Consider the following 288,358-nt stretch of genomic DNA (forward strand, 5'->3'; position numbering starts at 1 on the left):
TTGCTCTTAGTTTGGCTTCTTCCGATTAATATCACTTGAAAAAATATCTCTGCAGTGGATATGATTGGATCATTTGGTCATTCATAAAGTGCTGTTGATTTTAAGTTCTGCACAATTTTAAGATTCTTCATAGGACTTTCTGCAGGAATCAGAGAATGTTCTCTTTCTTTTCTAAGATGAATGCTGTAACACAATGAGCTTATCCAAGTGTACCTTTGATTTGAAAAAGATGGAAACTTGCTGCCTTCCAGTTGAAATGTAGCTTTCATAATTCCCATTTATAACTTGTGTTCCTGGAGAAAGTTACTCTTAACATCCTTAATAAAATGGAAAGCCATTTGGAGTGTAGAAAGGCAAAGATGCCATTCCAAGATTCTTTGGAGCTGTTGAAGTAGAATTCAATTGCAGCCCTCCCAAAGATCACATCAGCTGATCTGAATTCAGCATATCTGATGGCTATTGGATTGGGGAAGCAGTCTGTAAAGTAGCCAGTTCCAAGATAAATGAAAACAATGAGTCCATGTAAAGCTTAATGAAATGTTATATTAGTTACAAACATCTCCATATTCACTTTCAATCAAGCTGGTGTAATTTTTTTTGACTTGGGGTTCTCATAATTGACCCATTTAAATCAATAAAAGCTTCTTATTTGCCACAATCTTTTTAATTAGACAATCTAGTCATTAGATAATCTAGTCCCGCCTAGTCCCAGCATGAAAACCAGCTGGGTGACTTTGGGCCAGTCACTTGCTCTCTCTTAGCCCAACTCACTTCATAGGGTTATTGTTGTGGGGAAAATAGGAGAGTATTATGTATGTTTGCCGCTTTTAGTTACTTATAAAAATAATAAAGGAAGGATTTTAAAAATGTAAAAACAAGCCTACAGGGCATAATGGACACCAACTGGTAGTTTGCTGAGCCACAGTCAAGATGCTGGAGTTGCAGAACCTTGGAGAGCTCCAAACAGGCCATTTTCTCCAATGAAGTTTGGCTTCAACCTGGATCATTCCTTTGGGATTAGCCTATTCTCTTCCTGAAAAAAAAGTTTTTGGGATGGTCCTTTGGTCCAGAGTCTGGCATTGAATCACTTCCTAGGCACTTCCTAACTTGTGCATTGCCGCCACTGAAGAATAGGCAGAAGATAAAGTGAAAACCCAGGGGTAAATTACAATTTATCTGGGACAGTCCAAATTATCTTGACTCAAGAGTCTGAATTCCAGCTCAATGTTGGAGCCCAGATTTATCATCCCTGCAAACAATCAGAAATCAGGTGCCCTGCAGGACAGGAGCCCAGTCAATCCTTGCTCAATTTCCTGAATTGCACAGAAGGCCACTGTGCTTCTGAAGATGCCAGCCAGAGTTGCTGGTGAAACATTAGGAAATCCGTTGTTTAAACCATGGTCATTAAACCCTGAAACTCAACACTGCCATTCAGACATCAGCTGTCAAAGCCTATACAATTAGGGTTGCTTTAAGTTGTCTAAAGCATGGGTGTTCCACATCTTTTGGTTGGTGTGTTACAGAAGAGATTCAGAATTTAAATTTATCTGTGTATTCTAGATTGGGGAAGATTATGATAGAGGATGTATAGAATCAAGTATTTAATTAATAGTAGAAGCATTCAGTCCTACATATATCAACCCTGAACTACCTCCCACTGAACTTGGGGACATGAGTTTTAGATAAAAGCTTACAAAATACATGTAAATGTAATATTTTCTATTATAGTGTATTGTATACTATATTATTCTATTATAGGTATAGGGATGGTATCTACTATTAGTTTGTCCTTGAACAATTCTATTTTAAATATATTTTAATGAAGAACATTGTAATTTTAATACCATGTACACTTCATTATAATTATATATTTCCTTAAAATGTACCTACAAAATTATTGCTATTTTTTTTTTTTTTAATTTTGATTTATATGCCGCCCTTCTCCGGAGACTCAGGGCGGCTTACAATGCATTAAGCAATATTTCACAGTACATAAAACATTCCGTACTGGTTCCTTATAATAAATAATGTTAATTCACTTGTATTTGCTATTTGTTAACAGAGTTGGCTATACAGAAAAACTGCCAATTACAAACCTTTTACCAAGAGGGGGAAATCTTGATCAATATTTCTAAATATGTACTTTGCACTCTTTTAATCATTGGAGAGGATGTACAACTGAAGTTTATACTAAGATTGAGAAGGCTTTGGAATTCATGCTGTGGCATATTAGGGCACCATCTTGCCATTTGATCTCCTCTTCGGGCGAATCAAGATGCTCCTTGGGAAATAAACAGTTCTACAGATTCAGTTGGTCCATTGATGAAACTTAGGCTAGATCCTCTAAGGTCTAGGCTAAGATATCTATCAAGAACAGATGTAGGAATAAAGAGTGATTGAACAAGACTGAAATAAAACATGGCTGTGTAAGAGGTAGTTTCAGTATAACAGAGTTGGAAGGGATCATGGAGGTCTTCTAGTCCAACCCCCTGCTCAGGCAGGAAACCCTATACCATTTCAGACAAATGGTAGTCCAATCTCTTCTTAAAAATTTCCAGTGTTGGAGCATTCACAACTTCAGGAGGCAAGTTGTTCCACTGATTAATTGTTCTAACTGTTCTAACTAGTCAAAACTCACAGCCACTTCTTCCAATAATATTTCAGTAATCTGATTCAATGACAAAGAAATGTACATTATTGTGGTGTTACAAATGTTTTGAGAAGAGGAGAGCATGTGTACACTGTACAGACAATATATTGAACTGAGGCTTCTTTGCTGCAATGCTCTCCCAGAATACAAAGCGGCCCACAATTAAGATAACTTTTTATAACATACCTTTAATGTGATACCAGAACTGAACAGAATTCAGATCTCTTGACTTCAAATTATAGATCTTAACCAAAACTTAAAAAGAAAAGTTTATTGGAAAAGTAAAAGCATACAAAAAAACAAAAGATAGTTCTATCCGATCTACAATAGCTGATCTATAACATTTTATTCACTTCTTAATTGAAGTCACTAATTAATAAAATCTGAACCTGGTAGCATTCTGTTTGGTATCTTGCTTCAGATTGATAAGGAACCGTTGATGAGTATCCTGAAGATGCTTTTTCAAAAGGCAACTGGACTTTCTATGTTTTTCTCTTGAAGATGTTTCGCCATGACAACCATGACCCCGGATGACTGAGAATTCCATAGACATTTAACCATTGATGAACAGTCTGAATACAATGTTTCAGCTCCTTTGATATCCATTTAATTGTCATACCATTCAACCCCTACTCAACTATAATGCTAAATTGAATGCCGTGGGTTTGCTGGAATCAAGATATATTACATGTACAGCATTCCCACAAGAAGCAGGAAATGGCAAACCACTTCTGAATCCTTTCCAAGAAAACTGCAGGGATTTGGCCAGACAGTCACCAGGAGTTAATACTGACTCAAAGGTATCAAAAGCAAAAAAAATACTACATCCTAAAACAAATTATTCTGACATATGGCAGAAAATCCCATAAGCACCTCTTCCCAACCTTGGCAGTAAAGACACAATAAACAACAAATTAAATAGCACCTTGCTGCCTTTTCATAACCGCCAGAATCAGCTGCTGAGATGGTTGCCCTTCTCTGCCTAACAGGAAAGCTGGTCCAGCCTGGTGGGATGAAGTTTATGCAAATTCTGACAGGCTTAAGCTAGGTCAGCTCTATCAAGAACTTAGAGGTCTCAGACACAGACGTCATTGGCCAGCCCATTCATATTCCAGGAATTCAGGAATAAATGCCTAGATTTCTGCAATTCTTGAAAAAAAAATGAGACAGCATTTAAGACTTCACAGGAGAAATATCATCAATAATAGCAAAAGGAAGGAAGGAAGGAAGGAAGGAAGGAAGGAAGGAAGGAAGGAAGGAAGGAAAAGAAAGAGAGAGAGAGAGAAAGAAAGAAAGAAAAAGAAAGGAAGGAAGGAAGGAAGGAAGGAAGGAAGGAAGGAAAAGAAAGAGAGAGAGAGAGAAAGAAAGAAAGAAAAAGAAAGAAAGGAAGGAAGGAAGGAAGGAAGGAAGGAAGGAAGAAAGGAAGAAAGGAAGGAAGGAAGGAAGGAAGGAAGGAAGGAAGGAAGGAAGACAAGGCCTAGTACTGAACAACTAGGAAAAGCAAATGTCATCTGAGCAGGGATGTCCCAGAGGTTCCTAAACCCAGGCAACCTCTGGGCGAACCCAGGGAAGGAGGCCCATCTCTGGAGACATCCTAGTCTAGAGAGCTCAGCATCAAAAAGGGAAGCAGATACGTCTGGACTAAAGAAAATAAAGAAGACAGATCTCCCCGTTTCAAGGAAAGCCCAGATCCTCGATTGGCCTCTCTCCCCCGACCGATCCGGGGTGAGTGCGGCAGTCCACGCAGTGCGGCGACCCTTTGGAGAAAAGCCCCTCCCACGGGCTGCCCCGGACCGCCTATTCTTCACCCCCCACCCCCCACCCCCACCCCCCGGATAAATGCCTCCCGGGCGCTCCGCATCAACTTGCGCTTCTCCTTCCCTCTCGCCAAGTCAGGCGAAGAAGGCTGAGCGGGGGTCCCCAGGCGGCGGGCTCCCTTTCCCTGCCCCCTGGCCCGAGGCCATGTCCACGGGCTCGCTGAGCGATGCCGAAGACCTTCCCGAGGCGGAGATCCTGGGCTGCTCCGGCAGCCTGAAAATGGACCGCTGCCGCTCGCCGTCCGCTCCACGCCAGAGCCCCGCCGAAGGCTCTGCTGGCGAACGGGGCTCCCCAGGCAAAGGCCGGGGCGCGGCGGCGGGCAAGGCGCGGAAGAAAACGCCGGGCAAGAAGAGCCCTCCGGGAACGGCGGGCCAGGAGGGCAAACAGGTCCAGCGGAACGCGGCCAACGCCCGCGAGCGGGCTCGCATGCGGGTGCTGAGCAAAGCCTTCTCCCGCCTCAAGACCACCCTGCCCTGGGTGCCGCCGGACACCAAGCTCTCCAAGCTCGACACGCTCCGCCTGGCCTCCAGCTACATCGCCCACCTGAGGCAGATCCTGGCCAGCGACAAGTACGAGAACGGCTACCTTCACCCCGTCAATTTGGTGAGTGGGGCGCTCGGGAGGCGGGAAACACGCCGTGCATGGGGGGGGGGGGGCGGCTGAAAGGACACGCGCGCCGCGACGCTCGCACCTGGCTCCACGCTTTCCCGGCGCCCTCAGCTCCCCTTCGCTTCCCTTGCTTTTCCCCCCCCCCCTCCCCCAACCATCCTCAGGCCAGCAAAGTCGTCGTCCTTAGCCCGGCGGCTGGCGAGGAAGTCGGTCTCCGAAGTCGTCCGAGGGAACTGTGTGAGCTGTGGACGCCGGGGGTAGAAAAGTCCTCGGCCGCTTGGCGCGCTCGGCACTTCCCCGCGCGCTCCGACGACTCGGCGCTCGGTTTGTCCCGAGCGGTGACGAAAAGGCGCAGGGAGCGACGGGCAGAATAATAATAAAAATAATTTTAAAAATTGCCAAAACGATAACCACTCTTTAAAAGAAGCCCCCCCCTCTTTTTCTTTTTCTTTTTTTTCTTTTAACCGTCTTCTTAATCGGATTGCGCCACACAACTTTTTTTTTTTTAGCCGTCCAGGCCGCTTAGTAATAACTGAGGGGAGCCGTCACGTCCTTCGCTCACCAAGTCTTACTAATTGATCAGAATAAGGGGGAGGGGGAAAAAATAGCCCGATTTATTGACTTAACGGCGTCAGTCGGCGGGAATCTGATTTCGGCGTGTTTTATCTGCCGAGGGTTGGAGATTACTACGAGTAGTACTATCGCAGCCACTAACGACCGCGACTGTTAACGCTATTTAAATAACGCTATTTAAATCACCATCGAAACCGCTTTTTCGAAAACACCGAATAACAACAATGGGTTTTAAACGAAAAGAGGTGCCTCTTTTTTTCTCTCTCTCTCCCCCCTGTCTCTTTTCACCCGCCCCGTCGTCAGGATCCTGCCCCCCCACCCCCGTAAATTATGGACTTTTCGGGAGTGGAAGGGGTGTGTGTTTGTGTGTGTGTGTGTACCGCACACCTTCAGATTTACAACCACCTTCTCGACTTCTCGTCACGAAAAGGGCCACAAATCCGTTTGTAGGTCACGAAGGAGGAAGAAAGAAGACGGACGGGGCTGTTAGGAAGTGGCTTGGAATATTTTATAAGCTTCTCCGGCCTTTTTAGTAGATGCGAGTTGGGATAAGAGAAAAATATAGATATCGATTCGGATATTTGGAGGCCCCGTTATTTCTAGCAACGGAGTTAATCATAAAGAGGAAAACGCTTAGCCTCAGTTTATGGCTGAAACGAACGCAAACGTTTCTAGAGAGAGGGAACGGTTAAAAAAAAACAACTTCCATTCAGGATTTTATCGGTTGAACCCTCTCTATTGGAAAGAAATCTGGCAGGGGGGCATTATATTCCTTCACTGTGTTTTTTAATTTATCTGATAGATGGTTTACTTTTATTGTGGTCCTATATGTAAAACAATTGTTTTCTTACTCGTATTAACGGTTAATTAGTTAGCAATAAAGGACTGAGGTTTTATTTATTTTATTTCTCTATGGTTAGCAACAGTAAACATATTGAAAAAGTTACTGAAAGCAAAACAAACTCAGAACCCCAAACTGTTTTGACTGATGGATTTGGGAGAAGGGGTGAGATATGGTTGACCTTGTTGTTGGTTTTGCTATGATATCATTATTGCATGTATATGCTTCATTTTAAAAAGACATTGAGATTAGTTAGTACAATAGCACGACAATGATGAATAATTCCCACCACCACAGTACAGATAATCTACACAGATTTTATTTTGCTAGCAAATTTGCATTCATGACATTTTTTTTTTAAAAAAAGAAGGTGATTTGTGCCTATTGTCTCTAATGCCCATAAGAAATGGATAGAACTGTAATTTTACTGTTCTAGAATTATACTTTCCTTATGAGGCTTCTGACCTCAGCAGAACTTTGGCAGTTGCAAACCAAAGCATACAGTCAAGAAGAAACCCCCATCTCCAACTCTAAAATGCTTTTAGAGGAGATAGTACTCGTTATCTTTTTCAAAACAAAGCAAAAGTGAAGGGGGAGCCGTGCTTTGACATTACCCAGTCAAGAATAGACAGGGGCTTAAAAAAAAAAAAGATGTCTGCCCCAATATGCCTTTTTATGTTGCGTTCATTGTATATCTATTTGAGGGAGAGATTATTTCTATCAAATGTAACCAATACTGGTATCTAGTTCAATAAAGCATGACCTTTCACCCCCAAAGGTTTTAGAGAATTATGAGGAACATAAAGAGTAAAAAAACATATTTATGGTGTAAAACATATGACTCTGCAGCTGCATGGGACAATACGGTGGAGCCATCTTAAGAACCTAGTTACGCTCACTGGCTGAGACTTGTCTAATCTAACCACTACTTCCTATTGTTTGGAAAGAACACCTGGGTTATCTATGTCTTTATTACAGTTCAAGAACTGTGTCATTTGAAATACACTGATCTCTCTCTCTCTTCTTTTCCTCATCCTTTCTTTTTCTTCCTCTCCTTTGCCCCCATCCCCACACCTTTTTGCTCCTTGGCTACAGACATGGCCTTTTATGATTGCTGGCAAACCAGAGAATGAGCTGAAAGAAGCAGTGAACACAACTCGGTTGTGTGGCCCTACTGCCTCCTGACCCAGGATTTTCAAGCATGAGAAAAGCACCCTTCTCTGTGGATGAATGCATTTGTGCATTGTGTATACGAAACGGGTGGGGGAAGCATTTCAAGGAGGCAACAAACTGTTTTCTCATGGAACAAACAAATCCTAAAACTGAAAAGAAGACCAAATGTACTATGCCAAAGGAAAGTGAAACAATCACAAAGAACATATATTTAACTTTATTAACTTGTATATATATATATATATAAATATACACATATATATATATTGAATATCCTGCAGCAACGCCTTGCTGGTCCAAGTGCTGTTCTCTGGATCCAACCAAATTTTGCAACTTTCTATCTTTGTGTACTCCACTTTGTGAAAGACGGCGATTCCTAGAATCAATTATTCTGAAATCACATCTCTCTAAAAAGAATACACATTAAAGATATTCTATGAATATATTTTCTTCAAACAAATTTTGCTATAATTTGTATAATTTTTTTTAAAAAAATTCTCAACAGGAAAATGAAAATAGCGCACTGTGCTGTGTGGTTTTTTTTATTATTATTTGTTTAGAAAGAAAAGAAAGAAGATTACTATTTATTTTATTTTGGGTAAGCAGATTTTACAAATCTTAAAGTGACACAATGCAAAAACCATTTGACCTCAGATTATGAAATGTTTATTTTCCTAATTAAGAAGAGGTAGACCGTATCCTTTGGGGGGAGGTTTAGATGACTAGAAAAACAGCATGCAATGGCTGTCTCACTCAAGAAGGAAGGAAGGAACCTGTTTGTCACATTTCCAATAATTTAACTAAGAATTAGGGAGATTGTGAAATTAGCAACGAAGTTTAGCAAAATTTGTAGCTCAATCCATACATTTGCATTGTCATTACTATTCATGTCTTAATTTAGAATGGGGTTGTTTGCAAAGATGATAGAGATGGAAAGCAGACAGTTTTATATTGTCTTTGCACACTAAACAATCTAAGTTTTATAGAATTTTTTACAAGTCATACAATCTAAGTGTTAGCATGGAATGTGTCTTTTCTAAACATTGCCAATGTAAGGCTGAAAACAGAAAAATGCTGAATGAAGGTAGGTACAATTTCTTTCACTAGAATAAATCTGAAGCAGAAGGATTCACTAGAATAAATCTGTTTGAAGGATTAAAGTGATTTGATTTATACTTGGAAATAAATCCCAGGTAAGTTCAGAGGGTTTTCCTGTTAACTTCATTTTTTCCAAGGGATTTATATGATGTTCCTAAATAACTTTTTGGAAATTATCAGCTCTAAAATTATACATTCCTAAATAACAGACGCAACATGAGAAAAAAATACTTCCAGATTACATCCCAGCATACATTTTTTTAGCTAAGCGGCTTGAAGATCTGTATATAGTTCGGGTTTTTAGTTAAAAATGGTGTAGAAAGGAATTATTTGAAAAGTATCAAGCAGGTCAAAACAATTTTATTCTGGATCTCACAAGGATGTAGTTAATAATTTAAATTAGAGATGAATTAGAGATGAGAGCAAAAATGTAAATAACATTTTTATAGTAAAATATTTGAACTTTTGCTTTGTTCTGCCATTCAGACAGTGCGTCATCCATAACCTTTCAAATAAGCCAAACAAAGCAAAAATTGAAATATTTTGCTTTAAGGTTTTTTCATTTTTTTTTGTCAATCATCCTTAATATAGTAATATAATGTTAGAGAGCTAGGCAGTCCCAAGCTACCAACAGCAATGTTGGGGCCAATTACTTGGTTGAGTCGGGCAGCTATAGAAATTGAATAAATATATAAAGTTAATTAATGCTTTGATAAAGATAGGTAACACATTATCTTCAATATCCTATGCTTATTAAGAAACCCAGAAATAATTTTTTGGTAACTCAGAATACTCTTTAAATGATATCACCTTATCTTCAATATCAATTAAACCTTTATATATCCAGAAATGAATCAGAATCAGAATAGAGCTGGAAGGGATCTTGGAGGTCTTCTAGTGCAGCCCCCGCTCAAGCAGGAGATCCTATACTATTTCAGACAAGTGATTGTCCAGTCTGTTCTTAAAAACCTTGTGATAAAGAAGCACCCACAACGTCTGAGGGCAAACTGTTCCACTGGTTAATTGTCCTCACTGTTAGGAAGTTTCTCCTTAATTCCAGGTTGTTTCTTTTCTTGATTAATTTCCATCCCTTCTTTTTTGTCCTGCCTTCTGGTGCTTTTGGAAAATAAATTGATCCCCTCCTCTTTGTGGCAGTCTCTCAAATACTGGAATACTGCTCATGTCCCCCCTAGTCTTCTTTTCTCTAGACTAGCCAAACCCCAATCCTGCAACCATTCTTCATGTTTTAGTCCCAGGTTTTTTATCATCTTAGTTGCTCTTTTTCCAAAGTCTCAACATCTTCTTTTGTAATGTGACCAAAACTGGATGCAGTATTCCAGGTGTGGTCTTACTAAAGCTTTATAAAGCAGTACTAAGGATTGTATTAGCTATTTGGGTTCCGGCCACATGTTTAAGGGATCATTCACTAGGACTCCAATGTCGCTCTCACAGTTACTGTTTTTGAGCCAGGTTTCACCTAATCTACTTGTACCTTTGGTTTTTCCTGACAAGTGTAAAACCTTGCTTTTCTCCACGTTAAATTTCATTTTGTTGGATAGGGCCCATTGTTCAAGTCTGTCAAGATCTTTTTGGATTCTGAGCTTGTCTTCTGGGGTGTTGACTATTCTTGCCAGCTTAGTGTCATCTGCAAATTTGATGAGTTCTCCTATTCCCTCATCTAAGTCATTTATGAAGATATGGAAGTGAACTGGGCCTAAGACGGAACCTTGTAGTACCCCACTGCATGTAGATGTTGTACCATTAAGGACTATTTGTTGAGTACAGTTTGTCAGCCAGCTACAAATCCATCTGGTGATGATGCTGTCTATCCCACATTTTTCTAGTTTACCAAGAAGTAGGTTGTAGTCTACTTTGTCAAATGCCTTGCTGAAGTCTAAATATACTATGTCCACAGCATTTTGCTGGTCTACTAATTTAGTCACTTTGTCAAAGAATGAAATTAGATTGGTTTGGCATGATCTGTTTTTAACAAACCGGTGCTGGCTACTAGTTACAATTTTTGTTTCTAGATTATTTTTTTGATTATTTTTGCAGTATCTTTCCAGGTATTGCTGTTAGACTGATTGGTCTAGTTTCCTGGGTCTATTTTTTCCCCTTTTTTGAAGATGGGAACCACATCAACTCTTTTCCAGTCCTCTGGTAGTTCCCTGGTGCTCCAAGATTTTTTAAAGATATGATACAATGGTTCTGAGATAACTCCTGCCAGCTCCTTCAGAACACTGGGATGTAATCCATCATGTCAAGTGATTTATATCCATCAAGGTCAGACAGATGTTGTCTTACCATTTTCTTGCTTATTTTAATTTTTATTTCTAGTCTGTATTTTAAATATGATTTCTTGGTAAATCAGAATACTCTTTAGATGAAACTACCTTTATATTTATCTGGTTTAACCAAGCAGTCAAGGAAAGATGATTTATTTGTAGGGCCACAAGTTCAAGCTTTATCTCTTTACAGGTCTTCATCCTTTAAATGGAAGGGAAGGGAAGTCTAACACTTCTGTTTTACTAAAATGAACATATTGTCTTTGTTAACTATCTGATTTGGGCTGGCTGGGCTATATTGACAATCTCCACATGCACATATGCATGCATCTGTACAAACCATGGAATATTGCAAACCAGGTTCCCACTACAAACCCTTATCTCTCCAATTTGTGGATTGCTGAAGTCTATAAGGAGAACATCTGGTGCCTTTGCATTCAGTCACAGTGGTGTCCCAACTTGTCATCTGCTGGAATGCTGAATAAAATTATAAGGTATGCCATATTTCCAAATGTTTTATCAATCGAATGGTGCAAGGCTACACGTATGCTATTTATTTATTTATTTATTTATTTATTTATATTTGTTTATTTATTTATTTGATTTCTATTGCTGCCTATTCGCACATGGTGACTCAAGGCAGTTTACAATATAAAAACATCATATAAAAAACTATAAAACTAATAAAAGAATCATATATAATAATAAAATAACCCCCCACCCCTCGCAACAACACATCATACGAGCCATTTAATGGGCTCCATCCTGCTCCATGTTCCCCAGGCCTGTGTATACATTTTATATAGTATTATGGAAGTATTATGGAAGCACTTGTTATGCATGTACATTATACTTTTGCAGAGGATAGGATAATCTTTAACTGCTCATCCCTATTTGGATAAAAAATTGCCTGGAATTTGTTATTAATCATCAAACAATAATTTATATTACTGGAAGATAAAATAATATTTTCAAATAAGTTCCTTTCTTTAGTGTAGGGTACCTAACTTTAAAAACAGCCTTGTTGCAAAGATAATTCCCCTTTTCATCAATCCCCCCAGAGCCTCCCAACAGGTAAGATGGTGGACCCAGGAGAGTATCTTAAGCAACATTAAAAAATACTGATGGAATAATTTGGATGGGAAGATACTCTTGCCTTGTACACTCTCATGGTGCCCTGGCTTTAATTTAAACATCATTCTTTCTATTGATCTGATCTGTTACTCTGTGAGAGATTAAGCAAAGAGATAAACAGAAGTGCTGGGCTCTTTCCTCTGAGGCAGCTCAGTCCAGAGGCAGCTGATGCGCCAGATCCCAGAGAACTGTTTAACGTTTCAAGGTTATGACCGCACTGTTTACAAAATGTCTTCAGTTATTTATACTGTTATTCCCAGCAGAGGGGCTTTAAATTTCCACAGTTTCGTTCATACATATATGTGTGTGTGGGGGGGGGGGGTAATATTGTTTAATTTGATACCTGGATTCTTTTTGGGAACAGTAACATTCCCATGGGGGAAAGTTTCACTAAAGTCAAGCCTAACCTTTTGCAAAATTTGCACACACACACACACACACACACACACACACACTAAAAGGTATATAAAAAGTAGAAGGAACATGGCAGTTTGGGAAGATGTAATTAAGATCCTTTATCCAAGATGTAACTGTCTTGCGTAAGCTTAAAAATCATGTTTATTGTAGAAGTTTTAATGGACCATCTTATCACATGCATGAAATAGTTTTCTTAATGGCATGATACAAAGATAACTTAAGACAGGCGGAAGTTGACAAATTTTCCAGATTTTTCTTTACAAAACTCCAGGCAACACACAATACATCTATTGGGATATTGTGCAAATTATACAAACCTCACATATATATCACACAAGAAAATAAATATTTTTCCTATTAGCATGGGTGTGTGACCCACAAGAGTACTAACTTCTGAGTAGCAGGCTTAGTAAAAAAAATACACATCTAAAGACAGCTAATGCTCTTTTGCAATAAGTTAGAAATCCCCAGGATTTTTCTGCAACCAAATTTCACAGAGACAGATTTGATTATTAATTTCTCTGTGATGTCATCCCATCAGAATAAATTAGGTTCATACTTCATAATTATAAGGGGTATTGTGGCTGGGTATATTAAGATAATTATCTAAGTTATTCTCGCATAGATTAGGACTAAAATGTGATGTAAGAAACATATGTCTAAAACAACATTAACATATACTTGGTTTTAATTAACCGGAAATAACTACAGTATCCTTTTTTAATATTAAAATAATTAAGCATACTTACTTCACCTCAATGAGTAAATAGTCTTTTCAGGAGAGAGCTGCCATTAGTTTTTTATGGCAAATGGCTAGCACCAGACTCCAAAATATGGATAGAATAAGGTCACAAATGTGGGCAGATCCAAGATAATCGAACTGAAATGTGCACCAAATAATTAAATGCAGTATCAATAACTCTCCGTATATTTTGTATTTTTTTTGTCTATCAGGTTACCAATATTCAGCAACATTTTAACTGAATTTAACTAGATTATATTAACTAGAATATATCTCCCTCTTTATGTATTTAATGATTCTCCTTCCAGCTTGTTAAAAATAATTCAGCAGCATCCCAGTTAAACTGAATTTAAACCAAAATAATTAAATGAGGTATATATAAAACTCTTTTTGTATTTACTATGTTTCTCCTCCAATTTTGTTAAAACTACAGCTCAGCAGCTGCTTTTGGAGAATCCCTGAGGCCCCTTGTACAGGGCTCTGGGTGAGCCATATGGGCCCTAACCTAAGGCCTCAGTCATCCCCCCTATATTTTATAAGTATAAAGAGAGAGAATAAGGCAGCATTAAAGAGTGCCAAGAGGTAATTAGCTTATCTGAAGTATGTGCAAGATGTATGCTAAAGACGCAGTGTCATTCTTTCCCCATCTTCCATGAAATTTAAAGAATTGCATAGGCCCCACATTCATTTATATAAGGTACGTGACATTTCAGCTGTATAAAATCTACAACATGAAGATATTTAGTCTTAAATTTAAAAAAAAAAATTGTACCGAGGGGTCTCTGCAGTCTTAGGGCCTAATTACTCGGTTAATGCCATTTTTAATCTATCATGTTGTAAATAATAGTAACCCTGGACCTTACTAGAATTGGGACCAAGGCATATGGAAGAGGATTAACCCAAAGTAACTTTTCTATTACCCAAACTTTTTTGTCAGGAAGGAGGCTCTTGTTAACATCGACCATGGTATCATGCTGCACCGGCTGGAAGAGTTGGGGGTGGGAGGCACCGTGTTGCGGTGGTTCTCCTCCTTTCTCTCCGACCGGTCGCAGTTTGTGTTGGCAGGGGGGCAGAGGTCGACCTCGAGGCCTCTCATTTGTGGAGTGCCGCAGGGATCGGTCCTCTCGCCCCTTCTGTTCAACATTTATGTGAAGCCGCTGGGTGAGATCATCCGTGGCTTTGGGGTGAGATACCACCAGTACGCTGATGACACCCAGCTGTACATCTCCACCCCAGGCCACCCCAACGATGCCCTTGAAGTGATGTCCCAGTGCCTGGAGGCTGTACGGGTCTGGATGGGGAGGAACAGGCTCAAGCTCAACCCTTCCAAGACTGAGTGGCTGTGGCTCCCGGCATCCCGATATAGTCAGTTGACTCCATCACTGACTATTGGGGGCGAGTCATTGGCCCCCACAGAGAGGGCTCGCAATCTGGGAGTCCTCCTGGATATGCAGCTGTCCTTGGAGGAACATCTGACGGCTGTAACCAGGGGGACCTTTTGTCAGGTTCGCCTGATTCGCCAGTTGCGGCCCTTTCTTGATCGGGATTCCCTGTGCACAGTCACTCATGCCCTCGTCACCTCTCGCCTTGACTACTGCAACGCTCTCTACATGGGGCTCCCCTTGAGGAGCACCCGGAGGCTCCAGCTGGTCCAGAACGCAGCAGCGCGGGTAGTGACGGGAGCAGCATGGCGCTCCCATGTAACACCGCTCCTGCGCGAGCTGCACTGGCTCCCAGTTGTCTTCCGGGTGCGCTTCAAGGTGTTGGTTATCACCTTTAAAGCGCTCCATGGCATAGGGCCTAGCTATCTGCGAGACCGCCTGCTGCTACCGACGACCTCCCAGCGACCCGTGCGCTCCCACAGAGAGGGCCTCCTCGGGGTGCCATCAGCCAAACAATGCAGGCTGGTGACCCCCAGGGGGAGGGCCTTCTCTGTGGGGGCACCTACCCTCTGGAATCAGCTCCCCCCAGAGATAAGGAGAATCCAAGACCTCAGTGCCTTCCGTCGCGCCCTTAAAACCCATTTATTTAAACAAGCCGGGCTGGCTTAAGATGAAATTTTTAACTGTTTTTAAATGTTTTAAACGTTTTTAATTGGTAAATGAGTTTTAATTGGGCCAAATTTATATATCTTTTAATTGTTTTTAATATTTGTTCTGCATGTTTTTTTAATCTGGCTGTACACCGCCCTGAGTCCTTAGGGAGAAGGGCGGTATAGAAATCCAATATAAAATAAATAAATAAATAAATAAAACAGCATGTGTAATTTGGTTCTTAGAATTCTGGCCTGAGAAATATTTGTATCTCGCTTATGTTTATATGATGTTCTCTAAATATGCTGAAGGCAAGACAAGAGATAACAAATTTATAGCAAATTTGTTTGCTATATTTCTGATTTTTTTTCTTTAATACTAATTGGCTGCTGCCTGCAATATAATATAATGCAATATAATAAATTTAGCCCTCTCTAGTTTTGTCACTATAAAAAAAAAGTATGTTTTTTTTAATCAGGCAATGAATTAAGAAATCTATATTGAATAAACAAACATGTGCAGAGAGCCTTTTCAAAGTTTGGGGAAGACAAGAACTATGATTGAATTAATTACTAAAATGGACTATCTTTTTTATATCAAACAAAGCAAAAGGCTGATCTTCTTATTGATTAGGTTTGAACCCATCTAACATTGTGCTCAGAGTTGCTCTAAAGCAGTGTTTTTCAAATGTGGCAACTCTAAGATATGTGGAAATCAACTTTAAGAATTCCCCCAAACAGTTGGGGAATTCCTGTAGTAGAAATCCACAAATCTTAAAGTTGCCAAGTTTGAAAAAACCCTGACCTAAAATGAAATAATATTCAGAGCTTTATTGTTGAGTGAGCTAGGAATACTTCTTCAACAAAGTTGATCCCCAGTTCAGATGTGTGTGGGGTATGTATGATTTATTGACCTAAAAGACATCCACGGGGTTGGTTCAAGGCATTTCATTCCTAAGGCTAAGAAGCAAACAGTACACAGTATTAGAATTTCATATTTTAAGGGCAGAAAAATCACAGATGCCTCTCCTACAGCCTGACAATGCAAGAACATAACAATGAATCAATAATTATTCTTTTGCTGTCTTTTTGTGATGTCCAACCTTCTGTTGCCTGTTATCCTTAAAAATATTTTCTGTTCTATATTCTCTGAGAATAATGGAAATTTATCCATAGCTAGTATTTCACCTAAAGTAAATCAAACAAACCTAAATAAAAAAAGTTCCTTAGTCTACATACTTCTCCATTTTCCATGCCATAGATATGGAATTCTGCTGAAACCAAGAATTTCTTTTAATTTTTTTCCTGTTAGTGTCTCATCTATTCTATTCTCATCTCTTCTGAAAGTATCATGACTCTGACCATGTTTAAAGGACCTGATGCTTAAGGTACCTGAATATATGGCCACTCTTTGTGATACAGTCTCAGGAGAAGCATCCAGCATGTTATCAGCTTGTGGCTCTTATCAACTCCCTGTGGGAGAGCTTTATTAATTGTTACTAAAAGGGATAATACAACATGAGCATAACATAAAGATGTTTCATTGAGTGACTAATGAACTTCCTGGAATTTTCTGTGTAAGTAGAATAGTGTTTTTTAAACTTGGAAATTAGACTTCTGGGAGTTGAAGTCCACACATCTTAAGAGTTGCCAAATTAGAACAACCTGACTTGTCAGGCAGAGTAGGAAAATAGGAGACTGGTTTGAGCTCTAGTGTGTGAATATTTAAGAAGCAGTTCTCATGAATAGGGTCGAATCAGTGGAATAATATCTCTGACTGAATGTCCACCTGGCAGTGGGCCCTCTCCAAGTGTCTTTCGGGAAAGGCCTCCCTAGTAAGGCTTGCTTAGCACCTAGTTTATTATCTTTTTAGTGCCAGTTAGGCAGAGATATTTTTATTCCCTGGAAATCATTACTCTTTATATGGTATATATTTTAAAAGGCTGTATTTTAAGGGATACTGACTCAAAAACTTTAAAAAAAATATAACTTCTGAACCTGATGAAGTGGAATGGTGTGCATCCTATTACCTGAAAATTCATTAACAAAAGACTAATAAGAATGTCACCTTCTGTATTAGTACAACTAAGATGTCCTTATTTTCTTTGTATCCAATAAGCACTGCAACAACTGGCAGAATGGCTCCAACAGCCATGATGAGGAAAATATTGCTTGGATGCTACCAACACCAGAGGCACAGGCCTTCAAATAAAAAACATCAACACATGGCTTGCATTTGCAACCAACTGCCCTCTCTCTTCTTTCATTGCATCTCATTATGATTAAGAGAATTTAAGAGTTCATTTTGTGAACAGAGTATTTGAGATCAATACCTGTGCCCAATACGTCAAAAAGTGCCTCTAGCATTCTATTACTCTTTTATCTGGGCTCGGGCTTTATAATTGATCCCAAAGGAGTCCCAATCTATCTGCACACAAATATACAATCACCCCATTCATGCATGGCACTAAATTATGAGCTTTCCTTGGTTCTAGCTTAACACACTACAGGAACCTAGTCTCTGATATAAGCCACAGTAATAGTTTAGTTTAATACCATAATAGTAGCCAGTGTTGGTTTATAGAAATTTATGTTGGTTAAACAAACTCTGTTTGTCTTGGTATAGCTGTCTTCATAGATGAAAAATCTATAAATATGGCTCTCAAACACATTTTAAACATTAAAAATTGTTGAGAATATTCATAGTTCAGGTTGTAGGTTTTGGTAGGGGTCTATTCCCTGACCTTGCTGTTTAGCTCCCGGACGTTTCATTACCAAACTACGTAACATCTTCAGTGGGGTTTCACCCAAAAATCCCGCTGAAGATGTTACCTAGTTTGGTAATGAAATGTCCGGGAGCTAAACATTAAGGTAAAAGAACTGACCTCTGCCAAAACATTTAAAACTTCCTTTCAACATTATTATCTTGTGGGAGTTACAGTACAAAGCATGCCTTTTCCCTGGCAGCCTCTGCCCCATGGAACAGCCTTCTAAACACCCCCCTAAAGTTCAGCAGGCCTCTACCATCCTCAACTTCCATAAAACACTGACTTTTCTCCCAGGCGCTCTCATGAGGTGATTGCTCAATGGAAGCTTGACTTCCACCAGATTTTTGTTTATATGTACTTGATTTTAAAAGTTTTAATATGGTTTTTGTGTTATTTTAATTTTTAACTGAGAACTGCCCAGAATTTGTTATACGATGAGTGGCTATATAAATGTTTTAAATTAATAAATAAATTTTGAGTATACAGCAAGATCCAGTGATGGGATTCAAGTAATTTAACAACCGGTTCTCTGCCCTAATGATTTCTTCCAACAACCAGTTTGCCAAACTGCTCAGAAAGTTAACAACCGGTTCTCCCGAAGTGGTGCGAACTGGCTGAATCCCATCACTGGCAAGATCCTTATGTTAAGAGTTTCCTTCCAAGCCCCAATCAGTCCTATCTAACAGTTAGTGATGAGGGCTAGCTACTAAGAGTTGCAATCTAATAATACCAGAAGCGTGTACATTGTCTCTCCATGTTCATTGGCTAAGATTTTGATAATCAAAATTCAATAAGCTAGAAGGAGAAGTCACAGTATTACAATCTTTAGCAGCTATAGCTGAAATGGAGTAGGAAACTGACTTTCAATTAACTGGGGGTTGGGCGGAGAGATGGAAGCGGGGGGGGGGACTAAGACAGAATGATGGATGGGATGGGAAAATTGTCTGGTAATTTTTGTTTCAAACTTTTGGCAAGAAGATACTTTCCCCCAAAGTCTGATTGCATAGAGGAAAAAGTAGAAAAACATAAAGAGGGGGAAGGACGCCTTATTTAATTTTGGTACAGGCTTTACCATCCCCTCACAGAGAATACAACTTCAACAGAAAAATAATTTTCCCTCTTTGCATTAGGGTCAGGATACAGTAGGGCACAAGAAAGAAAACATGCAAGTTCTAAAGGATATAGAAGCATTTCGAAATCTCGTGGCTGATCTGCAGAAATCCTTGTAAATTTCACAGCCGAAGCAGGAAGCCAGTCGTCACCCTTTAAAGGCTTGTTTGTCTAACAGTTAGGAATGAAGCAACACGCAAACATTACTACTAATTATACTTTTTCCACATAGACATTTAAGAGACAGTTTTATCTGCAGAAATTCCACTGACAAAACCTTTTTCATATGAATTGAATATAGATTTCTTTTTATACTCACTGCTATAATTGAATATTTACTAAAATGTTTAACAGAATATCTAAAAGCAATTTTCTTTTATGAAAAAGGGCAAAACATAGAGTGATGGTTGTATTGCTAATATCTCTGTCTTAAAAGGAAGCAAGAGGTCACCTTTGTTACATTTGTTTGATGTGTATATTTTATCACTTTTAATATGTTTTGCTATTCCCTTTCCTTTTATGTTAGTATTTCAATATATCAAAACCTAATAGAGGTATTATATAGAAAAACACAGAAAAATATTCTAACTTGCTTGGGAAAAAATTCAAAAGTAAATTGTACCAACTTTAGGATCTATAGCATATGGTGTCTTATATCCAAGAATTTAAAAAGATAAACATTTAAATATTTCCTCAATTTTTTTCTTTTTATATGCCACAGAGTGGCACTCATGCTTGGTATATTTTTCTTTCACATAAACAAACAAACAAACAAACCCATGGAGGGAAATTAAAATTAGTTTTCTCTAACATTGTACAGTATTTTCTAAATTTATATACAAAATGTTTTCAATCAGATCTGCAATCACATTCGGCAGAAAATACTTGCTTTTTAAGAATGAAAAACTAGTCTCCAGATACTGTATTTAGTACAATGCAATCCACAATACACTTTAATAAATGCATTTGTTTTCTGTTCTCATGATAATTAAAATGCATGAGGGACAATTTAGGATTAGGTTCCTGGTTTTGTCTTGGTTTAGCTGGTGCTGTGTTCTGGATCAAAATTATGACCAACTGATGTAAAAAATTCACTTTTTGAAAACTTCCAAGTACCTATATCAATTTCTTAGAAAGTAGTTTCTAGATGAGGCATTTGTTATACAGTTAGTTCTCCGTGCAGAGAACATTTGGAGGAAAGTAAATATTCAAATGATAATATCTGCTGCTTGCAAATCATGTTTAACTCTTAATGATGACGCTGTCCAGTTTCCTTAAGATATTAATATTATAATTATTACTAAAATGGGGCAATGAGGAAGAAAGGAAGAAGAAAAGAGAAATATTGCTCCCTATTTCCAGAAGGGGAGCTATATTAAACACTTGGATAAGCGCTAGGCGGCAGACAACATACCTAAAACTCTTGACTGCTGCTGTCATCTAGCGACAGCCAGTTTTTAAATTACTATTAGCCTTCAGGCTACGTCCGCCTGCTGAAGAAATCAGCCGCGGGAAAGCCCCGAGGGCTGTGGAGGGGGGGGGGGAAGAGAGAGAGAGAGAGAGAGAGAAACGCGATCTCTCTTCCCTGACCACGCCCTCCCGCTTCTCGATTTGCATTGGAAGCTTCGGGACTCTCGAAGAAAGTTTAAGGCAGCCGATCGAAACAAACTAGCGGCGACCTTAAACCGGAAGGACCGTGCACGCGGAGAACATCCGGTTGCCGCTCTAGGCGGCGGAGATGGGGGCGCCGTCTATGGTGTTCGCGCGCTTTGTGATGTTTTATTGTGTCGCGGGGATTCGGCGGCCTGGAAACCCGGAACCGTCAGGAGAAGCGGCGGCGGCGGCGGTTGCCGAACGTCTGTGGGTCGCTTAGCGGCCGGTTCTTCTCGGAAGCCGTTGAGCCCAGAGGAGGAGGCGGAAAGGCCGTCGGGGCTGTACGTCAGTAACGGTCTTCGTGCCGCGAACCGTTGCACGCGAGCCTACGGGGGAAGCGGGGTCAGAAGTGCCGGGGTGGGTTTTTTTTTTTTCCTCCCTTCCTCCCTTTCCGCCTGGCATCTTGAGATGGAGGAAGAGCTGAAGAGGTTTGGAGGGGGGCCGGGGGGGGGCGAAGGAAAGGAAGGCTTCTGCGCCCAGGAAAGGCCGAAGAGTTGCTTTGGGTGCAAAAGCGGAGGCTGCTCCGTTTCTTCTTCTCCCCTCCTCCCTCTCTCCGCATCTGCTCCAGAGCTTTCTCCCATCTTCCTTCCCGTTTCGGCTGCGGGGAAGGGGGAAAATGCAACGCCATAAGCCAGCCTTCCCTCAACGCAGTGTGACCTTTTTTGGGGGGGAGACGGAGGGGGAGGAACAGCCATGCTGGCAAGGGCGATGAGGAGAGAGAGCTCTAAACCCAAGAAATCTGGACGTTTAACGGGCTTGGGAATGGCTGCCTTATTCGTCCTCCCTGGGAAACAGCCAGCAGGAGGAGGAGGAGGAGGAGGAAACAGCGTCCACCGCAGGCACTTCTCTGTTTCCTGGCAACCTCAGTGACTCACGTTCATAAAAAAGTAAATAAGCTGAAGGCCCTCCTTTTCATTCACAAGGTTGCTCTCCTTTCTCGTAATCCAGGGATGCGCTCTGTGACCTCACCTGGAGGCGGAAAATGAAATGGATCTGATCAGAGATCCAGTTGGGTTCTTCATAGGGCTGCCTCTACAGAGGCCCAGATTTTATATCTTGTTATTTGGGAGAGGTGAATGGTTTCATAATGCTATGCATCCTTTTTTCTACCGGAGGGCTTTTCTTTTAAAAAACGCCCTTAAATAGAGCCTGAATATAGCTATCCACGTTGCAGTAACTTCTCTAGACGGCTGTCTATTGTAATGTGACATAGGAAGGACTTCTTCTAAAGAAACTGCAGTTTATAGAAAATACAGCTGTTAGGTAACCTGACTTGATAGAAACAATATCATTTAAGTAGCTACATTTATTCTGTACCAACATAGGTACAGTTCAATAGGTAGTATTTCTTGCATCCCGTAATTTTCATCCATTGTCTTTGAGTCCCATTGCCATTTGAAGTTACATGGATGGTAACCTGAGACAGCCTTTTTGACTGAGAAACCAGATATTTGTTGCATTTTGAATTTTTTTTTATTGTTTGCTGCAGCATTTCAGAAGTCTGAATAGTGAATTTCAATTCCTGTTTTGTACTTTAGCCATGTTTAGTAAGCCACTGCAGCTATCTCTGCCTCCCCGGTTTTATTGTTTACTTAGTTTTAAACTCCTTTGTTTCTGAGAAAGTATATTGAAAAGCAGATTATTAATTGCATTATAAATAATGCTCAAATAATCTTAATCACTCAGAAAAGCATAATTGAAATTAAAGTGCAAAAGAGCATTCTCCCCCCTCCCTCCCCCCTCAGAAAACCCGCCAACAATTGAATCTGGAGTCCATAGAACAGGATGGGAAAAATAGAATGAATTAAAATGAGTTTCAGGTTGAGAAATGTTGTCATATTCTAGAAGACACATGGGTATACTGTAGTAGAATTGCTCTGGAAAGACCTATTTACTCCCTTTCACAAATCTAGATTTCCCATTTTTAGGAGCTCTATATTCTTTATTATAGGGATCTCTCTTAGAATGCAAGAAACTTTTTGTCCAATCAATTTCAGTCACCTTCCCTCATATACTTTCTATTGTAAAAAGGCAAAGCTTGAGATATTCTGGAATTGGGATGTGTACATTCAAGTTTTTATCTTTCATTCAAATAACTGCTCCCTCAAATAACATTGTAAACTTGAAATAAATGCCCCTTATTAGGTGACTGCATTTTGTTCATCTTGTCTTGAACTCTTGTTATCATCTCTGTACAGCAATTAAACTGTGATGCAATATTAAAATTTAGAGCTAGATACAAAACATCTTGCTAGCCTTGAGCTATTGTACTATGTGGAGGGGAGTTTACACAACTGCTTCTGTCCTGTACTCCTTGAGTATTGGTCCTTGCAGCGATGACAATAGGACAAAACAAATGAATTCTATTTTGCCACTATCAACCCATTTTAAACACTCCAATGGAGTGAAACTCATATAATCAGAGTCCGTTCTTAAGCTGAAATGTATACCAATCTTCAAAAGAAGGAATTGGTACCTTTAGTAATACGCAAGCCTTGAAAATTATTAAAGAGTAACTGTGATGAATATTCTTAATTGGAAGATGGGGATAATATTGTAGATAAACTTTCAGTGTATTCCAGAGCATCCAGCCCTTTGAATATTACTGGATTTTATTACATGCTTTTTCCATCTGCAGTTCTGAAAGTTATGATAGCATCCTAGAGAAAAAATGTAGAAGTATTTTTTATGAATCAGTGAGTGTATAATTAAGAAGAAAGTTGTGTATATGTTCACACATCTGAGCTCAGGAATAAATCATTGTATTTGGTGGGAAATGAAATATTTTTAGTGGACAGCTGCTAGCTAACTTGCAGAAAGCACTTTCAGGAAATGGTATCCAGAATTTGTGTAGGTTTCCTGTATTATCCTTTCCTCCAATAAAAGATTTATATTATTCTTTTCCCCTCAGTTCCCCAGCTGCTATCTTGAACTACCAGATGGCCTCTTTCTCAGTTTTGAATTTTGAAATAATTTTTTTGAGCTGAAAGAAAGGTGTGAATAGTGTGAGAACCATCAGTTGTTACCGAATTGCTTGTTCTTAGTATTGGCTAAAGGTGATAGGTATTGGAATTCAAAAATTCATATAATCATTTTTCACTTCATTCTTGTTTGTAATTTAATATCAGCTAGTTAAGGAATAGTTAAAGATTTCCCTAATTCAGATACTTCATTTACTTCAGATACTTCAGACTTCATTTAGACAGATCTTAATGGCTGAAAAATAATTGTTAGAAATTTCAATTGAAGTAGTATAACTTTAAAGAATGCAGATTACAGTGTTAATTTGTATTCATTTTGGAATGCTTTTAGATTTTTCAATGATAATTTAAGATAACTCCTTGAATCTCACCCATTTCTGGAAGAAGATAATGCAATTCCAATTTCCATTCCTTACATCTGTATTTTTGCTATGCTGTAACTTTGGGCATGATGCCGTCCACTATAAACAAGCTCCAATTAAGTCCAAATGTAGTGGTATAATTTATTCTGCATAAAAGAACCAAAATATACATTTTATACGTTGATAGAATATATTTCATAATTTAAAATATCATATTGCATAGAAAAACTGAATTTCACAGTATTTCTCTCTGCCATCATGTTCACTGGAGGCAGAAAAACATGAACAATTCAGTTTCTGTCTCTCAGATTCTAATGACATGGAAAGTATAAATCGACAAATAACAATAAAAAAGCTCTGGAAAATTAAATTATAAATAGATATAAATAAATAAAACAATTCCAGGGCTAACCTTTTTGTTTGAAAGTATTCTATGTACAGTATTTTGCAGATGATGGTATGTTTAACAGTTTTGGTTGGCTAAAAAATCAATCACATTAACTTTAATATCTTTACATTAAATGGGTATCAATGTCCTTAGATCAAACTCTTATAAAAAAAAATTCTAATCAAATCATGTAACTTAAACGTTCACACACACACACATGCATACGCATACACATGCACACACACAACATTTGTCTATTGGGAAGATGCTGTTTTTCAAATTAGGACTTCATTTCGGGAGTTAAAACATACTGTTACACTTTTTGATATCTGTTTAATGTATCTTACCCTCAGGATGTGATCTTTCATGGTATGGTGCTGGGAATCTGTGTTTTAAATCACCCCAATGGATGCAGAGAGTGATGTTGCATTGGATATTTTAATCACAAATGTGGTCTGTGTCTTTCGAACAAGATGTCATTTAAATTTGCGAAAGATTGCTTTGGAGGGAGCAAATGTGATATATAAGCGTGACGTTGGGGTAAGTAACATTTTAATTTTAGAATACTCTCACGAATATTGGAAACTTTAAACAGCTCTATATAACAAAACAGTTTAGATAATTTATTTGGTAATAAGGATTGAATTTTTTTTACAGTGTCAGGCACTCAGGAGAGTGTCTTCAATGTAATTCTCAAATGGAAAATACCCCATTGGGAGTTCCTATGCCTTTTAAAGGAATTGTATTTTTCCTCTACAGCCAGGCCTTTTTAGATTGAATTAGTTTATCGTGATATGAGTTCTCAGATTTTAATTGTTGCATTGCATGCATAACAAGCGTACAAAAATGTTTATGTAATATTTCAAGCTCAAAGGCCAATCTTACCAAAAGTGTTCTAACAGCCATAATCAGAAGAGTATTGGAATACTTTTATAAGATGGGATGGTGGTTTTTAATTCAATCAGCAGTATATCAAACTTGAGCAATCTGTTTCAGATTTGAGATGTTTTGTACACTTCTAGTGTATATAGTAAAAACAAAATCATTGTGCTAGTTCTTACCCTTAAAACCTTCAGTACTTTAACTAAATTGCTTGAAAGACTGTCTTCATTTTATCAACCTGCCTGCCCTTCAGTTGAAGGCTCTCTTGGCCATACTTAAGGGAGATAGTTGTGTGGTTAAAACAAAAGAGAGAGCTTTTTCTATAGTAGTTCCACACATATGGAGTATCTTGCTATCTGGGGTACATCAGCACCATTAGTGCGAGCTTTCTGAAAAGTTAATAAATGCATTTATTTATACCTTGAAATGGTCTTGCTGCTCTTCTAGTTGAAACAGATTTTAGTATTATAAAATGTGTTTTTTAACTTTTTTTATTGTGTTACTGTTTTAAAATGAGCAGCTGAGAAACAAAATGTCAGCATGGGAGAAAGACCTAAAATAGGGATTTTAACCACAATTTGTTTATATTAGCTTCAGAATTGAATTTCTGAAATATAATCATTTCTGCTTTAAAGTTTAAAAAATTCAGGTTGATGAATATTAGACATTTATATAGCTGATACTTTGTTCACATGAATTGCTTATATAATTGGAATTCTGTCCACAAGTAACCCATACTGTGTAACTTGTTTGCAAATAAATATTGTTTTGTTGGTAAAGCATCATGCCTGAAAAACTACAGTAATAAGAATTAATTGCAGGAGATTCAAGAGCTGAAACAATTTTGATTAAAATACTAAGAGAAAGGACCCAGTTATGGGGGCAATAAGCTGACTTTGTATAAATATACAAAAGGATGAAGGCTATTGCTTAGCACACTGTAAGCCGCCCTGAGTCTCCGGAGAAGGGCGGCATATAAATCAAATTAAAAAAAAAAAAAAGGAAGAAAATTTGTTACTATGTTGAGGTTCAGACTTTTCTTGGTTTTTACTGTGGTATAGTTACATACTGTTATCATAGACTTCCTTAGCCTAGTATCCTTTTGATGCATTAGATTTCAGCAGTTATCTCCTTGTCAGCTGTAATGTAAAATTAATGCTTAAAATCTTGCCTTTTTATTGGAGTTGTTTCAAAAACAACAAAACTATGTACTAGTAAGAAACTTTTTAGTTTTTCCCCCAGTGTAGAGTACTTCAGAAGTGAAACTTCATGTTGAATCTTTCTACAGTAAATGATAGCATTTAGATCTCTTTTTAGATTTCTCAACTTATTTTTCCCTGATTGATTTCAGAAAGTATTAATGAAGCTTAGGAAACCCAGGATTACAGCAACAATTTGGTCCTCAGGGAAAGTAATTTGCACAGGAGCTACAAGGTATAATCTATATTTTATTGCTTTTTAATTAAATTGTTTATGTATTAGTAATGCTTAATTGCATAATCCCTTAATTGGTTGTTTGTTTGTTTTGAACTCTAGTGAAGAAGAAGCAAAATTTGGTGCCAGACGACTAGCCCGTAGTCTGCAGAAACTAGGTTTTCAGGTAATTTTTCTAGTGAAATAAATACATTTTGCTTTATTAAGTCAATTGTGACATGACACCTCTCTTCTTGTTTCATTCAGAGATTTTTCTTATTGGCTCGGTTTCTAGAAAGTCAACTGACTATACTCACTACTCACTAGCAATTAAAACCCTTTTCCTCTCTGATGAATCCTGTGCGTTTCAGGCAAAACACCACAAAACAAAATGGGGTCAAAAAACATTTTTTTTTTCTTTTCATCAATTTCTTTGAAAAGGAAAGTTTCTCTCATCAGCTGAGTCATTGCAAAAAATGCCTAGATCCTTTACTATAAAAAGAAACCAGGTTCTTTTGTAAGAATGCAAAAAGAATTGAAGGAACATCACAGCTCTACATGCATTCCCTGCAAAAACTCAATGCTAAGAGCAAGTCTTCTTCCACCTCTATGTTCCCTGTTTGTGTTCATTTTGTCTCTGTTGGTTTGTATGCTATTATTTGGCTAAATGTCAGTAATAAAATGTTTTCTCAGCTACCGATTCTGACTTTACCAATTATAAATCCAAATATAAATAAATAGTTTATTAAAAGAAAAGATGAGTGCATGCTTTATTTGCAATAAAATAACAATGTGTTCAATTTGACATATAATTCAAAGGTGAATTATATTTACTGGCTAGTAAATAGAATTTAATCATAGTATTCAGACATCAGTTGCATTGCATGTGTGGATGCAGGAGTGTGTCCATGTGTATGTATTTTAGGAAGCAAAGTGCATTCTTTCACAGAGTGCAATGGGAGGAGGCGCACTTCTCATGACAAAATAGCTTGTCTTAAAAATAATCTAAATCAGTATTTCTCAATCTCATCAACTTTTAAGATGCGTGGACTTCAATTCTCAGGCTAGCTGAGTTCAGTACTTCCTAATGAAGATTTGTTTGCTGTGAAACAGGAATACGATTAAAAGGACAATTACAGAATATTTCTCAGTTTTTGGGAACATTAGTAAATCTTGATTGCCATTGCAGCAACTTAATTGAATTATACGAAGTTGATTACTGAAATAATTTTCTGTTGACTTAAATATGTTAACTTCTTTTCTCAAAAAGGTCTTATGCTAAAAAGCACATTCTAGCCATAGTTACAGGAAACAACTGGTGGCTTCTTTGAAATGAGACAAAAATGTATATAACCTCTTTATTTAAGTTTTAAAAGTGTTCTAATACAGCTATCTCCACATGTTCTTTCTCCTTCAAAAAGGTGATTTTTACAGATTTTAAAGTTGTCAATGTTTTAGCAGTATGCAACATGCCGTTTGAAGTCAGATTGCCAGAATTTACAAAAAACAACCGACCCCATGCCAGGTATAGTCCAATTTAACAGTATTATTATACGATACAAATTGAAGTTGTTTTAATTTGAATAGAACAAATTAAAATTATTTTATGTTTTTGTATTGGGATTTATTTTTGAAATATGTTTTGTTTATTTATTTCCTAGTTATGAACCAGAGCTTCATCCTGCAGTGTGCTACAGAATAAAAACACTTAGAGCTACTTTACAGATTTTTTCAACAGGAAGTATCACAGTTACAGGTACTCATTCATTTTTGTGAATAAATATCTTCCTTAGCAATGGGACCTCAGGTAATTAAAGATAGCTGTATAACCATGAAAACAATAACAAAAAATTACCTTTATTAAGACAGACAATCTGCTACAAAAGAATTTTTCAAAAATCTGAATTGAATAGAATTCTTTGCTCAGCAAGATGTTAAACATAGCTGGTGTTGGAATGGAGGGGTGGGAATGACAGTTAAAAACAGGTCCAATGTTTTTATGAATGCTAGCTCTAATTCCCAGGCAGCAGTATGTAGATTGGATTAATCCCCAATTACTTCTTTCTTACCTTCTCCGACAATATAGCTAAAATTCAGATCTCTTGCATTGAGTAAAACATAGCTTATGCCCAATGGTGGGTTGCTACCGGTTTGCCCGGGTTCGGCCTAACCAATAGCAGTGGCGGCGGGAGGCTCCGCCAACCCACCCGAACGTCATCAAATACGCTCTGCGCATGCACAGAAGTGGTATGCACACGAGCAAACCAGTAGCAAAGGTAAGTGAAACCCACCACTGCTTATGCCTAGGTAGAAAACAAAGAAGAGAAAGTAAAGAGATTTTACATAAGGAAAACTATAGATTATTTATAGAGTCTGTGGTTGGCAAAACAAAACTAAAGAGTTACACATTCAAGTATTGTGAAACTAAGTTATAAAAATATGGAGTCACTACCGTGTTTCCCTGAAAATAAGACTCTGTCTTATATTTTTTTGAACCCTGAAATAAGCACTTGGCCTTATTGCCATGCGCTCAAAAGCCCGATTGGGTTTATTAGCAGGCAATGTCTTATTTTGGGGAAAACATGGTATTTAATTGGTAGAAAATAACAATGATATGCTAGATTAATAGATGCAGAAATAGCAATTCTAGTCTGCAAGACTATATGAAAATCCTTAGAAGGCAATAGTTCTTTTCGGATTGGCCCCAGTACTAAGTAAGAGTGCCATATTCTTATTTTTAAACAAATTACGTTTAAGTGTAGATCCTGTATGCTCATTTTTGTAGATGACATAACACCTTGTTTTTCCATTAAAATGGTATCATCAATCCTATGTGATAAATGACGTTTGAATGAAAGCAGTCAGATTAAATTTTAGACTGAAAGTCTAATAAAGTGAAATTTGAAAATCTAATAGATAAAAGCAGAAAAATAATTGAGTGAGATCAGTTAATTGTCACAATTAGGTATTAAATTCAGTAGTCCATCCATAAATCAATATAACTGACAAAAGAACTGGTTTCTTATATCATAAGAAGTAGTTTAGTTACACATCCAATTTAATTATGAGCACATGGGGAAATATTGTTTTTTAATCAGGAATGTAGTATACAATGGAAGAAGGCTTACATCTCCCTTTCTGCTTGTGACTTACATACTTTTAAGAATAAATATCCCATTGTACCAATGGGAACATTCTTTTTTTTATACTTTAGCAACTCTGGGGAAGTAACAATTTTGTTCAGTCTTGCTGAGGAGAGAAGAAATAAGACTTTGATTCCTACATGTTGGGATCCCAGTGAAGATTTTCTGGACTTATAATTGAAGAAAAACAAGATAAATAGTTATATTAAGGTCTAATTTGAGTTGGAGTGTTGGGTGGCTGTTGATGATAACAGGTAATTTACAACAGTATAAAGTGCAAGTAGCAAATATGGTGAAATCAGTTGCTGAATTTGCACTTTTTTATGGTACAGCTAGTCTTCAATGTGAGGTGAGCGGAGATCCATCTAGGAGGTTTATGGATGCATGTGATGTATAATTTAATTAATGTTTTCAGGCTAGTTTTATTTTCTGCTTCAGTAGTGTTGGAATTGTTCACTTAATATTGGAGAAAACAGTTGTCGTAAGTATTAAGTTCCACTAATAAAGTTTAGGAGTTTCAAAGATTTGTTTCTGTGTGTCTTCTGATCCTTTTTTCCCCCCTGTTTATTCTTAGGGCCAAATGTAAAAGCTGTTGCCACTGCAGTGGAACAGATCTACCCGTATGTGTTTGAGAGCAGGAAAGAAATTTTATAATTTGCCACTTCACGGTTAGGTGAACTAACCAAGCACCTTTTATAAGACTGCTGCATATTGGACTTAAAGCAAAAAAAGGGTAAAGAAAAAAGGATTAACTGGACCAAGGCAGCTGAGAAGGTACAAACTCTTGGCCACAGTGATAAACTCCAGTCCTTTTTGGATTTTATTTTGAACAGTGCTGTATTGTAAAAACAAAAGTTTACAAAAATATGAAATTGCTGCTTTTTACAAGACATTCTATTTATTTCTGCAGTGATTTCTGTGTTCATAAGCAGAATTGTCATGATATGCACTAACCTTGGAAATACTTCTTTAGGTTGAGCTTGTGTTTTTATTTGTTAATAGTCTTTTACATTTTTGTATGCTGACTGTTGGGCACCAAAGAAGCTGTAGACATTACCTTTTTCACCTGACAAACATGCACAAATAAAAGTCTGCAAAACCTTCCTTCATACCTGTTCTGTTACATTCCTTTTCCCTTTTCAATTAACAATTGTATATTGGCAAAGTAACTAAAGCATTATTAGTGTAATCTTTTGTTCATTTTTTTTCTTCCAGTTTTAGTGTGCGTGTGTAAAGTGGTCAATAGCAGAATAGGTTCAAGTGAATGACAGATACATATGTGTACAAAGGACAGACTCTGTTTTTTCTGCAATGTATTTGTAAGTAAATGCAGAGGTTGGCTGATCTTTTTCTGCTTTGCTCAGTAAGGGCACATTCTGGATCATAACAGATTTTAATGAACATTGTATTCAGTAAAGATAGAAGTACCATGATAGCACTTGATGTTAGTAAAATCAGCTTACTGTGTCCATAATTCAGATACAGTTTTGGTTGGTTTTTTAAAAACTGCTGTGAATTACTTCCATTGACTAGTGTTATTTTTCAGGAAAAAAGTTTAATTGATGTAGACCTTTTAGCTACTTCTAAAAAATTGTCCACACTTGCCAAATACTGCTATAGTACTTCATTTTTGTTTTTTATTCTAACATGTAAGAAAGCTTGGTTTTGACATGTAATCTTGGGACTTCAAAAGCCAATGTTGAATCTCTCAGTACATGTGCATTGGTACAGATGAGTGGTATTTTAATTAAATTTTAATTGGAATGAAGATGCTACTCTCATCATATACAATAAATATGTAAAAATGCAGATGTCTCTTTTTCATATCTAAGCCTCAAAAATGAATAAATGTTGATATGAACATTGCAAATACCATGTATTCAGTTCTCAGCTTCCACTTCAGATGAAATAAATTCAGCAGAGTCCTGCAGATAAAAATCCGATTGGCATATTTTTTTCAAACTATTTTTAAAATACTGTTCAAATGTCATGAGAACTTTGGAGGTCTGCTGGAAAAATGATATATAAATTGTGCTTTGGGAGAGGAGACAAATGGACTGAATATAAATAGACATTGTGTTATTCCAACCAGAAAGTGTGCTAAATATATCTTCCTAAAGCATTTTCATCTAGGAAGCAGGCTCACCTTTTGAGAGGCATCTACTCACATAGATTAAAACATGGAAGCAATGATTATGCATATACCTAATAATAATTACGATGGAACTAGGAGGAGTACCTCCATAACTACAAGCTAATGTTGATTATCATCTTTTGCGTGCGGCATCAAGTCATGTGTGACTCATGGTGATGCCTGGACAAGTTCCCTTGGCAAGATTTTGGAAATGGTTTGCCATTGCCTGCTTCCTAGGGCTGAGAGGGTAGGACTCACTCAAAGTTAGTCAGCTGCTTTTGTGTCTTAAGGCGGAACTAGAAGTCATGGTCTCCTAACTACTACACCAAGCTCTCGCCCCTAATCATCCCTAATCATCTAGTGTTCATTATTTGTTAATTGCTTCTTTGGAAACTTATGTAAGATAAATGCAGTGTGTATGAAAAAGTATGGAGATAAATAAGAATGATAGAATGATTACACCCTCTACATTAACTTTTAATTAGTCATAATTTACATTTCAAAAGTGTATTGCTTATAAAAGTGACACTTCCTAGATTGATGATTTGGAGTGCAATTGTGCCAAATTTCAAATTGATCTGATAGAAGTTGCAATGAGTACAGCAAGTTAAAAAGCAGTAAATATTTACAAATTTATCCTTTGTATTCAGACATACTGTATATTGGGTGTAAACTATTGGTGCACTTTATTAATTAATTCATTTCTATATGGTGCTCAAAATTTTCAGAGGTTTTCTGCCCCATTAAAGAAGAGCAGCAACTGTTAAAATAATTATCTATATATAAAAAAGGATATATGTAGGTATGTATGTAGGTATGTTCAAGCATATCTCTGGAACGCTTCGAGCAATTTCAACCAAACTTGGTGCACAGATGACTTACCCTCTGGAGACAAACACTGTGGGGATAAGACACCACTAACACCTCTCGGTGTCTGTGTGTGTGTGTTCCAGCATAACTCTGGAACACCTTGAGCAATTTCAACCCAACTTGGTACACAGATGACTTATTCTCTGGAAAAAAATACTGCGGGGGTAAGACACCCCTAAGATTCTCAGGTGTTTGTGTGTGTGCCCCTTGGCACGCAGGTGGCACACAGCCCAACTCAGTTCCACTGCGCGCCTCCCACTGGCCAGCTGATATTCGGGTCTCTGCCACGCGTGCACGGTGGGGCGTGCAGGGGAGTGAGGTGCGAGACAGGGAGGTGTACTAGGCCAAAAACAGAGGGCGGGGCGGCCCTCCCGCAGCCCATTTTGGCTCACTGGTGGCCTACTAGACCCAAAACGGGCCCTGGGGGGGGTTGTGCGCACATGCGCAGGAGGCGAGGCGGATTAGGATGAAAAATTCCCGGGCAGCGCCAGGTCATCAGCTAGTATTGTATAAACCAGATACCAACCTAATTTAGGAGGAAAAGATTAGATTGCTTAGAGCACGGGTGTCAAACTCACCACATCACATTGCCGTCACATGATGCATGACACATCCAGCTTGCAGGGACTGCCAGTTTGACACCCCTGGCCTAGAGCTGTGATGTCTTGGCATGCAGCGCCCTTTGTAGGCACGCGAGCCGTCACCCCAGTTCAGCTTTGCTCCCACCGGCCAGTTGGTATTCGGGTCTCTGCCACGCATGCATGGGGGGGATGCAATGCGTGGGGAGCGTATGTGCAGGGGCCACACATGCATTGCATTTTGGGGATTCAGGCACACTTTCGGCACTTGGTCCGGAAAAGGTCACTGGCCTATAGCAACTTTCAGATATGTGAACTTCAACTCCCAGAAGCATGCGGTCTGGGGAATTCTGGAAGTTGAAGTTCACACATCTTAAAGTTGTCAAGATTGAGAACTGTCGCCTAGAGGAAACAGGATTAAAGTACAGGAAAGAGGTGTACCCAATATTTTCATATTAATTTAGCAACAACACTTAATCTGCTATCTCAAAATGTAGCTTTTTAAATTTTTACTCTGCCTTTAAAGTTTTTATTCCAATTAGTAAACTTTGTTTTACATACATGTAGTAAATTGCTTAAAATGACTAGCATTCTGTTTCTCATATGAATTCATTTGCACAAAAGTGACTCATACAGTAGTGAGACTGTATGAGTGTATGAGACTGTATGAGACTGTTCAAAATTGTCAATGATGCATTTTGCTAAACATTTTGTTACATGTGGCCATCATAACTATATGGAAAGAAACTCAGAAAAGCAGAGAAAACATTCTCATACAAATAAAGTCCAGATCAATATAGCTGGTATTTAGCAATCAGGAGTTTGAAGAGAACACTTAAAAGGCTTTTAAAATGAGTTAGGAATTGCTTTTGGCCCACAATTACAGAAGATCAGGAACATTTCTCTGTTGATTGGACCTCCACATTATATTAAGCAATGATTTGTTTTAATCTTATTTTTTTTTTTAAAAAAATCACAGTAGCCTGGTTTACACAACTCTAAGCCATAAACTATGGCTTACAGACCACAGTTGTTCAATTCATGTTATATACCAAGCAAAAATTAAGATAGACTGCATTATAATTTTATAGTAAAATATGCGATTGCAGCCAGTGATTTGAAAAGGCTTATTAGTTTAGTAGGGGACAAAGACGATGAGCAGCAGTAATGGTCTACGAGGTGCTTTAGGTTACAAGTAGCTAATTCATAGTGCCTACATACTAATGTTAAAACATCAGTCTTTTCCCATCCAAAATTAAAAGAAATCAGATGTTTCAAGACTAGTATAGCCATAATTTCATTTCTTAATCTGAAATCTAATAGAAAAAAAAAAGATTCAGTCTTCATGGACTCAACACAAAAGCGGGTAACTCACCAGCCCTGCAGGTACTTTGATGTAGTCTAATGTAAGTCTTGAACCCCCCCCCGCCCCCCGTCCTCCCATCATATTGCCACTTGCCACATCTAGAAATACTTCCAGCCAGAGAATTGCTGGGAAGAAATAAGTAATAGAGGTTTTCAGATTTTCCTCCTTGGTGGTTGTAATGCAACTGGCAAAAACATGCTGTTTCTTTTGCATGTGAGGGTACATATCACTGGATAAAGCCTCCAATTGCCTTATGTCACATCTGGACTTTGAACCTGCTAAGACTAATAATTTTGGTAATTATTTAAGGCTGATGTAACCTCTAGTCTGAACAATCTAAAAGAGAGAAGTTATATTTAATTTATTTATTTATTTATTTTATTAAATTTCTATACCGCCCTTCTCCCGAAGGACTCAGGGCAGTGAACAGCCAAAAGATAAAACACAGAGATACAAAATTTAAAATAGATTAAAACAGATTAAACAATTTGGCTAAATTTTAAAAATATCCCATAATTAAACAAATTAAAATTAGTGTTTAAAATTTAAATTTTAAAATTTTAAAAGGGAGAAGATTTAGGCCAGGCCAGCTTGATGAAATAAAAACGTTTTAAGCGCGCGACGGAAGGTGCGGAGATCCGGGATCCTCCGTATCTCCGGGGGGAGCTCGTTCCAGATCATAGGTGCCCCCACAGAGAAGGCTCTCCCCCTAGGGGCCGCCAGTCGACATTGTTTGGCCGACAGCACCCGGAGGAGCCCCTCTCTATGGGAGCGTACTGGCCGGTGGGAGGCTATTGGTGGTAGCAGGCGGTCCCGTAGATAACCAGGTCCTAAGCCATGGAGCGCTTTAAAGGTGGTAACCAGAACCTTGAAGCGCACTCGGAAGACCACCGGGAGCCAGTGCAGCTCGCGCAGGAGAGGTGTTACATGGGAGCTCCACGTTGCTCCCATAACCACCCGCGCGGCCGCACTCTGCGCCAGTTGGAGCCTCCGAGTGCACCTCAAGGGGAGCCCCATGTAGAGAGCGTTACAATAGTCCAGACGAGAGGTGACGAGGGCATGAGTGACTGTGTGTAGGGAGTCCCGATCTAGAAAGGGACGCAACTGGCGGATCAGGCGAACCTGATGAAAAATCCTCCCGGTCACGGCCGTCAAATGCTCTTCTAGAGACAGCCGTGAATCCAGGAGGACGCCCAAGTTGCGAGCCCTTTCCGTGGGGGCCAATGATTCGCCCCCAATAGTCAGCGATGGCACCAGCTGACTATATCGGGACGTCGGAAACCACAGCCACTCAGTCTTGGATGGGTTGAGCCTGAGCCTGTTCCTCCCCATCCAGATCCGTACGGCCTCCAGGCACCGGGACATCACTTCAAGGGCATCGTTGGGGTGGTCCGGGGTGGAGATGTACAGCTGGGTGTCATCAGCGTACTGATGGTACTTCACCCCGAAACCAAGGATGATCTCGCCCAGCGGCTTTACATAAATGTTGAACAAAAGGGGCGAGAGGACCAATCCCTGCGGCACCCCACATATGAGGGGCCTCGGGGTCGACCTCTGCCCCCCTGTCAACATATATTCAAGCATAACAGCGAACCATAGTTGAACAGTACCAGGATATGTCTTGAAAAGCCTCAAGTTCTTATCCGTTCTACTCATTCCGTAATGTGAACATAAATAGGAAACTGGAAGTCCTTATCTCTTGCCTTAAACTAGCCCAGCATATTGCTAGGTCAGAACACTGAAGAGCTGCGTTGACTCAGATCAATGGCCTTGCAAAGGCCAGTGTTCCTGTACAGTAGCCAACAAATGCCTGTGGAAAGGCCACCCACAGCAGCGAGTGCAAAACTTCCCACCATTCAACTCTATTGAATGGCCTTGATTTCTAATACCACAGTTCAGGCACAGATGTTCTCAATATCCATCATGATTTTTATCCTTACTCGTCTTTATTCTAAGATACAGTATAAAGCTTCCACTTCCTCTCGGGACCCTTTCTCATTTTGCTTGCCCTGTGCTATATATATATATATATATATATATAGTTCTACAACAGACAAATCACAACAAAACATGATTTAAACCATCTGGCTTTGAATACCGGTTTGCTTTAAAAAATATACAACTCTCTGCTTTTTAAAAAAATGCCATAACAAAGGTCAATGCCACTTGAAAAAGAAAGGAAAATGTTTAATTTAAACCGCAAATGAGATTTTTCATCTCCAGGAAGAAAGGGAAGTTTTCAGATAAGCTTGTGCAAGTACTAGAACTCTAAACCACAATTGAATACTATATTCAAATTTAACCACAGCTTCCTATATCCAGATCTTGCCATTTGCCCAGATTTAATGACCTTAGGGTAGATTTTCTTAGGCAGCTGTTATAGATTGCCAAGCAGGTAGTCCTCAGGTTATGATAACTTAATGGGACTGGAATTTCTGTCACTAGTAATGTCAAAGTGTGAAGTTATGTGACTGCATTGCTAAGTAATGGCAATCCCCGCAGTCCCAACTGCTGTCTTAACCCCAGAATGATACAGGTTATTAAACAAGGATCTCACATGATTACAACATGAGAACAGGAAAGGCAAGCAGGCCGGCAGGTGAGAGCTACAGGTGGATAGGTACCATGGGCAGACAGTATTGAGCATTAGCAGGTCGGTGTCCCGGGGAGGCACAGGAGGGTAAGAAGGTGCCACGGGCAGGTGCTACAGAGCATGGCTATGGGAGCAATTTTTGATTTTCCCTGCCAGTTTCCCCATTGACTTTCCTTGTAGGAAGCAGACAGAAAAAGTTACAAATGGAAATCATGTGACTGCAAGATGCTGCAACTGATTTAATTGCAAGCCGGTTGCCAAGGGTCCAAATCACGATCACGTGACCACAAAAATGCTGCAACAGCCACAACTTCAAGGATGAGTCACAAGTTCGGTGCTGTCATAACTTTGAATGGTTGCTGAACAAGTGGACATAACCGGAGTGCTACCTGTGATGCCGTTTGTGTGTTTGTGACTTGGCATGAAGCAATAGGCAGTGTCTTTCCTTTTAAAGAGCTTGGCTAATAGGCCTACAAAGGATGGGTACAGTTGCACAGGTCTGCTGAGCATGACTAAAATATTTTACTCTCTTCTTAAAGAGAAGTTTGCACAAATTTCTCATCTTTATATAATTGGCTGTATTACGTTCATGGTGTTTGTTTTTTTTAATTTATTTCCATAGAAATATCCTTACAGTTTGACAGCTCTGTGTTTAAAATGTGCAAATTCATTATTTCATAACGTTCACTGACCAAAAAGTCCTCTAAAATAAAAAATCAGAGAAAGCTAATTTAGAGTAAGACGCTAAAGCATTCAGATGTAGGGGCAGGATTTCTATGAATTCTACCATCTTGTCCATTACGAAAGCTAACTCTTCTGGTCTTAGTGACTCAAGCATCTGCCTCTGCTTCTGCCTAGAAGAACTGTTCATTGGCGCCTTTATTAGAAAGTTCTATAGCTGAGCCAATCAGTTGGTCTTGCCGCTGGCCCATCCAGCAAAAAGGATTCTTGCCGTGCTTTCTGAAAAAGAGGAAACATTTTCAGCACAATCTTTAACATAAGGTTCAGCATTTACTCCTAAACACACAGTTCCTCAACCCTTGGGGTATTATGACCCTCTAAAATACTTAATGAATTTGTGTGACACTCTTTTACAGTCTTACCTTCCCTCTGTTCCAAAGCAGCTTTTTCCTAGGGGATGTCAAACTGGCTCCCATTGCAAAACTGTTTTCTGCAAGAGGTCCAATGCCCAGGCTGCCTGGAGTGAATGCGCACATTCACTACCAGGATCCAGCATCAAATCCAGGAAAAGTCATCCCTGAAGGGCCTATGACAATTCGCCACAGTCAACTTGCCACAGCAAACTCCCCACAGCTAACATGCCATGGCCTACTTGCCGCGGTCAGCTCACTGCAGGACAACTTGCCATGGCCAACTCGCTGCAGGGCAAGAGTTACACTAATATCAAAGAAATGGTGGAACAGAATTATTAAAGAAGGGATGCAAAAGGAGGGACAGAATGAAATGGGAATGACAAAAATTAAAATTATTTTGTGTTTATTTAAAATAATTAAATAGAATTGTTAAATTGTCCTACAGCAAGTTGTCCCATGGAGAGTTGGCTGTGGCAAGTTAGACATGGCGGGTTGCCCGCAGCAAGCTGACTGTGGTAAGTTGTCCCAATCTGTCCATGGAAGAGGAGAGTGATGAAGACTCTGCCAACTTGCCTTGAGCAGTGGTCAATAGCAGGTTCGGATCTTGCAAGAGCTGCTGGTACGAAGTCAAAGAACGGGAACCCAGCACTGAGATCCCATGCATGGTCTGGTCCAGCCAGAGTGGGAATGTGACACACTCACACAGCCCACTTGCAACCGCTAGTTTGGGAAGCTTTGCCTTGAGACCCTGGGTTCCAACTTGGATGGAAAAATGTACCTTTACATATTATCAAACTCTCTGTCCTATCTGATTTTATTTAAGACTCTTCCATATTAAAAAAAAAAAAAGAAATCAACAGGAACTAGAATGGACCGAAGCATCAGGAATCAATTTCCAGCAATACTTTTATTTTCATTAATGTTTCTGAACTGCACGTATATCTCAGAAGAATTCCTAGAAAATAAAATGATGGGTGGCTACAGTTTTGCTTGCTTTCTGGTATATGGGCCATGGTTGGTGTGACCAACTATTTTGTAGAAGTGCAAATAAGCTTTCAAAATTCCAGAAGTATGCATTGGTCCAAAAATGTTGGGTAGCAGTTGGGATTAGCTTTGCTTTTTGTCCTTTCCCGTGCTATGTCAGCAGCTCAGAAGTTATTAGATGGAATATTTATGTCATGATAAGCATCGCACACAATTCTTTTTCAAAAAAATACTGATATACTGTATACCTAACAGCTTTCCTCAAGCTGGTACACTCTAGATATTGGGTATTTCAATTTCCCAAATATATAGTCAGCACCATCTTTCTACAGAATACTTCATGATACGTTTAAGATTTTAAATAGAAGATCTAAAAATGTCATTTTTATCTATGCAAGTAAATTCTAAAATAGCTACATTTTAGTATACATATTCACATGCTTTGCTTGACTAACATAAAACCGTTTGCTCTCTACTCCTTTTAAACACTTGAAGACTTTGTATTCAAGTTTTTGCAAGGGACACATTGCCATGACACAGCGCACACAGGCTGATGAAGGGCATCAAATTCTTGAAGTTCAGTGCTTACGTTTCTTGCTTAAAGCAGGGCTACTGCAGCTATTATTTCCCTAGCTTCCCAGTTCAAATTAAAGCTATCATATTGTTCTGCGACAGTGTCTTTTCTGACATGTCCAATTGAGGCTTCTGTACACATAATTTTCAAGCAGTGAAGATTATGTCTATAGAAGCTTTCTGAAAGTATTGAAATAGACTTCCCGCAAACAAAAATGACCTATGCTATCTCAGAAGGCCAACTATGCTGCCTCCACAATATAACTTGCCCTATTGAAAGAAATTAAGAGTGTCTTACACAACCCTACTTTCTATAAATGTTAAAACTACAAACCTAAAAACAATCAATCAAAAATAGCAGCAATAATAATAATAATAATAATAATAATAATAATAATAATAATAATAATATCATCATCTTTGCAACAATACTGCTATTAAGACATTTGTCCAGTTTCAAGAGAGGCTTTCAAAGAGGCCTATTTGAATGTCACCTTCTCTCACATTGTTTTAAAAGGCCAAATGTGGACAGAAAAGTTATGGGCACAATGGAGAACTTCCCGGTTTGGAAATCGGGGCAGTGACGGCATGCTTGCATAACTTGTGGGGGTAGCTGGCAATTCTATTCACTCATAGTCTGACATTATTTTCTATTTACTGCAAAATATGTCACCACTTGTCCACTAGACCAGGGATCCCCAACTCCCGGACCGTATATCGGCATCGGGCCACGGCATGCCAGAAACCAGGCTGTGCAAACAAGCGCAACCATATCTGTGGGATGCAGGCAGCACACGAAACCACGCCCCCTCTGGTCTGTGGAAAAACCTCTCTTCACGGAACCGGCCCCTGGTGCCCAAAAGATTGGAGGCTACTGCACTAGACATCAGCTGTTCTCCATTTCAGAGAATCATCAAAGCATAAAACTATGGTGTAGCCATCTTCAAGCCTACAACCATCACCATCTGTAACTTTAAGTGTTATAAATCCAGAGAGATGTGTGGTAACTTTTTCCCCGGAGTCGAATAAATCATTAATTATAGTACAGGTAGCCTTCGGCTTACAAGAGTTTGTTTAGTGACCGTTCAAAGTTATAACAGCACTGAAAAAACTGACTTATGGCCAGTTTTCACAGTTATGACCCTTATAGCATTCCTATGGTCATGTGATCAAAATTCAGATGCTTGGCAATTAGTAACTCCTATTTATGACGGTTGCCTTGTCCTGGGGGGACGGGTCATGTGATCTCCTTTGGCGTCCTTCTGAGAAGCAAAGTCAATGGGGAAGCTAGATTCACTTAGCAATAGTTTGACTAATTTAACAACTACAGTGATTCACTTAACAACTGTGGCAAGAAAGGTCGTAAAATGGGGTAAACTCACTTAACAAATGAAATTTTGGGGTCAGTTGTGATCGTAAGTCGAGGACTACCTGTAATACACTTGTATATAAAGAAATACAATATATGGGCATATTGCTTTGTACTTACTGTTTTGCCAGTTCCATGGATATTTGCTCTAAAGAATATCCTTTTGTCTCTGGTATGCAGATAATGACAAAAGCTAATGATGCTAGGCTCATCAGGGCATAAATGAAACATATCCAGGGTAAGCCAAGTAGGTCTAAAAAGAATAAAAATGGTTTGACTCAGATACTTTAGTATACTTTATATACTTCAGATAATTCATAGATAAACATTTGAGGCTACCCAAGATTTGCTATAACATATAAATCTTAGTACACAGGAAAACAGCAACAACAAAACCAATTCAACATTGAAAAATACTCAACAAACATTCTAGATGTTTTATCTTCAACGTATAGAAATTATTAGCTTACAAAACAAAACCTTATAGCAGATACCAGAAAGGATATTATGAAATATTTAAAAGTACTACTTGATTGTCCATTTCCTTGGACATAATGGGTAATGACTATTTTCTCTCTTTTACTTTACTTTCATTCTAAGAGTGATTTTGTCATATAATACTAAAAATATCCTTCTGTCTACAGAAGTCCTCTAGTCCAACTCTCTGCCTAGAGCAGGAATCCTCATACTATCTCAGACAAATGGTTGTCCACACTTCGTTGAAAACCTCCAGCAATGAAGCATCCACAAATGTTTGGACTTTCCCAGATTCCTGGAATTCTGCTCAAATATGAATCAATTCATCTTATTTTTAAAGGATTACACCAAGAGGAGAGAAAGGCTGATTATGTAATTCCCCAGCCACAGCAGACTTACTTGTTACAGTCAAAAACGTTGATGAGATAAGGAGATTAACCCCCCAGTTGACGCTTGATGTGAAAGCAATTGCTCTTCCTCTGATCCCTCCAGGAAATATTTCACTTAACACCAGCCATGACACTGAAATCAAAAAACAAAATCAGTTTAGCTAGTCAGGTTTCACACTCTTTTACCCTGATCTTATACTTCATAGTTCCATTAAATTCCAGATTCTCAACTATAGCAGAGGTTCTAGAAGCCGCAGAAGGAAGAGACCCACAGATAATAAAATTGGAACGTTTATTTTAAAAGGAGGTACTTTTTAAAAAAATCACATAAATGATCCATAAAAAAAAACAGCATTCCATCCAAGTACGAACTACTTGGATACTGTGATTAAAATATAAAAAATAAAGCAGTTTATAGTGTCCATGTGGTAAACAATGGTTTTTTTGTTCCAGGTCTTAAACAACAACCTGACTTTCTCCTTTATGTGTCTTGAAACTACATTCTAAGGTGACTTATATAAAAGGTGCTACTCAATATCCTTGAAGGACTTCCCAAGTAGGCATGGAGACCAAATGAAAGCCTTCTGATTTATCGTCTCCATTGACTTAACTGAATTAGTTATATTTGCTGATCAGGTACAATGATTCTTTTCTAAACATGTATCTGGGACACCCATTTGATTTGATTTTGGATGTTAAACACTGCCATCATAATGCTTGGTTGCTTAGTTGCAATCTAAATTAATGACTACCCTCCTCCCCATTTCCACTGTTTTTACCTGTTTTGAGTCACCCAGAATCACTCAGATGAAACAGACGTAACAAATTGAATAAATTATGGTTAGTCAGATAGTCAGCGAGGTATTTAGACTAGATTTGGTATTTTCTTCTACCTATCAAGTCCTTCTCAAGGATCAGGATAGGTAGATGTTGCTGTTTATTAATATTAAAATTAGGACATAAGCTGTTCCAAGTAAAGCTGCCTTCTGCAAATGATGCTTATTTTGTCAATGCCAATGGTGTTCAAGTTGTCTTCCAGATGTTGTAGAAATCATTATTATCTAATTTTCCTTAACTGAGGAACAGTAACAGCTCAAAATTAGCTACCTTTAAGTTAAGCTGCTAAATGGCATAGTGTCAACTTCGAGCCAAACCTGGCTGCAGCCATCTTTCTGTTCCTCAGTTGCCACACAGAGGGGGAAGGAGATTGGAAAGCATTACTAGACACAACAAAGAGCTTTCTCGTGAGAACCAAGGTCATCTCTACTGGCAACAGATAAGGTTGGGGAAGGAGTGCCTGAAGAGGCCACCAATTAACTCAATTGGCCAAGGTGACCTGACACCTGGGGATGGGGTTATTTCCTAGTTTAATTATACTGAAGCCACGGGAAAGATTTATAATTGGTTTTCCATTGAAGCTGTGTTGATATGATGTACTCAATAAACAGGATCTTTGAGAAGAAGCCAAGTCTCAGAGTTCTGATTTGCTTGGGTTCATTAGTCGGAGCCTTGACACATAGATAATTTCCAAATAAAGATCTCAATCTTAAGAAGGCAGCAAGATCAGTTCACTTGCTCTTGCTCCCATACTGTTCCATCACTTTTGAGGCTTCTACTCCTTGTTCTGCTCTGGGGAAAAGTTCTTGTGCAGAAAGAGGGGGCATGAGGCCCTATACGGTAGCCTCAAACACAGTCCAGGTCTCTAGAAATTCAAGTACGACTTTAGTTTGGAATGAGGCAATATTAATAAAAAGAAAGCAGAATATAACAATGCCCCACCCTATCTGTGGCTTTGATTCATTGTCACTGAGCATTTGAAGCAAGTACCATATTTTTCAGTGTGTAAGACACACTTCCCCCCCCAAAAAAAGTGGGTGGAAATGTCTGTGCATCTTATACAGTGAATGTTGCTGAAGCCCCGCCCACATGCCGCCCCCTACCCTTTGGTCTCTGCCTCCCAGCAATTTACCTCCTTGCAGCAAATAGCAAACAGCCTGTCAGCTTCAGCACAGCCTGATTTAGCACAAGCAGCTGATTGGCGGCTGGATCGGCCTCCTGGAACATTGCCAATCAGCTGTTCCAGGCTGCAGGGATCGCCACCGCCCATCACTCCTGTCACTGCCCATCACTACTGCCACCTATTGCCACCTCCACTCGTCCTGTTTTCGGCCTCCACACATCCCGTTTTCAGCCTTCATGTGCCCCATTTTTGGCATTTGCGCATCTCATTTTTGGTGTGCAAGGCTGAAAACGGGACGCACAAGGCCGAAAACAGAACAAGCAGAGGCTGAAAATGGGGCATGCAAAGGTGGTGATAGGCAGCAGCAGCAATGGGCTGTGATGGGAGTGATGGGCGGTGGTGATCCCTGCAGCCTGGAACAGGTGATAGGCAGTATTCCAGGAGGCCAATCCAGCAGCCAATCAGCTGCTTGTGCTAAATCAGGTTGTGCTGAAGCTGACCAGGCTGTTTGCTGTTTGCCGCAAGGAGGAAAATTGCTGGGAGGCAGAGGCAGATTTTTCCCCTTTGTTTTCCTCCCCAAAAGCTAGGTGCGTCTTATACTTTGGAGCATCTTATAGTCAGAAAAATACGGTAATCCTACCAACACAACATACTAAAGCAGCAAAGTTTGTTAGTACATTTTTTCACATCTAGTATTCAGAACAGGGCAAGCCTGTTCTTGTTTGGTTTTCAGCAGCCTTCCTTGAAGATGGATCTTTCACATTGATAATAGTAATTCAGGCATTTCTCAAAGTAGAATTTATTTAAAAAGTGAAAGGAAGGGTTTAATCAATGTTGGATATTTAAGCTACCATTCTATTCATTACATCAAATCTACTAAAGGCTCTGAAGAAAGAACAGACAGACATTTTAGGTTTTCATTCCACCTGATGCTCTGAAATTCTACAATGGAATCCAAAGATAATGAAGCAAAAGGTTTCTTAGGATTTTAGGAAATCTGAGTCACAGAGGCCAAAAAATTACTAACAATTACAAACAAAGGGAATTCTTCATTTTTGACAGTATTGATGTATGCATTCGTTAGCTGCTAATAATTTAGAACAACCTAGCCTAAAATAGAAAGCAGAAAGGAGCTGCTGGATTTAATTTAATCGCATTTAAGAATGCAAAACCGATTTTAAAAACCCTCTTATTCCTTTTACTTTCTATGTAACACGAACAAGAACAAAACTGGTCAGCCGCCCATTTGTTTATCATGGTTTTTACAAGGCAAAAAGAGCTTTCTATTACAAACCAATCAATGTCTTTTTAAGAGTCTACTTTGCTTCACACATAACCCTGAATCATAAACCATTAACTACAAACCAAAATATCTTAGTGTCGCATTATTTTCAAGTAGATCACATAATGGCTGACTATGATATGTGCACCAGCCACTGGTACTATTTCACCTTGTGTCCACAGTGATGCAAAGGTAGGAGGTGTAGATTTGATTAGGAGATAGCAACATGCCCTGGAGTATTAATATTCCTGAGGAAATATTCCTTGAAGTCAGCCAAGCTCCCTGCCCTATCTAAATTCTATTTGTTTTGGTTAAGATGTTTTAAATAAAAAATATAATAATGCTATATAAAGTACAGCATTATTTAAGACATTCATTTAATGCCTTTTTTTCAAAATGCCTTTGGCACAACATAGCCCGTCCCTAGGCCAATAAAAGGTAAATGGCTGCAATCCAATCTTTGATTAGAAGCTTATCCCCTTAATCTGGGAAAAAGCAATGGTACACAGAGGTTAAGCACATGTTCCAGGAGCTAGAGGAAATAATGGGATATGATATCACTAGCTTGTTTTCAAATAAATTGATGTTTTGTGACTGGCCATGTTCATAATGGCAACCATTCTTTAAATTAATCTACGGTAACCAGCCAAAACATATTCTTAAACTATAAAATGTATTCTCCAACCTAAATGTATTGTTTACTAATGAAACAGACACTGTAGCAGAAGAAGCTTCTGAGGGCCAAACAAGATGTGATACAGTCAGAAATTACATTTATCTTTCACCTGGGTCAGTGTTTCCCAACCTGACAACTCTAAGAGGTGTGACTTCATCTCCCAGTATTCCTCAGCCAGTAAGGCTGGGAAATATTGATCTGGGGAATCCAACTGCTTGCAAGCAAATCTATTTCCTGCAACAGTGGCTCTCAATCGTTTGTTCACCACAGACCCCCTTTAAATACCTTTTGTGGCCACGAACCACCAAGACTTAACTCAAGACTTAAATCATGAAATTTCTTCAAACCTTCGCATACCCCCTGTGACACTGTGCCCCCCACCCCCGGGAGGGTCTGTGCATCACAGGTTGAGAACCACTGTCCTAGACATATCATAGTGTCTTGGCACATCAGCAAAGCTTTTGCTTTACAATTTTTGTTGTAAAACTTTCCTATTCAGTGACTTCAATCCAAGCATCTTAACACTACACCAAAATAGGAGGGAAAGCAATATATGTAATACTTACTTGGTCCAAGTCCTATGGAGAAAGCTGCAACATAAACCAGCAAGCTAGCCAAAGATAGCCATTTCAGAAAGGGTTGCACCTTGGCTGGTTCAACTGCAACCTGGGATTCTGTTTGCATTCTGACAAACGTTTTGTCTCCCACCAATGTTGTTCCGTTCTGATACTCGGGGCCAGCAATTTCATCCTTCCACCGGGAGGAACTTTTAACAGGTAAAGTCGTGCCAGCAAAACGTTCCTTAAAAGTTTCATTGGTGAAGGTCACTGTTCCTGCTCCCTGAAACAGAATCTCTTCCAAAGACTGATTTTTACAGACAGCAGTGACATTCACATGTATATTTTGCATCACTAATCCTAAAGTGATCAACGACACCGACATGAGGGATGAACCAATACAGAGAAATGTCTTGCTTCCTAAGTGGTCCACAAAAAAAATAGCTGGTATCGTACTGATCACTTTAACCACTCCAACCCCAGTTGAAGCCAAAGTAGCTGCTGCATTGCTCTGAAATCCAACTGATTTCAAAACAGTGGATGTGTAAAACAAGATGTTGGGTTGTCCAGTTACTTGTACAAAAAAAACGAGAGTGATCCCTATCAGCAGCCGTGTTCTCATGTTGTCTTTGGAATGGAACAGATCCAGAAAATGATATTGGTGTTCATCTTTCAAGGAAGATTTGATCATGGTGAGTTCTTCGGTAGTGTCCGAAGTCGCCCTGAGTTTTCCAAGTACTTTACTAGCAGCTTCATCGAAACCTTTCATAACCAGAAAACGAGGACTGGGCAGAAGAAAATATAAAGCAACTATCTGTAAAACCCCCAGTGGAATAACAAGGCCGAACATGTACTTCCAGCCGTGAGAAACATTAGCAAAGGCATAATTTGAAATGTAGGCAAAGAGAATTCCCGTAACAATCATGAGTTCATTTAAAGACACAAGCAAACCTCTTCTGTGCTGCGGGGCAATCTCTGCGATATACACACATGTTGCAGTTGAAGAAAGGGAAACAGAAACCCCTATCACAATCCGCCCTACTATAAGTAGTCCATAGGAGGCAAAAATGATCAGAATCAGACTGCCCACAACAAGTAAAGCAGACGACAACATAATGGTAAATCGCCTCCCATATTTGTCTATCAGGATTCCACCAGTTACTGAAGCTAACAAGGCACCTACAAGAATTGTGCTTACAATTATTTCTTGTTCTCGGCATGAAAGTGTTAGGATGCTAGTTAGCTGAAGAAGAGCTCCAGAGATAACTGCAAGCTCATAACCCATCAAAAATCCACTGATGGCAGCAATGACAGATGACAGGAGAGTAAGCATTCCACAACCTGGAATTAAAGGATATGAGAAAAATGCATTTAGTTTTGTTGCATCAGTAAATGTATCTTAGAAACCATACTTTTCTATGATGCTCCAGCAGTTAAAATGGAGAATTGTATAAAAAGAGTTTTAAATAGATTAACTGTTTTTATTTCAAAAACCAGGATGCTGCTGTATGAGGCCAGAGAATTAAGAATTGGGCTAAGGAAATAGTTAGTCATGGTCAAGCTGTAGCAGAATTTTCTGGATCCCAAATGCAACCAGGGTCTGCTGATGAATGGAGTCCTATCCAGTATTACTGGTCATCAACAAAAATTCCATGACAGAATGTGCTGGTTATGAGTTGAAATGGTGAATCTAGAACAGGGGTGTCAAACTCGCGTCGTCATGGCATTGTCACGTGACGATTGAGACATCCCCTCCCCTCTGCTATACCGGGTGGGGGCGAGGCTAGCACATGACGAATCCGGCCCGCCAGCCATGAGTTTGACACCCCTGATTTAGAGGGAGTATTCACAACAAAACATCTTTGATCTCCATAATCAATTTTGTTTGCCAAAACACGTAGCTATTTGGGATGCCAGAATAATGGACAACTGGAAACCTGAGAAATGGAGCTAATATCAAGGTATCATTTTATTATAAAAGTAATTGTTTTATTTTACGTTTCTTATTTTTAAAAAAATTTCCACAAGCTTTTTTCATCCTTTAGATTTAAGATTTAGGAAAGGACCTAGGTTAACTATACTAGAACGAGTAAAGTGCAACATGAATTCACATGAAGTTCCAATTGAAGTAATTTATGCAATGTCAAACTGTTCAAATAATAACTACCATACTATTTATTTGCATTTGGTTTTGGTTTTTTAACAAGGAAATCATAACACATCCCAGAAAAGTCATCATAGGTGAGACATAGAGACACATTGGTATAAAAACTATCCAAATAAAAGACTGCAAATGATTTTCCGTATTCCATCTCTCTCTCTCTTTCCCTCCTCACTCTCTATATATCTATAGTCTCTCTCTCTCTCTCTCTCTCTCTCTCTCTCTCTCTCTCTCTCTCTCCATCTATCCACACACACACACACATTGTGTATGTGTGTGTAAAGTTTAGCTCAAGCAGACTGTCTTGTAAGTCTTACGAACCTGCTTAACCATATGGCCTGAGGTTTGTACTGTTTATGATTTTAAAATTATTTCCTAAGTTTGCTGATAGTCCACACTACCTTGGATATTAACTGGTAGAAATTACTTTAGTTTCTTATTTTAAAGAAGAAACTCTGAATAAAAAAATTAAAATGCTGTTTAACCATGCTAGTTGGACATAGGTTGAGACCAGGGGTGGGTTCTACTTACCTTTACTACCGGTTCGCAAAGGGAGCGTGTGCGTGTGCTCGCTTCACTCTTGCGCTTCTGCACATGCGCAGATCATCAATTATGATGTCCGGGTGGGTGGGCAGAGCCTCCCGCCGCTTTTACTACCGGTTCTAAAGAACCGGACAGAACCAGGAGCAACCCACCACTGGTTGAGACACATTTTAATATCCACTTTAAGTTGATCTTTCCAAGGACCAGAATGCGTGTTCCATTAATTGCACTGTTGTTAAACAATGGGCCCAGGAACAGTTACACATCACCATGTTCATCATTAAGGAGGAGGGAGAGATTGAGATGCTCATTATTTTTAGAATAATGGCTGAAAACAGGTAACAGAAGAAGTTGATTACTTTCCATGCACCATTGCAATGTATTTTTAAGTAGGTAGTTATTCAAGACAGAGCCTGTACTCTTTGCTAGACTTCTGCCTAAGATGTGTTAAATACACATTGGCTCCAAGTCTATTTTAATGATGAATTCCCTTAGATTTCCTTTCACTTGGTCTTTTTAAAATATCTCTTCCTACATTTCACTTTGTTTACTTTTGTTAGTCATAAGAAACTGTAACAGTCAATACATAAACCTGAACGTATTTTATTGACTTAATATTGCAAACCATTTTTAAGTGTGTATCTATTACACTAAAAGCAAATTACTTTTATATTTCTTATACTACCTGTTATTATCATTGTACATTTTATTAGCTATCAATTGAACTATTCACCATTTGACACAGTTTTGAAATGGCTTATTTATTTATTAAATAAGTGATATGCTGTTCACGTCGCCATAGTGATTCAAAGTGATTAAAAAACAGTTTACAAAAATAACACCCCGATAATATAACACATGCCCAAGATCTAAAAATCATTCCACTTTCCAGTCAAATAAAGACAAGAACTAAGTAGAAGAAAGAAAGATGGAGCCTGATTGTCGTGCAAATAACATGACCTTGGCCCATGATGTAGGGCTATATAAGTGATGATGACATCTTTTAATTGTACTCAGAAACCCGCTGGAAGCCAGCACAGTTCTTGGGGATTTTAATGAGCATATTCGGAAACACTGAAAACTGCCAAATCCCTGCATGAAACCTTTTTTCATAGATGGTCCTTAGTGGAACTGTAACATTAGAAAAATTGCCGGTGTAGCAATGCTCTATGGCAGGGGTCTCCAACCTTGGCAACTTTAAGACTTGTGGACTTCAATTCCCAGAATTCCTCAGCCAGCTTTGCAAAGCTGGCTGAGGAATTCTGGGAGTTGAAGTCCACAAGTCTTAAAGTTGCCAAGGTTGGAAACCCCTGCTCTATGGCATTAGAAATTCTATGAGGAAGAGACCTTTAGTTTGGTGTGGAACTTAAGGCACCAGGCTAGAAACCAAGTCACCGTAAGTTCTAGATCCCTTTTAGGCAGGGTGACTTTGGGCCGATCCCTCTCTCTCAGCCCATGACATCAGGCTCGGGTGACAAGCTGGTTAGTCAAATCTTGTTGTACCCAATGGATCAACACTCCATTGGAAAAAGAAAAAAAACACCCTGCACTTGCTGGAAAATGCCAGGAAGGAGAAAAAAAAATAGAAGTTCTAAAAAGTTCTATGGCATTAGAAAAACTTGCTGGTGTAGCAATGTATTCTCTGGATTCTCTTTCTCACCTCTCTGCTTGCTGCTGCCAACTATTTCATCATAGATGAGAAAGCATATGATTTGGCTAGGTGAATCATGCTCTGGGAGGAGAAAGGCCAGCAATAAAGAAACAGGGTGGAAAATTGTAGTTGCCTACTCTGTCTAATTACACTGTAAATAACTAATGGAGAAAATGGAGATCACCAGAGACTTTGTTTGGGGGTGGCTGGGGGGAAATCAGGTAAATGAAAAATTAACAATGGATAACTGGCACATATTTCAATCAAGGTAATCAAGAACAGAAAATAAAATATATATAAAAAATAATCAATATATAGAATCCAGATTAGGGCATACAGTATACTATTCTGCAAGTGATTCTAACTTTTAGGAGTGGGAATTATAGGCAGATGGCAAACATTTGGAAGAAAGTGAAAGGGATGTTGTCTAAAATGCTACTATGCAAGTAAGAAAAACATAATCTGTTTTTCATACATGTTCCAGTTTCCCATACATGTTACTTCATTAAAATCCACACATTTTGCAATTTATTTCATTAAATGCATTATAGCTGCCAATTCCAGCAGATTACTCATCAATTGGAAAAGATTAATTCTTAAGACAGCAGGTTCTGCAGAATTAAGCACTTAGAAATTAATAAAGTGCAAGGAAAATTGTTTTTCTTTATAATTTAAATTTCTGCCCAAATTCAACAATGACTCTAAGAAGCATACAAATTAACATACCTGAACTTTTTGTCACCCTTTTTTAGGGCAGCTGAATTACAAAGGACCCATGCCGTCCCCTTTCCTTTCCTTTCCAAGCAGATTCTTGATGGAAAACAACATCATCTTTTTACAATTATATGAAGCCTTGTGATTTATGCCTGCTTTTTTTATTTCTATTATTAGAAGTTTACTAACATCTAAGCAATAAATTTAAAATGAAGGCACTTGCATTAGTTCTTGTATAAGCATGTTTAGTTGCGCAGGCTGACTTGGATTTTACATTTAGATTTACATTTGACATTTAGAACTCAGCTTTCCCCAACAAACATATACTTACTGCATAGCTTTCTGAAAATATACACTTTAGAGGCTGAAGTGTGGTTCTCCTGGACATGATCTAAATCTAAATTTCTTAAACGCACAGCAACAGAATTGTCCCAACTGCTGTGATGCTTATACTGTTTATACTATTCCTCCCTTATTTGCTTTCTCCTTCTCCAGAGAGTTTTTGGTTTGAAAGACTAGAACAGTGATAGCTAACCTTTTCTGGACTGAGTGCCCAAAGTACATGCACGAGTGTGTGAATGTGCACGTGCATGTCCGAACCCCCAAAATGCCATGCGTGCACGGCCCCCGTGCATGTGCCCCACCCCATGCATATGCACCCCCGTCGCATGTGCACTGCCCCACGCATGTGTGTGCACTCCCTGCACACACCCCACCCCTGCACATGTGTGCATGCCCCCCCACGCATGTGCAGCAGAGACCCAAAGACCAGCTGGCTGGCAGGAGGCACCCGTGCATATGCGGCAGACCTGAACTGGGGCGACAGCTCATGTGCCCGCAGAGAGGGCGCTGTGTGCCATCTCTGGCACACGTGCCATAGGTTCGCCATCACAGGACTCGAGGGAGAATTTTGGTACTTCCAGCTTCTGTACAAGCCAAAGCTTTTTTTGAATCATTTTCTGTCTACTTTGATTTCTAATCTTTCCTTCAGCTGTTCCTGGGACCCACTCTTTCCTGAACCTCTTTGCAACTTAATTCAGTTGCTGGAGTCCTTAACTCTACCTGAGTTTGAAACATGCTGCGGACATCTGCAGGCATTCCTAAGAGGGGGAATATTACCTGAGCAATCATTTAGTGAGACAATTGTTATAACTATAACAGAAAGGTGGTTTATGTACAGCAAATACAGTATACAAAGAGTCAAAATTTAACACCGAGTGAGATACCAGGAGTCATAAATATGGGCTCTATACATGTGAAGAAAAAGGCCCTTCAGATTAGCTGTCTCTTAGGCAGAATGATGAACAAAAAGAAGACAAACATGTCATCCCACTGTCTTTCTATGTGTTCTTTCCCTCTTTGAGACAATAGGTCATGAGGTGCTGAAGAGTCAACAATCTCTAAGAGTTTGCAAAGATAGGTATGAAGATATACAGGTGAAACTCGAAAAATTAGAATATCGTGCAAAAGGTCATTTATTTCAGTAATGCAACTTAAAAGGTGAAACTAATATATGAGATAGACTCATTACATGCAAAGCGAGATGGTTCAAGCCTTGATTTGTCATAAATTTGATGATTATGGCTTACAGCTCATGAAAACCCCAAATTCACAATTTCAGAAAATTAGAATATTACATGAAATCAATAAAACAAGGATTGTACATAGAACAATATTGGACCTCTAAAAAGTATAAGCATGCATATGTACTCAGTACTTGGTTTGGGCCCCTTTTGCATCAATTACTGCCTCAATGCGGTGTGGCATGGATGCTATCAGCCTGTGGCACTGCTGAGGTGTTATGGAAGACCAGGATGCTTCAATAGTGGCCTTCAGTTCTTCTGCATTGTTCGGTCTCATGTCTCTCATCTTTCTCTTGGCAATGCCCCATAGTTTCTCTATGGGGTTCAGGTCAGGCGAGTTTGCTGGCCAATCAAGCACAATAATCCCATGGTCATTGAACCAGGTTTTAGTACTTTTGGCAGTGTGGGCAGGTGCCAAGTCCTGCTGGAAAATGAAGTCAGCATCCCCATAAAGCTTGTCTGCGGAAGGAAGCATGAAGTGCTCCAAAATCTCCTGGTAGACGGCTGCGTTGACCCTGGACTTAATGAAGCACAGTGGACCAATACCAGCAATACCGGCTCCCCAAATCAACACAGACTGCGGAAACTTCACACTGGACTTCAAGCATCTTGCAGTGTGTGCCTCTCCATTCTTCCTCCAGACTCTGGGTCCTTGGTTTCCAAATGAGACGCAAAAGTTGCTCTCATCAGAAAAGAGGACTTTGGACCACTGAGCAACAGACCAGTTCTTTTTTTCTTTAGCCCAGGTAAGACGCTTCTGACGTTATTTGTTGTTCAGGAGCGGCTTGACAAGAGGAATACGACATTTGAAGCCCATGTCCAGGATCCATCTGTGTGTGGTGGCTCTTGATGCACTGACTCCAGCCTCAGTCCTCTCCTTGTGAAAGTCCCCAACACTTTTGAATTGTCTTTTCCTGACAATCCTCTCCAGGCTGCGGTCATCCCTGCTGCTTGTGCACCTTTTTCTTCCACCTTTTTCCCTTCCAAATAATTTTCTACTAATGTGCTTTGATACAGCACTTTGGGAACATCCAACTTCTTTTGCAATGACCTTTTGAGGCTTTCCCTCCTTATGGAGGGTGTCAATGATGGTTTTCTGCACAACTGTCAGGTCAGCAGTCTTTCCCATGATTGTGATTCCTACTGAACCAGACTGAGAGACCATTTAAAGGTTCAGGAATCCTTTGCAGGTGTTATGGCTTAATTAGCTGATTAGAGTGGGACACTTTGAGCCTAGAATATTGAACCTTTTCACAATATTCCAATTTTCTGAGATTGTGAATTTGGGGTTTTCATGAGCTGTAAGCCATAATCATCAAAAGTATGACAAATCAAGGCTTGAACTATCTCGCTTTGTATGTAATGAGTCTATCTCATATATTAGTTTCACCTTTTAAGTTGCATTACTGAAATAAATGACCTTTTGCTTGATATTCTAATTTTTCGAGTTTCACCTGTATATAGCAAATGGCTACTTTGAATGATAACTTCTTGAGACATCAGACACTAACAGAATTAAGCACTTAGAAATTAATAAAGTACAAAGAAAATTGATTATTTATAATTTAAATTTCTGCCCAATTCAACTATGACTCTAAGCGACATACAAATTAACATTACATGAATTGTTTGTCGTCCTTTTTTAGGACAGCTGAGTTACAAAGGAACTGATCTGTCCCCTTTCCTTTACAAGCAGATTCTTGATGGAAAACAACATCATCTTCTTAGAATTATATAAGCCTTGTGAGTCATCACAAGATTAATGCCCGCTTCTTTTATTAGCATTATTAGCAGTTTACTAACATCTAAGCAATAAATTTAAAACGAAGGCACTTGCATTTGTTCTTGTATAAGCATGTTTAGTTGCCCAGGCTTGGATTTTTCCGTTTAGATTTACATTTGACATTTAGAACTCAGCCTTCCCCAATAAGAGCCTTGGTGGCGCAGCAGACTAAAGCACTGTTAAGTAACACCAGCTGCCTGCAATTACTGCAAGTTCAAATCTCACCAGGCTCAAGGTTGACTCAGCCTTCCATCCTTTTGAGGTAGGTAAAATGAGGACCCGGATTGTGGGGGCAACGGGTGGATAAAAATCAATGATTTTTTAAAAAAAATCAAAAAAATCAGATTTTTTTTATTTAAATCGGATTTTTCTGATTTAAATCGGATTTTTTTGATTTTTATTGAATTTATTATTCAATATTATTTTAATAAAAAACTTTTGGGGTAAACATCTATCGTAAGATAGTTTTCTATTTAAGATACATAAATAATTTAGTTTATTCAGCATGAAATGGAGCTTAGTTATGTAGCATGAGGCTGTATATTCTGCAACACTGGGACTATCGGTGAGTCAACAGTGGGTCAAAGGAGTAGCAGAGATGACAGTTGCTCTTTAAAAATTATGATTTAAATCGAGTTGATTTAAATCAAGCCTTTTTACTAGTGATTTAAATCATGATTTAAATTGTGATTTAAATCAACTCGATTTAAATCAAATCCACCCTGGGAGGCAATAAACTGACTTTGTATAAAAAAGAACACCGCTTTGTGTGGGGGGGATGGGGGGGCGGCAAAGCCCTACTAAGCAGGTATATACAAAAATATGAAGGCTATTGCTTAACGCATTGTAAGCCGCCCTGAAAAGGGCGGCATATCAACTTCTGTACAAGCAGAAGCTTTTCTGAATCCTTTTCTGTCTACTTTGATTTCTAATCTTTCCTTCAGCTGTTCCTGGGCCTCACCTTTTCCTGAACCTCTTTGCACTTAATTCAGTTCCTGGAGTCCTTAACTCTACCTGATTTTGAAATGTGCTGCACACATTTGCAGGCATTCCTAAGAGGGTGAATATTACCTGAGCAATCATTTAGTGAGGCAATAGTTATAACTGTAACAGAAAGGTGGTTTATTTACAGCAAATACAGCATTAAAGCAGGAAAAACCTCCTTGGGTTGTTTGCTATTTCTCCCTTCAGGAAAGAAAAGTAATGGTCACAGAACACTCAATTTCCCCCCACAGCCCTATGAGGTGGGTTGGGCAAAGAAAGACTGACTGGCCGATGTCACTCAATGAGCTTTCATGGCTGACAGAGGACTAGATCTCTTTAGTGCCTGTCCAACATATTCAGGAATGACACTGAGAAGAAGCATTTCTTGTGGCATAAAAGTAGCATAAAAAAGAATGAATATATAGCATCCGGATTAGGGTATACAGTGTACTATTCTGCAAGTGGTTCTAACATTTAGGAGTGGGAATTATAGGCAAATGACAAACCTTTGGAAATTCACGGGAGAAGAAAGTGAAAGGAATGATGTCTAACATTCTACTATGCAAATAAGAAAAACATAATCAGTTTCCCATACATGTTACTTCATTAAAATCAGCACATTACCCAATTTTATTTCTTTTGTTAAATACATTAGAACTGCCAACTCCAGAAGACTTTACTCAGACTTTACTTTACTATTGAGAATGATAACTTCTTGAGACATCAAGTACTACAGATTTAAGCACTTAGAAATTAATAAAGTGCAAAGAAAATGGATTACTTATTTATAATTTAAATGTCTGCCTAATTTAACAATGACTCCAAACGCTGTACAAATTAATATTACATGAAGTGTTTGACACATTTTCTTAGGACAGCTGAATTATAAAGGACCCAAGCCATCCCCTTTCCTTTCCTTTTTCCCCACAAGCCTGTGAGGTTGGTTGGGCTAAGAAAGACGGAGTGGAGTGGAGTGAAATGGAAGAGAATAGAATAGAATTGAATCTAATAACAGAGTTGGAAAGGACCTTGGAAATCTTCTAATCCAACCCCTACTCAGGCAGGAAATCCTTTACCATTTCAGACAAATGGTTGTCCAATCTCTTCTTAAAAGCTTCCAGTGTTGGAGCATTCACAACTTCTGGAGGCATGTTGTTCCACTGATTAATTGTTCTAACTGTCATGAAATTTCTTCTTAGTTCTAGGTTGCTTCTCTCCTTGATTAGTTTCCATCCATTGCTTCTTGTTCTGCCTTCAGGTGCTTTGGAGAACAGCTTTACTCTCTCTTCTTTATGGTAACCCCTGAGATACTGGAATATTGCTATAATGTCACCTCTATTCCTTCTTTTCATTAAACATGGGGCTGCCTTTGGGGTGCACCTGGAGGCTCCAACTGGTCCAGAATGCGGCCACGCAAGTAGTTACGGGTGCGTCCCGCTACTCCCATATAATACTACTATTGCGCGAGCTGCACTGGTTGCCGGTGGTTCTCCGGATCCGCTTCAAGGTGCTGGTACTCACCTATAAAGCCCTTCATGGCATTGGCCCGGGGTATTTGCAGGATCACCTCCTACCGGCTCCCACCGCCCAGTGCGCTCACATAGGGCTGCCCTCCTCCGGGTCCCCTCGGCCAGACAGTGTCGGCTGGCGGTCCCCAGGATAAGAGCGTTCTCTGTGGTCGCACCGACCCTCTGGAATGGGTTGCCCACCGGGCTCCAGACAGCCCCCGACCTCCGCACCTTCCACGCCGACCTAAAGACATGGCTCTTTCAGCAACTTCCCTGATCTGCCGTGGATTTTAACTTGGGGATTTGGGGATTTTAATTGGTTTTTAATATTATTTAATTTTTATCTATTGTCGGCTTGTTTTATTGTTGTGAGCCGCCCCGAGTCCTACGGGAGAAGGGCGGCATATAAATCTGACAAATAAATAAATAAATAAATAAATAAATAAATAAATAAATAAATAAATAAATAAACTAGACATACCCAATTACTGACTGGCCAATGTCACTCAATGAGCTTTCATGGCTGACAGAAGACTGGATCTCTTTAGTGCCTGTCCCACATGTTCACTGCTACAGGAATGACACTGAGAAGAAGCATTTCTTGCATGCTTGAAGAATTGCATATAACATATGAAGAAAGAGGGGGCTATAAAGACGTCAACCTTAAATTACCCAGCTGCATTATTGCCAATGAATTCAGGTTGATGAACAACATGCTCCTAAGATAACATCTTGTTTTGCTTCCCAGTGAAGCTAGAATGCCTCTGCTCCACCTAAACCCCATTACTGTTCCAACATTCCAATGAAGAGGGAGAACTCAATAAACTGTAGCAGCTACTGTTTGTTTTTCTGTCCTACCTACTCCTTTTCAATACAAATGGCTTTCAGAAGAAGAAAAAACTACATGGGGCCACCATGAAAAGAATCCAGAAGCTTCAACTGGTAAAAAATATTGTTGCAGACAATCTTGGGCACCCAAAGAATGGTGTATATACTGTGCTTTTCGGAGTATAAGACGCAATTTTTGCCCCTAAAAGAGGGTGGAAATGTTGGTGTGTCTTATACACTGAATAGAGCCATTTTTGGCCTCTCGAAACCCTGCCCCGTGTGTCCCATTTTCACCAAAAACAGCCCTGTTTTTCACAAAAATAGGGTGCACAGAGGGTTGGGAGGCCTGCAGAGTGCTCCTGGGGGCTGGGGAGGGCAAAAACATGACGCGTGGGGGGTTTGGGAGGCCCAAAACAGGCTCATTTTTCGTGAAAATGGGGGCGTTTTTGCCCTCCCCAGCCTCTAGGAGCACTCTGCAGGCGTCCCAAATCCTCTGCGTGCCCTGTTTTTGTGAAAAACATTTTTCACAAAAATGGGACGTACAGACGGTTTGGGAGGCCTGCAGAGTGCTGGGAGTGTTGGGGGCCGGGGAGGGCAAAACCCTTTTTTTTTTATTGTTTGCCTCTTCGAAATCTTGGTGCCTCTTATACTCCGGTGTGTCTTATAGTCGAAAAATATGGTAACCACTCTGCTACCTGAGATGGACTGGGTGCCAGTCTGCTTCCAGGTCGAATTCAAGGTGTTGGTTACGACCCTTAAAACCTGTATATGGTATGGAATAGGGTTACCTATGGAACCATCCTCATCTCGTTACATCAGTCTATCCCACCCACTCAGGTAGGGAAAGTATTCTGCGGACCTTGTCAATCAAAGAATTCTGATTGGAGTCCAGAAGAGAGCCTTCTCTACTGTGCCCCCACCCTATGGAACACTCTCCCCCCAGAGGTGACACAGGCCCTCACTCTCTTGAACTTCCATAAAGATGTAAAAACATGGCTCTGTGCCTTTGCTTCAGATGTACAGAGGAACCTGCACCCATAGGGCTGTTTAGCTCCCTGAAAGTGCCCCACAACTTTTAACATTCTTTGCCTCTTTTACATTTTATATACCATGTTATGCTTTTAATATTTTACTGTATAGAGTCCCTCTGTGAGAGAGCTGGGTGCTTCTTAATATAATAAATAAATAAAGGAAATGTATAGAACTTTAATGCTGGATTAACTTCTAACTTGCTAACCTGAGTAGCACCCATATATCTACAATATACTGTATACATTACGTCTTCTCATATCTAATATTAGCAGCCTCAGGCAAGCAGTACAGGCAGGTACATTTGGACTCAGAGATTTGAATTAATGGCAAAGTGAACGAGAAGGAAGAAGTAGAAAACAGCACAAAAAGAAATACTACCAGTAGGAAGAAATGGTGTATGTATATAATGCAATCCAATCCAAACTTTCATTTTAAAGATCTACAGATCTTGACATTCTTTTAATCAAAATACAGGGCATTAATGAAAAGTCTAAAAAATGATCTAATTACACTGTAAACCCTTTCTATGCATTCTTTCCTAATATAAATTAGGAATAACATAAATATAAATTATGAACAACATAACAGTGTTTCTTTGTAGTAGATGCAGCAAATTTAAAAGATAAAGGATTTTTACATACTTACATTTGTGTGTGTGTGTGCATATGTGTGTATGTATTATATGTACATGTATGTATCTGTGTATATGTGTGTGTGTATGCAACTATTTGCAAAATCAACATCTACAGTGCTTCTTTCTAAAATATATGGTCACTGGGGACAATGAGCCTTTGAAATAATCCAAAATCTAACCAATTAATTTATGTTGCAGATATATGAAACAAGCCATTATCAGAACATCATTTTATTACATCATCAATGACTTTTTGGAGGGACCTAGTTATTTTACGTATATGGATATAAGGTACTGAATAATCTAAATCTAAGCCACATTTAGACCATTATCAACAAACAGAATTTTGACCTCTACCCAAACCTACCATCTGAGAATGTCATTCTTGGATGAATGCCAAGGCCCTCAAATTCAAAAGGGTCAATATTGCATTGACCGTGTGATGTCTCTTTAAGTGAGAGCAACGGATATCTGCCAGTTGTCTAATACAGTGTTTCTCAACCTTAGCAACAACATGCTGGCTGTGGAATTCTGGGAGTTGAAGTCCACATAGTTTAGGTTCGCCAAGGTTTGCTTTACTTATTTCTCACCTTTACTATTTTTACAAATAACTCAAGGCAGATAACATATCCAATATTCCTTCCTCCACCTATTTTCCCCACAACAACAACCCTGCAATGATGAGCTTGATTGAAAGTATGTGACTGGCCAAAAGACTGTTAATTTATGCCTAAGGCAGGACTAGAACTTACAGTCTCCTTAATCGCTAGACCAAACTGGCTCTCAGGCTGGTTGAGAAACACTGGTCTAATGAAAGAATACCATAAGCCACAACAAACCTGACCCATTCGATATATGGGTCCCATTTCCTCCTGTTACCAGAATGCTGTTATGAAACAAAGCAAAGGACTGATCTGGCCCCCATCAAAAACACTGCTGCTTGTTAGGGAAGGGAGCTTGGCAGCTTCAGGGATTGAGGTGAGATGGGAAGTCAGGAGCTGCAGCACACATTAAGAGATGTTAGGAGATACAGGCAATGAAGACATGAAACCTTTTCAGGTACGGATCCCTGAACTCTGGAGATGGTCACCAACACCAGAGGAGGGTTGTTGTTGTTTTGTTTTTTGGCTAATTACAGTTAGTCCTTGACTTACAACCATTCATTTAGTGACCGTTCAAAGTCACAATGGCATTGAAAAAAGTGACTTATGACCATTTTTCACACTTAACGACTGCTGCATCATCTCCACAGTCACCGTGGTCAAAATTCGAAAAACTTGGCAACTGGCTCATATTTAGGTTCCAAGGTTGTGGGATTATCTTTTGTGACTTTCTGTCAAGCAAAGTCAATGCGGGAACCAGATTCACTTAACAAAGAGTGTTGCTAACTTAACAACTGTAGTGATTTACTTAACAACTGTGTCAAGAAAAGTCATGAAATGGGACAAAACTCACTTAACAACTGTCTTGCTTAACAGTAGAAATGCTGGACTCAATTGTCGTCCTACGTCGAGGACTACTTGTGTACTTGCTGCTTCGGTTAATCTCCTATGCCATTTTCCATGAAATTTAAGCTCTCTGATTACTTAAAGGAGCAAGCTGATCCTGCCCATGTTCTTTATTTAATTAACTAATCCAGCAAGTGTTCAAGATTAATCAATCATACCCATTAGTCCTTATCGTACTAACACAAGTTCTCTTCCAACCTCCCACATTCCTTGCTGCAGGCTTTTAAGAGAGGGCATTTTATGAATTCACTGGCTGGAATAGAAGTGCTTCATAAAAGGATTTGTATATGTATTGAAAACAGTCATCTGCACAAGCCAGTCCAAGTATCTCAGCTGTCATGTGAAAGTTAAATCCTTAGCATCAGCACATTGTGAATCCACCCCATGTAGCTCTTTTGTGTTACTTTTGGAAATCTGCAAAAGACCAAGTAGGCATAAACAAAATGGAACAATAATGACATTGCAATCTTAAGAGTTTTTGAAAACACAGATAATACCAGTCTTGCTGTGTTCTGAAATCAGAGCCAAAATCATCATCAAACATTTGGAAAGACAACCATAGTTAGATGAAGAATTGAAGCTTCAAGAGAGACAGATGTTGTTTTCATGGTGTGCTGCAAAGAGCACAACAGTCATTCCAATCTAGGTGATAATATATCTTGCAATACGTTAGGGTCCAATTAAACCAGGAAATAAAATAAGTGCAAGATAAACAACCTGCACCTCATATGCAAAATGATGCAAAGGCCATTCATTGTTCAAGGATAAGATCAAAGTGCTGTAGCAGATAGAGACTTTACTTGGACCAGGAAAATCTGTTTTAAAGCCTAGTTACTATTGCTTAAATGAGAGCAAGTTGATATAGGTAGCAATTAAGACTTTGGGCTAGAAACTGGGGACTTGAATTCTAGTGCTGCCTCAGGCATAAAGCCAGCTGGTGATCTTCAGCCAGGCATTCTCCTTCAAGAGGACAGTAGGCAGGAGGCAATGGCAAACTATTTCTGAAATCTTGCCAAGAAAACCTCAAGGATTTTCCTGGCAATCATTAGGAATCAAGACTGATTCCCAAGGCACACACTCTGCCTCTCATTGCTTAGCTTTATACACACCGCACAGAAATACTACCAAGCTAAAACAGAACAAGCAGAATTCTTCTCCTTTGCCTCCTCTGGCTTCTCCAAAGGCCAAAAGGAATCTATATGTACATATATACTGATAGTGTTACTTCCAGCACCTCCCTAAAGAAAAACAGGAATGAGAAAGTTGAGTTGACGAAACGGTTGCAAAGTTTCCGGGCTGTTTTGTTTCTTTCTAAGCATTTTGCCCTCTGGTTATTGTTCTGTTTCTTGAAACTGGAAAGTTACCGACGCACGTTATCTGCATCTGTCAAGTCTGCAGGCATGCCCGCAATCGGCTCTTTTACCTGTTTGAGCTGGAGGTTCGTGAAGGCTCCTGCATGCGGTACCCTCTTCTGTCTCGTTCTGGCTTTTCGGACTGAGGTCCTCCTTGTTCTGCCCGAGTAACATGGCTGGAGCTTTAGAAAACCCAGGGCTCCTTCGAGACTCAAACGCCTTTACAGGAAGGCCGCCTTCCCCAGGCGCTCCAGACCGGCGATGAGTCTCGCCGCCCTGTTCATGGCAGCGGGATGAAATCTGAAAGTTTACTAAAGAGATCCGCGGGTAACTTTTCTTTCCGCTACCGCAGGCTTTGCCCTTTTCGGTGACCTGGCCTGTTGCTATTCTGGCGGAGCCTATCAGCGGCGCGAAAGGGAGGGATTTTTTTTTTTTCTTTTCCAGACGTATTGTTTTCGCTTCGAACAAATAGCTGAGAAAACGAAGAGGAGAAACGCGGAGCTCAGCCTGAAGCTCTGGAGCTCCCCGTTCTAACTAATCGAAGCTGTTTCTCCACAATGAGCATTTTACCCCCGCTCCTATTTACTACGCCCGCCCCCATTCCCGTGTGTGCGTGTTTTAAGAGGTGAAGTACTTGCAGGGCCTACACAAACAAGCCAAACGAGCACACAGTATACCGTCCGTGTACAGGACCATCATTTATTTATTTATTTATTTATATATTTATATATGTGTATGTATGTATGTATGTATATATGTATATATATATATATATTTATATATGTGTGTGTATGTATGTATGTATATATATATATATATATATATATATATATATATATATATATACACACACACACACACATTTATATATATATGTGTGTGTGTGTGTGTATAGTTAATATTTCGGGTTTCTTCCCGTGTAATTGTGGATATATCCCTAAAAGGGTAGAAGGGTAGAAGAATCTCATCTGCCATCATCAGGCTTATGTGAGGAGTCTTTTGCAGTACACACACACACACACACACACACAAACACACACACACACACACATTTTACCGTTCTGAGCAATTAAAGAAATGTGAGAAAGAGTCACCTAAGGCAAATCCAATGTTTATTTGTCTGGCTTCTCCCCCCCCCCCACCTTTCCCTCCCTCCCCACCCCCTCAAATTAAAGGATGCTATGCTGGCAAGAAAGAGGAAGCAGAACCCTGGACACGTCTGAGAAGAAAAAGGGGATGTTTATAGCCAGTTCAAAAGTGGATTATTTCCGTAAAAAAATACTTTTGCACAGGGAACAGTAGGATGTGAGTGTGTATAATGATTCTTGATTCAGCTGTCCTGCAGAAATTACATAAGAATGTAGCATTACCTACAATAAATTTAATAAATATATTAATCTCACAATGTTCTATTTAAGTAGCATCCTTTCCTGAACAACCCACAATTGTTTGGGTTCACACATAACCACATAATTATAAACTAATAGGAGGATTACAGGATTACAAACCCCAGGGGTTGATTATGTTGCACAAAGCAAAACCAGACTGCCTCAGTACCATGCGTCATCCCGCCAGTAATATTGAAATACTACATTTCTGGGGAGGTAATGCTGTAAATGTTGACCACGGCGGCGTTACAAAGCATGGCTTTTTAAAACTATTCTAAATTTCAGTACCTGCGCTCTGCTAGCTTTGAATATAGTGGAAATCACAAGGTGGGGTTGTCTGGTGAAAAAAGAAGAGGAAGGCCACGATTGTGTGATTGAAGCTCTTTCACACATCACATGCACAGTGTATATAAAAAGAGGTGGGGATTTGATCACACCACTCCTGTCACTACCTTGACTTTTTGACACAAACGCTCCTCTAGTGCTCCTGTCAAGAATGTATCAGGCTTTGTTTAGTAACTTTAGTTTAACATTTAAGCAGGGGAAATATGATTCCAGATCCATTCAGTGTCATCTGCAGTGGGATTTATAGCAACAATCTTCTGGTGAATGGCAGAAGTACTAAAATCAACACAAGTGAGGAAAACCCAAAACAAATGAGAAGCTTCAAAGATGCTTTTATTTTAAAGGCAACTGGACTTTCTGGTTTCTCTTTAAGACGTTTCACTTCTCATCCAAGAAGCTTCTTCAGTTCTAACTAACTTGTGGGGCATGGAAGGGGTTTATACTCTCTGCAAAAGGCCAGACAACAGTCTTATTGAAACTACCTTGGTGCTAATAATCTGTGTCCTCTTACATAGTAAGAACTGTGGATGAGAAGTGAAAAGTCTTAAAGAAAAAATCAGACATTCCAGGTGCCTTTAAATAAAAATACCTTTGGGACAATCGTGACCTGGATGAATGAGAACCTCTATAGACAAATGAGAAGTTGTTCATCAAGAATAATTTTAATTCTACTTCCGATGTGGTTTCATTATTTTCAAAGAGTAATTCAAAGGGAAAGCTCATCTGTAACGTCTATCCTTGGTAAGCATTTTCCGCAACTCTCCAGATAAAATATTTTTCCCAACACAACAATGGAACCTGTATTTCTTAAAATCAATATTTGTACTCAGATGCAATTTAGTTGTTTTCTTCCCTACTTCCTGTACTGCAGGGTAAAATAGAAAAAAAAAAGTTACTATTGAAGGGCTAATATTGCACTGTATGAAAAAAATGAATCTATCATTACAGATAGTTCTCGATTTATAACTACAATTGGGACCAGAATTTCCATTGCTAATCAAAGCAATTGTTAAGTGAATTGTGCCCAATTTTATGATCTTTCTTAACTCAGTTGTAAGTGAATCACTGCAGTTGTTAAATGAATAGTGCAGTCATTAAGTGAATGACCAACTTTCCCCATTGACTTTGTTTTTCAGAAGTTGGCTGGGAAGTTGCAAATGGTAATTACATAACCCTGAGACACTGCAGTTGTCATAAATACATGGCAGTTGCTAAGACCCGAATTTTGATTACATGACCATGGGGATACTGCAGTAGTCATAGGTGTGTTTTTCATAAGCACCTGGTCATACAGTAAGTCACTTTTTTCAGTGCTGTTGTAACTTTGAACAGTCACTAAACAAATGGATGTAAATCAAGGATTATCTGTATTATTCTTTTGTTATCAAGGCTTTAAAGTATTCAAGGTATTTAAGCTGCAACAAACGAATGGCAATAAAGAAAGGTCACACATGCAACTTTGAATTTTTCAACTGAGAATTTCTTAGAAGATGTCATTAAATCCAAAACATTCACTGAGTACTTACAGTCAACCAAATGGTGGATGATGGAAGATGTAACTACATATTCAGGACAAACAAGCATATAATTCAATGAGCAATATATTTCCAATGAGAAGACAGACTCTTGCTAAACAAACCCTGATATAGCTCATACTGTACTCTCCAAATCAATGTCATATGCCTATTACAGCTGATGGGGTTTTTGTGTGCTTTTGAGTCATTGTTGACTTTTGATGGCTGCCTGGACTAGCCCTGCAATCTTGCCAAGATTTCAGAAACGACTTGCCCTTGTCTTCTTCCTAGCATTGTGAAGGACTGACAGTACAAGTTCACTCAGCTTTCTTTGTACTTAAGGCAGGACTAGAACTTTTGGTCTCCAGGTTTCTAGACTGGGTATATTGATTTTCTCTACAGCAAATATTGACAAAAGTATATTATTTTCAAAATATTCACTGTAATTAGGTGTAGCCCCAAAAGGTGCAAGTATATATGTAGAATTTGTTGGAATGTAATATTGGCGTCTCCAGATAGCTGAACAGTATAGAGCTGTCTTTTGCAAATGCATTCAGCACAATCTATTCAGCAACAAATTACTGTAAGAATAACAAGAACAGTACAGTACAACCAAAACCAGTAAAGACAGTTGTACGTGCACTATATTGCAAGGATCAAAACCAGGTCACAAAGAATATAACTGTGGTTTGTTGCATGGTCAGCCAGATGTTTAGATTGGATTTGGCATTTTTATCCACTTACCAAGTTATTCCCAAGGACCTGGGATAAGCAAGTTATTGTTTGATGGTGTGTTAAAGGTATTATCATAGCATATAAGTAGCTCCAAGTAATTGCTGCTTTTTGCAGTTGAAAGATAATGATTTTTGTCAATGTTGATGGTGTTTAAGTAGTGCTCCAATTTTTGGGATTGCACCAGAACAAATTCTCCCTCTTTTCATGTGTTTCCTTTCACATGGTGTGAGATCTAAGCTTGTTAAAAAATAAAGTTCATCTTAGTTATCACTTGAGATTGATACTCTCTATAATTAGATTCCATATAATGAAGTGTACATTCAAATAGATTTTCATACTCACTTCAGGTAGCATCTTTGCTTTCTTTTGTCATTGTTTTCTACTTCTTTTTTTATTTTATTTTATAATTTTAAAAAGTTTTTAACAATTTTCCTCTTTGCAACATTTCCGCATCGTTATACATCCGCTATATATCCATTTTTTCCCCTTAACAACTATATATCTATACATGTGGTTCCATTATCCTTTATACCAGTGGTGAAATACTACCGGTTCTGTGGATGTGGCTTGGTCAGCTTGGTGTGGTTTGGTGGGCGTGGCTTGGTGGGCATGGCAGGGGAAGGATACTGCAAAATCTCCATTCCCACCCCACCCCTGGGGGAAGAATATTGCAAAATCTCCATTCCCATCCCACTCTGGGGCCAGCCAGAGGTGGCATTTGCTGGTTCTCTGAACTACTCAAAATTTCCACTACCGGTTCTCCAGAACCTGTCAGAACCTGCTGGATTTCACCCCTGCTTTATACATATTAACATATATATTTATACAGATTTATTACTATTTTCTAACTCCTAAGTCTTCTTTCTTTGATATTTTCTTAGCTTTTGCACCTGTCCTCCAGCTATTTATACCATTCATTCCATACCAAATAATAATCTGTTTCTCCTTTATCTTTTATTTCTTTTGTAAGTCTATCCATCTCAGCACACTCTAGCACTTTTCTTATCACACTTTCCTCTGATGGTATAGTGTTATTCTTCCAGTTTTGCGCATACACAATTCTGGCTGCGGTTATAACATGTAATATTAAGTACTGTATTTTTTATCATAATTTTCTGTAAGTATGCCTAATAGGAATAATTCTGGTTTCAATTCTATTTGTTGTTGGGTTATCTCTTCAAGCCACTTTCTACTTCTATTTGCAGGTCTTTTTATTTTGTGATTTCTCTTCAGCTCTTTCTCTTATGTTCTGCTGTGTCTAGGTACTACCACATCCACGCATTTTTGTCTTTCTTATCAACAATTTTTACATCTCTGATTGTTATTATTATTTATTAAATTTATATGCAGCCCATATCACTATCATATTATTTTGGGTAGCTGAATGCCTGCAACATAGTTTATAAATTAAACTGAATTATTTATATGTATTCCAGGATATCAGCTTTTTCCCCTTTTTCTAATTTATTTCACAAACAAGAAAACACAAAATCTAGAAATTTCTTTGTTGATGAAAGACCTATTTGCCAAAGAAAGTCCTTTCATGTAGGTCAGGAGAACATTTTAGTCTTTGAAGTAATGCTGGGTTTTTGTTGTGTACTGCGTGAGTCCTTCATAGCACTTTGTAATGGAAATCACCATTATTGTCTATATTGTGTATACTGTCAGATTGAAAAACAGCTGAAGGCATCACTGAAGGTTTAGTAAATTGCAACCTGGCTTCAATAGATACTTCCAAACAGAAGATAAAGAATAATAGCTAGCTATAACTCAGTATAACTATAATTAACCACCAATGTCCATTAAAACAAATTGTTCCTCTTTTCATGTGTTTCTTTTCATATGGTGTGAGATCTGAGCTTGTTAAAAATAAAGGAAAGATCAACTTAATTGTCACTTGAGATTGATCCTCCTTATAGATAACTGTTCATGTGTGCTGAGCAATTAGATTCCATATAGTGAAGTGTAAATTTGAGTGGATTTTCATACTTGCTTCAGCTGATCTTCTAATTGCATGGCTGAGTGACATAATTTGATGGAGGGTGGATTAATTTGGAAATAAGTAGACCTAGACCTGGCAGGACAAAGTTCCAAATAGCGCAGTCTTGGAACATGCTGGAATTTCTAGCATGTATACACTATTGAAACAGCGACGTCTACGCTGGCTGGGGCATGTCGTGAGAATGGCTGATGGTCAGATTCTGAAAGATCTCCTGTATGGAGAATTAGTGCAGGGAAAACGCCTCAGAGAGAGACCACAGCTGCTATATAAGGATATCTGCAAAAGGGACCTAAAGGCCCTGGGAATGGACATTAACAACTGAGAAAACTTGACCTCTGATCATTCAGCTTGGAGGCTAAAGACGCAGCATGGCCTTCTCCAATTCGAAGAGACACTTGTTCGGCAGGCTGAGGCAAAGAGGCAGTCCTGGAACCAGCAAAATCTGGGGGCTGGGCAGGGGACAGAATGTATCCGCCCTCAGTGTGGAAGGGATTGCCACTCTCGAATTGGCCTTTTTAGTCACATCAAATGCTGTTTCAGGACCTCTTTCCAGAGCATGATACCATAGTCTCTTGAGACTGAAGATGCCAATGAAGTAGACCTGTAGCCTTTATTTTCTGAAGTTATCCCCTCCTTGTATGTATTTCAAGTGAGCATATTTGCTGCACATCCTGTGAGTGATGTTTGTGGTCTGAACACTACCCCTGGTTTATTGTTGGGGTTTTGTTTTATAGAATTGGAACTCATTGTCAGCAAAGTATTGATTTTTCTTCTTGGATTTCTTCAAAGATTTTATTTGGTCCATTTTCACAACAGTGTGTTTATGAATTCTTCAGTACCATCCCCCCCCCCTCTCTCTCTCCTCCCTCCCTCCCTCTCTCTCTCTCTGTGTTTTTCATTAGGGATGAAAAGGAACAATATAAAATATATTCATGTTTCTTCCACTAGAGGTCATCAAAACAATATTTTTGTCTGTTTGCTCTTCTAGTAAGCAATATATTTCAACCAAGTCTCAGGTTAAATCATCTGCTTCAATGTTATCATTTTTAATATTTTAAACATGCAAAGCACATTACAAATTTAATTATATACTATTTATAATATTTCCATGTTGGAAGAAAGAGCTGAGGCTCTATTTGCCCATTGGCAGGTTGGTCACACTTTATAATAAGCCAGAATTTTTATTATGATGTTAAAAAATACCAGTATATTTTGCCAATGTTGGCCCTTTCTGGGGGCATGATTAGGACAGTACATTTGTTAGCTCCATGCATATCTTGCATTATGTCAAAACAAGATCCTTGTTTTGTTGTTCTCTGAACAAGCCTGAATTAGAAACTAGAGATTTATTGTATTCTCAGTTTAAGATTATGTTTTATTAGAAAAGCAGTTATTCCATTTAGCTGTAAGGCTTAAACAAGCCATAGTTAAAAAATTCTTGCTTTGATTAGCTACTCCTAACACCAAGAGACAATCAGACTGTTAGATTTTTATGAACCAGCTTGTTTGCTCAATCCCAACAAGTCTGGACTCATAACTACGAACTCTGATTTCATAACAATACTCTTATTGAATTCAGATCTAAACAAGTTTAATCAAAACAGTCTCAGCCATCTAGATCTAATCAAGTTCCTTTATGTTAATCTGTCATTTCACATCATACTTATAGCTCATCCAACTTTAATGTTGATTCTTCTTCAATGAGAAATCTCTCCTTTATTCAGGCTTTATATTAATGTACGTTGCTGCCATTTTAGAGAGCATAATCATAGTGTCACAGGGTTAGAAGGGACCTTAGAGGTCTTCTAGACCAACCCTCTGCTCAAGGCAGGAATCCTTATACCATCCTAGACAAATGGTTGTCCAATGTTTTCTTGAAAACCTCCAGTTGGAGAACCCACAACTCTAGAAGCCAAGCTGTTCCTTTGATTAATTGTTCTCACTGTCAAAAAAAATTTCCTTCTTAGTTCCAGGTTGAATCTCTTTCCAATGAGCAATGCCCTATTGTTTCTTCTCCTGCCCTCAGGTGCTATGGAGAATAAATCAACTTCATTGTCTCTTGACTAGTCCTTCAAGTATCAGAAGACAGTAATGTCACCCCTATGTCTTCTCTTTGCTAGGCTAAACATACCTGGTTCTCTTAACTGTTCATCATACGATTTAGCCTGCAGACCCCTTATTATCCTTGTTGCTCTTCTCTGCACTCTTTTTAGTACCTCAGCATTTTTATGTATTGGAGTGTCCAGACCAGGTCAAGTAATTGTGATTTCCTTATCTGGAGAACAAAGAAACCTACAATTCAAAAATGGTTGAAGAACAGTTGCTAGACAAATACCCATGAACTGGGTTAGAGCATTTTAATGGGGGCTCTATTATAGGCTAATGTAATCCCACCCGCATTGTTGTGTTACCAAGTAAAAGCTCCCACGAAAAATTGAAATGTTAAAGGAGCCTGGATAGCTCAGCAGACTAATGCATTGTAATTTAACTCCAGTTGTCTGCAATTAGTAAGTTTGAATCTCGCCAGGCTCAAGGTTGACTCAGCCTTCCATCCTTTCTAAGGTAGGTAAATTGAGGACCCAGTTTGTGGGGGCAATAAGCTGACTTTGTAAAAATATACAAAAGTATAAAGGCTATTGCTTAACGCATTGTAAGCCGCCCTGAGTCTCCGGAGAAGGGTGGCATATAAATCAAATTTAAAAAAAAAGAGAGAGAGAGAAGGTTGATATGGAATGAATGCCTATCAGGAGAAATAAAAATAGTGTGTTAGCACTTGATGTGATTGATGTGATTTAGATTGATTAAAAATCATCCTATTTTTGTGATAATATTAGCATTTAGCCATTTGAAATAACTGGCAGACTAAGAGCGTTCCATGAACTGGAATAGGGAATTCTAAGTTTGTTGCATATTCTGGATTGTTTTTATTTTTGTGCAGCATCAAAAAGGAAGAGAATCCATGTAGGGCTGCATGTAATTGGTTCTGGGTTTCCTCAAAGACTTTTTTTACATTGTCAGGACAAATCTATCTAAAAGCTGAACTGCTATCCTGGACATATTAATTCTTGAGACCATATCTGCCAAGACCCTCTGCAATAATTAATTGATTAAAATAAAATGTGTGTTTTTGTGAGTGTGCATGTTTCTATCCCACCTAAACTCAGAAAGGAAAAATAATCATAGTTGTGACATAATATGTACAATTCAGTTTCTTTTAATAAACTGGGTTTTTAAGATCAATCCCATCTGAAATTAGGAAAAAAAAAACTGAATTAGGAATAGGAAATTATTGCGGTCCCCATATGTATTGTGTCTACCAGTAAGTCATGCACTTGGTTCTTATCAGACTCCTCTCTTGTTTGATTTTTAAACAATATGCTTTCATTGGTAACTTCTAATTTTTATGTGGTAACCTTGTATGCTGCAAAATAAAGTATCAGACATTACGCACTTGGTTTTTACAGAATTTCCCCCAGGCCTCCTGTAGCCATCATAGGCATTCTTACAAGATAAAAAATGGATATAGTCTGTATTTGATGTGGGAGCCTATGCATCTTCCCTCCTCCCCCTCAAAAAGAGAGAGAAATCAAGATAAGATGTACTGAGAGAAACCATCATGGATAGAGAAGCTGTAAGCGTTAACAAGCTACAGCCTCATCAATTTGCTTTCATTCCTTCCTTCCTTCTTCCTTCTACCATGGCAGCCATTTTGTATCTAGGTACTACTTTGTTTTTTATTTTTTCCAATTTTCTGAACCAGTATTCTCAAAAGCCTTTAAGATATCCATTTTGATGCTTATCAGTTGTTGCCTAGGAGCAAGTGGACTGAAACTCTTCCCCAAAATTCCATCTCCAACATTTTGTCATCTTTGTACCTTTTTAGGTAAGATGTTTGCAAGCCGCCCAGAGTCATCTCTAGACAAGATGAGTGTCACACAAATTTAATAAATAAATAAAATTATTTCTCATTATTATACTTTTTAAATCTGCACACAATTTACAGTATAGACCTCCAGAGTCCTCTCCTCCTCCCCACCCCCCACCCCCCCAAAAAATCCCATAGGATAATATCAGTACTTTATTTTTCCTGGTGTTGCATTAGCCATTTGAAGCTTAAAGGATTAAAAAGGGATTTGTTCCATTTTGTGGAACACGGATGTGCACATCTTTAGCAAACCACATGGTGTCACTTTTTATCTACAGTTCACTGTGCTGCAAATTACTCCAAGGGAAAATTGCACTGTAAACTTGAAATCTCCTGCTGACTTCATGATTGATTCTAAACAAGGCTTCATTGTGAAATGACCCATTTACAGAGATTTATTGGGGATACAAGTGCAATCACTTTTCATGTTCAACCTTCCAGTGTTTTCGTATTGTTTTTCCCCATTCTTTTCCTATTGAAGAAAAGCCACAGACTGGGAAACAAAATAAGAACCTGCAGTACTCCTAATGTTGCTGAACTATAACATCCAATAGCCCTATTCAGCATAACCAGTGGCATATTTGGGGTTTTAATTCAACATTATCTGGGAAATCACTTCTGGGTCATGTAACAGGCCAAACGAATTTTACCTTTTAAGAACAGTGTGTTTGCTGGTAATGAAAACATACAACATAAGCAACATATATACTTTCTATGTTGCCACATAAACCATTTGTCCAAAACAAGAGTCTCTTTAACTTATAATTATGAAATAAGCTTCAAAAATGAGGAATGATAATCTGAAAGAAATTTTCAGAAGCCATGAGGAAGTATTTGAGTACGATTTGTGTGTATAATGTATTCTTCTGCCCATTCCCCTTTCTTTCTGATTCCTTTGTAAACCATCTAGCTTTTACAGCAAATTACTTCTTGGTATGTGTACATACATGTAAGGGCCTGGCTCATTATTGTGTTTGTGCCTGCACTTTCCCTCAAACCCAGCTGGCTAATGTTTTGAGAGGGAGGATGAAAGTACTTGGGCATACTTTGCCCCCATGGTAGGTGGGATGACTCAGATGCTTGAATCATCAGATGCCATCTGAAAATATCTCTTCTGCTAAGCCTACTAAGCTTAGCTTTGGACATGTTTGGGGCTGCATTAGAAGGGTATGTGGAAAACAAGCAATGTCGGACCAGATGGCCAGTGAGGTACATGATACTGAAAATTCATCCACATTAGGTTTCCATATGTTTGATCTTCTGTTGTAACTCTGACACAGCATAAAACATGTCTAAACTCCTGTTTTGCCTGACTCAGGCACAAGCAGGTGTATACTATTTGCACAACACAATTATTTGAGTCATTGGTGGTGGTATCTCATGGGAATAGAAGGAGCCAATTCTCTCATGCAATTAATTTAGATTTACTCAAAAGACATCTAATTCTTGCACTGTACTTAAAACTACATCACCCAGCTTGTTATGTTGTGGGAAGGGGTGGGGGACCCTAATGAGAAAAAGAGTACATAAAAAAGCAGGTTTACTACTTAAGCATGATAGCATTATAGCCTCTCTAAATCAGTTGATGATATAATAATGTTTGACGGTCCTCTCACAATAAGGACACATTAAAGGATGGCAGGTGACTTCGGGCCATTTATTCTCACTCAGACCAACCCTTTTCACAAGACTATTGTTTGGGGAAAATAGGAGGGAGTATTAGATTTGTTCACTGCCTTGAGTTACATACATGCAGAGATACCAATTGGGTAAAAATTTAGTAATAATGACAATGAAGTGTTCATGAAATACCACCATGCATTTCTTGGAAAAATAAGTGGGGATTCTGTATTCCAAAACTTATGATTTTTTAACCAAATTAGTATGATGCTATGCTCCCAGAGCTATTAGTTAGGTCCCTTGACTGGCTAATGAGTTATGTATCTCAAGAATCCCTTTCCTTTGTAGCATTTTCTTTAACAATAGCAATAGCACTACTGCTTCATAGTGCTTTACAGCCCTTTCTAAGCGGTTTAGTCAGCATATTGCCCCCAACAATCTGGGTTCTCATTTTACTGACCTCAGAAGTATGGAAAGCTGAGTCAACCTTGAGCCTGGTGAGAATCAAACTGCTGGCAGTCAGAATTAGCCAGCAAAACTGCATTTTAACCACCACAGCTTTAGCATCTGGTTAGATCCCTAGTTCTTTCCATGCTCTTCACTTGATCAGGCTGACACTGGGCTATCATGTTGAGTTATGACTAGTTTCTAAAAACACTGACAAATTGTAATACGTATAGGAAAGAAGGGCCAGGGTCATTATAGTTTTGAAAATAAGTTGACCAAGAAATCTTGGTTTACTCAGGCCTGGAGAAAATATGCTAAAGATGATTATGGAGAGGCTAGACTTATTTTGTTGCTCTGCAGACTATAACACCAGGTCCACATTTCAATTAAACATTGAAGAAGTGCCTAACTCTGAGATTTCTTGGTTAAAATGGTAAAAAAGGATATTCTTGCCATTGTTGAAGATATAGTCAGGTATGCCAAAAAATGTTGCTTTATAATATTGCATTTCTTTCATTTAAGAAGCATTCACAACCAGGATACAATTGAGGAGGAAGATTTTATATAATGAAATAAACTTGATGAGAGGAGGTCATTGATCAGGTCAGTCACCTTTCAACTTTTCTATTTTGTATTGCTTTGGGATAGGACATTTGGAGGCTAAACATTATTATGCCTGGCAGGAAGGGAGAAGTAATGGCAGAGATAACTTTCAGTTCTGATTGTTCCATGCCCTATAGGTAGCCACATAATAATACCCCATTACTATAATTTTTCTGATGTTCTAGTGGTAGATCCTGTTAGGCCACTGGAAATTCTAAATCAAAAACATCTTCAGAATGTGCATTTTTTTCCTACCCAAAAATCGGTGTGTATTTTTAGTATTGTTGTTCAATACTGTAAATAATATTATGAATCATTAGTGGGCAGTTTTGACTGTAAAGTGCATTCTGAATAAAGATGGAGAAATAACCTGAATTTATAAAGACACTGAAAACATTAATAGAAATATTGTCCAAGATTTTACTGCAAACCAATGGGTTTGGTCACAAAAATGGTACATATAACCATGTTAAGTACATTACAATGGTGGTATACATTATGAGCCTTTAAAGTTTTTTTTTTTCTTTTAAATATTCATTTAGCATTGCAATCAACTGTACACATCTTTTTACAAATACATACAACAAGGAATGCAAGCAAACAATACCCATAAATAATGCCCAAGTTTACAGATTATGAACAAAAAAAATGAACTAACCCAAAAGATTAGCAGACAACAGCTGGGGCATTTTGGTCCATAGAAACCATTTCTAAAAATAGAAATATTTATATACATATCTTTCTGTATATATATATTTCCATAGCAGCAATGCTTTCTTCAAGCATTTGGGATACAAGTAGTTGAAGCCCATTTGAACTATATATTTTTTACATATTTTTCTTAAAAAAATCACTATCTACATTTATTAATTTATTGTCTTCCAAATATGGAAGGAACGAACAATGCCCCACACTGCCCTCCAAGTGTCACATAGACACCTCTGAGCTAAGTCCATCTGGGGGAATATACAAATCACACTCCTGCCATTTGTCCATGTTACACACTCGCTCACACATGAATCCAAAAGCACTCTTGTGATAAAAACTTCAGAGTTCACAAAGATCTCAACGTCCGGAGGGGGAAAAAAGGCACGTCTTCATAAAGTTCTCTTCACATCCAGAAAGATCTCCAAGTTGGGGGCGCTATGCTCGCCAATCAAGGACACTCAAGGAGTTTTGTTCTGAGGCTTATACTTTAGAGCAATCTATGGCAGCAGCTGCATTTTTTCCCTTCTCCTTTTAGAACTTGCAACCGTGATGTAGCACCACTTGGGTGACTGGGAAGAACCAGTAGTGAAATGTCATGAGTTCACTCAAAAGGAGTTAAATGTGCTCTTCCAGTTGGACAAGAACAACACCCCCCCTTCAAAAAAAAAAAAAAAAGCTTTCAGCAAACGATAAAGAGTTTGAAATTAAGGCTGCAAAGCTGCCACACAGTGGGAAGATGTGCAAAAAATTTCTTATCTTTCAAGATGACCAGGCAACTGGCAGCTCGATCAGAATGCCAAAAGAACGATTATTATTTTTTTTAAAAAAAAGAAAAGAAATCATAAAATTCAAAGGAAAGAATCCATGGGGGGAGCATAGGAAAAGCCCAGAAATGCTTCAGCAGCCTCTTTGACGCTGGCAGTGATGAGGATGCTGTCTGAAGACTGGCCAATGGAGTTTGGGACAGGCTCCTCTGTAAACTCAGGGTCAAAGTGTCGCAGATCATTGGGCCCGCTCTGCAAGAAAATAAGAGGTATTTGGTTGTTAAATGGTAAACTGCAAGGACACTTAATGCTACACTGTCTTCCAATTCAAAAGTGAATACTCAAGGATCTGATGAAGCCACATTTTCCTAAGAGTAAATGGAAACCAATTCTCAGGTTTCTTCTCACTGTTGACCATTCCTGAGGTCATATAAGGTCCAAGCCAACTTTCTGCATTGGGGAGAAGTCAAAGGTGCAGAAATTGCAGCTGCCAGAATTCCCAGCTAATGTAGCCAAATAATTCTGGAAGTTGTAGTTCCAGGTTATCTGAAAGCTGGCTACCAAGGTTTTAAGCATTTTAGGCACTCTGTATAGGGGAGGGGTGTGTGTGTAACATGCCAATATTAATTAGTCCTGGTGGTTCTCAAAACTAACACCCAAAAGGCATGCTCATTCAGTAGCCTATGCAGACAAAAGTCTGGATCCACAAATTCTGCTGTACATACTAGAACAGTTTCCCATTTCTCTGCAGCCTCCTCTACCTCTTGAATAAGTCCAAGAAACACTTAGGGCAAAGGAACTTTTCCTGCAGTTTATCTAGATTCAATCTGCCTATCTTGTCCAGGACAGCCTCAGTATCAAAGAACATTTACTTTTAACAGCAGGGCAAATTCAAAACTAAATTACTATGGAATTTAGGCCCACTGAAGCCAGTGAATTTGCTTTCATGTGTATGATAATGAGACTTATCACCAGTGTCCAGCAGACCTCTGAAAATCATTTGATAACTGAAACGCTTCTTTAAATCCACTACTGTGCTCTCGGGTTTAAAAAGCAAACCTTTTAAATTATTAGTTAACTCAAAGTGGTGGAAAAAATACTCTGATGTATGTTTGTGTGTGTATAAAAAGAATTTTTTTTTGCCTTGCATTGGGCAAATCAATAGATGTATTATAACTGTATTTTGTAGGCTATAAAGCTTCTAATCTAGCAGAGACATGTTTAAGTCTTCTGTTAAGTCAAATGCAGGGTTTTTTTCCCCTCCAGTGATGGGTTATTAAGTGTCTGGAGAACTGAGACCTCCTGTGGAATCCTGGTGTGAACTCTGACACTTGCTCTTGATTTATGGACACATACACTTCTGACATCCCCAATAAAATAAATCTTCCCTGGCAATTATGCAATTAGAGAAGAGCCTGTAGTACAGTGGACTAAAGCACTGTTATTAACATCTGCTGCTTGCAATTACTGCAAGTTCAAATCTCACCAGGCTCAAGGTTGACTCAGCCTTCCCTCCTTTCAAAGGTAGGTGAAATGAGGACCCAGATTGAGGGGGCAATAAGATGACTTTGTATAAATATACAAAAGTATGAAGGCTATTGCTTAACGCACTGTAAGCCGCCCTGAGTCTCTGGAGAAGGGCGGCATATAAATTAAAGCAAAAAAAGAGAGCTCTTACCACATTTGGGTTAAAAGGTGGTGTAATCTTCTTATTTATAAGATCATCCCAGTTAATTGGAGAGAAGAAAATGTGATTTTTAATCTCCATCTGTTGAAATAATGGAAATTACATTAGTTTAAATGCAAAGAACTGAAACCGTCTAGACAAATTCTCAAATGCCTTTCACCTCTTTTCAAAAGTTATACTTACAAAGTCTTCCTTTGCTCCTAGCCTCTTAGTTCTGTCCTTCTGCAAAAGTCCTTCCAAAAGGTGTCTAGCAGAGTTGGTGATATTTGGCTTCAATTGTAGAGGTTTGTTCAAGATGTTGTCATACATTTCTGCTGTGTTTCTGCTGTAGAAAGGGGGCTGCAAGAAGAGTAGGGATAGTTACTATCCATTGTCTAACCTTACTGTTGTTATTTATTGATTTGCAAAATTTTGCATCTTGTCTTTCCTCTGGGAGTTCAAGGTATCATGCATGCCACTCCTTTCTCCAATTTTGTCCACAACCACTTGTGATGTAAACTAGACTGCAATCCTACTGAAATATTTTAACCACCCCATCATACAGTCTCTGAGCTTTGATGCAAGACTTACTTTAATGCAATATCCATTAAATAGTCAGATTGGTCTAATGGTTACTGCACCAGGCTAGAAACCAGGAAAATGAGTTCTAGTCCGATTTTAGGTATGAAAGCTGGCTGGATTATTTTGGGCCAGTCTCTCTCTCAGCCCAATTTATCTTACAAGGTTGTTGTGGGGAAATAAGGGAAGGAAATGTATTAGGTATGTTTGCTACCTCGAGTTATTTATAAAAATAAGGGAAGATTTAAAAGAACATTTTTTTCTTGAATTATCAAACCCATTAGGAGAAGGCTGCTGAAGAACCTCACCAGCAAATATGGGCATCGCTGATATTGCTCCATAAACTCCAACTGACTGTCAGTAGCACCAAAGGTTTTTATTTATTTCCTCTACTATAATTACTGGAGTGGCAAACATTCCCAGCAAGCAGATTAAATATGTCATTTCTATTCTTACTTACCAATCCATAAAGCATCTCGTACAAAACTGCCCCAAGGCACCACCAGTCCACAGTCCGGTCATAAGGTTGCTTGTGAAGGACTTCAGGGGCAAGGTACTATTGGACACAAATGAAAGAATGGGAACATTTGATTAGAAAAAAACCTGAAGGCTAATGGCAAATCTAAGATAAACCTACCCTTCTTTAGGCATTTTGCTCAAGGCAGACATGGGGAACCTGCAACCCTACATTATGACTCCAATTCTCTTGACCACTATCTTGTCAACTAAGATGGATTGGATACAGAGGACCACAGGTTCCTCACTGAAACAGCAAAATGCCTGGGGCTCACATATGTGAACTAGGGGCCAGGTCAATCTGGACAGTCAAACCAGTTTCTGCACCTTGAGCATTCTCTACAGGAACTCCAATAGAATTTTCTCTTTTTTTTAACCCTCTAGTGGCATATCCATCAAACAACACCACCCACTTTCACAAGGCTAGTACATAATGTCCTATAGTCTCATCAGGGAAACTCCTGCCATCGTCATGCAGTTGCACACTTACAACACCATCACGGGAGAAAGCAGAACTCAAGACTTACTTCAGGAGTGCCACAAAATGTGGAAGTTGTGCCGTTGTGTTCAATGTTCTCTTTGCAGAGTCCAAAGTCAGTCAAAACAATGTGGCCCTGAGAATCGAGCAAAATGTTCTCTGGCTTCAAGTCCCTGTGGCAAAGAATATGAAAGACGGGTCAGCTTCAAAATGTTACCTATCTGAAACTCTTGTCATTCGCATTTGTCCAATTTACAAGCTTTTCCCCAAATAAGTCACTGTCACTATAGTTTTCTAGATGTTTTTTTTTACCCACATCCAGTCCATATCCAGAAACAGCAACCCCTAACCCCTAATTATTTAGGAGTATAAAATTACTGATCTGAAAGCCCATAGCTAGCATTTTGGCAAAACAGCTTGTAAATTAGAACTCCGTTCTAATTTAATATGCATACATTAAGTAGGGTGCTTACCGGTATACAATGTTCAAAGAATGCAGGTAACCCAGTGCACTAGCTATTTCAGCAGCATAAAAACGAGCTCTTGGCTCCAGGAAGCAACGTTCCCTCTGGAGATGGTAGAACAACTGCAAGATAAGAAAGGGGGGGGGGAATCTATTAGTGATCCCCAAACCTTTGAACAATAAATTTAATTAAGCACAGACACTAAATTAGAGAGGATAATTGTCGGAAATGGCCTAGTAATCCTCTGGCTATTTCCTGCTATTAGAGGCTGGCAAGCAGGAGACTGAATCTAGCATCTCTACCTTTAGAGTCCCCCCTTTTTTTATAACAAACTAGGGCACTTAAGTGTGTGTTACTCTGGACTGACTTCTACTTTCCAGCAAGAACCTAACTCCATTCAACTACCCTTCCCTTTGGAGGGCCCAGGTGTCCCTTTTTGCTCACCTCTCCACCGTTGATGTAGTCTAGGACAAAATACAATTTGTCAGCTGTCTGGAAGGAAAAGTGAAGTCCCACCAGGAAAGGATGCTTCACATTCTTAAGGAGGACATTGCGTTCAGACATAATATGTTTCTCCTGGAAAATAAGAAGAGGTATGGAATCAATTGTTAGTATTCGCCAGAACAACACAACTGAATTGTTATAAAGCAAACCAAGTGACCGCAAGAAAAATCCTAAATTTATACCAACTCAAGAGGGCATAAAACAGCAACTAAGCACCTTTGGATTGATTTTCCACATTCTGCTTCAAAGTGGTGACTTTAAAAGTGGACATTCTGTAGGCTTTAAGATTTGTCTTTTCTGCTTCCTGTCTACTATTTGTTTACCATTGCGCTTTAGGAGGAGTTCTGGGAAGCTGAAAGCTTACTCATTATATTGTAATTTATGAACTGCCCTAAGGTAGAATTATTTTCTTGCTTGGAATTTATTTGGAACAAGATTAAGTCAATATTTACCTCCTTCTTTTTCAGGATTGCTTTTTTCTGGAGTACTTTTACTGCATAGAATTGTTCTTCTGCCTTGTGCCTTGCAAGGAGAACCTGAAAGAAACCAAAGTTCTTGTAAGTTTAAGGGCAATTCCAAAAAACCAAATTAAAACTACAATTTCCTTTTTGATAGTTGCAAAAATACAGCTCAGTATAATTATAGGCTTAAAGTTTTGTATCTGAAGGGCAATACTTTAAAGACAGAGTTAGGCAATGAAGCCATCAAACCCCTCTTGAAGATAATCCAAATTCTCTCAGTCTTTAAGATAAATTGTTCTTTCTCAAGAATACCAATTTAACTGCACTTATTCAATTTATTTTCTCAACTTCATACTAAGACAAATGTCTTGGATGAGACTGACTCTCCCAAGGCCATGGGGATGCATTTTAAAATCAGTCTTCAGAACAAAGGATCCATCTGGCTATAAAAGCAATGAATGTTTTATCCTTAAAAAGCAATAAACAAAATCAAGACATAGCCTACCTTTCCAAAACTACCTTTCCCAATAACTTTCAGGAAATGGAAATCTGATGGTTTAGCATGAGGGTTAGATGATGGGCCAAGGTTGATTTGCTGAGATGGACTAGGCTGCAATGGAAAAAAAAAATCAAAAGCGTTAGATTTTTGTACTGAAATAGTTGGATACAGACTTAAAAAACAACAAATACAATTGTAAGCTATTTTGTGATGGGGCTTCAGAAAACATGCCCACTTGGGCTTCAGGGAAATAAAATGCTTATTTAAAAATGTTGCCACATTTCCTGCTTTAAATGAGGCAGAGAAATGAGACATGGCTCTTTAAAAAATCTTCTCTTTTAAATTAGCGTGCTGGATCTTTATTTTAAAACATCTCTTTCCAAGTTCAATATACATGGAACTAAGGCCACTTACTGGAGGAGAAGGATTGGCATTCATAAGTTCTGGTTCTTGAGGCTGGGAAATTTTCAGAATTGATTGTACTTCAGGACTGCAAGGATAAGACAGAATGGAATTAGTCCAATTACAACATGCCTGGAATATGGAAATTATCTCACCGCAAGGCGGCAGGCTAACTCTAATTGAGCAAAATTCAGGCTGGCAAGCTTAGAAAAGGCGATTGAAACTGCTTATTAGGTTTCAAAGGTAAGATGGAAAAAGAGACACAACACAAACCTGAGCAAACAGACTCAGGTTTCTTCTGTAATTGTAAGTCAGAGAAAAGGAATGGCAGAGAGATCAAAAAAATTCAAACAAGATGCCATTTCTCTGGATAGTTTTAGTCCCTATTGGGGCAACAGAAACACATACTATTTTCTAAAGCCAGTACACGCCCGGCCCTTCTCAAAAACAACTCCCACTGAGTTCAACGAGATTTGCTTGTAAGTAAGTGGCATAGGATTGCAGTCACTATAACATACTTTTATAGTGAAACTCTTCACAAATTATTAAAGCATCCACACGCACATTCTTAAGTCTACTTCCTAAATATGCTGAACTCAGTGGAACCTGACTCTGTGTAAGTTATCCATAGACTAGAAGTTCAATTTACAAACAGATCGTGTTTCAACTCCTCTCCTCCCTGGGGAAGAAGTTAGGTAACATCGCACAAGGCTATAATTAAATTGTTAACTTCCGTGGTATCTATCATGCAGAAAAGCAAAACATACTTACTGTTTGCATGCATAGGAGTTGGTGGCTATTTTTTGAATGAAGTCGTTCAGCCCCATTCTTCTCTGTTTCATGAAAGCTGCAAATAAGAAAACACAGAAAATGAATCCCCATCAATCGACAACTTCCTTCGTGTTTTTTTAAATTTATTTAGATGCTCTTTAAATGTATTAAAATTGAAAAAAAATTAAAATTAGATGCTCCTTGTAAATGTATTTATTTAGGCGCTCTTTCATCCGGCACTCGGAAAATAATCTCAAAGGAAATCTTTCTGTGTGAGAGGCTGAGGAGGCGACGCGGCTCGGTGACCCTCGCTCGATCCCCCTTACTCACCGATCAAAATCGCCACCATTCCTCTCATCTTTGAATAAGTTAGGGTGGATCCCGAAGCTTCAGTTTTGACCGTCATCGCAGAGCGAGTTAAAAAAAAAAAAGACAGATAGCAATAATCCAAGCCGAAGGGTGGAAAAAACCCAGATCGATCTACGACCGAGTTAAGCGAATGAGCGAGTCAGCAAGCCAAGCCAGCCCGCCAGCCAGCCCAAGGAAAAAGCGCAAAAAGGATGCGTAGCAAGCTCAGCCGTTCTCGGGCTGCAAAGAAAACTCCCGGCTCAGGCGCTCGCCAAAGGCTTTATATAAACGAGGGCCCGGCGCTTAGCAGTGGGAGGAGGAGAGGAAAAAGGGGAGGAGCCCGCAGGGAACAATGAGGAAGAGGCTGAGTCGCCGTTCCGGGCGCCCGGGAGCCGCCAGAAGATACGCAAAGCCTGGCGCCCAGCCGCAGGCAGCGCGCGGACCGCCCTTCCCTTCCTTCCTCCTTTCGCTTTGACGTTTCCAAGAGTCAGGCCAGGCGGGCCTGCGGGAGGGGAGGGGAAGGGAGGGAGGGGCAACTCAGAAGCTTTTTTCAAGAGGTTAGGAAAAAGCAGTGCGACGTTGGGGTCGGAATCTAGGAAGGTTAGAGAGGGTATTTTTTTGTTAGTCCTGGGATCTTTGTGGGGGGAGGGGGGGAAGAGGGAGGGAGAGAGCGGGAAAGCAATAAGGGATTAATTAATTCTCCTTTTTTTCCCCTCCCCCACTCGCCTATTGAGAACTAGGGTGACCTTGGCTGCGTTCGTCGAGGGGAACCCAGCGGGGAAGGGGGCTTGGCGCGGTTTACAATTAGGCAAAATTGGCCACTTAGGACGGATTGCTCCGTTCCAAACGCAGCGCGGTTCTAAGACGGTGCGAGGCTCGGGGTGGGGGGTTCGGGTCCGTCTTTAAGTATTTTGTAGCTTTCCTTTAAGACTTTCACTAGTGGGATAAAGGAATGCCTTTGGCCACACTCTGCCATCTCTGTAGCTACAGTTAGTGTGCCCCCCCACCTCCCATTCCTGAATCGGATGCTTGGCGTCGCTTAAAAACTCTCGAGGAAGGGTTTAGACCAAAGGAGTGTGTCTTTGCGTTTGTGTGTGTTTGTTTGTTTGTTTCTCCCGTGCATCCGTCTCTTCCCCCCCCCCCGCTTCCTTTTGCCACAGCCCCGAGGAAAACCTATCTCTTATCTACTTGCAGCATGGTGGCATTTTTCTTCTGTCAGAAATGCCCCTAGGGGGAGACCTTATTGCAGGATCAGCTTGTACTACAGATAAGAATGGTCCTTGCGACATTCCCCCGAGTACTGTAGTTCGCAACTTTTGCCCCTGAGGAAACTCGCAAACGGAGCGTGACGCTGGCGGCTCGTTTTCGCTTTTCTCTCCCCCACCCCCACCCCCCCCGGGATCTGCACAGCTCGGCCCCCGAACAATATTCTCCGTTACTAGTCATAGGAACAGAGCGTTACGACGCGCGTTTTTGTCTTAGTCAGCCTTCTGCAATCTGGTGCGCGCTCCCCCCCCCCTCAAGTGGTGGGCTTGCAATGTCAGAATTCCCAGCCAGCCATTGCAGGCTGGTTGCCGGAGGGCGCCTGGTTGGGGAACTAGTCTGCCCGTTGCTTAATCCTGTAAACTGTTTAAGTGACAGCTTAGTTATAGAACATAGGAAACATGAAACTTCAAAGTGCCGGTACACTGCATTCAAAGTGTTTTGCGAGTAATTCCTCTCTCCCTATCTGCGCTCGCATATACATTGAACGTTTCCCGTTTCCTTTAACAGTTTGGCTTCCTAATTCAGTTACTCCGTGCAACACACCTATACAGGAATACATCTCATTAAAGTCCGTATGAATTATACAGTAAACACGGTCGGTGTGGACATTTTCGCTTCTATTCCAAAGCATCGGAATCCGCAAAGCATTTTGGCAACCTGTAGTTCCAAACTGTCTTTAGAGTTCCCTCTCTCCAGTAATTGACTGGCATTTAAAACTGGCAGCCTCTTTGCAAACCAGACCAGACTCCCCCTTCCCTTTCTCTTTTAAAAAAAACCACCTCAGAGCAAATTCCGGCAGTGAAACAATAACCGCTGGAGCCTAAGCAAAGCCTGGGCTTATCAGATGGTATTTATTAATGACCCAAAAGCGTACCAAACACAGCAGCAAACAGAGTGGTTGTCCATTGGCTACAATAGTTGGTACCATCTCAACAACCAGCTTTAAAAGGAATCCTTAACCAAAGGAGGCATCCGGGGGCGGGAAGGGGGATTAAGTCTGCTGCCACTCAAACTCATCAAAGTCAGAATCGGTGGGGGTGGGAGGGAGGAAGCTCGTGGTTTTCCAGAAGGCAAGGCAGTCAAGTAGCCCCCAAGAAAGGAGAAAGTGTAACAATCGTCTATCTATCCATTTCTTACCAAAATCCTCACCAGAAATAACTGCACTTTTTTTTCTTCTTCCTTGAGCCTCAATAATCCCTTCTTCCGTATCAGGTCTTTTAATGCCCGTTAAGTCTTTCGCCTCCGTTACGAAGAAAGGGGGAGCGGAGAAGTCCGGCTCGCGCGGCTCAAACTTTGTCCCGCAGCAAAAGCGACCGCAGCAGCGAGAGTCAGAGGTTGGTCAGGAATGGCCTTTTCAGTCAAGGAACCGCAGGGAGGGACTCAGGGAAACTGCGATTTCCTGCCCGGCTTTCTCAATTCAACCAACAAGAGCCCCTTGGAAGCAAGACCTTGGAGTTCACGCGGCTGCCTTGGGCTGTTCCCGAGAACACTTGGGGCCAAAACGTTCCAATACAAGTCGATAGATAAATAAATAAAATAATAAGCGGAGGGGGGAGGAGAAAAAAACCCGCACGATCTTCCCGAGCCGAAGAAAGCAATGGAAATTTCCATACAGTATTTGCAAAAGCCATGGAAGGAAACAGAGAAAAAAAAAAGTTGATTGCTTTACCCTATTATTATCACTGTGATCCCAGAAGAACAATGCGTCCCTCTGAAAGACTATTTATGTATTTATACGGCCGCTGCAATACAGCGGAACCCAAGAGGTTTGTTTATGTATGGATTAGGCCCAGATATCACCGGCCGGTGATCCAAAAACGCAGGTGGCAGGCAAGGCCCAGACTTGCAGAACAGATAATTGGAGAGCGCGAATGCGTGGGGGGGGGGCTGCCACATCTCATCACCCCGAAAATGACGCCAGCGGAATCCCTAGCCTCAAAGACGCTTTTTATCTTCAAGGGAGAACTACAGACCTTTTGACGGAACCGGAAGGGATGCCCCACCTGGTAGAGGCCTTGGTCCCTTATTGATAAGATTGCATTAAATAATATAGAATCGATTACATAACATATGTAAGGGGGGAGGAGATAGCAGCCTTCTCCACAGAATAGATCTTGTTGATTGATCAACTTTATTTTGTTGATTGTAACTCTGCCGTCAGGTACTGCCTCTGTGGTAACCTTCCCCACATATTTTTTGGGGGGTCACTTAATAAGGATGGGTGGGAATATAGGGGAACTTTGGAGGCCACTGATTTGGAGGGTGATGAAGCTTCAAATTTCATCCCTTTGCATCTTTCACCGTTCTTGCAACTTTACGCTTTGGGATCAAGTTATGAGACAGGTTCTCAGAAGGAATGCTACTGAATAACCCGAACGGGTGTTTTTCGCGTGCTTCTTTCTCAGGCTACCCACGACTCCTAGACGAGATTTGGGAGGAATGACTGCTAATTGAATTTATTTCCTTTTTTTTTTTTTAACAAACTCTGCCCCTCCCCTCTTCCAACGTAACATCTGCGTGCGCGCGCGCGCGCGCCCGAAAACATTTTTCGCTGCCGGGAAGCGGAACGGATGCTTTTGAAGTGCAGGTTACGCCGCAGAAGAACAACTCTTCCCTAAAGGGAAGAGCGCGCGACGGAGGCTGAGCTGAACCGTCCTCCTGTCCCACTGCTAATTTCTCTCTGGCTTGGCAAATGCAAGTTTGCAAAACGCAGCAAGGTCTCCGTTTGGTTAATTCGGCATCTAGAAGCCCGTGTAGCCGAATAATGAGAGCAACCGAGGCTTTAAAAGACATCAAGATCAGCTGCATTTCAGCGACAATTGCACAGCAGTCATAGCGCACAAAGCCAGTTCATTGGAAGTTCAGCCCCCCCCCCAGTCAAAAGATTGCCAGATGGCTTCTGTTTTCCAGCAGGGCTTGCTTTAGCGAAGAAAGGCAGAGCGCCCCCTGTAGCCGACTGCGACGTCCCCTTATAAACCATACATTCCATTGCTGACAACGCGCATGCTCCGTCACAGTTTTTCCTTTTCAGCCAACACAAGAAATTTCATCAAGGCACAGAAGCCATGAAAATATACTGCCGGTACTGTATTAGTTCCCAAATCGGAGGCAGGAAACATTAAGCCCTCCAACTAATGCTGAGCTACAACTCCTGGCAGCATCGCCAGCAAAGACCAGAAGTGATGAATTCAGGGATCTGTACTTCTGTAAGGTGCACAACAAGGTCATTTCTAATTTGAGTTCCTTTCTTTCTTGGTCTGTCAGCATTCTTTTTCAAGGTTGTCGAACTATGGAATTAACTAGTCCAAGTCTCAATGATACTCAATGGGTGCCATCTCAAAGCAAATGCTCTTGGAACAATTTAGATGTTCCGGCACCCCTATACTTACAAAAGGAAGAAAAGCCCAGGATCATGTTAATTAGTTCCAATCAACTATCTGTGGTAACATTATGCAAAGGATAATGGAAAGCACCTATAAAACTGAAGGAAGCCAATGCTTACAACATGTGGACACTATGGGGGGGGGGACCTTTAAAAGATGTGCAATTCCACATCTCTATTTGAGGCTTGTCTAAAGCCTGAAGAGCTACTTGCAGCTGTATTCAGAGTGCTAGCCAGGCTGCCTCAATATATGACAGGTTTCACACACATTACAGTCTGAGTGAACAAAGCTAGTTCAAAGATTTTGTCTACTTGCTCAAGCCAAAGAGAGCTCTTTAACTGAACTTACAGACCCATTCATGGTCTCAGTGCTACTTCACCCTTTTCCAGAGTCTTTTCTCTTTAAAAGCCCTGAAAGGAAACTAAAAGTCGGCATAAGAAGCTGAGTTCAAAACAACTATAGCTACTACACCGCCCCCCCCATTCTCTGAAGACATTTAGATCCACTACAACTTCCTCCATCTCATTCCTTCAGTTTGCTTTCAAAGAGGGTTTTTCCATCATTTCCACAGCATCAAAAAAAAAAGAAAAGAAAAGAAAAGAAAAAGAGTCCAATCCTTGTATGGCTTGCTTACTTGATAAAAGTAATTACAATTTGTAAGTATCCCTCCCCTTCCAAAGTTTCAATCACTGTTCCTCCAGATAAATTGTTGAAAAAGTCCCCCCCCCTTAATGAATAATCAAACAAAAGAACTGTTAGAAAAACTAATTAACCAACCTTTTAGTGAAGGCTTTTCTTCTTTCCCTCTCATGGTTCTCTCTTCCTCTCTCTTCTTTTCCTCAAGATCCCACAACAGCAGTGCCGTTCTGTACTTTTAAATCCTTTCGTTTGTTATAATTCCCAACAATACGTCTCCTTTGGACTACTGTCCGGCTCCCAATCAGCTTGACAGGAGGCGGGCGATGAAGGAAAGAAACTAGCTGATCTAGCTGCCCACTTTATGAACCTTGCATTAAAGGTGATTTACACACGGAGAACTAAAGTTCAGCGTTAGCCACGTTGTTGCAACATAACCCTGAAATTTACTGAAATCATCCCTTGCTTATTATGTACACAACATGCCCACACGCACACCCGGTGTGCAACTAGAAATGCAGGTCGCCTGTAATTAATGCATTTGTAACTGCAGCCCAGCAAGACTTGAATCAAAACACAACTAAAGAACAGAAGAGTGTTATCACTCTATATAGAAGAGTGTTTTATATATATAAAAAAAAATTAACCCAAGAGGCATCAGGAGCTGGGGAAGGCGATCCCGATATGCTTTTTGGGTATACCGTTCATGCGACTATTTCAGTGGATGTGATTTGTGGATTGGGATCTCTAGGCTAGAGTTTCGAGGCAAGATTTTATAGCACTGTTTAATCGCACGATTCGCTGCAGCAAACATCCAGCAGCCGATTCCCAAACCGGTTAAGTATTTGCAACTATAGAGAAGACAGACATGACTCCTTAGGGCTCCGGGTTAATGCCTTTGGGGATCGCCGCCAAAAGATAGCGGGGACAGATGTTCCCCTGCTGCTGCTAGCGGGGTGGGGGGGAGGGAGGTATGCTATTTCTGCGTCAAAACTGCGCGAGAGGACGGCTGCCGCCGGTGTCATCCCGTTCCTCCCTCCCCACCCAGCCAGCCACCCACGCCACTTCCCCTTTCTCTTTTTAGCAGCGGAGGGAGACATCTGGGCTCCCGAACATGTGTCGTTTCAAAGGAAAGAGAAGTTGTTGAGACTGGGCTTTCCTGCCGGCCCAGGGGTGGAGGCTGGAGCAGGCGTCCCTCTTCCAGTCCTGGCACCAAGCACTTCCGAACAGGAAAGCGAGAGACACACGGCGAGGGCTTTCCCGCCTCCGGAGCCCGAAACCCAGCCTGCGGCCGCTGAACGCCTCTTGTTTCTCTCGCTCTCCCCGAAGAGGGAAGGAGGACAGACGGCGAAGTCTCGAGTTCTCGCACCAGACTTCGGCTGCAACCTTCAAAGGGGACGCGGGGGGCGCTCGAGTTCACATTCTGAGGTGGGAGGGGGGGAAGGGGATTTCTGCGTGGCTGTCGAGGCCAGCCTTGTGACCTCACGGAGACCCGTTTTTAGGGTCCATGATGACACGTTTTTAGGGTCCATGATGACATTTAGGGTCCCTGTGACAATCGCACCTTTCTCTGAGTAGGAACTAGGGCCAATAGATGAGAGTAGGCCCGCTGAAACTCTGCCATCTGTTCTAGGAAGCGATGGGCACACTAGGCGTTGAAAAAGGAGGCTCAGTTTGGCAGGGTGCTCTGAGGTGGAGGATGAAGTCTGCAACACAACTCGCTAAGCTGAGGCGGGTGACTTCCAGCCGCAAATCCCCACCCTCACCCTACAAGACACGAGGAATTCCCTGTGTGGACTTCAGGCCTTGATGATTAAGTAAAATCTCCTGAACCTGTCACTTCGATTAGTATTGCACTCTCCACTTTAGACAAATCCTCTTCCACACATTGGCTATTTTCTGTTAAAGGCTCTGCAGCACTTTGGACTTGATTTCCAAAAGATACTTTAGAGTGCATAGGGCTATGAATGGCGATTGTATCATTCTGGGAAGAGCTGTGTCTCTGTATAGACCTAGAGACAGGTGCTACGTTTGCACTTCTGTGCATCTAAAGCACTTTTTTGGAATCAAATCTGCTCAACTCTAATTTCTCCTTCCTTCCTTCCTTCCTTCCTTCCTTCCTTCCTTCCTTCCTTCTCTGATACTTTCTAAAGAATACCAAAAAATCCAAACTAGCTGAGTTATTGATAAGAAAAATTCTAAAACCCGGATTGGACAATAGTTACATTAGGCTAAACCAAGATCACCAAACACCTTTCAGATTTTCCAGAATATTAATTAGATAAAATACTGAACAAAGGAAGGAGAGTAAAAGGATAACCGTTTTGGATTATTCAAGCAATGGAGTCTACTTCTTATAGACTTCAGGTGGAAAATGTGAGAAACCATTGCATATATTCAAACTGAAAATAAATTCATTACATCTAAGTAGTAGCCAGCTCTCCCCGTTCCCGTTGCTTTATTAATCATTGTGTATGATGAGAGATTCTAAAGAATCTGAAAGCTTACACACTAATAAGTCTGAACTGTCTAATAATAATATTCTAACATGGATTTTAGTAGGAAAAAAAAGTTAGGTTGAACATATTCGTCTCTATTTTGGAATAAACGTGTATAGGTAGTCCTCAACTTACAACCATTCATTTAGCAACCATTCAAAAATTACAACAACACTGAAAAAAGTTACTTACAACCAGTCCTCATGCTTAAGACCATCACAGCATCCCCATGGTCATGTAATCAAAATCTGGGCACTTGGCAACCAGCATGTATTTAGGACGGTTGCATCCCGGGGTCATATCACCATTCCCACCTGGCTTCTGACAAGCCAAGTTAATGGGAGGGAGCCAGGTTCGCTTAACAATTATATGATTCAATTAACAACTGTAGTAATTCAATTAACAACCATGGCAAAAAAAGATTGTAAAATCTTGTGTGACTCACTAAATAACTGCCTTGCTTTACAATGGAAATTCTGGTTCCAATTATGGTCGTATGTTGAGGACTATCCAGTACATTGGTAACCATCATCATAAGTATACACCAGTGTAGCTTTGCCTTATACCTACTTGCCAACACTGAAATAGAAATGTCCTAACCTCCTCCTCCTCTCCTAAAGTCCTATTTCAAAACTGAGAATTTGTTGATGGTAGACACATGGTGGTGGTGGACACACAGCCTTGAAGGCTGTCCGCTAAAGTGGAACAGTTAAAATGAACCATATTACTGGTATTGGTTTGGGAACGGGTGATGGAGGATTTTTGTGGATATTATTGAGCTGAGTTTGAAGCTGGGCGATTTTTGACTTGCACCTTGCAACAACTTATTTTTATTACTTCCATATTGCTAATATATTGCCTGGCACAAAAGGAAAGCCCAACATACAATCCTTTACTGTTCCTGTATGTAAACTTAGGGAAGTTTCTTACAAATGATTGTGATGGAAGGGTGGGTGGGTGATACTAAGAGACAATAGGTTACAAGAGTCTTAACACAGATTCTATATGGTTCTGAAGCTGGAGTCTTATGTGCAAGGCTACCAGAGCATGATGTATATAGTCTCTAGGCTATGAACCCTCTATGCCAGAAGTGAAGTAGACCTACATTAAAGTGATTTGTAACCATCTCTGAAATAGTTGTATGTTAACATTTTGTTATGTGTTACTCTAATACAGTTCAGTGGAAATTCCAAGTAATATAGGAAATTGTGCTAGTATTTTTCTAACTTTTATCTTATCTGCAAAGTACTCCCTACTTCCCACCCATGCTATATTTGTTAAATTCTGACTTTCTAAATGTTAAGAGTGTACCTTAAGTGTACCTGAGGCCAATTCTCTCCCCCTCCCCCCCCAATTAGGAAATAAATGCTTAGACTGCAGTGTACTGGATGTACTGATTGCTGCATTAATGAGATATCTTTCTTCTTCTTTTTTTTAAGCAAAAGTAGTTGTTACTACTGCAAAGGTATTGCATCAGCATTGCAAGCAAACAAGCTAGTGGAAATAACTGGGAATTACATAAAATTATACCGTCTATCTACAAAAAAAAAATCATAGAGTTGGAAGGGGCCACTTAGGTCCAACCCATTCTTACTGCCATATCCAAATTAAAGCTTATCAAATGACTATCCATATTCTGTTGGAAATAAACACACACAAGATTTTTAAAAAACAACACTTCTGTCTCTCAGATTTGTGAGAGACTGCATTTCTTACTTTGCAGAGACTTTAGTCATTTACTAATCTTATCTAAGAGACATATGTATAGCATCTTTCAACAGACAGATCTACAATTAATGTATCAGGACTTTTGGAAATTTCCATCACCAATAGCCAATGGTTGAGGGTGATGAGAGTTGTAGTCCAATATATCTTGAGAACATTGGATTGGAGATTGCTGTCCATCATATTTTCTAGTTGAAAAGTACCTACTTAGCAGCATTCATACCAACAACAAAAATAAAATAAAATGGTAAAGACAAAAAAATGGGCTTATTAGTTTGCAAACTATAAGAAAGTATTCGTTAAACATTGAATCCACCGTTATATAATAAAGTATTTTAGTCTTATTTAAGACTCTGCTTCTCCCAGATTTGAATAAAAGGAAACAATGCCAATCCAGGGGTTTCCATTTATTAATATCTAAATATTATACAGGTAGTCCTTGACTTACAACTGGTTATTTACTACTATTCAAAGTTACAATGCCTCTCCCAGAGCTATTTATGACCTGTTTTCAAAGTTACAACAGCTGCACACACAACCCAGAGTTACATGATAGGTTTGTGTGTGTTTGGTAACAGGCTCACCTTTATGGCCGCTTGTAGCTTCCCTCAATAATATGATCACAATTTGTGACATTTTTTTTGGTAGTTAGTTTCCAGTATTTACTTCTGATTTCTGGCAAAAAACACCCATCTGGGAAAATGGATTAACAATGACTTTTGTGTTTGCTTAATGATCACTCTGTTAGCTTAATCATTGTCAAAAAAGTTGTAATTTTGAAACCAATTGCGTGATGTCTCAATTTATGTCCAGGCTCAATTAAAGTTGTATGTCGAGGACTATCTGTTCAGTCTGCTCTTAGGAAATTTGCTCAGTGCTAAGCCCCACTGGATTTATAGTTTGTCTGTTTATATATTTATTATATTTTTAGTTATCTCAGTGACCAAAAATCACTGAGTAAAGTATTTAATACTGGGTAGATAATAATTCAAAACAATGTTAGTAAAATTTCTTCATTAATGTACCATCTCCTGCATTTTTGGAACATCTTCTCTTGAAATGTTCAATGACGGGATGATAACTTTGTCCACATAAGGGTTATTGTCATAGGATAGTCATTTAGTTTTTCTGGGGTTATTAATTCCACTTGCTTTGCCAACAGGATTACAAGTCAGCAATAGACCAATGGATAATGAATAAGGAATGTACAGAACGTTTTTACTGCTTTAAGACTTGATCTTGTCAAAAGGTTGCCAGAATCCTCAAACAGAATTGGCTGAAAGAGTTCTGCTAAGCTGGTTTGAGTGCCATCATCCAGATAAACAATACTTCCCAGACAAAAATAAATCCATTGTCTGTTTGATTGTACCCCAGTGCCAATCCTATGGCAGGATCAATGAAAAACTTTAATGTTCTGGGATTATAGAGGCAGGATGAGGAGTGTTCCTGGACAGAATAATTCCCCTATGTGGAAAATCATGGTTTCTCTTCGTTTGTTCTGTGCTTAAAATGTTCTGAAAAACCATGATTTCCTATTTAGATACTTCCACTTTTTGGTTGTTCATTGAAAAAACCCTTGCAGAGTAAATTATCAGAGTCTACTGTATATATGTCACAAATATTTGAGCATGGGATCCATGTAGTATCAATATAGAATTATTTAATTAATTAATTTATATAGCTACTCATCTCCCCCAAAGGAGACTCTGGCCGGTGTATAATAATAAAATTCAGCCCTGAAGCTTATAATTAAATTTAGACCTATATGTATTCCTAATATGGATAGTATATAGATCTCTTTTCTTTCGTTTTTCGTTATTTAGTTTTTCTTACTTTTTATTGTGTTTATTTTAATCAATATGCAGTCTGTAGATTCCTTTTTTTCATTATTTTTTCTGCTTGTGCTGTAGTTAATTTATATTCCACTCTTTAAAATGTTTTGTTTTAACAAAAGGACTTGGGTATAATGCTACTGAGTTCACAAAGATACAAACAATGAGTATAAGATAGCTTCAAATATATACTAAACATTAAGTCGGGCTTCAGGCACGGACACAGCACGGAAACGGCATTGGTCGCCCTGGTGAATGATCTGTGGCGGGCCTGGGACAGGGGTTATTCCTCTGCTCTGGTCCTACTTCACCGCTCAGTGACCATGGTATCTTACTGCGACGACTCGGGGGGGTTGGAGTGGGGGGCACTGTTTTACAGTGGTTCTCCTCCTACCTCTCGGGCCGTACGCAGTTTGTCTGAGCAGGGGGGCAGAGATCCTCCTCAAGGCCCGTTACTTGTGGGGTTCCTCAGGGTTCAGTTCTCTCCCCCTTGCTCTTTAACATCTATATGAAGCCGCTGGGTGAGATAATTTGGAGTTTCGGGGTGAATTACCATCAATATGCTGATGATACTCAGCTTTATATCTCCACCCTGGACCAATCCAGGGATGCCCTTTCCATGATGTCTAAGTGCCTGGAGGTGGTGGGGGTTTGGATGGGCAGGAACAGGCTCAGACTCAACCCCTCCAAGATGGAGTGGCTGTGGATGTCGGCATCCCAGGATCTAGTGGCCCCATCACTTTTGATGGGAGTGGAGTTGTTAACTCCCTCTGATAGGGTTCGCAACCTTGGTGTCGTCCTGGATTCGCGGCTGTCCTTAGTGGATCATCTGACGGCCGTGTCCAGGGGGGCTTTTGCACAGGTTTGCCTGATGCGCCAGTTGCGACCCTTCCTAGATAGGGATGCCCTCCGTACAGTCACTCATGCTCTTGTTATCTCTCGGTTGGACTACTGCAACGCTCTCTACATGGGGCTGCCCTTGGGGTGCACCTGGAAGCTCCAACTGGTCCAGAATGCAGCCGCGCACGTTGTTACGGGAGCTTCCCGTTACTCCCGGATAACATCTCTCCTGCGCGAGCTGCTCTGGTTGCCAGTGGTCCTTCGGGTCCGCTTCAAGGTGCGGGTACTTACCTATAAAGCCCTTCATGGCATGGGCCTGGGATACTTGCAGGAGCACCTCCTACCTGGCCTCCCACCACCCAGTGCACTCACATAGGACTGCCCTCCTCTGGGTGCCGTCTGCCAGACAATGTCGGCTGATGGCACCCAGATGAGGGTGTTCTCTGTGGCCACACCAACCCTCTGGAACGAGTTACCCACTGGGCTCCGGACAGCCCCTGACCTCCGTTCTTTCCGCAAAGACCTGAAGACATGGCTTTTTAAACAAATTGTCTGATCTGTTTGGGAGTTTTTAATTAATTGTGGGATTTTAATTGTATTTTTTAACTTTATTTATTGTTATTGTTATTGTTATTGTTTTTACTTTACTTGATGGTTGTGAGTTGCCCTGAGTCCTCCGGGAGAAGGGTGGCATATAAATTTTAATAATAAACAAACAAACAAACAAACTACTGTTACTTATCCATTTAATACACATAATAAGCAAAATCTTGTTTAGCGTCCACAGATATGCTTGGCAGTAGTGGGTTTCAAATCCCGTCGCTACCAGTTCGCTTCTGGGTGCGTGGGTGCTCGCGATGCTTCTTAATCACATTAAGAAGCGTCCAAGCGGGTGGGCAGAAGCGTCCAGGCAGGTGGGCAGAGCCTCCCGCCTCTGCTGCTACCGGTTTGACTGATGCTTGGAAATCATTTGTAATGTGATTAAGTGCATTCAGCTTGGGGTCAGTTCTTAGCAACCATACAGGTAGATTTTCTCCAGGAAGTTCTATTCACATGTTGGTCCTTTAGGTCTTCCAACAGTGCATCTACTACCACCATTATTGAACCTGTCCAACTTGCTTCAGGTCATTCTCTTTCCTTCCATCTTTCCCAGCACTATTGACTTCCAGAGGACTAGAACTTCACATAATGTGTTTGAAATATGAAATATGATAATTTGAGCCTGATTATCTGTGAGTGAGTGTGCTGTGAGTTGATTTGTTCTAGACTCCATATCCATTTTTCAAGTCTTTCATAGCTACTATACTAAGCCTCTGACTGCTAGTTCCTCTACCTGCTGATAGGTGATCCTAAAAAGTGGAAGTTATCCACAACTTCATTATCTTCTTAGTCCATTCTAAGGCTGGTTGCTGTGGCTATTTTTATTAATTAAATCTTTTTAAATTTAATCTTACTTCCATTTTTAAAAAAGTTATCTCCTTGACCCCCATTACTATAGCTTGCAGAATAATTGCATTTTCAGCAATTAGAATAGCACATGTTACCTGTTGTTTCATTTTGTCATTGTTTTAACACTCTGCTTATAGTCTGTTCTTGAATTCATTACATTTTAAACTGTACTTATTGAGATTTTGGCCAAGTGTTCCTAGGTTTAAAAGGTAAGAAATGTTTTCATAGTCATTCTTAAGTGTCCTAGTTTGAAATCAGATTTGTCTGTCTGATGTAAATAACAAAAGAAATGTTTTCAGCTTTATCTAAAACAAGATTACCTTAAAGTTGTTTTTAAATAACTCAGATCCCCTGTGTTACTCCCCCAGATAAGCATTCACAAAAACCCTTTGTAGCTATTCTGATAATCCTTGTTTTGTTATAAAAGCATAACAAAAGTACATATTAAATTTTTGCTTTTGAGAGATGTACTTAGGCCTCCGGGGCTTTGACCTTTCTGAGGTCACACTGACAGAAGATCTACAGTCACATCATATCAATGAGTGTTGACCCACTTATTTGTGGAATGTTTGCCTATACATGTTGCAATTGACAAGGCAATTCATGGTTCTCTGGGGCAATTGCCTTGAATGCACCAAGAATTGTGCTTTAAAAAACCCCTCATATTCATAACTCGATGTTTATTAAAAAAATATCACATAAGTGGGAATGCATCGGTTAACACTGCTCTATTACTGGCAAGCTGTGTCAAAATGTGATGATGGCAGTACTACAGTCATGTCATAAAAATAGGATTAGGAACAATAGAAACCATCCCTAATGCATTCATAGATCAAATTTCAGCAAAAAAAAAAAGGGAGGTGTGTCTATTCGCTGTGATAACTGGTGGAAGTCACCATACCCAGAAGTAAAGAAAAATAATTTAAGGAGAACCTCAGTTCAGTAGTTCCATTAGTAAACCGACAATTTATCAACACTCTAGGGTAATTTTAACATCTTGCTTCCAAAGATGATTTATCTTGTCTTTCTGAAATTCTTCCTGGATTCTCTACAGATTTAGAAGATGTTTTACTGTCAGGCTTGAGCCAGACAAGAGATCAATACTTTAAATAAGTTTACTTCAAGAGATTGCATTTTAAATATGAGTGTCTTAGAAAAATTGTGTTTGTAGGATCCAATCTGAGTCAATCACTGGGACCAGAGATTTAATCTTCTGAGCTTTCGGATTCTTGCTGGAGTCCGTTCTCAGGGCACTTCTGTCTCACATTCCAATAGAGAGAATTTCCCCGAGGATGGGCTCCAGCATAAGTCCGAAAGCTCAAAAGACTAAACCTCTCTTCCTGGTGACTGACCCAGATTGGATCTTGCAACATGATCGTGGGACACGTATATTTGCCTTCATTCGTAAATGTGTTTCTGTGTGTGGGCCTGTGCAGTAACTACTGTAAAAAATATGGGTCTTATGCTTTAGCAGTCGCTGACGTTCCTGCAATCTTAGCTTCCTTAAGAGGTAAAGCATTTACTTCTTAAGGAAAGAGGTAAATGCTTTTAAACAGGATGATGATGATGACATCCTGCTCCTTCATCCTGTTCTTCACATTTAGCTAGGAAAACATGAGCACCTTAAAATTGAATAGTTCCTTCTTTCTTTGTTAGTAGCTGTCACATTGATTCCTTTCTCTTCTTTTTATTTTGGATATACAAATTACAACCACAATTGAGCCAAAAATTTATGTTGCTGAGTAAGACATTTGTTAAATGAGTTTTGCCCCATTTTACAAGCTTTCTTGCCTCATTTGTTAAGTGAATCCCTGCAGTTGATAAGTTAGTAACATAGTTGTTAAATGAATCTGGCTTCCCCATTGACTTTGCTTGTCAGAAGGTCGCAAAAGGTGATCCCATGAGACCCCGGAACACTGCAACCGTCATTAATATGAGTCAGTTGCTAAGAATCTAAATTTTGATCACATGATCATGGGGAGGCTGCAAAGGTCATAACTATGAAAAACTGTCATAAGTCACCTTCTTTCAGTGCCATTGTAACTTTGAACGGTCACTAAATGAACTGTTGTAAGTTGAGAACTACCTGTACTGGAACCCTTTTTATTATTGTAGGAAGTTAGCACCCACCCCTTTCCTGGAAGAGTGAAATATTTTAGGAAATATGAAAAAGGCAGAATATTATATTTCCCTGGATGAGAAATGGAAAAGCATATTTTGAAGCAGCTCCCATCTTCCTGCCCCACCCTTTGTCAATGGACCATTAAGGCTTGGGCCAGTCTATTCTACATAACAAAGATCTACCTCCTTCAGGCAGAGCCATAGTAGGAATTGCCAAAGATCCAACAAAGATAGGATTAGCTCTCTAATAGCAGCAGAAACTCACCACATGTGACCTGGGAAGCACATGTGACCATCAACCAGCAAGGCTAGCTAAGACCCCCACCCCCTGGGAGTCTGACAACCAATCAGGATACTCTTTCGGGGCCCCAAGAAATGCAAAGCCAGAAAGAGCATAAAAACCCGTGGACTCGCTGTATTCCTCCCCTTTTCTGTTCAGGAACTCAAGCCATGTGATCCTGTCCACCATTAAACCATCTTTCCAAGCAGTCTCCATGTTTCCAGTGTCTTTTTCCCCACTTGGAGCAGAACCTAGAAGGAGATTTCTTCCAATATTATCATTCAGTATTCTCAGTTTTAAGTTTTTACCTAATAATACCTTTCAATTCCAGGCTATCGATATGTACCCTTCCTTGATGAACTATCCCTCTTTAGTTTTTTTAGTCTGCATTGGTCTGCTCAAATCTTCACAAAGTAATATATATATATATACAGAAAGCCTCTATAGCCCCCTCTTTTTTACATAAATCAATTTTTCTATTTCCGATAGAACTATTAGTATTGCTTTTTTAAGGATATTTAACCTTAGCCAGCTTCAGTCTTCTTAAAATCTAGAACTCTAGCATTATAGGGGATGCGGTGGCTCAGTGGCTAAGATCTGAGCTTGTTGATCGAAAGGTCGGCAATTCAGCAGTTCGAATCCCTAGTGCCACGTAACGGGGTGAGCTCCCATTACTTGTCCCAGCTTCTGCCAACCTACCAGTTTGAAAGCATGTAAAAAATGCAAGTAGAAAAATAGGGACCACCTTTGATGGGAAGGTAACAGTGTTCCATGCGCCTTGGTGTTTAGTCATGCCGGCCACATGACCATGGAGATGTCATTGGCCAGCGCTGGCTCTTCGGCTTTGAAATGGAGATGAGCACCGCCCCCTAGAGTTGGGAAGGACTAGCATATATATGCGAGGGGAACTTTTATCTTTACCTTTTATCACCAATGCTTCTGCTACTTCTCCTTTCTCAACTAAATCTTGTCTTTTCAAGGACAATTGATCTTTTGGTTCCTCTTTACTGAAGGAGAAAGTTATCAACAAGACAAATCCAGAATTTTAGGAGAATTGCACTTTGCAGAATTTGTCTTCCAACTAGTATCTGAGTAATTCATGTACCATATGTATCATATTTTAAAATGAATATAAAATGGGAAGTAATGTTGTTCAGTAGAGAAAAAGTTAATCTTTTCTTCCAACCCTAGGGTCCAAAGCTATTGAGGCTTCCTTATATTGTTTACATAGCTAAAGACCATATAGATTACCACCTCAACAAGTTTGGCTCTGAGTCTCTATTAAAAAGAGAGAGAAATACACTGGAATCAAGGCCAGAAAATAATATTTTTCTTCTTTGACTTAGAAACATTATTCTTGAGCCATGTGAGTCTGATAAATTATATTTTAAAAAACGGCTAACCTGGAGTAGAGAATTGCTTGAATATTGGGATAGCCAAAGAAAATATGAAGAGTATTGGATGGCCTCTTGTAATAGTTCAAGTTGGACATGGATTTATTAAAGAGCTGAATGTCCAGAACACACCTAATATGTCTTTTTTTAAAAAATGAAGTCTGTTTTATTAGATCTTTGTCTACTATGGTGAATTCTTTGATGAAGAAAACAAAAATGTAGGGACAAGCACAAGGTAATGACTCTTATTTTATGCAGATAAAAGGACAATAGATTTGTATTTGTTTTTGCTTTCCAGGAGCCCAAAAATATTTGCTGATCATTTCTGTTTAGATGCTAGCTTAAATTATCCTTTCTCCTCTGATCTACCACAGCACAATTAGTACAGTAGTTAGACGTCATTTTCTGACATAGTTATCTTCATATCTTATCTGGTGACGCCATGGATTGATCCTGGAGGAGGATTTTATAACTCAGCTAGTATCCTTCCAAATGTTATGATTTCCCAATTGAAAGATGTGGTTGGTGAAAAGTTAAAACGGCCAATGAGGAAAAACTTTCATTCCTGCCAGACTTCGGTCGGACAGTTGATCAGCAACTGAAACTCAGCCAATTCACATGATAGATGCATATCGAACAAAGCGTATAACTATGAAAAACTATAGATACCAGACAGTGATGGATTTCGACTGGTGTTACCATCTGTTTGCTTTATGCACGTGCATCACACGCGCTTTGTTTGCACGCGCGCCAAACCAATGGTGGGTTCCTCCCGGTTCGGCCCAGTTCGGCCGAGCCGGTAGCGGTGACGATATGACATCACCGATCCAGTTCTCCCCCCCGCCCCCCACCCCCCACATTATTCTTACCTTTTATTTGGTCCCACCCCCAATCTATTGCTGCCTCCTGAGTCCCAGCTGATGACTAGAGGGAAAAAAACTGTTTAAACTCTTGCCGCGGGGCTTCAAAGGGCTGTCCTACAGCTGATCAGTGTTAAAAGCAAACAAATGAGTCGGGTCGTAAGTGCGAGGACTGGTCGTAAGTGCGAGGACCTTCCAGAAATGACTCTGACCAGCTAGCCACGCCCACCTAGTCACATGACCTCCAAGCCACACCCACAAAATAAGCCACGCCCACAGAATCGGTAGTAAAAAAAATTAGAACCCACCCCTGCGCCAAACCTGCGCTCCACACAAGCGCAGTGTATTGAAGAACAGCTGAGACTCGGCAATCCGCCCTGCTGTGCCTTTCAGCTGGGTTAAAAATGACTGAATATAAGGTATGCATAATGCAGGGGCAGGCAGGGGGGCCAAGCTAACTGTCAGAAAGAACCAGTTCGCTCTCACCTCACCATCTCCGCTACCGACTCACCCGAACCAGGGAGAACCGGTAGCAACCCACTGCTGATACCAGAATCTCTTTCCTTGCACCAGTCTCCAATTATTTGCTGTGCTTCAACAAATGTAAACATTCTTAACATAAAAGGAATATTCCAACCATGCTAGTGGCAAAAAAAAATACAATTTGGACAGAGGTGAGTTTCACATATTTTTACGACTGGTTCCCTGCGCACCGAAAATGTGAGTGTGAGTCTTCCGTTCATGTGCCTGGCCTTCTGCGCATGCGCTTTGCTCACGTGCGTGGCTTGCACACATGCACTGCTTGAAAAACGTGGCTAAATAGGATGGCATTGCGCTGGGGTGAGTGGGCGGGACCACCCCACCCACAGGTCACCACTATCGGTTTGCCCGAACCAGTCGAAACCAGATGAATACTATCACTGAATTTGGAGTGAAATTGTTGATCAATAGCTCAAGAACAAGAGGATCAATCCACTGATGGATTCAGGCAGTGTTTATTTTCAATGTTGGGTTGGAAGAATCGTAATCAACATTTTAGCAAGTAGTCTTAAGAAAGCACGTTCTTCTGGAGCCCAGAAAAACAGAAGCTGAATCTGTAATCTGCTGATTTATACAGTCATGGTAGAGTTTCTTTTAAGTTGAGCATAACCCTTGGTGATTACGTGGAAAGGTTTAAGTTGTCTTCTTGTTAACAATATGGAATGTTTTTATGGGATTTTGTTTTTAAATTTTCCAGCTGGCTTGTAACTCCAGGATTTCTTGGTGATATCTCATCAAAGTCCTATTCAGATCTGACTCTGGTTTTTGAGATCAACCAAGGATAGCAAGGCACTGTGTGGATATATCTTACTTCAATTATACATGACATCAAAAGAATTCAGATATGCAATTCAAAGATTTTTTTGCTTGCCTATCTACATATTTTAAATATATAGAGTAAGATGCACAAATATTGCTAAAATATCTGATGGGGTCATTTTCTTAAGATATTAGAATTATATGGATCATGACAATCAATTTCCATATCTATAAAACTGATTGAAAGTTGATTCTGAGCCCTAGACTTTACCCTAAATCCTCATTTTCACCTGGACAGAACTGCTTTCCAAGAACAAAAATGAAATCTAAAACAAATCTAAAACTTTGTTATCAACATTGCATTTGATAAAAAGTAGTACTACAAATTACTGTATCTGTTTTGCGTCCGGCATTTAAGCATTAACATTGCGCCACAAAACTGCTTGTTCTCATAAGACTATAAATTACCCTATGGTAAGGGCGGCCAATAAATTTTATAAGCAACAAACAAACAAATAATGTTTTCATGTATCAGGGGATTAGACAATTGACATCATACTTAGTTTCAATTAATTAATCAATAGTGGAGTTCTTGGTGCTCTGTGAACTTGGTTGTTTGCTTGAAGAAGTTTCATTACCCAACTGAGTAACATCATCTGCAAGCAAACAACCAAGATCAGAGAGCACCAGAAATTGTACAGTTGAACCCTGAACTACATATACATATACATATACATATACATATACATATACATATGCATATGCATATGCATATACATATACATATACATATACATATACATATACATATACATATACATATATAAAAATCTTGCATAAAAATCTTGGTTTACATAGGAAGAACCTGGCTAAAGAGAAATACACATAAAGGCCTACGAAAAAACAAATACTGTACTTTTACAGGGAGGATACATGGGATGAAGGTGTGGCTAACTGATGAGGGCTTATAAATCCGAAATAGATCTATCTTAGTCTCTTTAGTCTCCCAATGGGCAGCAGGGAGCTTGCTGGCTGCTGGAGAAAAAAAGCCTAGAAACTAGTGGATTGGAAGTTCACTGAACTAGGGCTGCATAAAAATCTTGGTTTACGTAGGAAGAACCTGGCTAAAGAGAAATACACACACATATATATATATATATGTATTTCTATATATTAATTCATATATATATGTGTGTGAATTAATTGATTACTATAGTACCCTCCTGTGCAAATTATCAAGCTGCTAAAACTAATAACGTGAAAAATACAGATACCCTTACTTTATTTTAAATAACATGTAGAAATATCAGTCATCATACTAAAAAAAAAAGAAATCCTACTAGCCTAGATCTATGGATCACTTCAAATCCATGTACTGTTCTGCCTGTAATTTAATTCATTTTAAAAGGGAATTATCTGCCCTGTGAAAGACAGTCTCCCTGGGGACAAATAAAAAAAACTCTGCATCAAATACCTAAGGGTTTCTTATGAACAAAGCCTTAAGAATGTAAGGTTAGCTTTTTCATTTAGATACAAATCACAGGAACCCATCCCTTTCAGCTCCTATCATCGAACACTAGAGTCCTTGAGACAATTGCTACACTTTTGAAAGAAAAAAAAGCACACAATGGAATTAGAAGCACCCAATAAACTAAATGGGCAATTGCATAAACCTTTTCTCAGATTGCCTAAATTTATTTTTAGTATTATTGTGTTTTTTTAGCCTAAGAAGATTTCTCTTTAGTTTTCTCCATCTCTTTCCACAGCTGTTTTTGCTTTCAGATCTCCCCAAAACAAACTATTGCAAACATTCCTAAGAACTTGATATTTTTTGCCAATTAGACATATGATTCCCTCTGCCATCAGGTTTGCCAAAATTCTCTGTATCCAAGTTGCATAAGCCAAAGTGTATAATAATTCTTCAAGCTGCATTTTATACAAATACTGTATCATTTTGCTTTTCTGCCCACAAGATACACCAGGTATCTTTATATTTAACAATATAAAATACATAAAATAAAAATCCAGTGGAAAGAAAAGAGACAAGCATTTTAAAGGCAAATCTATTTGCTTTTACATAAACTTCTGAGATCACAATCCAGTATAAACCTTTGAGAGTTTTACTGTTGGAGGAGATGAAGAAAAGGAATAAAAGAATCAGGGAATAAAGACAGAAAAAGTGAGAGACAGAATTGCTTTGAGGAGTGAGCAAACTTTAAGTGGCATTTAAGAATGACATGGATAATCTTGTTTTGAATAGCTGTTAACATATACAGTGTGATGTGGGGGGAGATATCTGTGTTTAATCAATGGTATTAAGCATTCTAAGAAATTCTGAGTCACAATTTCTGTGGAATTTAACTTTTGTCATTCGGATTCTCGAGTATCATCATTTTGAAATTATATGGGCAAAGCAGCCTGAGGAACTGAAAATTCCTCCCACCAGTTGGGCAACCCTTTGAATCTAAATAGTCAGATTTTGCCTATTTATACTTTTGTGTAGATAGGTAACCTGTTTGTCCAGTGTAAAAACGAAATGGGCCATTGTCACCTAATCCTGTTGCAAAAGTTTTAACAGGGCTACATTTGAATGAAAGGTCAGGTTCCCCGTCATGTTAAACTTGAATCATAGACATATTTTGCCCTTCCTTCTTAACAGAGTATTTTTATGACAGACATCTCCGTCTAGCTCATACCGTGGTATTCTTGGGAAATCTCCCTTCTAAGTACAGTAGAACCGCTGGTCACGACCATAATTTATTCCATAACTTTGGTCGCAACCCAATTTGATCAAGACCCAAACCTAATTTTGGAAATTTGGTGCTTACAAAAAAAAAAAAAAAAATGGCCCAGAAGGGGAAATTGGCCATGGGGAAAAAAAAAACAATTTGTGAATTTTTTGGTCAGAGCCCGATTTGGTCGTGGTCAGAAGCGTTCATGACCAGAGGTTCTACTATATGAAGCAGCCCCATCACTTCTTAGGTTCAAAGCCGAAGGCCTGGTCAGCAAGTGAGGCCAACTGTTGAGGATAGGAACTGGAATGAAAGATAATCTCCAAGGGATCTTTACACAAAATTATACAAAGGAAATAAAATATTTAATATTACATATATTAACAACTGCCTGCATAGCTTATGCCCAAAATTGGAAAAAAGAAAATACACCAACAGAGGAGGAGTTGATAAAAAAAAAAATTGGAATGTGCAGAGATGGATAAATTGAAAAAAGAACTCAAAGAAAAAGAGGATACAGAATACTATAAAATTTGGTATAGAAAGTATGAGTGGTTGGAGGAAAGGAAAAATGAAGAAGAAAAATAAGAGGGAGTTAAAGAAATGTCAAAAACAATGGGAAAAATTGGTAAAATACAATTTAGTGATTGAAATGAAAAAGAGAAATACATTGTAAATGAAATGATGGGGACAGATCACGGGTGAAATGTAAAATTTGTTACTACCGGTTCTGTGGGCGTGGCTTGGTGGGGGGGGAGTAATGTGACTGGGTGGGCATGGTCAACTTTTTTAAAAAAAACTTTTCAAAGCATTTTTTCTAATGCTTTGAAAAGCCTCTGCCGATCAGGCAACTCAGCTAGGATCGTCAGAGACTTTTCAAAGCATTTTTTTTACCACCTCTTCGGCCAAAAGGTTGCAGAAAAAAAATGCTTTGAAAAGCCTCTGATGATCCCATCTGAGCCTTGTGATCAGCAGAGGCTTTTTTTTTTTTTACTTTTAAAAACATTTTTTCGTCGGAAGAGGTTATAGAAAAAATGCTTTTAAAAGTAAAAAAAAAAAGCCTCTGATGATCACAAGGCTCAGCTGGGCATGGTAGGGGGGGTGGGGGCGCAGGGATTTTTGCTACCAGTTCTCCGAACCACCCGCCACCATCACTACCGGATTGGGCGATCTGGTCCGAACTGGGAGCATTTCATCCCTGGGACAGATAGTAATATGGAATAAGATGAAGCAAAATTCGTAGAAATAGTAAATAATAAGGAAGGACACTATGAAAAAGCTGTAAAAAGAGTCTTGTATATAAATGTTGTATGTCTTGTATTATATTACTGTGTTATAATAAATAAACTTTAAAAAAAAGAAATTAAAAAAAAAGAAAGATAATCTCTAAAATCAGAATTTATCATGGTTTCTACAGTACAAGCAACATGTGATGAGTTGATCACCAACTCATTGAATATGAAGAGAGGTTAGACAAATAAACTAATACTAGATACTGGTTATACACTGCCACCCATCACTGGGGAAGAAGAAACTTAGGACAGCACGAAGAGTAGACGTCTGATAAGTTAAATCTCTATTCATTCCAATATGACCCTTCTTCTGTTCTTTCTCAGGCAGAGGAACCCTGTCAATCAGTGGTTAAGATGTTAGTATAGAGTTTGAGAACTCCAGACTAAACTCTCTCCTCAGTCATGGCAGTTCTCTGGCTAACTTTGAGTCAGTTACTCTCTCGTAGCATAGTATGACTCACAAAGTTGTGGTTGTGGCAAAGGGGAGGAATCAATCATGTGCTGTGTTTAGATATAAGCCCACAATAAAACCTTAAAACCAAAAATACTAACCATCATTCCTAGGTTTGCCTTTGAACTTTGCTAGGGGTGGGGAATAATAGTCGATACAGCTATACATTTCTGGACTATAGGAAGGAGATAGTGTTCTGAAGCTTATGTTTTTGCTTTCTTATCAAAGGCAAGAACTTTTCTATACTTACCAGAGTCATCACTATTCCAGAAAGTTCTCTGATCAGGTTGAGTCAGCAAATCTTCTTTGCCATAGAGTTCTTTTATCTATAAACCAGAAAGAAGAAAATAGAACTTATTGTAGAGTATTGTGGCCTGAAAACATTAGAAACCCTTTCTATGAAAAACAAGGAAGTCTTTTAAAGAAAAAAAACCATAGGAAGAAATAAGACTTCCATGAAATATAAACCTAATCAACCAGCATGGAAGAATTTCCCCCTACATTTCCTTCTTTGATTGATTTAAAGTTTACAGCATTAGAAAAGAATCTTATTTCAATCTTACCAGTCAAGCTGTTTGCACATGCCTAACTGGTGTCCCTTTGGCAAATTAAAATTCTCTGTATGGATTAAGAGAGAAGTTAGATTATCTCCATCCTCTTTCCTTCCATACAGCGTGGACTGCTGGTTAAAATAAACACTGTAATAAACAGAGATAGTGGAGATCTTTATTCAATTTCTTCTAGGATTCAGCCTAATCACCAGAGTTGGAAGGTTGAATCCTGGTATCCCAAAGGGGAAATCTACGTTATTAACTTATGATCGATGCCTTACATGTAGGAAAATCCAATTATAGATTATGTAGGAATTCCTCTAATACAGCATTTCTCAGCTTTCTAGCTGGAGATGATGCACCACCCAGAGGGCAACAGATTGAAATGGCTATTTTCGTATATATGATGTTTATAAATACTAATGTAAAGTATGCATCCTGAACAAATGTCACATCCTGCTAGTGGATGGTAGTACTAACCACAATCTTATGAGTGAATCCATAATCAAGTTATGCCTCCCAGACACCTTTTGGTTCAAAACATTCTTATGTGATGTTGCAGATAATTGACTAAGCTGAAAGAAGGAGGAAGGCCTTGTTCGTTGCCACAACATACTTCCTGTATATACTGAGAATGGATTTTTGAATCTTGTGTATTTCAGTGAACTATATTGGGCACTCTTGTATGAGTAAGGATAGGATTACCTTATGAATGGTAAGATGTATCCAGCATTTTATTTTGCTTTGATGATAGTGGTATTTTTAGATACAAAGCTTAGTTCCTAGTAATTACTTGATTCATCCCCTCCTCTCCCATCTAATCTCATTTTATCTCACTGCAGTTTAGATGACCACCTATCTTAAACAAATAACTCTTGACAACTAAAAAAAACAATACACATGAGAAACCCTACAGTAAAATGAATATAAAACAAGACCAAACTACTGTAGTTCACTGATAACCAAGGCACAATAACCATGGTGTCTCATGAACTAACTTATACATCAAAACACACATATCAAACTCTGCCAACCTGGCCCTAACACCTGGGGAAAACCAGGTATTCATGGCCTTCCAGAGAGCTAAGAGTGTTTGGGCCATCTGGATCTTAGGAGAAAGTCTGTCTTATAGCTTAGGGCACTACAACAAACAAGGCTCATCTCTTGGGTCCCACCAAATGACATTGTTTTACAGAAGAGACTTGGAGCTCACACACTCAGAAACCACTGAAGACAGATGGTTCCACAAGTACACAATGCAGGGCTCTAAAGATGACAGCCAGTTCCTTGAATTACACCTGGAAATATTGGGAGCCAGTGCAGCTCAGTGCAGGTGTGCCCATATGATGCAGCTCTAGCATCATATGGGCACACCTTGGTGCATCCAAGTTACATGTGCAGCTATAATCTGGACCTGCTAAAGCCCTCCAATGTTTTCCAAGGCTGCATCATGTAGAACCTATTGCAATACAGTAATCCATTCAGGAAGTGACTAATGCATTAGGGACTATAAACAGGGCCTCTCAATCCAGAAACCCGATCCAATCCAGGAGCCCAGATCATATATCAACTGTTTAGTGGAGCAGAAATGTATTTAATGATGAATGGAATATCTTCAATTTCAGGAAGTCCCAAATTCCACAATGATTCAATCTTGCTAGAATTGAGATGTACTTCATTCTTCATTGTCCAGATCTTCACCAGCCCCAGGTACCAGAAAAGAACTTTGATGGCATACATATACAGCCCAGGCCAAAGATGATACCTCATCCTGTGCCAGTTAATGATCTCACCCAACAGCTTCATGTAGATGTTAAGTAGGAGAGAGTTGAACTCTGGGATATTGTACATTTAAGGGCTCTAGGGCTAGACTTCTCTCACTTCCTCTAGGGACCTTTGAAAATGTTAACCTATCATCCTCTGAACAACTTTACCCAAATAAGGAAGGTTTGAATCTCAATAAAAATTATCCAGGATTGTTGGATCCAAAAATGGCTTCTTAAAGAGCAGCTGGACTACCGCCTCCTTCAAAACAGAGGGAATGTATCTTTTCTCTTCAGTTTTGTCATTTAAAACACAGTTCCTCCAGCTAATAGAATTCTTGTATGCTTTCTTGATGCCTCCCAAAGGTATGTTCTAATTTTTTTTAAGTGGACATAAAAAATAAGAGATAGAGATACAATGTTTAGATTAGGTTAAGTTAGTCTGGATAACCAGATGATTGAGGGTTTTCTCCTATGTGATTGTCTGGTACACTTAAGCTCTGGTAGATTATAGCTAAAGCTGGTCAGATACTTTAAAGTGCTAGCAAGACTGGTTGATCAGAATTCCAAAACTCTGTGCAGTCTATTATGTTATGATACATTGCAAACAGAACCTCCAATTTTCTAGGTTCATTCTCCTTTGACCAACAGAAGTACAATAGAAATACAAGCTGGGACATGATCTACCCAAATGATTCTTATTTATGCAGTAAGACTCCAATGATTATTGAGGTAGTGGAATGCATTCCTTAGTGGAAATTTTTTATGAATTCATTACCATAATTGGTACATTATAATACTGTACGAGAAACTACAGAATAGTAGAATTCTTTAATTTACAAGTGGTTTTTGTTTTGGAAATTTCCTTAAAGCAATTTCCAGAAAGATGCCAAGTGTTTTATTTCATAAAACCAGATAACAATAAGTCATAAAAACAGCTAACCACAAACTTCACAATTAAAGACTCCATCAGCAAACCCCATAAAGAATTACTGTACATAGAATCCCCCCTCCTCCCGCTCAAAGAAATACCTATTAAGAAAAGGAGTATCTGTATCTTTTCAATGGAAAGTCAGAATAAAAATGTAATTAAAAAAAAAAAAACAGAGCATCGTGGCACCAGCCCAGTCATGCAAAAGCCAGCTGCTTTGACCAAATGGCTTGTTGGAATAATACGACCATTGTCAGGCAATGAAATGCCACTGGAAGCCTTGGGCCTGGCCCTTAGCTGACTCTTGATTATGATAACCAAGAAAGTTTTCATGCGAGAAAAAGAACAGAAAATGCAATCGCTTCACACTTATTGTTTCTCAGAATTTCTGTTTATGGGCATTCTACATTAGCCAAAAGAATGTGTAAAATCAGGTGTTTTCCATTCTAACTGCATAAGCATCAGTGGTGGGTTGCCCCCGGTTTGGACCGGTTCTATAGAACCGGTAGTAAAACCGGTGGGAGGCTCCACCCATTGACCCCGATGTCATCAGGAAGCTTCTGCGCATGCGCGTGGCCCCGCTGCGAACCGGTAGTAAAGGTATGTAGAACCCACCCCTGATAAACATGATGATCAAAGCAACTTAAAAGGGGAACTGCAAATTATGCCCAAGAACTTTGGACCTCTATGCTTCAGCTTGCATGATTAACATGAGCTAGTATAGTATTGGTTGGGCAATTACAAAGATAGTGGGGAACTCTTCAGAAGTTTCTTAAGATGCCTTAAGCAGATAGCAGAAATATTAATTTGAGATAGAGCAAGTAGGTACTATACTTCTCAGCCCAAATTTGACTAATATTTTTCATTGCATATGTACAAAGATCTATTTCAGCTACACAGGTAATCTGTATGATTGTAATTGTTCTTTTCCAGGTCATGAAGAATAATAACAATTGAAGAATAATAAGACTAATAATATATACCCTGAATGCTGTTCTCATTGGGGGCAAGCAATGTTATATCAAGTGCCGAAAAAGAATAAGGGACAACAGTATCTTTATCTCCTGGGCCTCCATTCAGATGCAATGGACAACATTTTACTTAAGATTTCCCCCCTCCCCCAAACCACAAAATCCATTGTCCAGTCTGGATAATCAATGTAACTGATAGCATTTTAAATTTTCTATTGATTTATGCGTTTATGCATTTATTTATGCATTTACTTATTTAACTTATATTCCACCCATCTCACTATACACAGCTACCCTGGATGACTTTCAACAGCTATTATGTCATTTATGTAATAATGTTAATTATATTTTACATCATTTGCACCAACTTACATAGCTTGCACAAATGACATAAAAATTACATTATTACAGAAACAAAATCAAATGACATAAATTTGTGTATAAGGAAATTTTCATATAATGGACACCCATTCCCAGAAGTAATCTGTTACATTTAAGTTTTACTGTACAGTGAAAAAGAAATGAAGGATATGAAATTAAAAAATGAAATTTCATAAAATGAAATTTGTACTTTAAAGAAATATTAACTAACAAAGAGGTGTCATCATCTCTATATTCAAACTGTTACTGTTTTGATCCAATTTTAATTCCAGCTACCGCCTTTTCCAATACCTTCTTTTACTGTATATATTTTAATCATTTTTACATACAGGGAATCAATATTCATCCATTGTAAACCAATCTTTGTTTTTAATTTAGCAATTTATTTCTTATGTCATATTCCCCTAGATGCTGTTTTTCATCCAGACACAAAGTCTGTTTAACCTCCATAAAGTTACTTAATCACGAGTTGAACTTGCAACAAAAAAGTTTATCATCCTTCTGGCAATTTAAACAATGGACAATGGAGTTTTGGACAATATTCTTTCAACATTTTCAGCAGCTTTCATTCAAAATCAATCACGGCTTGCTTTCTCTTTTCATCTATAGTTATCCTTTCCCTTTTTTAGAGCATTGTTTCTTCTACCACAGGGAAAAAAAACTGACACTAATTTATTTGGTTTTGCTTACAACAGTTGAAATGAAGTACTGGCAATATTTTGAATTCATTTGTTTTCTATAAACGCTGCACACCAGCTCTGGCCAACTCTTGGGTTTAACTGTTTTCCATTTCAATCTTTCTGTAGTCCTGGAATTTGCCTTGATGGTCTTGGGAATCACAAGAGTAGAGCCATGGAAATTTAAGCAAACAGGCCACTCACTGTTTTTTCATGATACTATTCAAAGCATTCATTTGGAAAGTCTGAGTTACAATTTAGGATTTTGCTTGTCCATCTCTGCTTTGTTCTGGATGGCCAATCTTTGAAAATATTGCTTTCATAACTCAGTGGGGCCTAGGACAACTAGCCGTGGCCATCTTGTCACGGCCAACTTGCTGTGGGATAAGTCATCGTGGACAATTCCATGGGGGATAACCACTCAATAAATGTTATCTGCCACCATTTCTTTGACATTATTTTCATTTTTGTCCATTTCTTCAGAATAATTTTAGCTTCTATATCATTGGTCGCGGCGAGTTGTCCTGCAATGAGCTGGCCATAGTGAGTTGTCCTGCGGTGAGTTGTCCATGGTGAGATGCTGGCACCAGTTGGCTGTGGTGAATTGTCCCATTCTGGATCAGTGACAGTTTTGTTACAGAATTCTGCAGAACCTGATCCTTTCTCTGTACTGTATATTTAACATAAAACTGCAAAGAGTAAGAATCTGAACATTTCATTTCAAAATATTAGCAAGTGTGCCCAATTTTTATCTCTTTCTCTTTTATTAAAATCCCAGTGAACAAATGCCTGAAAAAACTAATGGACTAGATGGGGACTTATAAATTGAAGTTCAATCCAAATCAAATGGAAGTAGAGTTAGACATACATTCCATTTGGAAAAGTCTTCTGTAACTGTAATTGGAAATGTGTTTCTTGATGCATCTGAAACAGTAAGTGTGCATTATAGGGTAATTTTGATGTAATAAATTCATTATCAAAAAGGCTGAAAATGTCCTTTCTGTCATACAAATATATAAAGTTATATCTGCAATATTTCTAGACATCTTTTGGGATAGTGGTATGTCTGGTCTGGCTATCTAAAATCAGGCTCATTGCTAGCAATCAATGACCTGTTTTTGCTTACACTTGCTTATCCAGATTAGTGTTCTCTACTTTTCCACTTGGAAAGAAGTAACAATCACATTTATACCAGTAAAATTTGATGCAGGATGTTTCTGTGCAATGTATTCAGTTCAAAACTGGCTTATAAATAGTTGGGCTCAAGTCACTGTATATTTATATAATAAACAACTGACCGACCATATCTCCAGTTTGAGTCATGCAACAGATTTATAACTCCCCTTAGTGTGTCATTTCTTCTGCTATTTACTACTTGCAGAGAAGAGGAGGAGCAGCTGTGTACTGTACAGTTTTATGTTGTTAATCAGACTCACACAATTTTATCTTTCCAGTTGCAGGCTGCCCCCCTTTGCCATTCCCTATGAGATAACTCTTTTGTCCTCTACAGTTCAGACAGATAAATATTATCCTCAATAACGTGTCAGTCCATTATAAAGCCATGAAGGCATATACTTATAATTTAAAATTAAATCTCAGAATGCACACCTTGCTCCCCCAGCTCATTCTTCTGCTGTCAATTGCTCCAACTATGCAAACAAAGAAAATAAAAAGTCATTTCCCCCCCCCCCCCGTTTTTCAATTTGGGACATTTTTCCCCCTTTTCATTTAAATTCAACAGTTATTTAAATGGTGTTACATCCAGGATTGCTTGCTACAATGACTTGTATAGTATAATGATTTGATAATAACCAAAAACTGATGTTGAATCCTGGAGCTACAGCGTCTCACAGCCTGGTATCAAGGACTCCTCCTTATTTGGGTCGAGTATCAAAGTTTTAATTCATACTCTATTGTTTATCATCTAAATTATGAATGGCAAGGAGACCTGCTTTCTCTGTTTTTACAAAATCCCCCCCAAATGATAAGCCCATCTTTATATGCCTCTGTAGAGTCCATTTTTCCTAAGAGGTCTGTAAGGGGCGAGCATAAGTGCACCAGCATGCCTACCGTCCCTGTCCTAATATTCCTTTTTACTTACTCTTTTCATGTATTCAAATTATGTTTATACTTTTACCTGTTATCTTATATATGCTTGACAAATAAACTTATGATTATGATTATGATTATGATTTTCTTCTGGAAGGTCTTTGGTGAGCTTCTAGCAAGCATGGGCTTTAGACTTGAGACAGTTTCAAGTCTGTGGGTTTAATCTGAATATTTTAAGGATTCATTATAAACATATTTTAATTTTATCTGGGCTATTTGAAAAAGAGCAATAGTAATGTTTAAAATAAAGGGGAGAAAACATTTCTTAACTACAGATAGGACTCACATTTAACCATAGTAATTGTGACTGTAATTTCCACTGCTTAGCAATGTGATTGCAAAGTGCAATAACACACTATCACATTGATTAATGACAACAATCCTGGGAGTCCCTGTTGCTGCTGTTAATTGAGGATCATGGGTCATTAAGTGAGGACCTCACAGGGCTGGGGCTTGCAACTTCCTGCCAGCTTCCAACAAGCGAAGTCAATGGGGAAGACGTCAGAAAATTGCAAGCCCCAGTCATGACAAGCCTTTCCTTAGGCAGCTCAGCAGCAAGCTGGTGGGCAGGTGAGTGCTGTTTAGTCTGGATAGAGGGTGGGTGCTATGGATGAATGCAAGCATGAATGCATGCAGTGGGATGGAGGCTGTGGCCCAGTGCAAGTGCAGCTGCAACGGTACTGTGAGATGGCACAAGGATGGGCATGTGTGCATATATGCATTATGGATATGGGCAGACTAGTGTGCACTACTGAGTATGAGATCCTACAGCAGGGTTCCTCAGAAGGATTGACCCGCAACCTTGCCTGTTGGCTTCTTCGTTGACTTTGATTGTGGGAAGCCACCAGGGAAGGTTATGAATGGGGATCACATAACCATGGGGCATTGCGACCATCATTAAGTACTTGAATCAAGATCCCATAACCGCAGGGGTGCTCTGACAGTCACAACTTAATGACTGGTTGTAAATACCACTCATTCAGTGCCATTAGTGAACTTATCTGTGATTAGTGCAGATATGGGATGCAAACACACATGTATGAAGGTTTTTGTAAACAAGTAAGTAAAAAGCTGTTGATCTTTCTAGCAATTATTCTTTCTTTCAGGCTGTTTTCAGCCTATTTTGCAATGTGACTGGATCAGAGACTGAGATGAATGCCAGCTGAGAGGACAGAACAGTGAATTCTGCTCTTAAGACTTACTTGAGGGCAGAAATCATCCACTAGGGAAGGCTGCCGTAGAGGAAGCAATACTAGATTATATTCTATGTCCAAACAAAACACTATATACATATATTTCTCTCCCATTATACCTCCCCAGAGGCAAAGACTTGATCACTCTTGATTCTGCTGAAATCACATTAGCACAATGTTTACATCAACTGTCAGCCTTGTTGTTGAAAAGGGACCATTTAGGAAATAACTTGAAACTCTGACTGCAAAACTGTATTTTCCATTTCAGAGTGTTGGCCTGCCAAGTTAAACGATGACTTAGAGGCTTTTGCCAAGTCAGATAAACATAACACTTTGGACGCCAGCTGCTATTGGACTTAACAGTGAAGAACACTGAAAATGGCAAATTCTAATTGCTTCTCCAATAGCATGTTAACTTTTCAGATGAAATAGCTAAACTCTGCAGCTGAGCAAATGAGCTAAAATGTAACCCATTTTCTAGGGCGGATGGGAAAAGGAAGAAAGAAAATCACGAATTTGTAAACTTAAAAGAGCTGCCAGACTTTTAAGTGCTTGGAGGGTATCTTAAGTCACAAAATCAGTTTCACAAATTTGCCAGGCCTAACCAAAATTATCCTCACGCTTTTCTCAAGAAAAACTCAGGTGTCAAATTTCATTGATTCATTTATTTACTTATTTTTCCCTGTATATCCAGCTACTTTTTTAGGACAAAAAGGAATGATCCAAAGACAACGGAACCTGTGTCAATTTTGAATCCCATTTATTCATCCCCCTGGAGTATCCTCAGATCAGAAACTCCAAAATGTAGAGCATCAAATGGTGATGGCATAATTTGCCATCATGTTTTGGAAGGGAGAGAGTGCGGAAACCTTTGAAATAATAGTTTTAAAACATCCTAACCTAACAACAGCCTACAAAAGCGACTTCTGTCAACTAATATGATGTTATGTCATTTTTTTTAAAAAAACTGCAGCTTTAAAAAAAAAAAGTTTCCTCAACTTTTTCATAGCCCCCAGTATTGAAAACTCAAAGTAGTGCACAGAAGAGTGATGTCTTTATTTTTATTTCTCATAACACCAGTTGGATTAGGTAGATTGGACTGTGAGATAGACCCAGATTAACCATAGTGGGATGGCAAGTGGGAATGAACTTGGGAGACAGGAGGAAGAGCTGCAATCTAGACAATGGTCCAATAAAATTTGAGTCCAAAAGAGCGGGGGTGTGGAAAGAGTCTCAGAAGGAATTAGTTTTCTTAGTTTTCAGTACAGGTAGTCTTCAATTTACAAAGATCTATTTCAGATACACAGGTAATCTGCATGATGGTAATTGTTCTTTTCTAGGTCGTGAAGAATAATAACAAAAGCGACTTAAGACAATGGTGAAATCCAATTTTTTGGTTCTGTGGGCGTGGTGTGGCTTGGTGGGCGTGGCAGAGGAAGGATACTGCAAAATCTCCATTCCCATCCCACTCCAGGGGAAGGATACTGCAAAATCTCCATTCACTCCCCACTCCTGGGGGAAGGATACTGCGAAATCTCCATTCCCACCCCATTCCAGGGGAAGAATACTGCAAAATCCCTATTACCTCCCCATTCCTGGGGGAAGGATATTGCAAAATCTCCATTCCCACCCCATTCCAGGGGAAGAATACTGCAAAATCCCTATTACCTCCCCATTCCTGGGGGAAGGATATTGCAAAATCTCCATTCCCACCCCACTCTGGGGCCAGCCAGAGGTGGTATTTGCTGGTTCTCCAAACTGCTCAAAATTTCCGCTACTGGTTCTCCAGAACCTGTCAGAACCTGCTGGATTTCACCTCTGACTTAAAACCATTTTTTCATACTTATGGCCGTTACAGCATCCCCATGGTCACATGATCAAAATTCAGATGCTTGGCAACTGACATGTATTTATGACGGATGCAGCATGGATTTATTTATTTATTTATTAGTCATTTTTCTATGCCGCCCACTCTCCGAGGACTCTGGGTGGCTTACACCAAAGACAGTATACTAAATAGCATATTGCCCCCTAACAATCTGGGTCCTCATTTTACCCATCTCGGAAAGATGGAAGGCTGAGTCAACCTTGAGCCGATGAGATTTGATCCGCTGATCTGCTGAACTAGCAGTCAGCTGAAGTAGCTGCAATACTGCACTCTAACCACTGCGCCACCTCGGCTCACTAATTTCCCCTTTGCAATCTTCTGTCAAACCAAGTCAATGGGGAAAGCCAGATTCCCTTAACAACCGTGTTCCTAACTTAACAATTGCAGCGATTCACTTCACAACTGTGGCAAGAAAGATCATAAAACAGGACAAATTTCACCTAACAACTGTCACACTTAGCAACAGAAATTTTGGGCTCAACGGTGGCTGTAAATTGAGGACTACCTGGAGTGAAAGTGAGGGGTGAAAGGGGTACCTTCAGACTTTCAAGATTCTGTTAATAAAGGTAGAGTACTGGTGTTCCCCGTTGCCCTTCTTGCCTAGGTGACCTCTCAAGGCTACCATCAGTCCTGCTAGTCTGTGGCTCTTCCTCCTGTCTCCCAAGGCTACTCCCACACATCATTATAGTGTTAGAATGAGATCTTTTGAGGTTTTCCACACATTGACAGCAAGGGGGAAGGGAGACACTGTTTAAAAAAGAAAACCCTATTGCCATCTCAAGTAGTTTCTTTTCTAATGGATTTTTACAATGGAACTACCAAAATACGACTTCAGTAACAGAGTGGTCAATGCCTGGAATGCACTACCTAACTCTGTCGTTTCTTCCCCAAACCCCCAAAACTTTAACCTTAAACTGTCTACTGCTGACCTCACCCTATTCCTAAGGGTCTGTAAGGGGTGTGCTTAAGTGCACCAGCGTGCCTACCGTCCCTGTCCTAATATTCCTTTTTACTCTTACTCTTTTCATGTATTCAAATTATGTTTATACTTTTACCTGTTATCTTATATATGCTTGAAAAATAAGTAAATAAAAATAATAATTTAAAAAAATTGTTGCCACCACCTGAAAAAAGAGTTCTGGCTGTCAGAGGCAACTGTGGGGAAGCAGGGTAAGAAGGACAAGATACTAGGTAGGACAAGGCAACGGGGAAGTCCAAGGCAGTGGTGGGTTGCTCCTGGTTCTGTCCGGTAGTTTAGAACCGGTAAGTAAAAGCGGCCATAGGCCCCACCCTCCCACCCGGATGTCATAATTGATGATCTGTGTGTGCACACACTCCCATTGTGAACCAGTAGTAAAGGTAAGTATAACCGACCTCTGGTCCAAGGCTTCATGCTTACTAAATGTCAACTCTGAAGTAGATCTGGCTGAGGCCATCTTTGAGGGTTGCCATACAACAGGGGGAAGGGCAGGGAGGAGGGAAATAGCTAGATGCGGATTTGTAGCCAAAAAAATAAAAGTTTTTCTGTGGGAACCAAGGACATTCCAACAGGTGGCTGGACAGAGGAGGAGTGAAGTAACCAAGCAACCAGCCAGCACCTCGATTGGACAACGTGACCAGTGACTTGGGAGAAGGGGGAACTTTTACATTTTAATTAGGTAAAAACCAAAGGAACTTTCAGAGTCACTTTTCACCAGTTGTGCCAATATGATGTATCCAATAAATTGTTCTTTGAGGAATATGCTTGCCTCAGAGTTATGTGTTTTCTTGGAGAAGAGAAAACCCAAGCAGTAGAGATTACTGACAGGAACAAAAACCTTGAGCAATGCCTGTCAGGAGATCACTACAGATAGTCCTCAACTTAGGACCACAATTGAATCCAAAATTTATGTTGTGAAGTGAAAAATATGTTAAGTGAGTTTTGCCCCACTTTACGATTTTTCTGACCACATTTGTTAAGTGAATCATTGCAGTTGTTAAATTAGTAACATGGTTGTTAAGTGAATCTGGCTTCCCCGTTGACTTTACTTGCCAGAAGGTTGCCGAAGGGGATCACATGATCCTGGGGCGCTGCAACCATCATAAATATGAATCAGTTGTCAAGCATCTGAAACAATGGTGAAATCCAAATTTTTTTACTACCGGTTCTGTGCGTGTGGCTTGGTGGGCGTAGTGTAGCTTCTTGGGCGTGGCTTGGTGGGCATGGCAGGGGAAGGATACTGCAAAATCCCCATTATCTCCCCACTCCTGAGGGAAGGATATTGCAAAATCTCCATTCCCATCCCACTCTGGGGCCAGCCAGAGGTGGTATTTGCTGGTTCTCTGAACTACTCAAAATTTCCACTACCAGTTCTCCAGAACCTGTCAGAACCTGCTGGATTTCACACCTGATCTGAATGTAAATCACGTGACCATGGGGATGCTACAATGGTCATAAGTGTGAAAAATGGTCATAGGTCACTTTTTGCAGTGCCGTTGTAAAATCGAATTGTCACTAAATAAACTGTTATAAATCAGTGACTACTTGTATTCATACTTGAGCTAAGAAAGGGGGGGGGGAGTTTGTTTCCTGGCTTAGATCTCTTTGGCAGCCAAAACAGAACTTGGTTGTGGAGGCACAAGTGCCATAGCTAAATGGGAAGGGAAGATTGGTAGCATCCAATTTGAAACTATGCAGGTGTCTCACTTGCCTTAGAATATTCACACCCAAGTTATATAGTTGTCCTTGATTTACAATCACAATTGGAGCTGGAATTTTGGTCCTAAGTCAGGGCAATTGATAAGCTGGTCATTATGTGCCCTGACTCGATTTTGCCATTGTTTTTACAACAGTTGGAAAGCGAGACATCACAGTCGCGAAGCAAACCTTGTGGTCATTAAATGAATCCAGCATATCCAATGGCTGCTTTCTGCACAGAAAATGTTTAAAAAAAAAGGTCACTAATTGTGATTTGCAATTACAGGATGCTACAACCACTTGTTAATGTGGTCATATGACTGCAGGGGTGGCGGCCGTATGATATTTTATGATAGTCAGAAGTGCTTTTAGGGGCTATATGTCAAGCACTTTTTCTGAAACTTCTGATAAAAAATGAAGATGATACAGATTAAATGTGCAGTCCTCTACATATCATACATATGCTCTACCCCAGATATTTTTTGACCTTTCTGAGTGTTTATTGGCTTAAAAAAAAAAAAAAAAGATTAACCGAATTGGAAGGGACTTTATAGGTCATCTAGTCCAGCGGTCACCAACCGCTGGAGGGAAGTGCCGCTGGTGGCAAAAAGCTGGAGGGCCTTGTTCCAGTGGGACTGCATCATGGCCTGGAACTGGCTGACCATCTCAGCCCACTGAATCTCCAGGCACCAGTACCTGCCCTTGCACTCCCGCAGGTCTTCCCTCTGCTTGGAAAGCCTATGTTCCTAACCCTCAGTGAGGTGCTTCTGCTGAGCCTCCTTCTCAGTTAGATCCAATTTGAATTTCCAGCTGTTTTGCCAACTCTTTCTTGTGAGGTGCCCTTTGACGTGAGTGACATCAAGTTGGCCATGCCCACCCAGTCACATGACCAGCTAGCCATGCCCACCCAGCCGGTCATTAGGCAGATATATTAGTGGTCCGCGAGATTTAAAATTATGAATTTAGTGGTCCCTGAGGTCTGAAAGGTTGGGGATCCCTGATCTAGTCCAACCCCCCCACCCAAGATGACTCTAAGTAAAGGATTAGTTTAGATGACTTGGAGCCTACTTTCTTGTAACTGTGTACATGAATCAGCTATTAAAAACATGTTTCTGCAGCAGTTAATAAAATAACTTTTGAATCTATGGAGAAAATATTTGGAGTTGGTTATTGATTTTTTAAATTTTTTCTGAAATAGTAAAATCAGGAATTTGTCTTTCCCCCCCCCTCTCTTTTTGATATAAGCATATCACACTGCTATAATTTTGCTAATCACACTTCCAAGGTAAACAAACAAGCAAACAAGCAAAGACAGTTAATTTTGGCTGAGAAAATCTTCCTGAAGGGCTTAGGCATTCCCATGCTAATCTAAGAGTTGTATAACCTGTTGTAAGAGAAGGAAAACATAACCCATATTAAGTTAAATGAAAACTGGTCTTCAAACTTGTTTTGTTAGCTCTTTCAAAGCTAGCTTACTCACAGTAGGCTCTATTATATAATAATGCATAATTTCCTTTGTTTTGAAATACGCCAAAACAAAGTGCAGAATTAAGTATAACCTTCATTGACGAAGTTTACATAAAGTCAGAAGTCAAATGGATAAACAAAATCATGTAATATTTCATAGCTTGGTCAAAAACTCTTGATAGGATATGAATCAGTATTTCCCTACTCACAAGTCACTTCCCGACTCACAACTACCTGTTTTGTCTTCCAAAATTCTGTGCAACATGTCTGTCTATCTGTCTGTCCATCTATTCCTCCAAATCAATCCCATGCTCCTATGCCAGAATTTTAAGGCTAAACTAACAAAAATCAAGATGATATAGCAGATGTCTAGAAGACTAAGATGGCTCAGGAATTGATAGCATAGGTAGGACCTCTGCAACACTGTCCTGACATTTTCTCTTATGTCTTCATTTCAAATGTACATCCTGTTTTAGGTCACCGTTAGAAGTCCTAAGAGCAAATGATATAAATTTAGTGTACCAACCTTACTAAGATTCAGATGTAGCAGTGAAGATTCAGATATTTGACAAAAAAAAGAGAGCATTCCTAGTACACCTTGGTTAATGCTCAGAGACCCCTGAAAAGTGCATGGGCCCATGGCTATCTGCGGGAGGTCACAAGCCTTTGTGGCTTACATTCAGGTACTCCCAAGGACTACCTTCTCCAATCAACCTGCCTGGCCTGTGTATCTTGGGAGAAGTTGCCTGTGATCGTTCACTTCCCCAAAGTTGACTCATAAGTACTGCTTTTCAGAGACAATGCCAATGTTATGGAATATCCTCTCTTTGGAAATCATGTTGCTATTATTATTGTTATGGTCCATCACACAGATAGCCAGATGTTGAGACTGGATGTGGCATTTTTATCCACCTATCAAGTCCTTTCCAAAGACCTGGGATAGGCAGACGTTTGATGGTGTTATAGGAATTGTCGCAGGATATAAGCTGTTCCAAGTAAAGTTGCTTTCTGCAATTGACTGACAATGAATTTGTCAATGCTGATGGTGTTCAAATCATGCTCCAATTGTTTTGGGATTGCATCTGTTATTATTGGTACTATCTTTCCTTTCTTTTGCCACAATCGTTCTATTTCTATTTGCAAGTCTTTGTGTTTTCTTATCTTCTCTAGTTCCTTCTTTTCTATTCTGTTGTCTTCAGGTACTGCCATGCCCACTACCCTTATTATTATTATATTTTCATGCTGCCTTCTTATATATATAACTCAAGGCATACCTAATACTCCTACCTCCTATTGTCCTCACAACAACAACCATGCAAAATGGATTGGGCTGAGGGAGAGTGACTGGCCCAAAGTTGCCTAGCCATCTTTCATCCCTAAGCCAGGTCCAGGTCTCACACTCTCCTGGGTTCTAGGGTAGCACCTTAACCATTACTGTGCACCAACTTGGTTCACCTTCCAGAATTATTGAAAATCAAACTACTTCAGAGGACCTGAAATGAGTCCTGCTAAATCAATCCCTCTTTGCCATCTACAGTACAGGGAAAGAAATTTGAGGAGCAAATCACATTCTGCTAAAAATTTTCCATGAGCGCACAAGCATAATAAAAACCAGTTATTGCAGTGCCTTTGTATAACTTGCACAAGAATGCCTGCATAATGTTACACAAGTGACTTTTTTATTTCTCTAATTTTGTAAAATTCCATATTAGTAAGAAACGTTACTGTTAGAGCTCAGCTTTTGAAGAATAATTAGATGATATGATTCCACATTTTTATTATCTCCCTGCACTTTCTTCTCCTTCCATGACTTTAATTTGTTGTCAGATTTCCCACCCAAGCCCAAACAGCTCAGCTGTTTTGAGATTTGTCCATTCAGCATTTTATTTGATGACTTCTTCACAGTATGAATTTCCGCTGTCTGAGAAACCTGAATTTAGACTCCAGAATGCACACATAGAAAAAAAAGTGCATTTGGATATTAATTATGACAAGTAAATGTTCATTTACCCATTGGATTCTATTCTTATAATAAGATTGCTGCAACAATATCTACTGACAAATAAGTTTTGTCGAGCAGAAGAGGACATATTACCAGAGAGGTCTGTGTAGGGATGCAGCTTTAATTCATGGAGTCATACAGTTGGAAGGGGATTTATTGTCCATTTAGTGCAACCTACTGCTTAACACAGGATCCTCTAGATCATGGGCGTCAAACTTGCCGTGTCACATTGCCAACATGTGACGTTTCATGATGTTTTTTCCCTTTGCGGAGCTGGTGTGGGCGTGGCCTGTGCGTGATGCATCCAGCCCATGGGCCACCAGTTTGACACCCCTGCTCTAGATTCTAGAAGATCACTGAGAAACCTCTGACAAATCTTATCAACCTCTGATGAGGTAAAAGGTAAAAGTTTTCTCTGTCCAGTCATGTCCGACTCTAAGGGATGGCGCTAATCTCTGTTTCTTAGCCAAGGGAGCCAACGTTGTCCAAAGACACTTCCATGGTCATGTGGCCAGTATGACTATACATCGAAGCACATGTAATGCTGTTACCTTCCCACCAAAGTGGTACCTGTTTATCAACTCTCATTTGCATGCAGTCAAACTGCTTGACGGGCAGGAGCTGAGGAAAGTAACGAGAGGTCTCCCTGTCACACAACACTTGGGTCTCAAACCCTGGCTGAAAAGCTCAATGTCTTTAGCCACTGAGCTATCATGCCCCTATATAAGGAAACAAAGTCTCATTACTGTACGTCAAGAGGCAGCCTGCTCCAGTGACTGACACTTCATACAGTCAAGATGTCTAGTGTCAAGATTTGCTAATGTCTAGCAAAAATCACTTCCTAGTAGTTTGAATATATTGTTTTTGGTTTTGCCCTTTGGGACTACAGCCTCTCTCTCATGCGACAACTTTTCAAATGTTTGAAACTTGCTTTTATGTTCTGTCTTCTGTTGAATAACCAGATCCTTTGATTGTTCCTCAGAAGGTTTGATTTCCAGATCTCTCACCATCTCGACAGCTGTCCTATGAACTTGCTCCAATTTGTCATTCCATTTTTAAAACTGGGGGGCCCAGAACTGGAATCAGTATTGTAAGTGAGATCTGACCAGGACAAATAAATGTAGTATTATTATAATTTGTGAACTGGATTCTACGTTCCTGTTAATACAGCCAGAAATAGCATTTGCTTTTTCAGCAGCTATTTTATGCTGTTGGCTCAAGTACAAAAATTGGACAAGAAGGGACAGAGCCCTATCGCTGAACCATTAATGATCATTCTTTGGATGTACTCTGGCCTTGGATACTTGAATTTATTGAAATTAGCTAAATTTATTTGTATATGTATGCCTTTGAGTCAATCCTGGCTACTGCAGACTACCTGGACATGACCCTGTAATTTTCTTGGAAACATTTTCAGAAGTAGTTTGTCCTTGTCTTCTTCCTCAGGCTGAGAGAGAGCAAGAGAGTTGATGTTATCCAGCTGACTTTCTGCCTAAGGCAAAACGACTAGAACTCATAGCTTCCCAGTTACTAGCTGGGTGTCTCTAACCCTTATTGTACACCAAACTGGCTCTCAAATACTTTTATAGCAGGGCTGTCAAACTCGCGGCCCATGGGACAGATGTGTCACACACTGGCCATGCCCACGCCTGGTTTAGCAAAGGGGGGTGAAAGTCCTGATACATCACGTGATGTTGCCGTGACTGCCGCGAGTTTGACATCCCTGTTTTATAGGCTTTCTTTTTCAGTCCTAAGTTGCAGCTTCCTCTTTCTTCCAGGAGTGTATACAATGATAATGATCAGCTAGATTTCCATCACTCTTCTAAGAGAAGACAGATGTAAAATGCAAGTTCTGCCTTTTCACCATTCCCCATTGTCAATTCACCACTTCCTTCATTTAACCGACCTACATGTTCTCTAGTTCTCTTTTTGTTTCTAACGTACCCATATAACTCTTTTTTGGTGTTTTGTATCTCTTGCTATTCTCAACTCATTTTGAGCTTTAACTTCCCTGCTGCAGTTCCTATGTTTCTGGAGACTATCTTATTTCTTCTTTGCTTATGTGTTCCTCCTTTCCATTTCCTGTATATGTCGCTATTTCTGCTGAGTATTTTAAAAAGCTCTACTTCTAGCCATGATGACTTCTTGAAATTTCTCAAATTTTCCATTCTTTCAGAAATTGTGATTGTGCTTTCCATATCTTATTTTACAGAATTTTCCATCACTCCCAGACACTTTTCTCCTTTAGAATTATTAGATCTTACCTACCTTCCCTTGGATTTCATCAAAATTTACTCTTCTGGAATCCAATATATTGGCCTGATTCTTTTCAATTCCTCCCTCTGGATATCATGAATTCAGTGATAATGATTGCTTTCTCCCCCAAGGTACCCATTCACCTTCCTTTCTTGAAAAAAATCCTTCAATTTGGTAAGGATTTAGTCCAGGGTAGTAGAATCTCTTTTCTTTCTTTTACTTTCTAATAGACAAAGTTATCAGCAAGAAAGGGCAAACATTTGTCAGATATCTGACTCTTGGTCAGAATTATATTCCCAAAGATGTCAAATTAATTTGGATTCCCATTATCACTGTTTCGTGAAAGACTTATCTTCTGATGCAGAATAAATTTCTTCTACAGTGTATATAATAAGCTCCCACAATGGCATCATGTTAGTTTCTCTCTCCTTTTATTTTTACTCAAACACATTCAAAAATACCACCATGCTCCAGTTCCTGAAATTCTATGCAAAGATATTTTTTCTTTACATACAGTGAAACATTCTCACACTTTCTGTTGACTCTATTCATTCTGAATAGGTTGGAGTTTTCAAGGGCTATTTGACAGCCATGACTATCATCCTACCCTGTTTGAATGACTTATCTTGGGCGTCTCTGAAAGATCAAAAATTTACCCCAGGACTTCCAATGGATTCTAGCTAGGCCAACATTAGGCTTACACATTACACTCAGTTTTTTGTGACACAGCCAGTGGTGCAATCAGATAATTTCAAGTTCTGAATTTAAGGCACACAAGCGCCTTCTTAATTTTCAATGGAAATGTGTATTATTCCATACCATTCAAATTGTCCTAGGCCAGTCAGCTAAGCTTTGGAGATTTTCTTTTATTTTGCTCAGGGAGACCTGGACTTCTGTTGCAAAGTGCTGAGCACATTGTAAGCCGCCCTGAGTCTTCGGAGAAGGGCGGCATATAAATCAAATTAAAAAAAAAAAGTTCTTCCTTGAGGCCCCAGGAATATATAATCATTTGTTTACTGGCAAATTCACTATACCAGTTTCATCATTAATAATGTTATAATGGCTATACTCCCTATTTTATGAATGCACAGACCAGCATGAACTCAAGAACAAACTGAACAGGTCCATTTTCATCCTGAAGTTGAATATCAGAATAATGCTGCTGGATCAGACCAAGGGCTACTTATTTCAATAATTTGTTCCTCACAGTGGCCAACCATATTCCTTTGGGGAGTTGTAAACATAATTAAAATTGTTTCCCTCTCTCACCATTAATACCTTGGGACTGATCTTTGGAAGCTTGGGGCTTCATGAGTTACATTAAATCTTCAAAAATATAAATCTTGATACCCCGTTGAATTTCCCCAATCAACTTTGAAGTCATCAAAGCTGGAAGGCAAATTGTCTACAACTTCTTGGAATGGAATAATGCTACTAGGCCCTATGACATGTGATTAAAATTGCTTGGAGAATGAATCTCATATGCCACAAAATCTGGATGTAAATTATTCTTCTGACAATACATTGCACCAAATAATAGTTTAGTTAATCATGCTTGGATGAATAACTTACAGTTGGCCTACTTTTAATATAAAGTTCAGTTAGTTACACTGGTTTATTGACTACAACTGCTGTCTTAAATACAAACACATTTAGCCAAAACAACTACCCACATTAGTGCAAATTATGAATATATATATGGAGAAGGGGGGAAGGAATTCATTTGCTTTAAATTTCCATGTTCCCATTAAGACCCCAGGCAACGCTTTAAACCGGATCACAGTGTTTACTGTTTCATTTTTATTAAACAATACTGTTGTCTCCCCTGCCTCTTAACATTTCTCTAGAATCTCCGGCAGAATCTTTCACATGACCTGCAAGGAGCCCTTTCACACAATACAAACAGAAAGGTGCTACAGTGATCGGGTTAAGAGATGGTAAGATATGGGGAAGCCGAAAGAACATGTTCTTCCACCTGGCATTGTCTTTCAATGCAGAGTCAACATAGACAATAAAGACTGGACTGTGGATTTCGTGAGAAGCTCAACTGCTTTTGAAAGATCTGCCTCACTCTTGCATCAGTGAGCTGCAGCTCCATTTCCATTCCCGTAAATTTACTATGTTCCTTTATGATCACGTTCTCACTATAAAATGTAGAAGTCAAGCCTTTCTGAAGAAATATATGTTTCAGAGACTCTTTGGGGGATTTTTGAGCAAGGACCCTTTCCTGCCTTGTTCCTAAATTATGAAACGCACCAGGTACATTAGGCCTTTTCCTCATTCATACTGCCTTTCAAAGAGAAGCAATGGCATGTCTCTTTTGGCAGCCTTTAATTGCTAATTATTTTAGCACTGGTTTTTAGCATGTATTTGGGAGCCCTTAGTTGTACTGTACTAAGCTACCACAGGTGTCTGGCTGAATAGAAAGATAGGGTGTTGTTGTGGCCTGCCAGTGGCCTGCACGGATCGTGGCTGAGCCCGATAAAGAGGAGGCTGGTGTGGTGTCACGCCAGCAGCCTGCACAGCCAGCACTCGCATCGGACAGCGAGGAGACTGAAGAGGGTGTGATGCCAGAGGCAGAGACTCAGCCAGGGCCTTCAGAACCTCCAGGGGCTCCTTCCAGTGGAGAGAGTGAAGTGGAGGAGCCTCTCCTCAATGCTCGGGCATGCAGGGCTTCCAAAAAGCAGGAGTGGCTACTCAGGAGGAGGAGATCTACTCGAAAATAGATCTTGAGGATAATTGGCCACTCCCTTAGCCTATTTAGGTCGCACGCAGCTAGTGCGTTCTTGCTGGAAACAACTTGTATTATTATCAGAGTATTTTGGTTTATCATATCTTGTTTTCTGGGCTGGTTGCCAACCTTTGCCGGTCCTGTTTATTCTTGTTACTTAATAAATTTGATAAGGACCATTGGTGTGTGTCAATATCCTCGGAAATCCGGAGCTGGGGCAGGTATAAAGTATAAACCAAATAATTAAAACAGACAAATAAGCGAGCATTTCTTAGGGTGAGAAATCTAAGTACAGCCACCAATATGCAAGAAAGAGGCCTGCTTACATTGCAGCTTCGGGGTCCTTCCCAGGAACAGGATTCAGAATCCTGTGAGATGATCCCTTTTGGAAACGTGTGATCATTGAAGCACATCTGACAAAACGGGACTTCAATGTCAGGCTCCCCCTGAGGTATGTGCATCACAGTGGCGCCCGGATATTTAAGACTGCTTGTCTGATGTTTTTCCATGCTAACCATTGGGCTCTTGATCCATCTTCGTACCTGTAAATATAAAACAAGACCTGTAAATATAAAGTCTGTAAATATCCTTTCTTGGATATTTTCTATTATTGCCTTTTTCCTCATGGAAATTTAAAAGTCACAACGAACAAGATTGGGATGTAACCTTCAAAGAAAATAACAGCTTTAGAGATTCGGTGTGATACATTTTGGAAGTACCTGTTCATTTTTTGGCTCAGTGGATTTTATTTTATTCTCCTCATAGCCGGACTGTCATGCTGATTTACCTTCTCATTACTTTCTGTTATATGGAACGGAGCATAATGGAAATATATTGGCGGGATTTGAGAGAGTCAATTCTGAGCTTCCAGTGAAGCATCCCCATCCATATCTGCGAGGCTTTAAGTCTCATAATTCCCAGCCAGCATGATCACTGGTTGGGGATAGTGGAAACTGTGTTAGCCACAGACACGAGCCCATTGTAGAAAATTGTCTTTGGCCCTTTATCTTTTCCCCTTCTATCTCCAACTGTTTCTGGCTTGAAGATATTCTGGAATGCTATTCTTTAATTTTTTAAACAATACCATATCAGAAAGATGTCTTCTCTTTTATCTCTGTGTATTTGTTTGTGTGTGTCTGTGTGTGTAGCTTTCTTTGTGCCCTACACATCCCTTAATCAATGCTCATCCCATGACCTGGTTTCAGTCTCCTAAGTAGGGTTGCCAGGTCTGCTTCCAAAAAATGGGGGGGAGGGGGGGTTAAGTAGTAAAAAAAAAAATTACAATTAAATTATATATTTTCTTACAAACATTTTAACACGTATTAAAATAATCACTTCAAAACTTTACTTAAAATTCAAAACATCAAATATATTATAATAATATGTGAAATATTAAATTACATTTTACTTTGCTGTCGTGTGTATTTTTTATTTGACTGCGCAGCTTTGATCAATTCTTTGTGTTTAAGGAATAATTCTTTAATTTCAGTACAATGTTGAGAAATATTAAAAAATATACAAAGTTCACTTTGAACTGATGGTACAAGCAGTCGGTTACGTTCGTCAGTCCACAAATTTCCCATGACGCTGAAAATTCGTTCAACGTTTGCATTTGATACCGGAATTGATGCACAATACTGGAACAGTTTCAGTAAACTCGGAGCTGGCTCTTTCTTGAAAAAGTACATTTGAGCCACTATTTGAGTGGAGAATCGAGTTCAATGGATATTCGATCTTTGTCTCATTCTAACTTATGAAAAAAAGACAAAACGCGATTTTCCTATCCTTATTCTCTTAGACTGTACAGCTTTAGATTACGTACCATTTCATCATAAAGCTTTTGAATAAAAAAAATGTCCACTATTTTGTGAAAAAAAATAGTGAACATAATGTGAAAAAAGCGGACTGTCTGCTCAAATAGTGGACACCTGGCAAGGGTACTCCTAAGTGTTTTATTTTTCCATAGAAAAGACAGCCAATGATTCATTCTCAAGACACTGAGGTGATGCGCGTAGCCAAGCTGAATTGTTTATTAAATGTGCATTAGTATTTGTGCAGGTTTTTAAAATTGCAGCCATTGGTGGGGGATGAAGGAAGAAGAGAGCAAAACCATGCTGTGGAGAGCAGGGGTTAAACCCTTCTCTTGTTGCAGGGAAGATAAATATCTATTGCTCCTCTCCCAGATGACAAGCCTGTAGTTGGATGTATCTGTACATGGGGATGGATCTTAAACTATATTACTGGGTTGCTAAGCTGAGGAGGAAAGCACTTGATGACTAATTAATTACAGTAACACAAGATGGTTTGACCAATTCCCCATGCAACTTCCTGTACCACACACGGTGTCACTCAGCAAAGCAATTGGGATGGCTTTTGTTTATATGTACTGGAGTACAGCTAGGCTTGTGCTCTGAATGAAGCAATTAACCATTTCATGAATCATCCTGTGTATTGTACAAACCCCTGAGAGTAAACCTGGCACTTGGTTGCCAAGGAGTCATGGTAAACAGCCACTATAAAATGCAGACTCAAAGGGTGACTGATGAGTTACTCAAATCACATTTATAGGGCTGTGGGTTTTTTTTTAAATCACATAAACAAACCTCTCTATGGACACAAAACAAATAAAGAGCATGCCTGTCATTTTCCCATGCTTTCTATGTTTGCATTTTCCCGTCCGGAGTCCCCAGTGTCTGCTGATTAGTTTAAAACTGGGTATCTTTGATGTTTCTTTGAGACCTCTGTTCTTCTCAATCCTTCAGAATCTCAGAGCATTTGCAGATGGGTACATGATTCAGATCTTTTCTATATTTTCCAATAGAGCACAGAACTTTCTTTCTTTTTTCCCTCTCTCTCTCTCTCTCCCTCCCTCCCTCCACCTCTCTTCCTTTTTCTCTTCCTTTCTTTCTTTCCTTCCTTTTCTTTCTTTCTTTTTCTCTTTCTCTCTCTCTCTCCCTCCCTCCTGCCCTCCTTTCCATGGATTATTTGTTGCTACCCTGTTTTCCTGAAAATAAGACATCCCCTGATAATAAGCCCAATTGGGATTTTGAGTGCATGCGCTAAAATAACCTCCCTTCCGAAAATAAGCTCTCCCCGAAAATATTTAAACGCATGCACAGTCGGTCCCCACCATTTCCTCTGGTTTCCTCCATGCGCCCCAAAATAATAAGGCCTCCCTGAAAATAAGGCCAAGCCTTATTTGAACCTTTCAGGGTTCAAAAAAATATAAGACAGGGTCTTATTTTTGGGAAAACACGGTAATTGTTACAGAGCCATCTTCCAGGATATGCTAATGTCAATATAATTCTTTCTTCCTCACACTCACATATACCAAGGACAGAACAGGAAGCAAATTAGTTTTCCAAGATGCAAAATACAAATATGCTTTTGATTTAACTTTTTATACGTTTACAATTTCTTCATTCCATAATAGGACATGAGAACTGTTCTTTTATTACTCTATGTCTTAAAAAACTCGTGCATGCTATTTGTCTCCTTTGTTTCAAGAACAACAACTTGATTAAAGAAAAATTGGCAGGTTTGTGTGGCATTCCTTTTGCCAAAGAAAAATGAGTCTATGATTGCTAAGTACATTCTTAGGAGTGAAATCATAACTTTGTGCTTTGACCTATTTACCAAGGCTTGGTAGCTTGACATAAAAAAAACCTCCTTGGATGAACGTACATCCAAGCTGGAACATATTGAAGAGTTATGCATATCGGAGCCTATTTGGTGTTGCAGTGATTAATAAATCTAAATCTGACTAATTTATATCACACCCTGATGGGACCTGAAGGATTCTACAAGCTGATTTGGAAATGTGTGTTTCCCAGCTGCCTGGTCCTTTTCTTATTGGTTGGAAAGAGAATGAAGCCTGGAATAGTCTGCCTCCTGGATTATATCAGCCCCAATCTCCTAGGAGCTGGTCTCCACAAGAGAATTCAAGGGACATTGCCAGATTCAGATCTTGGAGTGGAGGGTAGGCTGTATTTCTGGGCTATTCAAAGGCTGAGACCTAGGACTGGGCTTCAGATTTCCCAATTTTGTGAAGGCTTTCCTGTCTCGGATGAAAGCAAAGCAGGAATGGATGAGAAGAACAGAGATGTAATATAGACAGCAGCTTGAGGGGCTGATTCAGGCCAATTCTGCATTGCAGGCTAATCTTCTTGTCCCTCTTGTTGCTATCAGCTATTTCTTAAGCCAATTTCAAAAATTCCGTCCAGGTTATGGTAGGCTAGCAACAGGGCCAGGCTGGTGGTTTGACTGAATCATGTATGCTTTGCATGACTTGAAATGGCCATTCTCCTGTTTTCTTTTTCTCCCTCCCCACCTCTCTTTCTCATACTTCTTATCTGCCCATCTCCCTCAGAGAAAGGCTCCTGTTGATGCAGGGTGCATTTGCAATGAGCTGGGAGTGGGAGGAGGGTGACATAATCTCTTTCTGCACAAGGGAAATGGAAAGCGGCCAGTATTGATGATGGATAAAGTGCAAAGTCAAGATCTGCCCTTCGTCTGCTTCAGCGTGACCTGTGCTAGATATCTGAGGAATTCCTTGGCTGGAGGGAAGTGCTGGCCAGTAAGAGCAGAGGGTTGTAAGGGAGTGGAGTTTTGGTGACAGGCAAGAGGCCCTGAGAGTGAATGTACCCATGGAAAATAGGTTTAGTACATTTGACTCATTGCTTTTTCTTGCTTTCAGTTCTCACACCAGGAGCCAGAGATCTACAGTACAGGCTTCAACCCAGGGGTGAAATCCAGCAGGTTCTGACAGGTTCTGGAGAACCAGCAGCGGAAATTTTGAGCAGTTCAGAGAACCGGCAAATACCATCGCTGGGTGGCCCCAGAGTGGGGTGGGAATGGAGATTTTGCAATATCCTTCCCCCAGGAGTAGGGAGGGAATGGGGATTTTGCAGTATCCTTCTCCTCGAATGGGGTTGGAATGGAGATTTTGCAGTATCCTTCCCCTGCCACGCCCACCAAGCCACGCCCACCAAGCCACACCACACCACGCCCACCAAGCCACGCCCACAGAACCAGTAGTAAAAAAAAATTGGATTTCATCACTGCTTCAACCCCAGGTATTTTGGCTGCTGCTATTAAATGCCAGGTTGGTTGGTCTGATCCACACTCATCCACAATGAATAAAACTGGCTGAGAGAGGAATGTTACATTCTGTTATATTACTCTCTGGTTATAAAAGTCCTGTCCAGGACTTCTTGTTTCCTGAGTTTACCAGCCTCTCAGGGCTTGACATTAGTCTGAAAAAACTTCCCAAAGTAATTTTTTTTTTTTTGAACAACTTATACCTAGTGTAATTGAGGCAAAGTTACTCTGGGCCTCCTGCTTTCCCTCCCTGGACACTTCTGTAAATTGTCCCGTTTCCCATATTCACTATCTTGTTTCTCCTCTGAATTCCCAAAATCTGTTATGCATTTTATCACACTTAGGGAGTGCCATCTGATGGGCTTTGAAAATGGTGTTTCTAGTAGCTGCCCTAACTTTCTGGAACCAACAGGGATCTGTTAGCTTTGTTCCTCTTCACTGTTGAAGTCCTTCCTCTTCTGCCTGGCACAGGAAGAGGGTTTGCTATGAATGAAGGTGGAGCTTGTGGGGAAAATTACATATGAATGTTTCAGTTTTTAAATCCGTTTTTGATTTTTGTCATTCTATGAGTACCTGGGGGCTTGACTTGTTATTTTGTTTTATGTTGACGATGTTAACTGCCCCTTGAGCCTTTTTCAGGAATGTGTGGCATACGAGCAATGAAAATGATATGAAATATTTACTAGCTCTGTTCCTTTGCTTTTGGATTCTAAAGATGTGCTTTATTTGGAATTAAAACTTCTCAGATGTAGCCTAAAAAGCCACGTCAAGCCAAAAACAATATAGGCATGAGGATGCTTTTTGCTCCAGGACAATTATTTCCAGATAAGTCTTAACTCTGTTCCTGGCTTATGATAAAACTACCCAGAAACTTAATTTAAATGAATTTGAGAAACAAACCAAAGAGTTCCCATTAGGAACATAAGGAAAAGTGGAATATGATTACTAATCTAGTAGGTAAAAGCATTGGAAGCAAATTAGGGGTTGAAAGAGAAGTTAGTAAAAAATATGAATTTCTTCTTCTTGCTATCAGCATCTAACATAGTTGGGCAACTCTTAGGACCAACACTTAACCCTGTGTAACTATCTTGAGATACTACCACTAGATAACTTGCAGTCCTAACTCTTAATGTGCTACAAACATTATCTTTCTCATCTGCACTAGGTGACAAACAACCATTCCTTCTTTTATTGCAACTGGATAGTTTAAGAAAGGCTACATCTGTGATGGCGAACCTATGGCACGTGTGCCACAGGTGGCACACGTAGCCATATCAGTGGGCACGTGAGCTCAGGTCTGGTGCGTATGCATGCACCGGCCAGCTAATTTTCAGACCTTCTGGGCCCACCAGAAGTTGGCAAACAGGCCATTTCTGGCCTCCAGAGAGCCTCCGGGGGGATGGGGAAGACCATTTTCGCTCTTTCCAGACTCCTAGAGAGGCTCTGGAGCCAGGTGAGAGAAAAATGGGCCTACTGGGCCATCACGTGCCAGGAGCGGGGAAGGGGAGTGTGGGGGGGCTGCACGCGCATGTGCGGGGGGAATTATGGGTGTGGGCACGTGCGCGCATTCCCCCGCCAGCCCCCCACTACTGGCACGTGATGGCAAAAAGGTTAGCCATCACTGGCCTATATGAATGGAAACGATGATTTTTTAGAAATGAATGCAAAAGCTTTCCTGTTGGTTCCAAACTCTGGAGAAATATTTCTATCCTCTAGCTGATGTAGATTTGCCTACTTTACTGCTGGAATCAAGGAAACCTGACTTGATCGTGTTTGGTTAGGCATAGTTTAAGTTCAGTGTTCAGCCAAGACTTATGTGGTTTGTTAGTTTAGCAGAAGTAGTTTAAGTTTCAGTTCTGAGAGCTGCTCCAAATGAACCCTACAACCCAGAGAAAGTTTTTAAGGTCAGTTAAGCCAAGGCTGGATTTTGCCAAAAGCTCCTGGAAACTGAGCAGACATTCAAAGCTCTTGCATTTACGATCATCTGCACTCAGTAAACTTCTTAGCAGTTCTGTCAGTTGGCAGACATGAAATCTATCTTGTACTAAGGCGATGTTAAACAATTTAACAAAACACATGCCTATTATCATTGGAACATGCAATGGAAAAAAGGGATAACATATCGCTGACAGTTATCCAAAAACATTTGCAATGTAGACATAGAGCTGCAAAGACAGGGGTTCTGATTGGCCTTTTCTCTTTCTGTTGCATCAGTGCTATCAGCAGTCTATCAGTATAGTGTTGTATACTTTATTGATTAGTCAGTTGAACGTATCAAAGGAGCAGACTGCCCCAGCCATATTTAAGAGCATGTTTCTGCTACTTAATGCATTACCCTTTTCAGGGGAAAATGTATATATTGAGATTGATGAGACCTACTATATATTCTGTGAAGCAATCTTTGTTTGACACAGAAAAAATAAGCAGGAGATATCAAGCTGTAATTCCATCTCATGAGGTTTAAATTAACAAAGGTTGCATGGCACCATTGTCCTGCTAGCTCCTCCCCTTGGCATTTGAGTAACATCACAATGTAGATATAAAAGGGAGACAGCTTATATATCCATAGCACAATGCTGCTTCAATCAAACTGATTTGTTTCTTCCTGCCTAAAGATTGGTGGTACTATCAGAAAAACTCTAAGTTAGATACTTGGTCCCTAAAGTCTAAGGAAAAAGAGAGGGGTTTTTCTCTCTACAGTGGTGACTGATTTTTTGTCAAAACCAAATAATCCCAATTTTTTTTTTATTTTTTTTTTTAAATTTGATTTATATGCCGCCCTTCTCTGGAGACTCAGGGCGGCTTACAATGTGTTAAGCAATATCCTTCATACTTTTGTATATTTATACAAAGTCAGCTTATTGCCCCCACAAACTGGGTCCTCATTTAACCTACCTTAGAAAGGATGGAAGGCTGAGTCAACCTTGAGCCTTGGCGAGATTCGAACCTGCAGTAATTGCAGGCAGCTGTGTTAATAACAGGGTGCTTTAAACCACTGTACTACCAAGGCTCCTTTGGCACCTTTCTGATAGTACAGCTACAAGGGAATCACAAGCTGTGGAAGTATGTAACTCTGAGTGGAGTACAAAGTTAAAAACATAAACAATACGTCAAAATAACCAAAAATATGAGAAAAATTCCTGCAAACACTAAAAAAAATATATTAAATGATTAAAACCTGTTACAAAAAAAACAATCTGTCAGAGAATGCACTTAATTTCTCTAGCCACTTTGCAGACTCCATACTCACAGAGGCAAGCTGGCAAAGCCATAACTTCAGATCCTTCCAGAAGCCAACAAGACAATCTAATCATGGAGGAATAATATTCCAAAGGGCTGGTGCTGTACCCCAGAGTCCCGTCAGAGGACATTCCTTCATGGATGGGACGTACAATGTGGATTTCCTGCCACATGGCATGGGTAAATGTGATTGAGGAGAGGTGGCAGACAAGCGAGCAAGGGCAAGACAAAGCAAAGCAAAACTTTCTCATGGTAAGCAGACACCATTCTGATTTTGAACTATTTCATAACCACCTGCAGTTTGTTTCTCTGGTCTTCGTAGATGACAATTTCTCCATGCACCTAAGAATGCTGGTATAACATTGAAATCTAAAACGCCCTCGTGTTTGAATTTCAGTCACCTACTTCTTAATATTTGTAATCCAATCTTCCCTGGTGCTTCCCAGATGGAATGCAAATGCCATTCTCACAGTTCCTCATGCACAGGGTATCTGGGAGTTGTCGCCTCACACATCTGCAGTACAACAGATTGAAGAAGCTTGTTCTACACGATGAATATTCATTTTCCACCAGACAGCTAGGGCTGATGTGATTGTGCAGTTTGTATGTCAGTAACAGCAAGTGTTCTTTCACTCTCTGATCTAGATTGGTTCATTTGATCTATCCTTTGTTCCCAAGGCATTATCTCTTCACACCTTGTACCTTTTATATATATATATATATATATATAATTGCAAGTTGTACGGATGTCAGGAAGTTCACTTTTGACCATGAAAAATATGTTTCTGAATGAAAGATCCATTGTCCATGATGTATACCCAGCTACTTCAATAAGAAATTACAGGTAGTCCTGGACTTAAAGGCCACAACAGAGCCCAAAATTTCTGTTGCTCTGTAAGACAGTGAAGTGAATTTTGCTCCATTTTACGACCTTTCTTGCCACAGTTGTTAAGTGAACCACTGTGGTTGTCAGGCTAGGCTGTTAAATGAATCTGGCTTTTTCCCCATTGATTTTCCTGGTTAGAAGGTTGCAAAAAGTGATCCCATGACTCTGAGACACTTCAACCGTCTGTGCTGCTGCTGGGGAAGCTGCCCAACTCACCCCACACCTGCTTACCTCAGGGCCCCCGCAATCAGACCACCCATGACCCGACACCTGCTTCACCTTGCAACGATGGCTCTGGCAGCCCCGTCCAGCAGGACCCCACATGGCCGCCGGCCCACTTCTGCTTGCATGCGGCCACAACAGAGCAGGAAGCTGAGCAATGCACTGGTGCCGCGGCCACAATGTGAGGCGGGGTGGGTGGAGCTGCCCCATGTGCCCCGCATCAGCTTACTTCAGGGCCTCCACAGCCAGGCAATCCGTGCCCTGACACTTGCCTCGTGGCCGCGGCACCAATATACCACTTAGCCTCCTGCTCTGTTGTGGCCACGAGCAAGCAGAAGAAGTGAGCTGGTGGCCATGTGGGCTGCTGTACCTGACTGCTGCTGCCACGAGGCAGGTGTCAGGGTGTGGATGGCCTGGCTGTGGGGGTCCTGAAGTAAGCCAGTGTGGGGTGCATGGGGCAGGTCCACTCCCCTTTCTCACCTCGTGGCAGTGGCACTGCAAGCAACCAGACAGAATGGGCTAGTGGCTGGCTGCACAGGGTCTTAAGTAGGGCTTATTTTTAGGGTAGGGCTTATAGTAGGCACACACACAAAAACATGCCAGGACTTATTTTCAGGATAGGTCTTATTTTCAGGGAAACAGAGTATTAATTTGAAGTGAAAATTAACAAACAAAAGAGTTCTTTATTTAGAACTAATCTAGGGGTGAGCAATCTCAGGTTACCTAAGACTAAATAATAGACGTTACCATGCCTGTTTAGGCAGTGAAAGAGAATTAATGCAATGTTTCTCAGCACGTTTTGTCTGACTCTCTCCCTCTCCCCCCCAAGCCAGTATTAGCTAACTGCTCCACAGGTGTCAGAGCAGAGAAGCTTGTTTACAAGTATGCAGTTTTATAGATGAGCTTCCTGCTGCAGGGAAAGTGATAGAAATACAGGTAGTCCTTGACTTACAACAGTTCATTTAGTGACTGTTCAAAGTTACAAGGGCACTGAAAAATGTGGCTTATGACCATTTTTCGCACTTACGACCTTCCCATGTTCACCTGATCAACAGTCAGATGCTTGGCAAGTGGTTCATATTTATGACCCCAGGGTCATGTGATCCTCTTTTATGACCTTCTGACAAGCAAAGTCAATGGGGAAGGCAGATTCACTTAACATTTATGTCACTGACTTATCAACTGCAATGATTCACTTAACATGTGGCAAGAAAGGTAGTAAAATGGGGCAAAACTCACTTAACAAATGTCTCACTTAACAACAGAAACTTGTTGGGGGTCAGTTGTGGTCGTAAGTCGAGGACTACCTGAAGCTAGATTCAGTTCTCAATCCCAATTTCTGTTATGAATTTCAAAGAATGATTTTGTGCCAGTCTCTTAAGGTTGCTAAGTGAATAAACAGATAAGGGAACCCTGAGCAACTTCCAGAAAAAAAATGGGACATAAATATTATGAATAAATCTCTGGTAATTCACCTGAATACAAAACAATCAGTTTACCACAGCATCCTTCTTTTAAACTCAGGTTTAAACCATAAAAACCTGGAAGAAGAATCATTATTCACCTATACAAGAACAATGATCCTCTACCAATCCTAACACAAACACCCACATTACACTGTGGTAAGAGCCCTGGTGGTGCAGTGGTTAGAATGCAGTACTGCAGGCTACTTCTGCTGACTGCCGAGTCCCAGCAGTTCAGCAGTTTGATTCTCACAACTCAAGGTTGACTCAGCCTTCCATACTTCTTGGGTCGGTAAAATAATTATTGGGGGCGATATGCTGACTCTGTAAAACTGCTTAGAAAGGGCTGAAAAGCACTGTGAAATGATATATAAATCAAAGTGCTATTGTTATTGCTGTGATGAAGTTTCATCACAGATGTTGCTGTATGATTCAATTACCAGTCTAATCAAATACTGTACAGAGGCCACAGTCTCATCCTTGGATTTGCTATGACTCAAACTGTGCAAATTGAAATGGTAATATACCTAGGTTTCATATTTGGAGGCACCTGATCAACCAATACTAGCAACAATATACACTGTACAGGTGAAATATGGGGATACAGATTCTGAATTTCTTTCATACACTGTTTTTTAAATACAACTAATTCATAGAATACTGTTCTAAGTAAAAGTGCACCGATAATATTTCACATAATCTCACTAATGAGAGTTGGGAGGTCTACGTCTCCAAATAGCTGCTGTGGTATAGTATTTAGATAGTATAAGAAGGTTTAAGGAGTCCCCTGTGGAAACCTTTATTGTGTTATAAAGCCCACTGGATAAGCATGGGCCAAATTGTCATTTTTTCCAGCTTATACTAACTTACATGGTCACCTAAATATGTGTTGGGCAACTATACAAACCTATTTATCAGACAAACATTTGTCCTAGATAAAATGAATGCAAAATAAGCACATCCTATGTTGTTCTCAACATTAATTCTGGACTGCAGGTTACTATGTCCATCTTCAGTCTTAGCTCTGGTGAAGCCTGTATCTAAGGTAGCTTTTTAAAAAACTGCCCTGCTATAGACATAACCTGTGTTGTTTTTCCTGCTATGAATATGTGTCACTAGTTTCTAAAGTTTCTTTTGGTGAATAACTTCCACAGCATGATGATAAGCTTTACAGTATACATGAGACTAAAATGGTACATTATATCATAGAGAGCAAATAGGAAGTTATTTAAGATTTCATTTTGGTCCTGATACATCTTCTTGTTATTCTTCTGGGTCAATGTTTCAAAATAAAATGGCTCAAGTTTCCTTTACATTTAAATTATCCTATCCAAGGAAGAGATGATAAGTATATGATAGTACATTCATGGGTACACCAAGTCTGTTGTGATTATCTAACAAAGTGGGGATGTTCTTTCAGAAACAACTTCCTGAATTTTTAAAGGTTTATTTGCATTTCTCTATTCTCAGAAGTATATTCAAAGGATATAATCAGTTATGGGAAGTGTGGAAGGCCCAGATAGGAATAATCTGTACTATGAGCAATCTTCATTTAATTATAAGAATTGTAATATGTTGCCTGTTATTTCAGTATTGGCTGCAGGCAATTCTGTTGGCATATTATCTGAACATATAGAAATAATTGTCAATAGCTATAACTTGAAAGAATTATATTACTTTCAGGCTGGTAATATTACTACGATATTAATTTTATTACACACACATATATGCATACATAGACAATGTAGATGTGGTGGCCTTAGGCAGCTATCATTTAAAGCTAGAATATTTTATAGACCAATATATCTTGTCTTTTCTCCAGGAGCAAAAGATGGCATATATAGCACTGCCTGTTGAAGTGCACCAGCTCAACCATGGTTGATGATCATTAATAACTTTCTTTTGGATGAAAGAATAAGTGAGTTAATACGTAGATGGGACTGGCATGTTGGTATTGCTACTGTTGAGGGTAACTACTTCCCTCAGCGTAGTATGCAACGACCAGACAGCAAAGAGATACGTTGCTGGTTACACACAAAGATACTCACAGACTCTGAACGGTAAAAAAAAAAACATTCTTTACTCTTAGTGAAAAAAAACAAACTTGGTTTCTCAAAACAATGATAACACGTCTTCGAATAATTACTCTCCAACACAAACCACAGTTTGCTTACAGTTCTCTTCGGTCACACACAGTCCCTCATCAGGAGATCAATCATCAAATAGCAGGAGCAGGAGCTCCCGGGCTTCCTGTCTACTTTTATGGCTGCCTGATCATAGCACAGCCAATCATTCTTCTTATATCATTTAAAGTCACAAACATAGTTTTCTATATATTACCTACCCAACCGTAGGATAAATATCCAACAGCTACCATAGCTGGGTGGTTGGTTCCAACGTGTGTGTAGACTCCCTGGTGCAGAGCAATGGGCCTTCCTGAGGTATGGAATCATTGTCAGTTATGATGGCTTACTTGAAGCCACTGTCTTAATAAAGAAAGGAGCTAGGAGACTAGTCCTAGATTCTCCATTCAAAGCAATTCCCACTTGCAGACCTCCGTGTATCCATGCAAAACTATTTACAGAGCCAGTGGGCTCTTTCTCATAGATGCATTAATAGACATTTCTCCAGTCCTTGAGTCAGCAAAACAGCATTATAGCATAAATCCAGTGGTGGGATTCAGCCAGTTTGCACCACTACGGGAGAACCAGTTGTTAACTTTCTGAGCTGTTTGATGAACTGGTTGTTGGAAGAAATCATTAGGGCAGAGAACCGGTTGTTAAATTATTTGAATCCCACCACTGCATAAATCCCTCATCCCTAATCACCAAGCCCTGTTCTGCTTTAGATGAGGCCAGAAACTGGAATCATTCATTCAGATTTAATATAAGAAGTAATTGGTACATTCCCTCAATTTTGTTTTCTCACTTAACAGTACATGTTGATGGCAAAAACAGGCAGTAATATGCCCTTAATATGTGGAGTGTTCTTAGCAAAAATAGGTGGGAGCCTAGAATGGGAGGTTTAGCCATTTTGCAAGTTGTCTGTAATAGATGGGAGGTATGGAAGTACTCCATACTCATGACTGACAAACAAGGTAATGGAGTTGTTAGAAGCACGGGATGTAGAACAGGGGTGTCAAACTGGCAGCCTGTGGGCTGGATACATCACACATAGGCCACACCCACTCCAGTTCCATGAATGGGAAAAACATCACGAAACATCACAGGCCGGATGCGTCACATGCAGTCCACGCCCACCCCAGCTCCGTGAATGGGAAAACCGTCACGAAACATCATGTGATGCAACGTGACGTAGCGGGTTTGACACCCGTGGTGTAGAAGATGACCAGGTTGAACCTGAGAGAGGGGTCAAATTCATCATCAGTCTTGAGTTCCTTTGCGCCCAGAAGGGATCTAAGTCCAGCCCACCTTGAATTCCATTGACTCTTATCTACCACATATTGGCTTTGACTGTTAGTAGTTCAGATTCTTGTAGAGAGCACAAGCTTGCATATGTGTATGTGTGTGTGTGTGTGTATATATATATATATACACACACACACACTATCTATCTATCTATCTATCTATCTATCTATCTATCTATCTATCTAGGTCTTTGGTTATTCGGGTTTTCTCTCGCATAAAATTGGAGGTTTCTTGGAGCCAAGAAACCTCCAATTTTACGCGGGAGAAAACCCGAATAACCAAAGACCTACATACAAACATCCACGAAAACCTCAGAAAACATATATATATGTAGAATATATATATATAGAACTGGTAGCCGAAATTTTGAGTAGTTCAGAGAACTGGCAAATATCACCTCTGGCTGGCCCCAGAGTGGAGTGGAAATGAAGATTTTGCAATATCCTTCTCCCAAGAATGGGGAGGGAATGGGTATTTTGCAGTATCCTTTCCCTGGAGTGGGGTGGGAATGGAGATTTTGCAGTATACTTCCCCTGCCATGCCTACCAAGCCACACCCACCAAGCCACACCACACCCACAAGCCACGCCCACAGAACCGGTAGTAAAAAAAATTGGATTTCACCACTGAAATTGCCGTATAAACAAGCTCAGATGTTATTTGTTTCTTGAAAATGACAAAGTAATCTACACTCCGGACATGGCTGTCATTACATATTTTGTTGGTAAGCCTTATGCATGCTGGCCTCCAACCACCTGAGGCAAGTTTCCCAAATGGAGGGCCAAGCCACAAAATAATAATGCTTTACAATCCACAGCCGGTTCTGAAGTTAATCAGTCAATGGCATTCTCAAAGTGATTTTTGCTTATGTGGTAACCTGGTTAGGGAACGATTCAAAAACAGCTGCCAGTTAGAAAGCCAAAATGAAAAAATATTTCCTGCTTGAGCGGATTAAAGAAAGGATGGAGAGTATAAATGAGAGGCTCAAAGAGGAATCAGCACTAAAAGTATTAAAGGAAATATTCAGCAACGCAATAAATCAAAGTTGCAAACCTAGTTATTAAAAGTGTACACAAGACCCAAGAGCAAGATAATCTTGTGTTGCTCCTCAATGAGCCACTCTCAGAGTGAAATTTATAGGTGCAAGATAAACAGCAGGTTTAACAGGAGTGAGATTCCTACAGTCATCCTGAAGATTCCAGTAGTTCTCTTTTATTTTTATACTACTAAAACTTGTTGGGTGAAACACTGCAGGTTAACAAGTTTTTGAACCAAGGTATCTCTAATGTGCTAACCTATGAAATACTTACAAAATTCAGGACCCATGACTCCCAAGGGAAGGAAATTTGGGCAAGCTGTGCAGGGATGGATTCTAATTTTTTTTACTACCGGTTCTGTGGTGTGGTTTATTTTGTGGGCATGGCTTGATGGTCATGTGACAATTATTTAGGATTTAGCAGAGGTACTGGTCTACTAGGCTTTGAACTGCTTGCAGAGCTGTACCGATCTACCCATTTATTTTTTGCAGGCACTGGTCTACCCATTTATTTTTGCAGGCACTGATCTACTCATGTATTTTTGCAGGCACTGGTCTACTCATTTGTTTTCTTTTAACATTGATCAGCTGTAGGGCGGCCTTTTGAAGCCCTGCGGCAAGAGTTTAAACAGTTTTTTTCCCTCTAGCCATCAGCTGGGACTCAGGAGGCAGCAATAGATTGGGGGTGGGGCCAAATAAAAGGCAAGAATAATGCGGGGGCGGGGGGCAGAACCGGTTCGGTGATGTCATATCGTCACTGCTACCGGCTCGGGTGAACCGGGCCGAACTGGGAGGAACCCACCACTGAAGCTGTGCCTGCCTCAGTGCTGTTGGCTGCTGGTGTGGTCAATTAATCTTTATTTTCAATGTTGTGTGACAGTTTCTCAGCCAGTCTTGCAATCCTTCACTCCTGCTCCCACCCAGCAGCCACCACTGATCTGCCTTTTGGGAAGGGACGGGGAGAAGATTTTTGATGCTCCAAGCCAGATTCCCTCAAGGAAACTCAATGGGGAAGCCTGCAGGAAATCGGAAGTCATTTGTCCCACTGCTTTTTTTTTTTTTTGCCAACCCTTGGACATTCTGTTTTCCTATCAGCTAAGGAAATGTTTCTGAAATGATGACCCAATGGGACACGGGTTGTCTAGTAATATTTAAACAGTGGCTTTCCAAAGACAGCAACTCTGTTCTTGCTGGAATTACTTATTGGCTACAAAAAGTATTGCTTTGAAAACACTTCCATGGGGTTAAGAAGACTTTTCCTGCATGCTTAATCTCTAATATATGTCAATTCTAAACCAAGCATAGAAATCACTTCAAAATCACATCGGATGCGTATTGTCTTCAATGAACTCTGCACCCTAGCTACTTACCTCTAATCAGGTTGAAGGATTGGCAACTTCTATTGGGTAGCCTTTTCAGTCTTCTCAATTTCAATGGCCTTATTATTCCAAGGAAAATTAGCAAGGTCTCCAAGTGTTCAATTTTGACTGGCGTGTGCCCTTGATTTGTTAGACAGAGTTTGGAGGAGACAGGTTGCTCTTACCTTTATTGGAGATGGGCAACACAAATAAATATTCTGTTATATTTGCTTGCCTTTCATGCTGAAAGAGCTCAAAGGAAATTCAAAAAGAGCATCTCATGAATGGCAATTAGTGCCTGGAGGGTGAGAATTGGTGAGGAAGAACAGGAGCCAACCCTGCTAGAAGGCAAGGATTTTCTAATGAATCTTTTCAGGAAGTGATGGGCAACTTTGATACTAGATGCAGGAATTCTGATGGCTCTTTATCTTTTTGTAAACATCTAAAAAGCATGCCATTCCCCTCTCCCACATACACAATTTCCACTGAAAAAGTTTTGGATATGTAGAACATGTCTAGTATTTTCTTCCTATGATTATATCCTCTTTATGATTATTATTCTGAATGAATTTGCACAGGTGCCCTCCTTCATCTGAACCATGCACACTTGAGCCCAGCATAAAAGGAAAGGAAAAACAGCTTTATAAATGTCCTTGCTTCCCTTTGCTTCTCCCAGGTTATGAAATCCTGACAAAATCTCCAGTCTCCAAATTCACTTTCTAGATTGCGGTGCACTTTACTTTCTTAAGTGTCAATTTGCTCTCCAGGTGTGTATGTGTTTTTTAAATGATGTATGTTTTTACTAGAGAAGGCTACCGATCAAGAAGTTTGTGTGTTTGTTCAGCAACCTTATCCGCGCAGGCAATGAAACCAATAACTAATTTTCCCTCTGGGCCTGGGCAAAGATAACAGTTTTCCCCTTTGCAACTTGTCCCTAGGCAAGAACTTAGATCTAGAGCTATAAGCATATCCCGTTTCATGATAATGAGATAGGACATTAGCGTGTCAGAGTTTATGTGCTTTCCCAAAATGTGTGGCATTTAGCAAAAAATATGTAGCTTCCTTAATTACTTAAAAGTAAAGAGCATTTTCCCAGCAGTACAATATGGGATATATACCAGTGCAGCTGTTGTTGGTATATACTTTTTTTTTTTTGCCTTCAAATCAGTATTTGACTCTTGACAACTGTCTGGACTACTTCCTGCAATTTTCTTGGCAGGGTTTTTTGGAAGTGATTTGGCTCTGGCCTTTCCTTGGGGCTGAAGTAGAGTGACTGGCTCAAAATCACCCAACTGGTTTTGTGCCTAAGGCTGGATTAGAATTCATGGTCTCCTGGTTTCTAGTCGAATGCTTTAACCACTACACCAAACTGGCTCTGATGGTATACCTAGGACCTGGCTTAGATGGAACCAAACTCCACAGCTGCCTATTCTCAACCCAGATGTGGAGTGGAATCCTATGCACGTAAAGGATCTTGAGCATGTAAAATTTGTATTGGACAACTGTGTTGTGATTAACTTTTTTAGTATCAGTTTTAGAGGCTGATGGAAGTTGAGGGGGAAGATTGGCAATTTGGCATTAGGGACACACTTTCTTATAGGTGTCCTTTTTTCCAGGGCTGCAAAATCTATCACAGACTTGGGAAAGGGCAGTTTTCCTTTTTTGGGGAACAATTCAGGTATTTGTTTTTGTTTTGTTTTTTAATTTTTGGTATACAGGTAGTATACAGGTAGTATACAGGAGTCTAACCAACTCCCTCAGGAAGTGACTGTTCTCTTTAACAGATTAACAGAGTTGGAAGGGGCCTTGGAGATCTTCTAGTCCAACCCTCTGCTTAGGCAGGAAACCCTACACCACAATGATGAAAAACTAGTTTTGTGATCAATCCTTGCCTTTATGACCTTCTCAGCTGTGTAAAGCCAAGAAAAATTGATTGTGACTTAGTGACTGCTTTGATTAATGATAGAATTGCTGGACCCAATTGTAATTGCTAAAGACCGCCAGTACTACATCTTTTTAAAAGCTTCCATCAGAAATCTGTGGCAAGTCAGTACTGCTATTTTTTTTTTTTAAAGAAACTGCCAAGTTTCCATCGCGTGAAGCCAGGACAGGAGTCAACTAAGGCTGGAGGAAGGACTGATAGATAATTGCAACTTCTTACACTATTTTGCACTTACTGCCTTACTAGCACTATATTCTAGGAATAAAATACAATGACATTTAATGGGGAAGTAAAAGATGGACTTCTTTGACAGCCTGGGACTTAATAATGTTGGTAGAGCTAATGATGATGAATTACCTTTTGCTTTGCCTGAGATTCAGAGAGGCGGTTGGTCTCATAACAAGACGGTGGTTTATGTTTATGGAATTTTGGACAGAATAATGGAAAGATAACCTCACCAATGCGTGACGTGATGTTTATAAAACATGTTAACATTTTTCATGCTGAAAAACTGGCTACATTTCAGCCTCCAGTGTGATTAACTGCAGCAACACACACGGCAGATTTCCAAACATAGTGGTAACACTCTATGCAGAAATTCTTAAGGTGAGCACATTCAACAGAAGTGTTGAGTAAGCATTCCTTATTCCTGGCCAAACTTAAAAACACTTTGTGGTCTGGCTGATTTATGATAAGCTTGTACTGAAATCATTTCACTGAAAATGACAGAACTAAAACAATGGAGGTTTCCCTACTATTTGATTGGTGTAAAGACGATAAATATTGATCTGATCTGGTCAAAAAGATGCATCTGCCATCTTGGCTCTGGTTAAGGAGTCTTTATAAAGCTGAACAATTCTTTAGCTGAAGGAGAAGCTGGAGTGGTTAAACCTAGGATGTCATATCTCTTTCAAACTATCTACTACAGGTAGCTCTCAACTTACAAAATTCATTTAGTGACCATTTGAAGTTATAATGGCACTGAACAAAATGACTTATGACCGTTTTTCACACTTATGACCGTTGCAGCATCCCCACGATCATATGATCAAAATTTGGATGCTTGGCAAGTGACTCACATTTATGACGGTGGCAGTGTCCCCAGGTTATGTAATCACCTTTTGCAACCCTCTGAAGAGCAAAGTAAATGGGGAAACCAGATTCACTTAACAACTATGCGTTTAATTTAACAACTTCAGTGATTCAATTAACAAATTGAATCATTCTATGGAAAATTCTATAGAGGAATTATTGAGTCTGTCAACTGCACCTCTATAACTGTCTGGTTTGGCTCTGCAACCCAACAAGACAGACACAGACTTCAGAGGATAATTAGAACTGCAGAAAAAACAATTGCTACCAGCCTGCCTTCCATTGAGGACCTGTATATTGCACGAGTCAAAAAGAGTCGTGGACATAAACTGTTTCAACTCCTACCTTCAAAACGACGCTATAGAGCACTGCACACCAGAACAACTAGACACAAGAACAGTTTTTTCCTGAACGCCATCGCTCTGCTAAACAAAGAATTCCCTCAACACTGTCAAACTATTTACTAAGTCTGCACTACTATTAATCTTCTCATCGTTCCCACCACCCATCTCCTTCCATTTATGACTGTATGACTGTAACTTTGTTGCTTGTATCCTTACGATCTATATTGATATTGTTTCCTGATTGCTTATTTGTACCCTATGACTATCATTAAGTGTTGTATCTTATGATTCCTGATGAACGTATCTTTTCTTTTATGTACACTGAGAGCGTATGCACCAAGACAAATTCCTTATGTGTCCAATCACACTTGGCCAATAAAAAATTCTAATTCTAATTCTAATTCTAAATGTGGCAAGAAAAGTCATAAAATGGAGAAAATTCACTTAACAATTTTCTCACTTAGCAACATAAATTTTGGGCTCAATGGTGGGTGTAAGTTGAGGACTATCTGTACTTGGAGAATGTGAAATAAATGTTCAAAGATTTACTTGTATTGGCCTGTAGCAGCAAAAACAGTAACTTCTTAGCATCTTTCAGGAAGATTACAGAAAAGCCAAAACTCTGCTTTATCAGATATATGAAGTCATACCTTTGTTGCATAAGAGAGGAATATTTGCAAACCAATCACATATTTAGGACTTCTGATTAAATTTGGCAGGGATGGAATAGCACACTCACAGACTTCTTTGGCACAGCTATCAGATTGTTAGAGAAGCTGTCTGGGAAATTCAGTTCTTGAAATGTTGACAACATTTAGCAGTGACAAGAAGAAAATATATATTCTCCAGCATTCATAGCCAATCTGACACACAAGTACTGTATTTTTCGGAGTATAAGTCACACTTCCCCACCCCCCTAAAAGAGGGTGAAGATTTGGGTGTGTCTGAATGTAACCAAAAACATGAGGCACGGAGGAGGCGATAGTCTGTGGCAATCCCTGCAGCCTGGAACAGCTGATTGGGGGTATTCCGGGAGGCCGATCCACTCGCCAATCAGCTGCTCATGCTGAATCAGGCTGCAATAATGTGCTGAAGCTGACCTGGCTGTTCGCTATTTGCTGCAAGGACGTGTCAGAGTTTGCAGCAGAAATCACATCCAGAAAGCACACACAAGTAACTGATTCAGCAGGATTCAGTAACTTCTCTTTATATATAATATAACACATGAAGTAAATATACAATACCAAAAGCAGGTTTTCCAAGGTGGTAGTAAATACAAGCAAAACAGAAGCAGAGGAGAAGACTTTCAGTTTTAGTTTCAGAGATCAGGACAGCATGCAGCTTTAGAAGAGTTGAGCTAAGCCACGCCCAGGCTCCTTGCTGTCTCCTTCCTTGATGCTCACACAGCAAATACTGTTTCAGTTTTCAAACAGCCCTCAACTCTCTCACACACTGACAGGACGCTAGCCAGATGAATATTAATGGATGCTGGTAGGCAGGGGCAGAACATTTTTTCTTATTTTCCTCCCCAAAAACTAAGGTGAGTCTTATATTCCGGAGTGTTTTATACTCTGAAAAATACGGTATTTTGGTGGAAAGGTAATTCCTTCCTGGCCCCAGCCTTGCTAGCTAGGTGGATCCCAAGGAAGAATACCGAGATTGTTGAGATGATTTATGAGGACAAAGCTGCAATCATGCTCATCAGACAAGCGACTCTAGGATAACTAGTCCTATTTCTCCTTCTGGAGGCAGATATAGCTGACATACAATAAAAAATGTCAAAATGAGGCTTTCTCAATTCTTCTTAGTCTCTTTGATACATGTGGTAGAGCCTGCAAATCCATTCAGCTTTTATATGAAAAATAAGAACCAAGTATCATTTTTTCCTTTGTGTCAGCCACCTAAAGTGTAAGAAAGGCCTCCATAAAATTCTGTCTGTCTATCTATCTATCTATCTATCTATCTATCTATCTATCTATCTATCATCCATCCATCCATCCATCCATCTATCTATCTATCTATCTATTTATCTATCTATCTATCTATCTATCTATCTATCTATCTATCTATCTTTTTCTTTCTCCTTTCTTTCTCTTTCTTTCCTTCCTTCTTTCTTTATCTCTCCTTCCTTCCTTTCTCTCCCTTTTTTCTTTATCCTTCCTTCCTTTCTTTCTCTCTCTTTCTTTTTTCCTTCCTTCTTCCTTTTTCCTTCTTTCCTTCCTTCTTTCCTTCCTTCCTTCTTTTCTTTATTTTCTATAGATTTTCTGCTTTTCTTCTCCTGGTCCCACATCACCTTTGTGCAATTACAAACCCAAAAAAAACAGTTTAGGAAAAATAAAAGAAATAAAAACAGAACATGACTGCCTCAGATGAGAACTAAGAGCAGAAGAATGGATATTTCCTTTGTCCCAATTCCCCCTTTTTAGCCTTCTGTCAGGTTTTCCCTACTCGTTTCATGTTTACATAATCATTGCTCAGGAGTTTCAAAGCAATCCTCCTTGTGATTTTAGTCTTGCCCTTAAGCTAGAGATCAAAGGGAGGCCCCACAAATTTTGCTGCCAGAGGGGGCCAAAGCAAATGATGCTGCCTCCTACTTACCTAACCCAAGGTAGTGTTTAGTAATATTTTTAATTTGGCATGTGCTTATATCTAAGATGCATAGTGTTTAAGGCCAAAGAAAATGGTTAGGCTTTGGAGCCAGAATATTCAACTCTTCGTGATCTTTTGACCCAATCCATAGTACAAAGAAAAACAAGCTCTCCTCTTGCCCTCATTATTTATCCCCTTTATTTTTGTAACATTTAGGAATTTTAAGAGCATTACTCAGGTCATTCAGTGTTTCATACGCCTAAACTGGACTTAGGTTAAACAATTGTCTGGCCTTAATATCGGCTTATTTATACAATTCAAGCTAAATCTGTACACAAGTATCAGCTTCTCAGAAGCATGTCTTCTCCATCTGCGTAGCACATGGAGTGCCAAGAGAAATCTGCCTTCCCTGATAATAAAAGCACACTAAGACTCAGCCAAAAAGATGCTAAGCATTTGCATTATTTTTACTGAAAATAATTGAATTTCAGTGATTTAGTTGACTAGTCTTAGGAGTAAAGCATGATGGGAACAACATTTGCATCACCTAATTTTAAAAAAAAAAATCTTCAAAATGCTATTTACTATAACCAAACCGAGAATAGGGGAGAGAGAGAGAGAGAAATTGCTTCCACTTATTTTTATAGCTGTAGAGCTCTGTTAAAAAATAGGCAGCTAGCCCAGATCTAGCTGGCATTTTTGATATTCCCCATAGGAAAAATCATTATCATCCTAAAGAGTCTAGTTTGCAGCCCTTTCTTGGAACTTTTCCTGGTTTTCTAATGGCAGTATTGCAAGAAAACAAAGCATAAGGAATTTTTCATATGAATTAAACTGGCGACTACAGATGACCTTAAATATAGTTACAGGCAAATAATTCTGCAACCTGCCATTTTCCAGGAGCAAGCCTTCAGGCTCAACACACTGTTCCATGCAGTCTGCACCTATCTGCAATTTATCCCCTCCTCTTTGCCTGCAAACTATAATTAGAGAAAACAGTCGATTCTAGAAAAAAAATATTCAGTGCAAGAAATCAATTCTGAAAGATGTTACCTAAAAGAATAGACTGAATTCTATCTGTTCTGTTCATCTCACTAAGAAGAATTTGGACAAATATTTGGAATACCTTCAGGGAAGAATAAGATAACAAGAGGATTGAATAGTTAGTCATACAAGGGGAGGGGGAGCAAAGAAGGAAAGAAGGAAGGTGGTGCATGAAATTTTAGGAAGAGAATGAATGATGAGAACTGTCTTCAAATATCTGAAGGGGTCTCATAAGGAAGAAGGCCATGTTTTTCTAGTCAAACAAGAGTTCAGGATTCAAAGCAAAGGTCTTACATTACAAGAAAGCAGATTGCCCTTGAAGGACATTTCCAACAGTAACAGCAGTTTTACCACAGAACCAATTATGTAAGGCAGTGGTTCTCAACCTTCCTAATGCTGCGACCCTTTAATACAGTTCCTCATGTTGTGGTGACCCCCAACCATAAAATTATTCCTAAGACCATTGAAAATATGTGTTTTCCGATGGTCTTAGGCGACCCCTGTGAAAGGTCATTCGACCCCCAAAGGGGCCCCGACCCACAGGTTGAGAACCACTGATGTAAGAGGATGGAAGGCTTCCCTTTGCTGGATGAGCTCAAATGGAGATTGGCAGCCTTCTATTGGAGATGCTGTAATATCTCTCCTTGCAAGGAGTGGTAGTGGAAAGGGCTAGAAATAATGGCCTGACTCCTTCATGATTTATCGTAGTCTATCCCAGGAGGAAGACTAATGAGAGGACCTTCTCATTTGTGGCACTCTGAATGAAAATTGTTTTGATGTTTTGTCTGTGGAGATTCTCAGGCATCCAGGTCATAGTTGCCACAAAGGTGCTTTTTCAAACGGTTTTTTTTCCCCTTGAGGAAGAAACACATTTCATTTCTCATCCAAGTAACTCCCTCAGTTGTGATGGGGGGAAGGGATAGTAGGACAGGTGCTTAGAGTTGAGACTGGAATAGGTTCTGTCGGGATTGGGGTGATGGTGGTGGAAGGATTGTATTTCTTTGCAGTCACCTGGTCATTAGCATTCTCCCTGAGAGCTCTTGAGGCCACTTGGGGGGTTATTTTTTATCTCTCAGGGTCACCTGAATCAGAGTGCAAATGGGTGTGGAAACTGCTGAAAAGAACTGCATTGTAGACAGGGTATAGATGGTGTCTCATCCCGCCCCCTCTGTTGAGAGATGGCTGCTCAGTGTTAACATAAATGGCCTCTTTTACCCCTCTTGTTGTTAACTTTCAAATTAAATCTGAGGGGCTTTTGATCAAGTCAAGCTTGAATCCCAGTTATTTCATAGAGACACTGAACTGGCAACTATATGGAAATAAATTATCATTGACTTTTTCCAGATTTTTTTTCAGATTTCATCCAACTTCCAGTTCTGTAATTTCCTGGAGACGTTTCAATTTAGTACTACTGAAACCCAAATCTGTTTAGTTACCAAGCACAGCCTTTGGAAGAGGGTTGTAGAAAATATTCAAACATACCCTAATATTGTTGCTAAACTTGACTTTATTTGTTGCTTGGTTAAAGCTCTTTGAATTGGTTATCCAATATAAGCTTTTTTTATCTTAATTATCAGGATAGTGAGATTTGGCTTGTTTGCAAGAACTGACTTCATAGTGTTGCAAGTGTGCTTGTATTTTAATGTCTATTGTTATACTTCTTGTATCTCACATAAGATCTATGACACGAGGTGAGATAGAAATGTTTTTGAAAGTACAAACATGAATGATAAATAAATTGATAAGCTTGATAAGTTCAATGGAATTGTTTTCTTCAAAATCAGAGTAGCTTCACATTCTAGATACTAGATACTAGGAACAAACAGCAGTAAAAGGCCATCACAGGTATACCATCCTTGTAAACAGCTGGAGGCATCTGGTGGGTTGATGTTGGAAATAAAAATACTGCCAGATTCAGTATCACAAATAAGAGAATCTGAATTTGGACAGAGAGATTGTATTGTGATAACAAATTCAATGTATTTTGGTTAGGATGAAAATTATGCCCAGTTATGTATAATCCACTCAGAAATACTTTTAAAACTTCAAAACTGGACCATGCCAGGAGGAAGGCAGAGTTAAAACTGGGACTGGGAAAGACATACAAGTTGGGGGAAAAACCAGGGAAGAAGCTTGCAAGAATGGATCAAACATGCAACAGTCACAGAAAGTTACTTTGCTACCTGAACAGAAGGATTTCTATCAATCAGAAGCATAAAATTCCAATTCTTATATGAAGCTATATTATTTTTTCAAAACTATCTTGGGAGGAATTTGGCCTAAAAATAAACTTTACATTTATTTGAAATTATAATGAAAGGAAAACAAGAATTTTCTCTTTGTCTTCCATGTCTTCTTTCCACTGTCTCACCAAAGTTGATAGAAAAATCACAATCTATTTTTAAAATGGGAACCAGATCCATCATCAGCACTGTGATTCATAAATCCTAGCTTCAGATTTTCAAAAGTAAAGAAAATTAATTCCCCTGTCTCATGGAGAAGGCTACGTTCTTGTTCCCATTCATCATCTATTTGTCTTTTTAGCCTTTATCCAGCAGATAAATAAGCTTTCTTTTAGTAAGTTTGGAGATAGTTGAGTTTACTGCTTTTATCTGTCACAGGGCTTAAGCAGAGCATCATTTCAGAAGTTGTGAAACTGCAACCCATTTTCCCTTTCTTCTCTTTCTCCCACACTGTACAATTTGATGTTGCACCACATGATTTCATGAAATTTGGAGCTGATCTATCATAACAGGCTGAGCAATTAGCCTTTCTTTACAGAATGAAAAGCCAAGATAAGTGAAAGAATTAAAACTTGCACTTCAAAAGAGCTCTTATTAAAACCATCTGGAGACAATTTAGACCTACAAAAAAGGTGTCAACTGTTTAGGTTAGATAACATAGCAAATGTATTTTAAATATATTCTCCCCACAATCAGATCTTACTTGGATTCAAAAAGAAATGAATAAATTTATTGCCAGAACTTCATTTTGCAGAATATTATGCTAGCTAGTTTAAAAAAAAAAAGACATCCTGCAACTTTTAAGAAAAGTTAAAATTGAAGAATATAGAAAAACCTATCTAACAATGATAATTCATTAAAACCCATGGAGTCTTCATGAAAATGCTGACTAAAATTCTATTCTATTCTATTCTATTCTATTCTATTCTATTCTATTCTATTCTATTCTATTCTATTCTATTCTATTCTATTCCATTCCATTCTATTCTATTCTATTCTATCCTATTCCATTCCATTCCATTCTAAAATCCTTCCACAAATCTCCCTGTAGCTGAATGTACATGTAAAATCTTTCTGTAAATGTGCAGGGGTTAGGATGATGGGACCAGTGGAGATTAGAGAAAGCCCAGTTTACAAGAAGTATAAATGAATGAAGGGAGTTTTGTTTATATAGTCTGCCTCAATAGTGGCAAAAAATTGAATGGAGTATTTCTGAAATCACCTAACTTTAGTATTTAGCCAGTAGAAATGTAGAGGGTAAACAAAGCAAGGGAGATGGGGCAGTTTAGAAGTAAAATAAAGTAAAATAAATCAATAAAATAAATCAATAAATACAGTAAGTAAGTAAGAAGAAAGAAAGAAAGAAAGAGAGAGAGAAAGAAAGAGAGAAAGAAAGAGAGAAAGAAAGAGAGAAAGAAAGAGAGAAAGAAAGAAAGAGAAAGAAAGAGAAAGAAAGAGAAAGAAAGAGAAAGAAAGAGAAAGAAAGAGAAAGAAAGAAAGAAATCAATTTCAGTTCAAATGGTAAGGCATAAGGTTTTTGAAAGGAAGACATTTGTTTTAGCTTGACAAACTTAAGATAAAGTATAAGGGTGATATCTTGGTACTCATCCTTAATTGGTTCTAGGAGGTGCGATGAGTACCAAATTTTTCCCATATGGAATAATGTAGTGGGTTACAAGGCAGCTGACACCAACAAGTTCTAGTTTATGCATTGAGTACCAAATAAATGGTGAGTACTGGGACCAAATTTTCATATCAAAATGGATTGAATGCCAAATTCTATGAGTTTCAAGGCAGTTGAGTACCAAAGTGCCACTGTAATTATATGATCTGGAGCTATTTGTTTTTTTTTAATTCAGTGAGTTTGTTCACAGAACTGAGTTGATGATGGATGACTGATCTGTTGCCCTCTAATTAAAGTTGATGTCACTTTGCAGAGAGAGATGGGCAGGATATAAATTTAATAAATAAATAAATCAAATATTCTGTTTGAAATAAGCCAGTGTCGCTCCTTTTGGGGGAACAGGGGATTATATCTGACAGCACCTGAAAAAGTAAAGGATTCAGTCTTTAACTTTGCTCTTTTTTGAAGATACTTTTAAAGGTTATTTTCTGAATTGAATTATTTCCCACAAATTTCTTGATGGAGAAGTAAAAACAAACTAACTAACCAACATCCCACAAGAAAATAAAGGCAAACCATTTCCATACCTTGCCAAGAAAACTGCTAAGATCTGTTAATGGATGTAACTGAATTCAAAGTGATTTTTCCCGTTTTTTGAAAATCTTACATACTTATATAAAATGGGTTCACATGAATGAAATAATCTATATTGTCTGCATTTTTATTTCTTTTTGACCTTCTGCTTACAGTTAGCAGCCCCAACAGTGTGTGGGTGGCTATGTGTATAACTTATGTATGTGTTGATACTGGTAAATCATGTAATACAGACTCTGCTTGTACCATATTTTAAGCTGATGACATGAACTTCAGGGAAAAGAAACAAGCTCAGACTGCAGGAATGCATACAGAATGCATTCCAGGATATTGCTTCAGGATATATCAATTATGAATTGTACATTATTGCTTTCATGCTCTTATGACTATAGGGTTGTGGAGACAAGGACAAGAATGCATTTATTTCCTGTTTACTGAAAGTCAGTTTCATTGCTCATAGTATGAATACTTAGTTCATTTCCACTATAACTGAAAACTTTTTATAAATCACAAGGACAAAGTGAAAAGGGATTCTTTAGATGCCTGATATTATTGGATATAACTAATATCATATCTGATTCAGCTTGCTTGCCCCTATATATACATTTTTAGTATGTTAGGGATCTAACTGGATATTGCTGGACTAGTGTATCTTGCAAACTAATTGCTGTAAAGCATTGAGTCTTGAATTCTAGCTTGGGCATAGGCTGTGTGAATACAGCACTGATATGTGAATAATTTGAACCACAGATCTCCATAGAAGTAAGTAATACAACAGATCTTTCCTCAAGAAAATTGATTCTATTCAAAACAACTTACATTTAGTCTGGGTTACAATAAAAGCCATTCATATTACTCAGTAATATATTGTCAGTAGCAGGATATTTGGGATTCCAGCTCAATACAAATTTGAATTTGCGTCTTAGGGATGCCAAGAATGACATAGACAGGAAAAATAGAAATGGGAAATATGCAGATTTGTGTTAAGCAAAGAATGATCATGAGGAATTGCATCCAAATTATTTTTTTATTTACCTTGTCAATGGTTTTTATTGTTCACTCTCGACTCATAATCAGCACCAGAAAAAGCAAGAATTTGTATAGAATATGCAACCTTATTCCACAGTGAATGATATGGCTTTGTAGGAAGAAATATCCTTCTGGGTTCAGCTCCAAGTTGGGAAAAAGACACTGGAAACATGGAGACTGCTTGGAAAGATGGTTTAATGGTGGACAGGATCACAGGGCTTGAGTTCCTGAACAGAAAAGGGGCGAGATGCAGCGAGTTCCCGGGTTTTATGCCCTCTCTGGCTTTGAACTTCCTGGGGCCCAGAAAGAATATCCTGATTGGTTGTCAGACTCCCAGGGGGTGGGGGTCTTAGCTAGCCTTGCTGGCTGATGTAATCTTCCTAGGTGCCATGTGGTGAGTTTCTGTTGCTAGATGGGTCTTATTGTGTTAGTTTCTGTTGCTAGATGGATCCTATTGTGTTGCAGTTGATGGTCCATTGACAAAGATTGAGTTTCTGCCTCTGGTCCATTGACAAAAGGGTGGGGGCAGGAAGGTGGGAGCTGCTTTGTCTTTAAAACATGCTTCTCCATTTCTCATACAGGGAAACATAATATTCTGCCTTTTTAATATTTCCTAAAATATTTCATTCTTCTAGGAAAGGGGTAGGTGCTAATTTCCTACAGCTTTATATTAACAATTGGTCTTGTAACATTAATCTGAATATGGTTTTCAATGGGGTGTACCTGTTAGGATCATACAAGCAACTCTGCTCCTCCTACCTCCTCAATCAAAAGCCTTGCCTCTCTCTTTTGTCTCTAGCATGACTTGGTCAGGATCTTTAAAAATGTGTTTCAGTGTTCTGAAACAACTTGACCAGTGGTGAGTTTCTACCAGTTCACCCCGGTTCAGGCGAATCGGTAGCGGCGGGAGGTTCCGCCCACCCGCCCGGATGTCATCACAGATGCTCTGCGCATGTGCAGAAGTGCCGTGCACAAGCAAAGCGAGCAAGCATGCACACGCTCACAGTTCCAAACCGGTAGCAAAGGTAAGTGAAACCTACTACTGAACTTGACATTATCTGAGAGACTAAGGGCAAAAGAATTAAAGTTCATTTCAGGGCAGCCCAGTTTTTATCACTACAGCTTTGCCTCTTGATTCTGGGACTTTGTTTAAATCCATGGCCTAAAAAAAAGTCTGAAAACCCCTGACTTAGCCAAACTCAATAGCATAGGCAACCCACGCACTTTAAACAAAAATCTGGCAGTTACACAGTCAGCATCATAAGATCTCTGGGCTTCCAGTCTTTAGGAGAAATGCTTGTTGAGTTTAAGCAAAACATGTTGCTAATTTCACCTGAAGGTGAAGCAATTGGGGTGGGATTTCCATCCCTGTACAAAAAGTTGTAGATCTTTTATTGGAATGTCACGCCTATATTTTTGGAGATTTTAACACTCCCCCGCCTGCAATGCCCCTGTGAAACAATAATCCTGCAGACCCATAGCTCTACAGGGTTTGCATGGGACATTTGCAGCAGAATTGTAATGGGGTGCATTTTTCAAGGTCAAATGGACTATCACTGGAGAAACAGTGCCAAAGGACACTACTGTAATTCTTCATTTTGTGTAGCTGAACCATCAGTTTGGCTCAAAAGGTCCCTTTTGATCAGCATAGCTTGCTGGTAGGGCTTACCAAAACTTTTGCGCAAAAGAACAGTGGATTAGTTTCAAGTTTTGTTGAACAACACATAAGATATTCTTTGTATGATACCCCTTCCAACACCTGTTATTGTATTGATTTTTACTATTTTTATTTTCCTATTTTGAAATATACAGCAAGTTTATGAAATTATTCTGATATTGACTTAAAAATGAGTTTATAGACAACACACGCACACCAGGGGTGGGTTCTACTTACCTTTACTACCGGTTCGCAACGGGGCTGCGCACATTCTCTTCTGCGCATGCGCAAAAGCGGTTTGATGATGTCAGGGTCAGTGGGCGGAGCCTCCCGCCAGTTTTACTACCGGCTCTATAGAACCGGTGCAAACCGGGGGCAACCCACCACTGACACACACACACACACACACACACACACACACACACACACACATTGAATGAAAATGCATTTTATGTTTGCATGCAAACCATTTTACTTTTAATGCCAGTGGCAATGGAAGCAATAGCAAGTTTATTTTGCCCTAAGATTCACTGTTTGTTAATCTAGTTACACTTGCAATACCTAGCAATAAGAATTTCAGCAGAACTCAGCAGATATTTTATAACAATATTACATGTATCTTTTAGTCATTGAGTACTACCTACCAGACTAGGTAAACTTGGAAGAAATCAGGATAAGTGAAATGTAGAATATATGGTTGAATTTAAAACCAATATTAAACTCTTGTGCATTCCCATGTAATATCCAATTTCCCATAACTTTAAATATATTTTTCCTCAGGTATCTACAGAATACCCTAAGTCACACATTCCATACCAGTGAGTTTTGAGCTGTTATCTATCCCAAATATTATTCCAGGGATGAACTAGCCATCAATGGGACAAAACTCATTCACTCACATCAAGCACTGTGGTCTCTATTGAGAAAGTTGGTTTATCTATTGACAGGGCAATAGTGATGGGTCAAGATGAGCAGAAACATTTTTCTAAAAAAATAAATAGGCGCCGTGACCTCTAATGTCTCTGGGACTCTGCAGATGGAGAAATGAGAATTTGCTTTGGCCTGGAGCGCTGAGTGATTAAAAGCCAGAAGTCTCTTCCAATGGAATTCCATCTCAAGTGAACCTAACACAAGGCATGGGTGTTCATACAAACCAGCAATTATTATGGTGTACATTTCTCACATTCCACAGTTCGGTCAGAATGTACAGATTGATGAGCATGTGAAAGAAAAAGAAAAGGCGCCAGCTGAAGTAATGTTGACATTTTTTATATGAGACATGTGTCTACCAGGGATGCCATTCCAAAGAGCACTGGGAGGGGGAAGAGGTTTTGGCATGCTGCTGCGATAACCCCTGACAAAGCTTCAAAGACTTACACTCATATACAGTTACAATTCAATTTCAGGAAGTCCTCGACTTACGACCCCAATTGAGCCAAACATTTCCACTGCTAAGCAAGACAGTTGGTGAGTTTTGTCCTATTTTTCAACCTTTCTTGCCACATTCTTGTAGGTGAATCGCTACAGTTGTATACGTTAATAACATGGTTGTTAAGTGAATCTGGCTTCCCCATTGACGTCGCTTGTCAGAAGGTCTCAAAAGCTGATCACATGACTCTGGGACAGTGGGAAATCATAAATACATACCAGTTGCGAAGCGTTTGAATTTTGATCATGTCACTATGGGGGAGGGGATGCGGCAACGGTCGTAAGTGTGAAAAATGGCCATAAGTCACTTTTTTCAGTGCCATCATAACTGTCACTAAACAAATGGTTTTAAGTTGAGGTCTACCTGTACAGAAAACAAACTAAACAAATGTGGATTTGAAAAGAATACCATATAATGAATCTTTCTCCACAACACAGTTCTAGGCTGCAGATCACGTGAAGTGTTAATACCACTTTATAATGCCTTGGTAAGGCCACACTTGGAATACTGTATTTAGTTTTGGTTGCCATGATGTAAAAAAGATGTTGAGACTCTAGAAAGAGTGCAGAGAAGAGCAACAAAGATAATTAAGGGACTGGAGGCTAAAACATATAAAGAACGGTTGCAGGAACTGGGTATGTCTAATTTAATGAAAAGAAGGACTAGAGGAGACATGATAGCAGTGTTCCAATATCTCAGGGGTTGCCACAAAGAAGAGGGAGTAAAGCTATTCTCCAAAGCACCTGAGGGTAGGACAAGAAGCAATGGGTAGAAACTAATCAAGGAGAGAAGCAGCCTAGAACTAAGGAGAAATTTCCTGACAGTTAGAATAATTAATCAGTGGAACAAATTGCCTCAAGAAATTGCAAATGCTCCAACACTGGAAGAAGATGTTGGATAACCATTTGTCTGAAGTGGTGTAGGGTTTCCTGCCTAGGCAGGGGGTTGGACTAGAAGACCTCCAAGGTCCCTTCCAACTCTGTTATTCTATTCTATTCTATTCTATTCTATTCTATTCTATTCTATTCTATTCTATTCTATTCTATTCTATTCTATTCTATTCATGCCAATGATATTGAAGAAAGCCCACCTGCCAAAAACTAATTGTGGCCTTACCTAAGACTAGGGCTGTGACCCTCACTTATAACTAGGAATAAACATTATTAAACTCAATGGTTTTACCCTTCTATAGACGCATGTAAGATTGCAAGGTAAGCAGACTCTGAGGAAAGCATCCTGACCATAAGGCTGCACGGAAAGGGGGAAGACCATGTACTGTTACACCAAATGCACAGCTGTGGGAATTGTTTCCAATTTTCCACTTCATGCATCGAAACTAGTTCCTTGCAGTGCGTGACTGGGTCACAGCTTTCTGCTGTGGCGAGTTAAGAGAGATGGAGTTTCCGGTTGGAATCTCTTTTCTGCATTTAACCACTGGGCTAAATGGAAGTGACAGTCTCCTCCATATAAGGCAGAGGGAGGGTGAATGGAAATTGGTGAATGAAGGAACAGCACAATCTGCCTCCTCTTACTATTGTGCTTCACAAGAAATATAGGTCCTAAAATAAACACACACATACAGACACATGTATTCTTGTAGAAAGGATTTAGGTAGAAATAGGGCTGGAAACCTCTTCACTCCTGTTTCTTAATCATCTGCTCTCGATCTTCGTATTGCCATTCTAAGAAAGAAAATGTTGCCTGGTTGATTAGCTAAATGTCATGGAACCCAGAACTGCTGAATGAGAGTGGATGCGGTTAATGGGGACTAACAAGGAAGACTTTGTAGGCAGCTGTGAGCTTGTACCCAGACAAGGAGGCATCATCAGCGAAGCATTACATCATGGGCACAATTTTTCCCCACTTCAAAAGCAAACTGGATTTTATCTGTTATATCACATCGTGCAACAAGCTAAGGAGGACCCAGAGAATTCAGTGAAATAAGCTCTGTATTAGTCTTCCAATGCAAACAATTGTCGCCAGTTCTTCTTTCCTGCTTTAGCATCTAGGATCGCGATTGCATCGAACAAACCTTGGTTACTGGGTAGATTATAGGCTGTGGCACAGTTCTGCTGAACCTGCAAATAGCTCAGCATCCAGAGATGAATGGAGGCGAAATAATGCAGCACTTTGGGAGTTTATGAATGAAAGGGTCACAAACTGCTTGAATGATAAAATGGAGAAAGCTAGAAGAGCCACACAATGGGAGAGGCTATTACAAGGCTGGACAACCATCATTTTATGGCTCCTCAATATTCTGCCTTCTATTTTCATGCACAGTTTGTTCTTTCCATCTGTCCAATGACCAAATCCCCATTTTAGAAGGGGGAGCAAAGTAGGTCAGGGTGCATTCCAGTTTTCAGATGAGGAACTGTGAGGAAGGAGAGAAAAATGAACACACCTCCCCCCTCCCCCCCAAACAGAGCATACAACCAAATGCAGACTATCAAGCCATAAACAAAGTTGCGAGGGATCGAATCAAAGATCTATTGAATTTAGTGAACTCTTCCCAACACAAGCCGACCAGATGCCTCTGGGCAGATCACAACAGATCACCACAAGATGCAAAAGGCAACAAACCTCTCCATCCTCTGTCTTTGATATTTCAAAGATACACTGCCTCTGAGCATGAAAGCTCCATCTAGCCACTATTGCCAAATTCTGTAGAAAACAGAACTGTAACCTCCTGAGTTCGGTTTATACAGAACCACTCTGTATACAGCTTTTATTCAGGGATCGTCCTACCATCCAACCTCATCCCTGATGCTTATGTAGTGCCATGCACTCCTGCATTGTCCAGTTTCTGTTTAAAACAAATCAGAATCCAGATGTCACTCCACTGCACTTGTACAACGACCCTTCCAAACGAGAGAGAGAGAGAGAGAGAGAGAGAGAGAGAGAGAGAGAGAGAGAGAGAGAGAGAGAGAGAGAGAGAGAGAGAATCAAATAGACTTTAGCATCACCAACAAGCCCTGCGTTGAAAACATTCTTCTTACCCTCTTCTTAAAAAACTGAAAAGCGGAGCACTTCTTGACAGGAAAGCCATTCATGTCTCTATTGACCATTTTCCTCGAGAGAGAGGAGTCCACGGGGATAGATCCAAAGCAGGGCTTGCTCAGCGAGTCGGACATCCGTTTCCCTCCATGCCCCTCCTGGAGACGGCGACTGAAGACCGACGAGGAGGAGGAGGAAGAGGAGGGAGGGAGGGGAGGGAGGAGGAGGAGGAGGACCAGAGAGGCAGCGCAGCCTCTGCTCAGGCGGCTTCGCCCTCACACCTTCATTGTGCTGCGCCTGCTTTCTGCAAGAGCAGCCTCTCTCTCGCCTCGCCTTGCCTTCTTGTCTCTCCCCCCCCGCAACCTCCGCCACCCCTTCGCTCAAAACCTCCCCGGCATTCCCTATCCAGAGACAGCCTTATAGCCAACCTCGACTGAGGAAACGGGAGCGGGGCTCGTGTTTCGGCGCGGCCGAAGAGGCGGCGAGAGAGCGAGAGAGCGAGAAAGAGCTTGACTGGGCGACTTCCAGAGGGAGAGCCCCAGAGGACGCCGGAGCGTTCGAGCAGAAAGCAGGGCAAAGGGTGGGAGGAAGCCAAAAGCGCCCGAAGCGCCCGAGCCGATGGGCTTCCAGAAGGCGGAAAGGGGTGGTGGGGTGGTGAGGGAGATACCAGCAGCTCGGGAGTCCAGGAGAGCCATCTCGGTGCCACCGAGGGGGAAAAAAAAACAAAAAACGCCGGGTGCTGGGTTGCCTCTGATTTGCCCTCTCCATTGCTCTCCAGGGCTCCAAGCAAACCAAGCAACAAAGCGAGCTAGAAGGACCGTTATTTTTGTTTTGTTTTTTTAAAATATCTCTCCCCCTCCCATCCACCACCCCCCGCCAAAAAAGAAAAAAAAAGCTGGATTTGAAGATGTGAGGGACGTGATAAGACGAAGGGAGCAGAACTATTGATCAAACCGTTACAGTTGCTGCAGGGATGACAGGCGGGAAAGTGTTCGAGCATCTGATGGAGCATCGCTCTTGCAGAGCTCCTACTGTGGACCAGGTCCTCCTTGAAGCATCGGGACTCAGCCCTTGAATGACACTGGTTAATTCCTTTCTTAGTCAAATTTATCTCCTGCTGTACTGGTAGATGGATTCCTGAGAGAATAATAAAAGGAGGAGGAGGAGGAGGGAGAAAGAAGCTTCTGTTAATGCTGGGAAAGGTGGAAGGAAAGAGGAGAGAAGGGCGGCAAGGTGGATGGTCTCAGTTACAATGGCAAGGAATGCACCCTTGGGAGACTTGAAAGAACAGGTTGGGGATAGATTGTCATGGAGAAAATCTCTCTCTGTAGTAACTAGAAGTTGAAAATGACTTGATGGCACATAATCAATCAATCAATCAATCAATATAATAGGTCAGAATACACCACACTTGCTCTTAACCAAAATAACATCCTAGGCAGCTCTAAGTGCAATGTACAAAGGTCTCAAAAACCATAGTCTCAACATATTCAGGACTTTCTCAGTTCCATTATCCAAATGGGTTTCTTGTACACGAGCCAAGTGAGTTTACTCCATTTCTCCTGCTTAAGAATTCTCAAGCTACCAAACAATGGCATATTTGACTGGTGATATTCCTGTGGGTTAGCAGCCACAATATGGGCAAGTCCCTGGACTTCCCTGTCTTCCAGTTCTATCAGCTTCACAAATACTTCTCCAGAGCTCTGGTTGCTTTGCCTTCCCTCTTCTCAGTCAGCCTTCCTCAAGTTGACACTTTGCACATTGGAACTACAGCTGCATACTCTGCCAGGTCTGGACTGAATCCAATGCTGGAAAAGGCCACTTCAAGTTGAAGCACAGTGCATTAGAGGTTCCGGCTGGAAAATCATTCACGTCCATTTCTGCACTGTGGAATCTACTTGGCTTTGTAATAGAATCCTGAGATCCATTAACATAAAGTCTGAGCAACAATGTACTAGGAAAGAATTCCTAGGCTACCAAGTGTTTTGAATAAAAACAAGTACATTAAACACAACCACATATCTGCCACACACAAAAAAACTCTGCACTGTTGTCTCAAGCTTCCTTCATTTCAGTTTATAACTTAAAGGGGAAAATCATTGTATTATTGTTATTGCTACTGGATGATGATGATGATGATGATTATGATGATGATAATGTTAACCATTCAGTTGTGTCCAACTCTTGGTGATTCTATGGGCCAGGTCTCTCCACATTTTTCAATCCTGCACTATTTCTTTGAGATTTTCTATGCTCTGGCTGGTGTCAATTTAGATGGTGTCCAGCCATTGTGTTCTTTGGGGTCCTGGTTTCCTAACTCTTCCCAACATAATTGCTTTCTCCAGTGAATTTGCCCACATGACATGGCCAAAGTAAGTGAGACCCAGTTATGTTACAGAATAAGAAATCTCAAATTTTTGTTGACCTCTGTCCAAATCCCATTCACTCTTCTGTACTACCCCCAAATTAAAGACCATTTGGAATACTCTGTAAAATCCATTTGTGCACTTTCCAGTTCTCTATTGGCACAGAGATGAAGCTCTGGAAACATATAATAGAGCCCCAAACCTTTCTCCTTATTCATTTCATGGGGGATGAATGTCATGGAGCCAAATACTTTTATCCGTCATGCCGAACGGTTTGGCTTTTCAGATAAAAGAATACAATAAATTGGGATGCTTGTTGGTTCATGGAAGGCTGCAAATCTATTTTGCTCAGAATAAAATAGAACATCTTTCCACAAGAATTGATTAGCATTACCCTTTTTCTCTACAACTAACTAGAAAGATTGCCGTAAATTGAACTTTTGTTCACAGGCCTGGGACAAAATCTTCCTCCCCATTTTTTTTTTTTATCTGTCTGCTACTTGTTTGTAAAAGACCAACAGGTAGGACAAAGGGTGTAAATCTTTACAGACAATCTCACACATTGGTGTTCCCAGTGTAAAATAAATCAATTCATTGTCTGATTCAGCTCCACTACTCTCTTGCTCACTTTTGTGGAACCATGCTTCATTGTACTCAGTTGGACTTCTTGTTCCATACTTCAGTATAGAATTAGCTGCATCCAATGTATGTTGCCAAAAATCAGCTATTTCTTGTAACAACCATGGGCACAACCAAGTATCCACTTTAAAATCCCCTGAGTCATCAGAAAAGGATCCAAGAGAATAAGGGCTTCCCTTGAGATATTAGACATTAAAAATATTGGATTTGAAAATTTAAAAAGAGACATAAATTGAGGGTCTCTGCTGATGATCTAATACAAGAGCTAATAATGTAACTGAAAAGGAAGAACTTAAAGGTCTTTTTGGTGCTTTAAATGGTTTTAAAGCAAAGAATTTTTTAAAAACCCACAATATTGATTAAGCCTAGGACCACAGAAGATCAAGCAACTTTGATGAAAAAGACTGTCTTCAAAATTGAGAATAAGATTAAATTTCTGGGGGTTACACTAATTAATATGAATTGTATGTTGTTTTAAAACAACTATGTTAAAATATGGAATGATGTGTCCTTCAAAGTAACAAAAGCTTTTCCCCAAAAAACCCAGGAGAAAACCTATACCACAGAATCAGCAATGTAACATCTGGCAGAAGCTGGCTCTCTTTTCTTGCTTAAATCTATCATCTATGTATTACAAGACTACTACTTTCTCAAATTACCAATCCTGTTTGTCAACCCAGGTCTATATCTATGTCTATGTCTATGTCTATGTCTATGTCTATGTCTATGTCTATGTCTATGTCTATGTCTATGTCTATGTCTGTCTATGTCTATGTCTATGTCTATGTCTATGTCTACGTCTACGTCTACGTCTACATCTAGAACTATGTCTATGTCTATGTCTATGTCTATGTCTATATATCTATAACTATGTCTATATCTATGTCTATGTCTATGTCTATATCTATGTCTGTCTGTCTGTCTGTCTGTCTGTCTGTCTGTCTATCTATCTATCTATCTATCTATCTATCTATCTATCTATCTATCAAATGCAGCTACATAATCCAACAAGCACTTTGGGAACCATTGGTTAAGGTCCATGATTCTACAGAAGTCTATTTCAGTTTCTCCTACAATTTAACCCAAATGGTTGTGGAAGACAACTCCCAGGGACCAGAGAGAAGAGACATGTCTTCAGCAGTCTAAAGCAGAGGTCTCCAACCTTGGCAACTTTAAGCCTGGAGGACATCGACTCCCAAAATTCTGGGAGTTGAGGTCTGCCAGGCTTAAAGTTGCCAAGGTTGGAGACCCCTGGTCTAAAGTGTTCAATGAGAGATGGGCAGATTATGTCTTTGACCACACCAGCAATTACATCATTGATAAAGCATGCAAGAATATAGTCATGGCCAAAACTGTCTCAGAAGAAGACGGAAAATGAATTCCTAGATGTTTTCCCTTAAAGCTTTATTTAAGAAATCTAGTCCATCCCTTTCAGCCTTTCCCACCCACTGCAGCTTAATGTGATTGTGCATCTCTTTTGTAACAATGCTTCATAAATTTTTGCTGTTTTATAAATTGCTTAAATGTGGTTATTCTATTAGCTTATAAACATTAAACCATAAATTTTTGATGCCTTGTTCTGACAGGACTCAGGAGTAATGATTTCCTCTTACCTGCATTAACTGTACCTACAGGAATTCTCACATGGCCACTATCTGCCCACAAATGTTTCAAAACTTATTTTCCTTTTTATTTGCTTCCAAAAGTTTGGGATATCACTTTACTATCCTAACATAATATTCATGTTTTTGTTTTTGTTGCTGCTGTTGTTCTGAAATTATTTAGCAGTAGTAAGATTAAGATGATTTCTATTATGCTATTAGGGTAAGTCCTGATTGGTACAGTGAGTTATGCAAAATGAATAGCAATCATAACTTCATTAAATAAAGTATCTGATAAACTGATCCTGAAAATAAACCTACTGTAGATGGAAATCCATAAGAACTTTTGCTAGTCCATCTGCCAGATATCAATTACATATGGCAAAAGGCTGTCTTAGAGAATGGGGGAAACCCAGCTCTTTTCCTTTTTGCGCTATTTTTATTTTGTCATCATGAAAAGCTTGTGGATTTTGACAGGAAATAGCAATAAATCTTTCACTTTCCTGTTAGTGAGAAAATGAACACTTCATTAAACAGCTAATAACATTCTGTTGATAATATCCTTGCTGTAATTCATACAAGTGTTCCTCTTCAAAGCCATTGCTTTGCTTCCTAAAAATATGGAGGGTTTTTTATTAGCAGAATCTATTTTTTATTGTTCACCTTCTTACTATATTCAATTATGTATCTGTTCATCTGTGCCCCAGAAGGTGGAAAATTTATTGGTTCCAGTTTTATTTTCACACATTCCAATGTGGTTAGAAGCAATCTGTATCCTGTACACATATTTTATTTGAATAAAATAAACCATAGAATTGTATGCAATCATTTAAATAGTATCCCTAGCAGATTGTTGCCTAGATTCTGCTTAAATACAGCCATTATTTTTCTGGGTAATTGCTTTTATTTTCAAACTGGTTAGAAATGGCTTTTTAAACAATCAAGAAAAATCTCTCTTTCCATTCCTTAAATTCCATGCCCTGCACACTTAGATGGCAGAGGATCTGTTTTTGATTTGACATTCTTCCAGATATTTGAAGACTGGTATCAGTTACTGTTAAGTTGTTAAGTCTTTCCTCATCTTTGCAAGAATAAATAGCAATAGCAGTAGTACTCAGTCTTATATACCACTTCATAGTGCTTTACAGCCCTCTCTAAGCAGTTTACAAAGTCAGCATATTGCGCTGAACAATCTGGTTCCTCATTTTACCAACCTCGGAAGGATGGAAGGCTGAGTCAACCTTGAGCTGGTGAGGATCAAACTGCCGAACTGCAGGCAGCTGGCAGGCAGCAGAATTAGCCTGCAATACCGCATTCTAACCACTGCGCTGCCACAGCTCTTAAAGATTCCCAATTCCTCTCGTCTGTTTTCATAAAGAATAATTTATGGCTTCCGTGATTTTCCATGTCAGCCTTCTCTAAAACAGTTTGACGAAAATCTTCATAAGTACTTTCCTTTTTTAAATTATTAGCTATTCCGCCCAATGCGGTGCTATCTGCAAACTGATTACAGATCTTGATTTATCTTATGACCATAATGGAGCCCAGAATTTATGACTGTCGTAAATGTAGCAGACTTAAGTTCATTTTCCCCCTCACTTTAGAAATTTAAAGTAATTCAGAATAAATATGTATTTTTCCCCATTTTTTATTTTTATCAATTTCAAACTTTAGTCTTACCTCTAGATTCTGTTATGCACAACTGAATGGTAGATCACCTAGCTACTTGCTAAAAAAGATCAAGCTAAATTTGGAGCTGAATAGCTCTGTTCTTCTTTGTTATCTATTAACACTTCATCATCTTCATTAAGCAGCTAGTATACCAGCTGTTGTTTTTATCATCCTTCAACCTTCTGAGCTTTAGTTTTCCTGACACTTGCTTTACAATTATAGGCTATCTATATACAGTCTTTGGTGTTTCCAATCTCTTTATATATTCTATATGTAACATTTTGTGTTTTCACTAAGGTTTTTGTGCAGCAAAATTGGTTTCTTCTGCTGTCTTCTATTCTCCCCCCCGCCACCATATTGGAATTGTTTGCAATTGTGCTTTCAATATTTCCTTTTAAAGAACTTCCATCCATCTTGAGCTCCTTTTTCATTAGCTGCTGCTGCTATGGAACCTCAGAATTGTTGCTCTGAGTTTATTTTAAAACATTTTCCTGCAGTTCAAAAATTCATTCTACTCATTTCCCTTTAGAATTGTAGCAATACATGATCACTTTCCTTCGAAGATAGTTTTACTTCCTCTGCTAAGTTATCCCTATTGTTCCATATCAAATCAAGGATAGATAGTTGCTTCTCTGGTGGTTTCCTCCATCCTCAGAAGGAGAAAGTTGTCAGCAGAATAAATCAGGCATTTCCCTGAAGGAACATATTTGGCAAAGTTTGTCTCAAAAAGAGAAGTCAAAAGTCATGACTCTCTTCAATCCCTACCATTGTATGTCTTGCTGAAATTTGCGATGTCGTGTACAATTTACATTTGTACTTCTACTCATTTTAGTCTTAATGTTCTCTACATTATCACCAAGTTCATGTACTTGAATTTCTGAGCATGTGTGAATATAGTGCATTCAACATTTCATGTAACATCAGCATAAGCTTTCATAGGACTCAACTCACTTCATCTGATCCATAGAATGGCTTGATTGATACCACATTTAAATTGGGGTGAGGTGAGGAGTGGGACGGAACGGGGACCAGACTGGTTATGCAGGTGAAGAAATTACTTTATCAATTAAGAACTATAATATGTTGACAAGTCTTGTTTGCTGACACCTTTTGAAATAGCCTGAGATCTTTTGTGTGTGATTTCAATTCATGAAATGTATGCAAAGCAGAGGTGGGTTTCAGCAGGTTCTGACCATTCTGGAGAACCGGTAGAGGAAATTTTGAGTAGTTCGGAGAACCGGTAGTAAACATTCTGACTGGTTCCACCCACATCTATTCTCTGCCTTCCGAGTCCCAGCTGATCGGGAGGAATCACGCCCACCAAGCCACGCCCTGCACGCCCACCAAGTCACACCACGCCCACCAAGCCACACCCACAGAACTGGTAGTAAAAAATTTTGAAACCCACCACTGCTGCAAAGTATGAAATTCTATATCAGTTAATCCATTCTATACATCTGATGACATGAGTAAGGAAAGGTGCTGCCAGATTCTTTCTGATTGTTTTAACAAATGGTGTACTACCGCTACTTATTTCAGTCATTGATGGCGGCCTTCCCAGATAGACTAGGCAGGAAACAGACCCAGATTAGCTAATTCTATCTTATTGTAAGACTACATTAACACAATCTTGCAAGTCTAAAAGTAGAAATCTCCCATTATCTCTTTTTACAGCCTGATAAATTAGGGAGGACACTTTCTGAGTTTCTTTCTCTGCCTGTTATGCAACTGGGGCATTCCCAGCTGATCATCCCTCCATCTCTTCCTTCCATCTCCCAAGGTCATGCCTGGACATCATTACATCAATCAATCCCATAAAGTCTTTGATATACCAGTACTTATTAAATCATTTAATATGCCTACTCACCTCCTGTACTATGAGTCAAACATATTTTGTTAATCTTCATACATTCAGATATCAATGATCCCTAATGCAGCAACATTTCTACTTCCTTTTATAAATCACAATTCTTTATCCGAGGTTCTGACTGCAGTGTTTTTGTCTGTTACCCACACAAAACTCAGTTAAAAACCTCTTAATCTAGTTTATCAGGGTTCGGCCAAATTTTTTTTTTTTTTTAACCATCCTTATAAAATGCTACTCACCCTGTTCTGGTAGTATTCAATTAAAAATTTAGGATGATCTGAAATTAAATCTTTCTTCCCATCATCATTTGTGTAGCTAGTTATTTTTTTTTCCTGTTCCAGTTTTCATCTGTGGGGAGAAGAATATATGAGAAGACACCTGATCCTCCAGGCTCTTGAGTTTCTTTTTTAAATTTTCAGAGTCCATAGCAATAACGTTTTTTTTTTTTAATTTAATTTTTGATTTATATGCCGCCCTTCTCCGAAGACTCAGGGCGGCTTACAATGTGCTCAGCAATAGCCTTCATACTTTTGTATATTTTATACAAAGTCAGCTTATTGCGCCCACAAACTGGGTCCTCATTTCACCTACCTTAGAAAGGATGGAAGGCTGAGTCAACCTTGAGCCTTGGAGAGATTCGAACCAGCAGTAAATTGCAGGCAGCTGTGTTAATAACGTTCATCTCAGCATTGTTTGTTTGCCATATTGCTTAGCAAGAAGAGATGACTTCTGGTGAATTTGCCAAATTGTGGGAGATTTTTCTTTTCTGTCCCTGGTAGACAAAACATTTGACAAGTTGATGGGCCCAATTGGCACAGGTTTGTTTTGATTTCTCGTAGTAGACAACCACAAATTATCATAAAATTTCTCTGTCACCTTGAAAGGCCCAGCCACAGCTCTTCTATCCTTTGGAGTTCACCATCCTGTCCTTTGATCCACAATGGTTTGTTTGTTTGTTTTTCTTTGGGGGCTTTTTTTATTATTCTGAAAGATCCTAAAAGCTGTTTCTGACTCTTCTGTTGGTGCAGAATATCCTGTGCCAATTTCTTGCTTCTGGTTGTCACATTTATAAATCACTATAATTTGTTTTACTAACCTTTTTGGGAGAGTTATTTTCTCTAACAGCACCTTTTTGTAGCCTTGTTTGTTTGATAAATCTTCATACTCTCTCATCAGCTGAAGTCTGACTACTTGCTTTTACAATCCTCTGATATTTTTTATTGTTAAGCCCCACAACAAGTTGGCACTTGCTGTAAATATATACCAGGTTGTACCAAGCCATCTGCTACAAGCACTGTAAGTTACAGCTCTAGAATTCTGCACATAGATCTTCAGTCTGGTTTCTTGACCCACTGCCATTGTTGTTGTTAGTTGTGAAGTTGTGTCCGACCCATCGTGATCCCATGGACAACATTCCTCCAGGCCTTCCTGTCTTCTACCATCCTCTGGAGTCCATTTAAACTCACGCCCACTGCTTCAGTGACTCCATCCAGCCACCGCGTTCTCTGTCGTCCCTTTCTTCTTTTGCCCTCAATCTTTCCCAGCATTAGGTTCTTCTCCAGTGAGTCCTTCCTTCTCATTAGGTGGCCAAAGTATTTGAGTTTCATCTTCAGGATCTGGCCTTCTAAAGAGCAGTCAGGGTTGATCTCCTCTAGGACTGACCGATTTGACCGGTTCTTGCAGTCCAAAGGACTCGTTCAAAGGCCTCAATTCTTTGGCGCTCAGTCTTTTTTATGGTCCAACTTTCACAGCCATGCATTGCAACTGGGAAAACCAAAGCCTTGACTATACGCACTTTTGTTGGCAGGGTGATGCTTTTTAGTATGCCGTCTATATTTGCCATAGCTTTCCTCCCCAGGAGCAAAAGTATTTATTTGTTCTCTGCATGGGTTATCTGAGTGCGTATTGCTGACTTAAAAAGAAAATTGCTTAGGAACATAAATTCTTTTCCTGTTTCCCACTTCTTTGTGTCAGCAATGGTTGGCTCTCCCTCTTTACTTGCTCAGTAAATTTGCTGCCACATTCATCCTACGGTGCTTCTTCAGCAGGAAGCAGTTGCTCAACCAGTGAATAATCAACCTCTCTTTGGACGTATACCTTGCAATCAGCAACTATTAAGGAGATGACCTTTTCACCTGTCACAGCTGAACAAATAATTGTGAGAGAAAAATCAAGAGCCAGAGGTTCTCAGGACAGAGATATCATTCCTGCCAACAATCAACAACTGTTCAACTTCAGGCTATGAAACAGAAAGCAGAAACCTGAGAAAGAGGAGAAGAAACAGCAATGGGTCTAAACTGTAAAAGGGAATTGCTGAGAAATGGTAATCAACCAATGTAGCTTCAGTCTTGCTTTCAGGAAAGATCCCAGTCTACCTGCCAGTATCAAGCTTCTGAGAAATTTCTGCTGAGCAATTAAGTTAAACTGTGCAGAATGGAGGACTGGAGATTTACAGCCAAATTCCAGTCTGAGAACCTGACAACAACTTGGAAAAACCTATCATTCCACCTGTATTTCTTATGTGGTCACACAGTAAATATACTCCCTGGAAATTGTCTTGTACAGTATTCCTTATATATCCAATAACTACAGAATAAATACAGAGTTTTCTCCAATGGTGTTTTTGCTTTGGTGGAAACCCCTTTCATTCAGGCTAATTCAAATGACCACTTTTCACTTTCCTCCTCGCCTTCCAAAAATACTTTTTTCTGAGGTAAATGCAACATTTAAGCTTTTCCAGCTCCCTCTTTCTCCAGTCCTGTTTTTAGCACACTACTTAAGCAAAAACGTTTTAAAAGGAACTGTTCTTATCCACAGACCTTCCGTGTTTTCAAATATGGGACAGAAAAGAGAAGTTTAGCTAGGGCCTTTTTTCATATGCCTGAAGGAACACTGTACCTTTGGCTAGTACCAGTGTAACTAGTGACAGAGAACCACAGAACCTGAAAGATAGAAGCATTTGTATATGGGTTTCAATGGGGCAGTTGGTCCAGTTTCTGGGATGCTGACAGATGTATTTTCCTCCTATTTCTGACACCTGTAAGTAGACTGGGACCATCTCTGTCAGTCTGTAGTGCACTTTTCACTTTGTAAAAACTCATTAGATCTTCACCTTCTTTAGAAAAGTGGCCCATTAAAGCATATTCAAAAGCAGAAATGCAACATTCTTGGCACGTGGCTTGAATTTGGCAGAATAAGGAAGTTCTGAATGGTTAAATCGCTTTTAACAAAAGTAATTACCGCAGTGCAGAGATGTTACATTGAATCAATATATGTGACATTTATCAGAGGTGTGTAATTTGTACTCTCTATAACACATATCCTTTACATAAATCACCTCAAATGTGGAGGAAACGCAGAAAAATTCATCCTGGCTTTTATTTAAGAGATCTGGCAAAACAGAGAGAAGCTAAGGACTATGCTGTACTGATAGACCAATTTTTCCGCTGCTCACCAAAAGAGAAAGACACAGAGGGGGAATTTCCAGGATCATGAGATTTGCATAAATAAGTAAATCAAAAATTCTGGAGGGCTGAGAGACTAATAGAGACAGGTGTTTGTTGCCTTTTATGTGAAATATGGGTCACTCTGCTGCTTCTTCCTGCTTTTGCAATGGTGGTGAAACATATCCATTCACAAGGGGAACTGTACTGCTTCCTAAAAGTACCTGTGAAAGCTCAAAGAGTTGTTTCCCCACACTATAGTAAATCTGTGTGTAATTTTGTGTCCAGTATTGCAGCATTTACTTGGTTTGAGAAATTATATATTTGCCCTGAATACAAATAGTTTAAGTACATTGAACCATTTATATAAAAATACTAGCATTTCTCTTTTTTTGTTGGTTTGCCATTAAAATATATACTCTGCTTTTTTGCTTATGTAAGATTCAAGGCAATTTTATGCCTATAACCAAAGTACAAATTACAAAATATGACGTTAGCATTGATAAAGTTAAGATCAATTAAAAGTCCTGTGAAAAAGATACATTTTGACCATTTTCCTAAATCCTGGAGAGTGGGAGCCAGACACAAGTCTTTTGGAGAGTATCTTCCATATCCTGGGAGCTGTGTAGAAGAAGGCATCTTCAGACAACAAGAGATCTTCAGATGTGCCTCATGTTCTAGCTTGGGAGAACAAGGGTGGAGAAATGTGAGGCACAGACGGAATAGAACGTACGCCGTTTATTCAGGAACAGCAGTAAGCTAACAAGTAACGGGAACCGGCAACAACAACAGAGCGGGACAGCTGCTATTTTTATAGCAGCTGTCAAATGGGCCGACCAATAGCGGGCATCCATTTTTCCCGCCAACAGAACTGTCACGCCTCAGCCAATGGGAGGCATTTCCTTGTTACTATGCCCCAACGTGGCAGAATACACAACACCTCACTTGCTGATTTCAATAATTAGGCAACACCAACACTTTCAACTGTGCCCACTAGTAGCTGGCAACTAGTGCAAGTCTTTCCAAGCAGATATCATGCGATCACCACACCTTGTACCAATGAGCAGTGTGGTTGCTATATGTTGCAACAATTATAGTTCCTGGATACTTTTGAGGGTAAATTCACATGAAGAGCATTGCAAATTCTGTAGTTAAGACAGGCTGTGGCCAAGACATGCTTAAATTGTTTGCAAATCTGACCAAGTAACGAAGGATCATAGCTGGTACTCTACCTATTATTGTGCAAACAAAGTCCTTACCACAATGACTGGGAGTCAATTTCTTTGAGTGCAACGACATCTCAAGAAGTCTAATCTCAATACTTGTCAAGTTTTACCATCAACACCTCCCTTGCTTTCTATCCTTCAGTTCATTAAGACTAGGCAACACTCAAGAGAACTGAACACTTTGGAGTTAAATGGTAGGGATCAATGGAACTGTATATTATCTACACGCTGATGGCATCCCATTTTAAGATTCCAAATAGTCTCCCTTGCTGTTTTCATATAGGGGACAAAATGGAACTTTATGAGACATAACAAGTCAATGACTCTGATTCTTTAGATATTCCTCTGGACACATTTGACAAGAAGGCACAGAGCCACTGCAAAATAGTGCACTGAATGCTCAATTAGTCTAGATGGATACTATGGTGGTTGATATTGAAACCACTAAGAGATCTGGAAGAATTAGGAGATTCTACTTCCCTTATGTAGTTTATAATACACTTTATCAAGCAAGACATCCAAAAGCAATCTTAGGACCTTATCCTTGATGAAACCATGATTGAGATGAGCCTAGATAACTAATTTCATTCAAATTTGGAACTGCAAGGTCACTGCTTTCTTGATCCTCTTATCAAAGAATAGAATATTTGAGAACAGCCTAGAATTATAGAGAACTTTTTAATTGAAGGAGGGCTATTTCTAGAAAAGTCATATAATGCCCTCTTTTAAGCATCTTATAGTCAAGGAGGTAGTGATCTCTTAATCACTCAAGCAGTTCCAAGTTAACTGATTTAATCAGACTGGCAGGACAAGATAGAAATCTGATTTCCTTTTCTGTCTTTCTGTCTTTCTGTCTTTCTGTCTTTCTGTCTTTCTTTCTTTCTTTCTTTCTTTCTTTCTTTCTTTCTTTCTTTCTTTCTTTCTTTCTTTCTTTCTTTCTCATCTCACCACAAGAGGATTCTGAGCAGCTTAAACAATAGAAACAACATTCTTTGCAAATTTGTAAATGTCCAACATTTTATATGGTATAAGGACCCATATGTAAGGATAAGAGCCTGGTTCAATTTTAAAGTCACAGTTGGAACAAATCCAATCAATCTATGAAAATTGCTCACAATGATTCCCAAGTAATGTCTCTCCTCACAATATTTTGTGGGAGAGATGCCTGCTTTGGGCAAACACAATGGAGGCGTAGAATTCACCTCTCTTTTTTGCATGGATTGCTACAGAAAAGAATACTCAACTTGGTTTTTTTATCTGATCCTTCTCAAATGTACCTCCATTTGCATTGTGCTCCATCCCTCTAAGTATCTGTTTCACTGTGCTCAGTACTATGGGAAACCAAAGTGCCAATTTAGTCTGCAGGAGGGGAGAGGATACTTAGGAACAATTGTGTCAATAGCTTAGGCCATCTCTGTCTTCCATTGCTTCACCAAAACTTCAGCAACAACACTGACAAACAAGTAGGTGATTTCCTAAGCACTTGTAGAAAACCCATTCAGAAGTTTGTCAAGATATTATGGTGGGTTCTCTATCCCTGCAGAGGTTTGTAGCCAATGCCAATTTAAAGCTGACCACTCAGAGATCTGTCCATCCACTTTAGAATTAAAGTGAATGACTACAAATAGAGCTACAGTATTCATCAAAGCAAGACAGATTCTTCAAGCCAAGTTTGAAATGGCTTTAATCCATCCTATAATAGTACAAACTGCAAGGCGCTTAAACCGGTCAGTGTTAGAGGTGATCAACCCTGACTGCTCTTTAGAAGGCCAGATCCTGAAGATGAAACTTAAATATTTTGGCCACCTAATGAGAAGGAAGGACTCACTGGAGAAGAACCTAATGCTGAGATAGATTGAGGGCAAAAGAAGAAGGGGACGACAGAGAACAAGGTGGCTGGATGGAGTCATTGAAGCAGTAGGCATGAGCTTAAATAGACTCCAGAGGATGGTAGAGGACAGGAAGGCCTGGAGGAACGTTGTCCATGGGGTTGTGATGGGTCGGACACAACTTTGCAACTAACAACAACAACAAAATAATAGTACTTGATAAAATTCTTACTTTTTCAATAAATCTAGCAACAGGCTAAGTTGACAGATAGGTAGGATAGGATCCTTTCTTCTAAAGTCACCAGATTCTTTTATATATTTCCCCTTCACTGGTCGTCCTAGGAAATATGTCAGCTATAGTGCAGGGTTTTGTTCCTCATGTGTTCAGGAAAAGTGTGTTTTAATTTTTTAAGGAAATGTGTTTTTTTTACCTGAAATAAAATCACACTGAAGAATTTTTACAACAAAATAGGCTACAGAAAAGGAGGTTTGGGCTTCCTGCTTCCTGCAGCATTTCTCCCTCTCAGTAGCTCAGCAGTTGCATTTTCTTCAAACAAATAATCAGAAAAAGCTTTCCTGGAATAACCTGCCTAACTGTCCTCCATATTCAGATGATTCATATAAGGCTTCAATAGTACATGGTTACACTCACACTGAATTTCTTGAATCCTGATACTTGGAAATTGCACTCAACAGATAATTGAAGTGCAACTGTGTTTAAAGGTTTTAGTGCTACAGTATTTCAAAGAGATCACAGCAGGTCCCTTATTGCATGTCACCTTCCAAACAACAATCCATCACACCCAAGATGCCCAAAGCTCTCAAAATAACATTGACCTCTGCCAGTGAATGACAAGTGCATATCTCAGAAGGATTTAATTTGCATTTATTGGTGACCAGAAATTTCTCATGGCATTTTTTTTGGGAAAAAATAAAAATAAATAAATAAATAAATAAATAAATTATAATTTATGTTTTTGATGATTAGGTAGGATAGATTACAGAAAGAAGTGAGTCATGATATAACTTTAGAGAGAGAGGCTAAAATATAATTGTACCTATAACTTTTGTGAAGATCAAAAGTCACTTCTTTATATATTTCTTTATATTCTTTTTTCTATTTTCTTGTACTTTTCTTCTAAGTCAGGGGTGTCAAACTTGCGGCGTCATGGCGGTGTCATGTAATGTATCGGGACTTCCCCCCCCTTCGCTAAACTGGGCGTGGGCGTGGCCAGTGCGTGATGCATCCGGCCAGCAGGCCGCCAGTTTGACAGCCCTATTCTAAGTCTACTCTTTCTGCACTTTTAGCTCTTTTTCTTTCTCTTTCTTCCTTTTAACTGTACTTTAGTTTTTAATAGTCTAATTATTGTTAAAACTTTCAATACAATTTTATGCATATGTTTGGTATATATTATGTATGTATAGGTATAGTTATATGTATGTATTTAATTTGTGTCTGCCATTGTGATACATTGTTATTGCTATATTCTTACTCAAAAAAGTTATATATTAAATATAAATAAGATTTTACATATTCCAGCCAGCCAGCCCGCCCAGCACACTGAGCATCAGGAAATTAGTGCAGGATTTGATTTTCAAACTTTTGAACAGTTCACAGGAAGAACAGATTCAATCTCATCTTAACCCGGGGAGTTATTCCATTTAAGGTGGGAGGGACCTCATCTTCTTTGCATTTGTCTGTTATGGTCTTACCTAGAGAGGCAAGAGGTACATGGTGAAAATTATCTCAGCCTATTAATTACATTTACTTGCTGCATTTCGATTCGAGTAGGATACTCGAGTAGGAAGTTCTTTTAGAATACCTGCAGTGTTAGGACACAAAATAATGTCCTTTCAGTTTGTAAAAGGCAGAGCTGATTAAATGTTAGAAAAATCTCATTCAGAGTAAGAATAACCAATTGAAAGAAGAACCAATTACTGATAAAAATGTTGAATTTCCTTTCACTGAATATGTTCAAGCAAAGATTGGACATCAATTTTGGCATCTGCTTTCATATGAAGTAGTGATGCTTCTGAGAAGTTCCAGAGTTTTGAGAGAAGAGTTTCAAAGTAAAACATATTTCTAGATTTGAAACTAAACATCGCTTTTTGTTAGGAATGAAGCCTATTTTTGATCATATTTTTCAGTGGAATTTCATTATATTCCACTCTAGGGTATTTTTGCATGAAAACAAAATAATGTGGGAGATGGCTTGGATTTACTCCAAATTAAAAAATGCAGCACAGCTGTTTTGAGCAATTATTTTTTACAATAGATTTAAAGCAATCCTAAATGGATTTTCACCATTGTCAATACTGCAGGCTTTTTGCCAATTTCATTTAAATATCTTCAGGAGTTTTTAAAGTAACCAGAAATCTGTTCAAAGGAAGCCAGAAATATTTTAGAAAACATGTCTCAGAAGCAAGATTATAAATATTGCACACATTGTGGGAATGCAATTTCAGAAGCAAAGAAGTGTGAATATAATTGACAGATGAATTATATATAAATGAATAGCTCTCTGGCACTTTTAGGAGCATTGTACAAATTTAACAGTATAATTGTATAGTGTAATTATATAAATTTAAGAATGATTACAGATGGGAGAAAATGCATTAACATTTATTTAAAAAAGAAAACCCTGATTTATTCACACATGGTATTTCCCACCCATGTTGCCCAGACTCAGTTAAATATGTCAGGTTCATATGGAAATGCAATGTGGTTTTCTGTTATATACGTCCAGAATTTCAGCCCACCCAAGAGAAAACATTTGTTTCTCTATAATCATTGACCACACAATTCTGTGAAACAGGCAGCAGTACAGAAAGCTAGAATATTTCATTGAAAGTTGATGTGTGTGATAAATACTTGAATCAGACATCCAAGTGGCTTAGAGCTGGTTTTATATCAGGCCTACATGACTCAAAATAATACTCCCTGGATCCAGCACTGTCTGAATTGTATATGGGATATTTTTGAGGGTTTGGTCTTTAAATCTTTTCCTTTCTATTTTCTGAATTTAAAATTGCCCTCCTTCATAATTTCAGGCATGTATTGCATATCTGGATCCTGAGAGAGAAAAGTGTTATATTTATATATTTACTAGACAACATGTCATGTTGAGTCATTGTTTACGAGGTATTTCCTTCTAAAGAAAGAAACAGAATGACCAAGGGTAGGCAAAAAAAGCAGTGGAAGTAGGAATGACTTCTAATTACTTGCCAGTTGTCCCAATGAGTGTCCGTCTTTTTTTCTTTCCTTCCTACCTTCCTTCCTCTCTCTCTCTCTCTCTCTCTCCCTCTCTCCCTCCCTCCCTCCTTCCCCTCCCCTCCCCTCCCTACATAGTGGCTGTTTCTAGGTCATGGGTGTCAAGCTCGCCGCATCACGTTGCCATCAAGTAGATGTTTTGCAACATTTTTCCCATTCGCGGAACTGGGGTGGTCGTGGCCTGCACATTTCTTTATTTCTTTATTTATTATTTCTTTATTTATTAATCAAATTTCTATACCGGACTCAGGGCGGTGAACAGCCAAGATAAAATACAGATAATACAAATATTAAAAGTCCCTTAAAATTATTAAATATTTTGGCCGAAACACAGATTAAAACACCCAATTTATAAAATCAAACGAATTAAAAATTTAAAAGAGGAAAGTTAGGCCAGGCCAGCCTGCTGTAATAAAAAAGTTTTGAGAGCATGACGAAACATGACACATCCAATGCACAAGCCGCCAGTTTGACACCCCTGTTCAGGTGATGGAGGGAGTAAGGGATTGTGAGGCTCGCTGGGAAACTGCCATGAAACATTGAAAAGGAGGACCACGTGACCACAGCATCAATCAGTACCACTGGATTAACCACAATTTCCCACAATTTCATTCCTTTGGGAGTCACAGGTCCCAGATTTGGGATGCATTCTAACTTGATTCAAAAATTGTTGCCCTCTGATACATTTCTGCCACTTAAAGATCGCGAGAGTTTTAGTGGTATATAGATAATTATACGTACATCATTATGCCGCTGTTTGCAACAGCATTGCCCCTGTATCAGGGGTGAAATGCTCCCGGTTTGGACCGGATCGCCCGATCCAGTAGTGATGGCAGCGGGTGGTTCGGAGAACCAGTAGCAAAAATCCCTGCGCACCCCCCCCCACTATGCCCAGCTGAGCCACATGATCATCAGAGCCTTTTTTTTTTACTTTTAAAAGCATTTTTTCCTACAAACTCTTCTGATGAAAAAATGCTTTTAAAAGTAAAAAAAAAGCCTCTGATGATCACACGGCTCAGCTGGGATCCTCAGAGGCTTTTCAAAGCATTTTTTCCTGCAACCTCTTGGCCAAAAAGGTGGTAAAAAAATGCTTTGAAAAGTCTGACGATCCCAACTGAGTTGCCTGATCGCTAGAGAGGCATTTTTAAAAAAGCCTCTCTGACGATCCCAGCTGAGTTGTCTGATGGGCAGATGCTTTTCAAAGCATCAGAAAAAATGCTTTGAAAAGTTTTTTTTTAAAAAAGTTGGCCATGCCCACCCAGTCACATTACCCCCCTCCCCACCAAGCCATGCTCACAGAACCGGTAGTAACAAATTTTACATTTCACCCCTGCCCTGTATTCCTTGTGGCCCTGATTCTATTGTATTTTAGGCAGGCCTTCAGACCTGTTTTTTTTTCTGAAGATGATGGGCCAGAATGATTCACTCCAGGGAATATTATGCATCTTGAGTTTTGTCTTCCACTGGCACAGTTCTTTCATTGCATTAATTTTGGTTAGTCATAATGCTTTTTAACAGACTTTATAAGCTGCCTTGTTTGGCAATTGGGCAGCCATAGTAGTTGAATAAATGAATGTAACTTATAACAAAAGACAGTATTTGCCATTTTTACAGGCAAGGTCTTCTTAAGGCAATATCATAAACAAATGTCAACTGTAGTGGGGTTCTGTGGAATAAAATTGCAATAAAAAACAAATGTAAGATCACATTTAAATTTTCCAGCCCCCAAATGTTGAAGCCTGCTTGCAACTGCTAAAATGTATAACCAGAAATCCCAATAATTTTTTCTTGTAAAGTTTATAAATGAAGGCAACAAGTGGAGCCAGCAGTAAACTGTTGAACATATCAAGGACACCTTACGAGAGGCTAACCAAACAATGGAATCGAGCCATGCTTCTGGTGGGATCATGAGCAACCTTGCATATGTTCATTAACACCAATAAAAGAGAACCAAAAATGTTCTCTTCTCTTTTGTTTCAACAGAAGTAGCACACATATGGTTTTTTAATTGTATTTCTTTTATTTTTCACTCTACTTTATAGTTATGAAACTCATCTAATAGTTAAGATGGTATACAGACATTTCTTCTGTCATTGTAAGAGAAGGAGTCTGCAGAATCTGGGTGCAGAGCAGGGGTGGGTTTTACTTACCTTTACTACCAGTTTGCAACAGGAGTACATGTGCATGCTCACTTTGCTCGTGTGCGCTTCTGCGCATGTGCAGATCACCTGTGATGATGTCATGGCAGGTGGGCGGAGCCTCCCGCCGGTTTTACTGTTGACTCTATAGAACTGGACCGAACTGGGGGCAACCCACCACTGGTGCAGAGTCAAAAGAGGGATCAGCCTAGAACCCCTACATAGTCACGAATAATTTAAGTCCAATGTCCCATGAATCCCGATGAACCTTATCTAACCGTGCTGTTATTTGAGAACATCATAGGCACTGTTGCAATATTTCCAGGATCAGACTCAATAAAGATAATAGAAGTTAAAGCTTTAAATATATTTCTTTTTAATTATGATAGGCATTCTATATTCACTGAATATTCAAGGTAGAAGCAACGAGAATGGTGAGGGTGGCTCCTTATATATACAAGGGGTGGAGCTAGGAATGGGAGTGGTAAGTTATGAATACATTAAAGTCCAAAGAATAAGTTAACCTCTGATGTTCCATATATACATTATTTACACATTGGAGAATAAGGCATTTACATCTGACAAATCCCCCTCTAAATGCCGGTTCGTTACACAACACCAATTACATTCTGATTCAGGACAATATAATACATATAATTTAGAAGTTAAATATTTGTGTTGTTTAGAAGGTAAGGGTTTTGTTAATATGTCAGCTTTGGACAAACAAACATATTCCGCTTCTGTAGTAGAAGTGGCTACTAGTTCTTGTTTACCAGTATACCAGTAAACTGGACAATCATTCAATAGAAAAACATAACCAGAAGTACTCTTTCTGCATGATGTATCACCAGCCCAATCTGCATCAGCATAACAAGTAATTTTTGGTTCTCTGTCATTATTGGGTTCCAACATTAAACAAAAATCTAATGTACCCTTCAGATATCTTAGAATTCTTTTGACAGCTTCCCAATGATACAAGGTTGGTTTACTAACATATCTTGACAATAGATTGAGAGGTAATGCAATATCTGGCCTAGTCCAATTAGATATATAAAGGAGTGAACCTATAACTGATCTGTAAAATGTGTTGTCTTTAAACTCAGGGGAAGATTCATCAGTGTTTCTAAGAAAATCAGTTTGCATAGGGGTGTCACAGGTTTTAACATTATTTAAGTTACATTTGTTTAGGAGTTCGATGATTTTATCTTTCTGTGTAAGTTTGAATCCCCTTTTAGTTTTGTTAATTTGCACACCAAGGTATTTATTCACTTTACCCAGAGATTTCAGTGAGAAGTGTTCATTTAACTTATTTACAAAGATTTCCCTGCTCTCTTTATGCTTTCCAATGTATAAAATATCGTCCACGTAAATTAATACAAATTCAATATGATCATTACTCTTTTTTACAAAGAAACAGTTATCAGCAGTGGTGGCGTTGAAATCCATGGTCTTAAGTACTTTTACCAAGCAATCGTACCATCTTTTGCCGGATTGCTTTAATCCGTACAGACTCTTATTTAATAACCAAATTTCGTTCTTATTAGTGTATTGACTGTGTGGTGCTCTTACATATATTTCCTTATCTAATTTTGCATGTAAGTATGCGGTCTGTATGTCATATTGGAATACGTCCAGATTGAGTGCAGATGCTACTACAAGGGCTGTTTTGACACTCTCTGTTCTCACTGTGGGTGAATATGTATCAGTATAGTCTTCTGGATATTTTTGTGCATAGCCTTGTGCAACTAGTCTAGCCTTGTATAAGGTATTGCCTCCTTCTAAGTTCTTAATTTTATAAATCCACCTGGTACCTATAATTGTTTTATCCTTAGGTGCGATCGCAGGTGTGAATACATTTAATCCTTGTAAACTTTTCATCTCTTTTTCCATAGCTAGTTCCCATTTTTCTCTTTCTTCATGTGGAAGTTTCAATACTTCTTCATATGTATTAGGTGTTATTTGTTCTCCATTCATATGCATTATGTAATCTTTGTATTTATTTGGTATTTGGTTTCTATTGTTTCTAATAGTTCTTTCAGGCTTGCTATGGTTATCATGCAAAAATCTAGCTTCCTTTTTTGTTAATGTGTCTGTCTTTATTTTATGCTGACTATTAGTCCAAGTTTTGGTTTTGTTCTTACTTTTGTTAATATTTTGATTTTCTGTTGTTCCTTCCTCGCAAGATATCGTATCTTTACATTTATTAGGAAATATTTCATTAAGGTGCAATTTTGACCAATTGGCCTGTTCATGGAACACAGCTGTTCTGGATACTATAAATTTGTTATTACTATCAATAAATCTGTACCCTTTGGTTCCAGTTTCGTATCCCATGAATCTTAATCTCCTGGATACGTTTTCTCCCTTTCTCCTCAATTGTTTAGGTATGTGTACGTCTGCAGTGACTCCAAATATGTGCATGTGTGATAATTTGGGTTTTCTATTGTACATCACCTCATATGGTGTCTTATTCACAATACTGGACCAGGTTCTATTTTGAGTGTAATTCGAATAATGTAATGCCTCTGACCAAAATTGTTTGCCTAAACCAGCATCCTCTAATGTGCACCTAATCATGGTTTGTAGTGTGGAATTTTTCCTCTCTGCAACTCCATTTTGAAATGCAGAAAAAGGATTGGACGTGAAATGTAACATTCCTCTATCCTTTAACCATTGGGAGAATTCTTTAGACATGAACTCACATCCCCTATCTGTCATAATTTGCTTTATTCTGATATTATGTTGTGTTTCTATACGTTTGTAGAATTCCTTAAATTTCTGAAATGTTTCATCCTTGTGCTTTAATGTGTAAACAAAACCATATCGGCTGTAGTCATCCACTATTGTTAGGAAGTAACGTTTTCTATAGGTAATTGAGGGACTTAATGGACCAACTAAGTCCATATGTACCAAATCAAAAATATTGTTAGTTGATCTGTTAGATTTTTTTGGTCTGGGACTGGTTTTTAGTTTGGTGGACTTACATACTGAGCATTCCAAATAATTTTCACAATTTTTTATTTTGACACCTTCTGCGTGTTCAGTCATTTTTTGTACTACAGGAAAGCTTGCATGTCCTAACTTCCTGTGTAAGATGTGAGCACACTCATCATGAATTGGTTTACCTATTTTTGGTTTCTTTTCCTTGTATGTGTTTTTGTGATCATGAGTTATTCTACACTCATCATTGTCACTGTTACTGACATTTTCATCATCTGCTTCAATACAATCTTCCATATTTGAATCAATGTTATGTAAACATCTTTCTTTAGTTATCAGATAGGGTAGACCTCCTTTTATCATTACAGTACCTACATTTGTTTTGTTCTTTTCTATAGTTGCTTTCCCCTTTGAGAAAACTATATTGATATCAGATTCTCTGCTTAATTTTATGGCACTTAGTATGTTGTGAGGTATTTCTGGGATTAATAATACCCCCTCTATTTTCCCTAGACCAGGCAAGGTCACATTTCCTTTGCCTAGTACTTGAACCTTTTCTTGATTAGCTACCTTTATCACAAACTTATCTTCTACAAATGAAGATAATATACTTTTGTTGTTGGTGGTGTGATTTGTTGCACCAGAATCAATAAGCCAATTGTTATTCTCATCCTGCTGTGTTCTGGTGCTGTCTTGTTTATTTAGCCCATTCAGTGACCCAGATTTCCTCTCTTTTGAATTTTCTCTACCCCCTCTACCTTCTTTGTAATTTGGTGGGCTTCTATATTTGTGTCTATCTGTGGAAGATTGTCTGTAATTATATTTGCTCCTATATTCTGGTCTATGTCTCTCTCTTGAGACTTTGGGGCAGTCTCTTCTACTATGTTCCCTGGATCCACAATTGTAGCATCTAAAGGCCTCATTATGTTTATCTTGAAAGACTACTTTCCTAAAAGGTTTGTGGTCTGTTTGGTTATTGGATCGATTTTTTCTTGAATTGTCTTCTGCTATCAATTTGTTAGATAGACTTTCTATGGATAAATATCCCAAATTAATGGTATCTAAGTGTGACATAAATCTATCCCATGATGGATCAAGTGAATTGATAATAACACTTTTCATTGTTTGATCTGAAATCACTTCCCCCCTCAATTGTAGCTCAGCTCTTATTTTGTTTAGATTTATCAAATGCTCACTTATAGAAACCCCTGGTTTTACTCTAGAGGAAAAGAAATCCTTAGACATTCTTGTGGTTGTAGCTACGCTATCGCTGTGAAATAGATTAAACATGCATTGAATTATTTCTGATACAGTTAGGTTTGGTTTGATGCTATGATACATTGCAGGAGACACGCTAGATATTATTATGAAAAATGCTCTATGATGTAAACAATCTATTTTTAAAGTCCAAGGTCTTCTTGGAGGGCTAGTTATAAAGAATAGTAAATTTTCTTTCATGAAAATAACCTGAAGCTGTTGATACCACTCTTGTAAATTAATGCCATCAATTCTAAGTTTTGGGAAGTCACTGGGTAAGTTACCTACATTATTCTGTCCATTACTTACAACCTGGGGCAGTCCGTGATCTCTCAAGTGCAGGAAATTACAGAACGGCATTGGGATGCTTGCAATGAGTCTGCGCGGTTCTCTGGCCAGTTCAAGTCCTTCTGGGTCGTCTACGTAGTTTCGCACATGCGCGTTGTTCATTTCTTCTTTGGTGGCGTCGTGGAAGGTTCTCTCCCTTTCAGCTCTCTCGATCCGCTCCTCCTCAGATGAGTCGGTCTCTGGCTCGGTTTTTGGGGTTCTGGTGGTGGTGACGGTTCTTTTCTTCTTTTTGTGTGCGTTGGTATTCGATTTTGTCTGTGGTGTAGGGCGAAATCGGCATGGCTCTCTGGGCTCGGGCGTCGTCGCTTTCGAAGTCAGGATGGGAGCGTGCAGGTCTTGAGTCGCCGGTTTGATTTCTTGCTTCTTCGTAGATGTCTTGGTAATTTTCAGTCTTGGCCCAAAAGCAGTAAAAAGCGTTTTCATTGCTGATTTTACTTGAGATTTTGTTAAATCGTCTTCACTTTCTGATTTTGGATCATCTGAAGAGTTTGAGACTTCTTTCTCACTTTCTTCGTCTGATAGTGTTTTTCGCGCCAGAAATTTTGAACTGAGCGTTTTGATTGGCTCTGCTCCATTCTCTTTTGAAGTTCGTTGAAACCAAGATGGCTGCCATTCAAAATTTCGCGCGGGATTACATCTTTTCTTTTTAACAACTATTTTCTCAGTAGTCATCTCACTTACGATTTTTTGATCTTTGGGTTTTTCTTTAATGACGTTTTTCTCTCTCGCTGCTCCGCTGTTCTTTAGCATCTCCTGGAGGTCCGCGATGAGACTTTCATCATTCTTTTGGCTTTTTAGTATCTTTAATATCTCTGACCTGAGTTCGTTATTTTCTATTTCGATTTCTTTCTGGTCATTATTTTCACTCATTAGTTCTTCTTCTTCAGTGGTGTATTCTTCGGATTCTCTCGAAATCGCATTGGTGGATTCGTTGATCATCTCTTGATCAGTTTCTATTTCTTTGCTGTAGGCCCTGGTGTTGGGCCTATCTTTCTTGGACATTTTTAATTACTTATTGAGTCAATTAACCATCCTCTGCTACCAGCTTGTTGCAATATTTCCAGGATCAGACTCAATAAAGATAATAGAAGTTAAAGCTTTAAATATATTTCTTTTTAATTATGATAGGCATTCTATATTCACTGAATATTCAAGGTAGAAGCAACGAGAATGGTGAGGGTGGCTCCTTATATATACAAGGGGTGGAGCTAGGAATGGGAGTGGTAAGTTATGAATACATTAAAGTCCAAAGAATAAGTTAACCTCTGATGTTCCATATATACATTATTTACACATTGGAGAATAAGGCATTTACATCTGACAGGCACAATTAGTAATAAATCAGTTTAATTGGATCTTTGTATCTAGACCTGATCTTTCACACCTGACAGTCATTGGAGAAGGCATATAGCTGAAGGGTAGGGTAGCAATTAAATGGACTAGGAACAAAATTTGAGATTCATGTAAGAAAAGCTCCCTCTGAGCTATGACTACAGTAGATTTGGACATATAACCGTAAATGAGCCCAGAAATGCAGTCCTATGCTTTTGTGGTCATTCAGCAGGTCAGCATAGCATCCAATTTTGCACTTTTTGGTTGTCTTTGTGGTCATGATAATCCATGTAGTTTCCATGATCAGTCAAAGGAGATGGAATTCCATAAGTGTCCTAGGACTTGTTCCCCAGCCATAAGGCCTATGAGATCAAGTCTTTATGTTTATCTAATGGCCAGTAGTTGAGTTTAACAAGAAACAAGTAACCTTTCTAGGCTGGGGTGAAATGAAAAGAGCATTGCACGAACATTATTTTGTATCAATAAGTTGCTCATTTTTGTGACCACATGTAGTCCTTGACGTACAACCATTCATTTAATGATTGTTTGTTATAATGAAAAAGGTGACTTACAATTAGTCGTCCGTCTTATGACTGTCATAGTGTCCCTGCAGGTACATGATCCAAATTTGGGAACTTGGCAACCAGGATGACTTTATAGTATAGTCACCTGATTTTCATTGTGGCCTTCCCAGTCACCTTCTGACAAGCAAAGTCAATGTGGGAAACCAGATTTTTTTAATGTTTGCATGATTTGTTTAATGACCATGGCAAAAAGATTGTAAAATCAGATGTGACTCACTTAAAGACTGCATTGTCTAGTCATGGTAATTCCAGTCCCAACTACAATCTATACTTTCCTAAGTAAAAGTCCATTTTCCCCCCATACTAAAGTGATAGTCACTGATTATTTTAAATTTACATTCCAGGAATTGTAGCATTATTTCTAGCAAAGCTTCTAGTAGGGAAAGAATCACTTCACATTTGGAAGATTTTGCTGTGCATGATTACTGTACAACTTTGGTGCTGGGTAGCTTTCCATTTTAATTACTCAGTATTTCCCAATAGAGTCTCTGTAAACTTTTATAGAATTGGTGTTTGTATTCTATAACTCACACAATCAAAAAGGGAATGGAACTTCTTTTGTGTACAATGGTAAAGGTAAAAATGCAAAAATAAAACATTCATTTCATATTTTAAAGGTCTCCATGCCTGTCAGACCCTTGTGAAACACAGGGCGGGGGGGGGAGTTCAAGTTAAATCTGCATGTCAACAGCATGATTTTTCCATTGTTTCCTCTTTCAAACCTTCTGTAGATAGGACTATTAAAATCCATTTATCTGAAAATTTGTTCACAAAAATACATATTTGAAGAACTGATTATGGTTGTGTGGCTCAATGGAAAAGTATTTTGTTATCACTCTCTACATGTATGTGGGAATGATCTTGCTTCATCTAATTGCTCAATGGTTTTTTTAAAATTCTACTATATCCAGAATTGTAATTCAATAAGCTTTATATAGGTTTTCTATTGTTCGTTTTTTTCCATGTACAGTCAGTTGCACTAAAGTTGGTGCAAGTCAAGAAAAAGTTAAAACATTTGGTTAAATAATAAAAGCAGGATAAAGAAACTAGAGATAAGATAAGGACGGTTTTACTAGCCCTTAAGCAAATTAAGTAGTGGAATTGGGGGAATGGAGGAAAAAGAAACTCACTTTTGAAAAGTTAAAGAATTAATTCAAAAGCTTCTAAAAGTGGGTGTATGGGTGTGACAGGATAGAACAGGGGTCTGCAACCTTAAACACTCAAAGACCATTTGGACCCGTTTCCCACAGAAAAGAAAAAACCGGGAGCCACAAAACCCTTCCCGTGCCTGACTATTTCTTGAGCGGCCACAAAACTAGCATATGTAGTTGAATTAAACATTCTGTTTTCTTCTGAAACTTTTTTTTTCTTGGGTTTATCCATGGTTGGCCTACCGGGGGTTGAAAAGCTCAATAAATCGTGTGCCAGCGGGTGTTGCAGATTGGAGGTTGTGACGCATATTTTGAGTGACAGGGAGCTGCAGCAGAGGGGTGAAAGAGCCACATGTGGCTCCAGAGCCCCAGGTTGCTGACCCCTGGGATAGAAGAAGGAATGGATGGATATTTAGAACCAATGGATCAGGGTCACACAGATACACACACACATGTGCGCGCACACACACACGTGATCTGTTGGGATTGAATTCAGGTGTATTGGTTGTTGGGAGCTTTTCACTTTCATTGTACTGAATGTATTATGAGGATTTCAAAAATGTGTATAAAATAAGGCCCAGGGATGCCTTACAGAAGCTACTTTCATCATTTTTAAAATGCATGGTTTGTCTCCTGCCATAGTGAGTCATTTAAGGCACCACCTTGGCAGATAGATTGAAATGTAGGATATACATTTTGATTAACTAAATAGTAATAGGAAGAAAAAATGATACAATGTACATGATACAATACAATGTCTAAAGATCTCTGGCATCTTCACACAAGGCTGGAAAAAATTCTGCCTTAAACTCCATACATAAACTACCAGTCTGTGTCGGCAGTATTGGCTCAATAAATAGTAGCTTCCTGTGTTTCTATAAATTGTAATAACCTTGGCTTAGGTCTTCAGAATTTTAGTTGCCTTTATAGTGGTTTACATGAAGATAAAAATAGGGAACTGTTTTAAATCATGTTCATGTAGATATTATTTTGGGTGCTCTAAAGCACCATTTAATTTAGAGCTATAACTTGGAACACTGTAACATTGGCATAGAGATCAGATCTAAGGTCATGTACTTCAAACATATAATTTGAAATTCTTATGAACTGTAATCAAGGATACAAGCACATGTGCAAGGAAAAGCGCTATAACGACATTTATGGAACTATATTAGTAGCAGATAGGAAGGACAATTCAGTGACACAGATTTTGAGAAATCAGGAAGTGAGTCAACGATCATAATCCCTAGTTTATGAATCCTGTGATTGGGAAGAAGTCTCTTCCTGCAATTCAGTTATCAAACATCCAGGAAAGCATGGTTTAGAAATGGTTTAGACTTCGGTTTGACCTAAGTGTAGTACATAAAATTATCTGCTACAGTGTCCTACTGGTCAATGACTACTTCAGCTTCAACCACAACAATACACGAGCAAATAATAGATACAAACTCAAGGTAAACAGCTCCAAACTCGATTGCAGAAAATATGACTTCAGTAGCAGAGTGGTCAATGCCTGGAATGCACTACCTGACTCTGTGGTTTCTTCCCCAAACCCCCAAAACTTTAACCTTAAACTGTCCACTGTTGACTTCACCTCATTCCTAAGAGGTCTGTAAGGGGCTGCATAAATGCACCAGTCTGCCTACCATCCCTGTCCTAATATTCTTTTTTACTCTTACTCTTTTCATGTATTCAAATTATGTTTATACTTTTACCTGTTATCTTATATATGCTTGACAAATAAAAAATAAATAAATAAAAATCTTGTCATTTCATTTTTCCCTTAAAGTATGTTCTGCCCCAGTTACGGACCGCAAAGAATGCAGCACATACAAAGTCCGTACGAACCTTAGTTTACTAATTAAGGACTACTAATGAGCTTTCTTAGTAGTGGTTCTAATACAAGTACAGTTTAAATCAGTCTGTTCTGAACAAAAGCAGTTAATTTAACTTCCTTAACAGCCGACAAGAATCCAAAGAATATTAACTCAATTCTGAGGCACAGTATTTCAGATAACTGTAATTTTACTGTGGTTGGCAGAATGCCCAGAAGCAATTTGCAGCAACATTGACAAGAGAGAAACAAGAGCCGAATCAAACGTTTCTAGAATCAAGACACGAAGGAATATGAATGAAGTTGTTTCCTGCAAATTGCATCAGTCGTCGTCCTTCCTTAAATAGGCTAGGGGAGTGGCCAATTAGCCCCAAGCCTTACTGTCGAGAAGACCTCCTCCTGAGAAGCCACTCCTGCCTTTTAACAGCTCTGCACGCTCGTGCATTGAGAAGAGGCTCCTCCTCTTCTTCCTCTTCACTTATGGGAGCTTCTGGAGGTTCTGAAGACCCTGGCTGAATCCTTGCCTCTGGCACCACATCTTCTCCAGCCTCCTCATTGTCTGACACGAGCACCAGCTGCACAGGCTGCTGGCGCAGCACCATACCAGCCTCCTCGTTGTCAGAATCAGCTACTAACTGCACAGGCCGCTGATGGGCCACAACAAGGTAACATTCACTTTCCTGACTTAAACATTTTGAATGTAATAACTCAAACAATTTATTTAGAGCAAGCCAGAGATGTTATACATATTTTAGCAATAATGCTCATGCCTTGTTAGGGAAAAGTCAGCCATAAACCATAGTGGCCTACCACAATCAAAGAATGGTATTTTGGAGTTCATTATATTGATGATATGACAGAGCATCATTATGAAGATACACGGAGAAATCAATAGGTTTGTCTGTTGCTTAAGGCACTCTAGTCCATTAGTCTCTATGGTCAACTGCAAACTTCAGCTTAGGACAGACAACTGTAAATGTAAAAAAGTATGATTGTGGACACAAACTAATATTAATCTAGGCTTAAAATGCTTTGTTTAGCTTCATGAAAGTTTTGTGCTCGCTAGTCACTTGCTACAGCTAATATTTGAAGCTATCTATTGCTACCTGGATACATAAACTTTGTACAGCAGCAATACAGATGGCATGTGATCTGTGTAAATGCAGATGTATAGGAACTGAATGCTATTTTTGGTGTGACTATATATGTCTAAAGGGCTTCGGGAGCAGGGTTACATCTTTTATAGATGTAAATCTACCCTGTTTCCCCCAAAATAAGACATCCCCTGATAATAAGCCCAATCGCGCATTTGAGCGCATGTTCTAAAATAAGCCTCCCCCCGAAAATAAGCCCTGCCCAAAAATATTTAAACGCAGAGCTGGAAATCAGGTAAGATGGCAAGAGGACCCCAAATGCACCCCAAAATAATAAGACCTCCCTGAAAATAAGGCCAAGTGCTTATTTCGGGGTTCACAAAAATATAAGACAGGCTCTTCTTTTTGGAGAAACACGGTAAAAAAAATCAGCTGACTCTGATATACTGTAATCTCTGAGACTTTCATTCTTTTAAAAGCTTGAAAGTCTTTCTAATTGTACATTGCATTCTTATAGGTAGTCCTCGATTTATGACCGCAATTGAGCCAAAAATGTCCATTGCTAAGCAAGGCGGTTGTTAAATGAGTCATGCCCCATTTTACAATCTTTTCACCATGGTTCTCAAGCAAATCACTACAGTTGTTAAATAAACCATGCAGTTAGTAAGCAAATCTAGCTTCCCCATTGACTGTGCTTGTCAAAAGCACAGTCAATGGGGACAAACCTCCCTAGGAAGGTTGCAAACGACAAACTCAGGACCCAGGGACACTGCAACCATTGAAAATACATGTTGGTTGCCAAGCACCCAAAGTTTGATCATATGACTGTGGGAATGCCGCCACAGTCATAAGCACAAGAACTGGTTATAAGTACATTTTTTCGATGCCATTGTAACTTTGAACGGTCATTAAATGAATGGTTGTAAGCCGAGGCCTACCTTTATTTTGACTCAATCAGACCTTTGATTATTATTTTTTATAATAGATTCATTCAAGCTGTGCTTCCGAAGCAACCCAATGTAAACTAGCAAGCTAACTGAACTACAGACAAGCTGAATAAGACATCCAAATTATGAATTTTAATTTCAGAGGCTTTTGGAGGCATGATTTCAAAGCCATCATGGTTTGGCTTCTGTTTCTAGTGTCTTCTGGGTGGACCGAGATTCAGAATTTTGTTCTTCCTTTTTGATGTTACAGTCCAGAGGTGCATAATCTGAAGCCCCATCACTCTGTGTGCTCCTGAGTGCCTTGGGTTTGATCTCTAGAAACCACCAACATTGGATTTTTAATATCACGGAAGAGGGAAAGTATTAAAAGACATGATTAAAGAGGAATCACATCAACTCGAGTTAATTTTGAAGAAAGTGAAATGAAATGAAATTTGGATTTGATGCTGGGCCTTTCTAAGCATTTCCCTTGCTTTGCAAGAAGTTATTCATCCTTTCTGTCATTTGTGGATTTGTATAAATTAGTATAGTAATTTGAATGGTGATATTTACCCTGTTTCCCCAAAAATAAGACATCCCCTGATAATAAGCCCAATCGGGCTTTTGAGCACATGCGCTAAAATAAGCCTCCCCCCGAAAATAAGCCCTCCCCATAAATATTTAAATGCAAAACTGGAAATCAGGTAAGAGGACAAGAGGAGCCCAATTTTGTTCCATGTGCACCAAAATAATAAGACCTCCCCATAAATAAAGCCAAGCACTTATTTCGGGGTTCAAAAAAATATAAGACAGGGTCTTATTTTCGGGGAGACATGGTAGCTTCAGCTGAAATGAAAATATTTGATGATTATTTGATTGCATAAAAATATATACACATGGATTTATCACAGGAAAAGTCATTGTATAGAAATGGATTCTTGCAAATGGATATTGCCAGAAATCAAGACAACTGGAAATGTATCAAATTATGCAGAAAATCACATAAAGATAGTATTCCCTATTTTCTCTTCTCTATTCATTCTTCATATTCTCAGTGTGTCAGAATAGAGCAGCAAACTGAGGGGAATATTTTTCCAGGTGAAACAACCCCTACAATATAAAATATTTACAGGGCTCAAAGGTTGTGCACAACAATATATAACCATAAAAGAACAGGCAGAAAGGTTCTAGCAACATCTGGCTCATCATCTTCTAGATGCAGATTTGGCATTTTAAAATAGATATGTTTGTAACAGGTGGACAACTGTTTTGAGCACTTAGAAAATTAGAATAAAATAATTTTCTATTGCATATTTTTTTATACATATGGAGGTTTTCTTAAGGATTTTGGAGGATACAGTTAATCGTTCTCTACCTGTAATTCAATAAAACAGGAAGAATTGTTATCACATCTCTACTGACTGGGCTTGTATGATATTTTCACACATCAAACTAAGCTATATTGTAGATTAGTAGTAAGCTTAGTAGATTGTCTGAACTTGCACCATTCCCCTTCTTGCTGCCTCAAAATGTCCTCAGCAATGACAAAAGGCTCTCTGCTGCCTTGTCTGCTGTAGAAAATTAAGTTTAAACAATGTGTATACGTGGAAATGCTATTAGAAATAGGCTAGCTATCACATAAGAAATATTTACAACATACATATATAAAGTACAATGTAAAATATAGCAAAGCATATTAAAGTGATTCACCTGCATAATGGCCTTTCAGGTGTGATATTTCCCTGGTGTTTTTAATTCAACCAGTTTTACAGTTCCTGGCATAGGTTTTTATATTGCTTTTATGCTATTTTACAGTTGAGATCATTTTTCTTTTTTAAAAAATACATTCGATTACACATTGTTCAGTGAGCACTTTTTATTCGGTGGTCTAGCAGCAAATTCAATCAAGCACGCCAAGGAAGTCACTCCAAAATCTGAAATTCACACAGAAAGTGTGCTGGGTGAATAACAATAAATCCCTAAAATGACCAATGTCAACAACTGATAATTTATTACCTTTTATTTATGCAAGACCGACTGATTTCAATTTAATGCAAGCATTTCGAAGCAAGGAAAGGCCAACTATTTGCTAGTTAGAATAGAACATCAAGGTAAAAGCACAACGTTTTTTTCAAATCGTTTTTCCTGACTTACATTACACTCTCTATGAATATTGCCAGCAAATAAGAAGCTGGTATTACACAAGTATCTAAAAGGAGTTGTGAAATGCAAATGGTGCTTGGACTCCTGGGAAATGTTAACAGATTTCTTCCTAAATTATATTAGAAATCTTTTCAGATTGTCTATCTTTCCAAATCCAAACACACATGATTAACCCAGAGATTAGTGTTATCAGATTTGAGACATTGAGACATCAGTCAGGAGATTTATTGTTGTTATTTCCTAATGGCCATTCAGATTTTTTTTAAAAAACTCAAATCTGATAGCTCCACGACTAGAGCTGAAAATATTGGAAAGCATTGATAATATTAAAGTCCAAGTCTTAAAATATTGTACATTGGTTAACATATTTCTATTCAAATCAGGACCGGGTGCGGGTGTGGCCAACACGTGATGCATTCGGCCCTTGGGCAAAAGTTTGACAGCCCTGATCTAGAGATTCTTTAACTGAATTTTGCATGCTGAGTGGGGAATTCTGGGAGTTGAAGTCTGCTTACCTTAAAATGGTCAAGAATGAGAAACAGTGGTTTAGACTATTAAGCCCTGCTGATTTATAGAAATAAGTCTCCAATAATAGATAATGTCTCATATATATATTCAAAATAAAACATGCTATTACCTTCTTGCTTTAACAATAAAGCAAAACTTCCTTGCCAATGTATGTGGATTTCTTAGAAGACTGTGAAAGATATTTTTTTCATTTCCATTTCCATAAAAATGGGTTCCTCCCATTAAAATTCCCATCATTTAATTATGAGATAATTTCCTGCTTGTAGTACTAATTATATTATATAGCCTGACCAAGCTTTAAAAAGGAACATTTATTTCTAATCCTTGACTAGTACTTGGAGAAGAATTTACTTCTCAGGATATAAAACCTGATAATCAGTGGTCTAGCTGAAGTTTATTTTTTCCAGTCCTGCTATTATTTAATGCTATGGTGTAAATTGAGGGAACTGTGAACTGCAAACAATAAAATAAACATGGAGTTGTTAAAAAGCCTGTTTCCATATTAAGATCCATAGCCCTTAGCTATTCCATCTGCTGCTCTGTAATTTATGAGTTGTAAATTCTCATTAGTCTGTCCCTTGTATTTCAGATGAAGAGTTCTAAAATCTCCATGAATCTAACTAGGTTTTGTGGCTTGCGCTTTAGTCTAATGTGTGAGAATGTGTTCTTCCAAAGAATAAATCAAATTTCCATCTGACAGGTATTGAATCATGTAAAATTATTTTAAGATGCTAATTCAACAAAATCATGCTGCAACAAAGTCAACTAAGGTTTTGTACTCTAATTATTGTTAGCAACTGTACACATGTAATTTTAATATGAACCTCTATTATATAATAATGAAACTGGTAACAGTTGATTAAGTCCTAAACATCTAATGATCTTTCTCTATTGCTTTGTGCTTCCCATGGATTTGTTTGATACTATTAACTTACATTTTACACACTATGCAACTTGGGAGAAATTGCTTTGAAACTATTTTTATTTTTCCAAATTATCAACTTCCAGATTTTTGAATCTTTCATTATATGTAGCACCTAAAAATAAGAAGTTTGTGTTGTTGTAGGCTTACCATATATGTCTTTATATTGGAAGTACCCTAGAACTGTTTTCATGTAGAATGATTCATTTTATTTTGACACGTGAAATGCCTTGATTTAAATTACTCATATATTTAATTAGTTGATTGTTGCTTTGCAAAAGGGATCTGGAACACCTTTGATTTCTTAGCTTCCTGAGGATCATGAGAGAAGGCATTGAGTTCAATGGGAGGTCCAAACGAAATGAAGCCATGTTTTTATCCTCCTGAAATGCTCTGTTGAGCATTTTCTGAAGTTTTGAGGAACAAACAAACCATTGTTGATGAAAATGTAGGAATAAATCTTGAGACATAATCTTCTCTCTGATACTTGTGACTGAAAATTTATAGGAATCTGAAAGGCAGATCTATGTTAAGTTAAAAGTGCACTTGGGAGCACAATTAAACTGAATTAAACTTTTTAAAAAATCTATACTTTCAAGAATCTCTACTGTTCAAATTCTACTCTTTCTTTGTAAGGTCTTAATGCAAAAGCCAATTTAATATACACATTTATGTTGGCGGTTGGTTAGACTTCTTCACCCCAGGACAAACAGCTATATTGTTTACTGCTTTATATATCTGATCATGTGTAAGTGATGACTCAGAGCAAAATTTTTAAACTGTGGAAACAGGGACTTTTGCAATGAGCTGTGATTGACATCCCCATCCACCAAATTCTTTGTTCAGAATCCAGGAAGGATTACCTGGTGTCCTACTTTCCATCTTATACTTATTCTGTTACTGTTTTGCATAGAAACAGCTTAAGGCTGGTATAACTAAAGGCTCCTCTTTGGGACTGTCCCTGCTCATGTTCCCACAGTTCTGTTTGTAGTGACTCAAGAAAATTTCGTGCCCTTTTGATAAAGATGTATAATGAATGTAAATTGTTCCTGTTGTTTATTTGCTGATGTTTAATAAAGAAAAACTACATTTTTGTTAGCCATACTGAATGCAGGCATGTTTGCTCTGATCTTGATATAAGGATTGACTAGGAGCATGTAAGTACAAATTAAAATGAAAATCATCCACAGTAATTTCCCAATAGAGATTTTCATCCAAAGGACAAAATATGTGTTGCAATATCCTGATACAAGCTGTACTTCTGTATATGATGTTTCAGCACAAGATGGGGAGGGGGAGAGTTTGCAACATGCTGTGGCAATGCATGTTCATCATTTGCTGCCCCTTCTTCCCCCACTCCCACCCCAATAGCAGCTTGGTTTATTTTCTCTCCTAGCTTCCTATGAGTGACTACTGATGCTGTTGTTTGATAACTATAGATATAAAATAAGTTTTGTGGTCTGCCACCGGCCTGTGGAGCTGGCAGCAGAGTCAGACATTGAGGAGGCTGGGGAGGAACATGGGCCAATCCTGGAGTCTGGGGAAGGCTTGGACAAGGGCTCTGCGTCAGAGGCAGAGAGTGGGCCAGGGCCATCTGGGAGTTATGTGCGGACTCCGGAGCCTCGAGAGTCGAGGCAGAAGAACAGGGGGAGCCTGTTCCCAGTGCACGCATGTGCAGAGCTGCCAAAAGGCAAGAACAGTTAAAACAAAAGGGTCGACTTGTGAGTAGGGCTTGGAGATGATTGGCCCCTCCCATAAGACATAAAGGAGGAGCAAAGGCATGTGGGCCTTTGCAGGAAGCAACTGTTGTTCGTGCTGGCTGGTTTCAAGAGTGCAGCTCCGTGTTGAATCTGTGTTCCGTGTGGCCTTGCAAAGTTAATTGCCAATAAGGTCTTGGCGGTGAGTCAAGGGAGATAAAGGTGGGTGTTTATCAGCCTTATCAGAAGACCTGTGGCAGACTTCTGTCGGACTCTTTACGACTATTTGGGATTCATCTGTGAATGAACAGATTGAGAATGAACAGGCTCTGAATGAGCAGAATTCACAGCCGTTGAAATAAAAAGAGGGTTTTGGGGACTCATTGTGTGCTTTTACTGTATCAGGAAGCCTAGGTTAGAACAAGAAACTTCAAAAATGGGTCAAGCAGTTCTCCTAATGGAAGACAATCTGAGATCCAAAGTATCAAATGGACATCATACCCTTTAGGGATCTGAACTGCAAAGTCTCCAACCATTGGAACCACCATCACCCTAGAAAAAGATAATGTAATATAATTTGTAAAGTTTAGTTAGGCTTAGCTAAAAGGGCTGTGGTAGGAGGTGGCTTTCAGCAGGTTCTGACCAGTTCTGGAGAACCGGTAATGGAAATTTTGAGTAGTTTGGAGAACTGGTAGTAAAAATTCTGACTGGCCCCGCCCCCATCTATTCTCTGCCTCCCAAGTCCCAGCTGATTGGGAGGAAATGGAGATTTTGCAGTATCCTTTCCCTGGAGTGGGGTGGGAATGGAGATTTTACAGTATCCTTCCCCTGCCACGCCCACCAAGACACACCCACCAAGCCACATCCACAGAACCAGTAGTAAAAAAATTTGAAACCCACCATTAGCCGTGCAGTTTTGCAGGCCAATTCTGCTATCTGCCAGCAGTTCGATTCTCACTGGCTCAAGGTTGATTCAGTCTTCCATCCTTCCAAGGTTGGTAAATGAGGACCCAGATTGTTGGGGGCAATAGACTGACTCTGTAAACTGCTTAGGGCTATAAATCACTATGAAGGGGCATATAAGTTTAAGTGATATTGGCTGGAAAAAGAACGGATACTATGACTAACTAGTATTGTCTAGAAACACAATGCAAATGGCCATGAAGTAGGTCTGTAGGCAACCTTCAAATTATGAACATAAAAACCCTATAAAAGAATAGGATCACCTAAAATGGATCACAACAGATCCAGGAGAAAAAATGCTGCTCATGTGAAATATATAACTACTATATCACTTACAAGTCTCCAAACCATTCTCAAACTTTCTTATCAGACAATGATCCTAACAAACTGAGATTTCAGTCAGACAACAGGAAGTAATACAAGGTCTTAATTCATTTGTAGCATGAGGAACTGTGGCTGGAAAGAACAAAGTCCATATTCTCCCATAGGCCTATATAGTTATGTGAAAAAGAATTTCTTTATATAACGCTGTTGAATGTTATCCGAGTTTCCTATGGTGAGAATCAGTGGTGGGTTTGCTCTGGTTTGGGGAACCAGTAGTGGTGGCGGCAGGAGGCTCCGCCCACTCGCCCGGATGTCATCACAGATGCTCTGTGCATACGCAGAAGCGCCGCACGCAAGCAAAGCAAGCGCACACACTCTCACAGTTCCAAACCGGTAGCGAAGGTAAGTGAAACCCACTACTGGCCGGAATTATATATAAGGGAAGCCTGAGTGCACCGATAACATGAAAAATTGGTGCCTGTTACATTTATTTCATGTATAAAGCCATGTATGTAATTCAGTGGTGGGTTGCCCCCGGTTCGCAGCTATAGAACTGGTAGTAAAACCGATGGGAGGCTCCGCCCACCAACCCCGACGTCATCAAAACGCTTCTGCGCATGCGCAGAAGAGTGTGTGTGCACGTGCGAGCAAAGCGAGCCCTGCTGTGAATTGCCCTGATGCAATGATGATGTATCAAGGTGGAAGGACATCCAATCCACTACATTAAAAATATATTTCGGACCAATTGTAAATACTACATTTTAAAAAAAAAACCTGGGTTAATTTGGGTCAGTCCTGATTGAATAGATCTCATATATATTTAGTTTATCACAGTGAAATCCTCACCACTTGGATTCTAGAAGTATGACATGCCCCACTCAGAAGATAAAACTGAAGACCTCTCTTCTTTAATACCTATCAGTTGGTAAAAAGTTATATAATCATTTTTAAGACTGTAGGTCCACTGAGCTACAGTCAGGGACAGAATCTTGAAAGAAAAATTTCGGGCGACAATGTTGCCTTGCCTAAATTATTCCCTGAGAGCATAAAATCTTCCAGAAAGTCACAAAGAACCACTGAAGAGCATCCACGTATCTTTATATTATTCTTTCCACAGGTGAAATCAATATTCATCAGAAACGTACCAGGTAAGGGTGGAATTGATGAGGGAACAGCAAGCTGGAAGCCATGGCTCAGTAAAAGTAATATTGGTGCTTATCTCAAATTTAAGGGACGCGGTGGCTCAGTGGCTAAGATGCTGAGCTTGCTGATCGAAAGGTCGGCAGTTCAGCGGTTTGAATCCCTAGTGCCGCGTAATGGGGTGAGCTCCAGTTACTTGTCCCAGCTTTTGTCAACCTAGCAGTTCGAAAGAACGTAAAAAATGCAAGTAGAAAAATAGGCACCACTTCAGTGGGAAAGTAACAGTGTTCTGTACACCTTTGGCATTTAGTCATGCCGGCCATATGACACAGAGATGTCTTTGGACAGCGTTGGCTCTTCGGCCTAGAAATGGAGATGAGCACCGCCCCCTAGAGTCGGGAATGACTAGCACATACATGTGAGGGGAACCTTTACCTTTACTTTATCTCAAATTTACTTCAATGTACCCATATGAACCTCATGACAGCTGTCAAGTTTGAGGCTACTAGTAGCAGTGTTGGTGGTTTTTTTGCTGCTTGTAGACCTGGGTGACTTTCCATCAAGGAAGTGTGAATTCTGTTTTGCATCTGTAGAGAATTCTACAGGAAAATATTCAACCTTCTATTTGTCAGATGAAGCTGAAGCTTGTGCATGAATGTGTCATGCAGCAAAATAATAATTCATAAATAATAAAACATGCGAACAAATATGCAACAAAATGGATGAAGAAAAACAAATTCAATGTTCTGGAATAGCCATCTCAAAGTCCAGGCTTAAACTCCTTAGAAATGTGGCGTGGCTTGAAATGGTAGAAAACTCTCAAATGTTACTTAGTTGAAGTGGCGTGCAAGGTACGATGAGCAAAATTCCTACGCAGTGATTTGAGGGGTTGATCACCAGTTGGAGGAAACATTTAGTTGTTGTTATTGCAGCCAAAGGTGACACAACCCATTACTAATGTAAAAGAGGTGATTACTTTTTCTCACTGCTGTGTTGCATATTAGGTTACTTTGTTTATGAGCAAATGAAAGAAGCATCTCAACTTTGGTACTCTTTCTTTACTCAGGGCTCATCCAATTGACTGCTTTGAGGTACAAAATTTGCTCTCTCCCAATTTCTATTGTTCCTCAGTAATGAGACTGACAAGTGGAATTGTCCTTATAATTTTAATGTGGGACAAATAATAGGCGACTGTTGGTGGCTGCATTTCTTCTTCCAACCATCATTACAACTTCTAACTATTTAGTAGGAAAAACAACTACAAATCAACCCTTAATATTGTAATAGATTGGGGTTGGTTGACAGGAGCCTGTGAATTGGAAACTTGACACTATTTATTTAGCGTAAGCTATAGCCATGTTGACAATTTAACAATAATACTGAAATTAAAACAAATGTTCAAGTTGCCAAAGGGACAGTCTGTTATCATTTAGTGGGTTGTCATTTGGTGTAGTCCTAAACACTTGTTTGACATTATTTTGGGAGAGCAATAAACACATATTCTCCTGAAATATTATTTATATGTGAGGGACACCAAGCAATGGGGTGATGTAAGAGGACACATTGGGGAAATAATAGTTGAACACTATCCCGCTTCACTTTCATGTGCCATATTTTGACAGATTGCTATAATGATCAACAGAAAAATTACATTGAAGAGTTCAGTGTCTACTGCTGTTCTGACTGCACACAATGGTACAGCAGAGGAGATCATTGTGAATTTGCTGTCAGTCTTCATAGCAATCTTGCACTGTTCCTCCTTCCTTCTGGTTTTGAAAGAGATTTCTCAAAAGAGAAGTCTAGTTGCCTCTCCCAAAAGTACTGAACCCCTGTTTTGAAAGAAGTCTAGCTTTGCTTTGTAGACACAAGCAGAGTCAGAGTTAGAAACACAGACACAGACAGCACATGTGAATACTTACTTCTGCATATATATGGTACTTTAAACTATTTCATTAAATTAGAACTCCATTCGTTTTTTTCCCCATATACAGGACTGCAATTGCAGCCATTCTGAATTGTCATTTGAAGGCATATAGGAACAATGCTTAGTAGAAGCTCTATATGCAGCTGGACCCAGCTGATTTCACATTGCTCTATCAGGACTTTGACACACAAAAGGTCTAGGGGGATTCTGAGCATTGGTGGGGGGGGGAGCTGTAGGTTGCAAAAGGACCTTCATCATTTCATTTTATGTATGCGTTGATCCATACATTTTAACTCTAAGCATTCGTCTTAGCATTCATAACAATGCTAGATGTTATGAAATGTATAACTTCACTGTCTTCTCTTTCAAGTCCCTGAGTATTTGATCAAGGGGCTTATTACTGCATTTCTTGAGAATCAAAAGCAAAGAAACAGGCAGTAGTATGTTTGCAGCAAAAGACTAAAATAATACTGCAATGGGATCCCCCTTTGGACTCTTTAATTGAATTTAGATCTTGTGTACATCACTGCATTTCAAACCAAACTGTTTTCTTTTTCCTGAAAGAAGAACTCATTGCCCTGCATTTTCAGACTTGCATTGGATAATTACAAGTTATGCAATTTGTGCAGCCCGATGTTGCAATTCCAGGTTAAAATTTGCATTTCAGATATACCACGGATGATTCATGATTATTGCGTCAAGTAAAATCTGACAGCAGGGACAAGAGGAACAGCGGGGGAGGGTGGAGAGAGTAGAGTCATTGAAAGACAGAACATGCAGGGGCTAGAACAGAACTGCTCTAGATGCTGCTCAGCCAAAGAGCTGTGCTGGAGGATTCACTGGTCTCACATCTGTCCACTTACATTGTGTAGTACTAACACCATTCAGTGAAAAGTTGAGAAGGAGTTGCTGTCAGTTAAAGGCAGAGATCAGAGACACCGGTGGCTCAGTGGCTAAGACACTGAGCTTATCAATCGAAAGGTTGGCAGTTCAGCGGTTTGAATCCCTAGTGCCGTGTAACGGCGTGAGCTCCCGTTACTTGTCCCAGCTTCTGCCAAACTAGCAGTTCAAAAGCACGTTAAAAATCCAAGTAGAAAAATAGGGACTACCTTTGGTGGGAAGGTAACAGCGTTCCGTGTGCCTTCGGCATTTAGTCATGTCACCACATGACTACGGAGACATCTTCGGACAGCACTGGCTCTTTGGCTTTGAAATGGAGATGAGCACCACCCCTAGAGTTGGGAACGACTAGCACATGTGTGCGAGGGGAACCTTTACCTTTAAAGGCAGAGACCGCTCCCTCTTCTGACCTCAAAAGGGATACCCATTTTCATAGATGGTCCATTTCCAATTTGAGTGATGGGGTTTTTTTTTCTCCCGCATCACACAATACATTTTCGTCTCCTAAGCTTTAGCTAGACTTTCTCCCAGTTCTTATGTCTGTAACTTCCTTGTTTCTTCCTGCTAATTCTTGCTAACATATAACTTCTTGATAAATAGCATAAAAGTTTTTGCATTTATGGATGGAAGCCCTTTTCTGAGACAGTTGCTTAATTTGTAATTTCCAATCCTCATTCTGTCCAGCTTGATACAACTTTCACTGAATTTATTTCTCCATTCCTTTATTCAAATACTGGGAGATTTCTTAAAATTTTACATTAATTTAAAATGAAAGGTTTTATATCAATAATATCAAAGGAAATGCCAATACAGGTAACTTATTTTAGTACCCCAAACTTGAAAGATGCCTACTTATAATGGCTCAAGTGAGCTGGCTGATCAGTTTGTTTTCTAATATACATATTTAAGTTGTAAAGTGGAGTGCCGTATAGTACTTGTGCAAGTGGCATGTTAATAGCTTTATAATAATAAGGAATAAGCATGCAGCTGTCACTTAACTCCAGTATGTAATTAAAAAGATTATTATAATCTTTTTCAGTTTCCAGGAAAATAGTAATGTCAAGTTCTGGATTGCTGAGTGACCAAGACCTTGAATGCACAACTGAACAGAAGAGAGAAAACTGTACTTGCTGGCCTTCTGTTCACTCTCTGACTCTTTCTGTCTCTATCTATATCTAATGTCAGTCAGTCAGTCAGTCAGTCAGTCAGTCAGTCAGTCTGCCTGCCTGCCTGCCTGCCTGCCTGCCTGCCTGCCTGCCCACCCACCCACCCACCCATCCATTCATCCAGGAGTGAAATCCAGCAGGTTCTGACAGGTTCTGGAGAACCGGTAGCGGAAATTTTGAGTAGTTCAGAGAACCGGCAAATACCACCTCTGGCTGGCCCCAGAGTGGGGTGGGAATGGAGATTTTGCACTATCCTTCCCCTGGAGTGGGGTAGGAATGGAGATGTTGCAGTATCGTTCTCCTGCCATGCCCACCAAGCCATGCCCACCAAGCCACACCATGCCCACCAAGCCACGCCCACAGAACTGGTAGTAAAAAAATTTGGATTTCACCACTGAATCTATCTATCTTCTTATATATGACCACCTACCTTGTAAAACACAACTCTAGGCAGGCACCCTTTTATTTGTTCTAACCCCCTTCAGCATTAGACTCTATAGCAGTGTATCCCAACTTTGGTAATTTTAAGATATGTGGACTTCAATTCCCAGAATTCCCTAGTTGAAGTCTACACATCTTAAAATTGCCAACATTGAGAAACAGTTGTGGTCTGTGTGAAGAAGAAAAAAAGAGAACTTCTCATCTTCATTCAGGATTAAAATTCAGATGCATAATCACAGAATCAACTCAATGTATGTCTACTTTAGTGAGGATTGATTGAATGTACAAACAGACATGAACAGATCTTTCTTGAAACTTTCCCATTCAAGGAGGAAATCTCAAACTCTTAGCAAGCGGGTCTTGTAACACAAAAGAGTATGGAAGGAACAGCCTTCTCACTTATGTCCAGCCTCATCGCTACTATCAAATTAAGTCCTAGCAAACATTTGAACACAGATTATTGAACACATTTTTGTATGAACGTTAAGCCAACAAATTGTTTATTGTTAATCATTAGGACCATGATGCGTATCATCTTGTTAATCTTTTCTATATGTTTTTCTAAAATGTGAAATTTAAATTGTGAAATACCAGCGCACCAAATCTTGCATCCCAGTCTGTAATTTTGACATGCTTTGTTTAAAACAGAGTTTGGCACACTGTAACAGTAGGACAACATGCTGTTTCCAGAGACCATTGTGTTCTGTGATTTCTGAAGACAGACCCATCCCACTTCTGCTGCTGAAAATTAGTGATGTGCCTTCTGATTCTTTTGAGACAGGAATCAAAAACTATACGTTAAGATTTAACACAGCTTTTAAAAAAATAATGAATCCTACCAAAAATTCCTGCTCCAAGAAAAAACATCTAAACTCCATCTACTGGGTGATATGGATGATATCATCATCATCATCATCATCATCATCATCATCATCATCATCATCCTAAATTTAAATTCCAAATCCACTTAGATCAGCAGACACTTAATTCCTTGATCAATGGGTGTAAAGTGGCACTTGGAGCTTAACGTTCTTTCTTTGATAGGTGATTGACCCAGTTGCCCCTTCTCTGGTTGATGGATGGAACCAGGCTGTTCTTTTGGCTCTTCCCTTCTTTTAGGAAAACAGAAGGGGCACCTTCTCACTGGCCAAATGTTGTTTTCCTGGAACTCTGCAATCCTCTTGGAAGCTCAACTTACATTTGCTCTTTAGAAAAGCATGTTGGCAGACTTTTGCTTGATTGAAAAGATTTAATCTTTCAAAGACTCTGTTTGATTTACAGGTAATCACATCATGGACAAAATATAGGGCAAAGGAAAATAAACTGTACCTTGTTGTCTTATATTTCTTTTAGCATCAAGTCCAGTAGATACATGGAATATTTGACACAGATATACACTAGCCAGCTTATCATTACACAAAGGAGTAATTGATCATCATAAGATCCAGCCTCTGAGATCTATGTAAGGAATGTTCCCACTCAACAGAAAAAGATAGGTGGTTGGGGCAGGCTGGAAGTAGCCTGCTGAAACGTGCATATGCTATGTTCTTATAAACTGATATTAAATACCTCTCCCCCTGTAATCTTTTTCCCATGTAATAGTCTTAACACACAAAAGGAAATTAGCAAATGAATTGAGAATGTGATAGACGATACAGATATGGATCAATTTTTTCCTGATCTTTATATTTTCCAAGAATATTGAAGAAAAGGGAATCATGACACTAAACAGTTATGCACAATGGCCAGCTATCCCAAATTCTATTGTACTGGTTTTTTTTAAAGTTACATTTTATTGTCTTTTATTTTTTAAGTTATTTTTGCAAATCTGGCAGAGATTTAAATATTACAGAGCTGTTAATTGCAAATAATTTTTAATAAACAATGAAACAATGAGACCATTCTTCTATAAGATTTGGAATTTTTATATACATAACCAGGAATACAGAATATAAATGTTGGAAGTGTTGGTTGAAAAGAATCTAATCCAATCCCCTGCCTTTTCAAAGTTCCATTTACTAGAATAGATAAACTGGCACATCTGGGAAAACCCGAATCTGAGAGGTCCGGGTTTTCCCTCAGTAAATCAAAACCCCCAAAACCATCCCCTCACTCCTCAGCATGTCGATCGCATGCTCCAATCAACCACCGTCTCACCTCAAGACATCACTCCGACCACTCCTTCTCCAGATGCAGGATTGCCCTGACTTTGACCGACAGGAAGAATGCCATTATGTCTACAGACAACCCCTCTATTAAATCCCCCCTCCTACTTTCACACACATGAGAAGGTGGCAACATGGAAGCTTCTGGCCTAATATGGCTTCCAAAGCTGACACAGTATCCATGACAGATGACTATTAAGTCTCTAATTAAACTTCTCTAAGCAAAGTAGAGCCCACCATTTCCCAGGAGACTCTGTTCTACTGTTGAACAAATCTGTTAGGAAACCATTCCTGAAAGCTACTTCCATCTTTTTCCTTTTGTAGGAAGTTAGCACCCTCCCTGCTCCTAGGAAAATGAGATATTTTAGGAAATATTAAAAGGTCAGAATATTTTCCCCTAAAAGGGAGGCAGAAACTCACCTCACACCTTTGTCAATGGGCCATTAAGGCCTGGGCCAGTCTGTTCTAGATAACAAAGATCTACCTTCTTCAGGCAGAGCCATAGTAGGAATTGCCCTCACCCAAGATCCAACAAAGATAGGATTAGCTCTCTACCCATCTAGCAACAGAACTCACCACATGGTACCTGGGGAGATTGAAATCACCCAGCAAGGCTCAACCAAGCCTGGGACACAGACAACCTACAGAGTTACCCATGCATGGCCTCATGGGAGTCTGACAACCAACCAGAATACAAGCTCAAATTCAAAAGCTTAGAGAGGCACTCTCAGCATCTCTTCCCTTCTTTTCCTTCACCCAAGTTCTTCAAGCTATGTGATCCTGTCCACCATTAAAACCATCTTTCCAATCAGCCTCCATATTTTCAGTGTCTTTTTCCCCACTTGGAACAGAACCCAGAAGGAGATTTCTTCCAACACTTTCTTCTGAAATAACTCCAAATAATGCTATCCTGTCTTCTACATATAATCGCTTCAGATACTTGAACATATTTCCCTACAATCGTCTCTTCCCTAGATTAAACATACCCAGCATCTCTAACAGTTCCTTATACATTCGTTCCTTCCAGCTTCTTCACTATTTTGATTGCTGTCCTGTGGAGGTGTTCCAGTTGTCAGATTCTTCTTAAATAAAGAGTTTGGGGTTTTTTTTTATTGTTACTATTTTTAACAGTGAAACACAGTGAAGGATAGAAAAACTGTCCAATATATTATGGTGATCAGAGTAAAATAATAAAAATAAAATAATAAAAAGGACTAGTTAACAAAATAAAAGATAATAGTGTGATATAATATTTATAGGTGTCAATATAAATTTAATAATTTAAATTTATCATTATATATAGACCGTATGGAAACATATTGTATGTTGTGTTCTAATAATGAAATACTCTTCTCATTATTAAAACACAAAGATTTTCAAAGATAGTTAACATATCCTGAACCTTTTTTTTTTCAGATCAGTTTCTTTCTGTTTAGGTAAAATTAATCTTCTTTGCTATGCCTTCTGCTCTATAGAGCCAAGGCTATTCATGAGATAACAAATTCCATGTTTTGAAATATAGTTTAACATCATGTTAAGGTTTTTAAATACAACAGTTCTATCCCTAGCTGTATTTACCTATGTAATGATTTGAAAATAAAGCAAAGTTGAACTAATGACCATCCTTTTTTAAACATTATTCAAGATATCCAATAGCCTAAAATAGAGAGCCTTGGTGGCGCAGCAGACTAAAGTGCTGTTCAAGTAGCACTTAACTGCCAGCTGCCTGCAATTACTGCGAGTTCAAATCTCACCAGGCTCAAGGTTGACTCAGCCTTCCATCCTTCCGAGGTAGGTAAAATGAGGACCCGGATTGTGGGGGCAATAAACTGACTTTGTATAAAAAAGAACACCGCTTAGGAGGGGCCAAAAGCCCTACTAAGCAGGTATATACAAAAGTATGAAGACTATTGCTTAAAAGCATTGTAAGCCGCCCTGAGTCTCCGGAGAAGGGCGGCATATAAATCGAACCAATAAATAAATAAATATTTTGCTGAAAACATTGTTTTATTTTTAAATCCATGTCCTTCCTAAAATTATACACCTAGACACAATATCCTAGGTGCAGTCTAACCATTGTAGAATGAACAATGACTTTTCTTGATGCTGACATTATATTTCTTCGATGCAGTCAAAATTGCATTTACTTTTTTTAGCTGCATCATTTTGTTGGCTTACATTTAGACTGTGATCCACCAAGATTCTCAGTTCTTTTTTTAATTCTGTATTCCTTTGTTTGATCTTTCCCTTTATCTTGCTGGTTTGAGGCAATATTCCAGATTGTCAAGACCATCTAAATCACTTCTATCCTTTAATGTGTTTGTTATGCTACCAACACCATCTTTGTATCATCTCTAAACGTGGTAAACATTTTATAAGTCTTTTTCTAATTTATTTCTAAACAATTTGAACATTAAAATAGGCCCCTGAAATACAGCATTCAACATTTGCCTCCAGCTTCTACAGAGCCACTAAAATTCATCATAATATAGCAATCGCAATAGCACTTAGACTTATATATATAGTGCTTTTACAGCCCTCTCTAAGCAGTTTACAGAGTCAGCATATTGCCCCCAACAATCTGGGTCCTCATTTTACCCACCTCGGAAGGATGGAAGGCTGAGTCAACCTTGAGCCGGTGAGATTCGATCTGCTGAACTGCAGCTAGCAATCAGCTGAAGTAGCCTGCAGTACTGGACTCTAACAACTGCGCCACCTTGGCTCTAATTACATTAATATGTAATGTTCAACCAGCTAAATGTCTATCTAATGAAAGAAGAGTTCCAATTTCTGTTGGTGCAGTATCAAAAACATTGAGATGTGTTAGTCTCCTCCTCCCAGAGTTCGCACAGCTTTTACCTCTTTAACCAGCTCTATCTTGTTATTTACAATCAAATCTAAGAGATTCAATACTCTTGGCTGTTCTTCAATCTTCTAGGAAATCAAACCAGTTGGCAAGATTGCTAAGGAATTTTGGTATGCTACCCATCTCTCACTGGCTTAAGCTGGCGATTCAAGTACAGTAAATGAACATTATGGTCCTGGGCTTTTTTAAGATAAAACAAGGCTATATTCTTTCACCTCACTGACAAGACAGGGAAGTTATAATAATTCATTGCTGCCTTCTAATTTTTACCATTAAAGTGTTGCTTAGCTTACCTTAGTTGGAACTTTTCTGTAACAGCACTGGTAGTTGTAAGCAAGAGAAAAGGGTGGATGGCTTCTCAGAGACAATTGTCAGAGACCAGGTGATTAATTTTCCTCCCATAGCTCCACAGAAACAGGAATCCACTGGCAATCTCTTTTGCTTTTCAGTCCTGAGATTACCTTTGCTTCCACAGGAGACCCAACTTCCTTCTCTGAGCCTATTTGTCAGCCAAGTGGACAATCAGCCACCGCAAATAGCTAGAGGAATAGGTTTGGTTCAGTGGTGAAATCCTCCGCGGATTGCCACTGGTTTGCTGCCCGTGCATGCGCGGCAAACACATACTGTGCATGTGCATGTGCAGTGCATGCCAAAAGCATGTTGTGCATGTGTGCGCATGTGCAGTGCGTGCCAGAAGCATGTTGCATGCGCATGCATGCCCATTGCATGCCAAGCGCATGCTTTGCACAGAAAAAGGAGGCTTAACAAGGTAAATAGAACAGCGAAGGGTGGAACAGCTGTGCTGCTGGATTTCCTGCTTTCTAGCGAATTTAAATTGCGCGGCACAGCTGATCGTCAGAAATACTGGTTCAGATGAACAGGTAGGTTTATTTTTACTACTGGCTTGCCTGAATTGGTAGCTTTTATCACTACCGGTTCACCTGAACCAGTATGTACTAGTAGCATTTCACCCCTGGTTTGGTTAATTAATAGGCTTTAAGAGGAGTGAGAATGACTCTCAGCACATGACTGAAAAAGTAGTACTTGGATGAAAAATCATCAAATTTAAATGGAGATTTTTTGGGAGGGAAACAAAAACCATTCTGTATGAAACCACTTCTTTACAATTGTCAGAAAGAACTACATGGATATTCATGGAGTCACTAAGTTTGAGCTTGACTCAATAGCAGATGTAGGAGCTTTCTGGCTATATTGCACTTCCCTTTCAGCAGATGTGAAGAAAACATCCATCAGAACTACCTGTCTTCTCTAGGGTGTTTGTCTGTCCATTTCATTTTTACATCTCTCCAGTTAAGTTAATGTGAAATAATAGTTCCAATATCTCAGGGGTTGCCACAAAGAAGAAGGAGCCAAACTATTCTTCAAAGCACCTGAGGGTAGGACAAGAAGCAATGGGTGGAAACTAATCAAGGAGAGAAGCAACTTAGAACTAAGGAGAAATTTCCTGACAGTTAGAACAATTAATAAGTGGAACAACCTGCCTGCAGAAGTTGTGAATGCTCCAACACTGGAAATTTTTAAGAAGATGTTGGATAACCATTTGTCTGAAGTGGTGTAGGGTTTCCTGCCTAGGCAGGGGGTTGGACTAGAAGACCTCCAAGGTCCCACCCAACTCTGTTTTTCTATTCTATTCTATTCTATTCTATTCTATTCTATTCTATTCTATTCTATTCTATTCTATTCTATTCTATTCTATTCTATTCTATTCTATTCTATTCTATTCTATTCTAATAAAACCTATGGGAAAATACCAGAGCAAGAAATCTTTCCAGAGAAGATGAAGACAAACCGTGCCCTGATTGTGTAATTGGCTAAATCCCGAAAAGACAATGAGGGAAAACTGTTTAGCTGCTTGGTAGCCACTTCTTTTACTTCAAGGGATGGGAAAGCAATTGAAATGGACATATATAGGGAAACCGGCAAAGAAAAAAAAACCTAAATTTCATATTCTTCAGGTTTTGGATAGCATGGCCATGAGGTAAAGTAGAGCTGCTGCATCTTAATGAAAGGATACATCTCAGAATGTTATTAAAACTAACAGTGTAAACCAATTTCCTCTCTTTCTACAAATAAATGACCGCTGAGCTCTACCCTCCTTTCCCCTGCCTTCTTGGAAGCATGAGGATAGATGGTATATTTAAAGAAAAGGGAAGAAGGCATTGCTATATATGAAAGAGCTCAAGAAACGAATAGAGAGGGGGAAATGCAAGCCATAAAATGGCTATTATAGAAGCTTGTCCTTCCCTGCCAAAAAAAATACCACTGATTGTTCCCATAACAGACCACCTGACCTTGCTCCTAAGAGATAATGGATGAAACATTTACAGATTTTAAACAGGAAAATTTGCCAGGATAGTATTAGTTTAAGGGAGAAACTATCATTTCAGAGCCAGCAGCCCTAATTATGACTGAGGACCATATCACTCATGGGCTGGGGATGAATTGAAGACAGCATTAGCAGAATTGTTTGTTTGTGGAATTTATCTAACCATCTGAGACCGAAAATCTAGGCAATTTGCAAGGAAAATTGATGTTGTCGGAATAAATAATTGTGCTGTGGTAAATGCAAATGGGGACTTAGTTTTGCTAAATGTAATGAACAGAGGCTTGATTTTACCAGAACTGAAAACTTTGATTACTTACTTTAACTATGAGATCTATCATGAGATTTAGCTTTTGCTCCCTGGTGAACTTTTTCAAAAGTTAGTCATTGCTGTACCAACAGAAAGAGCTTCTGGCTGCATAACGATTCATTATCCTGCCTCTTTTTATTGTTTCTGTATTGTGGTGGTAGCTGATGTTTTGCAGTATGGAAAGGACAGAAAAGAGCTGCAGAAATAATTAGGAATAATGATACAAAATTTTAGGAATAGGAACTGTGATTGGTAATTACAGAGGCACAAAAATAACTTTGCAAATGCGGTGCTCATAAAAGAGTACCTCTATGCCACCGATAGGACTATCACATTTATTTTACTGCAAGGAACCTGCCCCCCACCCACCCAATTTCAAAATAATTTTGAAATCCTAAAAATGCCAGCCTTGCCCCTCCTGGGATGTAACTGCCAGTCCTTTTATGCCCCTTGGAAGAGCACATAAAAGGTGTCTACTATGTTCTACATAATTGATACAGGCAGTGGTGGGATTCAAATAATTTAACAATGGGTTCTCTGCCCTAATGACCAGCTGGGTAGTCATGGCTTGGTGGTCATATCACCATGTGGGCATTGCCAACTCAACGTCACTCAGATCGATGGACGCTTTGCCTTAGCTGTTACAATGTAGTAAGGGTTAACCAGAGAGGCAGTTTCTGTAAACAGGGCAATAAAGATTAGGCTAGAAACAACACCAGAATGTTTCCTTCCTGCCTTCCTTACAGGATTAGCCCTGTAAAGTGGAAAAATAAGATTTCTTCTAACAACTGGTTCCCTGAACTGCTTAGAAGGTTAACAACCGGTTCTCCTGAATAGATGCAAACTGGCTGAATCCCACCACTGGATACAGGTAGTCTTTGACTTACGGCCGCAGTTTAGCCCATAATTTATGTTGCTAAGTGAGACAGTTGTTAAGTGCATTTTGCCCACACTTTACGACCTTTCTTGCCACAGTTGTTAAGTGAATCACTGCAATTGTTAAGTTAGTAACCCTGTTGTTAAGTGAATCTGGCTTTCCCCACTGACTTTGCTTGTCAAAAGGTCCCAAAAGTGTATCACATGACCCTAGGGCCCTGAAACCATCATAAATATGAATCAGTTGCTAAGCATCTGAAATTTGACCATGTGACTAAGGAGATGCTGCAATGGTCGTAAATAGGAAAAAGAGACAAATCTTTCCAAGATCTTCTTAAAATAACCATTTGTGCCATTTGGTGATCTTTCAAGATTGCAGTCCTCTTTTAAATTTATTTTTAAATGTATTTAACTTGGAAAATACGCTACACCTGCAGATCTCACATCAAAGTTTGCCTAATCCAGAATGGTATGTAAAATCCCAACTACAGTAACTCAGCAAAACTGCTCATTCATTCTACTTAGCCGAAATAATGTACCACTGTACCAAACCCAGCATTGATGTAGCTTCAATCTTTGCCACAATGCCACCATTCACAATGCAGAATCTCATTTATTTTAAAATGGAATAAATAACACAGGTCATTAGGTTGAATTGCGTTCTCACTGTTTACTCATAGTTACTCAGCGGGTTGCCCATAACTATCTTCCACACCACATCACCCGCCCCGCTTCTGGCAATAATATCTATGGGGCCATTTAGCTTTCAGTACTTGTTCAGCAACATCTGTGCATTCCATATGCTACATCAGAGAATGCAATTTTCAGAATACAACATAAAATCCTGTATTTTATTCTACTTTGGGTGCCTATGACAGAGTTTAATGATCTCTTGGTCTTTTCCTTGCTTGATTTTGGTTGGTCATGATTTGTTGAACTTTATAACATGCTTATTCTTTACCTGATGGGACCTACACTTTACCCCTTCTCAATCTCAGTTGGGTAGTCATATCCTTCCTCAACCATTAAGGCTATCTTGTATAATATGCAAACTAAGATGTACTACAGATCAACTGTGTGTTCCTCATGTGTTGTATTCCCATACTGATGATGTGAATGCACACATGTGCTTTTCTTTTCATCCATGAAAAGATTTTTTCCACACCTCCAAATGCAAATGGACTCACTGATTTCCACCCCCCCACCCCATTCATATTAGCAAGTCTACTCAAACTGCCAATGAGACCCATTAGTTAGCTGTTCTTTCCCTCATTAAACCAGTGGACCTTCCAATTACATAAACTCTGCTCCTCCAGATTCATAGGCAGCTATTGGCAATACAGAATTCTTCCCATCTTCAGTTCCAGCAAGAATGTTGACCAAAGTAATGTGTTATCCTATGGATCTGACACAAGTCATTTAGTGAAAAGGCAAGCCAAGAGGAGCCGGACACTTGTCACAGGTTCAAAGCTATCACACTTTATAGGATAGGGCAGTGGTCTTCAACTTTTTCTTCACCATGGATCCCCTTTAAATATCTTTTGTTGTCATGGACCATGGCCACGGACCACCAAGACTTAACTCAAGACTTAAATCATAACATTTCTTCAAGTCTTCGTGGATCCCCTGTGATGACATCGTGCCCATTCAGGGGTCCACAGACTACAGGTTGAGAACCGTTGGGCTAGGGATCTACCATAGCTGCAACTTTTGTGTAATCTTTAACTGTAACATGGAGAACAGAATACTCAAATTTCTATATGCTTAGTAAACCACATAAAAATTACCTGAACATGAGCTGAGCAACACCCTATGAGTGATATATAGGCACTCTACTTTAAGAAGATTTGAACCTCAAGAATGCTGGCTATCTTTATTGAGCTAATGTGTTCATCCATCACAACACAAGGAAGAATTAAAATTCTGGAAATAAAAAAAAAATGTAGTTTTCAAAAGCAGCACGTTTCAGTCTTAAAATAAAAGATGGACTCGTTGACCATAATTCTTGATGGGTTATGTGAGCTGAGCAAATATTATCTCTCTGGGACATTTTGGCTGCAATTCTTCAATCACATAGTTGGGAGTAGGCCCTATTGAACTCAACAGGATGTACTACTTAGGATGGTTTCGCTCTTCTATTATTTTGTTTAATAAAGCATTGACAAAGTAACTGGTGATATTTTCTATTCTGTGCTCACATAATTGGATTTCCTGCTGCTTGTCAACTGTGGATATTTTTATAATAGGAAACTGACTTTACTCTACCCAATAATTTTATTACTGAAACCATATGTTCACAGTGTGCTAAATTCTGAGATTCAGTATTAAAAATACTGGTTGATCACCTGGAAAACAGCATAAGCAGGGTTTGGGCTACATAGGCCCATAACCTTTGCTGATCTTTTAAATTTATTGCAGAAATAAACAAATAAACCTATGAGCACTACAACAGATGGAACTAGTCTTAAAAGCAGCACGAGTAAAGATATAATGCTTGCTGACCAAGAGGCTTTTCTCCAGGTTCTTAGGTTTCTAAAATTTTAGCAGATCAAATTTTCCAAACTGGAGGATCACATTAGTTGCAATTGTAATCTATTGGAGACTGCTTAAATGAACGTAAGATGCACAATTTATAGATGTGTGAGCACATTCTTTCTGACTTGCTCTTTCACACATATCTGTACACATATGTACCTATACGACATTCAGACTGTTTACGCTGTTTCAGCAGAGTAAGGAAGATACTTAGGGATGATTCACACCCTGGCCAGTGTCTCTTTTCGCTTCTACCATCACGCAGAAGACATCGAAGCATAGCTAGCCAGACAAACAGGTTTAAAAACAGCTTCTACCCATGGGCTATCAGACTCTTAAACACAATCACAATCACTCCACGCACATACGGAAACGTATGACTAGTCTTTTTTCCCAATTACTTGTATACGGATTATTCTCTATATTATTTATGTTGTTTTGTATTTTCTGTTATGGATTGCACCAGAGAGACTAAACCGATTTTGTTGTATATATGATATACAATGACAATAAAGGCTATACTACTATACTACTGTAAGGGAGATAGGTTTCAATTTTTCCTTCCAGCAACATTTTTGTAGGAAAGTTCACTGGTTTCCCTTACCTTGGGAAAACGAGTCATGCAAGAACAACCATAATTGTGTTTGCTTAACATGGAATGCCTTATTTGAGAGAGGCAGGAAGATATTCAAGAAATCTACAAGGACCTCTTAAACCCTATCAGAAGCATCTGAAGATGGAAGAAGATGATCTGTTTTCCTATACTTGTTTTAACACCCAGCCCATATATTGGAGCTTACTTTTCTGAGATTTACAGGGTTCTTAGAAAGAAGAGCAGGGGTGAAATCCAGCAGGTTCTGACAGGTTCTGGAGAACCGGTAGCAGAAATTTTGAGCAGTTCGGAGAACCAGTAGTGGAAATTTTGAGTAGTTTGGAGCTGGCAAATATCACCTCTGGCTGGCCCCAGAGTGGGATAGGAATAAAGATTTTGCAATATCCTTCCCCCAGGAGTGGGGAGGGAATGGGGATTTTGCAGTATCCTTCCCCTGCCATGCCCACCAAGCCACGCCTACAGAACCAGTAGTAAAAAAAATTGGATTTCACCACTGAAGAAGAGCAATTAAAATCTTCTAAGGACTTTCCCCCTAATTCCAGATTCTTACTTACTCGGAATCAAACTAAAAGACGTGGGCAAGCAAGATTGGCACCTATTCATCCCTATTACAACAGCAGCGAGAATGGCACTTGCCCAGCAATGGAAAAACACAAATATACCATCAGATCAACTTATAATAAATAAGATATTGAATTGTGCCGAATTGGACAAATTAACGTATATCCTAAGAGAGAAAAAAGAATCCATATACTACAGTAACTGGGAACGCTGGTATATATGGCTAAAGAAGAGGACAGACATAGAGTAAACAATATAGTATCACATATATACTTAGTCATAATTAGATAGCGTTTGGTATTTAAAATAGTCAATGTTATCTGAACAAAAAGATTTACCGGGATGTAACTATGAATAGTTAGGGGATCGATATGACCCCCGGTTAGTCTTTATATGTGGTTGTCTTTATGTGTTGTGTTGTGTACCCATATATAATTCATATCTGTTTGATAATTACATTATATGTTTTTTTATTTGTAAATAATTAATAAAGATTAAATTAAAAAGAAATCTTCTAAAGACATAATGTTTTTTGGACAAAATAAAATGTGGAATATATATTCTTCTGACTAATAGTTCCTGTATATACAGTTTTAAAACAATTCTTTAATAGTAAAGCAGCTGCTTTCTTGTTACACAGTTGGAAAAATAATTGTATTTTTTTTTTGTAATGCCAATATTGTAAGATACAAACTAGAAAGAGGGCCAAGTTTCCATATTGCTAGTTTGTATGTCGGCTATAATTATGCCAGAGCGACATTTTTTTGCCAATTTGAAATAACTGCTGTTCAATCATCAGAGATTTTTATAGACTATATTTTTCAGTATACTGTTCACTATATACACTTGTGCCAAATCAGTGCATTTCTTAATGATTTTAACGTGTTTTTTTTAAAAAAAACACAAAAAATCTTTTGCGATCTGTACATTCAACACAATTTAAAAATTGTGATGTGGCAACCTATTGTAAAATAGGGGGATAGATAAAAATAAAAAATGAAACATTAAAATAAATCGGTGCAATATCTCATACATCTAAAAGGGAAGCTAAAGATTTGTGGGAAACCAAATAGCCGTGGTCCCATCCCATTACATTAGGTTGTAACATTAATGAAGGACCAGGTTGGAGCTGTTGTTTTCCTGGAAAATATCTACTTATGTGATTATTAACAGTTGATATCAACTTGATGACACATATTCAACCAGTCAATCAATCACTTTCAAAAGAAGGGCTCTCCAAAGTGATCAATATCAACCCCCAAGGGTTGATGAGATTATCCAAGGGATCGAGGTTCTTTTTCTTCTTCTTGTTGTTGTTGTCATTCATAATACTATTAGTTAAAGAAGTATTTAAGAAATTATTTTCATATAATAAATGTTTGGGAGTCAATGAACAATCCAAAACTGTGTGAAGTGGCACATAAGCTGAAGAGTTTGGAGACTCTGTTCAAGAGTAACCCATTGCTGTTTATTTGCTGCACCTATTCTTTGAACCACCTCATTGCCTTTCAGGCTCTTTCTTTCTGACAGCATTTATTACATGTTGCAAATATCTCTTATATCACTGCTACTGGAAGAAAAAGTGGGTCAGAAAAAAGTGACTTCCTCAGTATTGCTTAATGCTTGACTAAAAAGCTGTTTGTCAGTACCAATATTATTGTTCTTCTTCCCCATATTCAGTGGTACTGAGCACTGGATATGCTCAGTACACAATAAGGGAAGAGATATACTTTGAAAGCTGTGTAGTCCAGTGATAAACAAGCTAGATCTTTTCTCTAAACGTGGACAATCCAGATAGTTTGAACTACACGTCTCATCAACTCTAGCTATTGCCTGTACAACTTTTCCATCTATAATGAACTTATTTATGGGCCTAAGGGAAAAAAAATGGTTCATTTTTCAATCGAATCTTCTGTCCTACAAATGAGAATGAAGTGTTTAATCTAAAAACAGTCTCCATGTTATTCTTCCTACTATTATTGCAATTGAAATAATAATGATAATATGGCTCTCTGAAACTCTGGGCCATACTGCAATCCTCCTTGTTCCAAACTTAAAAGCTTTGCTTATTGTCCAGTAGCATTTGGATAAGATTATTTCAGGGCAAGCTGATCACCTTAGCATTTTGGCTCATGACCTAATTGAATACACTTCCCCTCACAGTTTCAAGCTGATATCAGTTGTAAGTTATTCTCACAATTAATGTACAGGCTGACACAAACTTTCAGTAAGAAATACCAGTAGGATAATGATCTAATTGTATATCCAGACTTATTTTCATGTATTCTAATGATATATTTATTAAAGCTCCTAGGTAATATCTAATGAACAACAGGGGAAGACCTTTTTAATTTTAGTTCTGAGGGACCTTCCTCAGTAGGTTTTAAATTTATATGACTTTTATTGGTTTGTGAGGTGTATACGCTTTCCTCCATTTCTTCTCTGTCTCTTAATTGAATGAGATCTTCAGGACTAGGGATAAACTAGCAAAAAAGTAATGAAGGCAGATTGTGATGATATGACTCATAACCCTTTTGTTTTGTTCTCCGGTCTCATTTGGCTTTTTCTCGGGCTAATGGATAACATACAGATCTTGATTAACTTTCTTAGAAAGGAAATTAAATGAAATTCTTACTGTCTGATGCTGGTTGATTTCAAAAGGCTCTACTTCCAGCATGGAAATGACCTTGTTATTATGTAGCTGTTAAAAAATAGGAGTCTATCAATCAGCGCATTCACAAGGTTGGGTGAAGGTGGCGGGGTGGGCAGAAGAGAATATGATTAAACATGTATCACAATAACATGACACAAACTTCAGTCCATATGTACTGGCATTTGTCATTGCAATGCAAGAATGAAGAGTGGCGTCTGTGTTGTGACATCACAATGCACATTCTGTTATTTTGATTTCATTGTAGTTTAGGAACAGATGCCTATGCTATCAGGAAAAAGGATGGGAAAAAGCAATTCAGCAACCCAAATATGGTTAAATACAAGAACCTCATAGCCAGATTTTGAAGAGCAAAGCTGGATGTAGATATTGTTCAGGTTTTTTTTGGCTAACCTCAAATTCTTGCTATCTAAAGAAGCAAACCAAACAAAATTCCCCTTCATCACTATTCATAGTCAAGGTAAATAGTATACAGCCCAAGTAAGTTATTTTGAAACCCAGTGCAAAAAAATAAAAAATAAATCCCAGGAACACTTCCTCTCTTTCCAGAAAGTAAAAATATAATAATGAAAATAAAGAATCAACAATTTGCTGATTTTTAATGGCCAACAGCTTGCTGACAATAATAAATAAAATAAACAATGATTTGCATTGTTTCATTGCTCATGAAACGATGTTTCATGAGATGAAGTTCTGTCTAATGACAGAACTTATTCAAAGAGATCTCTCATTCTTCAATTTAATGTGGGGCAGAGCTCTACTCCAAGTAAGTCAAATATCAGCAGGATATCTGCTTAATGAAATCATTCACATGATGTTCAGGAAGTATTGAGTACTCACAGCTCTCTTTTTCTAGATTTTTCTTTAAAAGAATCAACTTATTCCTTCCTTCCTATTCATCCCTCTCCACTCCACCACTGTTTTCATTCATTTCTCAATCCCCGGCCTTCAAAACAAGACAATCTGTGATCTTCACTTCGGCAAGCTCAGAAATGCTGAGCACAAGAAGCAAAAATTAAATAGAGTGGTCAGAGGTATGTTGGTGAAGGTCACAAGGAGACTAAGACCAGCAGGATACTTATTACAATACAGTGCAGGTGTCTTCTACATTTCAAGGTCAAGAAATGAACAGCAAGAAATTCTGGGCAAAGACTGTAGGAGAGTGAGGGAGAGAGGGGAGGGAGGAGGGGGAGAGAGAGATGATAGATGATGATAGATAGATGATAGATAGATAGATAGATAGATAGATAGATAGATAGATAGATGATAGACAGATGATAGATAGATAGTTAGATAGTTAGATAGATAGTTAGATAGTTAGATAGATAGATAGATAGATGATAGACAGATGATAGATAGATAGTTAGATAGTTAGATAGTTAGATAGTTAGATAGTTAGATAGATAGATAGATAGATAGATAGATAGATGATAGACAGATGATAGATAGATAGTTAGATAGTTAGATAGATAGATAGATAGATAGATAGATAGATAGATAGATGAAGAAACAGCTGTGATTACACATTGCTCCTAGAAGCACGAAGCCGAAAACACCAGCCTGAAGATGACAAATGAGACTTCGTCGAAACGTCGCCAAGACACTTCCAATTTTACACGGGAGAAAACCCGAATAACCAAAGACCTATATAGATAGATGATAGATAGATAAACAGATAGAAGATAGATAGATAGATAGATAGATAGATAGATAGATAGATAGATAGATAGATAGATGATAGACAGACAGACAGACATTTCATTATCCTAGGTGAAGCTCATCGATTACAAGCAATGAAGGGATCTTGGACATCTTCTGTTCCAACCCCTTGCTCCCATCCTGCAGCAACACAATCACCTTTTGTTCTCTCCATAATAAAAGGAAGTAAATGATTGTTTTACATCACTCATCCCCATCTTTAGTTCACATTATACTTATTTGTCTGGCTATATGCAAAAGTAATCATGTACAGAGTCAGCCCTTCTAGGTCAATGGCAATATGTTTTATTACTTAATATTGTTTCCCCAGAAATGTTACTGTACTTAGGAATGCTCAAAGTTCACATATAAAATGAGTAAGGATGTGTTTAGAAAAAAATGCAACTAATTTGAATGCAAGCAGTTTTTACATTATATTTGAACGAATGTAATTTATATAATAAATTGTCAATGGAATCTGACTTTTGGTACATCCTGTTTGTTGTGTAAGTAAGTAAGTAAGTAAGTAAGTAAGTAAGTAAGTAAGTAAGTTTGCTGTGTAAGTAAGTGTATAAATATGTATGTATATGTCTGTCTCTGGATGTATCATTCAGCAAGAGGACTCATAGCAAATGCCCACCCATAAATTTGCAGTATCTTAAAAAAAAAATCAGTTTCACAGATAAATCAGAACAAGTTTGAAAAGGTGTGGCTGAGAATCTCAGAGTTGTAGAGTTATTCCTGTAGGCCACATTAATTTTTTTTAACTATTCCCATTAAAAATGATTTATTTTTAAAAGAATCATCAACATCCCATGCATCTTTTTGAAATATAACTTAAGGGTGACTTATCTTTGAATTCTTCAGCAGCAAAAGTGGTAGTTCAGATTATGAAAACCAAGTCTGCAAAGTATTGCATTCAGGGTTTCTTCCTTCTCATTATTTATCTTATTTTATAATAAGTTAATAACTGATGTCTGAATGCTTCACACTCAAATGAAACAAACATGAAAACTAAATTCTAAATTAAAATGACAAGGAGCTTCAGGTGGATCCTGAGTTTATCGGGTGAACAAAAATTAGAAACAATAAGAGTTATGATGTTTAGTATAATACAGAAATTCATTATTTCATCTTGTTACTCTTCTTTTCTTTCCATGAAATATTTGAAAGCATTCAGAATACTCCTTCCCTGTTTTCCTTGTTTGGAGTGTTTCCAAAATCAACCTATTGAATGCAAGTCATCTGAATAGGAAATATATTATCAGGAAGCAAAATATGAAATCCGAATGTTGGTAACTTTTTTCTAATTATAGTAACAATTTAGGAATCCATTCTTGGCTAAGTGAAACTACTACTTTTTGACATTCTGTTTTTCAGATTTATGGTGTTCCTGGGTTAATCGGTCCAATCATAGAGTTCAAGGAATTGGAACTGGGACATCTTTTACGTCAAACATTTGGTTTTTAAATTTCCTGGTACCGTAGTAGTTGCTCAAGTGTGACTGCAGTTGAGAAGGTTGCTAATGTGTGCCGTGCTCTTCAGTTGCAACAACAATAAAGAGAGTCCTGTGGAATGTTAATAACTAACAAATACATTATGTCATCATCAACTTGTGAAGATTGCCACTCATGACCCTGGATACATAAAATGTTACTTACTGGGCGAAGGAAGATTCAACAAATAAAGGAAAGGGACAGAAGAAAAAGAGGGGAAGAAATATAAAATATAGAAGATGCAACCAATAAATTATTTATAGATGAAGGCCATTAAAACCCATGGCACGGGTACTCTAGTACTACTGAGTGCTGTAAATATTTGCTGCTTATTTAGAAATAGTGGTAAAGGTCATAATTAATTTAGCTCAATTGTTAAGCCTTGACATTGGTAATTGTATTTTCCTCTACTAAGGGATCTTTGTTTGAAGGTCAAGGATTTCTGACATATCTTCTATGGTTTTTGAAGAAAAAAAATTATAATTTATTGCAAGAGTTAATGCTCAGAAAATTAAAACTGTTATTTAACAACTAAAGCTTATAGACAATCTGGATGAAGCATATGGAATTTTGCCTTCATAAAGGGTAAGGTGTCCAGTTTGTTTGACAGGTTCAAATTTGGCTGAAGTACCTAGAGGTTTGACCCAGAATGGCTTGGGTCTTTATTGAACATTAGGATAGAAGGCATTTCAAAACTTTCTGAGATGTATTGATCCAGATGCTAATTCTTTGTATTTATCACATACGTATGTTATTATGGTACTTTCTTTTATGTATTTTACAATGGAATTAGATTCTGTATTTTACTTTTATTTTCTGTGATATGGTCATAAGAATAATCCATTAATAAACTACTACTGCTCCTGCCTTCTGACAAGGCTATCACCCACATCTTATACCCTCTTAGGTTTAACGTCATGATTTTTTTTCTTGATGTGCTTTTCGTGGTTTAATGAAAACCTTGCTCTTCGTTAAAACAACAATTCTTGATGTTTTCAGAATTCTTTTCCTAGAAAACTCTAGCTCCCAATGAATCTCCTACATAAAATCATTCTCAAAAGGCAAGCTTTTCAATATAAGCAATGACACTGAAAATATATGGGCCACAATTAGTTCAGATTTCATAATCTGCTTGCATTTTAAGGGCATCTATTTGAGCCAAAAGGGAAATGCATATTTTTGCACTCTGTATTTTAAACTGTGGTTGGAGAGGTAATGCAGTCTTTCTGGTTGAAGCATGGAAGTTTGCACAAGTCATTAAAATGCATTTAAAATGAGCTGCAAATTATTTATGGAGCATATTTTCCCCCATTTCTTGACTTAATTAACACATCTGTATTGCAGAGCATGAAAGTCATGTTGTCTTAAACAGGTGCTACAACTGGCCTTTGAAAAATGTCTCTTAAAGGTTATTTGGATAGATGTCAATTAATCTCTATAATGCCATGGGACTATTTTTCAATTAAACACATCAGTTTTTTTCTTCTCTACGGTGATTCTCAGTCATCCAGGTCATGGTTGTCACAAAAGTGCTTTTTCAAAAAGCAACTGGACTTTTCTTTTTTTTAAGACATTTCACTTCTCACCCAAGAAGCTTCTTCAGTTCAGAGTCAGAACTGAAAAAGCTTCTTGGATGAGAAGCAAAATGTCTTCAAGGGGAAAAAAAAACAAAGAAAGTCCAGATGCCTTTTGAAAAAGCACCTTTGTGACATTTTTCCATCTCCTTTTCTTTCCATCATTCTATGCATGTCTACTTCTACATAGTAAAATCTGAACTCTGAAGAAGTTCCTTGCCTCCCCTAAAATTAAATTTTCACCAAATTGTTCTGAGAATCTCATAACATTATAGAGTGGAAAATGCTCGATGTAATTTCAATGCTACATTATAAGATTAGGGATCTGGGCAAGGTAAGAATCTTGCAGATTGGATTGGCATCCTTGGTGCTCTCTGAGCTTGATTGTTTACATGCAGAAGTTTCATTACCCAATTAGGTAATATCATCAGTGCTAGAAGGGCGTGGAATTTGGTCTCTCTTTATGTATAAGTGTTCAAGCAGTAAACAATGCCCCAGTCAAGGAACTACCAGCTCAGACAATCAAACAGTAAACAACAGCCTAACTGAGGAAGACAACCAGGCTTTAGAGAGCATCAAGTACTCCAGGTTCTATCCCGAACTACAAATATTCTATTGAGATTTCATTGGCTTTGCACTTATAGGCTGGGGCTGTATACAAAAGGCCAGTGGGACCAAAGCTGAAAGAATATGGAGACAGTGTGATTCTCTTCGTTGGGATACCCTGTGTTGCTTCAAGTCCATGGTTCTAATAGTCAGAAGACGCTTCAGAACCTGCATTGCCATAGTCAGTGCTAGAACTGCCAGTTGAATTGATCGGAACAATATGAAGTGAAGCAAAAGGCCTCTTTAGTTCATTTTAGAAGTGAGGGCAGAGGGAAGGGAACACTGCTCCACTCAAACCTATGTTAAAGTGAAGTCCCCTTTCAAAGCTTGGCATTTGAATTAGGAAGTGTCCTTCAAGAAAAGGATTAGACAGAAAAGCACATACAGTCAGTACTACTACTACAGTCATGTTGGAAGCATCAAAGCACTTCCAGGTTTAAAGGATTGAATGGTGTCACCACTATTGCCTGGGAGACATCCAGTTGGGGGCTCCTTTTATGTCCCTGCTGAGTTGCCCACCAAAGTGGTACCCATTTATCTACTCGCCCACAGCCAGCAAGAACTGGAGCATGTGACAGGAACTCACCCCAACTCATGGCAACAACTGGGTCTCGAACACAAGCCTGCCAATCGTTAGCCCAGTATCCTAACCTCATGAGCCATTGTGCTTCATAGCTATTTGGTAAACAGAGAAGTCTCACCATCAGCACCACAACCATTTACAAGACTACTGTTATGTTCTAACATTCCAAATATCCTCACCAGATTAAAAGCATTGGAAATTCTCTCTAAAATGACTGAAGAACTGTGCTAAAGGTTACTGTACAACTCTTGCAATCTAAATAAATGACTAGACAAACTGTCACAGACTAAATTGCTGAAGTGAATACTGTAGTTCCGATTATGAAACAGTATTATTACTTTGATTTACATGAAGGGGTCGAAGCACATGCAGAAAGCAATAAATGGATTTTTTTTTCCAAATCTGCAAGTAACTTCACTTCTGATGTATACAGTAGTCTAAAAATACACCACTATTATCTTGCTACATTCAAGTTAGAGTAGTCAGTAAATTGTTGGGATTATTAATATTTTTTCATTTTATTAGCTGTTAATCATCTTGAAACCTTTATCTAGGAGTGGGATTAAAATATTTTAATTACAGAAATAAACAGTAATTAGAGTCTGAAAAATGGAACGAGAAATGCCTTTACTCATTATATGTATTTGTCCAGTTGTTCAAATGTTTGTGTGAAAAAACAGAATATATATTAAGTATTAAAAAAATCAGTGTCAATCATCCATAACAATTCAACATCAAGATCACCATAAGGAATCTGAACAGGATTTAGGGTGGATCCTTTATGTCAGTTAACTTATGTATGAAACACTTCTAGCTCAAGGTTGACTCAGACTTCCATCCTTCCAAGGTCGGTAAAATGAGGACCCAGATTGTTGGCGGCAATATGCTGACTCTGTAAACCGCTTAGAGAGGGCTGTGAAGCACTGTGAAGCGTTAGATAAGTCTAAGTGCTATTACTATTGCTAATGCTGATAGTTTTTTTGGGGGGGGGATTGTGAAATCGATTCCATGCAACCAGAGTGATTGCTTTAAATTGTTTTCTTTTCTAGTCTTCTTTCACTCCTGACATTTCTGTGGCTGCCTCCCAGCTTGCTGTTGACTTTTCCTGGTCAACCATGATTAGGAGCATCTGAAATAAAACCCTTTGCAAGCATTTGTTCAAATGCCCTACATAAGACTTCCTTAGCTCTGCTAAAAGCACTTTGTGAAGCCTCTTATGTAAAGCCGTTGCCCGACTCTGCAAAAAGCTTTTCATGAAATTTCAATCAGCTGTCTTCTTTAATAAGATTGCTGCTCTTTGTGCTCAGTGGGGCAAAAATTTAGAAGGGGAACCTGTGCTTTAGAGTCAAAGAGATGAAAAACACCCACCCTCAGACTTTACTATGAATGATATAATTGCACTGACAGCTCATGTTAGAGCCCACCTCTATAGATCAGGAGAAAGAGGCTCTGCCTTTGGACCTACAAACAGTACCACCTAGAAGTTAATGGAAGGGATATTGGAGAAATTCTTAGCAGGAAGCAGGGTTTCCCACCTGAATCCAAAGTAGCATTAAAGCATTCTGCTCCCTTTAACCTTCACTTCCAAATTTAATACCTGCAGAGGCAATTTTCTTTGAAACCAAAGTAGAGGAGGAGGGTTGAGAAGTTAAGTAACAGAGAAGAATTTGATGGTTATAAGTATGGAGCTTGTTCATGCCATTACAGGCAAGGAAGAATTGCCTAATAGGCAAGTGTGGGAGTCAAGAGAAAACAGCTATATTAGTAAAGTAGAGGGAAAAGAGAAGAGTATTTTCCAGTATGCATACAAAAAGGGAAATATCACACTTCCCTCTCTGAGAAAGGACAATGGTGTTTTGTCAGTAAGGTAGTTTCAAATGTTCGTTAAGTCTGGGGAAAGATGAAGAAAAGGGACTTCTCTGGACTAATAAGAGGGTTGATTTAACAATGGAAGAAAGAGTTCAGAGGCAAATCTAAGTTGCTGAGGAATAAATGTATAATAAATGCTGAACTGAACTGAAAATTGGTGGAAATCATGCCACAAACAACTCAGGATTAATTAAAAACAATTAGGTACTTTAATCCATTGAAATGTGTCCCTTTCTCTATGTCTTGTAATAAAATTACAAATAACAAAAGCTTCAACTCTGTGCTTTTTACCAACATGTTTAGCTTAACTTGTGAGTGAAGCTACTGAAGTGAAATTTATATCCTCAGAGAATAATATCTGTTCTGGGAAAACAAATACAAGAGTGCCTGCAGGAAGGAATGGAGAGCGTCTCCTCCAGATATTAGTTTACAACAACCATTAAACCCAATCCACACCGGCAATGGCAGGGGATGCTGGGAATTATAATTCGGTGACATCAGCAGAATGATAAAATTCTGCTTTGGTCAATGGGATGCAAAACATGGAGGCAGGCAGTGGGAATCATTGAAAGGATTGCTACTGAAATAGAAATCAGTTCCGAGTTCCGGTTTGTAAGGGGAGTAAGGGGATGGTAAAATATTATGTAATCTGTTATGAATTAGGTTTTTGTTGTGAAGAAGTCACAGGGGGGATGGGTGGTGAGGGGGAGTTAGGGAGGAGGGGGGGAGAAAAAAGGGGGAAAATTGTATTTGAAAACTTTTTCAATAAAGAAATCAGTTCCGAAGAATGTAAGGAGAAGAATCTTGTGCCTCCTTTTTTATTCTTTTCAACTTACCTAATAAGGTAAGGAAACTATGTAAAGGTTCTCAGGGCTCCATCTGTCAGTGCTAACTCACTTAATTCTTCAGGCTAACTCACTGAAAACAACAGAGCAGGACCAAATTGAGTACGGTGGAAGAAATTGGCCAAAAAAAAAAAAAAAAAGATAATGGACATGTCTGGAGGCTATGAAAGAAGCATATCTCTCCTCCCCAAAAAAACCATATCCCCTATTGTATTAGTACAGTATTTGTTTATTTTTTATTTTTCACATTTCTGTACTACTCATCTCCTTCAAAGTGGGATTGTGAGCCGTGTACAATAAAATGTTAAAATATAAAACAATATATATAAAAGCTTAAAAAAAATTAAGAGGAGGCAAGAGATTCAAATTGATGGTGTTCGTCCATCGTTTTCAAAGAGGACCTTGACATCAAGCGGGTAGTGGGCTGTCCACAGTGCATCCGCAAGTGGCTGGTAATGCCTATACGGGCATGGAATGTTCTGCCACATGTCGGGCAGACATATGTGGGCATCACAGTTGCAGCATTTGCAGTTCTGGCTTTGTGGAGTGCTTGCTTCTCTTGTGCTATGGTTGCCCTTCTGTCTTCAAATGTCTGGCAGCCTTGGTGGATCAGCGTGCGCCATGTCGATTGATCTTGTGCCAGGGTTTCAAATTCAACTAATTCAATTAATTCAAATTAGTTAAAAAGTGAAGGGATGGCTTCAAGGAACTAACCCAGTGGTGGGATTCAAATTATTTTACTACCGGTTCTGTGGGCGTGGCTTGGTGGGCATGGCATGGCTTGGTGGGCGTGGCAGGGGAAGGATACTGTAAAATCTCCATTCCCATCCCACTCCAGGGGAAGGTTACTGGAAAATCCCCATTCCCTCCCAATCAGTTGGGACTCAGTAGGCAGAGAATAGATGGTGATGGGGCCAGTCAGAGGTGGTATTTACCAGTTTTCCAAACTACTCAAAATTTCCGCTACTGGTTCTCCAGAAATGGCCAGAACCTGCTGAATACCACCTCTGGACTAAGCACCTCAGGGCTGCATGCTCTCCTAGAAGACCCTTCAGAAGGCCAGGAGAGAAGCAACTGGTTAGCAGCCTGGGAATGCTGCCAACTGCTCTTCTAAATTCCTCCCCCCTCCCCCCGCGTAACATGACCCAGAGTCAATAGAGTCTTTTCAGCCTGTCTTAAGCTTCATGCACAGAAAGCAAGGGATACGCAAAGGAAAGCACTAATATCCACACCCAAGCTTAGTTCGTTGCACAAAAGAGAACACTTGATACCTCTTAAGGTCACTGATGTTAAAGGGGTTGGAAAGAATTCCAGAAACCATTCTCTGCACATTTTCCCAAATTCTTTTCTACTGTTGTTAGGAAATCTAGCAGATATTCTACTAGCAGTGTATCTATTCCATGCCAACTTCCAAAACCAAGTATGCCTCATACTAGCATTGTCAGCCCAAGGTTGACAAAACTAGAAAACCAAAGTTATAAATGCTAATTACTACTTTCATTATAAGATTACATTAATAGAATCTTGCAAGTCTGGATGTGCTTTCCCCCCCCCCTCTCCTTTTACTTTCAAAAGAACTACGGAGGATCAAGTCTGAAATGCTTTCCCAAATTACATTTCTGTGTTGGACTCAAATTTCTTTTATCTGACTATTGCCTTGATTGTGGCTCTTCCTCCTGTTGCTCAAGGTTATTCCTACTGGCCATTATAGGCATATTTCAGCTCTGATATTACTAGTATGGATAATACCAAAAATGAGCAGCCTTTTGAGGACCAAGAGCAGCAATTTTATGTGAGTGACTTTAGGGCTTGGGGCAAATTGTGGATTTCCTGTTCAGTTGATCAAAGCAAGAGGTAAACAGGCCAACCCGGACTCAGAAAAATAAAATAAGATTGTATTTAGATGGGAAATACAACCAGGATTAACAGTGCATTGGGAAGTTAAAAATCTTCTTAAAAGGAGGCAATGATACTCCTGCATTGTTTTCAAGAAAAAAAAATTGACATGCCCATGTAATCACAGGAATTGAGCCTGCTCAAGAGACCCTTGTTTTTTCTTTTGATTTTTTTCCACTGTGATATGTCTGTTTTTAGAGCACGTGTTGTCATTATCCTTTGTTTCCTGCTTCTAAATGTCAGGAAATCATGATTTTAGCACCCAGCAAACATAGGCACTCCAAGGGCCACAGAAAAGCAAATTATATTATTGGTTTACAATTCTAGTCTTAGAAATCAACTTCACACTAGTAGATGCTGCACAGTACTTACAGTTGCAGACCAAAAAAACCTTTCTCTCTTTTTCTGTATATCTCAATCAGCTGTTGCTGGTTGTGTAACAGTTTGTTAACCTATGTTAACCTCAAATTGAAATGAGATTAATGTGGCTCACAGCTGGTCAGATGATATATTATGGCTGTGGAATCAGAGTCCTAGGATTTTTCTTGATCACTTGGAATATAAATATATTCCTCTATAAATCATTAAACATTGTGACTGATGGGGCACCAGAAAAACTCAGCCAAACGCCTCTTTTGGCTTTGCCCATCTTGTCACTGCTGATCTTTCAGATCTGTCCATCTGCTAGAGGGAGAAAATTTGGCCTTTCCATGAACTGAGATAAAACTCAGAGCACCCTCAACTAGTGTGTCTAATACGGAAAGAAGTTGTGAAGTATTGATCAACAAACCTGGGGGGGGGGTGTAAAAGGTGATGGTTGTTATGTCAAGGATCCCCAATATTTCTGGGCAATTAATGCAGTGGACATTTGGGGATCAGGTTATGGCTGTTTAAAAGAAAACATCTACCAACAGGGCATTTTTAAATTCACAATTTCATTGTTAAAATGGTGATGGTCAGTAACAAAGGAACAATTTACTTTTTTACTCCTGGCTTTCACCTTTCTATGATCAAGTGACAATCATTCCTATCATCTAATCCAGGGTGAGATGATACCATCAAACTGGCATCCCACGGGCCGGATGCGTCCCAGGCAGGCCACGCCCATCCTGGCTCCGCAAAGACAAAACAAGTCATGATACGTCACTTATATGATTTGAGTTTGACACCCATGATCTAATTGAGAGAAGCTTTCATTGTATTGAATAGGCATCTATAACCAAAATTTGCTTCCCCTCCCCCTTTTTGGAATAAACTCAGCATTACCAATACTATAAGAGTTGTTATCAACTATGTTTTAATTTCTATTGTTCAATTTCACAATGAATTACTTTTTTGCAGGATCCAATCTGAGTCAGTCACCGAGACCAGAGTTTTAGTCTTCCAAGCTTTCGGATTCATGTTGCAACCCGTCCTCAGGGAACTTCTCTCTCTCTCCAGGAAATCACTTTTTTGTTTTCATTCCTTCTCTTCTGCTGTAACCAGTATAACAACAAAGTTTTCTCATAAGTTCTAACTTGCCCCACTCACAGGAACCTCTCCACATTATTGGCTGTATTATGTTCAAGATGATATTCTGTCTGCTGCCTTCTCTAATATTGGTCAAGTACTATATTTGTAGAATTCGATTCAAAATGTACCGGAATACTACATGACTCCTCTGTTGCATTTTTGCTGATGTCCTATCTTCAGAATTTTATTCAAGATAATGTCAGGTATCTGTCAGAAGAGAAATCTTTATCTATATGATGCTAGAGGACATTAAATTAACCATTCTCCATGAACTGAGAAGCACAATAATGCTGAAAAGGAGAGAAAGCACTTGAAAATGACTTCAGATCAATTTGTGCTTGTGATAGTGACAAAGAGGCCACAAGATACATTTAAAAAAAAAAACAGATTACAGCCAAAGACTTCCTTTACTACAGTATATTATTTACAGTGAAAACCAGTTATGTCAGAAGATCGCTCCATTTTCCCATAGGAAGAATTTCAGTTTCTTCTTGTAAATACAAAAGCTTTTATTTTTAAGCACCACCATGGGTGCCGTCAGATATAGGTAATTCCTCAGGAATTAATATGCATAGCATAGCATAGCATAATATCCAACTGGGCTATGTAGAAAAGCACCTGTATCTACTATGAAGCCGGTGTTCTGTATTTACAAATAAAACTAAAATGTCCAAACTTTAATTACTTCTATTAATAATGCTTTGCCTCCTTAATTCCTCACTTCCAATTAATGTCTTAATTGCAAAAAAGTATTAAGGTGCTTTAGCAGTAACAGTTCATTTATAAAGGCTGTATTTTGCATGAAGTACAATCATACTATATGAGCCCAAGCTACAGAAAGATTTCCTAATTTATCTTTAAAACAAAAAACATATCAAATGGTCCACCAGTTCAGTTAAACTAAGAATAGTTCTAAGTCATTGCATTTCAGGGATCTGAAATGATCTGGACTAAAATATTGATTCAGGGAAAAGTTTAATATATTGCATGATGATAATTCATCATGCCATTCTGTGGTCTTAATTTTGCTTGTTTAAGATCACCGATGCATAAATAGGAGCATTGTACATACCCTCATCTATTTGGAAAGAGTCTCTCAGAACTTGTGCAGACAAGATTGACAAGAGTGAACAATCATCTTTACTAACATACATTTGGATGGCAGTATCAACTCATTCTTCTGCCATGTATTCACTCATGAAATGAAAGTCTTATTTTTATTGCAAAGAAAGCTTTTCTGGTTTTAAAGAACCAGAAAAAGTTTGGAATGATTTGGCAAATATAGCAGTTGGGATAAGGAAACGCTTCAACATACTGTACTGTAGTTGGCACAAATGGCTATTTGTTATATTAAATAAGGTTGGATGATAAAAGGCACCGTTAGCAGGAAGAATGTGAGATCAGTAACAGACGAAAATGTCAACTGATACAAACTAGGGCAGGAGGCCATAAACTACTATGGCGATATGATAGGCAGGGCAGGGATAAGAAGAAGGATTTGAAAGTAAGTGCCAAATGCACGAAGACAAGGCAGAAAGAGATTGCACAGTGGAGAATAAGGAACAAGAGATAAAGAATTGGAAGAGACAAGAATCAGAAAAGGAAAACTACTCTGAAACTGGCCAACAGGTAGCTACAGAAGGCTGCTCATTACTCTGACAAGGAGAGATAGTAGCAAGAAATCAAGACATTAAATTGTTTTGCCTGAAGATCCAGGCATATATTGGAGATAGCTTGACTACTCTGAACCTTAAGGAACAAAATCTCCTATAGTAGAAAGAAGAAACTGCCAGTTACTTCATGTCATTATTTGGTATTGTAACCATCTGTTTGCTGTGGGCTTCCTTGTTTAATATGGAGTCCTTCGTGAATGGACTGCCACTAGCCATATCTGTGAGCCCAAATTAAGTTCTCAATGGTGGATTGAAATCACAGCTCCTTTTACAGAGCTAAGACTCATTTCTTTGGGACATGTATTGTCAGCTTGTTATCTTAAATTCTAAGATGAAGAAACTACCTTAAAACTCTTCAGTCATGTTCCAATAGATTATGTCTACTATGGTTTACAAAATTATTTCTAACCATAGGTTTATGCTTTAATTTGGATATTCAGACAGTATACATAATCAGAATCAAGTGTTAAAATTTGCATAGAGACATGGAGCTTTGAATGGTTTGCTTTCTGGAAGTTATTCTCTCTCTTCTTACAACTTTATCATTTTTAATAGCTTCCAGTTCTCTTTAAAGCAACGCAAAGTGACTACACGTGCACACACATGCAGAGATGGTCTGAAGAAGCTGTGTAATCCAACTGCTTTAATTATTAAATGCCTTGGATGCGCTCCTACATGTTTTGAAGCACTTATTTTGAATGGTTTACACAATCCTATAACATGAAAATGGAGCCTAATTTCTCTAGTGGCTGGTGTGTAAATCCATACACGCCTTATCCCATATTATTGGAGGTCTTTGATAGAACATCAGAGCCTGAAGATTCTATAAAAGATAAAAGATTGAATAATCCCTACATTCTGGAAAGGGAATTATGAAAACATCTTGATCTTCACGACTGATTTTCCCAAGAGCAATTTAATAATATTTTATGTTATTAAAGATCTGTATCTTTCCATCTTACTGGCAGAGAAAAAATTTGAATAGAACATATCCTGGTGGTTGCACTAAGATCTTTCAGTACATGCTTAAATTGTATTTGACACTCCCAAATGTCTTCACCAACAAAATATATATTCTGCCAGATTGAATGAGTATTGGGAAATTCATTTTTCAATTTTCTCCTCTGTAGGAAAATAATGATACCTTCTACAATAATTTAACTTGGCATTTCAGCATAAAGCTACATATAAAAATGAAAGATATTGAATTAAAGCTGAAATTAACTAATTACAAAATTCTGCAAGATACTAAGATTGGGATTTGTTTACATTGGTATACTATTTTAATTTGTTTCTAAAACATTACAACAGTGCATATTAATCATAGATAACTTGGCTTTCCTTTAAGAAGTTCACATCAGCATTTAGAGTTTTTATTTATACAATAATATCAAGCAGGCTAATAAACAATTGCTTGTCTTTCTAGGGCCAGTTATTGACTGATATTAATAACTACCAGTAAGTATAGATTTGTATTCAAATGAATAGTTTACCCACTCAGATATTTAACATACTGATTTCCTCCAATAATTTTGTTATGATATATATGGGCATTCATGGAATTCAGAGATTTGCTTAAAATGTAATTAAATCATTCTTTTCCGTATCCATAAAACCTCAATATTCTGCTCAATTAAGCAACAACCATGTTTTATTTATATAATTTGAGAGAAAATATTAAGTTCTGTCCCAATGTGAAGTAGGAAGGATGGTTATAAATTATACTGATTCTTAGAATCCTACATGTAAGATCAAAGGGTAAATACACACACTTATAGACATATAATCATACTCTCTTTTTACACATCACTTTCTTCAATTACTCCATTCCCTCTTACCCTCTTATTGACTTGGAAAATCACTGGTTTTCTACTGCCATTCATGAAAAACCAAACACCAGGCTGCCAATTTGGTATTTAGTGTAAATAGTTAAGGTGTGCTGGCCTAGAAACCAGGACACTGAGTTCTAATCCTACCTTAGGTATGAAAGTCAGGTGGGTGACTTTGAGCCAGTTATTTTTTCTTAGCTCAATGCAATTCAGAGGTTTGTTGTTTGGGGAGGGGGGGAAGAGAAGGAAGGAGTATTAGGTATCTTTGCTATTACTTGTAAAGTAATAAAGGTGGGATAAAAATCAAATAAATAAATGATCTGGTTGAAAAGTAGATTGATTAGTTTCCTTCCATATTTCAGCAGGAAACTAGATATCCATTTCCTGTTAGCCAGCAAATTATGCTAACCCCAGGACCATAGATTGTCTCTTTCAAGCCACTTGTTTTGACTATTTGTGCTGCCACAAATGCAAACAGTTCCTGACTCTTTTTAAAGCAATCTGATGGTTATTTGGATTTTTGCAGCTCAATCTGGTAGCAAATGTTTACAAAGTTTTTGAATGACATATTTTAGAGCAAAATTGAGATTCATATGCTGTTTAATTTATTTGTAAATTTATGTAATTGTGTGATGATCTTTAGTCTATATCTACTGATGATCTACAATGTTAAAGGTAAAGGTAAAGGTTCCCCTCGCATATATATGCTAGTCGTTCCCGACTCTAGGGGGCGGTGCTCATCTCCGTTTCAAAGCTGAAGAGCCAGCACTGTCCAAAGACGTCTCCATGGTCATGTGGCCGGCATGACTAAAGGCCAAAGGCACACAGAACGCTGTTACCTTCCCACCAAAGGTGGTCCCTATTTTTCTACTTGCATTTTTATATGCTTTCGGACTGCTAGGTTGGACAAGTAACGGGAGCTCACCCCATTATGCAGCACTAGGGATTTGAACCGCTGAACTGCAGACCTTTCGATCGACAAGTTCAGCATCTTAGCCACTGAGCCACCGCATCCCGTCTTCTGCATTGTTACTATAGGTCTATTTTTTTTTCAGGTGGTAGAGATATACCCGCAACTTCCTTTTATATAAGTGTAATTATTGTCAACCATAGTTTAGATTAAAATGTATTAAACATTTGCCTTGAATGGTGTTGTGTCATGATTCAATAATCAGATCATGACAACACGAATAAAGGAAATGTTCAGATCAATGCAAATGTTTCCATAGTAATCAGTGGCTTGAAAAATACTTCAGTCCTTACCTCCAGATCAATAAAATTGAGTTAATTGGTTCGAGTTATAGTGCCAAGATCAGATTTTTAACAGACTCCTCATTGCATACTGAAATCCTACTAAACTCAGCAGTTTACCCACATTATTTGCCATGATATTTTTCAAAAGCAAATTAACTAACTCCTATTTAGGCTGTCTCTCCCTCCCTTTCTCTGTATCTCTGTCTCACAAAGTGTGTCATAAACAACAGCAAAACAGACCAAGGGATTCAGCCTTCCTGGGAATGAAAAGGATCATGTCACTGCTTGTTAGATGCAGGAGTCATTATAAGCGGAAGTGTTAACGGATCAGTGAGTCATTTATACCTCTGGAACATCTCTCTGTGGATTCCATTCCTGTGTAGGGATATTCTTTGATGTATGCATAAAGAGGCATGTTACTGAACTCACTAATTGTTCTAACTTTTTTTTTCTATGCATTTCACAAAGTGAGAGGACAATGCAAGAATAATTTCTCCTCGAAACTGCAGCACAGTTATATCCTTTTGCATCTCAGGAGGAAAGGAAGAGCATTTTTAAAACAATTAGTACTCCTTTATTGGTTCATTATGATTGCTTCTTTAGATCTGCCACCAAGGGTATTGAAGCCCTGGCCCTTTTACCTGCACATCTGATAAATAAATAAATAAATTCCTCTTTTTCCCAACACATATTTAGAGCCACATTAATGCCAATACTGATTTTTAAAGTTGCAACATAAATGTTGAACAGAAAATGGAGAAGAGGGCCAAAGTATCTAAATATCATTTTTAATCCAAGCCCCTTTCCCATACCAGTCAATTTTATTCAGCTCAAGAATAAAATATAACTTTATTCAGCTCAAATTAAAACAGCTTGAAAATAAAGCAAGTAATTATGCCACACAGCGTAAGCTGTTCTGGTAGCAATGTTGCCTCAGTGGCCTTCTATTTCAGTTCCAAGCTTGGCCCTCACCCACCAAGATTTCATAATACAGTGTGCAACTGCCGAGCTTTGAACCTCAGCTGTTGCCATCAGTTTGCTTGTTGTGCAGAACAGTGATGCTCTCTTCATGCTACTCTTTGCAAAGGGGTGTGTGCGTTCTCACAGTCACTTTTTCTCCTGCTCCCTGTAAACCGGAAGACCTGCAATGCAAGCCTTTGTAATGTTGTCATGCTTTCCAAATTGCCCCAAATGAGCAGCCGGTGGGACATGAAAAGAAGAAGGAACTGCAATCCGGTTTGTCAAGTTTCTCTCACTTTGTTCCCCTTGCAAATAAACAGTGACTTGCTAATTGGTTTGCTCATTAAGCGGCAAAGCAGCGTGGTGGGAGGTCTTGCGGAAGGGGTCTGTGAGACTGACGCAGCCTGCTCCCCCTCTGTGACCCTGCAGAGGCAAAAGCAGAGCTGCCACCCAGCACACTCCCTGATGGGCTAATCCATTGCTGGCAGCTGATCTGCCTCTTGTGCTGAAGCAGCACCACAAGATGACTGGCGGCAAGCCAAGGAAGGGGGCGGGGAGAAGGTCCCTTACTTCATACCTGGGCTTGCTGCCAGCAAACAGCTCAAATACCTGTGAGAAGTTTGGTACGATAAGCAATCGCAAAGGTTGAGCCATTGAAAATATGAAGGCTGCATTTTCTGCAGAGGCACCTGTCCAATTGCACTTCTGGCTCAGACCACTGAAAACTTAGCTCATTCTCATTAGGCTCACTGCAACTGGCTGGCAGCCAGAACGAGGCAACTGCCAAAGAGAAGCCATCGTCTTCTCTCCAGTTTATGCACTTCGGTTGCCAGCAAAGATCTCTCAGCTTTGGCCAGGGTCCGATTCTGATCTTATATGGATAGAAATAGGGTATTCTTTTCATCAAATGGGCTCTGGATACTTACTGCAGGACCAATAAATATGGAGCTTCTGGATGACAGGGCCCATCTGGCCTGGCCAAAAAGCGTTATGAGAACGTTCATTTTTTAAAAAAATAAATGTCAACAATTTAAAATGTCAAGCAGTAAAATATTAGTACATTCTGACATTTTCCAGAGATTGCCAGAACTTTATCTCACAATGACAAAATCCTGTGAGAATTGGGATTCTTGAATAAAATCGCTGAGTTTTAGGCAAGCTGATGCAATTTTAGCAGGTTGGTGAAATGATAACTCTGGTCAGAAAAAATGGTTAACTTCTGGTTTCTTGTATCTTTTGAAAATAGCATAAGAATGTGAGGCTAACTATCATAGTGATTATATGCCCAGTCTACTCAACAACATATTACACACACTTCTTTAAAAAAAAGAAAAGAACGAGTTTCGTTTGAGGCGAGTTTTTGATTGCCTCCTTCATAGTACAACAGACTGGATGAAAAGTATCATTCTATTTATGGAGGGTTTTTAAGATCACATACATAAACTTTTTTCAATTGTCAACTGAAAATAAACTAGTAGGCAGTTCAGATCATAAACAACAGAAACAATTTGGCTTTGGCACAAGTCACCATTTGCAGAGCGCAATTTGCTGAAACTGTCATTTTTACATAGTTCAAGGGTGTGATTCCATTGAGAACTTACATGGAATGTAGCCTTGTTGGAGGGACACCAAGGAAGAGCAATAACCAAGAGAAGTTCCAAGGGCATAGGCTACTTGATAAGAATTGATAAAATTGCAAGAATATATTCTGAATAACAGACTTTTAGTTGTACAGGAGTGGAGACAGAAATAATTGTTTGATAACATGAAACCACAGAATCTCACACATTAGGATTTGTTGAGAGATGCCCCTAGTGAAATGAAATACACAAGCAAAAAAGAAGTTCAAGTCTATTATTTTTGTTATTATAAGATTACATAGACATATTTTTTCCTTCAGAAATAATTATTAAAACACTTGTTTGTGTATAATTAATTCATAGCTATTTACAAACTATAGTAGTTGCTTTTTCAGAAAGTAACAGCTTTTAATAATGGGTGCATTTGATAGTTTCTTTAAAATATATTCTAAGATCACACAGGCACAGATGTTTTTAGACATGGACACTTTTTAAATAAATAAATGTAATCTTACTTTAGTTTACAGCACAATTTATTTTAGGAATAAAGGCTCTAACAAAGAATTTCTGCCTAGTAATGGGATCATTTCTGTTGCAACTATTTAAACCTGTTTATTTCAAGTACAGCCAAATTTACTCTGAGTTGCATCTATTACTTAAATCACCGGTGCACACCAAATCACAGAGTGTATTTTAAGCCACTTTCCTGCAATTCTGTGTCCTCTTATCTGGGAATTAAATTGTTTACACACAATGGAACTTATTTCTGAGTAGACATATATAGGAGGTTGTTTTATATATTTATTTAGCTTGTTTGCAAAGGCATTTGCATAGTACCATATAGGACTCTTTTCAAAGATTCTGATTGGATTCTACTGTGTTAATGGTTTTCTCATATGGCGTCATCATCTTCTCCTTCTTAGTATGCCATTAAAAGCCTGGCAGAACACAGCTGCCTAGATCTGCCAACAGGGCTGCCTTGCTTGAGAAGGTGGTGGGGAGATCCCAGCTCTAAAAAAAACAATGGGGGAATCTAGTCAAACTGATTCTGTTAGTGAAACAAGCCACCTATCTTTTGATACAACTGAAAATACCTTTTTATTCACTAAGTCTGGAAAGGTGGAGGGAAGGAAGGATAATTTTCAGATCAAAATTTATTGATGCTGCTATTGTTTAATCAGTTAAAAAAAGGTAGTAAAAGAAGTAATGATAATTTCGAAATCCTTGTTAGGGCAGAAGATTGTTGGAGAATGAAGCTGGTACTATCAGGTTCTCTATGCTCTCTGGTCTCCAAAAACACCAGTGGATTATGGATTGATTGACTGACTAATTCAAAACATGCATACGTTGCCTGCCTTTCTAAGACTTAAGGTAGCAAATAGCTACAAGTGATCAGATTTGGATTGCAAAAATCCAGGCAACTGTTAGATCCAGATCTTTGTAACTCAGATATAGCAGCCGTATAATAAATAGAACTTAAATCTTTTAAACCGATTTGGTTTTCTTTCCTTTACTTCGTCAAGATTAATTTCATTAATGTCCATCTGTCCCCTACCCAGACCGCTCTTTCTCCCATCTTGACTAATAAACAATTCTATAAAGCAGCTAGGTACTTATACCTGGAAGACATGCATTTTGTGGGTATTTATGTTGAAATGAGAGGGATAGATTAATTCATACGCATATGATCAGACTTTTCAACAACAAAAAAATTAACAAGAAAAAGAGTCTCTTTCTCAAACTTTTGTTCCATGGAGCCAATGCCAGCCAGCACTGATACTGGCCTAAAGTACCATATCCATTCTGGTTGCTATTGATTTTGTTGTTTTGATATCTCTGATTCAGAGGTGGGTTTCAGCAGGTTCTGACCAGTTCTGGAGAACCAGTAGCGGAAATTTTGAGTAGTTTGGAGAAGCAGTAGCGGAAATTTTGAGTAATTCAGAGAACCAGTAAATACCACCTCTGACTGGCCCTGCCCCCATCTATTCCCTGCCTCCCAAGTCCCAGCTGATCAGGAGGAAATTGGGATTTTGCAGTAACCTTCCCCTGGATTGGGGAGGGAATGGAGATTTTACAGTATCCTTCCCCTGTCACACCTACCAAGCCACGCCCACCAAGCCATGCCACGCCCACCAAGCCACACCCACAGAACCATTAGTAAAAAAAATTGAAACCTACCACTTCTCTGATTCCTTATGGAAGGGGAAACAATTCAACCATCCAAGATGTAAAAATCTGGTTATCCACTAGGAAGCAGCAAGTTTGCAGTCATTGTAGTTAAAGTGTTGATTTTATGACTGGGGAAACTTGGGTTTAAATCATTGATGGATTGCTACCGGTTCGTCCCAGATCAGGCGAACCAGTAGCGGCAGCGATGGGAGGCTCTGCCCACCCACCTGGATGTCTCTGCCCATGCACAGAAGCTTCTGCGCATGTGCAGAAGCATCACGTGGGCGCATGCACACACATCCACAAGTGAACCGGTAGCAACAGGATTTGAAACCCACTACTGATTTAAATGGTTTCTCAAGCAGGTCTATCCTATCTCAGCTGCAAAACTCCAATTGACCAGTAGGTGGCAGCAAATAGAATTTTGGCATCTATTTACTACCATCTTGTGATCACCTGAATTTTTGCAACTGATAAATGATAGCCCAACTCTCAAGCCATGATGTTCTGTAGTAACTTTGAACCAATCAATCAAAATAGGTAAATTAAACTTTAAAGTCCAATGAATCTCACCATATGTCAGGGTTCCAAGTAACATCCCCAACAAAAGACGATTCCAAGGCTCGAAGTTACTCAAAGTCCCATTTTTTTTGGAGATGTCATATTGGCACATCTGGGAAAACCTGAATCTGAAAGCTTCCAGGTTTTCCTCACCCAAAAGAAAGTCCAAGTCCCTTCCCCTGCACCCACAAGTCCATCACATGGTCCAATCAATGCACCATCCCAACTGGAGATGCCTGCCAGTCACGCCACTCCAAGTGCAGGCTGGATGTCTTTGACTCTCAGAGAAAAGAATTTTATTATGGCTAGATATCTCTGCAACGCCATGCAATTCCCCCTTCCCAGTTTCCCACAGCACTAAGTGTGGCAGCCTTGAAGATCCAAAGAAAAAGATGGCCTCCAGGGCTGACACCATACTGCTTCCCCAAAATGAGAAGAAATCCCAACCACAGCCATTTGTTTGACACAATGATATCACTTACTCTGCTTACTGCTATCGTCCTTGGCCCACCCCAAAAAGTTCTAAGTATTCTTCATTAAGTAAATGGATATCGTCCTGGAGGATTCTAAGTTTATGACTGTCACTTAGCACTGATGTGTTTTAAAAATTAACAATAAAATGCATGAAGTGTTCAGGAAGCAAAGGCAATATTCCCTTCCCTTTTCCCCAATGAATGAGGCAGGTTTTTTTTGATAATGTTGTTTGTTGCATGCTTAGGCACATCATGGAATAGGTGCCAAAAGTACAAGCTGATTAAATCTAAGAATAACATTCTTTATCAGCATTCTGTTCCTGGTAGCAGGTCAATGTTTCAGACCTGAAATGAATGCTTATGACAAAATGTTGGTAAGATATGAAACTGCCAGTCCCAAAGGCCACAATTCATATTACTAGACTTGAACATCTCCCATTACAAAGAATGTGCTTATGACAATCTGCAGGAAATGAACATATTAGATGTGTGTTGATGTTGTTAAGATGCAAGAGTGCAAGAAAATAAAAGTTCTACTCTACAATGTATTTACACTAAAATATTTATCCTTTTCTTGAACACAATAGTTTATGAATTTCAATCAGACCAATTTTGTGAAATCTTTGCTTACAGTATTTTGGTTATAGAATATACTGAAATGCCACCAAGTATATATTTCAGAAATAATATACTCATGATATGAAACACACACACACACACACATATATGCAAGCCACAATAGATTAGATTATTTATCATCATCAATATCCCATCATTCTATGTAATATTTTCAATAAGATTTTTACAAAAATCATAAAAATTATTAAATCTGTAAAAATGTGAAAGCATAAAAAAATAAATAATAGGGAGCATTCCCTATTCATGCTACAAGTAATTCATGCTACATAAAGATCTTTATTTTTCCTTAGCTGATGAATTTGAAGCACCAAATTAAGCAAAAATGTTCTAAGGCATCTAAAAACAAATCATAAATCTGGTTTTTCAGAAGAAACTAATTTTGTCTGAATCTGACTTTCATTGACTCTTTTATTGAATCTGGACCCTCTTTGACTGTGCCTCTTCTGATGTAACTTTCAGCATTCAGTGCATCACTGATTTTGAAAGACCAATCCAGGCCTTTCCAGTCACTCAGCACTAAGATGGAAGAGTTGTAGCATGATTAATGATGCACGTAATAGAAAAAATCTCATAGGTATTGTGAGTTTTCCGTATCCATAATAAGTGTTGAGAAATCACATGAGATACTTTCTTGCGCAATCTTGGGTGTCGGTCAACCTGCCTATCACAACCAAGAACCATGTTTTCCTGAAAATAAGACCCTATCTTATATTTTTTTGAACTCCAAAATAAGCGCTTGGCCTTATTTTCCGGGAGGTCTTATTATTTTGGAGCATGTGGAGCAAGATGGGGCTCCTCTTGCCGTCTTACCTGATTCCAGCTCTGTGTTTAAATATTTTCGGGGAGGGCTTATTTTCAGGGGAAGACTTATTTTAGCGCATATGCTCAAAAGCCCAATTGGTCTTATTATCAGGGGATGTCTTATTTTTGGGGAAACAGGGTACTTAGAATAATGATATGAGATTGGTAATTCTTGCTGACTTTTTCCTATCCACTAGAACAGCAATTCCTAGTCTTTGCAGCTTGGCAGCCCAGCGGGGGTGGGAGAAGGGAATTGGGCCATGTGAGCAGCAGGCCGGTATGCATGAGCACATGCGCATGCGCAGCTCGACTTTCACAAGCAGCGGGGCAGTGCACATGCACCTGCATGCACAGTTCGACTTGTGCAACTTGAATATTGCTTCCATTCTATCTTGGTTTGTTCTATGCATTGCCTTCACCCTGCAAACATTATGCAATGCATAATTAAGTGGATTAAAAAAAAATGATGATGCAGAACACAGTGAGGAACATTGGTCTAAAGAATTTTAGATACACATTTTTTTAATGTTGGAAATTGGTTTTTAACATCTAAGCAATATCTTTTAAACTTAGGCTTTGCAACATAAACATCTCACCTTTTTCCAAAGTTATGTGTGATGTCACAAAAAAACAAAAACAAAAGTGTGATGCTTACATCATGACATGACATTTTTTTTGCATCATCAAAGTTAGCAATGTGGCTATGTAAGTCACTGTAGTTAAGGATATACCCATCTAAATGAACTGGACCCGCGGTGAAATCCAATTTTTTTTACTACCAGTTCTGTGGGTGTGGCTTGGTGGACATGGTGTGGCTTGGTGGGCATGACTTGGTGGGCGTGGCAGGGGAAGGATACTGCAAAATCTCCATTCCCACCCCACTCCTGGGGGAAGGATATTACAAAATCTCCATTCCCACCCCACTGTGGGGCCATTTGCCGGTTCTCCAAACTACTCAAAATTTTTGCTACCGGTTCTCCGAATTACTCAAAATTTCCGCTACTGGTTCTCCAGAACCTGTCAGAACCTGCTGGATTTCACCCCTGAACTGGACTTGTTTGGGGCTCCACTTTAGTGTGAAAAATTGCATGATACATGAATTCTGTAGTATGCAGATTTACAATAAATTTTTGGAAGGACAAACCTGGGGAGAAGGAAGGAATCACTTCATTAACATTTTTAAAATTATGGAAAATGTACCTTCCTATTACAGAATTTTGCTAATGCGTAGATTCCACCATGAGTAAAACTGAAACAGCCAGATAGGCATGTTCCATTCTCCACTGGGCTGATTTAGAATTCTACATAGCATAAACATATTTATTTCATCAAAAGAGCAGAAGCTGATTACTGTTGATAGAGATCAGCATGCCACTGTGCAGATTAGCATGAACAGATGCAGAAAGTCCATATTGTTCAACCTGTCAAGAGTCTAGAGTGATCTATTATGGTAATTCAATTGATCTCATTGTCATTATTATCAGAGGCCTATGAAGTTATGTTCCACAAAATATCATTGTTTATTGAACAACATGAAGATGTTGTATGAACAATTCTCAGGGAAAATACCCCAAACCTATGAATTTAGATCCATTTAATTTTCCTAACCAAACCAGAATGAATGAAGGAGAATGAACTGAGGGGAAAATCACTAGGGGATTTTGGAGTTAAAGTTCACCATAAATATGAGCCATTAAAGGAGGAGCTATTGAATGTCCTATCAAAGTTTTTTCGGCAAATCTTTGTGAAAGGAAATTTTATCACTTTCTACAAGCAAGATCAAATATCAAAGTAGACTAAAGAATTTGCTCGGCTCCAAGACTGCCTTCAACCAATCAGACTCAGGACCTTGATTAAGGATGTTATTCATATTCAAGCAGGCATCCCACTGACATTTTTCACTAATGCATGCAAATATAGAGTATCATTAAATCATGTTTTAATCTGGTATTCCTTTGTTTCCATAAGAAGAAAAAACAACAATACACTTTCCACATTGTTCCCCTGATCTTGAAACGTTTAAGGAATTCTGATATAGATAATGCTTGATGGACATACAGTTGTGGTTCAGGTCCAAGCGTTTTATTCACGATACTGACACACTAGCTGTGCCACAACCATCAGCAAATGGTCTTTGTGCAGCTTTTGCCTCTTGAACCTGCTTAATTTGAGGATTCTTTCATGGCAGTTTTTTTCAGTTATGTTACCTTTGCAGTCCTGTTTCTCACATAGAGCAGCTGTAGTCTGTTATGATGAAAATAGCTGGAAGTGATGTCAGCATACAGAATATTTTGGCAATCTCATCTCTTCTATCTCTACTCTTCATTGGGAAGGGTGGCAGGGATGGGTTCTAAAAATGTTTACTACCAGTTCTGTGGGCGTGGCTTATTTTGTGAGCATGGCTTGGTGGGGGAGGGGGTAATGTGACTGAGTGGGTGTGGCCAACTTTTTTTTTTTTTTTTACTTTTAAAAGCATTTTTTCTACAACCTTAAGAGGTTGCAGGAAAAAATGCTTTTAAAAGCCTCTGATGACCAGGCAACTCAGCTGAGATCGCCAGAGGCTTTTAAAGGCATTTTTTTTCTACGACCTCCTCGGCTGAAGAGGTTGTAGAAAAAATGCTTTTAAAAGCCTCTGACGATCCCAGATGAGCCGCACGATCATCAGAGGCTTTTTTTTTTTTACTTTTAAAGCATTTTTTCGGCTGAAGAGGTTGTAGAAAAAATGCTTTTAAAAGCCTCTGACGATCCCAGATGAGCCGCACGATCATCAGAGGCTTTTTTTTTTTTTACTTTTAAAGCATTTTTTCGGCCAAAGAGGTTGTAGAAAAAATGCTTTTAAAAGTTTTTTTAAAAAACCCTCTGATGAAGTGGGCGAGGTAAGCGAACGGCGACCGGGCTGGGGACCAGTTCGGGGGCGTGGCCAGCCAATGTTATTACCAGTTCTCCGAACTACTACAAATTTTTACTACCCATTCTTGCGAACTGGTGTGAACTGGGAGCAACCCACCACTGGTGGGTGGGGTATAGAAAAGCTTCATTTGCTACCCAGGTCTAACCATTTTATTATTTGTATAATAATTTTCAATCCGCGCCTATGCAATCCCACAATTGTGAAGAATTGCATATGCATTCTTTAAAATCCAGCTACAACTAAGAATGGAACAGTGATGGTTTGAAGGAGGAGGAGTGGTGGAAGAGTAGGGGGAGGAGATTAGCAGCAACAGTGTTTTGAGGAGTAGCGGAGAGTTATTGTGGGCAGCTTCCCATTTTCTCAAACAGCTTCCCCTAACTTTGTTCCTTGCTCAACGTAATGAAAAATTGTTCCTTTGAAAAAAGCAAAATTTGAGATACTTCACAAATTTTACTGACATCCTCCTTTCCATATTTTATTTTCCTGCCAGGGGAAAAATACCAGAAAGTGACAACACGAAGCAAACTATTATTTAAAAATCAGTCATTAACTGAATAGTTCAAACTGCTTCCAAACCAGAGCAAAGTGAGAACAAGGTCCTGGAGAAGTTCCAAAACTCTAAAAGAGATCCAGATGAGTGGCTGAAAAGAAGAGCAAGACTGTAGTAAGCACAGCCAAACCTGTGACAAGAAATGCAGGTCAGCTGTACAGACTGCAGTTATGGGGTTAACATCCACTTCGACACTTAACCAAAAGCAAATGTGTGCTAGCAGGCATGCATTAATATTAAAGAGGAGAAAAAAGATCGAAATAAATCTGCAACACTCATATCGCAAGCTCTTCTCCTCTCTACATTCTACTTTGAAGTAGAAATATTCTTCATGCATCACTCCAGTTACTTCCCAGAGCCAGTGTAAGGATTTATGAGATAAGAAAAACTCATGGTTTCAGCTTTATTGGTACATCTTAATGCCTTCAACAGCAACTTGAGGCAGAACAACATTTTCAACATGCAGATAAAACATCACTTTCTGTAGAAAGTTAGCACTCACCCCTCTCCTAGAAGAATGAAATATTCTAAGAAACATTAAAACGGCAGAATATTATACCTCCCTGGATGAGAAAAGGAGAAATATGCTGTTGGAAAGCAGCCCCCACCTTTGTTAATAGCCCTAGAAAGGCTGGGCCAGCTTATCTACAACACAAAAGACATAATACCCTCAGGACATAATAGGATTAGCCCTCTACCCATCGCATGACACCTGAGAAGATTACATCACCCAGCAAGATTACATCAACCAAGCTTGGGACTCAAGACAACCTACAAAGTTATCCCTGCATGGCCCCAAGGGAATCTGAAACCAATCAGGATACATTTCTTGCCACAGGAACAGGAAGCAAGTTCAAAGCCCAACAGAGGGTATAAATCTCTATCCCTCTCTCACCCATTGGCCAGGACCTCAAACCATGTGTCCACCATTAAACCATCTTTCCAAGCAGTCTCCATGTTTTCAGTGTCTTTTTTCCCACTTGGAACTGAACCCAGATGGACATTTCTTCCAACATTTCTCCTCTTGTTAATTGCCATTGCTGAAGAGGAAAATTGAAAGATGTAGTCCAATCACTGTTGAATTGATCTTTATGTTATATGAAATAAAGCCCATTAGCTCTATCTGACTATGACATTTAGCAGTAAGTTTGTTCTCCCTTGGTAGAAGTTTTCAAACAGTAACAGACAGAAGACAAGCCTAGAAATATAATTGTCAGAGAGGTCCAGGAGCTTGCTCCAGGAGGTTATCTCCCTGCTTTGGTAGATGATTTTGGCAGTTCTTGGAGACTTGAGAAGATGGCCTGTGTTATGGCTGAATTCTTCATTCTTATAGTCTTTGGAAGTTAAAGGGATCCTGGAACAGTAGATCCACTACTGACTTTTTAAGGTGCATCTCTAGTAGGGAGATAAGAGTTTATCCTCATCTGTTTTTCTGCCTTGTTAAGATTGATGGCTTCCATAACATTGCTAGGGCTCATCTAGATTCTTTTCTCGTCCTTGGATGCTATTTTGAGGGCATTGGGTTAAGCCAGGAGTTTACTTCAGAAGTTGCTAGTGTGTTGCCATCTTGGATCCTCCACTCCATCTAATCCCTCAAAGAGTATCATGTTAGTCATCTTTTGAGGCTGATATTGGACTTCCTGCTTTAAAAAGTAAATTGAACTCAATGGTCTCCAAGTCAAAACTGCCTGGTCCAGGTTGCCATAGAACACAAGTTGGCATCTGGGCTTCAGAAAAACATAGCAAACTTTCATTTTTTGCTGTCATTTCATTCTCATCCAAATATTTGCAGCTCAAATCTGCTATGCTACTATAAGCCCTTTTTAAAATTTCTTTCTGTCATCTATAACTACTCTGGCTGCTTTGTTTTTCCTAGTTTGACCAGTAAGCATATATTTTTAAAAAGTGTAAAAAAAATGGGGGGCGGGGTTATTCCTAAAGGAATAAAAACAGATGCTTCTCACTCATACTTTGTTAAAATAATTTCCATATTCGTAAACAAAGACATCATGATTCCATGTTCTCAGAAAAAAGAATTTTGCAAAGGAGCAAAACAATTTTTTTAAAAAAAAGGAAAAGAGAGGAACCTTTAAATGGTTAGGGCTAAATCAGCTTTGAATTTGTATATTTCCCTAATTTATATGTGCATGCAAATTATCTTGCCACTGAGGATGTTTATAACAACAGTATTTATTTTCTTAACTGGAGAACATGTGGGAAAGATGACCGCATGATCGCAAATAAACTCAGTCTAACTTAGTGCATGATTGATATATCCAAATATTTATTATATCAAGTTTATTTTTGGTAGTACTGCTGAGGAAAGGATATTCACCACAGAGTCTAGTATCCTCATCTCAACCCTATGCCATATTTGTGACAACAACGTATGATGTTTAAGGATGGCATGTTACTTAAAAACAAAGGCATTTGGCACTTACAGTTGCACGCTTAGCTTTATAACAAAAAAAAATATGCATTGCCTTAAATAATAGGTATTCAGACATGGATTCTTTGTGCTAAAAATCAGACCTTACGAACAATGACAAAATCTGGGAAAACGCTGGATTATGTAAGTGTTAACTAGGAGTGTCCTTAGAGTATGTTCAAAAAAAATCAAGATGGTAACCAATGACTAAATTCTGCCTGTTTTTTCTGTACAAACAAGCAGAGCTTCAGTTGTGCTGTTATGACTGCAATCTGGCTTTTGACTGCACCCTGCAGCAAAAATAACATATTGTTATTTGTTATTGTTATTCATTTTAGTAGCAAATGTAATTTATGAGAACCAAGCTGGTGACAGAGAAGGGATTGTTTTCCTTGTGATACATGCTTTCACACCAATATGCTGGTGTGAAAGAAAAGACCAGCAACATTTTCTGGTTTGACTGTTTTTATTGTTTTAAAATGCTTTTTAAAAAAAATTTTTTAATTGTAATATATATTTTTAATTGTTAGTGGCCCAGAGTCATTGACTGAGATGTGTGGTCATAAAAATCGAACAAATAAATAACTTAACTTAAGTTTAAATGGGGGAAAGAATGATAGCTAATTTTAAAACCTGTTTTGTTATTTCTAATAAATGTTCGTTTATAGGGAAGGCCCACCATTATAGGAATCCAGTCCTAGCACCAAGGATGCCAAAATTATTTATTTAGTTATTTATTCCTTACATTTATATAGACATCCGTCTCACAAATATGACTCTGGGTGGCCTACAGTAAAAACTGTGTTGTGAAATCACAATTCAAATTCAGTCCCTTAGTCCGTCTCTTGCTCTCCCTCCCCCCCTCCCTCTCTCTGAAAGATGTACCTACATATATGCTATTTTGGGTGAACATGTAGATATTAAAACATTAATCTTATAATATTAATATTTGAGATAACTACATTTTCCAGTAAATGAAGCATAGAAATGAAGCTTCACAACAATAGGCAAATAATTCCTTTTATGTCACCAGCCTGGTTCTCATAAATTACATTTCTAATTTAAAATGAACTAGTTAAAAATCAAATGTTGTGCAATTGGCAGTGATAAGAAACAACAGTATATAATATTTAAAATAGTGTCATGTGATCTTCCATTTTATGTGTTCTCCTAGAAAAAGTCATATTGTATGACACTATGCACTGTTAACTAGGGACATGGTGGCTCAGTGGCTAAGATGCTGAGCTTGTCGATCGAAAGGTCGGCAGTTCAGCGGTTCGAATCCCTAGTGCCGCGTGACGGGGTGAGCTCCCATTACTTGTCCCAGCTTCTGCCAACCTAGCAATTCGAAAGCACATAAAAAATGCAAGTAGAAAAATAGGGACCACCTTTGGCCATGCGGTCAAAAAATGTTCTGTGCACCTTTGGCATTGAGTCATGCCGGCCACATGACCACGGAGATGTCTTTGGACAGTGTTGGCTCTTCAGCTTTGAAATAGAGATGAGTACCGCCCCCTAGAGTCGGGAACGACTAGCACACATGTGCAGGGGGACCTTTACCTTTACCTTTATGCACAGTTAACTGGAATTTAGTTGGGAGCAGATCAGCATAGGGGTCTGCTGTATCTCTTCTTCATCAATAGTCCAGTCAATGCACTTCTTATTTTCCTGTGTGTTTGTTTTACAGTCTTCTCTCTTCCCATTCTTTTTCTCCCCCACCCCACATGGAAAATGTATGAGCTTTTGCCATTTGCATACATTTACCTTTTAACAGAAGGACAGGAAAACTGAAAGAATTATGCTGCTTTTCTTTTTATAGAAAGGACATTGCCTGCCTGCCTGCCTTCCTCTCTCATGGAAGCCCAACCATTTCTCATGAGACCCATTGAGCCCAATGTGAAAAAAACTCTACTGGAAAATTGCACGAAACAAATTGTTAAACAATTCATTAATTTGTTAAACATGAAACCATTTACAGTTCAACTTGCATAAATTGATAAATTTGGATTGGGCAGATCCACATTTTTACAAATCAATAATCTATACCGTATAAAGAAAACTGTCCTGTCCTGTCTCATTTCAGAGCCTGCTTTCCTCAAACATTCCCATTTATTCTTGGCCATTATAGCTCTTCTTCTTCTTGCTCACTTGGCTTAAGCATATTTGGGAAATTTCTTATATACACCACTTATGCTGCAGAGCAGTGACCTTCCTTATATCACAAACAGAAACACATGCAATTAGAGAGCTGCAAAAAACAGACCACGTCAGCCAACATTATCTTTACAGTTTCCCAAGATCAGGACAGAGATCAATCTGGTTGTAGTTAAATGATTAATGAAATACAGCCAATGCAATGATTTAGAAGGCTGACTTTTAACCACAGAGACAAATTATAACTACTTGTAATGACATATGAGAAGCTTTGGTGGGGGTGGTGGAATCAGCCTATTATCTTTAAATGGTCTAACATTTTGAAATCCTACTTCTGATTTCCCCAGAAGAGTAACTTCCCACCTTTGCTGTTTCCCTTCCTCTGCTGAACTCTGAGCTCTCTCACACTATCCATTGGCAAACCGTCACAAGCCATTCCCAACAAAGGGTAAATCCAGTCCACATTTCCTCTGGGATGACCTTGGGATCATTCTTGGGGACAGTCCGTGCAAAAGGTTTATTGTGTAAGTAATTTTCACTGCTGGATCTTATTGAGGGTATAGATCACTTTTTCCTAAACTTGCAGGTGGGCAGAATAACCATTGCAATATCTCTCTATCTTCCATTTAATCCAATATTTTCAGCCTGCTAAACACTGTCTTCAGTTCTCTTGTCCCAAATATCTTACAGTATATTTCAAAGTCACAAGCACTATATTCTCTAAGGCCCTGCAACTTCCACACAATACAAACCAACTGCATGGCTTAGTATATGGGTCAATAACTAGCCTCTGTTTTAGTTACAAATAAGTCATTTGATCTTATATGAAGTTAAAATAGCACCACGATAAGACTGAGCTAGAAGCAGATTTGGGACAGGCTCAAATTTTGTGGAAGAATAGAAACTCTGTAAGGAAAACATGTGCATAGATATAAATAAAGGGGGAGGGGGAATGAAGGTAGTTGAACATATTTAATCCCAAAAGGTTGTTGACAGTTATTTGGAATCAGGGACTGGGTGTAGAATGGAATAAATTGAAATATTCATTTTATTGTGGTGGTGTGGAACCACCACAAATCTGCAGTATTTCTAAGGTATAACCATACATGACTTCCTATGGTATCAGTCCAGATTTCCTAAACTTTGGACTATTATGTTGCTGATCACACTTGTGATAAACAGCAATATTTGACCAATTATTATTTAGCTGGTGGTCTTGGCTATGAACCTCTAGCTCCTATTCAGGTTTGCTGAATAGATTGCACATTTGTTTGCACATTTGTAGTGCAATTTGTCTGGAAGAAGTTTTCAGCTATGCTCTCAAAGTCAGTATGTGCCTTCAGTGTATGCCCAGGTGGGATGAACATGTCTATGGTGTGCTCATATATCAGCTACGCAGTCAAAGGTACATACAGTACACATTTAACTATTCACAAGCCTTTCTGAGAACCATTGTTTTCTGGTTACACATTTAGCTTGGCTGAATAAATTTAACGTTAGGTTGAAGTGTCAACATTCTGCAAGACTTAAAGTGCTTTTAAATCTGCTCTTCATAATGTGGCAGCTGCATGCTCTAATTTAGAAAGGTTATATTATTGTAATAGATGTCATTCCTTATTTAAATCTTTTATTACCACAAATCCAGCAACTTCATGCTGCTCCGATTTTCAAATCAATCCTGTAAGGTTAAGCTACGTCATTCCCTTCCTTGAAAGAGCACAGAACAAGGTCATAATCTCAAGGGTCAAAAATCACTAGGTCAATCCAGAAAATATGATTAGGTTATCAATTTCATTTTCCTCTTCAAACTTTAAATTATATGCTTGCTTGCTTGTTTGTTTGTTGCTGCTGATCACCTGATTAGTTGGAGGAATGTTCAAAAATTGACTTAATGCTGGCATTAAGTGTCCATTGAGTGTCCTGACATACGGCATTCTTGCACGGTATGGGAGTAGCTCTGTAGTGGGCAGAAAAGCTCTACAGAGAATCATTAAAACTGCCCAGAATATCTTCGGGCTCCAGCTACCAGCCCTGGACGACATCTTCAAATCTCGCTGTTTGAGGAAGTTGTATAACATTCTCAGAGACTCTTCCCATCCTGCTTACAATCTTTTTGAACTGTTGCCTTCTGGCAGAAGATACAGAACAATTAAAACTCGGACCACATGTTTTCTGAATAGTTATAGAGCTATAATTGCACTCAACAATGAACTAAAGGGCCACCATCAGTGAGCTGTTAGACAGCATTACTTGGTTGTGTGGATGTTTGGATGGTTTAGGGGTAGGGAATTTGTGGTGGGTGGGTGGGTGTTTGGGGATTGTTATGTGTGTTGGACCTGGTCTTTGGGTGTTAAATGAATTCCCTTAATTGTATGTGTATACCCATACAATGACAATAAAGTTGTTGTTGTTGTTGTTGTTGTTGTTGTTGTTGTTGTTGTTGTTGTTGGAATCTGTTAAGAGTTATGGTAAACTGCAAACGCATATGAGGTAAAATGAATGTATGGTAATTAGTAGAAACTCTGAAGGAGAAGAATAATGGTATATAATATAACTGAGTGTAGATGACTGCAGACACTGAGATTTATTTGTCTTTGTTTTCTGTTTTCCTACCTCTTCAAGTTTAATGCACTGACTGATTTCAGCTCATAATCATTATAGTATGCTGTTTGATAAATAAAAAGTGAACATTTTAAAATTATTTAAAAGTATTGGAATCTCTGAAGTGGAAGAACATTAGTTCATTATCACAGTCTTTCTTCAAAAGTTTATTGTTAAGAGTTGTCCTACTTCATATGCTTTCTGTAAATGAATCTCTGTCAGTTTGTGCCTCTAGTCATGGTTAACACACGTCAGCTCTTTGAAAATATAGTGAATTTAGTACCAGGGAAAGAGTTAAAGGACAACAATAGGCTTTTTCCTGATTAAAATTGATGATCCTAGAAAGATGTAATTAAATAATTTTCAGTTAGACAACGAATATTAAATCTCGCCATGAAAGGGTCTTCGTCTTCTGTAGGAATTTGTCAAAGAATATGGATGAAAGAGATGTGTTTATAGAAATAAAGTGTAAAGCTGTGAAAAACTTAAAAGGGGTGCTTGCTTGAGGGAAGGTTTGAATGAGGCCACCCTCAAAACTGCTTTGCAAAACAATATGGCCTCTTTCTTTCTTTCTTGTGGTAAAGGAGAGCCAGTTGCTTGCTTCACCCTGATCTGCTTCAGAGGTTCTCTCCGCCTCATTCAGCAGAGCTTTCACTCTTGCAAAAGACTGGTAGGAATTTTTTTTCAGCAGAAAAAGGCTAAGAAGATTTTTCTCCAGGACTGCTAGCTAAAGTCCTGCCAGTCTAGACAGCTTCATCAAAAGTGCTGGAAGTTATGGCATATTCTATAGGCCATGCCACATGACAAATTAGCCTTGTGGCCCCTCAACTTATGTGAAATGACTTCAAAGCTAGGAAGTTTCTCCGACAGCGGTGGTGCAAAGAGGTTTGGGGCCAACTATATTGCTTTTCTGAGTTAATGTGCTTTGTCTCTTTGCTTCAGTGAAACAAATTGCATCGCCTCCACCGTGTAAATCTCTTCATTAAAGCAAATCTAAGTTGCTTTTCGCAGTTAAAAAGGCAATTATTCCATCAAATCAAACTTGATTCATGGTAATTTCATGGGCACATCTCTGTAATTTTCATGGCAAAATTACAAAAGCATCTTGTCATTGCCTTATTCTGGAATTTCCTTTTTAAAAACTTCTCAGTCTTGCCTACAGTTCTGATGTTTTCTGGTGCTTTCTCATGCAAGTACTAAACAGATCTGGCCCTGCTTAGACTTTTTTGGTGTCAGTTAAGGTCAGCTAGGCACTGTTGGCTGCTGTTGCCATTTTCAGGAGACATGTTCTAAAATGATTATGCCATATTAGCCCTTCTCGTTGAGGCCTACTACCTAGCCTGTCACATTTCTCTATTCCTTTGATTTCCACAACAAATTGAACGTGTTAAGAAGACTGGCTTGGAAATGGCAATTTGAAAAAAGAACTTGGAACAGTAACGGATTACAAATGTATTATTAATTTAAAATCATTGGCCACCCAATTCCAATGGACTATGAGCCAATAGTGTGGTAGGGCTGCACAATATTTTTAAGATTATGTCAAAAGAATATACATTTCAAATCATGGAAGAAATTATTCCATTGTAATGGTCAGCCCCATCAATATGCAATTTTGGATATTACACTGAAGAAGAAATTGAAATGGTTCAGAAATAACAATGAGGATAAGCAGGGATATTGAAACCTGATATTGAGAATCTGAAATAGCTGGGTATATTTAGACTGGAGAAATACTGAACATTAACATGCCTTAGTTCCATAGAACATTAACATTGTTCTATGGAAGATCATCCTTGTGTGCAAGTCTGTTAACAATCAATGTAAGTTATAAGAAGACAAGATTCCTTTACTGAATGTACTCAACTGGACAACTTTGTGGGTTGTTTTAATTTGGATTTCCAAAGCAAGCAGGTGGACTTGACTTTAAATGGATCTTTTCACCATTGTGATCTTTTTATTGATTTATTAATCAAATTTACACCAAAAGTGGTACACAACTATTAATACTAAGCAGTGGTGAAATCTGAACCAGTTTTCCATTGGTTCGCTAGCCACGCATGCACGCTGCACACCAAGTGTGCATGCATGTGCAGTGCACACCAAATGTGCACGGTGTGTATGCACATGCGTGCTGTGTGCCAAACACTCACTGCATGTGCACGCACAGTGCACACCAAATGCACGCTGTGCAAGCACGCATGCACAGTACATGCCAAAACGAGGCTTGTGAAGGTAAGTAGAGCAGCGAGGGGGGTCAGCTGTGCTGCGCGATTTAGATTCATAGAAAGCAGGATTTCCTGCTTTCTAGTGATTTTAAATCGCATGGCACAGCTGACTGTTGGAAATACCGGTTCGGAGGAACCGGAAGCTTTTTTTAATTACCAGTTTGCCCGAACCAGTGCGAACCGGTAGCATTTCACCACTGATTCTAAGACAATTGCAAAAATTGTGGCAGGTTCTAGGGCAGCGGTTCTAACCTGGGGCTAATGAAGCACATTGTAATTGTATGTAAGTGAAGGTTTCAGTCTGTGACTGCTACTGTTGAGTTGCATGTGTTAAATAACAGAAACTGGCTTTTTTTGTGGGGTAATAACATTACCTAGGGTTTTCCTAGAACCTACAACCACTTTCATTTGACACAAAGAAACATCATGAAAATCACCTTTTATTGTACCAGCGCAGATGTTAATGAAACATGGCCTTCCATTCAATTGCCTTTGGACTGAATGAATCTTGGAACCATAAATGAATATTTTTAAACTATTGCTGGAAACGTACAGTACATGATATCAATTTTTTTTGCCTATGAAAAATCAAAGGTAAAGCCAAGGACAGATGTTGCTAGTTAAATATCTCTGTTCCTATCTACAGCTGACCTATGGCATATATCCTTTTAGAATTTTGCATAGGGCAGCGTGTCAACAAATCTTCAGATTACAATGTGTCAGTACTTTTACAGAGATACCTTATCAAACACTAATAATGTTTTTTTTTTAGTCAGATAGAGGAAACATTATCAGGAAATTCTAGGTCGCTAAGTCTCCATTCTCATATCTATAAAATAGGAATAATAAATACAGCAATAAGGTAGTTGACGTACTTTGCGCAAAGTATCTTGTGGGCCAAAGAAAAATTCATTGTTCTCCTGTTTTCAATAGCTTTGAATGGGCAAAATGATAAGAACAGCCAGGAAACTTGGTAAGATCCTTATAGTTGCTTACGGACTTTATCCTGCAAAAAAATGTGGGCAACTCATCCATAACCATGACACCAGTGGGGCAAGGATAGTTAAAGCTACACTTTGTATCGTAAGATTTCTTATTACGATAAAGACGTAATGACATGTAAGAATACATTGGCATTAGGTGGAAGCAATCTTGATAAACAAGGTGAATGTAATGTACTGTATGTATGTATGAATGAAAAATTGGAGAATGGGTGAGCCTTGGTTGTCAGCTCAGAGATTCCAAAGTTCAACAACATGAAAATAAAAGAGAATCCTTTATATCAATGACTCCATAGAAGATAGAAGGGCCCTGAGATTCTTCAGGAAGAAATTTTGAATTTTACAGCTTTTGTATTCAATAATATTACTTTTTGGATGCACTAAAGATAGATGACATAAAACAAAATCAGTAGCAGTGGCTATGTTTGTCAGGACACCATTCCAATCATATCTGGACAATATTTTTACTGCAATCAATAAAACTAACATAAAGAATTATGTACATATTACATAATTGGATGGTCCAACATTGGAGGTTTTTAAGAAGAGTTTGGATGCCATTTGTCTGAAATGATATAGGGTTTTCTGCCTGACCTGGGGGTTGATCTAGAAGACTTCCAAGGTCCTTTCCGACTCTGCTATTCTGTTATTTTGTTATTCCTGGTCCCATTGCATGCTTTTTGGAGGACATCAGAGGTTGGTTTCAGCAGGTTCTGACCAGTTCTGGAGAACCGGTAGCGGAAATTTTGAGTAGTTTGGAGGACTGGCAAATACCACCTCTGACTGACCCCGCCCCCATTTATTCTCTGCCTCCTGAGTCCCAGCTGATCGGGAGGAAATGGGGATTTTGCAGTATCCTTCCCCTGGAGTGGGGAGGGAATGGAGATTTTACAGTATCCTTCCTCTGCAATGCCCACCAAGCCACGCCCACCAAGCCACACCATGCCCACCAAGCCACACCCACAGAACTGGTAGTAAAAAATTTTGAAACCCACTGGAGGACACCCAGTATTAACATAAGTGAAGAGAGCAAAAGATTGTGAAGCAGCCATTGCGCTAATTTTAGTGGGAATTCCGTTACTGAATTTCAGGTTCCCTAATTATGTTTATGATTCAGAAATCATAATTATACTATAGGTTTTCTGAATTCAGGAAACATTATGGTTAGACTATAAACCTTACATATGTCTGGAAAACTCTCAGCACATTTCTAACATTGAAATGTCTTTCAGAGTGATTGGGATTATATGTTGGAATGTAAGCAACTGGAATCATATTGCTATTTGTGTTGATAGGGAACTGCCAACCTGAGCAAAACAGTGCATGTAAAGGTTAATGCGCTGGAACACTTTCTTGCGCTGTTAAGCTTTTCTATATCAGCAGTGGGCTGAAATGTCTGGTACAGACTATGCATGGTCCTATTTAGTAATTACAAATCATCGCCTACCTTCTGCTCAATATGAGGGAAGGAGAAATAGTTGAACATTAGGGATCAGTTCCAAGTCATGGTAAAACACCTGTGACCTTCTGTTCCTTAGAAAGAATGTGTCATTAGCATGTTTTCCATCCCTCTACACATGAACAAGAACATTTCCTGGTGAAAGCTACAACTTGCAGACTTTCTATAAGCCTCCATCCATTCTTTCATAGGGCAGCCATATTGTTACACAAACTAACTTGCAGAAGATAAAAAGCAAGGGTTCAAGGCAATGAGTCTATGACTGAGCTCAGCAAGTCTATCAATCACCCATGGTCTCTGGAGCCTTGCTCAAAAATGTTGAAGAGCTGCGGATGGGACTGGTAGGTAGATTTCATTCCAAGTTGGTTAAAATATGTTATTTAAATAATATTTTGGCTTCCATGGAAAATGAATAAGATTGCCAGTTTCCAGCTGTCTTATGAATACAAGATGTGAACACAAGATGCTGAAACTGGCAGTACTGTAATAGACAGGCTGGTGAAACTATTATGGGAGCTCCAGGGTAGGCAGGGCACTGTACAATAAACCAAACAGTTTTCAAATGCTCTTAAAAGTTGGACACATCTTGAATTGTTTGCATGGCTGCAAGTCCAGATTTGATTTTAAAAAAACACCACAAAATATTACCCCATTGAAGTATACTGAATGCAGAATGTTATCCTTTCTAATTCTCCGTTCCTCTTTGGATAAGGCTGTTTTTAATCAGTAGCAGGCAAGGAGATGAGACTTGGAGACTATTTAAAGATAATTAGAAAAAGAAGTTAGCCTTTATTATTTCAAAGCATTTCATTAGATTGCTGCTGAGATCATGCTGAAATGAAAAAAAAACAAACAAACCTTAGTGGCGTGACTCATCTGCTGTATGAAATTACTTGTCTGAGCCAACATTTTCTCTTCTCTCTCTGCTCTGTGGGAAACGATTGGATTTTTGCATGGTCTCATGGCAGCAGTGTTTTTCCTGACCAGGCGGAAAATCTGAACTCTAGATCTTCCTCCATGAATTTTTTTTTTTTTAAACTTAATTCCCACTTCTAATTGGGGTTACTGAAGGTGAAACTCAAAAGCAGCAGACAGCCAGGGTACGATTAAAGAAATGAAAAGAATTATGCCATGACCCAGATTTCATAAACAGATGGAAAATTCCCAGATCACAATAGAAAGAAAAAGATAGGAGTTACTAGCTAAGTTACTAGAAGCTTGACTGTACAGATAGTCCTCGACTTATGACCATAATTGAGCCCAACTTTTCTATTAAGTGAAACATTTGTTAAATGAGTTTTGGCCCATTTTATGATGTTTCTTGCCACAATTGTTAAGTGAATCCCTGAAACTGTTAAGTTAGTAACATGGTTGTTAAGTGAATCTGGCTTCCCCATTGACTTTGCTTGTCAGAAGGTCACAGAAAGTGATCACGTGACCCCAGGATCAGTGATAGTTAAATTGCTGGCTGGCCCTTCCCCTTCCCACCCCGCCCTTTCCAGGAGTCCCCAGGCACCCCATTTTGGCTCTCAGGTAAGTGCAGGGAGGCCTACTAGGCCCAAAATGGGGTGTGGGGGTGTGGTGCGCCCCCCCGTGGCCCATTTTCGCTCCCAGGAGGCTGCAGGGAGGCCTATTAGGCCCAAAACGGGGTACAGGGGGCAGGGGTGGGTTCTACTTACCTTTACTACTGGTTCGCATCATGCCCGCGCATGCGCAGAAGCTTCTGCACATGCGCAGATCACTTCTGATGATGTCCGGGTCAGTGGGCGGAGCCTCCTGCCGGTTTTACTACTGGTTCTTGCGGGGGCAACTCACCACTGACGGGGGGGAAGCACGTCCCCCTCATGGCCCATTTTTGCTTCCAAGGGAGTGTAGGAAGCCAAGTGCTGCCTGTCACACCCCATGGCCACGCCCACCATGGCCACACCCACCCATTAGGGTCATTAGGGCAGAGAACCGGTTGTTAAATTATTTGAATCCCACCACTACCCAGGATACTGCAACCATCATAAATATGAACCAGTTACCATGTATCTGAAATCTGACAACATGACCACAGGGATATTGCAACGATCATAAGTGTGAAAAACGGTCATAAGTCATTTTTTTCAATCCCGTTGTAACTTCTAATGGTCACTAAATGAACTGTTGTAAGTCAAGGATTATCTGTACTGTACTGTCAAAATGTTCTGGTTTACAGTATCATTAAGTACATTCATCTAACTAAAGGGCACATTAGAGCAAAGAAAGACTGTCAGGGCTTCAGATAAATATGATTATATCCTCATTATTCAATTTCATGCCCATCCACCTTTGTAGTGTCATTCTCTCTAAACTGAGTATTGACATATCCCTGAAAATTCATCACCTCTCTAATATTCATTGAGTACAACATAAATAGCTATACTAAGTGCTTTTAATGTATTAACCAAGAATGACAGTGATTTGGGTTTTGATCAGAACATGTTTCTGTGGTTCAATATTTATTTTCATTCCTATTAAGAAAAATTGGCTAGTTAATTATGGCAGTTCATCCTTGTTAGCTTTTCAGAAATTCTGTAAACTTGAGCGGTTTATTGACTAGTTCAGTAATACCCCAGAGATGTGATCAGCTGGGTGAGTGAGATCTTGCAATACTTAGATGTGTTTTACTTCTGCTGCTCTGAATCATTTTGAGGCCATGAGAGTACAGGTTCCCCCCCCCTCCAGAAAATATTAAAAGAAACACAAATGGCTTTTAATAATTTAGTCCAGTTTAGTTTTCAGAGCAAATCAACATGGAACAGAAACAAAATTAGTCCGAGATATATTTCAATGTGAAAGTTTCTTTACTGCTAATGAAGCTTTCACATTTGTCCTGGTTGTGACATAAGAATTAGTCTGCAAAAGGACTTCCTAAATTTCCACCCTCAGCCTGGGTCACACAGGGCGCAACAAACTTCTTTCTCCCCTTTTGTCAACTCTTTTTCTTATATCTCCTTCCTTTTCCTTGGAATTAAAATTTCTATGACGGTTAAACGTAGCCTTAAGGCCAAATCCACATATAATGTCTTTCATGGCAAGGGGCCATGCTTTTTTGTGAGGCAGTTTATGGATCCTGTTATTAAGGAGTGCCATCTTGGCAGGACCCAAGAGGAGCCTTTTCTGTTGTTGCACCTGCCCTGTGGAACATCATCCCCCAAACAGTAGCTTGACCTTGATCCTGTTGGCCTGTGCTTCCTGTCCCGGGCTCTGATTGCTAGTTGTGTTGTGTTTGTCTGTTATTTTATCTCAGCTTTTAGTTACATACAGTGGTGGGATTCAGCCAGTTCACACCTATTTGGGAGAATCGGTTGTTGGAAGAAATCTTATTTTGTTTTGTTTTTTCCACTTTACAGAGCTAATCCTGTAAGGAAGGCAGGAAGGAAACATTCTGGTGTTGTTTCTAGCCTAATCTTTATTGCCCTGCTTACAGAAACTGCCTCTCTGGTTAACCCTTATTACATTGTAACAGCTAAGGCAAAGCGTCCATCGACGTGAGTGATGTTGAGTTGGGCACGCCCACATAGTCACATGACCACCAAGCCATGCCTACCTAGCTGGTCATTAGGGCAGAGAATCGGTTGTTCAATTATTTGAATCCCACCACTAGTTACATATTTATTTTCTGTTGCTGGTTGTGTTGCTAGCTATAAAAACTGAAGAAAATAAATCACCAAACAAAATTATATATTTTATATTCTCTTTGAAGTGTATTGAATATTCCATGAGGGAGAAGAACAACTCTAGAGCTGAAATATTCCTTTTATCCTCCCATAAAATAATCTTCTCCAATGAACGTGCCATGCAATCATTAGGTAACAATTAGCAGGCCTTCTATTGATACGTTTCTTCATGCAGTTATCCAATTTACAGTATGGGCTAAGGCTGTGCAAACTTTGAAAACAATTCAGAAATGCTTTTGACCTTGGGAACACATAGCATCTCTCTGCTGTTCATTAGAACAGCTCTTCCATTTTCAGACTTAAGCCTGAAAGAATATATAACTGCTTTAAGAATCATGTTAACGAGTTGATTCCTTGGCAGTTTTTTTCCCCCCAGATTCATGCAAAAGTTGAAAAAATGCCAGCCCAGTTTAATAAATAGCAGAGCGATGCATGTTCATACAAGTCCAAATCAATTCTTCCAAACCATTTGGGAACCATGCACAGTCTTAACAAGCACTATATCTGTTTTTATTTTACTTCCGGTCTCAATCTTACAGTAAATCAATGTGTTCTAGTTAGTGCTTGAAGGCTCCTCCACAACAGGGCATTTGAAGTGATCCAGGATTACTACTAATTGTTGGATTTTTGCAGCTGAGCCCATGAACATTCAGTTCCCAGACAGCACAAGAGAAAACTGCAGTGACAGTTGTACTGTGGGAATACTTCTAAGTGTTCATTGGGGGGGGGGAAGTCCCACTGAGTTCTCTATATCTGTACCCATGAAAATGCATTCGTGTTCTGCGGCTTTTCTTGCAAAGAACATCCTGAACCAACATCTTAAAATTGTGTCAAATTATAGATAATCACCAGTTTATGATCCCCATGAAATGTTCTTTGCTATCAAAGTATGTTTTGTTTATTTGTCCTTCTCTTGCATAAACGATGTGGAAGAGTTCTGTGAAATTTCAGTGTTAAAGGCACTTATTTTATTTCTTCCTTATAAAGTTATCAGTTTGAAAAAGAGATCAATGCCATATGTCAGTGGCCCCCAACCTTTTGGGCATCAGGGACCGGTTCCATGAAGAAAGGTTTTTTCGCAGACTGGAAGGGACGTGGTTTTGCATGCTGCCTGCATCCTCTGGATGGGGCTTCGCTTGTTTGCACAGCCCGATTGCTGGCATGCCGCAGACAGGTGCCAGTCAAGGACCGGGGGTTGGGGACCCTTGCCATATGTGATTATATGATTTAAATAGGTTAATTTCTGTTATAAAAAGATCAGGGGTGAAATCCAGCAGGTTCTGACAGGTTCTGGAGAACCGGTAGTGGAAATTTTGAGCAGTTCGGAGAACCGGCAAATACCACCTCTGGCTGGCCCCAGAGTGGGCTGGGAATGGAGATTTTGCAATATCCTTCTCCCAGGAGTGAGGAGAGAATGGGGATTTTGCAGTATCCTTCCCCTGGAGTGGGGCGGGAATGGAGATTTTGCAATATCCTTCCCCCAGGAATGAGGAAGGAATGGGGATTTTGCAATATCCTTCCCCTGCCACACCCACCAAGCCACGCCCATGAAGCCATACCATGCCCACCAAGCCACGCCCACAGAACCGGTAGTAAAAAAATGTGGATTTCACCACTGAAAAAGATGTCAAACTCATGGCTTCCTGGAGACTAAAATCCAGATTTTAACAAAACTATATCATTTAAACCTCTTTTTAGGAAGAGAGAATGCCAATCTTTCATTGTCCAAGAATCTCTGCTCCGCCCTCCCACAGATGCTGTCAAATGTGTTTTTCCAACTTGTCAAATCCTTCAGTCAACAGTCAATGGTTATACTGGATGAAGTTCATTCTAGAAGTCAAAGTCAACTCCTTAGCTGAAGGAGGCAACTCTGGGCAAGGGCAGCATCAAAAATACCCAAGGCACATTGTCTTCTGAAGACATAACTACAGGGTTGGATTTTTGTTTTTGTCTTTTTTGTGGTTTTTATTCCTGCGTGGAAACGTCCCTGCAGTTTTCTTGGCAAGGTTTTTCAGAAATTGTTTGCCATTGCCTCTTTCCTAGAGCTAAGAGACAGAAACTGGCTCAAGGGCAACTTTGTGCCCAAAATGGGACTTGAACTCAGAGTCTCTCAATTTCTAGCCTGATGCCTTACCTCAGAGGTCTTCAAACTTGGCAGCATAGCTGGCTGGAGAATTCTGGGAGTTGAAGTCCTTCAGTCTTAAAGTTGCCAAGTTTGAAGACATCTGCCTTATCTAGTGTACCAAACTGGCTCACATAACTCTCATAACTACTGTAAAATATTCAATGTACTTCAGTGGTGGGTTTCAAAAATTTTTACTACTGGTTCTTTGGGTGTGGCTTGGTGGGTGTGGCATGGCTTGGTGGACGTGGCTTGGTTGGCGCGGCAGGGGAAAGATACTGTAAAATCTCCATTTCCTCCCAATCAGCTAGGACTCGGGAGGCAGAGATGTGGTATTTGCCAGTTCTCCGAACTACTCAAAATTTCCGCTACTAGTTCTCCAGAACTGGTCAGAACCTGCTGAAACCTACCTCTGATGTATTTCAAAGAGAATATAAAATATATTTGTTTGGTGATTTATTTGCTTCAGTTTATATGGCCACCTATCTCGCTAAAATGACTCTGGGTAGCTAGCAACACAACCAGTAACATCAAATAAACATGTAACTGAGATAAATTGAGTTCTAAGGTCACAGGAGTTCTAAAACTGGGTTCCCAGAAATGCTGAAAAGTGCATACATACCAGTGACCAGAATGTAACAATACATTTCAAAGAAAGAGATAAAGACTCTGTCTAGATCTACTTTAAGCTACCAGGAGCCAGAAATGAATCACAGGAAGATGATTCCTGTTCTGTACATTCACTTCCTCTGAAGCAAGTGAAACCAAAATGATGAAAGAGAGACCGTAAGACACTTCAGGCCTTTCAGAAAAAGAGCTTTTTTTGTCCATGAATAATTTGGGTACAGCTCCTACATTTACCGGAATATGTTATTACAGTTTATAGCTGATGATTCTTTAATCCTCAAGTGTTAAAAATTAAGGAAGTTTGGTTGGTGTTACCTTAGAGAAGTTAAGATGAGGAGGAGCTTTTGAGCAAGATCAGTATTCACTGATTTTCACCATTACAAAGTGGCACTTCCCCAAGTGAAAAAGTTGTGTGTGTGTGTGTGTGTGTGTGTGTGTGTGTGTGTGTGTTAACTGAAATAGAAGGGGGGAAAAAAGGATGATAGTTTCCTAATAAGTCAGCACCAAAATAGCCTTGAAGATATTTTCTGGAAAAAATGTTTCTATTTATTTATACATTTGTAATAAAAGAGATATATACTTGGGTTGCTAAGGGTAAAATAAAATTTGCATTTTAAAAAATAAGTTTCATTTCCAGTTTTCCTACCATATCTTAATAAAATATAGCTGATCTTACTTCTTCACATGACAATATGTGCTTGTGACCAGCTTGCCAACTACTAAGAGTTGTTTTCCCCTCTTCTCTGGTTTCCAGCCCTCTATTCTTCCAGTAGAGACAATATGAAAGAAAGAAATCATTGACTGTTCCTAACTTCAAAAGTTAGTCTGCTATTTGATTTCCCACTTCAAAATACTTGTGTCAGAGAACAAAGAAAGTCTGTTTTTTTTCTTATCAGCAACTGAAACATACAAGAACAAACAATAAAGAAGGGCAGTCATCATCTTAGTGATTGGAAATAACCACAAAAATATTTAAAAGGCAGCTTTGTATCAAATCATGCAAAACATTTTGTCTGCAAGACATGCAAACCATCCACTGAGGACCTGTATACTGCACGAGTCAAAAAGAGGGCTGTGAAAATATTCACAGACCCCTCGCATCCTGGACATAAACTTTTTCAACTCCTACCCTCAAAACGATGCTATAGAGCACTGCATACCAGAACAACTAGACATAAGAACAGTTTTTCCCCGAACGCCATCGCTCTGCTAAACAAGTAATTCCCTCAACACTGTCAAACTAGTTACTAAGTCTGCATTACTATTAATCTTCTCATCATTCCTATCACCCATCTCCTCCCACTTATGACTGTATGACTGTAACCTTGTTGCTGATATCCGTAAGACTTATATTGACTGTTTCCCTATGACTATCATTAAGTGTTATACCTTATGATTCTTGATGAATGTATCTTTTCTTTTATGTACTCCCAGAGCGTATGCACCAAGACAAATTCCTTGTGTGTCCAATCACACTTGACCAATAAAAAATTCTATTCTATTCTATTCTATTCTATTCTATTCTATTCTATTCTATTCTATTCTATTCTATTCTATTCTATTCTATTCTACAAAGGTATTTTCCAGAGTCCTCAGTGTGATCACTAATATAAAGAATTCATTGGGCTTTCTTCTGTTAAGACTAAATATTAAGGTCCCCTGAAAAGAACAGTTATAGGATTTTGTCTCTTGTTTCTTTAAGCAGAAGAAAAAAAAATAAGCTTAATTAGAAATTAGAATGTCACCACCTGTTGCAGTCAAATATGTTTAACTAACATGAAAAACAAGAGATTCCTGGGTAGGCCTGTGTGGCTACTTATAAAGGATAGAACAGGATTTTTCAATCTGACAGCCAATGGATACATTTGGACCTTTGAGAGCAGATTTTGGATGGCTATCTGGAGTTTACAGAGACCAAAGTTAAATGTCTAGGGAGTGTTCAATTAATTCAATTAATTAATTGTTAATTATAAATAACAATCCAGCAGGCATTCAGTCTAGTGACTTGTGGATGACATCCACTACTGGTTAAATGCTGTGTCAGTATAAGCCAAACCACATTTAATAAAATGTGGTAAACATGAGAAAAGGCCATAACTCACTGACAGAATGTCAGCATGGAACGTTCCAGATTCATGGCATCTCAAAGGAGAATTGGGAAAGAATCCTACCAGAAACTTTTTGGAGCAAATAGACACAATAGTTTGACTTGGAAAAGGTTTCTTCCTTTCTTTTTGATTATACATTTTTCCTGTAACATGCCAGGCAGCGGTGGGTTGCACATTATGTTGCTACCAATTCATCGCCACACACACATGCTTGCTTCGTACACACAGGCATCTGGTTCGCATGTGTGTCTGCCTTCCACACATGCACCCAGCCTCAAAAATGTCCCTAAATAGGACGACATAGAGCCAGGGAGGGGGGAGGGGGCCCAGCCACGATTTCCGCTACCGGTTCAAGCGAACCGGTCTGAACCGGTAGAATACCAACTCTGATGCCAAGCATCATTCAGCATCACTTCCTGTAACCATTTGTGGTCACTTAACTCAGATCTGATGTGGTACTTTCCAGACTTACAATTTAGTCTTTTAACAGAATACCAAATGTACAGGAAGCAAGTTCAGAATCAAGTCTTCTTGTAGTATTGATGGGTTCCAACATTACTTTGTTTGATAATCATAATCATAAATTTATTTGTCAAGCATATATAAGATAACAGATAAAAGTATAAACATAATTTGAATACATGATAAGAGTAAGTAAAAAGGAATATTAGGACAGGGAAACCTAAGATTGTGGGTTTTTCAGGTCTTTTTAAAAGTGAGGTTTATGGTTTATGGTTATGTGTATACCCAGTTTTCAATTAATCATGGTTAAAAGCATGCTATTGATTTTACCTTCCAAATTCTCTGCTAGGTCACAATTTTGGAGTCTAGACCGGAGACTCCTTGTAGAACAGTATTTTTTCTTCAGAATTAGTATTTTTTAATTTACAAATGTATAAAGATTTCATTGTAACTGTGATGAGAAACTACTTTTTCAAGGTGGACTACAGGTATAATTTTCTTTTAAATAACATCAAATAGAGATGGAAAATATGTTTTAGTACTAATCAGAGCTTGAAGAGTTTTAACTAAAATGTGCAGTTGATTTGTGTTTCTGAAGGGTCAATTAAGTTGCAGCAAATATATCTTTTTCTTTTCCAGTTCCTGATATAGGTTGAATCTAAAGAGCTTATATTACCTATACTAATAGGAATATATATGAAGACACAGGACTGTAAAACAGTCCAACAGATGAAAAATATGTGTACTCACAAAGAATGTCAACAGTGATGATGCATCATTAATTCTGTACTAGATTTTGAAAGATTTTTAGGAAACTCCCTGATAGTCAAAGCCATAATGAAGTAATGATATATATGGACATAATCTATACATTCCTAACATATGGTGTTTCAGTTTTGTTTTGTTTTGTTTTGCTTTGCTTTGCTTTGCTTTGTTTTTGTGTCCCTTGAAATCAGTGTTAACTCCTGGTGGATGCCTGGACAAATCTCTGCCATTTCCTTGGCAATATTTCAGAAGTGTGGTTTCCAAACATTTTATTACCAGGCTAGGTAACATCTTCAGTGGAGTTTAGGGGATGTCAGTGTCAGTGTTCTTTTGTTTATAAGGGCTTTGGGTGTGTCAAGTGAGGATCTTGTGATGGGTCTTGTGATGGATCAGGCGGGAGTCATCAATGGGAGTCTTGTGATGGATCTTGTGATGGGGAAGTTACAGCAGGTGAGGTTCATTGGGAGGTGAAGTGCTGGATGGGGGGGTTGTGTGGGTTGGTTGAGGGTCTCTAGTTAGCTGTGAGGTTGATTTGGATTCTGGGGGGGTTTGTAGGCTGGTTATAGGTCAGTTTCAGAAGTGGTTTGCCATTGCCTCCTTTCTAGGGCTGAAAGGAAATGACTGGCCTTTTGGTCTCCCAATTTCTAATCTAGTGCCTTCCTACAGATTCTGTTTAATGGATGAAGAATGAGTTGTTCAGTTCCTGTAAGCTATCAAAGGCATTGACTTGTTCCTGAACACTTTCTCATATGTCTTCATAATTTTACACTTTTACAAAGTACATCAGGGGACTTGGAAACTCATCTAACAGATAATGGTAAACAGCCACTGCAAGTTTAACTATTTGAAACATTTCTTAATCAGTATTCAACAGCTGAATTCCATGAGTTTCCATAGTAACCTTGCAGACTACCTCATTAACATGACCTATATTTGATAATACTTAACCATTGGAGGCAGGTCTCTGGGGAAAAATACACATTTGTGAGACTTCTGCACTGATTTTTAAGCTGCTCAGAACTCATGAATTCTTTCTGCAAGAAAAATAGATTGATCGTTTTGATTGGGTTGTGGAACAGTCCAGGAACAAATTAAGAACAGCTGAACACCATAGAAATTAACCAATAAATGAGCAGGACTTTTAAAAGTCTATCTGATTGTTTCTTGACACCTTGTGTCATCTGAGGCATCTGAGGAAAATAAATGTGTCATGCTGGCAACATAAAAATAATAAGACATTAAAGAAAATAGAGGGCTTGATTATACAATTAAACACATCTTGACTTTTTGAGGGACCTAAATACTTTCCCGTTCATGCAAGCATTTTCTTAGTGAACTATAATTATAGGTAGTCCTCGATTTACAACAGTTCATTTAGTGACTTCTCATCATTCCTATCACTCATCTCCTGCCGTGATTCACTTAAGAAAGGTCATAAAATGGGGCAAAATTCACTTAACAACTGTCTTGCTTAGCAACATAAATTTTGGGCTCAGTTGTGGCCATAAGTCGAGGACTAGCTGTGTTTGTTTGAGTTCAGATTACACTTCTGAGACAGTTTGAGCAGTTTGAGAGAGGGTGGATGAAAACATATTGTCAGAATATCATCAATATAACAGTCACAGACCAGCAAAGCAAATTATCAGAATAAATTCATTGGCTTAAAATGTTATAAAATAAGTGAAATTTAGATTCAAACTTCCTCTACTGTTCCAATCTGAAGTTTTACTCTCAAGTAGCATCTGTAGGTACGACGTGTCCTTGAAAATCTGCCTTCATTCACATAGAAGTGATTAAGCACTAAGACGCGGATCCGATAGCTTTGGCTCATATTTGGAGGTTGCTTTCTGAATAAATGCCTCGGGATTATTTTTCTTCACTTTAGAGGGATTTGAAACAAAATGAACGTCATAACTTTGTGTGCAGGGAATATTCTGTCTAAGGCAGAGGTCTTCAAACTTGGCTATGCTGGCTGGAGAATTCTGGGAGTTGATGTCCACAAGTCTTAAAGCTGCCAAGTTTGAAGACCTCTGGTCTAAGGCATTCAGACTTTTCTGAAAAGGAACTGACCCTGAAACTCACCGAGTTCTACAGTATATTATATGTAATAACATATGAAGTGGGAAACAAAATAGTCTTCACTGGGGATAATATAAACACATAAATATTTCAATATAATCTTGGAATGCCTTTAATAACGCTAGAAATGGTGAAGAAAATGTGTGCATGGCTAAGCAGGGAGAGATTACATATTACACTTTACATATTAGCAAATGCAATGATATACATATCATACTTTTAAATATAATCCTAGGTAAATATGGAAAACTTGCATGGGATACACAGTGACAGTAGTTGTAAATCTCCCCAGAGGAAATGTGGGATGTTTTACATAAGTAGAATAGAATAACAGAGTTGGAAGGGACCTTGGAGGTCTTCTAGTCCAACCCCCTGCCCAGGCAGGAAATCCTACATCACTTCAGACAAATGGTTATCCAACATCTTCTTAAAAATTTCCAGTGTTGGAGCATTCACAACTTCTGCAGGCAAGTGTGGGTTCTATTCAGAAAGTACAGTACTGTGAGAACTGAACATGATAGAAATCAGAGGCCACAGCAAGAAACTGCATTGCTTCCTTCATCCTTCTACCTGGATACTTAATTTTGGTTTGCCAGAAGTTTTCTGAGAATTAATCTGACTTGAACCCACAGGAATTTATCTTGCAGGAAAGGAACAGAAAGCAAGGGAATGGACAGCAGACAAAGAACCCTTGTTTTGGTGTAACTCTTTCTGCTTCTGCCCAAATGATCAGGGCAGTAACAAGAGAAACAAGTTTATGGCATTTTTTATAAAAATAATCACTTGATTTTGGAAGCATGGGAAGTTAAATAAATAAAAACAATGTCTCTCAATAGGAAGGGACAGGAATCCTTCACAAAATCTTGGTAGGTGTCATTTTAGAAAAAGAAAATGATAAAGATAGTCTGACTTAATTTTCAAGTATTCTTGCCCTCCTACCTTAAACATTGCTAAATGGTCTGTACTTCCCCAACATAATTCATCCATAAGGAGAGAGAAAGAGAGGAGGGAGGGAGAGGGAGAAGGAGAAGGAGAGGGAGGACATATTTTTAAGGCATATCTTGGTGATATCTTCTTGATTTATAAACTCTATCACTGTTCAGAAGAAGTAAGTTAATGACATAAAGGTATCTTGCTTTATGTTGCCCCAAAGCTAAAGTCCATATTAGTTCTAGTATTAATCAATCCATCTTTTACGTTTTGGTCTTGATCCAAATTCAAACAGTTACTGATTGTCTCTTTCCCCTAATTCTAATGGTTTTACAATGCCAATTTTGGATGAAAATTTAAATATATGAAGGTTCATTAAAAGGTTCTTTTGCTTATGCTCCAGATTGCAAACCTATTTTATTAGACAAATATCATCTAGATTTTACAAACATGCCCTAATTCTGTTCTCTGAGCTATGGACTAGTATAAACCAAGGACCATTTCCATGACTCACTCTTTTTTGTACTGCTTGAAAGAAACACCCAAAATTTCTTTTATTGTTGTTGATGATTGATTAGTAAAAATGAAATAGTTTAGTTGTTCCAAAATAGGCTGGCCCTTCCTCTCAGATTCACCTTAATAAATGCAAACGTGCAATACACAGTACATGGCAAGCAAGGATGTTTATAATATAGAGGTCAAAGAATAAGCTGCCATTGTTTATTCAATGTAAAAGAGAACAAGGACAAACTATGAAAAACATCTGGCTTCAAGACATCTCCTTAGGTTAACCAGTGCTGTCACACTTCTAAAAAAAGAAATTCTGTATGCGTGTATGGGTGTGTGTATACACACACACACACATATACATATGAGTATGTATGTGTGCGTGTGTATTCATTACAAGTGAGGGGTTGATAGTTATGAGAAAATAAATGATTTTATTGCGATTTGTAACCTAGAATTAAAATCTCTGCAGTTTGCTAATGATGTCAACATGTTAGATCCACCCAAAGACTTATTCTATAAATTCTCTATTATGATGGCAAATAGGCAGCACTGCCACCTTTTTAAACCAAAACATCTGTCTGTGGAGGATGAGCATAATGAAAATGAAATGAGTTATTGAAGTTTATTTTATTTTACTGCACTGCACTGCACGTTTGTATTTATTGAGGTGAATCTGAAAAAAGTCACTTGCTGAATTTTAGAAAGTATATACCAGTATTTATTTAAAGAAATACTAATTCCATTAAGATTAAGATATTGGCCATTAGAGTTCAAATTCAAGTAAAATAGCTACAAATACTTTAGAATTCTGGAAACATATAACTCTGTTATTCTATTCTAATTCTGAATAGAATCGTAACTACAGCAAAGAAAAATATGCCATCACTCCCATCCACTCAAAGACTGTCAAATATCTAATATGGACACTGCATCCTCTATACAACAAAGAAGTAATTCCTGACTAATTAGATCTTGTTTCTCGATGGGAGTGCCTAGACTAGAGCAACTTACTAAGGATGTAGCCTTTCTTATGCAACTAAATATCAGCATTATGGAAGCTAATTATATAATGAGCTCACACCACAGAGCTCCTAAAAGAATTTACTTCCGAAACTATTTGCTTCTATGCTGTTTTTAACTACCGTAAATATCTCTTGAAGTCTGTTTCAGTTGCATGTTCTCAAAAAAAACAATCCTTTCTCATTGGGATGCCTATTCTGTCACTTAAATTGGACTACTCAACCTAGGCGCCCAAACTATACTGGATGACAACTCCCATCATCTCATTCATCATGGTACAAGAAAATTCAACACCTATAGAGAACAGTGGATTATGAAATTTTTCACGTCTTTGTTCTAAACAATGTGCGGGATGATTAATAGCAGGTTAAGGTTAATCCTTAACCTAATTTAATTTTTATTACATATTTTCTAAAACTATTGAAAGTGTGCTTGTTATGCAATGTCAACGTTTTTAGCATTCTGAATTTAATTTAGCCCTGTCCAAATGTTATCACCACATTTACTCTATATTTTTGGTTATATGAGATAGCTACATTAAATTATGTAAGTGAATAAGATTTTGATTTAGCAATGACAACAGCATTCATAATAAAACACATACTCTCCAGTTGTGAGTTAATTTTGTGCTCTTGCCTTGTTTCTTTTGAATAAGAAAAGCGTGGTTTTTATCATGTATTTTTCATGTATAAAATTTCTTCGAAAATAAGTAGATGAAGGGCCCCAAAAATTATAATGTTGTGACAAAGCAAAAGCAGGATTTTGCCTAGACAACTGCTGGCAACTACACAAGGTGCACATCAAAATGAAGGTTTACTATGAGATAAATTCAGGTAAATAACAGAGGGTGCAACCCGCACAGGAACGTCATAATGAAGAAAATCTGTGTATTTATACCCATTCATTATTAACTATTATTAACTACTTTCAAAAGAAGTAGTTTCTGTATGGTGAATTCGATGAGGAAGTATCATACCATGTTTATCCCGAGGGACATCTATATTGATGCTTTTGCAACTGGAACACCTCAGTCCATTAACAACATGGATGTGCCCTAATACGCGTCATTGGTTCGATGCCTATTGTAGGATATATTCTGGATTAACCTTTCCTGAATGGGAAAAAAATGTGATAATCTGAAATGTTCCCTTGTAACACCAGATAGTGTTCTGCAGAACGGTGTTGACTTTCAATCATGTTCTCTGCTGCAAACTTGGAAGACTTTCTGAAAGCTCAATCCCAGAGGCCAATGGATCCTGAAGGATTTTGGAGGGCTTGGGAGATTTTCCAACTGGTATGGGTAGCATTTGTGGGATGCCAAATTCATCCTATCCCAGCTTTACCCCTTATTTGGATAGAGTCACTGGGCAACTTATGTAGATATATTAGTAACCTCTCCATTACTACAGTGTAAAAATAGCTTAGAAATTTCATCCAGTTCAAAACAGAGTGATCTTAGTGCCACCCAGAGTTTTACTGGATAGATGGGCAGCCATATACATTCAACAAATAGAAAGATGGGAGACGGACAGACAGACACAGGCAGATCTGATCAATGTGATTATATTATACCAGAGTTTTCTCATCTCCATTGACTTTCTGTATGTTTCAGGCCCAATTCTGGTATTCATATGTAAAGCCTTAAATGGCTTGGGGCAAGTTGTCTGTAGTGTCTCCTTGCCGTATTTTCATACTCACACACTAAAAACATCTGAGATTCTCCTCCAGATTCTCCTGTACAATTAGTTAGGATTGATGTATGAAAAAGAAAAGGCAATGTAGGGCAATATTAATAATATTCCTTTGGTACTGAATATTTCAGTGGGATCTATCAGAACTCACTGTTGTTATTAATGATAGTCCTCGACTTACAACAGTTCATTTAGTGACATTTCAAAGTTACAGTAGCACTGAAAAGAGTGACTTATGACCGCTTTTCATACTCACGATCATGGCAGCATTCCCAAGGTCACATGATCAAAATTCAGACCCTTGGCAACTGGTTCATATTTAATGAACCAGTTGCAATGTCCTGGGAACTCATGATCAGCTTTTGCGACCTTGTGACAAGCAAAGTCAATAGGGAAGCCAGATTCACTTAACAACCGCGTTACTAATTTAACAACTTCAGTGATTCACTTAACAAGTGTGGCAAGAAAGGTCATGCAATGGGGCAAAATTCACTTACAAATGTTTCACTCAACAACATAAATTTTGATATCAATTGTGGTCATAATTCGAGGACTATCTGTACTGTAATTCTTAACCGTTTTGAGAATTTCTGCTGGGTTACTGCTTATTTAATGCATTGTAGTATCACAACATTCAAGAACATACCACAACTGAAGCATTTTATAAAAAAAGAAAAAAGTCCCTTTCTTATATTTCCATTTTCATAACTCCCTTTATGAATGCAGTCTTCAACCCACTCCAATTTGGAAATGTCCACATTATGGTATTTTAGAGAAAGATCAAAATGATAAGAAACAAGTGGATTTGTTTGTTTGTTTGTTTGTTTATGGTATATTTTCTCACCAGGCTCAAGGTTGACTCAGCCTTCAATCCTTTCAAAGGTAGGTGAAATGAGGACCCAGATTATGGGGGCAATAAACTGACTTTGTATAAATATACAAAAGTATGAAGGCTATTTTTATTCCATCAAGCTGGCCTGGCCTAATCTTCATTTTCTCCCCTTTTCCTTTTAAAATGTAAATTTTAATTTGTTTTTAAATTATTGGGGTATTTTAATTCGGTTTTATTCAGCTTTTAAATTTTGTATATATGTATTTTACTTTGTGGCTGTTCACCGCCCTGAGTCCTTCGGGAGTAGGGCAGTATATAAATCCAATAAAATAAATAAATAAATAAATAAATAAATAAATAAATAAATACATACATACATACATACATACATACATACATACATACATACATATTGCTTAATGCATTGTAAGCTGCCCTGAGTCTCCGGAGAAGGGCGGCATATAAATTAAAGCAAAAAAAAAAAAATTACATCATATTTAGATAAAAACATTAGAAATAAAAATACAAAATAAGAAAAATAAAGCTTAAAATATTATAAACATATGTCTAGATTACAGAGAGAGAGAGAGAGAGGGAGGGAGGGAGGGAGGGAGGGAGGGAGGGAGAGAGAGAGAGAGAGAGAGAGAGAGAGAGAGAGAGATACTGTAGATAGATATAGATAGCTTCATTTGTCACAAGTGACTAATGACACATTTCAATTATTTAAATTCATCCTAGAATTACCACCAAGCAGATGCTTTCGTATTAGTTGTGCTAGACTTCATCGTTTCCTATAAACTTAACCTTTGCCATGATAAAATGCTTCTTTATTGCAAAGCTTGTTCTTCTGATACTCCTGAAGGGAACCGCAGGACCAGGGCTTACCAAATAAAAATGAAATGAAGCAACGTCATAAAACAAAATTAGACGGCTGCCTCTCTGCAGAACAAGAATAGACAAGGAACAATTTGATCCTTATTCAAGGGATAATTATTAGATACTCATCTGACTGCTCAAGAGCAAGCAATAAAAAAGGAAAGAGATTAAAAAGGAACAGGAAATTAAGACTTATCAGCATCACCCAAAAGATATATGTTTAGCCTGGAGAATGTGAAATTAAAGAAAGCATAAGGCAGCCTTCAAAGATCTAATAAGTTGCAATGCAGAACAACTGACTGTTTACTTCAGAGGGACACAGCAGAACAAATAGCTATAAAGTGCAAAAAATGTGTCAAACTATGAGGACAAAATTTCTATTTTGTAAAGACTATTAAATTCTTTTGCCTTGGAAAGACTTTAGAGAAAGGATGAACAATCATCTGTCAGGAACACTGCAGTCATATCCTGCACTAAATTATGGCATCTTGCACCAAGCCAGATGTTGGAGCAGATGACCCCGGATCATTGGCTCCATAAAACACAATAATAAAAGCATTTGGTGCTGTTTGTGGGACTGTATCCTTGACCCACTGCCCCTTATATTTAAACATTTGTCTTTTTCATCATTCTGAAGACAACTGGGCCAAGCAGCCTGCAATGGGAAGTTTCAACAGGGAAGTGAGAGAACATGTAATCTGAAATTCATTGACAATTCACATGAATTTTGAGGCGCTACATGCAGTAGTGAGTTTCACTTACTTTCACTACTGGTTCAGAACTGTGAGTGCGTGTGTGTGTGCGCGCACTTTGCTCATGCATTTTCATAGCCGCCACTGCTACCAGTTTGCCCGAACCGGCGTGAACCGGTAGAAACCCACCACTGGCTACATGCAATTAAGAATGACCGTTCCGAATACTGTATTATTATTTTTCTTCTCCTCATCACTTTTACAATCTGACCTAGAGCAAAAATATACTCTGAAGGAAATTCCAGCACCCTGAGATTACGCACGACGTATCTATCTCATCAACATCACCTAACAGAGGTTTATAAAGCTGTTTAGTGGGTAGTGATGCATAATTGTCGGTACCATTTCCTTTTTGTGCTGAGAGCTATAATGAGCACAAAACTGACAGCATGTAGCATGCAGCAAGAGAACAGAGATTTCCAGATTTTTTTTCTCTGGTTTTTTTTTTTTTTTTTTCTGGATTAGAGCCAGTTTGGTCTAGTGATTAAGGCACCAAGCTAGAAACCAAGTGACTGTGAGTTTTATTCCCACTTAAGGCATGAAATCCACCTGAGTGACTTTGGGCCAGTCCCTCTCTCTCTCTCTCTCTCTTTTTCAGACAAACTCGCCTCACTGGGTTTTGTAGAGAAAATAGGAGGAAGAAGGAGCATTAGGTATGTTTGTGTCTTGGGTTATTTATAAAAATAATGCGGGTGACATATCAATCAATCAATCAATCAATCTGGGGAAGGCTATTGTAGACTTTTAAGTTTCCATACCCGTTTAATTTAATTTAATTTAATTAATTCAATTTATATGCCGCCCCTCTCCGAAGACTCAGGGTGGCTCATAATACATTTTTAAAAATCATTATAAAAAAAACATTTAAAAATTATAAACATTAAAAACTCATTCACACCATTCATGGCCGGATCTCGCCAGATCATAAGAACGAGCTCAACGGCCCCAGGCCTGCCGGAAAAGCCAGGTCTTCACTGCTTTTCGGAAGGCCAATAGGGTGGGGATGGTCCGGACCTCAGGAGGTAACTGGTTCCAGAGGGCTGGGGCAGCCACAGAGAAGGCCCTCCCCCGCAGTGCCCACCAGCCGGCATTGTTTAGCTGACGGGACCCAGAGGAGACCAACTCTGTGGGATCTTACCAGTCGCTGGGAGCTATGTGGCAGAAGGCGGTCTCGAAGATAACCTGGCCCTGAGCCATGTAGGGCTACTTTTTTCAGTAGTTTGTTACCAATATCTAAAGTCCAAGGTATTGGAAAGGGATTATTATTGGTCAACCTGAAGAGCAAGTTGAATAGCAAATTCCCACAGGCCAATATGAAAAATCTTTATGTTCTATTCTTAACAAGTTTACCACTCTATTATATTGTATGCCACGCCATGAATAGCAGAATATGAATAATTAGCAAAGCCTCAGGAGCATCTTTGTTACAAATAGGTACTTTGGCTTTTCAAATACGTCTCCCCTAGTGTATTTATAGAATTTCTTTTTACGGTTTTGGTCCCTGAGAGTCTAAATCAAGCCATTAAAATGATTGAAAGGGAGTGAAAGATGGAGTTTGCCACCAGTGAAATGTTGCCTTGTTTCCCAGCCAGAATAGAAATAAAATAGCTCTTGGCACTACGGGATGCTAACAATCATAGTAAGAAGATATGTGGTATGCTGAAATGATGCCAAAAAGACTTGCCTTTGCATGTGATTATATGCTGAGCCTCAGAGGCTGGTCAAATAGTGGGAACAGAGAAGACCAAAAATAAATGCACTTCTGCAAGAGTGCAGGAAAGTGGTCATTGATGGTAGGGATGGAAAGCAAAGTTGGCTTCACCAGTTATTCTTTATAGGACTAGGTAGGCTGCCCTTGGAGAAGATGGTTGATAAATAACAGGAATATGTGGGAGATGCTTTCGATAAATCGGAGAATGCTGTATATCAATTAGAAAATATAATTTGCATTCTGAATGGAGAATTGTTTTCTTATCTGTCATTGAAACTCTCTTCTTCCACCTCCAACGGGCCAGAGGCTGTTTTTGCATGGCTTGGGAAATGTTTAACTTCTCACTTGGGTGGCTTCCTGTGTTTCTTGAATTACACAGCTACCTCCCACTTGCTTTAAGAATTATACCTGGGACTATATAATACTTGTTATTTAAGAATTGTTCTCATATACAGTAAGTATCTGATAAAATGGGTATGATCCTGTGCAAGATTTGGAGCAGAAAGCAAGGATTGAGTTTTTAGGCCCCTACATTAAGCTAAAAAGCCAAAATTAGGTCGTTCTTTCAAAATAAAATGCATCTTTCTGGTTAAGCATAGGTAAGGGTAAAAGTTCCCCTCATACATATGTGCTAGTTGTTTCCAACTCTAGGGGACGGTGCTCATCTCTGTTTCAAAGCCGAAGAGCCAGCGCTGTCCGAAGACGTCTCCGTGGTCATGTGGCCGGCATGACTAAATGCCAAAGGCACACGGAATGCTGTTACCTTCCCACCAAAGGTGGTCCCTATTTTTCTATTTGCATTTTTTTTAACGTGCTTTCGAACTGCTAGGTTGGCAGAAGCTGGGACAACCGCTGAACTGCCGACCTTTCGATCGACAAGCTCAACATCTTAGCCACTGAGCCACCACGCATATACATAGACCTGCATATTTACAGTCGTGGTATGGTCAGCCATTCATATTTTTGATTCAGTTGTCCTTTCTGATTATTTCACCTAATTGCAAAGGGTTCATGAGGCCTGAGAAACAACATGTCTGAATGTGCTCTTGGCCCTTCAGATCAGCTTGATGAAACTAACCAGTACTACAAAGGTCACAGAGAAGATTCTTGATCCACTGTTTATGCATCTCTAGAAGACTTGTAGGGAAGCAAAGCAACACTCACATCTCCTTGGCCAAACTGCAATTAGATCTCTTCCTATTTATATTTACAAGTGTAATCTAAACTATCACATGGTTTCCTTTTTTACAACTTGGACAAGAACTAATAGTTCTTCTGCAGTACATTACATGTCATTGCAATATTGAGCAGCCTACACTGGTGAGATCTAGTACAGATTTCTCCACAAACATCTCTGCTTAATATATCAAGATATTTGTCTCTTGCACATCTGCCAACTACATGACCACCCCCATTCCTAGCTTCAACAATATTAAGTTGTTATTTATTTGGAAGGTGCCCTCTTTCCAAGAAGTTAGCAACAGCAATAGCACTTAGACATATATTCTACTCCATAGTGCTTCATAGCCCTCTCTAAGCAGTTTACAGAGTCAGCATATTGCCCCCAACAATTTGGATCCTCATTTTACTGATTTTGGAAGGATGGAAGGTTAAGTCAACCTTGAGCCCCGTCAGAATCAGACTCCAGACTGTGGGCAGAGTTAGCCTACAATACTGCCTTCTAACCGTTGCGCCACCAGGGCAGTTACATTGTTTCTAAATATTGTGTTTTAAAATATTTTATTTATTTATATTTCATGTTTCTAACTGCCCATTTCCTTCGTGGGCACTTCAGTATTTTCTACACTGCGATACAGCATGGAATCTCCCAAATATGAATGCATTCAGGCCAAATGATTATTAACTTCCTGTTGTTGCAGCCACCACCAGACAGCAAATAAGAGATTTATGGAGCTAGAAGGAAATGTATGGATAAAGGGACCACAAAATATTCTTCTCCAACCCTAACCCTACCTCTTATAGCTTATTGTAATTAGCTATGTAAATATGTTTCTGACCATCGGACCACACAATGTATCATTAGTGACCTAACATGCCCTAATAGAAAACTCTCAGCAATTCCAGGTTTTATGTTAAATAACATTGTGAATGAGCTGGCATTCTGAGAGACACCAGAGTCTGATGGCTATGTATTAATCATCAGAATTGTAACACTGCCTTTTGAAACATTTACCCAAGAGCCTAGAGCCACCATAAAATAGAGCCTCACTCCCATCTATCTATTTATTCATTCTGTGGCTCAATAACCAGGATGTTGCCACTCTCTTTTTGACAGCAGCAATAGAGGTCAGAAAGCCAAAGACTTATACGAGATAAGAGCTCAGCAAAACTTAGAGCCAGGATCAAGGTTTTTTACTTCCTGGCCTTGCAAAAAATAGTGGTAGGTTCCTGCAGAGGCAGAAGATTAAAATCATATTTACATGCAACCTACAAACAACAACAACAACAACAAAAGAAATTGACTGATGCTATTATCTTATTCCAATTGGAATCTGGTGACGGATACATTAGTACAATTAGTCATCCCTCTGCCATGTATAAATTATACAAGGCTTGCTTTTGCTACACAGAGCATGTGATAGATTAGTGAGTGGGCTGTTTTTGTCCTATTAGGTATCAAGTTGTCCAGTCTCGGTTCAACTGTAACATTGTGGATCAGCAAAAAGAATGTTGACGCAGCAAAATTGGATTCAAAAGTAATCTCAGCAACCAAATTGCTCATTGGCCTTGAGCAAATCCCAATCTATCAGTCTCTGTTCCACACCATTAAAACAGAGCATTAGCTCTTCCTTTAACAGAAGTATTCAAAGACAAAGTAAACAAGGCAAACTACGGTAGTTATAATGCAAACTCTTAACCTGGTGGCCTTGAGATGTGTTGGATAAATTCTTATCGTGCCTGCCAAAATGGATACTGGTTGGGGATGATGGGTTTGAACAGGGGAGTGCCAGTTGGATAAGCTGCTTCCAAACACTAGAGGTACAGCAATCTCCCTTCTTTTCTTCTCTACCCCTTGTCCCTTTGTCTTGTAGGGAATAAGTGAGTTTCTACAGTGGTTCGTAGTTGTCAAGAAGAGAGCCCCATCTAGATTGGTTAAATTGCCGCCTGATTTCCACTGAGTAATTATAAACGTAAGAACAAGCTGAGTCACAGGCAAGTCCATGACTTGCTGTTCTGTTTCTTAACGTAGGATCTGATTTACGTAATCTTAATAGAGCAAATCTTCATAACAGAAGCATCCAAGAAATATGCCCATGGGAGAATGAAAATGCAATAGATTTGAAATGAAGAAAGATCAAAAGAGCCTTGGGATGCTTTTGTCTTCTGAAAGCAAGGGGCTAAAATAGGAGAGGTAGTAGAAATAGCTTTAGGGCCAGGATTGATGTGAAAATCACAGCCTAAGGCATGATCTAGCTCATCAACAATGACTTCTCTGTGACCCAGTGAAACAAGAACTTATTAATAGCTCATGTTAATTTGTTTGCACCTTTTGCTTATAGCAAAATGGCCTGATGATTAAAACTGATCACTTAAAAGAGAGGTAAGCAATACCTCAAATCAATATGCTTCCCTCTCCTTTTTTCTTCTTTTTCCTCTTTGTTTATCAATACTTGTTTCTTCTCTGGTATGGTCACCTTAGCTAAGAAGCCTTCTTCACTTTGTTTCTCAAGATGTTGTCACATCATTAAGATAGGATGACCAAACTCTATGGAACTTAAGGCTTTTGCTCAGGGTGAAATCCAACAGGTTCTGACAGGTTGTGGAGAACAGGTAGCGGAAATTTTGAGCAGTTCAGAGAATCGGCAAATACCACCTCTGGCTAGACCCAGAGTGGAGTAGGAAAGGAGATTTTGCAATGTCCTTCCCCCAGGAGTAGGGAGGGAATGGAGATTTTGCAGTATCCTTCCCTTGCCATGCCCACCAAGCCATGCTCACCAAGTCACAACATGCCCATCAAGCCACGCCCACAGAACCGGTAGTAAAAAAAATTTGGATTTCCCCACTGCTTTTGCTACAGAATGAGCAAAAGTGCAAGGGGAGAAAAGCCACATTTGCAAAAGTCCTCCTTTCCAAGCAATAATCCGAGACAGAAGATTCTTGCTACTTTTTCAGCTGAAGATATTTCAAAAATTAATGGTAAAAATGTTATAAGGCAAGGATGTCAAACTCGCAGCCCAGATGCATCATGCGCTAGCCACACCCACACCCAGTTTAGCGAAGGAGGAAAAAGTCACAAATATGTCATGTGACGATGCCATGGCAACGTGAATTTGACACCCCTGTTATAAGGTATAGGACCTAAATAGCAACTTTCCCCATTCTGTTGCTCTCTGGTTGATTTGGGACTGGAACTCATTTAAAGACACCAGATTGATAAGGACCTGGATGGATTAGAGCAGGGGTGTCAAATTCGCATTGTCACGGTGTCATTACATGATGTATCATGACTCTTTTATTCTTTGCTAAACCAGGCATTGGTGTGGCCAGCTCGTGATGTATCCGGCTCATGGCCCACCAGTTTGACAGCTGTGGATTAGAGAATTAGACCAATTAGGATAGAAGCTATAGTTTTCTCCTGAATCTCTTTCTGAACAGCCTTCTAAGAAATCTTATACGGCACTAAACTTACTCCAGCCAAGCCTTCTACATCACTAAGGAAGGCAAAAGGTAGAAGATACAAAACAATTAAAACTCGGACCACATGTTTTCTGAATAGTTTTTATCCCAGAGTAATTGCACTCAAAAATGAACTAAAGGGCCACCATCAGTGAGCTATTGGACAGCATTACTTGGTGTTGTGTGGATGTTTGGGTGGTTTAGGGGTGGGGAATTGTGGTGGGTGGGAGTGTGTTTGGGGATTGTTATGTGTGTTGGACCTGGTCTTTGGGTATTAAGTGAATTTCGTTGTATGGGTATACTGTGTATACACGTACAATGACAATAAAGTTATTATTATTATTATTCAATGATTCAATGAATCATTCAATGATTCAATGATGGTTCTCAATATCCAGAACTGCACGAAGATGGCAATGTTTGATGAGATCCACACATCACACTAAAATAAAATGTAGTTTGGTTGCAGCACAGTGATATAGTCAGTGGTGGGATTCAGCCAGTTCGCACCACTTCGGGAGAACCAGTTGTTAACTTTCTAAACAGTTTGGCAAACTGGTTGTTGGAAGAAATCATTAGGGCAGAGAACCAGT

At 39.0% G+C, this 288,358-nt stretch overlaps 4 protein-coding genes across 10 annotated transcripts; 2 read left to right on the forward strand and 2 right to left on the reverse strand.

The window, feature by feature from the left end:
- The first annotated feature begins 2,915 nt into the window (after window positions 1-2,915).
- Window positions 2,916-8,182, forward strand: TCF21 (transcription factor 21). Its single transcript, XM_034419055.3, has 2 exons — window positions 2,916-5,071; window positions 7,587-8,182. The coding sequence occupies exons 1-2, from the start codon at window positions 4,490-4,492 to the stop codon at window positions 7,674-7,676; spliced, it is 672 nt and encodes a 223-aa protein (XP_034274946.2). The 5' UTR covers window positions 2,916-4,489; the 3' UTR covers window positions 7,677-8,182.
- Window positions 8,183-20,838: 12,656 nt separating this feature from the next.
- TBPL1 (TATA-box binding protein like 1) lies at window positions 20,839-31,881 on the forward strand. 3 transcript variants are annotated; one of them, XM_034418844.3, is made up of 7 exons: window positions 20,839-21,184; window positions 24,988-25,174; window positions 26,868-26,950; window positions 27,053-27,116; window positions 28,351-28,454; window positions 28,591-28,685; window positions 30,647-31,881. In XM_034418844.3, exons 2-7 carry the CDS (start codon window positions 25,040-25,042, stop codon window positions 30,724-30,726), a joined length of 561 nt encoding a protein of 186 aa, XP_034274735.1. In that variant the 5' UTR covers window positions 20,839-21,184; window positions 24,988-25,039; the 3' UTR covers window positions 30,727-31,881. The 3 variants fall into 3 exon arrangements, with proteins under 3 accessions (XP_034274735.1, XP_034274734.1, XP_087738931.1); XM_034418843.3 differs by having other exon boundaries at window positions 20,852-21,260; XM_087882805.1 differs by having other exon boundaries at window positions 20,988-21,790.
- A 5,299-nt stretch (window positions 31,882-37,180) lies between these two features.
- Window positions 37,181-63,848, reverse strand: SLC2A12 (solute carrier family 2 member 12). Its single transcript, XM_034418842.3, has 5 exons — window positions 63,327-63,848; window positions 46,984-48,315; window positions 42,510-42,632; window positions 41,754-41,886; window positions 37,181-38,573 (listed from the first exon to the last, which is right to left on the reverse strand). Exons 1-5 carry the CDS (start codon window positions 63,427-63,429, stop codon window positions 38,468-38,470), a joined length of 1,797 nt encoding a protein of 598 aa, XP_034274733.1. The 5' UTR covers window positions 63,430-63,848; the 3' UTR covers window positions 37,181-38,467.
- A 12,392-nt stretch (window positions 63,849-76,240) lies between these two features.
- On the reverse strand, window positions 76,241-165,453 carry SGK1 (serum/glucocorticoid regulated kinase 1). 5 transcript variants are annotated; one of them, XM_034418846.3, is made up of 14 exons: window positions 164,965-165,453; window positions 129,976-130,191; window positions 108,303-108,378; window positions 83,647-83,722; window positions 82,888-82,963; window positions 82,480-82,584; window positions 81,966-82,049; window positions 81,454-81,585; window positions 81,019-81,131; window positions 80,595-80,718; window positions 80,012-80,107; window positions 79,177-79,332; window positions 78,985-79,074; window positions 76,241-77,558 (listed from the first exon to the last, which is right to left on the reverse strand). In XM_034418846.3, exons 1-14 carry the CDS (start codon window positions 165,097-165,099, stop codon window positions 77,391-77,393), a joined length of 1,647 nt encoding a protein of 548 aa, XP_034274737.1. In that variant the 5' UTR covers window positions 165,100-165,453; the 3' UTR covers window positions 76,241-77,390. The 5 variants fall into 5 exon arrangements, with proteins under 5 accessions (XP_034274737.1, XP_034274740.1, XP_034274741.1 ...); XM_034418849.3 differs by lacking the exons at window positions 108,303-108,378; window positions 129,976-130,191; window positions 164,965-165,453 and adding an exon at window positions 89,421-90,593; XM_034418850.3 differs by lacking the exons at window positions 108,303-108,378; window positions 129,976-130,191; window positions 164,965-165,453 and adding an exon at window positions 86,398-86,973.
- Between the last annotated feature and the right edge of the window lie 122,905 nt (window positions 165,454-288,358).

The sequence above is a fragment of the Pantherophis guttatus genome, chromosome 1 (genome assembly GCF_059756535.1).
Source record: "Pantherophis guttatus breed Tessera chromosome 1, ASM5975653v1, whole genome shotgun sequence".
Lineage (NCBI taxonomy): Eukaryota > Metazoa > Chordata > Lepidosauria > Squamata > Colubridae > Pantherophis > Pantherophis guttatus.

Coding starts and splice junctions, on each gene's coding strand:
- SLC2A12 (XM_034418842.3), bottom strand. CDS start 63,429: ATGTTACTCGGGCAGAACAAGGAGGACCTCAGTCCGAAAAGCCAGAAC. Junction 41,887..42,509: donor AACGTTTTTGACTGTAACAA/GTAAGTCTGCTG, acceptor TATTCTTTTTAG/ACCTACTTGGCTTACCCTGG. Junction 38,574..41,753: donor TCCATGGAACTGGCAAAACA/GTAAGTACAAAG, acceptor CCTCTTTTTCAG/AAAGCACGGCAAGAATCCTT.
- TCF21 (XM_034419055.3), top strand. CDS start 4,490: ATGCCTCCCGGGCGCTCCGCATCAACTTGCGCTTCTCCTTCCCTCTCG. Junction 5,072..7,586: donor ACCTTCACCCCGTCAATTTG/GTGAGTGGGGCG, acceptor CCTTGGCTACAG/ACATGGCCTTTTATGATTGC.
- SGK1 (XM_034418846.3), bottom strand. CDS start 165,099: ATGTCCGACTCGCTGAGCAAGCCCTGCTTTGGATCTATCCCCGTGGAC. Junction 130,192..164,964: donor TTCAGTTTTTTAAGAAGAGG/GTAAGAAGAATG, acceptor TTATATTTACAG/GTACGAAGATGGATCAAGAG. Junction 77,559..78,984: donor CACCTTTTAACCCAAATGTG/GTAAGAGCTCTC, acceptor ATTTTCTTGCAG/AGCGGGCCCAATGATCTGCG.
- TBPL1 (XM_034418844.3), top strand. CDS start 25,040: ATGGATGCAGAGAGTGATGTTGCATTGGATATTTTAATCACAAATGTG. Junction 26,951..27,052: donor ATTTGCACAGGAGCTACAAG/GTATAATCTATA, acceptor TTTGAACTCTAG/TGAAGAAGAAGCAAAATTTG. Junction 28,686..30,646: donor AGGAAGTATCACAGTTACAG/GTACTCATTCAT, acceptor GTTTATTCTTAG/GGCCAAATGTAAAAGCTGTT.